Source organism: Camelus dromedarius, chromosome 5 (assembly GCF_036321535.1).
Source record: "Camelus dromedarius isolate mCamDro1 chromosome 5, mCamDro1.pat, whole genome shotgun sequence".
NCBI classification, from domain to species: domain Eukaryota; kingdom Metazoa; phylum Chordata; class Mammalia; order Artiodactyla; family Camelidae; genus Camelus; species Camelus dromedarius.
The window spans coordinates 83843852-84120993 of NC_087440.1; the positions used below are offsets into that span (position 1 = coordinate 83843852).

The 277142-nt window shown below is 49.7% G+C and overlaps 3 protein-coding genes and 1 non-coding gene across 6 annotated transcripts in view; 3 read left to right on the forward strand and 1 right to left on the reverse strand.

Moving 5' to 3' along the window:
• GOLGA5 (golgin A5) overlaps positions 1-25547 on the forward strand; it is a 29351-nt gene extending 3804 nt beyond the window's left edge. The window contains exons 3-13 of the mRNA XM_010988043.3: positions 3827-4051; positions 5123-5342; positions 5788-5911; positions 6619-6822; positions 10513-10683; positions 13082-13210; positions 15544-15642; positions 19491-19716; positions 22123-22228; positions 23675-23738; positions 25091-25547. Of these exons, the coding sequence (XP_010986345.3) occupies positions 3827-4051; positions 5123-5342; positions 5788-5911; positions 6619-6822; positions 10513-10683; positions 13082-13210; positions 15544-15642; positions 19491-19716; positions 22123-22228; positions 23675-23738; positions 25091-25171 (1649 nt within the window). The 3' untranslated portion in view covers positions 25172-25547. The remainder of the gene's footprint in view (positions 1-3826; positions 4052-5122; positions 5343-5787; positions 5912-6618; positions 6823-10512; positions 10684-13081; positions 13211-15543; positions 15643-19490; positions 19717-22122; positions 22229-23674; positions 23739-25090) is intronic.
• A 1981-nt stretch (positions 25548-27528) lies between these two features.
• Positions 27529-27600, forward strand: TRNAT-GGU (transfer RNA threonine (anticodon GGU)). The gene has a single exon. It is a non-coding gene; the product is annotated as a tRNA-Thr (tRNA).
• Positions 27601-79041: 51441 nt separating this feature from the next.
• CHGA (chromogranin A) lies at positions 79042-91568 on the forward strand. Of its 2 annotated transcripts, none has more exons than XM_064486212.1 (8): positions 79042-79299; positions 80129-80175; positions 82462-82555; positions 83408-83476; positions 85593-85691; positions 87240-87683; positions 88369-88850; positions 91069-91568. In XM_064486212.1, exons 1-8 carry the CDS (start codon positions 79254-79256, stop codon positions 91150-91152), a joined length of 1365 nt encoding a protein of 454 aa, XP_064342282.1. In that variant the 5' UTR covers positions 79042-79253; the 3' UTR covers positions 91153-91568. The 2 variants fall into 2 exon arrangements, with proteins under 2 accessions (XP_064342282.1, XP_031310086.2); XM_031454226.2 differs by having other exon boundaries at positions 87240-87677.
• Positions 91569-95302: 3734 nt separating this feature from the next.
• ITPK1 (inositol-tetrakisphosphate 1-kinase) lies at positions 95303-242143 on the reverse strand. 2 transcript variants are annotated; one of them, XM_064486213.1, is made up of 11 exons: positions 242009-242134; positions 241302-241533; positions 209272-209296; positions 161279-161404; positions 139706-139823; positions 114774-114872; positions 114453-114493; positions 111755-111920; positions 106442-106509; positions 101605-101767; positions 95303-97463 (listed from the first exon to the last, which is right to left on the reverse strand). In XM_064486213.1, the coding sequence occupies exons 2-11, from the start codon at positions 241394-241396 to the stop codon at positions 97114-97116; spliced, it is 1251 nt and encodes a 416-aa protein (XP_064342283.1). In that variant the 5' UTR covers positions 241397-241533; positions 242009-242134; the 3' UTR covers positions 95303-97113. The 2 variants fall into 2 exon arrangements, with proteins under 2 accessions (XP_064342283.1, XP_064342284.1); XM_064486214.1 differs by lacking the exon at positions 209272-209296 and having other exon boundaries at positions 242009-242143.
• Between the last annotated feature and the right edge of the window lie 34999 nt (positions 242144-277142).

The following is a 277142-nucleotide window of genomic DNA, read 5'->3' on the forward strand; positions in this document are numbered from 1 at the left end:
GATATAGAAGTGAATGGGTTATAGTTTCGTGGACAAGATACACATGTACACAGATAATTCATATAATGTAGTAAATCCAGCAGTTGAGGTATGATCAGAGTGTTGTGGAAGCATTATTTTTTTCCTTATTGATTCATAGATATTTTTATATATTCTATATGGTAATTCTTTCACATCCTCCTATAGTTTTACCTTCTTTTTTTCCCTCCTATTATACCTCAGTGAATAAAAATTCTTAATGTAATGAATTTATTAATTTTTTTCTTTTATGGTTGTTTTTTGTGTCTTAGAAAATGATCCCCTATCCTGAGATCATAAAGGTATTTTCCTCTATTATAGGAAAGGTTTTATACTTTTGCCTTTCATATTTAAATGATGTTTTCTACGTATGGTGTGAGGTAGGCATCTAATTCCCTTTTTTTCTATGTGGAAATCAGTTATCCTGGCATCATTGAAAATATTTCCTTTCACTATCGATCTGCAATACTTCCTCTGTCATATATCAAATATCCATCCATATATTGGTATGTTTCTGACAATTATTTCATTGGTTATTTGTCTGTCTTTGTGCCAGTGCCACATTGTCTTAATTAATGTGGTTTTATAATATGTTTTTATATCTCAGAGAGCAAATTCTACCACCTTGTCCTTCTTTAAGAATGCCTTTGGCTATTGGGAATTTTATACTTCCATATACACCTTAGAATTTTCTTGCCAAGTTCCACAAAAATTCTCTTGGTCTTTTTATTGGGTTCCTTCTATATAGATAGTAGATGAGAATCAGCATCTTTACAACATAGAATCTTCTAACTTATTAACATAGTATAATTATTTTTTAAATCTTTCATTAAGATTTTATTGTTTCTTTTTGTTAACTTATTCCTGGGTAGTTTATATTTTTTAAAGCTCTTATAAATGGTATCCTTTAAAATATTTTATCTTCTGTTTGTTGCTGTGTATTTGGTTTTTGTAAATACACACACACACAGCAAGCTGGATAGCTGTTAAGCTTCATATTTTTCCGTACATTTATTTAAATTTTTGACACAATAATATCTGTGGATAATGACTGTTTTCTTCTTAACCCTTTTACTTAAAAATTTTTTTTCTTGCCTTACTGCATTGGCTAATACTTGAAACCAATTTGGTGTCTTGTTCTTTGTCTTAAAGAGAATGCTTTGACTGTCTCAGTTTGTGTTAGGTTTTTCACAGGTACTTTTTATCAAGCTAAGGAAGTTGCCATGTATTGCTAGTTTGAGTTTTTATGTTGAATTTTAGCAGTTTTTTTTTCCTGTGTGTATTGAAATATCATGATTTTCCTTTAATAGTGATATGGTATACAAATCAGTTGATTTATTTAAACTTGAAACCAAACTTAATTTCAGTAAATATTTGCTAGAACTCACTGGTAAAACCATCAGGGTCTAGGGTGTTCTTAGTGGCAGATTTAGCTATTGATTCAATTAGTTTTCCATTTCTGTTTAAATCTGTTTCTGGTAAGTTATATTTTTTTCTAAGAATTTATCTGTTTCGTATACTTTGGGGAGGATTATATTTATTTTACTTAATTTCAGGAAAATAATGTCACAGCTGAAATTTTCTGACAGTCAGACACTAATCATTTATACTAACTGCAGAAACCAAAGCTTGAACACAGATACTACCTGAAGAATACCAGTATCTGGCACTGTGCTAAATGCCTGTTCTTTAAAACAGCATTAATGAAGTATAACTGACATACAATAAACTATGCATATTTAAAGCATACAGTTTGATGGGTTCCAACATCATGTTCATTTAAAAATTTATTGACACAATGTAGTTTATAATACCTCCCTCAGAGGACCATTTCTGGTTATGTTGATCCTCTCTAGTGTGTTTCTTTTCTATTTTATTAATTTCTGGTCTTTATTATTAATTTATGCTTTCTTTGGGTTTATTTTGCTGTTTTTGTAATCCTTAAAATGGATGTATAACCCATTAATCCCGTCCTTTCATTTTTAAATGAAATGTCCTTCTAAATACTACTTTAGATATATCCTACAAGTCTGGATATATACTTTATTTCTTTTTAGAATCTTATAAAATTAAAAATAATTTTTAAAAATTCTCTCAATTTTTATTCATTAAAAAAAAGAACTTTATCTTGGAAAATTCAAGTATACCAAAGTAGAGATTGATGGCTCCCTTCCACCCCCATATTACCTTTTATCCAGTGATGATAATCAACAGTTCATAACCATTCTTGCAAATTTATATCCTCTCATTTCCAATCCCTTTCTTTACCTGTATGCTGTACAGAATTATTTTGGAACAAATCATATATATCATAGCATTTCTTCTATAAATATTAACTCTAAAAAATACAAGTTTTAGAAACATTCACACCATTATCACCATAAAAACTTAATAACTCCTTAGTATCATCTAATAGCTAGTTAGTATTCAAATTTACCTGTTTGTCTCATCATTTTTTACATATATTGAAACGCACAAATCTTAGCTGTACAGATAAATGGCTATACCTATGTAACCGACACCTTCATATGATAAAGAACATTTCCTTTGCCCCAGAGAGTACCCCTTGTCCTTTTCTAGTTAATCTATCCCCCAAGCACCCACTGTTCTGATTTTTTTCACCTTAGATTACTTTTTGTCTGTTCTGAAACTTCTTATGTTTGCCAGTAAATAGTGGGATCGTCTAGTATGAATATGTTTCTTACCTTTCTTACCTGTTGTCTTTTATTCAACATGTTAGTGAGAGTCACTCATGTTTGTTATTGGATAACTTAATAATTCTCTTTTATTATGTAGTATTTTATTATAGTGTGGATATACCACAATTTATCCACTCTTTTTTATGGACTTTGGGGTTGTTTCCAGTTTTTGGTCATTGTGAATAAAGGTGCAAGACCTACTTTCTTTTTGTGGGAAAATGTCTTCATTTCTCTGGGATAAATACCCAGGAGTGGAATTACTGGGTAAAATGATAGGCACGTGTTTAATTTCATAAGAAATTGTGAAAACTTTTCCCACAGTGTTTACCATTTTATACTGCCATCAGCAATCTATAAGAGTTCCAGTTGTTCCATATCTTTGGCAACATTTGATGTTGTCTTTTTAATTTTACCCATCTATCAAGGTATGTATTGGTTCTCATTGTGGTTTTAGTTTGCATTTCTTTGATCACTAAAAATGTTGAGAACTTTTGCATTTAGATATAGTTCATTTTTTAGCCCATACTTAATTTTTTTGGAGTAAGTAAAAAGTGTATTTGCATCATATTTAGTAATAAATTAAAAGCAAGATGAACCTGAATTAATGGGTATCTGAATTAATGAGTATCTCTTTGGGTAAGGGATTTTAGATTCCAGTTTGCTATATAACAAATTGCTCTGACCTGTAATTACTCTCCTTACCTTGAAGCCCACAGCTGTTCTTTTATGCCTTTCCAATATTTTCAGTGTCGAAACTTCTCCCTGATTTTCAAAAATGATTCATGGACAAAAGGGAAACCAAAATCCTTTTACCTAAACCCAACCATGTAAATTATCTCTGATTTTCCTCTTCCCATTCTTGCATCTATTCTTTGACACCATTCATTCAGTGTATCCAGACTTTGCTTAGAGGTCTATAGGCTCTATGTATGAGAATGAAATTTCATCAGAGGAAAGTCTATTAAGAATTTACATTTACTTTTTATGGTATTTTAGCTATAGCAGTCAATTTGAGCCAAAAGGCATTCTACCAAAGTAAGCTACTAATGTGTATGTTGTCTGTAATGAGCATTTTAATGTAACAAAAATGTATTTTTTTTTTTTTGTAGAAGCCTCTAATAATTCAGATTCTGGCCATGAAGGCCAAGAGGTTTCTTCAAAGGAAAATGTATCGTCAGATGCCTGTGCTGATCACAACCCAAAACCTAATGATGATGGCAAAACACATGAATTATCTAATCTTCGACTGGAGAATCAACTGCTGAGGAATGAAGTCCAGTCTTTAAATCAAGAAATGGCCTCATTACTTCAAAGATCCAAGGAAACTCAAGAAGGTAGAGCCTTACTTATATTATCCAGGGTTAGGAATTTATTTTAAAAATAAACTAAAAACTAGATTATATCTAAACTATTAGAAATATTTTAGATGAGAACTGTAAAATAGTGTTTTCAAAGAAATACGGGGCCCAGATTTGGAAATAGGACCAGTCTTCCTTCCACCCACCTGAAACAGAAAACTGGCCTCTTTGGTCATTCTTTAGGACCCATGAATAGAAAGATAATTTAAGATTTGTTAGACTGACTTTCTTCACTTTACCCAGATGAGTTTTTCCAGAGACCCTGGACAGTTTACTATATTTAAATTTACATTTAAATGTAAATATTTAAAATATACAATAAAAATATGTATTTTTTGCTGGCAAACTGCAATTACAGATGGTATTGGAATATAAGGATATGGAAATCTGCACTGCATTGCTTTTCTGCCCCAATTTTCTAGGTTAAAAGAACATCTTTTTCCCACAGTAATTGAAAGAAACAGATTCTTTCCAGTGTTTATCTTCAGGTTTTGTTTTTGTTTCTTTTGGTCTTCCTATACATTGTCTACCCTTGATTTGGATTTGCATTTTTTCCTGTTTCTAGCAGAACTCCAGAAATCCACTGACCATTTTAGTGTTGTGAACTCTCTGTTATCTACAGGTTTTGACTCCCAAATGCTTTTTATCTTCAGAAAAAATTTGTAGAAAAGCAGCTAGCTTCATGCCCCTTTCCAACCAATTAACTGTAATACAGATATGAATGTTGGCCTTGAAAAATGGAGGTCTTCAAAAAAATCTGAAGATAATTGTAAGCTCCTAATTTTGGCAACAAGTACTAAAGGGACTCAAAAGAGAATTTCTTGTATTGTTTGTTTGCTGAGGGGGAGGTACTTAGGTTTCTTCATTGATTACTGCTTGGAGGAGGTACCGGGGATTGAACCCGGGACCTCTTGCATGCTGAGCATGCGCTCTACCACTTGAACCATACCCTTCCCCTCAAAAGAGAATTTCTGTGTGCTCTGAGAAAGATGTGTTTACTTGTATAGAGAAATCAGTCTTTTTCTCTCTCTTTCTTTCTTTTTGAAGAATTAAACAAAGCAAGAGCACGAGTGGAAAAGTGGAATGTTGACCAGTCAAAGAGTGATCGAATAACTCGAGAACTCCGAGCCCAAGTAGATGACCTGACTGAAGCTGTGGCTGCAAAGGATTCCCAGCTGGCTGTACTGAAAGTGAGGCTACAGGAAGCTGACCAGCTGCTGCATACTCGCACAGAAGCATTGGAAACCTTACAGAGTGAAAAATCACGGTAGCTCATTGTGTTAATAATGAAAAAATGAGTTAGAGTGTTTGTCAAATAATGATAAACATGGTAGTGTACTATCTTATGAAAATTTAGCTTTTGGAAATTTACAAGAGGGAAAATTGAGCTCTTGGTAATGCTGGAAGTGTTTGCAATTAAAAATGAATTTATTATTTGAATCTTGAGATGTGTTTTTAGCAAATTCTGAAATTTAAAAATATTTGAAGAGCAGTGTCATTAGTCTTTTGACATATAATGACGTGGACTGTGCTTGTATTTGATACCTAAAAGTACCAATGACAGCCCATTAAAAGGGAAAAAGATTTCTGTAAGAATGTTTTACTCAGACCATCTTTTTCGTGCTAATATGCTAATGCTCTAAAAATGATTCTACCTTTTCACTTGATATACTGTAGAAATGAGTTATTTCAAGGGATGTGTTTTCTTTAAGAATACTGCAGGATCACAGCGAAGGCAGCAGCCTGCAGAATCAAGCTCTACAGACTCTTCAGGAGAGGCTGCACGAAGCAGATGCCACCCTGAAGAGAGAGCAGGAGAGCTATAAACAAATGCAGGTCAGAATGGGACACAGCAGCATACTTCTATTATTTGGATGAGGAGGAGTGACTTTATGCCGTGAATAACCCATTTACTCTAGTAAAATTCTGCAGTGCATTCCAGAAAATTCTGTTTCTGTGACAAAAACTAAGTATTTGAAAATTTAACTTGATAGTTGCTGAATTTATTTAATTTTATATGTTGAAATACAATTAAAATATTTAATACTCATTAGACATGTTTTCATTTAATTTGTGCAGTGGATAGTACTATTATTTGATTAAAAGCTGATTTGGGGCATCTTGTTTATTCTCTTTATTTAAACTCTTTCTCTTTTTTTGTATATATATTTTTTTATTGAAGTATAGTCAGTATGAGGTCAGACCTAGTATCCAAGTGACCAGGTTCACCTGGGAAACTTCTTAAAAAACAGATTTCCAAGCCCAGTCTTGGAAATTCCAATTTAGTAAGCCTGAGGGATGCCTTGGGTGGCTGTATTTCTAACAGACTTCGTAACTGATTTTGATGCATCACCATGTTTGGGAGACACAACCTCAGATTTCCTGCTCTTCAATTCCTAACAAATGAAGAATTTTTTTTTACCTCATGTTATGTTGTTGGGCTGAGCTAATAAATCCCATAAGATATCTAAATGGATGGTTGTAAAATGTATCTCAAAGCAAAATGATATAATAAGTATGATATAAAAATTTGTCTGTCACAGGGTGAGTTTGCTGCACGCCTTAATAAAATGGAAGTGGAGCGTCAGAATTTGGCAGAAGCAGTTACTCTGGCAGAAAGAAAATACTCAGATGAGAAGAAGAGAGTGGATGAGCTACAGCAGCAAGTCAAAATGCTGAAGTCCAGCGTGGAGTCCTCTAAGCAGGAGTTAATTGACTACAAGCAGAAAGCTACTAGAATACTCCAAGTAAGCATGAAATGCGCCTGTGTGAATGTTGACTGAGCCAGCTGACTGAGAGACACTTGGAGACTTCAGATCTGTGAGATGGTTTGTTTCTGTTTGTTTTTGGATTGACTTGCTTCAGGTGCCTTGCTCTACTTAGAAATACTATAAAAAAAAAAAAAAAAGATGAATTGTCTCCTGTTCCTACTACCTTTTTTCTTTTCTTTTCTTTTTTTAAAATTTATTCTGCTACTACCTAGTTCAGGTCTTCAACCTGTCACCTTAGTCACCGTGATAACATCAGTGTTTGTTTTTAACAGTTTTTATATTCTTCCGTGTTGATCCTGCTTTGAATTTTTCAGAGCAACTAGCCTAGGCCTTATCCAGTTCTCAGAATCTCCTCCCCCAGCTTTTTCCCCCTTTTCTTAGACCTAAGATGACCTTACCCTCTATTTTACTAAAACAGGCTGCAGTCATCCAATGTAGTTTTCAACTTTTCTTTCCTTTGCCTCTCATATCAAAGGGAAAACGTGTCCTTTCACTTTTTTTCTAGGGTAATTTTTCTGCCTGTACATTGATTCCATCTCCTCCCACCTCATTTAAGCCCTTCCTGCATAAGTCTGTCCTTTTTCTTTCTCTGCATCTCTCAGCTGCCTTCTTCTGGCTCCGCTTGCTCAAGAGCACATCGTTACTTAGTGGAATAACAAAGACTAGATCTTGAAACACCTGCCTGAGAAAAAACTTTGTTATTGGCTCTTTTGACCACTTTGATCCATTTCCCTGTCCTTCTCCTTTCTTTTAACATCACACTTAGCAGAATTATTGTGATATCTGCTGTCTTCATTTTCGAACTGTTAACATTAACTCTTTCATATAATTTCTGTCTGCACTTCATTTCTGTAATTGTCTACTCAAAAGTCTTTAATGACCTAAACAGTTACTTTCTGTCCTCTTATTAGTTTCCATCCACTTTGATTTTGGTAGAGCTTTTTGACCTGTGAACCCTCCTACCTTCTTGAAACTTGCCTTCTCATGCCACTTGTACTTCCTTAGGTCTCTGTCTTCTTTACTGCTTTTTCTGTCTCCATTGGGTCCTCTTCTTAATCTCTAATGAGCAGCAGTTCTCTCAAATTCTGTCCTAAACCCTCTTTTGTTATTCTTTCTTACTTTGCTTTATCATGTACTCTGATTCTGTCACTAGTTGCAACTTCACATGCCTCCAACTTGAACTTCCCACCAGATTTCTAAATGCCTGCCATGCTTCTCTGCATGGGATATCCCAACCCCCAAAGCAGCCTCTCCTTCATTTTTCTGTTTTGGTAAATAACATTGCCATCTTCCTAGGCAATGAAGCTTAAAACAGCAGTATCATTTTGACTCCACATTTTTCCTTTAGCCCCTACCTCCTATTAGTTATGAACACCCTTTTCATTCTACCTCCATGAAGTATCATATCCATCTCCTCCAAACTCTTGCTTCTAATTATTTTTTATATCACTGTATTTTGTTAATTTGTCTAAGAGGTACTTAATTGAGTACCTAACTATTCCCTAGGCACAGTGACAGGTGCTGAAGATACAGTGCTCAAAAGATGTGTCCTCTAGAAAGGAAACATTCTGTTCAGTGAAAAGATACTGAGCAGTTGACACAGTGAAGCTATTGATGCAGTACAATGGCAGCTTGAAAGAAGTCTTAAAACCTGCCTGGAGATGTGAGGAATCACTGGAGATGCCATATAGAGAGGGACTTGAAGGATGAGTGGGACGACTCATGGTAGGGAGGAGATTTCAGATAGAACAGCCTGTGCCAGAGCAAAGGGGCCCAAGGGAACATGGTGTGTTTAGGAGACTGCAGCTAGTTCTCTGTTGTTAGAGCATCAAGTATTAGAGATTAAGAGATTGAAGATAAAACTTAATAACAGCAGAAGCCAGATCATGGAAGGCCTTGCATACCATGCAAAGAAAGGAGTTTTGATTTTATCCTATAGGTGATGGTAGGGGAGTGGGGAGGTGTTGGGAGCGTTTGAGCAGCATGATGATCAGATTTAAGTGTAAGAACTGTGGCAGCTGTGAGTTAGGGGAGAGTTGGATCTCTGTCCTGTTTATTGTCGAATCCCCCAGCACAGTGCCTGGCCCTCAGTGGGGACTCAGTAAATTGTTGAATACATTGAAGGAATGAGGAGTGGGATGGTGAGATGTAGATGATAAAGAGCCAGTTATCAAAAATAATGGTAATAAGTAAGGTGGACCTGTTCCAAGTTTGTGGCAGTGGGGATGGAAAACAAGGGATAGCTAGGAGAAATGTAGGAAGTGGACATATGGGTATATAGATACAGATCTGATCATGTTTACTGTAGAAAACGTGAAAAATACAGAAAAGTTTGAAGACATCACTCATAATTCTGCCACATAAAAAGGAGAAACTGTTTTTGATGGAGAAGAGTGACTTTCAAATATTTATATTTTAGGTGAAAGAACTAATGGTCCTTGTTATTGCTGGCCTAGGATTACAGCAGCTTTTTAAACTAGTCTTGCTACTCAAATCTCTTCTTCCAACTAATCCTTTACACTAGGGGCCGGCAAAGTTTTTCTGTAATATCATAGGCTTTGTGGGTTATATGTGGTCTCCATCATATAGTGTGCTTTTACTTTCTATGATCCTTTAAAAATGTGAAAAAACATTCTTAGCTTGCAGGCTGTACGAAAAAAGGCCACTGGCCAGACCTGGCCCATAGTTTGTGAACCTCTGCTTTATACCACTGCCAGTTTTACCCTCCTAAAGTGCATCTCTGGTCACATAACTTCTTTTCTTTTTTTTTTTTTTTTTTTTTTTTTTTTTGGCAGGGCAGTAATTAGGTTAATTAATTAATTAATTTATTTGTGTGTTTGTTTGTTTGTTTGTATATGGCGGTACTGGGGATTGAACCCAGGACCTTGTGCATGCTAACTGCGTGATCTACCACTGAGCTGTACCCTCCCCCCGGATCATAGCACTTCTTGTCCACTTTCTGGTCATTTGTTTTAGACTGCCAAAAAAAATTCAAACAGTTTAGCCTGGTATCTGAAGCCCCATACATTGGTCCTAACATGCTATCTGAACACATCTCAGAATACTTTTGGGCCCTTGTCCTTTTGCGTTTTCATGCTTTGTCCTCTGTTTCTCTACATCTTTAAAATCTTAGCCGTTTTCTAGGACTAGCATAAATGCTGTCTTTTAAGTAAAGCCTTCTCTTCCTCAGAAGTGGTTTCTTCCCCTCAGAACTGTGCAAGTACTCTTACTGTATCCTTCTCTCAGCTTGTGTTTATTGCCTTCTACTGGAATTTGTCACTTCCCTTTTCGTTTATAAGACAGAGAGTACTATCTGGAGTGAGAGACATTATCTTTATTACATAGGACTCTTTGCATAGTGCCAAAACCATGGTAAGTGCTCCATAAATATTTGTTGAGTGGAATGTGATGGGTAAGAAAACATAAGAAGAGTGAGAAAAATCTTAACAAGTTTTTAACAATAACATGGTCCTGAGGACTAAAATCTAAGAACACTGTACAGCGAGGCTCTGTTGCATTTTTACCCCTGTGGATTCAACAGTCTGTGGACTTTCTTTGATGGAAAATATAATTGGAATATTTCCATAGTGGTTTAGTTGGTGAGTAGTAGGTGGTAGTCAGTGTACAAGCTAATCTCTGCTTTGTTTATTCTTTTTTTTATAATAGTCCAAAGAAAAACTGATCAACAGCTTAAAGGAAGGATCTGGTTTTGAAGGCCTAGACAGCAGTACTGCTAACAGCATGGAACTAGAAGAGCTTCGACATGAGAAGGAGATGCAAAGGGAGGAAATACAGAAACTGATGGGTCAGGTACATCAGCTGAGGTCCGAATTACAGGTGAGAGTCATTACAGTTCAGCTTCACAGACAACCGTTTAGCCCCAGCTATTAGTAGGTTGAGAGATGTTGGACTCTATATTTTGGGGGAAGGGTATTAATGAAACAATGTGTGAAACTTAAGGAATGTTGGTTACCATATGGAAGTGAACCTAAAGCAGTAGGTTTCTCGTCCATTGATTGACTTAAGGTTATAGGAATAAGAAACATAGGTAACCAGATTCATTCATTCAGCAGAAACTTACTAAGTATTTGTCGTGTGCCAGGGATCTTCAAGGCTGAGTTGTAACAGGGAATCAGACAGAATCTTCATATTTATGGATCTTACATTCTAGAGGCTAAAAACAAATTAGACTTGTCTAATTGTCTGTAAAACTGGGATGTTTTCTAATATTAGAAAGGGCTTACAGATGATCTTTTATGTTTCATGCATAATCTTATAACTTATAGTTTATGTGTAGCTAATATATTTAAAGGTAAAATTGGGCTGCTTATTTGCCTTAAATATGGGGTCTTTGACATAGGAGGAGGCTCTGAGGATGAGAGGAGATAAAGTGTGGGGTAATGAGCCTTCTCTTCTTTAAAAAAAAAAAAAGCAGCATTTTGCAAAGAGTATCTATCCATGCATTAACTAGGAAATAATTGATTTATAAGGTGTATGTGAAATACTGGGAGAAGTGTAAGTTGTGAGAACGTACCAGCTTGTCTGGGACATAGACACAACTATTTTATCAAGAGGCAAATCCTGTATCCCAACTTTGGCACTTCATAAGTGTGTTATCTTGCACCAGATACTTCATCTCACTGAGCCTTAGTTTTGTCATCTGTAAACTGCAGATAAGAACAAAGGTTCTCTTGAGAACAAGGGATAATATGTGTAAAGTGCCTGGCACTGTCCCTGACACATAATAGGCCCCCGTAAGTAGTAACTGCTATTATTTCTGGGTTTTTCCCCTTACTATCCTTTAAAGTAGGGTCTTTTTTCTATGAATAATTTTGAATTCCAAATAATTCAGTCCCATGAGTTTAGACGTTGAAAGAATGCTGAACTGATTCATACCTATTCCATGCCTTTTGGGTGAGATTATGAAAAATATGATTTGTTTTATTTACTGTCTCATCCCTACCCCAGCATCATTAATGGCATTGACACATTTTCTTACCCTTTCTCAAGTTTATGAAAGTATAATAAAGGTTATAGTGTTAGGTCTGGTAAGATGAAAGAATTGTTAATAATTATAGTAGCTGTCATTTACTGAGCACTTCATGTGCCAGGCCCTGCACTAAGCACTCGACATACATCCTTTCATTTATTCCTTACCATAACCCTGTGAGAGAGATGATGTATGTTTTGTTCAAAGAAATTTAGGTGTGGGAAAGAAGGTAACTTGCCATGACTAATAAAGTGGCAGAGCCTGGATTAGAACCCTAGTTGGTCTGATTCCAGAACATGTATCCTTGACGACTGTGCGCACTGCCCACCGCTCAAGAATTCATCTGATGTAGTTAATTTGATGGCAAAGAGCGAATCTACCTTCTACTAACCCTGAAAATAGTAGGGGAGAATAATTGAACTTATTGCTGTTTTCCTCTAAGTCCACAAAGTTGTGTGAATTTAGAGTATTACACTGTGGTTATCTGGGAGTATCATTAATCTGTCAGTTCTTTTGAACAATATGTGAAATGCCAGAGTTTGTGAAGATGAGTATATAACAGATGGTACCAAAAGGTAAAAAGCACAATTAAGATGCCAGTTTTTGTCTCATGAAGAACCATGTGAATGGACTTATGCTTACCCATAGGGGAGAGTGTAGAAACCTAGAGCTATGTTCTTTGCCACTCGTGGATTTCACAGGACATCTAGACCATGGTTTTTGACTTTGAAAAAGAAGAGTAGTGACACCAAGTGAAGAAGTTATTGAAAGATGTGAAAACAGGTAATAGTAATAGAGGTAAAAAAGAAATAATATGCTAACCTCAGGTGATGTCAGAAAAGTGTATTTTTACGTATATTGATTACTGATTCACACATGTGTGCAAAAACTAATTATAACTTGCTATTTCAGAGGACCAAGACAGTGAAGTCCTTTTTGAAGCTATATTTCTATTCCTGAAATTGTTAGCTTCTGAATAGAGATGTAAATCTCCCAGTGAGCCACTGTCTACTACTCTTTAAACCAAATGGTTTTTACCACAGCATCCTGTTCATTTCTCTCACCATTTGCCATATTATATAATGAAGTGTCAGTTAATGAGCTCCTCTTAGCTGTGACTGTGTCTCATTCATCTTTATCCCTCCAGGGCCTGCTGAGCCCCATTCACAGCACATAATGATTGCTCAGTAAATACTGACCTGAACAGTTCACTATTGCTCTCACATGTAAGGTTCATCTTTTTAGGATATGGAGGCTCAGCAGGTTAGTGAAGCAGAATCAGCAAGAGAACAGTTACAGGATCTGCAAGACCAAATAGCTGGGCAGAAAGCATCTAAACAAGAGCTAGAGGCAGAATTGGACCGACAGAAGCAGGTAAGGATTTCAGATTGATAATTACCAAGGAAGACTGTCCACTGGGGTCATATGAGAAGACTTCTAGTAAAGCAGCTTACTGAGCTTTCTTAGAGGTTGAGTTCAGAGGTCCCGCCTACCTTTCCTACCCCAGCCTCCTCATTGTTTGTTTTAACAGATGAAAAATAGAGGCACAGAATGGCTTTGAGACTTGCCTGATATCACACAACTAGAGAATTGAATAGAGCCCAGGATTCCCGTCCCAGAGCCCAGAATTCTTTATGCTGCTCTGTATATATGTTATTGTATCTCCTTGTCAGAGTATATATTTACAGAACACTCAAAAAATATGAAAATATGATTTTCACATTTTATCACATTTGTACTCTTTAGACACAATAGTAAATATTATTTAATAGAAATACAAATACATCAGTGCCATAATAGACTGCTCTTTCTGTTTGAGAAAAAAAAATGCTTCTAACAGACTGTTCTTACAAGTCCTGTGTAAAATTATATTTCATTCAATTAGCAGTTGTCTGCTCTCTAAGCCAAATTATTTTGCTTTAATATACATATATAATAGTTTCAAAATTAGCACAGTTAAACATATTTAAGCCAAATTTTCAGAATAAGAATCTATATTTAATATTAGTAACATCTATAATTTACTAAGTAACAACATTATTTTAGATGCTTAGTATATATTATTTTAATCTTCATACTATCTCTGTTCTCTTCATTTTACAGAAGAGAAGTTTGTATATTTCACAGTGCATCACTTAAACATTTCCAGCTTTGCATATTTATATTCTTTAAAGGTTTTTTTCCATCCGGATTTATCATTTCCAAAACTGGTTCTATTCTCAGAGATGTTTGTTTTTATTATGAAAGTGGTACTTGATTCTGTTTCCTGAGTAGTAAGAGAAAAATTCACCATGAAGCAGCCTGTGGTGTTCATCATAGGCTGTCTGAGATAATTTAGTTATAAGATTAGCTGTCCTTTCAGAAATTGCATTTTAATTTATTCAAGTAGCTATTATATATTAAAGGACAAAAATTTGATGTTCTTGCTAGTTAGATAACTTTCATTTTATTATGGCTGATGGTTTTACCACATCCATTTCCAGTGCCCTTTTCTAAAATGAAGGAGTTAAGTAGAGGAAAGTGTTGCTGAATGTAGCTTTAGGCTGTTTACTTAGTAATCAAATGTTCCGGATGGGAAGTACTTAATCTTGGGATTAAATAGTCCCTTAGGTAATTGAAGTAATTTCAGCCTTAAATTTTGTGCTAGTCTAGAGCTTAAAAGAAACCAGGCAAACCTTCCTGTAAATTGTGATTCCCCTACCTAATTCTTTCCTCATTTTCCCTTTTCTCACTTGTCTCAGTTTTTTCAGTCTGTGAAATGAGCAGGTTGAACTAAATGTCTCAGGTAGTCTCTAGCAGTTTGATTCCATACACGTTTACTTCTTCATGCAGCTCCCTTTACTTACTCTGTCTGCACAGTTAAGTGTAATGCTTTTGCGGGTGCTTAGTTAATGATTTACTCTTTCTTCCCTGGCATGTGCTTTACTGTTTAATTCTGACCTGACTCTGACTGATTATGTCCATTGTACAAACTAATTTGGTACAGTTGTTAAGAGATTTTGTACGTATTTCTTTTTTTCCTTTCTTTCTTTCTTTTATCAGTAATGGAACAAAACAGGTGCAAGATATTGCCTGATAAAAATAAGCCCATGCATGAAAACAAATATGTGTGTGTATGTGCATGACTGGAACACTGTGCTACACACCAGAAATTGACACATTGTAACTGATGGTACTTCAGTTAAAAAAAAAAAAAAAAAAGCCCACGGAAAGCTACTCAGAATCATCAGGGAAATGCAAAGGGAAAAAAAACCATAGTGAGATACCACTATATACCCACTCTAATAGCTACACTTACATAGACTGACAGTACCAGATGTTGGAAAGGACATGGACGAACTGGAACTCTCTCACATTGCTGTGAGAATGCAAAATGGTACAGGTATTTTGAAAACCGTCCAGAAAACAGTTTGGCAGGTTTTCTTCCTTGAAGTTAGGCATACACTTATCATTTGATCCAGCAATTCTTTTCCTACGTATCTACCCAAGAAAAATGAAAACATATGACCAATAGACTTGTGCTTGGTACGTTATGCTGACATACTGACTTTTCATCAGATCCATCAAAGTCTGTTCATTTATCTATTCAGTATCCATGTAGCACATATTGATTGAGTGCCCACTTTGTGTCAGGCACAGTTTCAGGTACTGGAGGTGAAATAGGGAGCATTGATTTAGTTTTTGTTTATCCATGCCTCACTTTGTAGGACTTCCACTACATGGAAGAAGATCTGTATCGAACAAAGAACACATTGCAAAGCAGAATTAAAGATCGAGAAGATGAAATTCAAAAACTCAGGAATCAGGTATGAAGCTGCATTCACAACTTGGGAAAAGACATCATTGTAAAATTACATTTTTTTGAAAAGTTACAGTAAGACTCCCCCCCGCCCCCATATTTTCACCTGAATTCTGTTATTGGAGTAGTGAGATAAGTTATTTTCAACCTGATACAGAATTCTCATCTAATGCCATTTGAGTCTGCATTTGCTATGTCTGCATAGCTTGCTTCTTATACAAGTATTTTGTAGCCAGTCACCCGAGGAGATGAGATGTGAATTACTCCAGATTTTCATACCTTCTAACGTCAGTGGTGGTTGTACTGATTGCCAGTTTTATAATCATGGTTTCCTAAGAAAAATCCAATGATGAATCTTATTAATAGATCTTTCACTAGAGTCACTAAGACCTTTTTTTAACTGAAAATGTAAAACATAGAAAATAACATGTGCCTACCACTCAGATTTACCAGTCTTTATCATTAACTGACAAACTCATGCATTCACTTACCCTGTCATTGTGCATTGTCCTTTCTTCCCTTATAGTCACATGAGTGACTTAAATGTGATCATTTAAATAATTTACATAAAGATTGACTAATTCATTTCTCAGTTAGCTAATGACTTGGTTTGAACATGAAAAGTCCAATAATTTTAAAATTCTTAGACTTCTTAGTGGTCCATGATTTAAAATGTTTAAAAACTTTGATTTTTTTAATGAGGTGGGGACAGCTAATTGATTTGACTGTTCCTTTCTCCTTCCCTTTCCTCATTTGTGAAATGATTACAAATGGTAAGATGACTTGCTATCAGGAAGTCAAAGAAAAGAAAGAAGCATAAACCACCACTTTAATCCTTAGATAAACATTCCAATATTTGTTAAATATTTATTGAGCATGTACTATGTCTAAGAAATTGTACTATTTTTGTTAATCAAGAATTAACCATAGCAGGCTATCTCTTAAAGATTTTTCACCTAAATGAGAACAGAGAAGAACCTTTGTCTCAGAAGGAAGTTGACTTATACAATTTAAAAAGAGATCAGCATCTTAATACTTTGCAAAAAAAAAAAAAACCCACTTAATCAGTGATTTAAAATTTATACTGAATGAACAATTTAAAATGTTGTGTCTGCTTGTCTTACTACCTTTGAGCCTCCTAGGAGAAAAATATCTTGGTTAAAAAATTATGTTGCAGTTTGACTATTTTTTCATTCTTTAAAAGCTATTCTATGGGACTAGATAAAAACCTATGGAAAAAATGAACTTTGATCTTTATTCCCTAATTAGACTCATAAAGTTAACAAAAGTTGATTTGGAGTGCAGCTAGGCCTAAACTACAAAGCCTCTAGAAGAAAGTATAGACATTTCATTTGTTTCCCGTTTTGGCTATTTATGAACAAAGCTTTTGCAATTTCAGTGAAGACAGATTTCTTAGGACATAAAAAGCACTAACCATAGAAGAAAAAAGTGACAAAATTGGATTTCAACAACCTTAAAAATTTCTGCTCATCAAAAGACTATTACAAAAATGAAAAGAAGTTAGCCACAGACTGGGAGAAGATATTTACAGTACATATATCTGACAAAGGATTTGTAACCAAAATAAGAACTCTTACTAAAAATAAAGAGATGGACAACTAATATTTTTTTAACGTGGACAAAAGACTTGGACAGACAGTTCACAAAAGAGATGCGTGAATAGCCAAATAAGCACATGAATAGGTGCTTAAAATCATCAGTCATCAGGGAAATGCAAATTAAAACCTCAGGGAGATGTAGCACTACACACCCACTAGCCTGGCTGAAATGGGAAAGATTGGAACTCTCATACACTGCTGGTATAGCAGCGCAGGCACGTGGGAAAACTGGCTGTTTCTGAGAAGGTTAACAACACACATCTAACCTGTAACCCCAGATATTTACTCTGTGAATGAAGATATAAATGAAGCCATATGTCTACAAGAAGACTTGTACAAGAACATTTGTAATAGCTTTGTTGATAAATAGCCAAAACGGGAAACAAACGAAATGTCCATCAACAAGTAAACGGACAAACACATTGCGTACTACTCAACAGGGGAAGGACACAGACTACTGATACAGCAACTCAGGCAAATCTGTTTAAAAAGCCACACACAAAAGTGTTCATACTGTGTGATTCCATTTATAGGATATTCAAGAAAAGGCAGCACTAATTCTGGTAATAAAAATCAGAACAGTGTTGTCCGTGAGTGATGGAAATATTGTATATTTTGATTTGGGTGTTGGTTGCACAGTTACATTTGTCAAAATTCATTGCATACTTAATATCTGGTTATTTCACTGAATGTAAATTTTCCCTCACCTAAAACATGTTGAAGTCTGGAGTGAGTAGATTAGGGGGTCACGGTACAATCTCAAAGTCGAGCATTCCTTTTTAATAGTAAGTAAACCTTCGTTTATATTCAGTGTAATTCCATTTCACAGTTACTTGTTATAGACCTAGCCCTACACTTAACTTGTGGGAGCACTGGAAGGGTTTCAGAAGGAAGGAAGCTTGATGGATGATAACTAGACTTATTGTGGTGATCATTTCCCAGTGTATACAAATTTCAAATCATCCTTGTACCCTTGAAACTAATATGATGTTAAATGTCAGTTTTACTTGAATAAAATAAATAAATAAAATGTAAAATAAAATAAAAATACTTAAAGATGTTTCTAACAAGCAAAAAGCAAGGAAGGAAGCTAATTTTTATTAAGTGCTTACCGTATTGCCAATTCTGCATTAGATGTTTATCGCTTCATTTAGGCATCACATCCTGTGGGCAGGGAAACTGAGGCTCAGATTTGTAGTTTGCCCCAGGTTGTAGATAAGAAAAGGCTGAGCTGGGGTTTTAAACTTAAATAAGTCTATCAGCTTCTTTTCCAGACTGTGTTGCTGTAGACGGTGATTCTTGCCCTCGCAGAGCTGACTGGCAGTTTTATTAAGGAGACAAAATTGACTCCAATTAAACAGTGTTACCAGAGCGACTGGTAAATGCCAAGTCAGTCAGCAGGAGTCTAAAAGAAGGCTGAGATCAGCTTAGGCTGGTGTAGTTGGAAAGGGCTTCAAGGAAGAGGCTCTGAAGGCAGGTAGAGCCTAGGGAAGAGAAGGGGCCTGAGTTTGCCAAACAGGGAAAATGTGAACAGCAGAGCAAAGGCTGAATGGGGATAGAGGAAAGTGACAACAGATGAGGACAAATAGAAGATGGAATGAAGGAAGTTATTAAGAAGCGACAGACCCTACTAGGAAAATAATCCTCCTTTCATACCCCAGTGCAAAAGGCACTGTTACCCTCACTTACAGATGAGCAAACAGTTGTGGAGAGGTGTAGCAACTTATCCAAAGTCAGGTAGCTAGGAAATTGCAGAGCAGAGATGAAAACCTCAGGCTGTGGTCCTTGCACTGCACCACCACTGTTGAGTTACGGGGGGTTTTGAATCCAGGTTGAGAAGTTTGAGTTGTGTCCCGTGGACCAGTGCTTTCAGATGTATTTGACCATGACAGCAGTGAAAAGTCAAGTCTACATCGTCTCAGTGCTCACATGCACTTACACATATAAAACCAAAATGAAAGTTTCACTATGTAATACCGTCACATGCTATGTGCTGTGCCCTCTGATAGGTCCTGTTCTGTTCTATTTTTTAAATGCCAACTGTGACCCACCAAATTGATTTCATGACCCACTAACACAGTTTAAAAGTTGCTTCTTTAGAAGTAGGTAGTAAAAGAATCATAGAGTTTTGAGAAATCACTTAATTCCATAGTTTCCCTGCAGAATGTAGTGACGTGGTTTCTTGTTGTATGACTTTCGTTTTATGTAACAATCTTATGAACACTTTGCCTTTCAGCTTACCAATAAAACTTTAAGCAATAGCAGTCAGTCCGAGTTAGAAAATCGACTCCATCAGCTAACAGAGACTCTCATCCAGAAGCAGACCATGCTGGAGAGTCTCAGCACAGAGAAGAACTCCCTGGTCTTCCAGCTGGAGCGCCTCGAGCAGCAGATGAACTCCACCACTGGAAGCAGTAGTAATGGCTCTTCTATTAACATGTCTGGAGTTGACAGTGGCGAAGGTAAAACAAAACAAAAAAAAAGCGGGGGAGGGGAATCTGAAAAGAGTATTTCATTGCCTTAGTTTCCAATCTTGCTAATTCAAACATGAGTTTGAAAAGTTACAGAAAGACAATTTTTGTTTAAAAAGAAGCTTTATCCAACAAAGCACCCACTTTTCTCTTGATGTGAGGCCTGGGCTATGCGTTGTTTGATATGATCATTATTGAACTGAACAGTGGGCTGGTTAACACCCCTCACTGGTATGGGGCCTGGAGAAGGGAGGCCAAAGGACTAAGAATCAGACTGAAATATGTAGGACACTTAACAAGGTGCTGAGGACAAGGCAGATAATTCAGCTGAGAGGGGCTTTCAGGAATCTTAAAGCAAGATTTGCTTTCATAACCTTCCAATCCATAATTTTATTTAATATTAAAATTAATATGTAGTTACATGAGTATATCCATGCTTTGTAATTTTAATAGAGAAAGGTAGATTCTCCAAATAATCAAAAAGAATGTTGAAGATTTTAGTATAAGCTTCAACAGACCAGGTTTTTAATCTTAGAACTTTGTAAGTCTACAAAAGTAGTCATTCAGCAAATCTTTCAGTTCTTTGGCTTTAAATTTTTAGAACTTTTTTCAAATAATATTTTACATGTATAATATATATAACTATATATTATATGTATAAATATATAATATATATATATTTTAAGACACAGGCTCACTGTAAAAAGAAATGCCAAAAAAAGGAAATTAAAGTCACCTGATAATCTATTGCCCTCAGATAACATTTTGGAACATCTCCTTTGAACTTTGTTCCTATATATATTTGTAGTGCCTGTTTTGTTGATTTTTAATTTTTCTCATATAATTATATCTTCATAATATATTTTATACAATAAGTTATATATTGCTTCATAGAAATCTGTCACATGGAGTGGAGATACCATAATTTGTTTAATCAGTTCCTTATGGTTGGAGATTTCGATTGCCAATTTTGTCACTAATATAAGACATGTATCCTTGGTACATGTCTTTTATTTTTGTAGAATAGATTATTAGAAATGGAATTTCTGGGTCAATAGGTACACACATTTAAAGGCTTTTGATTTTTGTTGCCAGAATCAGCAAATAATTAAGTACCTACTCAGAATCAGATGACATTCTGAAGATACAGTGGTCAACAAAAGAGACGAAAATCTCTGACCTGTAGATCTTACATTCTGGTATTGTGGGGAATACAGGTAGAGGAGACAGGCAATAAACAAATTATGTGAGATGGTAATGCGTGCTATGGAGAAAAGTAAGCTGAGAAGGATATACAGGGTGCCTGGTGTGGGGATGTGATTGCAATTTAAAGAGAGTGGTCAATGGAGACCTCATTGAAAAGGTGGTGCTTTTAAAGTCCCAAAGGAGATAAGGTAGTAGACTATGAGGAGGTCTACAGAAAAAATGTTCTAGACAGCAAGAAGAGCATGTGCAAAGGCCCTGAGGTAGGACTGTAGCTGGCATGTTGCAGGAGGCCAGTGAAGCTGCAGTACCTGAGTGAAGGGGGAGAAAACTTGGAGGAGGCCGTTTAGGTCTGTGTTAAGACTTTAACTCTGAATGAAGTAGGAAGCCATAGAAGAGTCTTGAGAGGGGTGACTGAGCTGACTTGTATTTTAACAAGTTGCCCCTGGCTGCTGCGTCAAGAATGGACTGCGGAAAGTTACGCATATTGAGGCAGGGAGACCAGGGAGGGGCTGTTGTATTAACCCATGTGGGAAACATTGCTGATTCCAACCAGAGTGGGAATTGTGGGGTGAGTTCAGGATTTATTTTAAAGGTAAGCAGACAGAATTTGCTGGCAGATGTGGAGTTTGAAAGAAAGAAAGGAGTCAAAGGTTTTGGAAAGATGAAGTTGTGTACTGAGATGGGAAAACTGCAGGAAGAGAAGGTTGGCAGCAGGGCGGGAGATCAGGGTACCAGTTTGCAGCTTGCTGAGTTTGAAATGTCTTTTAGACATCCAGATGGAGATGAAATAGGTGATCAGATGAGTCTGGAGTTGGGGGTGGTCTGGAATAGAGATACAGATTTGGGAGTTACCAACTTCGATGAAAAGGTGCACGGCCTCACTCTTGCTGGCACAGGAAGAAAGTGCACATTAATGCTGCCTCTCACCAACACGTAGTATTTGTAAACTCTAATTTTTGCTGTTTTCGTGGGAAAGTAATTTTCTTAGTTTTTAAATTTTGATTTTTGTGGATATGTAAATTTAAGTATTAAAACTGTCTTTTCTTTATGGTTTCATCTTTGGTTGTATTGCTTTAAAGTTGGCCTTGAAAACTTCTCCCAAATGTAATGTGATGTGTATTCAACTGTAATTTTGTTAGAAATTTGATTTCGGTGTTGGTACATTAATGAATTATTTTCTTGTTTAAACAGGCACACGTCTGCGAAATGTTCCTGTTCTTTTTAATGACACAGAAACTAATCTGGCAGGAATGTATGGAAAAGTCCGCAAAGCTGCTAGTTCAATTGACCAGTTTAGGTAAGCAGTGTCAGGACTGATGAGTGTTGGACCACATTTTTACAGTGTTTTCTAGTGTTTTCAGTCATAGTCCTGTCTGGCAGAGTTGATATTTAAAGTGACATTTACCTTATTCCTTTCCATGTCATGAAATTGCTTTAAGAGGTCTGCCAGCGCCTGTATTTTATCGAAGGTGATTAGTCCTGACCATTTCTCTTCTTTCTATAATTAACTCTATTTAAAAACGCATAAAATTTCATTGAGAAAACCTTCATTATGTAAATGAATCCATTTGAATGTTTTATCACCTTTATCATATGTTTAGGATAAAAGATGCTACTATATATAAATGAATAGTGCACATTTTAATATATATCTTATATATGTATTATATAAGTAACATAGTTTATATATGCTATGTATGTTTATAAGTGAACTTTTTATACTAGCAGTCATCCATCTTACAAAGAAAATGTTTTACCAGTATGTATATGTAGCCTTGATAAAGTTCATATCTAAATAACCTACTGAATTCTTTTGCCTTTTAGTTTTTATAATTAAACATAGTTTAAATTAATTGTTGTATAATAGAGCAATCTTCGCTTACCCTTTTGTGTCATAATAGAACTATGGCATTGAAAATAAGGAGGGTGATTTACTAAGATTCCTGAAGCCATGGGCCTTGGATGCCATAGTCACTGTCTCCAAAGTATCGAGCACATCTATTTCAACTATTTTATTTAACATACATGTTAATTTTTAGAGAACATATATGCAAGGCGTTGTGCTAGAGGTAATGAAAGAAGCCCTAGGGCATAGAAGAAAGGTGTATTTGTACATGTATCCACGTTGGGGGGAAAAGTGTTGCAAAAAGTCAGGAACAATAAGGTCTGGACATCATAATGCTTCCCACTCTTGAAGAAGTGTTTACTTGAGTTTCTGTGGTTTTGTGCCTTTTAGAAGTATGTGTCCATGCTGAAGCTTCCAAGTTAGCTATTTGCAGGTTTATACCAACTAGACTCTTCTTTTTTTCTATTCGTATGTTCACACTTGCCTTTGGTTCTTAAAAATGATTTTAGAGAGATCAAATTTGCCTTCTACAGTTATAGCTGAAGAATTAAGAGGACTAGCTTGTGTTAGTTTAGCAGCCGACCCCCAGATAATGATGAAAGTATTTATTCACTACCATGATGTGCTATATGATTATTTCAGGGAGTCATTTAACAATCTACCATAAAACAGAAACAGTCTTTTATGGTGGCCACATAAATAGTTTAAATGAGTAAAGTTTTAAAAAGCATCATTAGATATATTACCATGGGAACATCTGTTTTTGTTTTTGTTTTTGTTTTTTAGTGGGGGGAGGTAATTAGGTTTATTTATTTTTAGAGGAGGAGGAACATCTGTTTTGAGTGTAACTCTCTTCTCTTCTCTCCACCCCCACCACCCCCACCACCACTTGCACAGCATCCGTCTGGGAATTTTTCTCCGAAGATACCCCATAGCGCGAGTTTTTGTAATTATATATATGGTAAGTAAGCTTGTTTGAAAAAAGTGCTGCATTTGATTTTTAAACTAGTTTTTTTTTTTTTCAGCTGCTGATCTTTTTTGACTAAATGCTTAGCAATCAATTTTGAAAGAGAATAGAATTCATTTTTGGTAATTGAGATTTTTTTCTTAAAGTATGCAAGTGGACAACTCATTAGATCTAAAAAATAAATCACTCGGAGGCTTTTTCTACAATAAAACTGTCGTGCGGTTTAATGGTTACTTTTATTTCTAAGCCCCTCTGATGATAAAAATACAATATGAAACAGCTGATTTCATTTTTATCTGGATTTAAAGTTTCTTTAATTATTTCTGTGTGTTTTGCTTTATTTCCTAAAGGGATCTCAAGATTAATGTACTTTCTTTTAGATGTCTTAGCTCTAATAAAATGGATGCCATAGCTTGGGATGTCATTTCATGTCTCCTGTGAGTCTAAAAAGTCCACTAATTCTTCTGAATGGGAATGTCTTAAAGTAGTTAAACTGAATTAAGACAGGCAGTTTTGAGAAGAAATAAAAACATACTTAGAAATTTCCTTGTGATCCACTAGAGGGAAGAGTTAGTCCTTTAAATAAAAAGTTTTTAAGAAGAGAGGAAGAGAGAGGTGGGGAGGGCAAACGAAAACACTGAATGGCATCAGAAAGGATTCAGCATATGCTCACATCTGGGTTGATTTCCGAGGTGCTGGGAAATTATGAGGAACACAGTCACCTTCTGTCAGCATGAGGCACAATGTTGCACAGCTTATGTGCAAGGCACTTAGCAATGGAACCTCGTCATGTCAGCACCACCATGAGGAAGGGAGTGGAAATTCATCACTGCTGGTCCTGTGCTGGACCCTAGATCAGCCTCTGAAACCTAACACCTTAGTCCTGTCAGAAGTTTCTTCCCATCTCTTCTTCACCAAATCGTGGCTAACCCTTTTTCAAAACACCAACTATAACTCTTCTGAAAAGCCTTTCCAACCAACTTGATGTATATCTAGCAGTCTTAATCAGGCATTGACTCTGCGTTATAATCACCTGATTGGTTATTCACATGTACATGTGCACAGTCTGAGTGAGTTCAGGACTTTGCTTCTCTCAACTGAGACGCTGTAGGTATCACAGCTCTTTATTGCCCTCACTGCACTTAGCTCAGTTGACTGTACATTTGTTTCTTCGTTGTTTATCCAGTAAACATGTTTGGAGCCCCTGCAGTGTTGCAGGCACGGTGCTAGCCCCAGGAATACAAAAACAAACAAGACGTGGCCCTTGCCCTCAGTGCACTGCACAGTGGGCCTTTGGGGAAGATTGATTTCTTGGCTAACCCATAATTTTTTTTTTCTTTCTTTAGGCTTTGCTTCATCTCTGGGTCATGATTGTTCTGTTGACCTACACGCCAGAAATGCACCATGACCAACCACGTGGCAAATGACCTGAGCCTGGTTGTTTTTCTCCAGCCTTGGGGTCTGCAAAAGGGCCACTGCTTACAATTCTGAGAAGGGTGCACATGGTTAGTTTATCACTACAGGCTTTTAACTTTTTAAGTTATTATACAAGTACTCTGCTACCTAAATCTTCCTCTGATTTCCTTCAAATGATAAGAGTTTCTAAAACAAACCATAATTTAATGAGCTCGGCTTTGCTTTTTCTGAGGTCAGTGGTTCAGTGTATATATGTACACACATGGATTCTGGGGTTGTTCGCCTCTGTACAGACCGTCCTGTATTTTAGGTGGCACTCATTATGGGTTATAATCAGGGAAACTAATTGTATTTAGTGATATAAATAAAATGTTTTCTTTTTGATAATTCAGTCTGCTTTGTATTTTCATATATTTAACTTGCAAATATAGATATACTTTTTACATGTTAAAGGCCTGATTGATATAAATCTTTTTATAAATACTGAAAATTTACTGTGCATTTTTCTTTTTAAAAAATAGTAGTTTTCATCTGCATTAAACAAGACCTTTGCAGATGGGCGTTCGTTAAGTAGAGCCAGAAATCAGAGCCAGCGTCACTTGCAATTGCTTTAGTGGTTTGTGCACTTCTTTCCTTTCCCTGCTCTTGTCCACATCATGTGCTGTCTTCCTTTGATTCTTGGTCATCATCCTTTGTCTTCCTCCACCTCTCTTCCTTTTCTCCAGCCTTTGCCTTCGGTTAGCTCAGGACATCCATAGCCCCTGCTGGTAGCATTTAGGAATCAAATTTGGTTTTAACACCCTTTGTCCCTTTGCATTCTTAAAACACTCCAAGACAGAGATGATACAGAATTATTCTTTGAAAAGAGACATTTTCTTTGCTTTAACTCCAGTATAATGTATGCTTTGGCTTTCCTTTTCATCTACCTGTCTGAATTTTTATTTTGTCCACCCTGGGTACTGGTGATCTCTCTTTGCATATAATTAACATGTAGATCCTGGGCTGGGCAGGGGTGTAGACCTTCCTATCAGGAATGCCTTTGCAGTAGCCTGCTGGTGCCTGACCAAAAACCTGAGCAGTTTCTTTTCTTAGTGATATTTCTCCTGTGACTTTAAATTGTTCCAAAGTTTTGGTACACTAGATGTATATGTTTCTTATTTTTCATCAGAAAATGAAGATTTAAAGGTCATCTTAGGTATGTTTGGGCTTTTTTTTTTTTTTTTTTCAACTTAACATGAATAAAAAAGGCAGAAAGTTCCACACCATCTAACAGTGGGTGTGAGATTTTGGAAGATGGGGTAGAGACACATTACAGGATATATGTCACAGTTCCTATTCAGGTGATAGCCAGTCAAAGTCTGAGCTGTGAAGTCAGATCTCATCTCAAACAGAACAAAGAGTTTAATCTTGTTAATATTTTTTAAAAGAATTTTTTTTCCTCTTCTGATTTGGAAGCATTTCTGGAAAATGATTAAAACCAGGTTACATATTTAAAATGGAAAACAGCACATGCTGCATCATCGTGTGTTGCCAGACTTCCCGTCTCTGCATGTCCTCCTGGCCTTTGTTGGGACAGCTCTAAATCTTTTATTCAGTTTTTATACACATTCTTGGCTTTTGAAATAGTTTGACAAAGTGTTTCCGAGATTATTTTTCTGCAGTTACTTAAATCTTTAATTGAGTTTCATTTTCAGTGTTCTTGCCCACTAATACACTGGGGGATTTTAAAAGTCTCCCATTCACTTATCCTCAGATAACATGAAATCTTGACCTAATTAAAAGGATTGTGTGAGAGCTGAATTTTTTTCATTCTCAGTGTACGGCTTTGTATTTATAGCTGTCAGTTGGAAAATAAGATTACTTTATTATTGTAAGAAAAGTTATTATTATAAGAAAAGTCTAGAGACTTTATGCTTAACAAAAACTACCGTTTTTATTGCTACGGAACAAAACTTCAAAGGAAAAGCATAGGTTTTGTTAAAATGTGGGACTAGGTTTACCCTGGTAGTTTTCTAGACAATGTCTGGGGCTGGCAGTCTAGCCTAAATTTAGGGAGACTTACATACAAGTCACCCTGCAGAGGGAAAACCCAGCCTACTCGGATATGCCTCACTGGACTCCGGCTCCCTACTGCAAGAGGCCCGCTGTATTGGAAAAGGCCACTGTGGCATCTCGGTCTGGACGGAAGTAGGACAACTGATAAAGCCAAAGGGACCGACGGCTAAAGCACTTCAGGCTGTGATTGATCAGAAGAAAGAAATGACGGAAAAATGTCTTAGTGGTTATTGTGAACACAGTGAGACTAGCTTTCCTAGTAACTCTTTCCTGAGTGAGAGGACTGTGGATTAAATGATTCTGAACGAGGGGAGGGGGTATAGCTCAGTGGTAGAGTATGTGCTTGGTGTGCACGAGGGCCTGGGTTCAATCCCCAGTGCCTCCACTAAGCGGGGGAAAAGAATAGATTCTGAACATTAGCAGTTCTGACTTGCGGTCTGCTCTTCAGACACAGACTCCAACACAAACACCTCACAGTAAGTGACACTTCTGTGCAAACACTTAAGGTGTCAAGTATGTTACATTCAGAAACCTCATTTGTAGAAGATGTCTCAAAGAAACAAAAGTGGTGGTCAAATATTTTTAAGCCATAACAAGACTCTTAAGATACTTCAAATCAAGGCCCCTGTGTGCTGGCCCCTTCTAGGTACTGGGGAGAGTGGTGAACAGAAGTCCCCGCCCTTGTGCGGCTTACGTTTAAGCGGGGAAGGCAGACTACAAACATGGATGTAACATGTCACTAAGTGTTAAATGCTATGAATAAAAGTAAAATGAGGTAAAGGAACAGAGAGAGATGGGCGAGGAGGGAGGGAAGTCGTCCCTGCAGAGGTGACACTGATACAGAGCCTGAATCAGGTGACGGGCCATGCAAACGTGGATGGGCAGCGCATTAAACAAGAGCAAAGCCCCTGGAGTGGGAGTGTTCTTGGTGTGTTCAAGGAACAGCACAGCACGGAGGCCAGCGTGGCTGGAACAGAGCGAGGAGGAGGGGCGGGGGGGGGTGGGCGCGGGGCAGGGACCTGGGGCCAAGGTAAGTAAGGACTTTGAATTTGAAATCCCACTTAGTTTCTCCTTAGTAACCCCTCTGTCCCTTAACCACCACCACCACCTTTAAGCAGGGAAAACCTTTAAAAATCTGTTTTAGAAATCTATAGAATACATTTGCTCCACATGCAAACTGTAGTTACAAAGACATTAGAAGCATAGTTACAAAGAGACCAAATCACTGAATTTGTATTTTCCCCCATAACTTCTCTGTATCCACATTCATAGTTAACTCCTCATCTTTGTTCACAAGGATAAAGAGAAAAATGAAACCCAAGAGTAGAGCCCTTCATGTCTGAAGGCAAATGTCTCCCACCCTTTGACCAACCAGACTTTGCATGGCTCGCTGTCTGAGCTCATACATTCAAAATGACATTTCTGATCCCCTGAGGGCAAAGCATTACCTTTTTTATCCGCTCGTCTATCCTCAGTGCCTAGAACAGTGCATGACACGCAATTCGCCTTCAACTGTTGTGCATTGACCCTCACTGACTGAATCAGGCACAACACTATAAACCCGTGGCTGACTCCCAGCACTCCTCAGACCTTCACTCAGCATTCATGTAGCACATCCGGTTTCCAAGCCCAGAGCTAAGAACAGAAAACTAACTGGCCAGGCCCATTGCTGATAGTGAGGACTTAGCCTGGGTAGCTTGTCAGAGTTTTCCCCAAGAGGGAAAAGCCGTGGGAGTTTAAAATACAAAAGTGAAATGGGGCTTGAGGATATTCATGGTGAAGACCTTTAACCACCAGGGAAAGTCCAGTTGCACTTAATGACTCTCCCAAAAGACAGGCAAGGCTGCCTTACAGCGGCCACTTCTGGAAACAGTAAGATATTTAGATTCAATTTTTGGAAGTTCTGCAAAGCAACACCTAGACACTATCAGTTTCTTTCTTAACATCAGATTCAGTGTCCTCTCTACTCCACTGGACCGCTCCTCTTTAGCCAGTTAGCTTCTTGCCCTGCGGTGCTGGCTGAACGGAGTTCACACAAAGTAATAACGGCTTTATGCACATAAACTTGCCAACTACTAGCTTTAACTCACAAATGTGGTTTAAGTCAGTTGAACTCAGCTAATTAAAGCCTTAAATGTAATTGGGGTGAGAACATGCATTCTCAACACGGGCTGATATCACCTCCAAGGGCGTGAAAATTGAGTTTCAGAAGGGGAAAAAAATATCTTAACAGTTTTTATATATAAAGCCCAGATATGCATGCTGTACATAGCAGTATATCTGTGATGTTAAGATTTTATGGGGGTGGGCGGTAGTAATAACGAAAAAAGGATGAGAAACACAGGAGGAAAGAGAAGAGAAGACCTAATTCCTTCCCTCATGAAGCCTACATTCTAACTAAGGAAATGTTTTGGCTTAAAAAAATTTTTTTGAAGTACAGTTACAATGTGTCATTTTCTGGTGTACAGCACAATGTCCCAGTCATGCGTATACATACATGTATTCATTTTCATATTCATTTTCATTAGAAGTTATTACAAGATATTGAACATAGTTCCCATGCTATACAGAAGAAACTTTTTAAAAATCTGTTTTTATAGATAGTGGCTAACATTTGCAAATCTCAAACTCCCAAATTTATCCCTTCCCACCCCCTTTCTCAGGTAACCATAAGATTGTTTACTATGTCTATGAGTCTGATTCTGTTTTGTAGATGAGTTCACAGAGTTCTTTTTTTTCTTTTTCTTTTTAGATAGGAAACTGGTTTTTAAAGTCATGCCTGATCTGGCCCTCCCTACCTCGTGAGCTTCAAGCTCATCTTATTCCACACTCCAGTCTCTTGTACTGTCCCAGTCTATCACTGTTCCAATTATTCACTGCCTCTTCAGCTTTAGACTGATGAGGAACAGTGACGAGTGACAAAGAAATATAAACCCAAGGCAGGCTGCTACTGCTTTCTGGCTTGCTTAACTGGCTGTCGTGATGGGCAAGTCACCGAACATCTCTGACCCTCAATTTCCTCATCTTTAAGAATGGAGAAGCTGGGAAGAATCACAGAGAACTTCTCTTAGGTAAAAAGAGCATTTTGTAAGTTGAAAGTGTATCCAAATGTTTTATTTGTGGTACGTTTATTTTAAAGATGGATGGGACGGAGAAAGTGGCGAATGGCCCTGCTAACAACCAGTCAGTCATATTCCCAGCAGAGCATGAATGATACTCAGAACAAGAGATGGACAAAGCCAGTCTTGTGAGCCCAGAAATTACTAACACTCCCCTCCCGACTATGAGGAGCACTCCTCCTTTCTGAGCAATCACCACCACCAACTCAAGCCCCATTTTAACTCTTCTCCTAGATGACAATCACTGAAGTATTCTGTCAACCAGTTGCCCCTGCTTCTTGACAATATTCAACCCAGAACAGGCCCTCAATTCTTTAATGCCCCCCACAATCATCCAACACAAACACAAACCCTAGAAGAAGCCCCTCCCATCTCCCCTGCGGGGATTCCCCGACAACATCTTCTCCTTGGCTGCAGCGAGCTGGGTAAACCTAACTTTGGGAGTATGTGTTTATTTGTTTTGACTATAGATGTGGTCTTTGGTCCAACAGAAGCGCCTCATATTTCACTCTAAATTCACAGTCAAGCAAACAGGTTCAGAGACCCGTCAAGGTCCTCCAGTTAGCTATAAAAATGAGATCAAACATGTTCCTGTTTGTTTTCACATAGCCATGGGTTTAGACTATTTGGTTACTAAACATGTCAGCTTACCAGATCTGTCTGGCACCGAGTCTCCCATCTTGGCTGGAAGCTTCTAGTAGCTTTTAGTTGCTGGAGAAAACCTGCCGTATTTTTTTCGAATACCGCTTAGTCCTGGGGCAAAGCCAGATACGTTCTGATGAGAGTTAATTGTTCTTTATCAGTGTGAGAGGAAGCAGGTGTGTGTTCCCCGCTGCCATCTGATTTATTTCTTTGAGCTCTAGAAGCAGACACTCCATCAGCCACCCAAGCAGGAAATTGCCTTTCTGCAGAAGGTAAACAAGAGAGTTTGCTCTATTTTTAGCTGTAATATTAGACCTAAAAAACATTTCAAATCACTTGTCTTTTAATCTGATTATTAGAGTAATATTCCTATTGTGAAAAATACAGAAAAGTATAAAGCAGAAAGTATCATTCCTCCATGGACCCACCACTCCAAACTAATAAGTCTTCACATTTTGATCTGTTTCCTTCTAGTCTTTTTTCCCGTTGTGTATATGTACATAGGTAGGAAGGTCCAGAATTGGAGAAAAAGCAGCTTCTAGTGGAAATTTTTTCAATTTTAATTGTATTTTTTAAATTACATAATGCATGTTCCTTGTAAACATTCCAAGCAATACCATATACAGAGCAAAAAGTCCTAGTGCCCTTTTGGTACCACCCCATCCAGCCATTTCCCAGTGATAACGCCTCTTAAATTCAGAAGAAATGAGCTCTAGTGCCCAATCGTAAACACTCGGTAAGTAAGAGTTTAGTGGTGGGGAGGGGTAGATGTTGAGTGGGTTCTTCCCAGCCATTTTGTGGTAGATAGACCCTAAGTTGACTCCTAGTGATTTCCCACCTCCTGGCACCCATGCCTTTGTGTAATTCCCTCCTCGTGCGTGCAGGTGGGACCCAGGACTTGCTTCTAACCAACAGAATATGGCAATGTCTAATAGGATGTCAATCTCTTGATTTGGTTACATTATAAGACAAAGGTGATAGGATGTCAGCCTCATGATTACATCCCATTATGTAAGATTCCATCCTAACAGACTGGACTCTCCTTGTTGGCTTGATGAAGGAGTGGCTGTGTTGAGGAAGCCCAGGTATCAAGGGATTGTTGGTAACATCTAGGACCCGATGGCAGCCTCAGGCTGACAGCCAGCCCAAAAAGCCAGACCCTGTACTTTGTAGTAATACAATTACAAAGAAATGAAGTCTGAGGACCACTTGCGTGAACTTGGAAGAAGATTCTTCCCTAGTTGAGCCTCCAGGTGAGATCTGGCCAACATCTTGATGGTAGCCTTATAAGGCTCAGAACAGAGGACCTAGCTGCACTGTGCCCAGAATCCTGACCCATAGAAGTTTTGAGATAATAAATGGGTGTTGTTTGAAGGTGCTAGAACGTAGTAATTTGTTATACAGTGATAGGAAACAAATACACCTTTACTATGCATTTCCATACTGTAGGGCTGGGACTAGGGTGCAAGAAACAAGTACCAGCTCAAGCTGATATCAGCAAAAAGGAAATCTATAGGTTCACCTAACTTTAGGCATGTTTAAGTCCAGGTGCTCATACATTTTAAAGTGGTATCTTTCTCTTTCTTAGCTCTCCTTCTGTGTCAGCTTAATTCACAGACAGCTACTCCCAAAACAAAGATGACCACACTGCTTCAGTTCACATCCTAGCAGTCTGACAACCTCAGTGGAAAAGAGTAGCACCTCCTCCCCACAGGTCCAGCAAGAGCCCTGGGGTTGATGTCCACTGGCTCCGGTTGGACTAACTGAAGACATAGGCCCACCAGTCCCTGGAGACAGATGGATGTGGTTCAGATCTCCACATCCAAACCCCATGAACCAAAAGAGGGAGAGTAAATGCCAAAAGGAAAGGCGGGTTCTGCTAGTTGCAGAAGGTGGAATGGAAGTGGAATGATCAGACACAACAGCTGTCTACTATGGCTTTGTGCATAATCGTATATCCAAATGTATACACTGCTTCATAGCCTACTTTGATGACATAGCTGTATCTAACAATGTTGCAGTAAATACCTCCCATAACATTTTTGCCAATGTTTTTAAAAAGAAACATGAAAAACTTTGTACTCACAGAAAAGTTGAAAAGATAACAAAGTGAATATCCACATGCCCTTCACCTAGAGGCCCCCGTTGTTAACATTTTGCCCCATCTGTTTTCTTTTTTTCTCTCTGAGTGACTTAAATTGCAGACCTCATGGCTCTTCACCCCAGGATAGATCCCAGCTTGGATCTAAGAAGAGAGGCAGTCTCCTATATAACAACAGTGCCATTAACACAGCCAATAAATTTAACACTGTGCAAGGATATTACCTAATATCCAGTCCATATACACATTTTTCTAATAGTCAAAAAAATGTTCTTTGTAAGCTGTTTTAATTTTTTTTTTTTTCTGATCCAGGATCCAATCCAGGATCCAAACCAAGATTGCACTGGATTGTTCTATCTCCCCAGTCCCTTTAATCTAGAACAGCCCTCCTTACCCTTTTTTCTGGTTCTTCGTGCATTGATATTTTGAAAAGGGTAGTCCAATTATCTTTAGAAGGACCCACAACATGGGTGTCTGTTTCCTCAGATTTAGATTCAGGTTTAACCTCTGGGGAAGAATTCTTACACAGGTGATGTCAGGTCAAAACATCAATGCAGGAGGCACATAGTGTCAGTGATGCTGAGTTTGATCACTTGGTTAAAATGGTTCTTGCCAGATCTCTCCATCATGAAGGCATATTTTCCCTTTGCTTTGTAATAAGTGTTTTTTGGGGCAGTAACCCATGCAAGTATTCTATTTCCCAACAAACTTCAGTGGTTTTAGAATGTACTGGTGAATTTTGCCTGAATTATTATATTGGTGGTTACGAGTATGGTACCAAAATGGTAATTTTTCTAAATCTATCATCATTTTTGCTACCATTGTTAGCTGGCCTTTTTCTTTCTCACCACTCTTTTTTTTTTTTTTTTCAAAAATACTATCACTGTGTACTTAAGAATTCTTTTTTTTTTTTTTTAATTAAATCTGTTAAAATCCAGTATTGCCATTATCCTTGTTGGTATTTAAATTGTCCTAGATTTGGCCAGTGGGAGTCCCTTCAAGCCAGCTCCTGCATCCTTTCCACTTGTTCCCCTTCATTTTGGAGCAAGTCTTCGCTTTCTGGCACACCAAGATGTTCCGCTCTAATCTGGAAACTTCCCTGCCCTGGACCTGGAATTAGCCATTTCTGCAAAAAAGTTTCCTTTCAGTGGACAATGATAGAAACCAAAATCTCAACATTAGAACCTTCCATACAATTTTTAAAGTTGCTAACCATGTCATATTTCTAATACGTGTTTGGACTACCACTTAACTATTCCATTAAAACAGAGTACTTTGGAGAAAGTATCCTTTACCATTCAAAATAACACCGTGATGAAATGCTGCATGTGTAAATGTATTTTTTGAATTGAGTGTCTCAGGGTACAGTTGGGAGTGGAATCACTGGGTTTAAGGTAGAGGCACTTTTCGTCTGCTCTTTGCAAGTCACCCAACTGTCTCCAGAAAGACAGTGCCAGTCTGTCACCCACCAGAAGTGGATCGAATTCTTAGCGCACCTCACCTGCAGTATGTTATCAGAATTAAAAAGAGAGCGTGGTTCTTTAACTCCAATAGAGCATGCTATCTCATTGGTTTAATAGTCATTTGATTACTGGTCAGATTGAATACAAGCAGGCAGAACATTTTTCATGTTTATTATTTGAATATGTTTTATAAAATCAGGTCATTTTAACAGGAAGTCTCAGTAAAAGAAGAACTAAGTGAATACCGTCTGGGCTCTTGTAATTTATAGGTTCAGCGTGATCAATGAGTGGGAGGGGGACAGACTGTGCTGGAGCAGCGGCGAACGAGGCTCAAAGGCCCGAGGCCCACAGCTCAGGTCAGTACCTGCTGCAGCAACCAGGGGGCCCCTGGGTGAACAGTGCAGCCCCTCCCACAGCGAGCACAGCCAAGTGGGGGAAACGGCCACAGAGGAGCCCTTGGTTTGTGTTGAATAGTCCAGTGAGCGACAGGTGATGGCCCCCATCCCACCTGCCTCACGCCCGAGTACCCCACTCCGAGAGGCCAGGGCGGATGTCAGGGGGAAGCAGCCTGCCACCGAGGGCTTGACTCACTTCCTTCAGGGTGCTGATCAACCGTCAACAATAGGGAATTCTGGAAAGCAAGGTAGACGGCTAGGTGATCTATCAGCGTGAGAGCAAGCAATGCCACCATTTTGTGGCTGAACAATTATTAAGTATGTAGTCATCCAGGAATAGGCCAGCTGCTTCAAACCAAGCATCTATGGACAGGCAGGTTTTGGTCACGTGCGATCTAGTGGGAGGCTTAAATCCACCATAGTTTCAAAGCAATGAATGAGTGTAAACAATAACTCAAGTTATGTGCAACAACTGTTATGTGATATCTAAATATCTGCGGCTTCCATTGGAAACAAATTCACAGGTATACAATTGTGGTTTATTGTCTATATTCATAGTTAAAGGAAAATGCTGAATTTAAGTTCAAGAATAAAGAAAATAATGATGTTGTTTTCCTCCTTAAAGTTCACGGGCCCCCTGAATTCTATCCACAGACCTCTCAAGGGTCCAGCAGTGGTTAACAACCTCTGCGTGGATGGAAGGACCCTGGATCCCTGGGCCCCTGCTCAGTACAGCATTTCATTGTAGACACCTGCTGACCACCCACTTGCTCTGAGGGAATGATAAATGAACTCTTTTTCTACCAGGCCACTGAGATTTGGAAGTTGTCTGTTACAGCAGCTAGCATTACTTGTTCTAACTAACACAGAAATCAAGCCTTCAATTCAAGAAGTCCAACAAACCTCAGAAGGAGATGCCAGGACTCTGGAACCAGGCAGTCTGTTCCCAGAGCCAGTCTCTTACCCCCATCCCCACTCCACTGCCCTCCTGGCCATGACCCTGGGAGTACGAGGCCTGGGTGTATGGCTGGGTGAACGTCACAATCTCTCTGGGCTTCAGATACTTTGGCCTTATGTTTTCTTAATAAACAAATATGAGACTAAGACAAAATAATACTTGGAAATGCTTTGGAGTAAGAAAAAACATAAGTTTAAGGTTAGAGTGAAAATAATAACATTAAGACCATTCCTCCAGCAACAAATAGCGGGAATTATAGGCCTGCAACTCACACAGACCTGGCTCTGCCCGTTGCTTGGCAAGTCATTGGACCCCTCTGAGCCTCTGTTTCCTCATCTGTACAATGGAGACCCAGCCCTGTGGTGACTGCAAAAAATTAGATGAGATGATGTATGCAACGGTGTCTGACTCTGCCTGGCATACTGCAGGTGCTGGGTAGATGCCACCTCCCTTCCCCCGTGTCCCCTGTTCACTGGGGAAACCCCGGGGGCTTGGAGTGACGACGTGGAGCAGTTTTGCCAGACCACCTGATGAAAAGATGACATCTTTTCAAGCTCTGTTTCCTTGCTCAGCCTTTGTGGACTGCTATTTCCTGCCAAGGCTTAATTAAATCCTGGAGCAGTGAGCACAGATAATTAACGGTGAGGCTCATTAGGCGTGACTTTTGTTAATGTCTATGACTGTGGAAGATCCTAGTCACGGGCAATTAGTATTTATCATGTAATTAGGATGCTCAGTTGGCAGGAAGTGGGTGAGCAGCTTGCCTGTCTGGGGTGGCAGATGGAGGGCTGTGCCTGGCCCGGGCACAGCAGGCCGGATGCGGGCAGGACAGGGGCAGAAGTCCTGGGAGGGGCTGTGGCCGAGCTGCCCTCTGTGAACCAGACACGTTCAGCTCAGGGAGTCAGCATCAGAAGCCTGGATGGGGCATATACAAACTCTGAGTTACAATAAAATGGAAAAAGAAATCATTTAAAATTTCATATGGTATTTATTTACATTCTGAATAGGTAATATATTCACATAACATCAAAATGTACAATAAAACAAACCAGACATCTTCCCGCCCTGACCCACATCTGCTCAGTTCCCATCCACACCCAAGGCTGAAACTGGTAACAACAATGTCAAGAACGATCCCCAGTGTAAACTGTAGACCTTGGGTGACAGCGATGTGTCCATGTGGGTTCATCACGGTTACAAAGGTTCCACTCTGGGGGGTGTCGTTAGTTGGGGAGGCTGTGCTTGTCAGGACATGTGGTCCACGAGAACTGTCTGCCCCTTTGGCTCAACTTTGCTGTGAACCTAAAACTGCTCTAAAAAAATAGTCTATTAAATTTTTCACTTCATTTTTTAAAAACTAGTCGCACGGAATTTCACTGGACAAATGTGTCTCCGTTTTTTTTAACTGTTGCCTGCTAGTGGACATTAGGCCGTTCCAGTCTTCTGCTCCGGCCAACATGCTGAATCACGCTGGAGGAACAATGACTACTGTAGTCTTTTCTGTGGGGGTCTGTCCCTGCTACAAGGTCCCTGTGACAAAGGGACTTGGCCGGGAGGACAGGATGTTCCACCATCCCTTGGGCCACTGTCCTGTGCTCTGTTTGCAGGAAGGAGAGAGAGAAACCCTGGGCAAACGAGTCCTTGAAACACCCGAGGGCAGAAGTCGTGTAGCTTACTTCCGCCCCCGTTCCGCTGGTGAGGACGCGGTGACATGGCCCCAACTGGCTGCTGGGAATTGGGTCCAGCTGGAAGCATGCCCGGGGAAGAAGGGGACACGGAACTGGGCAGATAGTTAGCAATCGGCCCCAAGGGAAATAGGGCTCCAGGCCCAGACCTGGACACGTTGGACCAAGGGGTAGAGACAGGAAAATAATGAATTCTTGGTAAAATGTGTTTGATAGACAAACATCTCTTGAAGCGTGAACTCAAAACAAGTCGTGCAATTTGGGAACCACTGACCAGATGACCCCTTCCAGCTCTTAAAAAAGAAATCTCAAAAAAAAAAAAGTGCACCCAAACCCAGAAAATAGCAACTGTTGGCAAGGATGTAGAGAAATTAGAACCCTTTGTGCAGTGTTGGTAGGATTGTAAAATGGTCTTACCGCTATGGATAAACATAGGGAGGTTCCTAAAAAAATTAAAAATAGATGATCATATGACCTAGCAATCCCCCTGCTAGGTATATATCTGAAAGAATTGAAAGCAGGAACTCAAACAGATACTGTTCATATGTTTATTGCCATGTGTTCATAGCAGCATTACTCACAATGGCTAAGAGGTAGAAGCGACCCAAACGTCCATCAATGCATGAATGGATAAATGCAATGAGGTATAAAAATACAAAGGAATATTATCCAGCCTTAAAAAGAAAGGAAATTCTGACACATGCCACAATATGGATGAATCTTGAGGACATTATGCTAAGTGAAATAAGCCAATCACAAAAAGATAAATACTGTATGATTCCTCTTACATGAGGTATCTTAAATAATCAAATTCTTAGAAAGTAGAATGGTAGTTACCAGGGGCAGGGAAGAGGGGAGAGAGAGAGGAACAGGGAGTTATTGTTTGATGGATATAGAGTTAACACTTGCAAGATGAAAAAGCTCTGGAGATACATTTCATAACAGAGTAAATATATTTAACACTACTGAAGTGTACATTTAAAAACAGTTAAGATGGTAAAATTTACATGTTTTTTTTTTACCACAATAAAAAAAAATGCATTAAAGTATACCTGAAACTAACACAACATTTTAAATCAACTATGCTTCAATAAAAAGTTGTTTGTTTTGAAAAAAACTTTAACATTAAAAAAGAAAGAAATCTCTGAGATATCTTTAAAATGTTCATGCTCTCTGAGCCAGCTGCTCCACTTTTTAGCGAGTGGGGAAACCTATACAATTATTTAAGTGTCAACAGTTCAAGGTAGACTTATTTTTATATTAGCATAAAAGTGAAAACAACCCACTGCCTAGAAATAGAGGCATGGTTAACGGAATTGTGACATCCGCAGTCAAAGAAAAATACTACAGACATTTAAAATAATGCACAAGAAAAAAATGCTTATAGATAATGAAGGGAGCTAATTTGTAATTAATGAAAAAAGAGCAATCAAAATGTTATGCTATGTCATGCCAAAAAAGATGTCCATACATACATACACACACACACACAGGAAATGACAGCAGAGTGCTAACAGCATAAATCTTCAAGCACATTACAGGAGATTGTTTTTCTTCCTTTTCGCTTCAGTTTTTCTCAGTTTCTAAAAGTTAGCATACAATTTTTTTTTAATCATGAAAATGTCTCCATTTAGGGATAAGCAAACTGTGGTACATCCACACAATGGAATATTACTCAGTGTTAGGAAGAAATGACCTACAATGCCCCCAAATGACATGGAGGATTCTTAAATGCATATGCCGAGCAAAAGAGGCCAGGCTGAAAAGGCCACAGCTTTTTCAGTTGTATGATTCCAACTACATGACTTTCTGGAAAAGGCAAAACTATGGAGACATTAAAAAGATGAGTGGTTGCCAGGGATTAGGAGGGAAGGGGGACTGAATAGGTGGGGTCCCGGGGATGTGTGGGGCAGTGGAACTACTCTGTATGGTCCTGTAACAGTGGCTACATGTCTTTTTATATTTGTCCAAACCCATAGAATTTGCAGCACGAGTGAGCCCCATGGGGAGTTGCTGTTTAACATGTACAGAGTTTCTGTTTGGGAGACAGATAGTGGTGATGGTTGCACGAGAGTGTGACCCTGAGCTGAATGCTTAAAAATGGTTAGAATGTAAATTCTAGGTTATATGCATTTTACTATAACTACAAAAAAAAAAATGAACTCCCTAAACTCTGGACTTTAGGTAATAATAACATAACAACACTGACCCACTGGATTGTAACAAAGGTGTCACACAAATGCCAGGGGTTTATAGGAGATACTGAGGGGCTGGGGTGGGGGCAGGGGATATGGGAACTCTGCTTTCTGCTCAATTTTTCTGTAAACTTAAAATTGCTTTAAAAAAAGAATAAAGCCTACTAATTAAAAAAAAAATCCTCTCTTTGCTTTTCATTAAAAGCAAAGACTGGATTTTATCGACAACCATCTCACAGGCTATGTGTCTTCCCAATGGATCTGGACAGGCTCTTGTGCTGGGAGAGAGGTCGGCTGTGAATCATTCCTGGGGTCGGAGAGGTGACTAGCCCCAGCCTGGACTGGAAAGCAGCCATTAGTCATCCTGGTGGGACACTGCACAGGGACATTTATGGGACATGGGACTCTTGTGAGTGTCACCTCCCCTGGGGAGGTCAATTCTCAGACAGTGTCAGAGCAGGGCTGGGGGGAGGGGGTGTTCCTGGACATCAGGTGCAGGGTGGAGGGACAGAGACAATGAACCTTCCCTCTAACTGGGGTTCCAATTTCAACCTATGCATCAGTTTCCTCATATGCAAATGGGACAATAAACTTTCTTTGCTCACCAGCCCTGCCAAGTCTCCCTGGGTCTGTGGAGCGCTTGGAGGGGCGCTGACTGCACAGCCCTGTGTTGGATGCTGCATACATCCTCGCCCTGATCCACAGGGGAAAAGGCAGAGACCACTGAGAGGTCCAATGATTTGCTGCAGGTCACAGCTCCCATCCGCTTGGGTAGGACTGGGCTTGGGGAGTACTGATGCACTCTGAGGATTGGCTGGAGTGATTTCCAGGGGTTTAAGGTAACCTTGAACCTTTTTCCAGAGAGATCCTGTACCCAAAGGCCCTGAGCTTAAGGCTGATTTTTTCCTGCTTTGTATTTATTGTTTTTAAATAATTTACCATTGTTTTAAATAATTGCATTTATTGTCGTAAATAATTTACTGGAAAACCGATCAATATTCTGTGTGGAACATTTAGACCAGAAGAAAATTAAGATCACCTATATTCGCACCACCCAGAAATACTGCTGTAGACATTGTGAAGGACACCCTTCTGGTCTTTATTTCTATGGCTCCTTACTCATCAAACAAGCTTTTATTACCAAGTACTGGTTGTCAGGCACACACACATTCACACACACACACTCACACACTCTGGTATGGTTTTGACTGATACTCAACATAATGATTATTCAGAATGTAATGTCTTGGGACCTTTTTTCCCCACTTAATGTATTATGAACACTTTCCCATGTGATTGTATGTAGCCTCACAGAACCATCTAAATGGCTACATAGTGTTCCATTCTGTCAATGTACCATCATCTATTTAACCAATCTATTGTTGAACATTTAGCGCTTGGGTGAAAATCTTTGTAGCTCCATCTTTGTGTACTGCGATGGTTATTTCTTAAGGAAACTACCTAGAAGTGGGATTGCTGGGGCAAAAGTCATGTCATTATGTATTGCCTAACTCTCCCCCAGAACACACAACCGGTTTCCTCTCCCTTTGGCAGGACCAGAGTTCGCATGTCCTCCCTGCCAGAACTGAGCATTGGAAAGCATTGCAAGCTTTTTTTTTCTTCAACTTTTTGAAATAATTTCAAATTTACAGAAAGATTGCTAGAAGAGTACAAAGAACTTTCCCATAAATTTACCAAGTACTAGTATTTCCCCCATTTTCTCCTCCTCATTTTTTTCTGAACAATCTGAGAGTAAGTTGCAGGTATCATGACCCTTTACCCACAAATAGTTCTCTGTTTCCTAACAGCCTCTTATGTAACCACTGTACAATGATAAGAATCAGTAATTTAGCCTTGACACAATACTACTATTTTCTAACCCATAATCTATATTCAATATTTACCAATTATTTTAGTAATGTCCCTGCCAATTCTAGTAATGTCCAGGTTCCGAATGCAGGATTGATTATACACTGGGTTTAGTTGTCACGTCTCTTTGGCCACCTTTAATCTGAAGCATTATACATTTTTAAAACCTCTGCCAACTTGACAGCCCTAAATGGTATCCTGTTATCTTCATTTCTTAGATTTCGGGTGGAGTTGCACACTTCTTCTGGTGTGTGTTCACTTGTCCATCTCCTTTCTTGCCCTGCCTGTTGGTGTACCCTGTGTCTCGTGCCCACCGGGTGTCCCCTTTCTCTCACAGATTTACACCGGCACTTTAGGAATCAGACATGATCTTTCACAAGCAGCCCCTGGCCTGGAAAAAGGACCAACCTGCCGCCCCTGGATTCTCCTGGGGCCCTGTCCCCGGAGCAGCCTTTGGCCAAAATTTTGAAATAGCGCAGTTGTCTGAGCCGACCGAGGACGCCCTATTTGTCCTTCCAAACTCCGGAGAGGACGAACGTGATTCCTGTTTGGGTTTGACATTTCCTGTGGGATCTGACCTTCCGCCAAGCCGGGCTCTGTTTCCGAGAGAGGCCACCTGCTGCGTGTCAGCGGCCCCCGAGTTTGCTACTGATCAATGGTTCTTGGCACCTGAGGCTGCTCTGAGTCCCGGGAGAAGGGACTGCGCAGTGAAAGCCCCCCAGGGCGCATGGCAGGGGCGGATCCGGACCAGCCCTGGCTGCACCTGCCTAACAGGACAAGCCCTTAACCCAGGGTAGCCCGTTTCGTCTTCAGGGAAGACGGCAAACGGCGAGCTCACGGGCTCTGAGACACTAGCAGAGAGTCAACTGCAGATGCCAGCATGACACCGTGTTATCTCATCATGCATAAGGGTTACTGTGTATGTAGATTTTATTAAATCAGTTATCACTCTTTTGTGCAGTCATAAAAAGCAAACTATAAGAAGAAACCTCAATATTTACAATCTGACTCTTCTGAATCACATATTTTTTCTTTCTTTCATGTCTTAATTTTTTCTAATAATGGATATTTTAAGTACATAAAAGTTAGAGGAAATAGTATAATGAATCTTCAGGTAATGGTCATCATATCTGGTCTCCTCCACACACTCCCTCCCAGATTAGTATAGAATAGACTTCAGGAAATCATATAATGTCCTCTGTGAACACTTCAGGTTTTGTCTGCCAAATGTAAGATCCTTCTGTTTTTAACATCATCCTAATACCCTATCACACCTAAAAAATAACAGTATTTCTTAATACCATAACAATTGGGAGTCAATGTTAAATATCTTTATTTTTCTATAGTTGGTTTATTCAAATCAGGATCCAAACAAAGCTGACACCTTCACATCAGTCTCTATTTTGTTGATACATCTCAAGTCTCTGTTATCCCTTCCTCATTTTTCCCCCTTACAATTTGTTTGTGGAAGACACTGGGTCATTTGTTCTGCAGAGATCTTGCATTTTGGATTTTACAGTGTCAGTTAGCATTCCTCGCTCCCCTGTATTTCCTGCAAACTGGTAGTTAGAGTTGTTTTGACAATTGAGAGACTGTATCCCAGTTGCCTCTCAGTCACCGTGAATGTCCCTTAAAGGGAGTTTGGAAAAGCATTAGAAATGACTGAAGATATTGGGACAGTGGGGTTGGGACCCACTGGATAAGCAATTTGAGGTGGGACACATCCCCCTCTGGGTCTCATCTCAGCCAAGGACCTGGGCGTGTGGCCTCAGTGCTCCTACCTGGTGCTGACTTTCAGGTAAGAAGGCCCCTTGGGTGCATCTCTGACTGGCAGTGATGAGCTTGGCCCCACCACCTCCAGCTGAGAACTGAAGGCAGCTGGCTCATCTGGTACAAGGAGACCCCAGCTCCCTGAGCACCCACTGTCAGACCCTTGAACACGGTGTCCAGGAGTAGCCTGCCCGTTTGCAGATTTCCCAGGGGTGTTTAGAGCCACCTGCCTCACATTACAGGAACATTTATTCCCCCGGTGAATGCTACTCCTTTCTTAAATAATTCCAGAGAGATCACCAGCAGTTTCCCTTGTGCATAAGTCACAGCTCCTAGAAACTGATGCAAACGTTTCTTCCCTTCCGTTTTCTTTTCTCTTTCCTTTTCTGCCTTTCTTCTCTACCCCAACCTCCTTCCTACTTTCTCTGGGGTTTTTTCCCCTCCTGTTTAACAGTCAATTCGGTCATTTTTCAGTGCACTAGGGGGAGCTGCTATGTAACAAACCCTGCGACAAAGAGGGATTGTGTTACAGCCAAGTTATGGGAAGCAGGCCCCGCCTCCGTGGAGTTGGCCTTTGTACCCACAAAACACAGATGACGGGTCAGAAGGTCCAGTTTCAAGTCCTGTCTGTCCGCACCTCCTTTCCCTCTTCCTCCAACAGTCCTACATCCTGACCCTGCCACTTTGCCGCTGTGTGAGCTAGGGCAAGTTGCCTGACCTCTCTGAGCTTTCCTCATGACTAATATAAAGCAGATAGTCCCTAGGATTAAGTCACAGGATTAAATAAGGTAACACCCTTAGCACAGAGCCCAGTGCATAGTAATCGCTCCATAGCATTATTATTTATAAAAATAAGACCAACCTCAGGAACCGCTGTCCCTCTCAGGTCCCAGAGTCTGGGAAACGCTAGTGTATTAATGTTCACAACCTGCCAGCATCCATGGTTTGGGATGTAGTTTTATTGTGGATTGAAATTGTATTTTCCCTGATAATGTGACCTCCCCCTCCCCCAGGAGACGCAGACCTAACAGCCCTGCGATGTGGCTCTGACCTTCTGCTGGAGGCAGGGTGACCTCAGGGCCTGCTCCCCGCTGGGCTGCCCAGGCCACACTGGGTCCCCTGCCGGTCCTCTCAGCAGGAGTGGAGGAAGTGCAGACTAAGTGATGGTCCCCAAGTCAAGGCCCAACTCCAAACGCCTGAGGGAAACAGGGGGAGGGTTCCAGGCAGGCCTGGAGCACTTGGATGTGGGGCCTTTGTGGGCTCCTGTGGGTGGGGGGTGAGGGCACATACTAAAGGAACAGCAGCAGTGACAGCAAACAGGCCTGAGTGCCCAGCCTTGACCTGAGGAAACTGGGAGGAGCCAGTGTATGTGGCAGGGCCTGTGCTTCATTTGGGGCACAGCTAATGGGTTCTGATGTTTTCATTAGTGTGAGAGGAATGGGGCTCAGGTGGCCTTTGTCACACCTCCAGAGGAACATTTCCCTCCAGTCTCTGTTGTGACTGGGACCTTATCAGCCCACTGCCTAGGAGAGGTTTGAGGCAGCTTGGAAGAAGAGAGTCTCACCTGCTGCTTCTGGAGTCTTCCCGTGAACCCAGAGCAGCCTGACAGCAGGATCCGGGCATCTGAGGAGCTGCTGGTGCATCGGGGCCTGGGCTTGGAGACCTCACCCTGCGGGAGGGCCGACGGGGAGGATGCTCATCTTCATACAACGGGAATAACTCCATCAGGAAAAGATGACAATGTGGAAAAGTGCAAGAGGTGAAGAATATGAAGGAAGGTTCAGAGGCTTGGGGAACAGAATGAGGAGAGAACACAGGATGGGCGAGAGGTAATATTGGAAGAAGCAATTGCTGAGAATTTTACACCATAGAGGAAAGCTCTCAATCCTTAAGTTGAAGTTGCACAGGTAGTCTTGAGTAGGGTCAAAATAAATGATTCCACAACTGGACACACTGTAGAGAAATGTCAGGACCTTAAAGGAGAAGAAAAGATCTTAGAAGCTCAGAGAGAAAAGACAAACTGCCTACAAAGGAACAGCAGGCTGTCGGCCACAGGAATGGAATCCAGAAGGTAATGGAATGATATTTCTATAATATTTTGAAGGGCTGGGGACATATAAGCATCAACTTAAGGACCAGGGAGATATAGAGACAGAGAGTTATCACCATCCCCTGTTGAAGGCTCCTAAAGGAAGAGGAAAATCCAGTCCCAGAGGAAGGAATGGGTTATAAGAAGGAATCTTGATCAGATCAGTTGGTAAACATGGATACATTTAAATAAATATTCACTGTAGGAAACAACAATAATAAAAATGACTACTTTGTGGAAGCTGAAAAATAAAACTACTGATCAATAATAACATTTAAGACAAAATGTAAGGCAGAATTGGAGGAAAAACACTTGAAGGTCTTTTTATTTTTGGGGGTGAAAAAGAAATTCTGAGATTAGACTTTATTAAATCAAGTGGGTTAACAATTTAAGAGTAACCACTAAAGAAGAAAAGTAGAATGTAGGAATTCATACCAGTAGAGGAGCAAAGGGAAAAAAGAAAACCTGATCAATCCAATAAAAGACGCTAAAGAAGCGAAAAGATGACATGGGCAGGTAAATAGAAAACTGGAAATAAAGGGCTGTATATAAATCCAAACCATCACTAGTCACAATAAAGGTGAATGGACTAAATTTGCCATTTAAAAGGTAAGGATTGTCAGATTGGATTTTGGGAAAATCCACTGCCTGATGGTAATAAGAATTCAGATTCTTTTTAACCTCACAGACTCAGACCCCAATTCCAAAATATTTATTATTTACCATGAGCATTTTTTCCTTTTCTAACATTTAAACTGCTTTTGTCACCTTCTAACAATCAGCTATGATTATCCCATTTATACAGATGAGGAAATCAAGGCTATGATAAATTGCCTAACATCCCATTTTCTTCAGCTGGTGTGTGGTAGGATTTTAATCCACGTCAAGAACACCCCAAGCTTAATGCTCTTTAAAGCCCTAAATCATCACTTTCTTCTTGTGTTCAAGTGTCTCCCTTGGATCCCTCATAGCTACAGATCATCTTCAGTAATGTCTGTTCAGGCCATTGATCTATTTACCCCCATGCACTGGTAAAGCATTGTCTTAATTATTGCCCTTTTATGTTTTCATATTAGGTAAGGCTCCTTTCTCTTTTCAACTTTTTTAAACTGTATTTTTACATTTTCTTCCCCATGTTAAGTTTGAAATAATTATGCCAAAATTTAAAGACACAGAACTTTACTGGTATTTTATTCAATTTGTTCAATATTCACATTTTCTTCTATTTCCCTCAGCCAGCATTCTTTAATGACATTTATTCCCCAGAGATTCTGCAATAACTTTGTAAAGATGTTCCCACCCCCACAGAGATTCACTGAACTTGGGTTTTCTAGGTAATTAAATTATATCTTCTTTAGATAATATTACTGTGTCTATTCTTATCTGGGAGTTATAACTCTTATTACTGTTTTAAGTCTTTTTATATTGGCCAGAACTTCCAAAACACTATCAAATAATAATGCTGGTTATAGCAGACCCCATGAGTTGCCAACCCCAACCTCCATTCTCCCTTTCCTATTTAATTACAGAACCCTAATTTTTAGCTGAGTACATGGCTACTCAGCATTCCTTAAAGCTACATGGGACTGTATGTCTAAATTCTGACCAGTGAGGTATAAGTGGAAGTGTAATGTGGGACTTCTGCAAAGTCTCTGTCTTCTGCTCCCTTCTACCTGCTGCTGGCTGGAATTGCTGATGTGATGGCTGGGACTCTAGCTGCCATATTGAACCACTTGGTAAACAGAATAACGACACCCAATGATGTCCATGCCCTAGTCCTTAAAACTTGTGAATTTGTTAGTTACATGGCAAGAAGAACTTTGCTGGTGTGATTAAGTCAAAGATCTTGAGATGGGGAGATTATCTTGGTTTATCAAGATGGGCACAATTGTAATCATAAGGGTCTTTATAAGGAAAAGAGAAAGGCAAGAGAGTTGGGATGAGAAAAAGCAATGTGAAAAAGGCAAGTTGCAAAGATGTAGCCATGGTCCAAGAAATTTGGCAGCCTCTGGAAGCTGGAAAAGCTGGAAAATGGATTCTTCCCCGGAGCCTCCAGAAGGCACGCAGCCCTGCTGACATCTTGATTCGTGCCCAGTGAAACTCCTTAGGACCTCTGACCTCCAGAGCTATGAGACAATAAATTTGTGTTGATTTAGCCTCTATGTTTGTGGTGATTTGTTAAAGCAGCAATAGGAGACTCATGCAAACCTAAGGATGGAAGACAAACACTAGGATGATGAAAAATACAGAAGAGATTTTTTTCCCTAAAGACAAAGGATTTGCCCTGGATTTCCTGCCTCCAGATTTATTTTGCCTGAGACAAAAAGTTTTGCTTTTGTGAGACACTATTTTTCAGGTCTTTTTAATTCATAAGCTTAATACTTGATACAGGGATAGAGGCCACTTCATTTTAATCTTGATTTTAATGAGAATTACTCTATAATGTTCCATCGTAAAATGTGATCCAAGCATATAAGTTGAGGTATTTATTCTTTATTGTATTAAGGCAATCTCCTTATACTTTTCATTTTTAGAGTTCCTAAAATAAAGATGAATTTTACTGAATGCTTTTGGAGTATTTACTGAGATAACTATACATGTTTTCTTGTATGAATTTAATACTGATACACTTTATTTGTAGATTTCCATTCTTGAGATAAATCCCACTTGGTTACGTCATGTTATTCTTTTCATATACAATTGAATCCTAACTACTGAGAAATGTAGACACTTATTCCAGACATCAGTGAGCCCAGCTAGAAATCAGGATTCTGTTATTAAAGAGGGAGGGGGCAGTGAATATAGTTTTCTCTGTATTCATGACCAGTCTGTAGGTTTTGCTCTGTGGACTTCAGGTTTCACCTCGGGTTATGCTGGCTTTGTAAAATAAATTGGGTAGCTCTGTCTATTTTTCTATGTTTCCAGCAAGTGTACATATTCCTTGGGATTATTTGTTCCTTGATGGTTTGAATGACTTCATCCATGAAAACATCTGAGATGGAAGCATTTTTTGTTTTTGATAATAACTTTGCCAGTTTCTTTCTTGGCCATTTGTCTACTCAGGTGTTCTATTTCTTGACTGGAAAGGGTTGGGCTTGGAGCCCTGAATTTGGGTATGGGCTTTACCACTTACTTGCTGTGTCTGTCCATTCATTCATTCATTCATTTCATTACTGTCTGTTAACACTAAGGCCAAGTGCTGTGCTGAGTGCTGGAGATACAGCGGTGGACAGAACAGCCAGGGTCCCTGCCCTCAAGGCCCTCACAGTCTTCAGGAGGAGAGATCACAAACAGGCCAAGAAATAAGACAATAAGTGCAAGTGGTAGAAAGACAGAAAGACAGAAAGTAAAGGAGGGAAGGAAGGAAGGAAGGAGAAGAAAGAAACAAGAGGCTGAGATGATGAATAAGGGGGAAGCCTCTGTCTGGAGGGTGAGGTCGAGGATGAGCTCTCGGGCAGATGCTGAAGCCAGATGCCCTCAGATCCCATCAGCTGGTTCTGCAGCCCACCCTCCTGCTTCGGCTCTGCTTCTCAGGGCTCACACTTGCTTTCTTTAGAGAACTGCCCTTGGGTTACTGGAGTGGGAAATGCCTGGGTTTGAGGTCCCTCCCCCAGGGGACATATGGCCTGGATTGACAGCGCAGGGGTACAAAGCCCAGATCCCTTGCCTGGAGTCAAGGGAAACTCCAAGCTACAGTTTACTGTCCAGGGCTCCCCATGGGGTCAAGCCTGAGATCACACACTGGCTCAGTGTCTCCCTTTTGCCTCTGCTGCATACCTGGTTCCCTTCAGTCTCCCTTCCTCACTCCAGCATTGCTCAGTCAGTCACTCACCCATGCCTCCCATCTCAGGGTTTGCTTTTTGTGAACCTAACCTATGACAGCCTCTGTGAGGAGATGATCCTGAAGCCAAGGCATAAAGTGTGAGAAGTAGCCAGTTTGAGGAAGAGCCAGAGAGTCTCAGGATGTGAAGTTGGATTTGGGGGGAAGAGAAAATAGCATGTGCAAAGGCCCTGGGGCACGAAGAGGCCTGCTAAATTTGAGGCTAGAAAGTGCATGTTTTGTTTGGGAAATGGTGAGTGTGTTTGTTGAATGTGAGGGAAGAAAGGGCAGTGTCCTACACTAATGTCCTTAGATTTTATCCTGCAGGTAGTGGGGGCCAAGGAAAGATTCTGAGCCAGGGAGAGGCAAGATGAGGGCTGCGTGCTACCTTGTGAATCTGGGAGCTGAGTAATGCAGCAGAAATGCAGAGGGCATCAAGATTGGGGACAGAGAAATCATAGGGGTGGGTGGGGGTGTCAATGAGTTTGGCACAGAGTTATGTGGGCCTGAACTTGATGGCTGTGGGGTGGGGAGGGGAGCAAACTGTGGAGAGAGATTAAGAGATAAAATGGAAGAGACTCAGCAGGCTGAGTAGTATAAGGAAAAAATTTCAATTACGGAAGTAATATGTGAAGTTATTAAAAAATGACTCCAATGAATAGGAAGCAAAGGCTTGGGAATAAAACATTCTTGGATTCGAACTCAGGAGAGGAAGTTCACCTCTCTGGGCAGCAACTTCAGCATCTGTGAGATGAAGGCCCCTAGGATCGTTGGGGGGTAGATTAGAAACACAGACTTCATCACGTTCCTGCTCTCTCGTCCCTTCAGGATGAAAGGGCTGAAGCAGAAAGCTATTCCCAGAGCTGCCTTTCAGCTCTGACATTCCGTAGTTTTTATCATCCTGCAAACCAGGAGCTGAGAATACAAAAGCCCTGTATTTGAAGAAATGTGCTTGCTTTCCAGGTAAGCAGAGCACAATCACTGTCATAGGAGTTAAGTGGTTTCTGGATGGCTGCAGTGTGATTAAATTCACCACTTAACCAAATTGCTTTCTATTGCCTTGATTGGATGCAATTGCAAGGAGATGAAGGGGCTTAATGTGCAAAGCTCGGCTTGCCTGCATGACTAATGAATTAACTGTTCCTTCCCCTTGCAGCCTCCTGCCTGCTTGCCTGCCCCTAGCCTGTTCCGGGGGCAGAGGGCTCTGGTGTCACAGATCACCAAGAGGATGGCCAACATGGTGTCCTTATTTTGTGAAGTCCTAGCCCTTGCATTCCCCCTCCCCCATCATTAGCATTTTCTCCCCACAGCTGACAATGGTCAGGATAGTTTTTCAGGAAATATTCAGCATGGTAGGGTAAGAATACTTACTCAAAGTTGAGATCCTGGGCCAGCTCCCTGACCTACTAGTGTGGGACCTTCAACAAGTTACTTAACCCTAGGTAGAGCTCTAGGTCCTGAGTACTTACATGCACCAAGAGTCTTGCCAGGTGCTCTCCCACACTATCCCTTTACAATTCTCCTGCCTCAAGGCTATCAGTGGCTCCAAGGGTGGATGTTTTGTTGATCTCTGTGTCCCCAGCTGCAAGTCCAGGGTCTGGTGCACAGCAGAGCCTAAGAAAATGATCTGTGTAAAATGATGAATGTAAGAAAAATGAATAATTGGGGAAATGATTGGATGAATAGATGGATGAATGAAGGAATGGAGGATAAGTAGATGAGTGGAAAGATGGATGGATTGACAGATGGAAAGAAGAAAGGATGAATGGATGGAGAGTGAAAGGATGGGTGGATAATGGATAGAAGGATGAGTGATGGTTGGTTGGAAAGATAGACAAATGAGAGAAAGAATAAAAGAATGGATGGGTGGTGGATGGATGGATGGAAAAATGGAAGAATGAAAGGAAGAGTGGAAAGATGAAAAGATTGAAAGATGAATGAATGCCTTTCATATTCTTCCTCACAGGGAGGTACCAATATGAGAGGCCAGCCCCCAATTTTTTGTTGAAAGCCATTCAACACGGGCCTAGAAGTGATCCAGGAGTCTTAAAACTAAGTGTCTCTCATCCCTATCTGTAAAACAATGGTTTAGACTAGCTGATCTCTAAGGTCCTCATTTTCATTACTGCCCTTGGGCCATTAATTCTTAAGAGAAGAGGGGAAATGATACTAGTCAACATTTATAGCTCTAAGGAACATCACAAACATCATCCCATGTGAGCCTCAAACAACCCGTGAGAATTGCAGGGCAGCTGTATTGTCACCTTCCCTACTTTACAGATGGAGACACTGAGGCTCAGAATGGTAGCACCTGGTATTTAGAATGCATACTCGAGTCAGGCAGCTTAGATTCAAATCTAGAAGTGACCATTGATGACTTAATTAACCTCTGTGCTTCTGCTTCGTCATCCAAAAAAAGGGGGCATGGCAAGGATTAATAAAGTCATTCATACAGACTTGTGGTTGCCAGGGGGGCGGAGGGTGGGAAGGGATAGACTGGGATTTCAAAATTGTAGAATAGATAAACAAGATTATACTGTATAGCACAGGGAATCACAGAGGGAAAAATGTGATAATGAGTGTGATTATGTCCATGTATGACTGAAAAATTGTGCTGAACACTAGAATTTGACACAACATTGTAAAATGATTATAAATCAATAAAAAATGTTTTAAAAAAAATAAAGTCATCCATTCATTCAACACCTTTGTAAGGAGACTACCATGTGCCGTGCTCTGCTCTAGGCACCAAAGGTGCAGCAGGGAACAAAAAATCCAGACCCACACCCTAATCAAGCTAATATTCTGATACAGGGAGACTACAACATAGAAACAGGTGAGTGAGTTATGAAGTGTGGCAGCTATGGGAAATGATATGGCGAACAGTGGCTCAGGGAAGGAGTGGGGGAGTGCTGTCAGTGGGGCTGGGGCTGTAATTTAACTGGGTGACCAGGGAAGGCGTCACTAAGAAGATGGCATTTGGATCCAGACCTAAGGAGGTGAACACATGAACCAGGTGGGTATCTGGAAGCACTGTGTTCCAGGCAGAAGGAGCCATACGTGCAAATCCTGTGCTCAGGAGCGGATCTGGCATGCTGGGGGAGCAGCATGGAGGCAGCAAGGGAAGACTAGTTGGGATGAGGTCAGAGAAGTAAGGGGGCGGGGAACAGATCACACAGGGAAGTGACATGATCTAATCAAGTTTTCAGTGGCTCGCTCTGGCTGTTGGGTTGAGAAGAGACATGAGGGGATTAAGGACAATAGTGGGAGGAACTGTTGGAGGACAAGGGCTGGATTGGGGGCTTGAGTCAAAGCAGAAGCTGTGGAGGAGGTGACAAGTGGCTGGATCCTGAATGCAAGTTGAAGGCAGAGCCAACGGGATACTGACAAGTTGGAGGTGGGTGACAAAGGAGTCAACATGGACGGACCTGGAGAATATCACATGTAGTGAAATAAGTCAGACAGAGAAAGACAAATACTGTATGACATCACTTATATGTGGAATCTAAAAAATAATACAAATGAATATATATGCAAAACAGAACCAGAATCACAGGTATAGAAAACAAACTTGTGGTTACCAAAGAGGAGGGGGACAAATTCAGGGTATAAGATTAACAAATACAAACTACCATGTATAAAATAGATAAGCAATGAGAATATACACACATCACAGAGAATTATAGTCATTATCTTGTAATAATCTATAATGGAGTGTAATTTGCAAAAATACTGAATCACTGTGCTGTACACCTAAGACTAACACACTATTGTAAATCAACTATACTTCAATTAAAAAAAGAGATCTGTGGCCTGAACACCTGGAAGGTTGTCTTTGTTGTTTCTTCAGGTGGGGAGGGTTGCAAGAGGATCACATTTGGTCGGGAAGTTTGCCACAAAACTAATGAGATCATCAAAGGAATTATACTAGGTGGAGAGAGGTCCAAGGTCTAAGGTGGAGAAGAGAAAGAGGAGCCAGGAATGGAGACTGAGAAGGAGCAGTCAGTGGAATAAGAGGAAATCCAGAAGAGTAAGGTTCCTGGAAGCCAAGAGAAGAAAGCATTTCAAAGAAAGGAGGTGTGTCAAATGTTGTGAAAGGTCAGTAAGCTGATGACTGAGAACTGACCAGCTAGATTGAGCAAATTGGAGGTCACTGACAACCGTGTCCAACAGATTCAGTAGAGCAATGAAAGCCTGATTGGAGTCGGTGCAGTAGAGCACCGGAGGAGAAGAGACGGGGGCTGGTGTAGTGGACGACTCTTAAGGAACTTCGATACGAAAAGAAGGAGGGGTTTGGGATTGAGGGGGCTTTTCGTTTTAAGATGGGAGAAATTACATGTTCACATGTTGAAAGGAACAATCCCTCCACCCATCGTCCATCCACCCACATAGCCAACCATCCACCCATCCATCCATTCTTTCACCCACCCATCCATCCACCCTTCCACCCACGCATCCATCCATCCATCCACCCTTCCACCCACACAGCCATCCCACCAGCACTTCCTGGGAGCCTTCAAGTGCCAGCCCTGAGCTGGGAGCTGGGCTAGATAAGCTGTCTGACCCCAAGAGCTCACAAGCTGAGAATAAGGCAGAGTCAAAATCAGTAACCATGGGGTATAACAAATGCTGTGACCAGGAATGTACAAAGGATTATGGGAGCAAAAAATATGGAGTGCCTGGAGTATTTAGCAGGCTTCACAGTGGAGGTTGATATTTGGGCTATATCTTAAGGGAGTGGGTCGTGTAGACAAAGGGAGGGTAGCTTTGTAGACACACACACACAGAGGAACCCTATGCATGGAAGTGGCGAGGGCTTGGGTTGGAGCCAGGTTGAAAGGCTTTGTGTCCTTTCTTTGCAGACAAAGGAAAGCCCCTGAAAGATCTCAGGTGAGGGAGTGGCATGATGAAGCAAAGCTTTTAGGAAGAGGGGGCAGGCTGCAGGGTGGGCTCAGGTGTGGAGAGGAGGGCATGGTCCTCGTGCAAGAGGGGCTTGATGGGATGGGTGTGAATGAGACCACCTGGAAGGGTGCAGAGTGTGAAGCTAAGATGGACCCAAGGGGACGCCAGCATGGAGAGAGGGTGAGGAGGAGGATGGGTCAAAGGAGGTGGGACCCTCTGCTGCCCTGACCTTAGTCTAGCTGGTCTTAGCCTGATGTTCTCGCCCTACTTCTCCCTTCCTCTCAGCGAGTTGGTTCAGTCTTCCCCACTTCCTGGAACCCAGGAAGCATCTGGCTCAGCCTCCATCACAGCAGGGACCCCCCCCCCCCCACTCCGTATCCAGCTTCAGCCTGGACAACCCCAGAGACCAGAAAGGAGAACTCACTACCTGGGACGGTCTCGTCGCCCTGAGGGGAGTGTCAGTTTCCTTTCTCCTCCTGCTCCCCATCCCGCCCCAGCCTGACCAAGGAGTCTCAGTCCTCTTGGGCCCTCGAGGGCCTCCCAGCCCCAGAGTTGGAATTCTCCGTTTGCAAAAAGAAATGAAATTCATTATTGTTTTTGCAGATTGAAAAAGTAGCAAATGCTTGCTTTATTTCTCTAAATCAGATAATCCAGAAAGATAGAAAGAAAATTTAAATTATCTGCAGTCCTATTCCCTGGAGGACATCGTTGTTACCATTGTGCTGTGTACCCTTCTGGGATGCGTTCATTGGTAGGCCCACGTGGGCACCCACACACACCTTTCTGTGAGATCATGACAACAGCGCACTGTACACACTGTTCTGTGCACTGCTTGTAATTTTTCACTTACATCATGAGACTGTTTCCCGGTCGGCACACCTAGATCTCCATCATGGTGTTTTCTTAGCTGAAGACTATTCTGTGGTGAGAAAGGAGCTTGTTTGAATCCCATGCCTCTGAAAGACTTTTAGGGTCACCCCCTCCAAAACAATCTTCCTGTATAAATAATGCTCTGTGTACATCCTCCATCTAAAGCTTTGAGCAATAAAATTGGACTGTTCAAACTTGGGGGTTAATATGGACCTCTGACTCACGTCATGAAGGAAATTGATTTTTATTTTCAAAGTCGGTGGTGATTGAATGAACAATGGTTGCCAGGCAACCTGTGAGCAGGGCCTCCGAGTGGAGGCCAGAGCAAACAGCAGCCAGGACCCAGAGCCTCTCAGGCTCTGCTTCCAGGTAATGACCATCCGCCCACCCCGAGCCCCACTCAGCCCCAAGCCCCTAGCCCCAGCCACGGCCCTCATTGCACCTGTCCCCCGCACAGAGCCACCCTGGCCTCCTCCAGCCCAGCCTTCTGCCCCCATGGCCCAGAGAAATCTTCGACGTCCCAAGATTCCCTCCCAAAGCGACTCCAGTGGGTCAGCAAATGTTTGCTACTTGCGTGGCTGCGTCGAGTGGGGCTGCTGGGATGTGCATGAGACCCCGTGTCCTGGTCGAAGGCGAACCTCACAGCCTCTTGAGAGGCTTAGGAATTGGGGCTGTTATCCTGGAGAGTCCACAGTGTCCACCAGCCATTTTCAAGGTGTTTTTTCTTTTTCCGCCTCAGGTTATCTGGTGGGTAGGACCCACTCCCTCCAGTAGTAGGGTATCCAAAAGGCAGGTGTGTGTTGGGGGGATGGGGGGGATAAGTGGAGTTTGGAAAGGCCCCTCCGCCACCCTCACAGCCTGGGGAGCTGGTGTAGCTTCCCCAGGGGAGGGGGCATGCTTTTGACCAGGAGGAAACTCTGAAGGATTCTGAGCAAGGGAGGAACAGGAAAAAAAAATCTATCATGTCATTCCTCTCCCTCCTTGAAGTAGGATTGTTGGTGGGCCTGGAGCCCCAGCTTCCTTCAGGAAGAGGAATCCTAGGGCCTGCCTGGGCTCTGGCAGTGGTGTGGGAAAAAGCAGAGAGAGCCAGGAGGCTGCAGGCTGGAGTGGACAGCACCCAGGGAAGGGGGTGGGGCACGGAGGGCGAAGAGGAGGAACCCCCTGCAGCAGGGGTGGGGCGGGGGCCAAGGGACAGTGTGAGAGAGGGAAGGAAGCTGGTCAGCAGAACCGAATTCTGATCCTGTCTCCCTTCCTCCAACCCCCCCCCAACCCCCCCCCCCCCCCCCCCCCGCTATGTAGGACTCAAACTCCCTGCGCTTCCTCTCATGGACGTAAGCTTAACCATCATCAGTACAGGGACGTCACCTTCAGTGTCAGGTGTGTGCTGAGACTCTACCCGTGTTTTCTGATTCAGCACTCACATCAGGCATTATTATTTCCTCCATTTTACAGATGCAAAAATTGAGGATCAGAACATTCGGTTGCCTTGGCCAAGGGAAAAGAGCCAGTATCAGAACCTGCCTGGTCCACAGCCCCAGCTCCCTCCTACACCACTTTCTTTAAATAAGATATTTTTTTAAACAGCCCTTGTCCCTGTTATCCCATATCTTGTCCCATATCTGCACTTAGAAGGAGCTCTGTGTTAGAAAGAGTAGCTTTGGCCCACGTCCCATCCATATGACTCCAACCTCACCCCTCTGGTCTAACACCTGTCATGGCTCATGACACACTAGACAGAGAAGAAAGCCAGAGTAATACCCCTAAGATGGCATCACTGCGCCTGCTGCACTCAAGGGGGAAGAGGGAAGCAGATGAGCCCACTCGCGTGGTGTTAAGCTTGGGCCTGAGGCTGCTCTCAGGGTCCTGCTGGCTGTGGTTCTGGTGGCGGGTGGGCAGCCCCCTACAGGGCTGGGAGAGACATGGCTACTTCCCTTCCGGATGAGACTGACTCATGCAGGGTTGGGGGAGGGTGCGGCAAGCCTATCTTTCTCTCATCCCGGAGAATGGCAGGGGCGCTAGGAAGGTGCCCTAGTCACAGCCACCACGTGGTCCGGTTCTGCGCCCCTCAAAACGTCCCCCCCAAATCCTAGCCTACTGGTGTTCACATCCACGTATACTGAATAGAGCCAGCCTATGTGAACCATAGGACATTGCAGAAGGGACAGTGAATGGCTTCTGAAGCCAGGTCCTAACTGGATCATTCTCTCTGGGGGAAGCCAGCTGCGTGTCATAAGGACACCCATGCAGTCCTATGAGAAGCCCATAGAGTAAGGAACTGAGGCTTCTGCCTACAGCCAGCACCAACTTTCCATTCATGCAATTGAGCCACTTTAGAAGCAGATCCTCCAGTCCTAGTCAGGCCTTCAGATAAGGCTGCTGCCCTGCTCAACACCTTGTCTGCAACCTCACGAGAGACCCTGAGTCAGAACCACCTTGCTGAGCCGTTCCAGGCTTCTTAACCCTCAGACACCGTGAGACAATCAATGTTTATTGTTGTTTTAAGCCACTACATTTCAAGGTAATCAGTTACATAGTAATAGAAAATACTAATAGAATACCTTAGGGAAACTGGTGTGGCCTGAGGACTGTGTCTTGGTGATTCTGGAAAAATCTTTAAAATGAAGTTTTCACATTGGGACTCAAGAATGGCACCCAAGGGCATTAGCTTTGGTAGATGTATCATGAGAATTCTTTCTGTTACAAAAGACAGAAACTTAACACATGATCTTAAGCAAATAAAAAATGTAAAGGAGGACTTATCCTATAATTAGATCATGTGATTTGGAAGGATGGGTGGAATTAGGCATGGTGGGATTTGGGTTTACATAATTCCAGGCGCCCAGAAGTGCAAGAGTATGAGTTGGGGGTGGGCTGGGGAGAGGGGCTGAGGGTCAGAAGGACCAGAGTCTCCAGCATCGTCTGGGTGCTGACTAGGAAGGAACACTGGGGTCAGAGGAGCATCTCCAAGGTCAGGAGAGCAGAGGGTTCCTACATACCCACCTGTCCCTATATCTCAGTGTCCTCAGACTTCCGTTCTCCACCCTCCCCCTTCAGCATCAATACCTCTTGAGTCTAGTATCTCTGGACACCTCCATCCGGCCCAGGGCCAATGGCCCTTACCCTCGCCAAAGCCAACACTGTCCCAGTCATTAAATAAACACTTATTTACCCCCAGGCCTTCTGGATTACAGTAATGGGTCACACCATCCACCAGACCACCTGAGGCTGCATCCTTACTTCATCCTCCCCTCCTCCCTCTCCCTCCGTCCCTTTCCAACCACCTTCTAACAAGCCCCCAGATCCATCCACAGCTCTGTTCCACTGTCTCATCCTGCTCCAAGTCATCACCTGTTCTCCCCTGGATGACAGTGACCGTTTCCCAACTGGTCTCCCTGCCACCAGTCTTACCTCCCTGCCCCTCCCCTCTCCCTGCCCCCCCGCCCCCCCACATTCTGCCACCTCCTACTTCTACCTATCACTTGACTGGGGCTATGCATCCCACCTAAAATTTCATTTCCCACTCTCATCTGCCAACTGAACTCCCCTTTATTCTTTAGATCTTGGCTCTGGTGTCCCCTCCTCCCAGAAGGATGCTCCAGAGCTAATCACCGCTTCCTTGGTGCTGTGGCTGAACTTTCTACACGCTGGTTTGTAAAATGCTTATGAAGACAGTGTCCTGACTCAGAAATGGGATGTTAGCCCCACCGCTTACCAGCTGTAGGACAGCCTGGGCAGGGACAGAGTGGGCTCGGCAGCCAGGGAAAGCCTTGGCAATAAAAAAAAAGATGGAGTTTCCCAGTTCAGGCAGTAGAGAGAGAGAGAAGTGCAGGCAGGCTGTGGGTGGAGGGGGTGGGAGGTGGGAACGGACACTGGTGGGGCACCTTCCTGTGCCAGGCACTGGCCTATACTCCTTATGTTACCTCATTTAATCTTTGCAACAAGAGGTGAGTATTATTGCTCACATTTTTACACATTTAGAAAGTGACGCTCAGGAAGTTTGTGACTTGCTTGGCAACAGTTAGCTATGAGGGATGGAGACAGAATCTGAATTCCAGGTCTGTCGGCCTCAAAGCCTTTCAGCTCTGACATGCTGAGTCTGTGTAGATCTAGCTGGAGGGTCCCGGGCTTCTCAAGAAGGAAGCAGAGTGAGCACTTAGTCTGCCTGGCCCACAGTGGACTATCCCCTCCCTTGTGTTGGGCGATAGACTTCTAGTAATACAACTCAAGACAGACCTGGCTTTAAAGTTTCCTCTTCCCAGTTGTGGAATCAGTCCAATCTCACTTACCTCTTGGTCAAAGCAAGACACCTTCCCCCACCCAGAGCCCACTCTCTGTGTTTTACCTTGAAATTATCTTGTAGTTGCAATAAGTCCTGATTCACCTCCCCTACACCACCTCCGGCTGGTGCCAACATAAGGATTGCCACAGCCAACAGCTCACAGCTCCTGGTGTTGGATGAAGGATGTGGAATGGGGTGGGGGTGCTCTTCCCTTTCTGGAGATAATTTCCTTTTGTTTCTCTACTGAGCTCAGCTCAGCAACCACCCACCTTCAGCCTCGCCAGCTAATTAATCCCACATTTTCCATCAGCCCTGATTAGATTTATCTGAGCCACCACCCTGAGGAACAGGAAGTCTGACTCGGACTCCACCTGAGAGGAAGTGGCTGACCCAAGGAGGCAGAGAGGGTACAGGGCAGAGGACGGGGCATAAACAGATATTGGCAGCAAGGGAGGCAGAGAGAAATCAGTGGACTCCCTGGAACTTTCATCACCTGAAAGCTGCATGGGACAAGTTTAATCATTTGATAAATATTTAGTGAGCCCCTACTGTGGACCATCTGTATTCACGACATGGCAGTGAGCAAGACAGATGAGGTCCCCACCTGTCCTCATGGGGCTGACATTCCAGATAAACAAAGAGAAAACACTGTCTGGTAATGATAATTGTGATGATGAAAAATAATGTCTGATTCAGCTCTCTATTAGAGTCTCACAGAGGTTTGAGGTCAGCTCTCATCCTCCTGTGATCTGCCCCTGCAGGCAAAAACCCCCAACTCCTTCCCTCTTCCACTCCTCACCTGGCTCATTATTATGGCCTGTTGCCTACTGAGCACAGCACTAGCCCATCTCTCTCGGCTGTTTGGTGTTATTCTTTTACAGAAAAAGAAACTGAGCCAGATGGTGACAGAGCAATGGAGCAGGGATTAGAGACCAATGTCCTCTTCAACTGTTCTCACTGGAGAGCGGAGGAAGGCTTGGAGTCAGGGATGAGGGCCCTGGAATTTCACATTTGGACAGAGTTGGGTGGGAATAGATGAATTCAGGTGTCTGCAGATACAATGCCCTCATCTTGAAGTCACTGGATGCCACTGGCACGGGCAGCTGAGGCTCCGTCCCACCAGGGATCCTCTGAGGAAATGCCCTGTCAGATGCACCTCAGAACCGTCCCGAGTGAAGACAGGCTGGGGTTTGCACCCCTGACCGCCATCCACTGACGGAGGGAGGCTGGTCTCTGGGGACAGTGCTACAGCTGATGTCCAAGGCTGGCTGCCGGGACCAGGAGCAGAACACCCACAGCATCCACTGTAGACACTGAAGGAAGAGCCAGGCCTGTCACAAAGCCATAAGGAAACTCAACACACACAGCCTTGCATTGGCCAAACAATGGGGGCAAGCACCTCTCTGGCCAGCTGCTGAGATATTTTCTCCTAACCTCCTTTCCAGGTTTGGAAGGAGGTAACTCCTCCACGTGGAAACAACAAGGGGAAATGGCAGCACTGGAGTGCCAGCTGGCACAGGCTCGGGACGGGATGGCGGTGCCCGGAGTGGGTAGGTTTCTTACTGGCCCAGACACAGCCTGTCCAGAAGTCAGGAAACTGTGAATGGGACACACCAGGACACAGAAACAGGTCTATCAGGGCACCTCTGGTGGTCAGCATGTCTGGGAGACAGAAGACAACACCCCAGTGTTTGGAGCCTCCAGCCTCTCAGAGAACCTTCCATGGCAAGAGGCAGCCTGGTGTCGGTGGAAAGGTGCCAGCCTTGGAAGCTGATGCCCTGGGTTCAAGTCGTGACACCCACCACTAACTGCACACTGACCGAGGCTGATGGACAGATCAGAAGGTTGTAGTGAAGCACACAGTGGGAGCGGTCAGGGCACTTGTCACTGATCCCCACGACCAGAGTGAAGCTCACTTCCCACTGTACAAGAGGAGCACCTGAAATCAAAGGCAAGTCCCAGGTCTTGCCCCTCAAAGCATCAGACCCCAACGTGCAGCAGGCGTCTCTGAGTCCAAAGCTCCTCTGATCCCACTTTTGAGGAACAAACCCAGAGGCAGCTCCCCAGGTGGGGATACCCCAGGAAGACCTCTGCACTGGCGATAAGGCATAACCAGACCATGCTCCCGGAAAAATGCAGAAGGCTCGTAGGGTATCAGAAGGAGTCAGGGAGTGAAGGTCAGGGCCAGAAGTCACAAGGTGTGGCATGCTAAGGCCTCTGTCCTTGGGCTGGTCTTGGTTTTCTTATCCAGCTGGACTTTAGAGCCCTTTTTGGAGTCAATGATCTTGTTGCCAACAAGGTCTGGGAGGTTGGTGAGGGCTGGGGAGACAGGGGAGGTGGGGAGGGGAGCTGACCTTTGGGGTGGGACCACTGCGAGGCGGGAAAGCATCCCTGTCCCCAGAGCTCTGTGGGGACGAGCCCAGCCCCATTTCAGCAGTGGAGATCCACCCACTCCTCCCTTTCATTCTCACCGCATCTGAACTGGAAGTGGGCTTTCATGGTACCCTGTCCTGCTCAAATCCCACAACCCCCTCATCCAGCTCAGCACCTACCTCCTGCGTGACTGTATAGGAGGGAAGGGGTAGGGTGGGTGGTGGGACAAGTCTGGAAGGAAAAAGGAGTCACTGGTCCACCTGAATGTCTCTCAGAGACCTCCACCTGTCCTGGAGCTGCTGGGTGGGTCCCATGTACCTTGATTCTGAGCAGTTAGTCCAGCCAGGCCTGTGTAGTGGAGCCAGGCTCTGGGCCCACGCTTGTTTTCAAAGAGCCTCATATAAAATGCACAACGATGTGAAAGACTGACTCTGGACTCGGGGACCAGGGAGAGGAAGAGGTGACCTAGCCTGGGGAAGGGCCTTCACTCTCAGATTGAGTCCTGTACAGAGCAGCAGAGGCCTGGTGATGATGGAGAGCTGCCTGATACCACCTTTAGGGCACAAAATCCTCAGCCTGTCTCCGTCTGCGGTTCCTCATTCCTTACAGGGAGAAGTAACAGTACCTTCCTCAAAGCGCAGCTGTTGGGTGAATGAATTAACACATGTGATTCTAAGCACATGTGCTCAGAACAGTGCCTGGCACATAATAAATTCTCAATGAATGTTAGTTATTTTTTGGTGCTGGTTGTTATGATGACGATTATTAATGCATTTTTTCAAGTCCAGAGCCTTATAGGCATTCTGTTTGCGCTGAATGATTGAAATAAATGTAGGTGATAAAATGTTGGAAGCAGATGACATCAAAGATTGAAATAGACACTCAATTTGCACTTGATTTGGTCTAATTAGTTATTATGGTCTGGTATCCATGGAAACTGCTGGGTAGCAAGGCTCAGAATAGACGGTTTTCCTCTGTACTGAGTACATATGGGGCTTCTGCACTTTGCAACCCACAAAGGGGGCAGATTCCTCACCCACCTTGTTCATCTCTCTCCTTACCAGATGATAAACTCTTCCCGGGCAGGGCCTATGACTTACAGACACTCTGAAACCAAGGGTCAACATGGTTGCCGAGAGACAGCAAGTGTTCAGGCATTTTTGTTGAATGAATGAATGAATGTTGTCTGATTGTCTCAGAAAATGGCAGGACTAAAACCTTTAATAAAGGACCTCAGAGCCTTGCCCTGGGAGGGGCTGGGGAAGGCAAGGGTTAATTATCACTCCTGAATGGATTAGATTAGATGTTAGAATGATTAACACCATTCACTGAAATAGGGTTAGGCCGTGTTCAAGTTCAATTCCAAAGTAGTGAAGAGCTTGGGCTTTGGGGTCCATCAAACCTGAGAGGAAATGTCTCAGCATGCCCCAGCCTTGCAGACTTGGGCATGTTATTTAATTTCTCTGGGCCTCCGTTTCAGCATCTAGAATCTAGGCTTGACGGTGTTCACTTCTCAGGGAAGCTGTGCAGATAAAATGGTCCCATGTGTGGAAAGCCATTCACCCCCCCAGAAGGGAACCATGTATATTTTTCCCCTTTAAAATTGTTTTATTCAATGCAAATTATATCAGTAGTATAAATGGTTAAAAGAAACAAGTTTTGAGTGAATCGGTCAATTTGCCAAATTAGCTATTTGGCAAAACGTTTCTCAGCTAGTTGATTTTTGGCATCAGCCCTGATATTCCGCCATCACCAGCTCTGCAGGGGGCGTGGGGGGGGTGACAATAAAACTTCATTATAGATTCTACGAAGTGAGGAGAATAGCAGCCCTCTTCTCCTTCAAGGGATTCGGAACCACTAATGGCAGAAGTGATAGAAGAGTTCCTTGTAAACTGTAGAGTGCTGTGCACACGTAAGGACCATGAGGATGGCTTGAGTAGCAGAAAGAACCTGACCCTGGAGCCTGGCCAGAGCCAGCCTCCCAGCCGGGGGGACAGGACTCAGAAAGGGACAGACCCAGAAACCCAGTGGGGATCTTCATTCACAAGGCCTGAACTTCTGAGTCAGACAGCCTGGGATCAAGGCCTGCCTCTGCCTCTGCATCTCTCTGCTGTCTGTGACCTTGGCCGGTGACTTAGTCTCGCAAGGCCTCAATGCCCTTGTTGGCGAAGTGGTGCGACAGTAAGTACTTTGCTGGGTTGGGACAAGTCTGTGAGGTGCGCAGGCCAGCTCCTGGGACACAGTAGCACTCAGGAAATGTGGCTGCCCCCTACTTCTCCACAACCTCACTCTCCCACCCACCCTCAGGGGGCAGTGATTCCTCCTTCCTCAGCTGGTCCAGTGTTTGGTTTGGAGGAGAAAATCAGCCAGCAGGACAGCAAGGGGAGGGGAAGCAGGATGACCCACCTTCCAGGGGAGGCCATTAGGCAGGAGGCAGGGATCATTGTTACCTCCATTTCACAGGTGTGGTCACTGAGGCCCTGCTCCACCCAGCTTCACATCCAGGTCTGTTCATGCTCAAAGCCTGTGCTCATTCAGCTGAACCAGGACCCCTCCTCATCTCTGGCTCCAAACACTGTGTGGGTCCCCAGGGCTGGAGGAGAAGACGCAGACAGAAACCAAGTGGGTGCTTGGTCCAGCCTAGCACCCCCATCCCCACCCTGGACTCCTACTCACCCCCTAACTATGACCTGTTGCTACCCGGGTGCTCTCCTGGGCTGGTGGACCTGTCAGCCCTTCCAGGACGCTGGGACAGGGACAGAAATCACCAGCTTGGCCTGTGTCCTTCTCTGCACAGATAACAGCATCATCAGGTAATTGCATTGGCCCTTATCTCACTCTCACTCTTTATTACTTCCCTGGGGAGCTGCCGTAACCATGGCCTCTCTGCAAATTAAGCCAGTGTCCTGGCTGCAAGTGCAAGCCGAGGGACCACTATCAGGGAGGAACGTGATGTGGAGGGGAGATTACATCTTCAGGTGGCAGGGACACCCTGTCCCTCGGCTCAGGATGTGCCGACAGGCCCTGGATGTCTCCTGGGAGCATGGCCAGTGCTCTGTAGAAAACATGCTGGATCCAGAGGAGGAAGTATGGATCTTGCTGTGGGCTCTGCCCTAGGTTTGCTGTGTGACCTCAGGCCCAGCACTTAACCTCTCCGGGTTCCAGGTTCTTCATGGGTCAAATGGGGACAATAACTTCTTCTACGATAATCAAGCCAGCTCGGGACTGGAAAACATAGTCAGTTCCAAGTATTCTCAGTGTGTTCTGGATTCTTGTGGCAGCTTCTTTTTTTAAAACAGCTTTATTGACATACATTTACACATTAAAATGCACAATTTAGTAAGTTTTGACAGACATACACCCCCGTGAAGCTATCAACACAATCAAGATAGTGAACACATCCATTCCCTCCCCAAATTTCCTCTTGGCCCTTGGTGATCCCTCCTTCCCCTCCCCACCTCCACCTCCCAGGCAGTCAACCACTAATCTGCTTCCTGTCACTATAGATTCATTTGCATGCCCTAGAATTTTATATAAATGGAATTATACACTATGTACTCTTTTTGTCTGGCTTCTATTTTGAGATTCATCCATATTGTGTATTTCAACAGTTCATTTCTCTCTGTTGCTAAGTCATAGCCCATTAATGGATAGGCTACAATGTTTTTTTATTAATTTATCTGTTGATAGATACTTGAGTTCTTTCCAGGTTTGGGCAATTACAAATAAAGCTGCTATGAATATTCATGTAAAGTGTTGAATGCTTTCATTTCTCTTGGGTAAATACCTAGGGAGAGGAATGGCTAGGTCATATGGTAGATGTATGTTTAATTTTTAAAGAAATAACAAATTGTTTCCCAAAGCAATTGTGCCATTTTACATTCCCACCAGCAGTGTGAGTTCAAGTGTCTCCACATCTTCACAAACACTTGGCACAACCAGTCTTTTTAATTCTAGACGTTCCAATAGGTGTGTGGTGGTATCTCATCGCAGTGAGCTCTGCTCAGACAAGCCCCTGGGTTCCCAGGCTCCTTGTCCAAGGCCAAGTTGTCTTTCTCAGTTAGGAGGTGAGGCAGGGCGTGGTGACCCCTGGAGTTCTCCGTGTGTGTCTTTCATTCTTCCCTTCTGCTATCGGAAAGGCTGTGGGGGACACAAGATGACCTCCCAAGTACCTTTCCGGCCTTGTGATTCTGGCACAAATGCACTTGGGTCTCACCTTTGGTAAAAATTATTTAGCCTGTCAGTATCATTGCCCTGTGTCCACTTGGGCATTTACTATTTATTGGCATACAATGCCTCAGGAATAAGCTCTCTCGCTGGGATCCCAGGAGGAGGTGGCTGAGTAGCCCAAACCACCAGGCCTGGAGCTGGGAGCCAGGAGGACTGGGCTGGGGGGGGGGGCTGTGACTTCTTCAAAGCAAACCTCATCAGGGGTATGACCGCCAACTGAAGACCTCTGAGACCCTCCAAGCTGGGAGGTTCCCCGGTTCTGAGGCCAAGTCAGCAGGCTTTTGTCCCCCCAGACCTCCTGTCCAGGCACAGATCTTCTCCAGAAAAGCTGGCATGCATGGAGCAAAATTCATCATTTACATTTAGAACCAAATGCTCCTCCACCAGAGAAAGCTGAGATATTGTTAAAGGCACCCGGAAATAAGAGCAGAAGAATGAGTGTTTTGAATGTGCTTCTAAGACGGCAGTGGGAGTCACAGGCAGAGCCCTCCCATTATTCTTAGCAGTCGGAAGTGAGGCCACCCACAAGAAACTGACTTGAGTTTCATGTGGGAAATGTCCTAGATTTTCTTGTTGATTTTAAAGAGCTTGGGGAGGAAGGACTCATGGAGATGTGGGAGACACGGCGAGTGACTCAGGGGCCATCACTTCAGCAAAGAAAGGGATCACTCAGAAAATCAAGTCCAAATTCCTCCCTCCTTCATTTCAACCATTTTTAAAGGAAAATACCGAGGCCCAGATAGGTGAACGGACCTGCTAAGGTCATCCTGTCATTATGAGGTACAGCTGGGACAATGTCTCTAAAATAAGGCAAGACGTGGAGGTGCACTAGTTCCTGTGAAGTAGGCAGAGTCCTTAGTCACAAAAATATTATTGTGAGGGATTTGATGGCGTATACACATGACTCCCCTACCATCCAACTTCTCAGAGGTGGAAAATGTCTAACTATCTGGAAATAAGTTAAGATTCCATGAAATAAACCAACAGTGTCAACTGAGAAACAAAACCATGATTCTAATCATTCTGTAATGATCTAAAAACTTCAAATTTTGGGGGGGAGGGTATAGTTCAGTGGTAGGGTGTATGCTTAATGTGTATGCAGTCCTGGGTTCAATCCCCAGTACTTTCATTAAAAATAAACAAACAAAAAGATCTAATTACCTCTTCCCCCCAAAATAAATAAAAATAAAACTTATCTCAAAAAAGAATACTAAGAAAAAAAATTTAAACATAAATAAAAATTTCAAAAGTTTGAATAGGCTTGGGGAAAAAATCCTTAAGAACTATGACCTCCGGTCCAACCCCTTTTGTTGGACAAAAGTCACTAACCAGTGTCCTGGGTTCCCTGGAGGGAGGTGATGGTTCAGGACCATAGACAGCGGCTCATGAAGCTGCCCTTGATCTCGTTACAGCTGTGCCTTTAAGGGGGCACTGCCTTCCATCCACAGCAGCAGAGATTTGGGTGGGCTGAGCTGATCAAAACCACCTCCCGGAGTGGAAGATGTTGAGAGAAGTTGATCTGAGCCTTAAAGTTTGGAGAAGACAAGCAAAAGAGGGAGGCATTCTTGGCAGGGGGACACACAAAAAAGGTAGGAGGCAGGAGTGTGTGTGACAATGCATATGACATGGGGGTGGGTAGGCGTCAGGACAGTAATTAGAGCCATGTGGCTGAAGCAGCCACTGATGGGGGAGGAGAGTGGAATAACAAGAGAGAAATCCAAAGAAATGTGGGGAGGCCATTCTGGGGGTGTGAATTCCTCACTTTTTTGGAAAGTTAAAGTGTGGCAGACCCACATGCTCTTAGTTCCTTTTCCCCCTAAGTAATGCTTCCTCACCTCCCTGTGCTTAGTGCCCTGTCACCCCACCCCCATGGGGTCCCCCAGACTGTAGAGTAAATGATCGTGAAAGTTTAGCCTGTGGCACCCCCTCTCGGGGGTGCAGGTGAGGGGAGCAGAGCTTTGACTGCAGGGAAGAAGCACTGACAGCAGGTTTCAGTCAGAGAAGGAAGAGAAGACTTCTTGGGCAGGTGGACAAAACCGAGGACGCCAGGTTGGCACCTGGACGTGGCCTCGGTCAGAAGGAAGGTCCATGATTAAACTCCACATGGTCCGGATTCTCTGCTGGCTTCTTTGGGGAGAGGGACACATGAGGAGAAGTGGTACCCCGAACTGCTCACAGTCCCTGAGCCCAGGCGCTGGGGGAGGCCTGCCTGAGAGAACAGCCTGTTCTTCAGGGGAGAAGGCCACTCAGCTAATTGGCTCTGAAATATCACTTGGCAGGAGATGAGAGGCTCGGGCTGCCTTGCAGACCCAGCCATCTAGGAGCTCCCTGTGCCTCCCTCCAGGCCAGCGCTCCCTGAAGCCCCTCTGCCTGCGCCCGGTCCCCAGCCACCAGAGGGGGGCAGGGCCTCACACTGGGGGATCCGCTCATCCCCTGCCCCTCTGTGGAGGGCAGAAACAGTGCCTCTCAGGTCTCCAGAGCACCGGCCCCCAACATCCCTTTTCCAGGCCTCGACTTCGCAGGAAACTAGATGCAGCTTGAACATCAGAGATACTCAGTCACCCGAAGGAAAACCACATCCTAAAGTCACTGTAATAACGGGCGGAGTGACCTGGCCCTTCTGGAAGCCAAGCCCTGTGTCAAAACATCTGACACACAGGAAATCTGTGAGCTTCACAAGAGCCCTAGGAGGTAGGTACTGTCATCAATACCCCCATTTTACAGATGGAAAAACTGAGGCACTCCCAGACATTCAGCTGAAGCTCACTTAGTCAGTCAGTTACAAGGTAGAACTAAATTAACCAAATGCTCCATCAGAGGACAGAGCCTGAGGGACGGAGGGAAGGGAGAGAGCTACGATAGCTGCCTGGGACACAGGAGGGACAGTCACTCATGCTGAGCTCCCAGGAACTGTGCTGGGGCTTTCCCTCTTGTTATCAGCACCCCTGAACCACCCCAGACATAGTCAGCCCTGACAAATGTTGGCGACTGAATTCTCTCTGTTAAATCCATAGAAATCACACAAGAAATTATCTTGGCCATTTTGTAGAATAGGAAACCGAGGCTCAGAAAGCTCAAGTGATTTTGCAAGGCACAGTAATAGTACGTAGAGCCAGGATTCGAACCCAGGCCAGACTCCAAAACGCAACCCTTTCACCATCATAAGCAGCTTCTGCCAGCTGGCCAGGGGCTCTGGGGACCAGGATCTCCCTGAAATCACCTGAAGAGTCTTCCCTGGGAGGCCCAAGACGTCAGGTTTTTGGGGGCCTGTAGAACTGAGAGTTTGGGGCCTGGTTGGGGGGTTCTCTTTCCCTCAGGATCCTGGACACCTGGCTCCATCCTAGAAGCCCCCCGTGCTCCTTTGCAGGGGTGCCTCCCACCTCCCTGCCTTGGCGAGCAGTCAGACCAGCTCTGCTGCTCCTCTGCCCTGAACCTCCCCTCCGCCGTCCTCTCTCCCTGAGACCCGATTTCCCGTGTCTGGTCTACTTGACCAGACTTGGGGGTTTGTGCAATTCTTCTGCAGCACCTTCTCTGTGCAGCTTCTGTAAACCCACCTCCCAGGTGATCTCCTCCTTGGATCCAGAAGTTTCTGACCCAGAGCTGTCTCCCTAGAAAACACATCCTGCTTCCGAGTGAGGTGTCACTGTGGACCCCTCTGGGAATATGACTGCAGGAAGGAGGAAAGTTGGGGGGTCACAAGGAAGAACTGTCTTGTCTCACTTGAGCCCAGGCCAGGTCCTTCTTTCCAACCTGCTGAGCCTCGTGCCCCCAGCGAGCTAGCCTCCGCGTCCAGGGCTTGGCACCCACGGCACCCTCCCTCCGCCTCTCTCACCATCCTTCTGGGCTGGGGCCCACCGAAGCCCTTGTCCACCCACCGAAGCCTGTAAACCGTTTTATTAGATTAAAACAAACATCTGCCAAAGAATAAAAGCAAAACCTTAATTGGAGGCCCCTGGGGATGTTTGTGGAGACAGATGGGAGAGGATCTAATGAAATCACCTCATACAGCCTCTGTGCAGACCTTGCAGATAAAACACCATTGCCCGGCAACGGAGCTTTGCTACCTGGAGGCCCGATAAGGGGCTTGGAGGAGCTGTGTGTTTGGAAAATATGATTTTGTAAGCGAAGCCCAGGGTGTGTTGACTCTGCCCAACACCCTGGGGACCCCCATCAGATGAGCAGCTGCCACTTTCCCTGGGATACAGGCTGAAAGCTGCTCCTAAGGACCCCGTGGCAGGAACTCCCCACGTGGAGGTGTCCTGACCCCCAGCCAGAGGAGCAGCTAGTCTCTCCCTGGGCTCTGGTGCTCACCAACTAGGACATTTCTGGCTACCTGGGGCAGATGGTAGCAACGGATTTCTCTTCTCTTCTTGACTCCTGGTTCAGAAGCCTCTCTGCAGGCCCCCTGGAATGGAGTTGGGTATTAGTGCTGCTGGGAGCCAGCCAGGTCCAATAGGCACATCTCTACACGCCTTGTACCCTCTGGGTGCCTCCCACCTTCTGCTGCCCATCTTCTCCCAATGACTCTCATTTTCCTCAAAGTAAAAGCCAAAGTCCTCACCAAGGCCCACGAGGCCCTTCATGATCTGGCCCAATATTGTCTCATCCTCGACTACTCTGCCTCCCTCTCTTCCAGCCACCTTGGCCTTCTTGACCTGCCTTAAATTTATCAGGTGTGCTCCTGCCCCAGGGCCTTTGCACTGGCTGTTCATCCTGGAATGTTCTCCCAGATATCCATGTGGCTCTCTCCCTCGACTCCTTCAAGTCCTTATTCAAGTTACCGTCTCAATGGGAACTACCCTGACCACCTGTTGGCTGAGGCCACACCCTCCCTCCTGCTATTCCCACCTCCTTACCCTGCTCTGCTCCTTCTGCTTCTCCCCAGCATTACCACCTTCTAACCTACTGTACAATGTGCTTATTTATTATGTTTTATTGTTTATTGCCTGTCTCAGCCTCCAGAAAGGCAGGGTCCTCCTTCTTTTCTTCACTAGCATATTCCAAGCATTGAGAACAGAGCCTGGAACACAGTAAGTGCTCAATAAATGTTTGTTGAATGAAGGAATGTCTTCCCTTTCCAGCCCCCTAACAGCTTTGGTAGAACTGATGAGAAAGAAGCTGAGTCCAGAGAGGCCAGAGTGTGACCATCACCAGAATGCACCTCTCAAGGTCACTGCGCCCCTGGGAAAGGCCTGGGGCAGCCCTCTCCTCACAGCCTCACCACTGGCAACCTCCAGGCAAAGGCAGACTTGTCCAGGAAGGAAAACCCAAGGCTGGGTAGCAGGAGCGCTTGGCTCCCTATGTGACTTGGGACAAGGCACTGCCCATCTCTGAGTCAACGATTTTATGTCAGATGATATTAACCTTTACCCTCTTTATATAAAAAGCAGTAAACCTGCACATTATGGCTCTCCACACAACAGCCTGAGGTCAAATCCAGCCTCTGCCACTCACCAGGCTGTGTGGTATTAGTCAGGTTAGGCAAACTCTCTGAACCTCCACCTTCTGATATTAATGAAGATAATGACAGCACTTCGTCACAGGTGTGTGATGCAGTCACTACGAGCTAAAGGGTCAGCTGCCACGGTTCAGATCTCATTTACACTCTGAGCACAGCTGTGTGCCCCGTGTCCTCAGGTTTCAGGTGGGGACACTGAGGCAGAGTAGAAAGCCAGCCAGGGTCACTTGGTGACCTTCTGGCAGCTCCAGGGTAGACTCTACGTCCAGCTCCAGGGATCTCTCTCCATTCTGGCGCTGCAGCTTGGCCGACACAAGGCTCCCCAACCCAGTGGATTCTGTCCTTGGTCAGAGGCCCTGAAGTGGCCTAGTGCTGACAAAGCACTTTCTAGTTAGGACAGGGGTCTAAAGACCCACCCTCAGAATTAATACAAAGAACAATCAAGGCCCAGAGCCAGGGATGGAGGAAAATCTGTTAAGGCCCAGAAGGGGTGGCGCTTTGGAGGCACTGAGCTGCACGTGGCTCAGGACAGACGGAGGGCCATCAAGGGATCAGACTCTTGTCAGACCACCCACACCCCAGGCAGAGCACGGGGAGTGGGGGAGGGTGCAGTCAGCATCTTGACTTGGGTTCCTCAAGTCAAGGGTCAAGGATTCAAGGAACCCTGGTGGAGGAATGGGAAGGAAGTTGGGGTGGAGGGTGGGGGGCGAGGAGAGGAAAGGAAATCAGTAGAGTGCACAAGCCATCGTGTGCAGCGGCACACCCGACCCCACTGTGAGGAACCAGCTGAAGTCCTCAGGGAGCCAGTGAGAAACGGTACCAAAAACCCCTCCTCGGAATAGTGTGCCCAGGGGCGAGGAAGTTGGGGTACTTCCTAAATGAACGTCTGAGATTAACTGGCCGAGGGCAAGTCCCTGAGCTTTCAGCTTCCGGCCAAGGCAAGTAGAGCAACTTCTGGGCTTCTGTGAAAAGGCTTTGGGCACCCAGGGGTAGATCCTGGCAGTGGGAGGTGGCCCAGGACCCCGAGAGGTCCAAGAGACACAGGCAGGGCTTGGACTGTGTCTGACAGAGTTAGGCTCACTGCTCGTGGGGAGCAGCTGGGGCTCTGGCCAGCTGTCCCTGCCACTCCCCATGGGCACAGATGGGCCACCTCTGGGGTTTCTCTCGGTGTCAGTTTTCTGGGGGGACTGCGTGTCTGAGAGAACCATCTCTGAAGTCCTAGGAGACCAGCTCTGGCTGGAGCTCTGGTGCCCCTCCCCAGTGGGCACCCTCAGCAGGACTCCTATTCCCCTGGCTTAGAGCCTGGAGGGCTCCCAGGTCTGCCAGCTGGGTGGCAGCTCTTGCCCCGCAGAGAGACCAGGATGCTGATTCTGCACCCCCAACCCCTACTCTTTACCCTTCAGACTAGCAGGCAGCCCCCTTCCTGCAGCCAACATCCCCACACGTAGTGGACATAGAGAGTGCTCTTTAATTTTTTTTATTAATGGTAATAACAAATTTACCGTTTTAACCATTTTTAGATGCACACCCAGTGGCAATAAGTACACTCACATTGTTGCACAACTAACACCATCTATTCCCATAACCTTTTCATCTTCCCCAGTAGAAATGCGTTCCCATTAAGCAGAAACTCCCTATTCCTCCCTCTGCACCCCTCACCCCTTCTCCTGGCAATCTCCATTCTATTTTCTGTCTCTGAATTTGACTAAAGAATGAGTTTTTAAAAAGCATTTCAGTGTAGTTCTCACTGCCCAAATCTGCTTTCTCTTCTCTCCCCCTCACCACCCCAGGCTGGCTCTTGGATTCTGGAGTCAAGGGGCAGCATTTTGGCTGCCAGTTTCATACCTCTTTCATCCATTACTTCACCATTTTTTCATTCACTGGAGCAGCGGAACAATTAGGATGAGGTTCAGGCAAACCAGTTCTGGCTCTTACAACTTGCTGTGTGTGACCTCAGGTAAGTGCCTTTCCATGTCTGAATTTCAGGAATGGGACTGGAATCTTGGAAATAACAGTGTCATACACTAAGTTTCTTATAGACCAGAAAACTGATCATTTTAAGGCATTAATTCAGACAATTGTCCATTAACCAGGAGATTTCTATCCCCATGATGAAACTCTGAATTGTCAGCATCCTTTATAAAGCCTATATGGTTTGAACAAATTTGAACAGTGTTGTCAAGGATATGGAAATAACTAGTGCCTGGCATTGAGTAGTCCTTTTCTTTTGGCATAGTGACAAGGGGTCTATAAATACACCCACCATCAGCGCCCTATTCACCTGGACATCCTCTACCCCAGTGTGGCTGTTTGTTGTCAGAACTGCTCACTGTCCTTACTGGCTATTTCCTTGTTACAGTTGGGGTTAAGCTGCAGAAAACAGGATATTAAATGGCTTATGGAATCACTGGTAGGACTGAAGAAGTTGACTATAGAATGTGTTTCCAAAAAGAGCTCACAAAGCCACACCCCAGAACTGAGCTGCCACAGGAATTGCTCCCATTCCAGGATCAGGAAACTGCCTGTCAAGTCAGAACACTGCCATCACAGCCGCTGACTCCAGAGCCACCCACCTCTGCCATGTCCACACTAGCAACATGGTGGCTCTGCATCCTGTCTCTCTCTACACAGGACTCCAAACCCAGTTCCTGAGCAAGTACTTCTGACTGGTGGAATCTAAATCACATAGAGGTCCTTAGCTGCAAGGGGTTCTGGGAAATGTAGTTTTTAGTTTTCTTGCTTCTGCCCACCTGGAGAGGGTTGGCATGGATGTTAAACAATCTAATCCACAGTGCCCTCATGTACTCACAAGGTAAAGAGCCCCTGATTTTGCTTTGCCCCCTCACCTCCTCCTCTCAGTGAGCTATGCTACAGCTCCCACCACTCAATGCTTCATCTAACACCCAAAACCAAGGCAGTATATATACTTAGCTATAATCATAACACATTTTGTGCATGGATCAAGATTTGGCAGCAGATCTGGGAAACTGTCAGATGGGGAACAAGTGAACAGAGGGTAGGTTGAGAAATGCTGGTTCCCCCATGCTCTAACATGATTCTAAGATGGGCTACTAAGCCCACTTTCGGAGCATCCCTCCCTCCTCTCCGATTCCCTCTTACTGCATAATTGATGGAGAATTAATCATGCCTTGGTTTTCTGTCCCAGGTCTTTGCATTTTGACAGGAGTGATTCACAGAAAGAATGTTTGTCTGGGGGAAAAAATGAGGACCTGACGATGAGCACCAGATGAGAGGTACTCATTTTAAGCAGAAGCAGCTCCAGAATGTCAGGATAAGAGGAGCTTAGGGGCAGCGACTTGATTAGAAATGGGGCTCAAGAACTTGCTCACAGCTGCGTCTATAAAGCCAGGACATGGCTTTTTATGGAGATTGCATGCATAGACTTAAAGCAATAAAGAGCCTTTCTCCATGTTTCATCCATCTAACGCTAGAAAAACATCAACTGTCTTTCTCAAAGACGAGAAACCCCAGAAAGCCTGAAGGTAGTAGTTCTTGGTGGGGGCTGCAGTTAAACATTAGGCTGGTAGAGGGCTTAGGACCTGGGAAAGGGAGGGTAGAGTTCCATCACTTCCTAGCTGTGTGACCTTGGAACAGTTACTCCATCTCTCTGAGCTTTGGCTTCTGCATATGAGCAGCAGAGATGTTGATAACTCAGCCACAGGTTTATTGTAAAGATGAAATCAAATAACTTGTATAAAGCCCTGTAGCAGATGTCAGTGTCCCACCCATGTCCCCTTGCACCACCTTGGAGGTTACCTGTAGAAAGTTCCCATACACGCCAACGGCTTCCTGTGTTTCTCTGCCTGACGGTATTCTCCGGCAGCAGGAGTCTGCTTGGCTCTTTCACAGAGCAGACAGGAAGTGCTGGGAAATCAGTGCCTCCAGGAGAGACCCTCAGTGAGGGAAAGGAATCAACAAGTAAGTACCCCAGCTTCCTATCCCCAGTGGAAAAATTCTGAGGTATGTTCTGCACAATCTCTCCACGAGTCCCAGGTAGACTGCGTCTCCACTGCCCTCAGTGGTAACTCACTCATCAACACTCTCTTCACTGTTTTTTTTCTTTCCCTTGTCTCACTTTCCTACTTCCTTATTGATGGAATCACTTCCAAATGACTTTTTGCACTCCCAAATCCTTGCTTAGGGTCTGCTTCCAGGGAAACCCAAAGACAAGCATCAAACCCAGTGCCTGGCTCCTTAAAAGGGACCCATCAACAGCACAGCACAGGGCTCCTCATCAGAACCACAGCACAGAAATTATCTGAGTGACTACTTTTCCAATTCTCCCAAAGATGGTGCATAATTAGTACCATTCTAGATGCGAGCAAGAGACATTAATTCACGATGACTGCGTCAGGGTATTTGGGCTTAATTCCCATGTAGAACTCCATCCGTAAACAAGTATAATAATGGTGCCTACCTCATAGGGCTGTAACATAACTTTCAGAAGACCGCCTGGTTCTTAGTAAGTTTTCCACAAGGGCTAGTTGTTGTCATCAACCCCAGGGGTCGTGTGGTAGAGGATGAGCATTGTCCTCCAGTAGCCCCTCTTCCTTTAGTAACCAGCACATCCCCCAGCGGCTGCCCAGCCTCCCTTACCACTAGGTATGTCCGTGTGCCTAAGTCCTAGACATGGGTTGTGAGAAAGGAAGCAGGCAAGTTCTGCATCATAACCTTAAGAAGAAGCTGCTTGGCCTCCATCTACCCTTCACCCTCTTTGAGATGATGGAGAAATGGTGGCAGCTGGAATTGCTGCCTCAGTATCAATAATGGAGAACCTATGTTGAGGATGACAGAGCCACCCCACGAATCTGGACTGTTCACTTTGGGGCTGTTGTGTGAGACATAAATAATACCCCGTCTCATTTCACTGTGTCTGAGGGTCTTCTGTTCCAGTGGCTTACCTTTACCTACCAATCTAGCCCAAAGCCAACAAAGGGATCAACGGATGTGAGTTCTTTCCTTCTTTCAGTTCTCCACTGTGCTGACCACGTGTCCAGAACTATGCTGGAAACTGAAGTCGGAACATGAGCAAGATGCAGACCAAATCCCGAGGAACTCAAGGGTAATGAGATAGAAGGATCTAGAGGCAAAAAAAAAAAAAAAAGTCAACCTTCCATGATAAGTGCTCACACAAGTGGTGTGGAGGCAGAGAGGAGGGAGCAATGACCTCAGGTCCTAAAAATGATGGACAAGTTTGCCAAGCTGTTGGGGGAGGGGAGTGGGATGATAATGAAAGATATTCCAGGGGCAAGAACAGCCTGGGTGAAATCAGGAGGGGGAGGGGAACATGGACATCTGACAAAACAAGCTCTAGGTCCAACTTTACCACTGCCTGGCCACGTGGCACCTTGGAAGCTCATGTTAACATCCTGGGTCTCAGTTTCCAAATCCGCAAAGTAGAATAAAAAATCCTGCTCTCACTTGGGCCATGGTAGCATAAGGGCTCAATGATGGAACATTTATAAGAGTTATAGAGCGTGGTGAAAATGCTAATTACTGGCATCATAACTTGGAAAACATAGTTCAGGACATTTTTTTGCTGGTTGGTTAGGCTTATCTTCGTGGGGCAAATAGGATTAGGCTCCTGGAGGACTGGTGCTCCTGGGAGGTGGGCAGGGGCTCTGAAACTTCCCAGGAGAAAAGTCCAGTCAGCTTGGAAAGGGGTTCAACTTTCTTCACAGCAGTTGAGCAACGCAAAGCAAGCACCTTTAGGTTGCCCGTTTTCTTTGACTGAGGAGTTCAGCTACTATAACATGAAATTACGTGAAATAATTGCAGACGCTACAGAGCTTTGTGGACAAGGTTGCATGTTGCAAACCTCTGCACCAGGTTCAGGATGACCCCACAGCAGAAGGGCCCGAGGCCCTTACTCTTTCAGCGCTCAGCTGAAGTTTTTCACTGGGAACTGCCCTTTACAAGGGAGCCACCTCCACAAAGACTATGGAACATATACTTTAAAATTCTCAGTGCTTCTCTCTGGGTAGTGTGAGTACAGGTGATGTTCTGTATTTCTGTGCATTTCCAGATGGACTCCGTGTTACTGTTCATCTGTCCTCTCCAGGCCATTTTCCCTCCGTCTCCTTGCAATTCCTTTAACACACCAGGCACATTCCTCTCTCTGGGCATTTGCACTTGGCGTCCCTCTACCTGGAACCCTCTACCCCTGGACTTCTCCCCTACCAACTTCAGATCTTTGCTGAAATGTCACTTCCTTGGTAAGGCCTCCTTAGATCCACTCTGTTTAAAATATAACCCTCCCCCTCCCCCAGAACACCAGCCCACTTCTCAGCTTCATTTTTGTCCATAGCACTTGTCCCCACCTGACATACTGGGCATACCTAGAACAGCTGAGTGCTGTTCTCGGGTGTTCTAAGCGCATAGTAAGCAATTAACAAATAGTTGTTGAATGGATGAATAAATGCATGAACAGGACCATTTTAGTTTCTTCTGAGGTTCTGCCAGGTTCTTTTTGTGGGGTGGGGAGCGGGCACAAGTGTGGGGTAGAAGGTAGGAAGTAGCAGCGGCAGATGGAGGGGAGGATTACAGGAAGGAGGGGCTCTTGGCTGATGCCAAACTGTAGATACCAGGTTCACTATGACACTGGGGTCAGAGGGCAAAGGGTTTCCAATGTGTCCCCCAGGTTAAGAGCAGCAATGTGGCCAGAACATGAGGGCCCCAGAAAGAAACAAACCAGGAAACCAGCCTTACATGCTAACCACCTAGGATTTGAGAACACCCAAGAGGAAGTGAGAGCTGTTCTCAAATACACAAATGGGTTACCAGCTGTAGGAGGGTGATCCTAAGGGACTGAACTAGGTCTAATGAGTAGATGTTACAAGGACTTCTATTTTGGTTTGATGTCAAGAACTGTCCCCTTCTCCTCCCTACCCTCCATAGCAACTGTCCAACCATGGCCAGAGCCCAGGATTCACCCTTCTGTGGCTTGAACTTTCAACCAGTACATTCAACAGTTATCCATTAAGAGCATTTACTCCGTGTCAGGTGCCCTGCTCAGCACTGTGAAAGCAAGAAGGCTAAATGTTATTCAAATAAACAACCACATATACAACTACAAATTGTAAAAGCACGAAACAAGGTTGCCAGAGAGAGAGGCCTTACTTAGACAAGTAGTCTGGAGGCCTCCCTCCGGTCTCCTAGATATTTGAGGAAGCCCTGAATGGTGAGTATGCCTCCAGCCAGTGAGATGGGGATGCGCGCCCCCACAGAGGGATCCTCAGGAGCCAGGAGTGGCGCGCTAAGATTAGCAGAGACCTCAGCGCAGATCGGAGGAACATGAGGCCCAAAGACCGGGAGTGACTTGCTCGCAGACACACAGTAAGCCGGTGGAGCCGTCAAGGGGTGGAGGATCAGCTGAGTCCCCTGTGTCACCTCCTGGAAGCCAGCTGCCTGCTTTGCTGCCTCACTCAAGAGCTGTGAGCGTCGGGGACCCTCGGCAACTGGGGTGAGGCTGTGGGTAGAGCGAGCTGCGGCCAGACCCCCGGAGGGATGGAAAAGGAGGTAGGGGCGGGTCTGATGACGTCATTTCCGGGGTCCGGGGTATATAAAGGGGGCGCGAGGATGCTGTTGCCGCTGCTGCTGCTGCTGCTGCAGTGTCTGATCCTGGTGCGGAGAGGCTGTGGGCGTATCAACAGGCGGACGCACATAGAAACACTGGGCGCCCCCATCCCCAGGCTGGTGTCGAGGCAGCCTGACCCGAGCGGCCAGTCCAGCCACCCCTCGCCCGCGTGCACGCCGTGCCCGGCTCCGGACCGCTAGCTGCTCGGCGCCCCAGGTTCGCCATGCGCTCCGCCGCCGTCCTGGCGCTTCTGCTCTGCGCCGGGCAAGGTGAGCCAGCGCGGGGCCTCGGGGGAGAGGGTCCTCGGCGCCCCTGCCTGCCCTTGCCCTGCCCTGCCCCGAGGTCCAGGCACCGCGCATAGCCGCGCGCCCCTCCAGACCTTCCCTCCGGCGCGGCGAGTTTTCAGCGCCGCCGCGGACAGCGCCTCCGCCTCCCACCTGACCCCGCAAAGTGGCCTCGGCTCAGAACCCGCAGACCTGACTCTTTGACCCTGTCTCCTGACCTCGCGGGGCAGGGTCCCCTGACGCCCCCACCCCAGGTCTGGGCTCCGTGTCTCGGCTGCTTGAGGGCCAGCGCCGGCTCTGCGCTGTGCCTGGCCAAGGTCATTGGGGGAGATGGGAGAACTGCTGCTGGCTCCCCGCTCGCCTCTCTCCTCCTCCATTCCCCCGCTCCCCACGACCCCGTCTGTCTGTTCTTGACTTCTACCTCTCCTATCACCTCTCACAAGCCTCCTCCATCTCTTTCCCCCTCCTCACCCTCTTTTCCATCACCCCTGGTGTCTCTCTGCCTCTCATTTTCCCCTTACCCCAATCCCACTCAGCCGATGGCTTGTTTTCATAGGTCTTGCCTTCAGCTCCCCCTCTTCCCCGCCAACCCCAAAGGGAAGGGTTAAGACTCTCAGAGCAGCCTCTGGGAGCCACCCCCAAGGGGGCAGCAGCCAGGGAAGGGAAACGAAATCAGCCTAACATCCCATTTGGGTGGGACAGTTTTGAGAGGGAGAACTGGGGTGAACAGGCCCCTGATGGAACCCGGTTTAGAAGCACTGGGTTCTCCCCTCCAAGCAGAGGTGTAACACCAGCTCTCTCTTTTTCTTCCCAGTCATTGCCCTCCCTGTGAACAGCCCTATGAATAAAGGGGACACCGAGGTAAGAAAGGGTGTGGGGATGCCCCGGGATGGAGGACAAGAGGCCCCAGTGTACACCTCACAGCCAGTTCTTGGGCAGCTGCAGGAGTGAGTTTGGCATAAAGCCAAGAGCCAGCACTGCGGCTGCTGAGCCTGGGGACAGCTTGCAAAAGAAGATATCAAAGTCTGCTAGATTTCCCTGCTCTCCTGCTGTGAGGACTTCCCTAGCTTCTTCTGACTTAGGTGTGCAGCCTGATGTGTCTTACCTGCTGGGCCAAGGAGCTAGGCCCACTGTCTTGAATGCTCTTAAATCTCGTAGGCCCACCATGGGCTGGTGGGCGTGACTTCTCTGAGATTGTGGTTGTCCGCAGACCTGCGAGAATGATCTTCACCTGCCTGGCTCTGGGTTCCCTCTTTGCTCTTCCCCAAGCTCTGCTGGCAACACTCCCACTGCTCCCAGGCACTAAGGCCCTGGCTCTCCCAAAGTGTCACAATGAAAACACTCTCAATCATGGCTCCTGCACCCAGGGTCCCGGCCAGTCGAGGCTGAAGGTGGAGGTCACCCAGGAAAGGGCCTTAGGAGACACTGGTAGGGATTTCTGTGGCCAGCAAGAGACACTCTGTTTGGTGTATACTCAGAATTGATTCATGCCTGAGTTGGGGCTGTTTTTCTAGTCTCTGATGTTCACAGATACCTCCCCGTGGGAGTCAGAGAAATTTCTACTCCCCGCATTTTCAGGAGCTGTTTTCTTCTGTTCCAGAGAGGCTGTAGTTGAAACCAAAAGCATCAAAGAGATTTCAACCTGAACTTACTCATTTATATTTCCTATTCTTGAGTTGCAGACAGGACTCAGTTTAAACTTCTACCACTCATTGTAGCTGTGTGATCATGGGAAAATTCCTTAATGTCTCTGAGTTTCCCCTTTTCACATCCATTATAATTTTTCTTTTGAGGGGAGTTGTAAGGAATAGGAATCATGTGAAGTGCCTGGTCCTCAGTAAATAAGCATTTTTGTTCCTAGAGCTTCCTTTCATGATCTCCCCCATCACTCTTGGGACCCATCCCCAGTTCCTCTCTTCCAGAATCTTTCTGCATGGACCAGTGGTTATCTGATATCCCCAGTGCAAGGTCTGTGGTTGCAGCGAGATACAGGGTATGGGCTATAGACTCCTTCTTGCCAGATCCCATATGGGAGACACTTTGGCCATCATATCCATATTGTGTTCAGCAGCCTGGGGTCAGGAGCACCAGAGCAGCTGGTTAAGACCTGAATGTTGTATTCTATGATGCCATGACTACTGTAGAGCCTGTTTGCCAGTTTGCCATCCTGGATCCTAGGACGGGTTGCCTTGGCATCCCGTAGACACAGCCTCCCACCCCCTCATTCCCCACCAGTGTTGCCTGATGTGTGTCTGACACCTCCTGCTCCTCCGCCAGGCTCTAGACAGCTGAAGCAGTTTGGAAGTTATGAATCTCTCCCTGGTGTATGTGGCACTTCATGCATTATAGAGTATTTTCCTATCTGTGCTTTATCACCCTGGGAGGGGAATTGGGAAGGTCATCTCACTCTTATTTCACAAATGAGGAAATAGAAGCTTAGAGAGGGCAAGTCACTTGCCCAAGATCACACAGCTAGAATACCACACTACAGTTGGCACCATCTTCAAATATCCATTTGTCGGCTGCCTGATTATCCACAGCACCTTGCTGGACACTAGATTAGGCTTTTAGAGATATGGCTGCTGTTGGCCTGGGTTGGATAGCCAGATGTAGCAGATGTGTGCCCACATCCAGCCAGGGGATTCACCCAGTGGGTGAATATGGACCCAGACTGTGAGACCGTCACTCCCTGCATGTGACAACATCATGGATATTTAGAGACAGTGATCCAAGTCTTGTTTCCCGACAAGGGAGAGCCAGGACGGTCTTTGTTCTCCTCTGGGTGGCCCAGAAAGGCTTCCTGCAGATAGCTGACCGTTTGGGCATCTGCAAGACTAAAGTACTTTTGCAAGACATACCTCTAAGCAGCTTCCTCATCTTTAGAGAAACACTTGGGGTGAGAAGGTACAGGGTCCCCACCCCACCTTAGAGAGGCTCCTGCTGGCCAGGTGATTGGAGTGCTTGGCACACGGTAAGCACTGTATAAAGGTTTTCTATTATCATGGCTCTGACCCTGAGCCAGGCATCCCTGGGCTCCTGGACACAAAAACAAATGTCCTTATGTCCTCCTTAGAAATTTGCCCTGGAGCTGCTGGGGGATGAGCCCCATGCCCAAACCAGCTCCAACCTGTCCCACTCTCTTCCCAGGTAATGAAGTGCATCGTTGAGGTCATCTCTGACACACTTTCCAAGCCCAGCCCCACGCCTGTCAGTCAGGAGTGTTTCGAGACGCTCCGAGGAGGTATGGGCCAGGCTAGGGGTGAGGGGCTGCCACCTGCTGGGCTGGGAGGCAAGGACATGGGTGTGTGGCTTTTGATAGAATTCAACAATTTAATAGAATAGTCAACGCCCAAGAGCCTGCCTTACCCAGGCCTGTGCGGGGGTCTGAGTCATATAGACAGATGAAGGGCTCCTAGCCCCTGTGCGCCTGGGGCTTACAGACCAGCAGAGGGGACTACTATGAACACAATTAACTAGAATGCTGGGCAGAATGAAACCAGGGCTGGAAGAGCAAGCCACCAGAATGTGAGCTCCTTGTGGACAAAGATTTTGTGTGCTATAGCCCAGTGCCTAGAGCACCCTTGGTACCTGGTAGATACCCCACAGATGTGGGTTGAATAAAGGAACGCTGTGGGTGGGTGGGCCTGAGAAGGACAAAGCTTTTCTGAGCAGGCAGTCAGTGGTAGATAGATCCAACATTTGCACTGGGGTTGGGCTTTAAGAGAAAAGTTGGAAATCAATATGTAGAAAAATGAAAAAGGGTGCTCCAGGTGGAGTGGACAGCTCACGCAAGGCATGGAGTTGGGAAAACATGTGTTTGGAGACACCCTGCGTCACCTTGGGGGCTGCCATCTCTTTGGCTGAGGTCTGGGTACAGGGATAGTGGCTGAACTTGCTGTTATAGTAGCAAACTGAGTGACACCTTGGAAAGGAGGTCATTTCAGAAATGTTATCTCAAGACCCAATCTTGCTGCTGCCACCCAGACTTTGAGTTTCCAGAATAAATTCCTTGTGCTCAGCTGAAAATATTGATGGCCATCTCCTCCTCAGCTGTTCGCTGGAAACCACCCGTAACGACTCTCCTTCATTGCAGATGAACGGGTCCTCGCAATCCTGCGGCATCAGAGTTTGCTGAAAGAGCTCCAAGATCTCGCTCTCCAAGGTATTTTCCAGCCACTGCACACAGATCTGGGGAAATTCCAGTAACTGAGAGTCAAAAAATTATGGTGGAAGTTTGAGCAAGGTCTTATTTCTGATACTCAGCTACTGCGTTTTAGTTACAGGGTGGTCAAGTGCGGTCCTCTGCACCACCTTGTCCAGTCTGTCATTGATATAGTTAAAGAGATCAATGCCAGAGAGGTTGAGTGACTTGTCCAAGGTCACACAGTAAGTTAAGGACATCCTAAGAACAGATGCAGCTTTCCTAATACCCCGTGGTCTCTGGAGCTTAGCCATTTTCGAGGGGGCACTTTTAAGACTGGGTTGCAGAGAGGATCCCTTTCCACTATTAACTGAAAAGAAAATTGGTCTCCAGGAGAGAGGAGGGGGCGCCTTTGCCCTTGTGAGCTTCTGCTTACAGGGCAGATGGGAGAAGCAGGGTCTTGCTTGCCCCATTGTGCTTCAGAGTGAGGCGTGGCCTTCCCCAAGAGGAGCTCCTTGTCACTGAGAATATCAAGCAAAGCCTGGATGGGATGCTGGGATGGTGGGTTAGGCTGATGTCATCCCACAGAATTAGCTGCTCTGCCCAGCCCCAAGCACCTTCCTGTGTTCATGTGAGGCACAGAGACCTCCCTGGCAAATTGGAAAAAAGTGAGTTCTGGCCCTACAACTGCCCCAGACTGACTCCCTGGGTGAACTGACTGTTTATTCGGGGGCAGGATCACAGGCACCCTTGTGCCTCTCCCTGAGGACGGGCCCTCAAGCAAGCATCTCGCATCTGCTTCCACAGGAAGTGAGGGCCATCTCCTGGGCTGGGCTTGTGCCATGGGTGGGGCGGGGTAGAGGGCATGAAGGCTGTTCTTGCTCAGGGAAGGTCCCCACTCGGAGGCCTTTGCGGGCCATGTTTGAGAATGGAGAGAGCTCTGGGGAAATAACCACCGCAGGGCGGATCCCTGAGGCCCTCCCCAGGTTAACATGCCATTCTTAGTCTCACTCGCCCATCCTCCTGGAAGGCAGCATCCACCATGTATGGTTGCTAGGAGTACAATTTAACGCTAATTTAAAAATTAAATATTGAATGACTAACTTAATACACTACATAATTAAATATAATGTCAATGGAGAAACTATGATGGGGGATGTGTCCTGAAACATCTGTTTACCTGCACATCTGTGTGTGTTTGTGTAGCCAGTATAAACAGTATCCAATGTACAGATACATTATTGTTTTCTATTAGAAGAGTATGGGACGTATCTATATGTCTGTCCATCCATCCATCCACTCCCTCTTCTGTACTCTCATAATGTCTTCTTCATACCTCTATCCTAGCATTTACCATGTAGCAACCCTGTTTTATAGATGAGCAACCAAATCTGGGATAGCTCAAGTCACCCAGGGTCACAGAGCAAGGAATTAAGCAGGAGATGTGAAACCCGGTCTGCCTGGGGCCAGATCTGGGCATACTCCCTGGCCCACAGCCACCATGTCAGGCTCCTCTGGCCACCGCAGAAATTTTCATCATGGGAAACAATCACCACCAGCTGCAGAGGTGGCCTCACTGGGCCATCATGAACAGTCAGGAGAAAGCACAGCCTGGGCTGATGCAGGGAGAAGGGTCTCTGGATCACAGCAGCAGGTGCTGACTCTGGGCTTGGATGCAGACAAGTGCTTGGCTGGCCTTACGGGGTCCAGGGGGAACAGGGATTACCTGAATCGAGAGCCCCCATGAGGGGACAAGTGGCCACTATTACCTCCCGCTGCAGGGTCCCCTAGCCACCTGCCAGGTCTGGGGGGCCCCACGCTCTCTGTTCCTGAGACCTTCTGTTCCACCTGAACCTTTATTGCCCTGTGAGGCAGCAGGCAGGGCTTGTTCTTATTTCCTGGGTGAGAAACGGAGTCTGGAGAGATGCTGTGGCTGCCTGTGCGCCCCAGCTGCTGGGGTGCGGGGTGCAGCCAGCCCTCCCCATGCCCCAGCTGGCTCTTGCCCCATCAGTCTCTCATCGGGCAGGCCCAGAACGTGACGTGCACAGTTTACAGATGAGGAAATGGAGGCCTTCACTCCTGGAGACAAATATGTGGGGCTCAGACCAAATGGGATTTTCTCCTTTTCTCATACCAGGAGCCAAGGAGAGGGCGCATCAGCAGAAGAAACACCACGATTATGAGGAGGAACTCTCAGAGGTTCTTGAGAAGCAGAACGACCAGGCCAAGCTGAAGGGTCAGTGCCCGCCAGTCTGGGCAGAGACTGGGGAGGGAGGATGACAGTAACAGTAGTTACGACAGCCAGAGGGTTCCCAGGAGTTGGAAGCCCCTCCTGTAAGCCCTGTAAGGTAGCTGTTATTTCCTTCTCTTTACAAATGGGGAAACGGAGGCCCACCGAGGTTAAAGTACCTTTCCACGGCGTAACTGGAGATGTGACTCTGGGTCTGTCTCACTCCGAGGACCTTGATGGGTCCCATCCTCCCACCTTAGGCGCTGACACTCTCGGGCAGAAAGTCTCTGGCCTGGCAGGTGGGCAGCTTCGACACCTCCCAGCAGCCAATGCGGCTGGGCCCCCACCCCCAGCGCCTGCCCTCCTGGGAATTAGTGGTGCCTCAGCACAGCCTCGTGGCAGCAGATCCCAGAGGAGTGGTTTTGAAACACTAAAAACCTGGATCACCCTTCCTGAGAACAGAGAGCTTTTAAGGGTCGCAGAGGTCATGGCTTAAGTCAAGGTGATGCTGTCTTACCTTCCCTTCTGGAAGCAGCCACACACTTGCCCCCACAGCCTTACTCTTTGCATGTGGAACGTGAGTGAATAATGCTGATTCCTAGGAGTGGAATCTCAGTGATCTGCCATCCAGGACTGAGAGGGGAAGCCTGCTGGTGTGGCTGAGGTGCCCTCACATTGGCCAGGGCTGTCGCCCTAGTGGCTGCTTGGGCACGGTGTGTACTCCCACATTCTGGCTCCTTGGAAACCAGTGTCTGGGTGACTACAGATGTCTGCCATGGGCTGTAGGAGGAGGAATAGCGGAGCATTAATGAAGGAGGCAGTTACATGTCAGTGCAAAGAGCGCCTTTAACTTGGAATTTGGAGGCTGAGGTTCGAGGCTTGGCTCTGCTGACTGTGAGCACAGACAGGTCACCTTCCCATTATGAGGATCCGTTTGAGTTTCTGTAAAATGGGCATGAGAGCACTTTCTCCTGGAGTCAAATGGTGGAATGTACTTGGTAGTGTTTTGTTCAACAATAATCTTTCTAGCAATGGAAGGGATTTTTACTAGTTAAAAAGCTGTCTTCAAAGCAGCTACAAGAAAATACCTTTTAACGAAACCTGACAAATGTTGAGGAATTGAGCACTTTCACAGGATGCTCAAGACAGAGAACCCCTGCACAGAGGGGAAAATGAAATTGTAGTAATGGTGCTTCTTACACAGAGAGGTTAAGGGACTTGCCCAAGATTACACAGCAATTCAGCTGAATTTTAACTTTTAATTTTAAATTTAGGGCTCTATGTTCTGAGGTGATTTTCAAGGTTTTGTTTGTTTGTTTGTTTGTTTAAAATCACATTCTGCTTTGAGAGGTGGAATTACAAAGAAATACAACCCAGTTGTGCTCAGGTTAAACTTAGACATGGAGAAGGCAGGCCTGATTCTCTCATGGGTATTTTGGACTGGGCTTGCTGAAAGCCATGAGAGTCAGTGACTAAGATCTGAAACTGGGCTCTGGGGAGATCCCATGTGCAGCCTGGTCCTCAGGGCCTGACTCTGCTCTGTTGTTTCTGTAGCAGAGACAGAAGAGGCATCCTTCAAGGAAGCTGCGGAAAAAAGAGGAGATTCTGAAGAGATGAAGAAGAATGGTGAAGACACAGACGGAGCCAGACCTCACGCCTCGTCGGAGCTTAGGCAGGGGTCCGAGGTTGAGGAGGACAACCAGGCCCCAGAGAAGGAGGAGGCCACTGACACCCACCCTCTAGCCAGCCTCCCCAACCAGAAACACCCAGGCCCACAGGCTGAGGAGGACAACGAGGGCCCCTCCCAGGGTCCAGTGGACAGAGAGAAGGACCTGAGTGCAGAGCAAGGGCAGCAGGCAAAGAGAGAGGAGGAGGAGGAGGAGGAGGAGGAGGCGGCGGCAGAGGCTGGAGAGAAAGCCGTCCCAGAGGAAGAAGGCCCCACCGCAGCATTTAACCCCCACCCGAGCCTCGGCTACAAGGAGATCCAGAGGGGTGAGAGTGTGTATGACGCCTGAGACTTCAACAGATGTGTCGAGAAGGGGGGCAGGTGTGGGGGGCTCACCCATAATCTCATTCCACCTTCACAACAACCCTAAGAGGTTGGTATTATCTGCATTTGCCTGATGGGAAACTGAGGCTCAGAGAGGTTAAGTAATTTGCCCATGGTTACATAGCTAATTTGTAGTAAAAACTGATTCCAACCCAGGTTTGTCTGACTCCAAAACCCTGCATCTCCCACTATGCCACATAGCGCCCACTACCTCCAGGAGGGGAGAGGCCCTTTGCAGAGTAGGTGGGTGGGCTTTGGGAACAGAGAGACAGCATGATAGGTGAGAACAGGCTGGTCTAGGGACACTGTGAGCTTCAACCAGCATTTAGGAAAGCCCCTGGCTCCTCCCTCCCCAGCTTGGTGACCCCTGGGTCAGGGCTTCTGGGGTAAGAGGGCTAAAGGAAGAGGCAGACTCTGGCCAACCCGCCCCTCAGAGCTTTAGATGGTCTTACAAAGCATGGTGTCAAGATGGCTTTTCCCTCCAAGTGGAATCTGTTGTGAGGGGTTGAACTGGACCCCCAATACGTGGTCTGTGGTCCTAACGGTGGCCACAGAGAGGCCCCAGGAAGTGGCAGGGACCAGGGAAAGTGGCGGTCTCTCCCTCATTCTTCTCTTGTTCACCACCTGCTCCAGGCTGGCCCGAGGCTCTGGCCGCAGATGGAGCCGCGAAGACTGGGGCTGAGGAGGCTCAGCCCCGCGAGGGAAAGGGGGAGCAGGAGCACTCCCAGCAGGAGGAGGAGGAGGAGATGGCAGGGGCCCCTCAAGGCCTCTTTCGGGGCGGGAAGAGCAGGGAGCCCGAACAAGAGGAGGAGGAGGAGCGGCTCTCCAAGGAGTGGGAGGATGCCAAGCGATGGAGCACGATGGACCAGCTGGCCAAGGAGCTTACGGCCGAGAAGCGGCTGGAGGGAGAAGAGGAGGAGGAAGACCCTGACCACTCCATGAAGCTCTCCTTCCGGGCCCGGGCCTATGGCTTCAGGGGTCCTGGGCTGCAGCTGCGACGAGGCTGGAGGCCATCCTCCCGGGAGGACAGCATCGAGGCCGGCCTGCCCCTCCAGGTGCGCGGCTACCCAGAGGAGAAGAAAGAGGAAGAGGGCAGCGCCAACCGCAGACCAGAGGTTGGTATGGGATGGGAGCTGGTTCTGGGTCAGGCCCCTGCACCACCGAGGGGACATTGTCCCCTTGGAATCTAAGACTGGAGAGGCTGTCAGGTTGGGGGCTTCTGGGGAGACTAGGAAGGGACAGGAGAAAGGGTGTATTAGGCTGGGAGGCAAGTGAACCCCAGCCCACAGGAAGCACCCAGTAGAGCTGGCAGACAGGCAGATGGGAGACGGAAGGGTTCAGATCAGTATGTAGAAGATGGAGAGTTGGTGAGTTAAGCCAGTCCCTGGAGGTGCTGGGAGGAAACTTTGTCCTGAAAGCAATTAGGAGCCTTTGCAGGTTTGGGAGCAGGACAAGGGAATGATGGGCAGAGCTTGGCACTTTGGATGGAGAGAGCTTGGAAAGTGAAGGACCTTGCAGGGACTGGCCTCGGGAGGTGTGCTGGTTGGGGATCCAGCCTCAGGGCACCATTGGCCCTGAGAGCTAGGAGGCCATGGCGGGAACAGAACTAAGAGACAGGTGACATCCGGGGAAGACTCTACCGCTGGTCCAGCCATGTCCTCTCCTGGCCCCTGTGAAGCCTGACCACGCCCTCCTCCCAAGTTCAGGCCCTGCCTCCCGCCTCGATGGCAAAGGGGGCAGGGGCAGGGCCAACTGGACCTCGGGGCCTGGTGGTGATGGGTGGGGAAGGCTTGGACGTGAGCCAGAAGACCTGGTGACCTTGAGTAAGTCACTCTCCTTCTCTGAGCCTCATTGTTTCCCCCATTTGTGAAATAAGGGTGAGAGGTCCTTTCTGCTCACCTTAATTATCATGATCAAAACACACGCGAGCTCTGAAAACCTGGCCAAGCTCAAGGCTGTTTGGAAAGCTCAGTGGGTGCAGGGACGCAGCCCCATAGGAGGGGTGTGGTGAGAGTTTGGGCAGGCTGGTGACACTGCCTTGGAGCTGGACGAGGCCTTGGGGGGCTTCGTGGCTCAGGCCTCAGCGCCCAGGTGGGACTCAGGGCCCAGTGTGGAGCAGGGACATGTCCAAGGTCCTGTCCCCAGTGCTCTTCTCTGCCCACAGAGGAGGATTTGGCCCCTTCCTCAGGTCCCCAGCCCTCTCTCTGGGCCTGGGACCAGAGTCTTGGCAGCTGAGAGGAAGAAGACTCCTCGGCAGCTGGAGCTGCCTGTATCCCCAGGGACTGAGGGGACAGGCCTACAGGAAGTGGCAGCTCGACCCCCACCCCTCCCCTTTGGACCTAAGGCTGGGCACCTCTGATCAGCGCCTTCCCCACCCACACAAACTGGAGAGAGCGAGGTGCCTGGAGGTACCAGCCAGCTTCCCTCCTGCACGGGCAGAGGGAGCCCTGGGCTGCAGGGTGGAGAAATGGGAACTCTCGAGTCCTGTGGATGGGACGAGGCAGGCCCCTCCACCCACCAAGGGTCTTCTTAGAAACAGCCCCAGAATCACAGAACCCATGCCTGGGGGCTACTCCAAGACGGGGGTCTCTAGGTTCACTATTTCCATGGCAACCATTGTCCATCCATCCTGACTGGGCCCCAGGGAGATGCCCTCTGCTTGAAATCAGGCTGGGGCCCCGGGAAGACCACCCCTCTCATGTCACAGCTGGGGTGTGCCCTTCCCTGACTCCTGCTCCGAGTCCTGGGCATGCTCTTGTGGGCGGCAGTCCCAGAGGCTGGGGTGCAGAGCAGGCCTCACAGAAGGGTCTCTGCTGCCCTGGACCACCCTGGCAGCCAGAGCTTGGGGACCCCGCGACTGGGACTGAGGATCAAGGCCCACCCCTAGGCAGCTCTCACGTCCACCCGTGCCTCAGGCCCCAGGCCCCTCAGGCAGGGAGGCCTGCAGCAGACAGGAAACCCAGGCACAGCGTCACCCTGGGAGCCATCAGCACAGTCTAGGCCTTGGGATGAGGGGACCGGAAGGAGTTCTGAAGGGCACCAGAGTCTCTGTTTCCTACGAGCCTGCCCAGAGCTGCTCAGGAGGAGGCAGGCCTGGATAAGAGAAAGGGCGTAGGGTCCAGGCACATTCTTATGCATAATACCAGAGCAGCCCAGTGGGGCAGCATCACTGTCCCCATAGAACAGATGAGGCCCTTGAGGCTCAGAGAGGCAAAGCCACCTGTCTGAGGTCACACAGCAAACCTGGGGCACAACCAGTCTGGCTACAGAGCCATGCTGCTGGCACAGGCTCCCCGGGCCAGTCCCCGCATAACCCTGGATGCTCTCTCCTAGGACCAGGAGCTGGAGAGCCTGTCAGCCATCGAGGCAGAGCTGGAGAAGGTGGCCCACCAGCTGCAGGAGCTGCGGCGGGGCTGAGGCGCCAGCCGGCCCCACCAGCCAGGGCTCCAAGGCAGCTGATGGTCCTGGCTCTCTTGTCCCCTTTGCAGATCCTGGCCAGACGGCCTGAGCGCTGCTTCCGGTAGGGAGGCGGCCCCCAGCCTGCTCAAGCCCAGGCCACCCTGTTGCCCCCATGCTCCCTTCCCCCTGCTCCTGCCCCCTGCCCCAGTGTGCCCCTCTGCAGGGCGGACCCTTGACTTTAAACGAATATCCTCTTTCTGAATATGGGCAGCTTTCTTGAAGTTTCCTTTCCACCATTAGAGCCAGTGGGCACAACTGCAATAACTTCTGACCTTTTGGTGAAAGCTGAGAACTCATGACTATAACATACTCTGTTCAAAATTTATCCAAGGAAAAATAAATCTGCTCTGGGCTCTTTCCTGTTTCTTTGAAAATTTGCCCCTCTTGACTCCAGATGAGGTGGGATGAACTGGATCCAGGCAAAAGGACAAGGGGAAGTTCAGTCCCCCTGCGGTGACTCTCTTCTGGGCCACTTTTGAGCCATGGGATCATGGGTGACTGACATTGCAGCTCTGAGCATCAGTTTCCTCATCTGTAAAATGGGGATGCTGACACCTGCCTCAAAGTGCATGTGGGATTAAATAACACTCTTCCCCTATCTCCCAGCCACATGTGAGTGGGGCCATGCAGGGGCGGGGCCGGTTTGGGAAACGGCCTCTGCTCTCTGCGGTGCTGGCTGAAGCCTTGACAGCCCCAGAATAGCCCACCACCAAGGCCACAGGTCCCAGACCAGCTTTGGACTTCCTAACCTGGGGCTTTAATCATAGCATAAATCTGTCATCACCTCTGACCTGGGACATGCATAGGATTCTGGGGCATCTGAAGTTCTTGTGCACTTAACAATTCACTATAGCAAGGTGGTCTGGGTCTCAGTTTTGAGAATGAGGAAACAGGTTCAGATGGTGACATGACTCCTCAGAGTCATAGGCAGGACCGGTGCCCAAAACATTTAACCAAGGGGGCTGCAGGAGTATGCAATCAGGACAGATAGGCTGATGCGCTGGATCGATGTGGACCAGCTGAGTATCAGGGCCAATCATCCAGTCATTCATCAAAAACTTGTGAACAGCTACTATGGCCTGGCAGGCCTGGGCACACAGAAACGGCCGGGACAAGCCCTGACTTCAAGGAGCACACTGCCCAGAAAATATGCGTTTTGACATCAGGCTGGAATTAGAACCCCAGCCTAGCTAGACAGCTCGGCAAGCATTCCTGGCTCTCTGAGCCTCGGTTTCCCCTTCTATGAAATGGGGATAATACCTACTATCTCCTCACCAGATCACAGTAAGGATCTGAGGGGGTCTAGACAGCCTGGACCAGAAGACCATTACAGTGATGGCTGGAGGGGTCTTGGCAAGTCTGCGCCTCTCCTGGGGCTGGCGAGAGGGCTGCCCACTGCTGCTGACACTCCTCCTCCCAAGCAAAGAGGGACACCCTCTGGAGAGCTGGTGCCATAAGGTGTTTATTCACATGTTTCAAAGAGACAGGTTTGCACCCCACCCCCGACAGGTATAGAAATAACAAACACAGCGCTGACTGTATTCCACAAATCAGTCAGACATCAGAACACCCACTACCAAGACTAGTCAGCAGATAAAGAGAACACAGGACACCTTGTCCCTGAAAAACCCCATCCCTGAGATGGGCCACCTGCGTTGTCATAAGCACACGGAGCAAATGTGCAACCACATCAAAAGAGCCAGTGGTTCTTAGTTTTTACAGAAGCTGTGGTTTTATATATAGTGTATATAAATTCATATAAACATTTTATATATGTATGTACACAAATTAAGTATAAGCCAGCTTGGGGTTCTGGCAAACGCGGCTCGTGAACAGGATCGAAGGAAACAGCATTTGTCACAGAGCACAGGTGTCAGCACTAAAACTGGAACGGCCAACATCTTGGTGAAATCACCAGGGGAGAAGTTGAGAGAGAGCGAGCGAGAGAGAGCGAGCGAGAGAGAGCAAGAAGCTTCAGAGAAGTGGGATCCACACCCGCCCTGGAAGACGCGGTCGCTCAGGCTGTGGGGAAGGGACCGTCCCTCCAAGCCACCACATCATGGGTAACTCTGGAAGCAGAAGGGAAATGCAACCATTTCTGGGAAAGGCCCCCCCAGGTGGCCTGGGTGGGGCCTGGTGGTTTCATGCCAACAGGCAGCTCTCCTGGGAACGGTGTGGGGACAGGCTCACTCCAAGATCAGACTGGTAATGCCGTGCAAAGAAGGGGCAGAGGCGCAGACCCTTTGTCACGGAGGGTGGGACTAATGGGAGGACCGCCTGTCCAGAGGCCTCATCATCTCAGACCCAGGCATGGGCAGGTTGTCACGTGCAGCATCAGGGCATGCCCAGGCTCACCGAGGCGGTACCTGCCCAGAACCTTCGTCAAGGATCAATGCACTCCTCTGCCTCACAGTAAGCCATGTGTGTGTGTGTAGAGGGGGAAGCTGGGCTCCTTCAGGTCAGCCAGCACCCCACTCAAGGCCTCTGGAGCTCAGGGACCCTTGAGCTGTGGCCCAGGGAGGGAGAGGGGCCATCAGGGATCCTGCTGGGTGAAGGGTCAGTTTCTAGCGGGGAGAAGAGAGGGCAGATGCAACCCCCAGGGATGTCAATGAAGCCAGACAGCGGCTTTCTGTGGCCAGTGGTCAGTGCCAGTTCCCAAGCCTAGGACCAGTCTTCCCACAAGGACAAGGACACGCAGTCTCCCTTGGTCTCAGAGGGGCCGCCTGGCAGACAAGAGCTGCTTTTCCCAGTTGGCTTGAAAACTACAGCTTCCTGCCAGGGTCCTTCAAGCTTCCATAAAGTCCCCTTGGCAGTCCTCTGGTAGAGAGGAATTATTTCTCAAGGTTGTTTTCTCCCTCATTGATGGCATTAAAGACACGGGCAAGCCCACTTAACGCCCCATGTAACTCCTCGGGGTAGATGCTTCTGCCTCCTGCAGGTGATGCTGGGTGACCTCAGGCCCAGGCCAACCCACCCTGCACTGCAAACCCAGACACCTCCATGCTGCCAACGGTCAGGACTCCCCTGGGCTCTCTTGGGGAGGACAGACATCCAGCGCCTGCACTCAGGTGGGGCTCGGTGTTTGTGGAACCACATCATGAGGTAACTTGCCAGCTGAACTTGGCCCGAGACCTCTGCTCCAGGTGGCCCAGGGCAGAGACCTGGCAAATGACCCTCTGGCCCTGCCATTTGCTCCTGAAGCCCTTCAAGTCAGAGCACCATTCAGCAGCCCCGGCCACTGACCACCACCCAGGCAGATGCTGCAAGGCCACAGACCCCAACATGCCCACCAAGTGGCAAACAAGCCTGGGAGGGAGAGCCCCAGCTCCCTCTGGGACGCTAGCAGGGCCAACTCCAAGCGCCACACCTGCACACCATAGTAGGTCCTTTCCATGGGCCCTCGAAGGTTCTGAGATTGATCAGGGAAGCAGCACCAAGCCCTGGGGAAGAGGAGGCTGCAAAGGCTGAGTGCAACTTATGGGGTCTGTCTTTCCCTGACGCAGAAGCCCCAAGGCTGGGGACAGTGAGGCCTGAGGGGAGACCAAAACCATGGCTGGTGTCCTGAGACCCAATAAGTGTGCACCAGTCGACACCAAGGGCACGGGGATTGTCTCATCACTGACCACAACCCCTCTCCTCATCTGTGCCCCCCGACAGAGCTCACTCCACACCTGCAGAGATGGCCGCTGTCTGCTGGACGGTGTTCCCCAGCGGGGAGGCCTGCACGTGCTCTTGAACGCGGCCGCTCTCTTTCCCAGCGCCGAGCAGCTTCTGGGCCTTTATGAAGCCAAACCCCACCCCTCGGTTTCCACTTCTGGGAAAAGCAGTCACCCTGCTGGCCACGTGCATCAACACCGGTGGAAAGCGCGTCACAGGAACATGGTTACTTGATTATCTGGGCCCTGGACGCTGACATGTGAGACCCCAAGGGGAGGCATCAATTAAATAGGACATGACACGGCCAGGGCCCTGCCTGGCACTGGGGTTATAATGCACTCTTGACTTGTCCTGAGGCAGATGGGGACTGAAATCTTATTGTAAAGCTGTTTTATTAAGAGACTGGAGGAGGACATAAACTTTGAGCAACATTTTGTAAACACCTGTGAAATGCAGTTTGATTTCAGTAGTTTATTTTGGAGACAAAGCAGTGCAAGAGGCCGGCCACGCTTTCCTGCTTCCCCGGGGCTCGGGGTTAGACTAGGAAAGGCGACATACAGACGTTATAATCAGGGTTCAACACTCAAGTCATGTAAACATGGTGGTCGGCAGGCCCTTGGTTTCTAGGACAGCTCTGACGGTGTCTGCCCCCACCCTAGCCCTTCCTTTCCCAAAGGTGGGCGACCCCATGTCCCTGCTGACCAGGTCTGAAGGTGCCTCCGAGCACCCAGTCAGCAGCCCCTCGGTCCATCCTCCCTGGGCCACATAGGACAGCCCAGAGGCCTATTCCTCTTTCTCAAAGTTAACGGATAGCTCAAGATACAAGATCACACTCAGGGGGTCCTATGCATCTCGCCTGGTGTTCACTGTCCAGGATTGACAAAACCCCTCACCCGCCCCCTCCTCTGCAAAGGGGGCTGTTGGCCCACCTGGACCATGGGATCTGACCGATCAACAGTGTCCCATCTGCTGCCATCAGGGGCTGGGGTGACCCTAATGGGGGAGGGGTAACGTGGCTCCTCACTTCTGGGGCTGCAGCCCCCTGGCACCTGGCTGGCTTCGTGCTTGGGGCTGGCAGTGAACACGAGAGGGGAGGACTGGGCCGCTGCAGCAGGGGACTGGGCAGGTAAGCTGGAGTGGAGAGATGGGCAGCCTCCTCCTGCCTGGGAAGAGGGCCCCGAGTCACCTCGATGCCAAGGGAGGCTCGTCTGGGTTGACTTCACAGAGAAATAGGCTGCATTGCAGGGGGAAGGGAGTCAAGCCTGCCCTTGAGTTCTCTGGTCTCGACTGCCCAGCGACTCCTGAAATGATTCGCCCAAAGTCACAGCACAAATCCTTGGCACAGGTAGGATCAGCCCAGAGGCGCCCAACCAGGCAGCCTCCTCCCAGGGCCGGGAGCAGCAGTGCTTGGTCAGGGAGGGAGGCTGCTCTACAGGGCTGCATGGGACAGGTGTTGACGGGCCTCGTGGACACAGCGAGCTGGACGTGGAGCGAGGCAGCCAATCCAGGGTCATGGCCTTCCCAAGGAAGCTTCCTCCTCCTTCACCTTTGTGAGCAGGAGGCAGGTGGACCACAGCCCAGACCCCCTGCATGGAACCCCCCAAGGAAACGGTAGCTGCGGCCTCTTGCCTCCTCTGGCTCACCCTTTCGGGAGAGGCAGCTGCACATCCGGTGGGGCTGCAGGCCCTGCTCCTCACAAATCTTCCCAACAGGAAGGGAAATGGCAAAGGGGCCGTGCCTGGGCATGGGGGCTTGAAGAGAAGAGAGAGACGGGGAGCCGTTCACTCGCTCTGTTCAGCCACCAACAGCCTGACCAGGGATGGCCTCCTCCAGGGTCCCCAAGGCCTGGTCCACAGCAGCCATTGAGAAGAATAGACGTGGACGCACACACGCACTCACACACACACACACACACACACACACACACACACACACAGAGGCACACACACCCCACCTCACATTCAGACCTAGTGTTGAAAACACAAGCATGTGTAAACTCAGTGAAGAGGTCTGCACAGCAGGAATCAGGCGGGATTGTCCCTTTTCCGTGAGGCTGGACCACTTGGGTTTTTTTTCCATCTTCCCCCCACCCCTCATTTAGATCATGACATCAGAAAATCAGGTTAAAAATTAAAAAAAAAAAAAGAAGAAAAAGAATCAGATTGTTGGGAATTCTTAGTAGTAGCGTCACTGTTGGGAACTGCTCACCCAGCAGGTGTGCTGTGCAGCCCGCTCCACCCCTCTGGGTCCCGGGCTCCGTGGCTACTGGGAGGAGGCCTTGGTGGCCAGCGAGGCCACACAATGCTGCTGGAAGCTGGGCGACACGGTGGCCGTGCAACCGAGTCTCTGGTGCGGCAGCTTGGCGGTGCTGCCCGCGCCCACATCAGCCTCGGCCGTCCAGGGCGGCTCCTGGCCCATCATGCTGCTGCAGCAGCCGGGGCTGGCGCTGCACGTCCGCTCGCCCGCCAGGCCGTCCGCCTGCTCTGCCAGGAGCCTGCTGTGCCTCAGCGGGGCCATGTCCCCCGAGGCTGCCATGGCGGCGCTCTGGCCCTGCAGCACGGAGGCGATGTGGTTCAGGAGGTCTGTGAAGAACTCGCTCACGCCCTCGTAGCCTGGGGTAGGGGAGAGATAGACAGCAGGCTGAGCCAGGTGGGCACAGGGGAGAGAAGGATGCGAGGGAGACTTAGGGGCTCACAGGACCCAAGGAGGCTGGTCGAACATGCAGACTCAAAGCCGGGTATGTGGTCCCAAAGGGCTGGGCCTTGAATTCAGCCACCCAGAGTGGGAGGAGCTACAGGACTTGCGCAGAGAAGAAAACACCCTGCCACCCTGCCACTCCTGCGCACAGCTTCAGCATCTCATTTAATCACCTTCCCAAGGTGGTTTGACACCATCACTTGGGGGATGCGGTGTGGCCAAAGGCCCCCTCTTCCCGTTCTAAACCAAATACCCCTTGCCCCCACATGGCCTGGCCCCAGCCTCCCTGTGTGTAAACTGAGGACTCCCGGGCGGAGCTCCTGTGGGCGTGACTGGGAGGGGCTGGGATGTGGGTGATGCCTGAGTCCGTTTCCTCCTTCCCCCGGTACCTGCAGGGAGTTCCCTCCATGCTGCATGCTCTTTGAGCATCAAAGCCAAGGGACAGAGACTGGGAACCCCAGCAAGGCCACCACACTGACGCCTGCTCCCCTAACAAGTGGGCCTGCATATCCTGAACAGAAACCGTCGGTGACTGCCTGGGGCCTGTTTCCCAACACAGATGCAATTGCGAATATCTGTAAACAGTCTTCGAGAGCCACCCACTGAGCACATTTCAGATCTAGGGTAAGGATTTCGCTGACTTCCAAAAACTGCTTTGAGAGAAATTTGACATGGAGTGAGTGCCCCCCATCCGCCCAAACCAATTTGCAGGGATGAGAACTGGGCACACAACCACAAGAACAACGACCAAGACAGGAAGCCTGTCCCCAAAAAAGGGACAGTGTGCCCACATCAGAAGGCGTTCCAGGCACTCTCCCACCCTGCAGCGGCAGCTGTGACTCCACCGAGGACACTGGGCCTGGTGCTAAGAGATACTGAGACCCTCGCACGGCCTCCAGGATGTTCCTCACAGCCGTTGTAAAAGCTGGGAGGAAATGAAGGTTCGGGCAGGAGCATTATGTCTTATAGAAAAGGCTGTCCCGGGCCAGGCAGGTGGCGCTGCCTCACCGTCCACACTCTTATCTGTTCAGCAAACAACACTGCGGTTTTGAGGAAGCCCAAGGCCGAGAGCGGCAAGTAGTGGTGCCCGGAGTGAAAACAAAAATGGGTGAGAGTTGGCATGTGCAGTATTTCCTCACTTGGTCATCACAACACTGTCCCCATTTTACAGACAAGGAAGCAGAGGCACAGAATTAAGTAACCGGCCCCAAACACGAAAAGAACCTTCAACAGGTGGACACATGTTTGCTGTGAGGTAAAGGTGCTGATGATGTCCACGGCAGGGGTCCGTCCAGGCTCGCCGAGTGCTGGCCCCTGGCCGTGAGCTTTACCTTCCTCGCTTTGGGCGTCCTCGCGGCCCTGGGGACTGGGACCCAAGGGTTATCCCCATTTTATAGATAAGGACACGAAGCTCTAAATGGCAGCACCAGGAATATGAACCAGGCCCTTCGGTGCTGCCTGTGCCTTGAATACCTGTGGTGCTGGGCGTCCCCTTCCAGGACCTGGGGCTGAAGGACATGGCAGACCTGGGCCCCTTGGGACCATCAGCAGACATGCCGCTAGGTTTCCAGGGCAGACATACAAGCAGGGGAGGAGAGCTGAGATCCGCTGACAGGCCACCAGGGAACCTAAGCCGTTCCCTCAGCAACTGCTTTGCTATCCCCAGAAAAGGCCCAGCTCACGGCTCCAGGCAGCCTAGGGGGGTGGACTGGGGCGTGAACGAGCCCCGTGGGGCCAGCCCAGGGCCAGGCACTGCGCACACACCATCTCCTTGGTTCAGGCAGCGTCAGGTCAGGGGTGCAGGGCCCCAGTCCCAGCCGCACTGCTTGGTAGCTGCGTGACCTTGGACATACCACCCAGGCCCCCTGGCTCCACATGGCCATCAGTAAATGGAGAGCCGGGTGGTCCCTGGCACACTGGGTGGTTGTGAGGATGAAATGAGGCACTGGGGGTGAAGGTCTCAGGGCAGGTTGGGTGTCAGGGTGTCCCCATCACCAGCGGCCACCGCTGTCATTACTGCCCAGCCTGCACCCTCTCTGCAGGGTGCTACCAGACACCCACGGCCCAAGGTACAGGGTGAGGGGGTCCAGGACCCACGCCTCAGGTTGGGCCCCAGGAGTGCCCCAGATCCAGGCTCAGAAATCAGGTGAGGAGAGACCAGGGAGCAGCTGCCATCTCCTGGACACAGCCCCCCCCCCCCGGGGCCCTGGCTGCACGAGCCCCCCGGGGCCTTCCTCAGCACCAGGCTCCTTCACACGGTCTCCGCTGGGTGTGGCCTCGTCACTCCAGGCCTCGCCTGCCTGGGGAGCCTTTTCTTGGCTTCCCTGGAAGAAGTCTCCCGTCCACACTGGTTCCCAGTGACGTCCCTCCTCTGAACAGCCGGGACGCCCTCAGGATGCCTGGCCCAAATCGCACAGGTGCTGGCTGAGAGGGGCGACTCATGTCCCCACATAAGCCCACAGCCCAGACGCCAAGTTCCTGCTCTCCCCCTCCCCTCCTCCTTCTAGAGCTTCTACCCCAGCAGCCCAGCATCACCCCGACCTGTCCCCTCAAATCCCCTGACGCGGCCACCTTTTCGCCGTTGTCACCTCCATGTCCTCTCTGATTTAGCTCCCCCGACTCATCATCGTCCCCCTGACACAGCCTCAACTCCCTTGCTCTCTCTCATTCCCTCATACTTGCTCATCAAACGCCCACCTCTCCATCCAGGCTGCGCCCAGGGTGACAACAGAAAAAGGGGCCACTGTCCCAAAGATCTCAATTTCTAGTCATGAACACAGACCTCAGAGGGCCAGCTCATCTTGCTCAGAGTGAAGGACCGCATGGCGGGCGCCCCTCTGACTCCCCCAGCCCCTCCTGTGCTCACATGAGGCCATCGGGCACAGGCTTGGGATCCTGATGGGGGGAGGGGGGCTCCTCTTCTTGTGAGGCCCTGCTGCAGGCCCTGCTCCCACACTTGGCTCACAGAGGAGCCCTGGGGACCCGGTCCTCTGAGGGCAGGGCCCTGGTGGCCGTGCTCACACCACCCCCAGCGTCTGTAGCAGTTGGGACGCACAGTGGGCCCTCCGTAAACCACGTGACTGAGGGAGCTAGGGCTTCCTCCGAGCCTGGGTTCCTGTGGCTGTGAACTGTGATGCTGACTGGGCTTGGCCTGTGTGTGCTGAGGAGTGGAGGGGCCGAGCATCAAGTTCCCCAGGCACAGCGGTGTCCCAGCTCCCTGTAAACAGCAGCAGAGTGGTCCCCACGCCCCTGTGAGATGCCAGCCTCCCTGAGGAGGAATCATCTCCTGAGAGTCTGCACATTCACCGAGCAGTGACACTGGCTCTACCTCCAGGGCAATTACTTAATAAAGGCGAGAGCCAAGGCCTGGAGACAGAGACACCGGGAGAGGGCAAGTGCCCGGGCTGCTCAGGACCAGGGGGAGTGAAGCATCTCTCTGCCCCTCACCTGCTGTGGTGGGGAGTTGCTTGGCCACATGTGAAGCTCAGCACAGGGCCGCCACGACCACCATCATCACTGTGGCTAACCATCCCCTTGAGGGTTCTCTGGGTGATGTCTCCTGCTGCGCCCCTCGCTGAGTTGGGATCTGAGGGCTGCAGGAGGCAGCACGCACCACAGCCACGGGGGGCTGGCCAGATCTGAGGGTGTCCCCAGCACCATGGCTCAGGGCAGGAGAAGGAGCAAGGCCCTGCCACCATCCTGCGGTGTGACTTGGGACAATCTCTCCCTCCCTCCACGTAAACTGGGGGGTTGTAGTCCCTCCAGTGTCCTTTCAGCTCTTTAAATCTACAAGGGCCCAAAAGATCAGCTGAGATTCAGCCAAGAAAGGCAACTGCTGATGGCACAGGATCAGGAGAGGGAGGGGAAAGAATGTGTGTGCAGATGCGGGCCTACTATGCACCCTGTAACCCATATGCAGTGGGGCTGAGCCTCAGTGGGCTCTTACCCCGGCCCCACAGAGCCCACAGTGAGGGGCGGAGCTGGTCAGCCCTGCGCGCCCGCTTGAAGCCACCCGTCTACAGGCCGGTGAGGGTGGTGTGCGGCCCCGGCGCTCACCTGGGAAGGCGTTGATGTCGATGACGGCGTGCTGCCCGGTCTGGTTGTTGATGATGATGTCGATCCCAAAAAGTGACACACCCAGAGCCTGCCGCAGGGCCCGGGACAGCTCCCGGATGACCTCGTCACTCGGCCGCTCAAACACACCCTCGATCTTGTCCAGCTGCCAACACACACACGCGGGGGTCAGATCACGGGTGGGGAGGCGTAGTGCCACGTCACACACACAGAACCCCCGCCCCCAAGTGAGGTGCCACGAGGCCGGGCCTTACACCCAGGCACGAGGCAGGACAGAACAACCAGTGTCAGAACGAGGATGGCCATTTCCAAGTCCTGCCGAGAGCCGGGCAGGTGATAGGTGTGCAGCAGATGTCACCTCTCTAGTCCTCATAACAACCAGGGAGGTGGGCATCATTTTTCAGCATTTTACACACAAGGAAGCTGAAGCTCAGAGAGGGTCAGGGGCCAGTCCAGGGTCACACAGCTCAGGGCTGGATTTGGACCCAGGTATTTTAGCCTGTAAATCCCAAGTCTCTTAGCAGGGAGGAAGGAGGTGGAAAGTCTGTCATGAACCCAGGAAGACTTTGTGGTGCAGGGAGCATATGAGCTGGACCTTGAAGATGGGGAGGTATAGAGGGGACTGGTGGGGCAGCCCCGGTGAGAGCACAGTGGAAGCAAAGATGCAGAGGCAAGACCTTCAGGAGAGAGCTGGGAGCAGCTGGAACAGCCGGGACAGAGGTGGGCAGCAGAGGTTAAGTTTGGTCCGCATCACCGCACTGGCCCACCATTGCCTGAGCCTCAGCCTTCACTCATTGGCCAGTCCTGGTGGGCAGGGCGGGTCGCAGGGATCCTGAGTAGGGCTCACCAATCTCCCCTCTGGACCAGTCATTATGGTATTTCCACACTAACTCAGTGGGCTTCCCCAGAGTCTACTCTGGAGCTCCTGCCCAGCTCCTGGGTCCAAGTTCAGCTTTTAGCAAAGTTTCCACAGGGCTTGGGGGCTGTCCCCTGGACACCGTCCTGATACTGCTCATATTCTGCTCTATCGCAGCTGGCCTGGGACAGGCACACAAGTCTTCATGGGCTGCACAGGCCCTGGCCAGGGCCTCCAAGTTAGTAGAACATTGCCCTGAGAAGGACTGAAGTCAGAAGGATTTGGATTTGAATCTTGACAGTGACTGCCTAGTTCTGTTGTCTTAGGGGAAAGTACTTGGCCTCTCTGTCCCTCAGTCTGCTCATCTGCAAAACAGCACCAGTGAGGCCTCCATCCCAGCTGCTGGGAGGGATCACAAGGTCATTGATGGGGTGGGGACAGCACACACCTGCCCGGGAGGAGGGGCTCTACTTGCATTTAGGGCATAGATGGCACCATGTCACCCCTAAGACAGCTGGAATAGGGCTCACATGTAATGCTCAGTAGATACTGAGTCCTAAGGGGTGTGGGCTCAGGGTCAAAGGGGAAGCGTGGGGGTTGATCCATCAGAAATAAAATAAAAGCTGGGCCACAAAGTTAAATGTGGAATTACCATGTGACCCAGCAATCCCACTCCTAGGTGTGTGACTGATACGCCAACGTTCACAGCTGCATTATTCACAATAGGCTAAAGGCAGAAACAACCCAAAGGTCCATAAGCAGATGAGCGGATAAGCAAAATGTGTTACCCACACAATGGAATGTTACTCCACCATACAAGGCTACTACACGGATGAACCTTGAAAATACTAGGCTAGGTGAGAAAAGCCAGACGCAACAGGTCACATATTGTATGACTTAACAAGAAAGGTCTAGAGTCGGACAATTAAGGAAACAAAAAGCAGATTAGTGGTTGCCAGGGGCTGGGAGGAGGGGGAATGGGGAGTGATGCTTAATGGGTAGGGGTTTTCTTTGGGGTGATGAAAATGCTTTGGAACTAGATAGAGGTGGTGGTTGTACAACATCGTGACTATACTTAACACCACTGAATTGTTCACATTAAAATGACTACTTGTGTGTTATGTGAATTTCAGCTGGATTTAAATAAAAAAAAAAGTGAGACTGGGCCAGGTGGGCTGGGGACAGAGCCCCAGGCACCCAGGACAAGTGGCCCTCACCCCTAGCACAGGAAGTTAAAGTGGCTGATGGGGAACTTCCAGGCATGTGCAGAGCAGGGACCACACAGCGGGGCACTGTCCTGCTCACTGTGAAAGTCACCCCCAGCGGCTTCATACAGCAGCCAGGGCGCCTCCTGCCCACAACCCCGCAGCCTCAGTGTCTCATCCAGGGGAGACACTTTCTGAGGGGCAGTGGCAGCCTGGCTGTATGACAGGCACTCGTCACTTAGCACCTGTCTGAGCCTGGGAAGGCGCCCGCCTCCTGGTCACTCTCACCAGGGGGTAGTCAGAGGGTTGGCCCAAGGCAGCAGCTTGACCACTGGTCCTGCAGTTCAGGGCTCTCACCGCGCCAGAGACCCGGGTGGACACCTGGTGCCGCTCACTCCCCGCTGTGTGCCCTGGGCTGCAACGGATCCTTCTGGGTCTTTCTCACTCCGCAAATGGGGTAATAAAAATGCCCACACCGTGGGGCTGTGGTGGGACCCAAGGAGCTAAGGGGGAAGGCCCGTGGTGCAGGCCTGGCCGGGACGGCCGCTGCTTTATTATGTCTCGTGACTCGCTATTTACAAAAGCTCTTTCTCAGCTCAGCTGAGGAATCTCAGAAATCCTTCTGAAGCCCTCTGATTATCTGAAGTATGAGGCGATGGAGGCGGTGAGAGCCCCCCCACCCCGGTCCCCTTCTCCTATCATAGCTGACACAGACTGAGCACCTACTGCACACCCGGAGCTGCCCCAGGCACTTCTCACCCAGTAACACCCCGAATCCCGCGACCACCATCTCATACAGCAGGATGGGGAAACCGAGGCTCAGAGAGGTATCGCAATTCGCCTGAGGCCACACAGCTGGAACATTGTGGAGCTTGGGTCTGACCCCAGACAGTCTCATCAGCCAAAGTCACACTCTTACCCAATACCCTACACTGGTGTCTGGGGGTCGGCAAGTTGGGTGTGGGAGCTGGGTGCACCCTCGGGGGCATCCGGCCAGGGAGGGAGGTGGGGCTTCGAGGCTGGGGCAGGGCTCCCTGCACCTGCATGAAGCCAAGGCGGGGATCAGAGGGATCCCAGTGGTGGGGGGGTGGGGGGATGCTAAGGGCCTTGTCTGGACACTTGTACCTGGGAATGGAGCTGTCTGTGCCTGGCCGGCCTGCAGTGGGCCCGGAGGGCCTCACATCCCAAATGGAAAGGGGCCGGCTGACTTCTTTTCCCTTTTCTCTTCTACACGTTGTCAGCCCTGGGGGACTCCTGCGTAGCAGTCATGAGCTAAGGGGAAGGCGGAGGTGGCGGTGGGGCCTGGAGGTGGAGAGAAGGCTCCACAGTGTCTCTAGGCCGACCTTTCCCACTTAGCAGATGGAGACACAGGCTGAATGGTAGGTGGGTGATTAGCCAGCGAGGTCACTTTGCTTCTGGCCCTCATGCTGACCCTCTGGCATCAATTACAGACCAGACTAGAGCTGCACTGTGCCATGGGAGTGGCAGGGACAGCCTCTCGGCAGGTCCGCGGAATGCTGACTCCCTCCAAGAGTCCCTGGCTGAATAAGGTCCAAGAGCCTCGCAGGGAAGACGTCCTGGGGAACTGGGCCAGCCTGAAGTTTCTGCAGCTTTTATGACACCAGAACCTTTTCTTGCACAGTTAACATCTATTTACACCTTATAATGTGCACAGTCAGGCGCCGAGGGGTTCTGTTTAGAGTCGAGCTCTTGACCATAGAACTTGTTCCTGGGGAACGTCTATCAGCATCTTGAGTGACGCTGGTGTTCCCCCATGTCCCTGTCCATGCCTGGGCTCTGTAGAACCCTCAGCACACAGCTGGCTCCTCAAAGGAAACAAACAAGAAATGGACAGGCAGCCTGGGCTCGGGGACAGGAGGCCATGGGCAAGCATAGGCCCTAACCTGGGATGGAAGGGAGTGAGGTCCAGGGACGGGGGTGTGCTGTGGAGGGGCCACAGGCAAACCCTCTAAGAATGGCCAGGATGGCTGTGACTTAGGGGAGCGGGAGACCTGGCAGATGGCTCATTTCAGGGGGCAGTGGTGGCAGAGACCACTGGCTCTCTGGACATGGAGGAACAGCAGGGGGTGGCCCAGTGCCAGGCTCTAACTGCTCTGAAATTGCCAGGGAGATAAGAAACTCTAAATTCCTGGAAGCCTCAACTTTGGAATCAGACTAATCTGGAGTCATATCCCATCTCTGTCCCCAAGTGAAGAACTCTGTAAATTTGGAGAAGTTATTTAACCTCCCTGAGCATAGCCCTCCCCTTGGGGAAGTGGGGGGATCCACCCACTCCTGCAAGGCTATTTCAGGCCGTGGGGCATCTAGGACAGAGCTTCCCACCCAGCGACACTCACTGACAGCAACCCTGAGCCCACTGCCCATCGTGAACCACCCCAGCACCCACAGAAGGACACAGCAGGCTCTTAACAAACGCTTACTGGACTCACGCGAACAAGGAAAGAAAAAGGGAAATTGACATAGTGCTGTCTCCTGCCCCTTTTTTAAAAATCAGGGAAAAGGCAGATTAGAAAGTAGGTCTTCAAATTCCTCGTGACTGGGGAGATTTCTTCAGGCTGGGAGGAAAGTTAGATAATCTATCTGGAGCGATCTAATGGTGAGATGGCCATCGGCACAAAACCCTGAGTAAGGAAGAGGGGTCTGGAACCTCCCCGGGCCTCTGGCATAGGGGCACAGGTCCTCCCACCCTGCCCCGCTGGACAGCCAACAGCACCCAGGCTCGGCAGGAGGGACGTACCGCGGTCAGGACTGATGACGACTCTGGCTTCGACACGTTGTGGCTGTTGAAGAAGATGGATTCACGGTCTGAAAAAGCAAAGACAGGAAGGAGCCAGAGTTAAAAGCTTAAGGCAGGGACAGTGATTCCACCACCCGACACCAGGGGACAGCACCATCCCAGGCCACGGCGGCCTTTGGGCTCAGCGTCCAGCAGCTGCCGCCTGGGGCCCCAGCAAGCCGGGGACCCCCACCCCGAGGAGACACGACACCATGGATGGACACATGCCCAGTCAGAACCCCTGTTTCAATTATTCCTCCCATATAAAAATGAATGGCTCAACGAGCCCGCTTCTGCCAACATGTTACAGTATCATACATGGTTCTCCCCAATACCTAATGCCTCCTTCCCAAGTGTGTCTAGAGTGTCCTACAAACATGGACCAGAAAGGGGGCTGAGTGAGTGGGAAACGCCGTGTATGTGAGTATCAAGGACCCAAAGTGAAGAGGTCGACTGATGCCATTTATTCCAGCATTCTCGATCCCTCCTGGCTCTGCCCAGGGAACACCTTCCCAGAGAAGCACTTCAGAAATGGCCTGGCTGCCACTTGGCACGTGAGCGTTTAAAATACAAAGGGTTCTCCTCTTTCGCAATCTACCAAGGGGACAAAATAGGAAATCAGAACATGGGCATCTGTAGGACCCACCCAGGGAAGCACACAGAACAGCTTCTGTTTGGCTGTGGAAGCCGGCACAGACCCTTGAAATACCTTCCACCTCTTCCCACCCCATCCCTCCCTGATCCCACTGCACCCTGGGCCCCCTCACTCCCATGGGGGCCCCTGGAGAGACAGATCAATCTCAAGATTGATGAGAACAAGGAGCTGCTGGTTTGTTTATTCATCCCCTGGAGAGTAAAGGAAGGTCAGTTGGTCAGAAACATGTTCCCGAGCATTTGGAAGTGTGGGTACTTCCATGAAGAATGCAAGAATCACAAAATCATGAGCCTCCGGGCTGAGATCTGGTAAAGGCTATCATCACATGGCGACCACAGGTCATGAGAATGGCATGGGCCATGAGCCCCAATGTGGCTCTGGCAGCCTCTGCTTTAGTCCTTCCGGGTAGGGCATGGTGGCTCCCGTCCCTCAAGACATACGGGGACCCAGGCCCCTAAGCACAGGGCAGGAAGGGCCCTGGCTGAGCACTGCTGCATGCCAGAGGCCACGCCGAGGGGCCACCTGCTCTGGATGGCGACGCCCCACCCCCAGCTCCAGGATAATGGCCACAACAGTCATGCATGAGGAAGTGATTGGGGCGGAGGCCAAGCAGGCAGGAGCTGAGATGTACCTGGCGTCCTTCCTGCTAGTGGGGCACGCAGGCCCCCTGCCGCCCTGGCGTGCCCGACAGTCCTCCTGCCGCTCCGACCAGAGCCAGTCCAGACGGGGGGCACGAGAGACGGTCCTGGGGAGGAGCCTGGGGAAAATAAACACCCTGCAGGACTTGCATCAAGCGGCCCCACTGATTTCTACTCCTGGGCACTGACAGCCAAGAAGAGTGAGCCTTCGGGGGTGGCAAGCCCCGTGGGCTGGAGGCTGGAGCAGGGCTCGAGCAGCCGAGATGGGCATTCGGGCCTTCTACAGACACTGCCCACCTTCTCACTCCATAGCCCAGTCTGGCCCAGTCTCACTGAGCTCAGGGTGCCTCCACCCACCCTGTGGGTCCCCAAGGGCAATGGCCAGGGTGGCAGAGCAGGCCTAGGTAGAGAGAAAGGCCACTCAGAGTAGATGGACACAGCCAAGTTCAGGGGTGCTGGGAAGCCTGCAAGAGCCACAGGGAACACCATGGGTGTGTAGCTCTGCCAGGAAGGGAAGGAACTGGGCGCTCAAACTGGACAGACCATGTCACCCAACAGCTTCTTGTGGCCAGAAGATCGAAAATGTGGACCTTCTCAAAGGGGACTCGTTTCTCCTCCGGGCTATCTCTGACCCGGGGGCTCTGGCCAGAGGACTGTTCAGCAGGGTAGGGAGGCTACCCTCTTCTCAGGCCCTCCCCCTGTGTGGCCTGAGCGGGAGTTGGAGGGAGTGGCAGCAGCTTCCAGCCACTTGGTGACCTAGGAGATGATGCGAAGGGAAGCCAAGACAGGTCAGAAAGGGTCGGATCGTCGCTTGGTGTCAGCTCCCTGGGCAGCTTCACGATACCCAGTTCCCTCAAGATAAACCTGGCCAGGCCCCTGCACCTTGATCAGAGCAGCACCCTGGATCTGGGGGCCCATCCACTCTGCTCCCAGTCTAGTCTCGAGACACAGAGTGCCCAGGTGAAGAACCACAGATAATGCCTTCCAGGAGAGGGAGGGCAACAGGAGCAGTATGGGTGCTTTTGTCCCCAGTTTACAGATGAAACAAATAGGTTCAAAAGAAGAGTAAGGGACAAGTTTAGCCCCCAAATTTCCCAGTGACTCTCTGAGGCAGCTGTGAGCAGTGGCCACACTTTCTTCAGCTTCATTTGCTTAATCTTTACATCTCTCGCTGGGGAGTAGGGAGCATGCCACAGGCGCAGATGGTGGCCCAGGTCTGCTCCCAGATTCCCTCCCAGATCCCATACGAACATCAGCTCCGCAGAGGGGCCAGCCCTGGCTGCCTTGCCCAGCAGTGTCCCAGTGCCCACTGTTCCCTCTGGGGCCCTTTATCTGTGCCACAATTTACCCTTTTATTACTTCTTCCCTGAGGTGCAGTTCCTCCCACTAGAATATAAGCACAGGAGGGCAGGACACTTAGCTGACTAGCTAGGTCCCTGCTGGATCCCAGCCCCTGGCACGGGGCTCAGCGCATGGCAGGTTCAAGGAAACACCTGAGGGCCTCTAGATGTGAGATCACCAAGTGTGGCCCGCCAAATGCATTTGAAAATAAAGGTTTATTGGAATGCAGTCACGCTCATTTGTTTACACGTTGTGTACAGCTGCTCTTACACTCCAACTGCGGCATGACAGAGCTGGAAATATTTACTCTCTGGCCTTTTGCAGAAAAAGCCTACTGACCGACCCCTGCTCTATGTGGTAGGCAGTGCCATTCCTTTCTATACCCCTAAAGGAAAAAAGGCCCACGAGGTAGAGTGTAATAAAGGCACTGCATCGGCAGAGGAAAAGAAACAGAAATAAACCCACTGCACGGAAAGGGGAGCAGAGAGATGTGCCCATCACGACTCTGGAACTAGTGGAGAGAGGGGAGCAATCTCCCCAGGGCTGTGAACCGTGGGCAGGAACACGTGTTCCTGGCTCTGGCACAGGCCAACTTCAACCTTCTCCATAAGAATGTGACTTCGGTTCCAGCCGGAGCGACAGCAAGATGCCCATGCTTGTAAGACATACCTGACTTCAGAGCTGGTAACAGGTGAAACCCAAAGAGCACCAGAAAATCAAAAGGACACAGCAGCTGCGGAGGGAAAGCCGGCGTCCTCATCACCACCCCAGGTCCAAAGAATCCCACTCAAGGAGTCCCCACCTCCCTGCATGGACAGGGGAAGCCGCAGACCTGCCACACTGGGCAACGGGAACCAGAAAGCCAGGAGGAGGCTTCAAAGAGGCCAGAGCCCCAAAGCCTCCGGCTCAATTGTGCAGCTTAAAAGGCTGCTGTCATGCTGTGCTTCTCATCCGGAAAGAGAATACATGTGTAAAAAGAACAGAGCCCATGGCAGCTCGTTGGCATGATGCCCTGAAGACAATGGACACGGAATCAGCCGTGGGCACAGAGGGACGGACACACTGAAAGTTACTCAGCTTGCCTGAGCATCACACACACACTTCTCTGTGAGTCCTGGGCTCACCCACTCATTTACTCAGCCACTGACTGCATTTTATGTTAAGCTGGTGACCTGGAAACAGCCACAAGAAGACACAGAGGCGGCACCCTTGTCCTCAGACACAGGACAGAGTCCACACCGTGCCACCGGAGGCTCCCAGATGGAAACTGGCCCCGCACTTTCCAAGCAGGAGAAAAGGGTTGGGGAAGACTTTTTATGTGTAAAGGAAGGAAATCAGGTGGTAATTTCTTTCGGAGATGGAGTGAGGACAAGGATGTCCTGAGCCCGGAAAGCCCCCCGCCTGGCTGGGAAGGCTGCCTGCACTCAGAGGGAAGTGGAGACGTGCAGTCCCGAAGAGTCTGCTTTCTGGGTTGTGTTAACCGAACGGCTGAGAGAGGACGCAAGAGCTGGACTTCATCCAAGAGGAGGGGCTCAAAGCCACGAGGAGCGGATGGTGACAGGAAGTCCTAGCAGAGGGATTTCAGGAAGACACATCTGTTTGCTCAGGGGGAGATAATGTAGCCCGGGTATTTCGTCTAGTGACGGCGGGTTTTTCTTGCAAAGATAAACGCACAGTGAGAACAAACCACGCCATGGTAATCAGGCGTCCTCAGAAGTCTGTTCTCGGAAAACCGTGCTTATTTCAGGAATGCTGCCACTGTTCCAAAGGTTTCTGGAACCTGCCTTAGGGATGCCTTCAGAACCACTAGAACATTCTTTTGAGCAGCCCCCGTACCACCTAATCCTTATCTTAGACTCAGTTTTTGAAACAGCCAAGGATCACCTAGTGCTGGTGAGCAGATGAAGAAAAGCTGAGGCTGTGGAGACCCTCAGCATCCTTAGGGGACCCCCTCGGATGTCCCAAATGATGGCATGATGGCAGCACCCTGCAAACACCACCACTGTGTGACATCTGAGGGACACTCAGGACCATCACCCACTGATCCAAAATACACTCACCGATGTGGTACTCACTCCTGTGGGGGCCCAGCGATGTGACCGTGCCACTCCTGACCTGCCTGAGGTCCCACAGCCAGGAAGTCCTGTGCCCCATGTGCTAACGCCTGACAGAGCACGCACCCACCTTGGCTACTGCAGAAGCAGCAGGTAACTCATTGTTTCCCAATTGGAAAAAGAAGGCATGATAAAGTAGCCAGGGCTCTGGCACTCAACATACGAGGGGCCCCTGCCTCCCTGGCTTCCCCGAAGGGTCAGTCATCAATTCCAGCATGTTCCCTGTGAGCTTCATGTCATGTGGAGCCCCAGGAAGAGGCCTGGGTGCAGAAAGCTTCTGGGTGCTTCCTGGAATTTACGGTGGTTGAGATGGATGGAGCCCCTACAACGACCTGGTGGGACAGGGGTTCTCACTTGTTCTCTAAGACCTCTTACCTACTGAGCTCTTCCAGCCTGCAGATCCCCTCTCCCTGCTCTGAATAACACAGGGTGACCAAGGTCAGAGCTGAAGGACAGGCGGCTGGTGCCGTGTCCCAGGCACGCTCCTGAGCTCCAGGCATCCAGAGACAGCGTGAGGCTCAATTACCTGATGTGCCCGCAGAGAAGTTCTTCAGCGAGGGCCTCTGGACCACAGTGTAGGACTCGCCAACCACAAACACCTTGTACAGGACGGCGTTGTGGTTGATGAAATTCTGGATCACGCAGGGTGGCTGGATGGCGTTCAGGCCCTCCTGGTTGAACACAATGGCCATCTGGGGAGACAGGGGGCCAAGGGCTTTGTCAGGGTCCACTACCTCCTCAGCCTCGACACAGGGCCACGTCACCTGCCCAGAACACTGCCACCAAGGCCCATCCCTGGCCCAGCGGCATGAGGGCTCCCCGAGAAGTCTCCAGCCAGGGTGAGTGGAGTGGAACCTGAGAAGAACACCTAGGGATCAAGGCACTCTGTCATGGTGGTTTGGAAATCCTATACCATCAGGTCTGCCATGTAGGGTCAAGCAGGCTGTGCACTGCACAACTCCACTATTCACACTGCATTCAGGAAAGGAACACCCCTGGGTTGTGTACTACTCAACCCTTCGGACCTCCGAGAGTTTCCTCCACGAAGACTGGAGGGGCGAGGAGAGGGCAGCAGCAGGAAGCAGAAGACAATGGGTCAGGCGCTGGGAGGACTTGGGTCAAAGCCTGCTTAATGCCCACAGCTGCCTCCCGAGCGCCCATGACGTGTCTGGCCTTGTTCTAACACGACGTGAGGCACCTGCTGTCATCCTCACAAAGTGACCAATGGGTGGGTCCTATCATCACATCCCTTTCTCAGATGAGGAAACTGAGGCCCTGAGATGCTTCGTGGCTGCTGGAGAGTGGCAGGGCGCAGAACGGGATGGAGCCCAGCAGCACCCAGCCTGGCTGTCTTACACACTGAGTGAGCTACATGAGCACCTGAGAAATGGGAACGTGCTGCTCCCAGTCCCGACTCCTCTGGGGACCAAGCCTCCATCCTACAGGAGGGTCTGGCAGGGGACTGAGGTAGAGACGGGAAGAGGGCCACTGGAGAAAACCTCTCCACTTTGGCTGAGGCTCAGTCTGCCCAGTAGAGCCAGCTGCCAGTGTCGGGGGTATGGCTAATCCCTCAGTCCACAGGGCCCCAAGAAGAAGCCACCGGATGCCCAGGGCTGCTGGGAGGGGATAACAGGGCTGCACAGCTGGCCGCCTACACTGGCTGATGCCCCTCACATCAACTGTCACTCCAGCGTGCCTGGCACTCAGCTGGGTAGGGCAGAAGCAGAGACCCAGGCCGCATGAGGAAATAAAAAGCACGTGCGTGCGTGAGTGTGCGCGCATACGTGTGCACCACAGGGAATGTCTCCTTAGCCCTCTGACGAAAGTAAGAGAACCAGACGTGAGTTCAAGTCCCAGCGCCGGCACTCACTGTGTAAGTCATGTTTAAGCTCCAATTCCCTCACCTGTAAAACAGCATCAATAACCAACATGGGATATTGCTGGGGGTCCTTATAGCTTATGGCTCAGTGGGGTTTTTTTGTTTGTTATTCTTAGGGGGGAGTATTCCACTGTGGAGCAAACTAGCATGCTTACACAGGCTTAAAGCCGAAATAAGAAACCAATCCATCCTGCGAACATAAAATAAAAACAAACTAGTCCTGATTCTGGTTGAGCTAGGGACCGGGTGAATCAGAGGTAGGACTTGGGTGGGCTGGGTCCCCAACCAGAAAGCCCCGCTTTCCTGTGTAAAGCTAATCACACGCACAGGGGAGTCCTGCATCCTTGCTGCACTCAACACCCCTGGGCACCTCTGAGGTAGGTGAGTACCCCCCCCCCCGACAGAGGGGGCGTCCCTCTGATGCTAGCAGCCTCCCGGGAGGCAGGTGGCCTGTAGCGCACACAAGCCCCCGCCGTCCCCCTCAGGAATCTGCAACTCTCCAGATCCCAGTCTCGGAGCTCTGTTCCTGACCCCCATGCAGAAGAGGAACCCCTCCCTGAAACAGCACGCAGTGGGTTGGGAGGGCCCGGGGGTCAGGTGGGGAGGAAAGAGGAGACATCGCACACGTGTGTATCTTGGAGCCAGACTTGGACAGCTGGACCGAGGGGAGAAACAGCTTCCCCTGCAGGCGCTGACTCCATGGAATCAAGACTCCTGAGGAGGGAGCTCACCTCGATCCACGACCCCCACCCCTTCTGCAATGACCCGGCAGGTTCCAGGGCAACAGGTTCCACCGCAGTGGATCAAACACCTCCTGGGCCCCACGGCAGCACGTGGGGCCTTATCCTTCACAGCCACCACCAGCATATCCCCAGTTACTAGTGTGGGACAGAATCTCAGAGAGGCTGGGTCATCTGCCCAAAGTCACACAGCTGGCACTGCCCAGAGCCAGACCTGGTCACAGGCCAGTATGATTCCAGAGTTCTCATGTGAACAACAGAAGTGGCTCCTTCCCAGCAGGCTGACCTGTTCTGCATCAGGCCAGTCTAATCACGTGAATGATTGCAATCATCTTTCTGTCCTGAAGACCCCAAGGCACTGACCAGCAGGGGAAGTTTTTGTGGTGAAAAGGGCTAGGTGGAAGGCTGGCAGGCAGGTGCTGCTGCCAGCGAGGGAAGTGTGGGTTCCAGGGACATGGTTTTGGCTGCCCTGAAGCCTTCCTGCTCCCTCCCAGAGCACCAGACCAGGCAGGTTCCCAGAGAGACACCGTGTGCTGCAAGCATGGGGGGCAGGTAGATGGCAGGGGTGGAGACCGGGCAGTCAAGTTGCCAAATCTTCTACTCACCTCGTGAGAGTTGGTGCCATGAGCCACTCTGGTTTTACAAACTAGGGGTGGGGAGAGAAAAACAGAGGAGTTAGCAAGGCTTTTCACCCACCAAGCCCGACCTGACAGACACAGGGAGATGCTCTCAAAACTCCTGCAGCCCCTCCTGTCGGGGAAGGGGCCAGCACCCATGCTCAGGTGAGATGGATGAATGCTGCCAGACCAGGCAGGAGAGCATCTGCCTTCACCACCTAGGGACCCAGGACCAGGCCCTCCCTGGCAGCCAAGGCCCTCTTCCACCCGGCCCACACCTGCCCAGCGAGCTCAGGGTACGGGACTCACTGAACGGGAAAGCCAGGCCATTCTTCTCCAGGAGCTGCATGGTGTCGTCCCCGCACAGGCTCGTGAGCTCCATGAAGGGCGGTGAGCAGATCCTGTCATCTGGGGACAGAGGAGAAGCCACATCAGCACCGCCTACTCCCTGGGGGCCACCCTCAGTGTCCCTGTCCCGCCACCCGATGCCCCACACTCTGCAGTCCCCTGGGAACACACATGTGCCCCGAGGACGAGAGCATATTCTTTAATTACATTTTCTGATAGCATTTCTGGAGTGACAAAACCAATATACATTATAACAACAAACCCTGAAGATCAAAGAAAAGTAAAAACCAGACACAGTCACAGACACGACCCGGATTACCTCCACCTCCTTAGCCTGCGCTTGCGCACGTGACATTTACACACACACAGTTTCCCAACAGGATGCTGCTCTGTAACCCGAATTTTCACTCTATCAACTCTGAACACTTTTCTGGGTCAATGAAGACTTTCCCCTCCATACACTGTGTCGGCTTAATGATAATCCCAGGAATGACACCAGACATTCACCTCTCACCCAGGGTCTATCATTGCGCTGAGGGCTTTGCGTACATCACCTCTGAAGTCTGCAAATAACCCCATGGGGAGGGCACTGAGGGCGAGTGCGCAGTCACAAAGGGACTCCTCGTGGGGAGACGCAGGGCCCCGCCCTCTCACTACCTAACAGAGGCGGAAAACAAAATGCAGCTCTGGACACAATTATCACATCTATCGGCCACACTCAAGCACACCCATCACCCTCCAGTCCTGGCCCAGCACCCCCCACCTCCCCACTGAGCCAGCAAGTCCGCTCTCCCGAATCCCTGGTCTCACAGGGGTGCCAGCCTCCTCTGTGCGCCCACCCAAGGGGTTCTAGGAGTGTTTAGTTTTCTGAAAAGCTGAGAGCTGGGTCTGTCTGCTCTGTCCTTCAGGACGCTCCTGGTGCCAGGCACCTAGTGTGAGCAAAGCAGGTTATTTGTGGGAAAACAAAATGCATTCTGAATTTCTCTGCTGATTGTTAAACTGCATTACTGGTTTGTTATTACTCCTTCTGGTCTACCCTCTTCCCCAGTAGGGCACCAGCTCCTCAGGAGGTAGGACCACCCTGTATTTCTGGGCACAGGGGCCAGGAAAGGTTGAGCATTTAGTGGGGTGGGGGCAACCCCTCCAAACTTGGAAACCAAACCAAAAGTAAACAATAAAGCAGCTTGTCTCCAGCAGCTTCTAGCTACTTGGCTGGTGAGGTCAGTATATTAAACCAAGGTAAGATCCAGCTTCACATATCTCATAAAAGCCAGTGCCAAGAATTACACAGGGTATATTAAAAAGTGTTTTCATCTCCCTCCCTGCTTCCCACCAGCAAAGTCCAAACTCTAATGTTGGTGGATTCTGAGGGTTGCAGAGTTTCCTGGGGACCCTAGGAGGGAGTCAGTGTTTGTCGAGCCCTGGTGGACGGAGCTGCTGGCCCTCTGCACAGAGCATTCGGATTTCATCCTCCGAGGGCTTTGACAGAGTCCCAGTGGACAGATGCCGAAACAGAGGGCCCAAGATGCAGTCTTTGCCCAAGGTCACCTGACAGTCAAATACAGAGCCAGGACAAGGAGCCAGGCTCACGTGGCAGGCCAGGAAAAGAGAAGCCAGGAAAATTAGAACAGGGAGGTACGGTGGGGTGAGGGGTCCTGGCTCTTAGCTGTTAAGCCGTTACCTAAACAGGGGCCTGTTTCTGCATCCTCTGCCCAGAGTCAGAGCTGGGGTGGAAACACTGGGGAGGGGCTGGCAGGCCCTCGCACGACTGTGGAGTGGGGAGGGGCTCTGTGTAAAGGCTCCAAGCTGTTAACATGCAGCCCCTACAGCCCAGCTTTAACGGGGCGGGCGCTCCAGGCCTAACAAACTGGAGGATGTGGTGGCAGGCGCCCACCTGGCCTAGCAGGGGCCCTGCCCTGGACCCAGTCCTCCCAGGGGAAGACTCAGAGACCCCTAGAGTCTGACAGACCACCTCCTGTCAGAGCTTCCAGATTTTTCAGAGCAGGTGAATCTGCCAGGCTTTTAGATCCCCCTTCAATGCCCCGCTGCACATGCCCTCCCAGCCCAGCCCATCAAAGCTTTCACGTGACGTCACTGCCAGCAGCTGACAGTCAATAAACCCCACTTGTTAGGTGCCAGACACTGCTCCACACAGTCTGCTAAGCAATCATTTACTCTCAAAGAACCCCACAAGGCGAGGCTGTCACCTCCATCTTACAGACAAGGAAAACGGGGCACAGAGAAGGCTCCCTGCCCAGAGGCACACAGTAAGTAAGGGGTGCAGCTGGGGGTCATCCCTGGGCAACTGGCTCCCAAGTCCACATCGCTGACCACGGCCTCCCTAGTAGAAAAAGTGTCCACTTCATATCTACAGAAAAAAGGACAAGACCACATGATCTCATCAATAGATGCAGAAAAGGCACCTGACAAAATCCAGTGCCCTTTTATGATAAAAACACTTAACAAACTAGGCACAGGAGGGAATTTCCTCAATCTGATAGAGGGCACCTATGAAAACCCACAGCTAACATCATACTTAACAGTGAAAGGCTCGAACGTTTCCCCTAAGGTCGGGAACAAGACAAGACCATCTGTTCTTGCTGCTTCTGAGCAACACTGCCCTGGACCCTAAGGTCGGGAACAAGACAAGACCATCTGTTCTTGCTGCTTCTGAGCAACACTGCCCTGGAGGTCCCAGCCAGGGCCGTTAGGGGAGGAAGTGAAATAAAAAGCATGCAGATTGGAAAGAAGTAAAACAACTTCTATGTGCAAGATAACATGATCTCATATAGAAAATTCCAAGGAATACACACACACACACACACACAAACACAACCCCCCCCCAAAATCTACTAGAGCTAATAAACCAGCTCAGCAAGATTGTAAGTTACAAGTTCAATATACAAAAAGCAATTGTATTTCCACACCCTTGCAATGAACAACCCAAACATGAAACTAAGAAAATAGTTCCATTTATAGTATCATCAAAAAAAAAGAAAGAACGAAAGAACGAAAGAAAGAGAAAGAAAGAAAGAAAGAAAGAAAGAAAGAAAGAAAGAAAGAAAGAAAGAAAGAAAGAAAAAGAAAGAAAGAAAAATTTAGCAAAGATTTAAAAGCTGAAAACTACAACATTGTGTTAAAAAACATTAAAGAAGACCTCAATAAATGCAAAGACATGCTATGCTATGTTCATGGATAGGACACTTAATGTTATTAAGCTGGAAACGCCCCCACACAGGTCTACAGATTCAATACAATCCCCTTCAAAATGCCAGCTTTCTTTTTGCAGGAACTGACAAGCTGATCACAAAATTCATATGAAAACACAATGGATCCAGAGAGCCAAAACAATTTTGAAAAAGAAGAACAAAGTTAGAGGACTTACACTTCCCAATTTCAAAAGAAAGCTACCATAATCAAGACAGTGTGAAACTTGCAAAAGGACAGATATACGGATAAATGGAATAGAACTGAGAGTCCAGAGATAAACCAGACCTCTATAATCAACTGAATTTTTTCACAAGGGTACTGAGACCAAGGGAAAAATATTCTTTTCAACAAACAGTACTCAGACAGCTAGATATCCACAGGCAAAAGAATGAGGCTGGAGCCCCACCTCGCACCATATACAAAAACAGATTCCAAGTAATCATGATCTAAACATAAAAGCTAAAACTATAAAACTCTTAAAAGAAAACACAGGTGTAAAACTTCATGACCTTGGATTAGACGTGGTTTCAGACACTAAAAGCACAAGCAACCAAAGTAAAAATAGACACATTGGGCATCATCAAAATTTAAAACTTTTTTGCTTCAAAGGACACTACCAGAAAGTAAAAAGACATCCCACAGAATGGGCGGAAACATTGTAAATCATGTATCTGTTAAGGGTCTAGTATCCAAATACATATGAAGAACTATTAACAACTAAACCATAAAAAGACCCCAAAAATGACCCAATTAAAAAATGGGCTAACGGTCTGAATGGACAGTTCCCAAAATAAGACATACAAATGGCCAACAAGCACCGGAAAGGATGCCCAATATCACTGGCCATCAAGAATGAAGATTAAAACCACACCTCTTAGGCTGGCTACAACCAAAAAGACAAAGACAGTAACAAGTGTAGTGACACCGCTGGTGGAAATGTAAAATGGCACAGCTGCTTTGAGAAACAGTCTGGCCGTTCTTCAAATAGTTAAAACATGGTTCCAGTATGACCCGGCAGTCCCCTTCCAGATATATAACCAAGAGAATGGAAACATATGTCCACTCAGAAACCCGTCCAGGAATGCTCACAGCAGCAGCGTTATTCGTAACAGCCAGAAAGTGGCAACAACCCAACTGTCCATCAACTGACGAGTGGATAAACAAAATGTGATACATCCATGCAACGGAGTGATACTCAGTCATGAAAAGGAATGAAGCACTGATTCCTGATACAACATAGATGAACCTCGAAAACATTATGCTAAATGAAGGAAGCTGGTCACAAAAGCCATAACAGATGACTTCATTTATCTGAAATGTCCAGAACAGGCAAATCCATGGAGATAAAGGAGATCGGTGGTTGCCAGGAACTAGGGTGGAGGTGGCTGGAATGGGGAGTGACTGCATCCAGGTAACATTTCTTTCCAGGATGATGAAAATGTTCTGCAATTAGGCAGTCATGATGGTTGTACAACTTGGTGAATGTATTCAAAATCACTGAACTGTATCTATAGTTTAAAAAGGTGGGTTTTATGATATATGAATTATACAAATAATAAAACAAAATAAGACAAAACCCTGGCGGCGGCAGCTGACATCACCGAGCACCTGTTCCCTGCGGGACACTGGGCTAAATCAATGCTTCACATACAGTGTCTCCTTCAATTCTCCAGCAAACTTGCAGAGCCCTGTCCACCACCCCCTGCCCCCACTGGGTCCAGGCTGAATCTGAGAAGGACAAGGACAGCGCTCCCCGAGACATGTTTGGGGTCTCGATGAAATGCAGAGACAAGACATTTCCAGTGAACGAGCCACATCCAGCATTAGGACAGACACCGCACCTTTCTGAAATCTCAGGCTCTGGTGTCTGAGGTGGTGGCCTGTGAGGTGGCAGGACCCAGCCTAGGTGGCAAAGGACCAAATGCAACAAGAAAGAGGGACCCACGTACACAGTGTCACACTCTTCTTCCTTTATGCTAACTTGGAGCTTGCCACCCACACCCTGAGCATCGGGTACCGCTGGCTGCCGTCCCTGCTCCCTCCCCACGGTAGGCCTGGGACTGAGACCAGCTGGATCACACTGCTGGAAAAGTCCATAGTCAAGCTCACTCACCATCCGAGGGGTCGGCCTTGAGGGGAGGCAGTCCTGTGCCTGCAGGGCAGAGACTGGGAGGGACCATGTCTCTCACTGGGCTGTGGGCTGCTCCACAGCCAGGGCCTGTCCCAACTCTGAGCTTGGGGAGAGCAGACCACGATGACTCTATTGTTTTACCCAATTTTTGGCTGCTTATAGCCAAAATCATCCTGCCATGCCTGTGAAGTCACAGTAAGTTAGAAATTACAAGTACTGCTCCTATTTCGGTTTCAACAACCAGTCACCAAAGGAAAACTGTGTTGAGGCTCAGGCAGATCCCAGGAGCTGGAGATCTAGCAACAAAGGAGCACAGACAACACTGTCTCGTGGAGCTGACATTCCAGCTAAAGGGACCATACAGTAAATCAGATGGGTAAGTAAACGGTACAGCTAGACGGTGCCGACAGGAGACACGGGAAGTGCGAGGTGGTGCCAGTGGAGATGGAGGGCGTGACTGGGATGTGCCCCACTGAGCAAGGACACAGGAAGGTGAGCGATCAGGTCAGGCACCTGAGGGAGATGTGCTCCTGGCAGGCGGAACAGCCAGTGCAAAGGCCCTACTTGAGGATACGCTGCCATCTGGACACACAAAGGGACCCAGCCTCTGAGATGAGGACAGTGACATCAGCTCATGGACACAGACGTCATCCGCCTTAGTGGGAGGATCGAGGGAGGAACCAGGCCCCGAGGCAGTGGAGCCAGTGCCTTGGTGGCAGGAGACACGCCAGCCCCGCCCCCTATGAGGGACGGCCACAGGAGAGGCTCCTCCAGCTCCACCATGGGAAAATCACAGCTGCGCCAGCAGCTCTTCTCCCCCAAATAGAATAAAGACTCCATCAGTCAGCACTGGAGCCCGGGAGGCTATTTCTGGTTCCCCGAAAAAAGGCTACTATTGCTTATTTATGTATCATCTTTATTTCTGGATGGGAGCTGGAAAGAGGCTTTTTTTTAGTTAGAAGGTGGGTTGTTCTCTGTCAAGAGCCCTGAAACATCAGCCCCTGGGAACCTGGAACACCCCCTCTTCTCTCTATGCCACCCTCATGGGAGAACGTGAAGCCAGAGGTCCTCGGAGATGGCAAGTCCCACTAGGTCCAGTGAGGGGACGAGAACAGTCCAAGTCCACACACTAGTCACAAGCAGGGTCAGAGCGAGAACCCAGGCATCCAAGTCACACCACTGCCCCGTCCATTCTGCCAGGTAGCCACACTCTCACGCAACTGGTGGCAGCTGCTACAGAACTAACAAGAGGACAGAAGACCAGTGACAAATAGGTGACACAAGAGGATGACCAAGGGTAGGAAGAGGCAGGGAAAGCACTTTGAAGGTACAGTTTTGAAGCCTAACTTTGAACCTGGGGTAACCTATTCATCAGCTGTAACCTTTGGCTAATGGCTGAACAATGCTGGGCCTTGCTCTTCTCATCTGTAAAATGGGAACGAGCACTGCCTCCCTAGAGGGTTGTTGGGAGGCCAGACACATAACAGGCACATAGTAGCAGCTGCTAATTCTATTACTACACTGGATGAGGCCGCTGGGCCACCCACAGGAGAGCGGGGGGATCTGAATCGTGGCCACTGGTCCATACCCAGCTTCGGGGGATGTCGGGTGCTGGGCATCACCCTCCCTGGCTTTCTTGCTGTGCCAGCGGAGCTGGACCTGGGGACAGCTGTGAGACTCTGCCTCAGCTCCCTTCTCCAGGACAGATTTAACTTCTTCACCCAGATGATATCTGATGAAAACAAGACCCAAGGGCAGGGACAGTCCCTGAGGACACACAGGGCTGGAATCCTTTGCAGCTTCCAGGCAGGGCAGGGCCCCGGAGAATGACAGCCATGAGCCAGAGCTGTGCTGAACTAAGAGGAGCTGAAGACAGACCAGGGAAGGGGCCCCGGGGCCCGGAGCCACTGTGTGATCCTGGGCAGAGAGGGGGACTCACCTGGAACATGCCAGGTGAGGACCTTACTGTGTGTGGGGGCTCTGTCTCCCTCTGTAGAACGTTGGTTCCCCGAGGGCAGGGCTGGTGGGCTTTGTTCACTGCTGCAGGCCCAGGACCTGGAACACTGCAGGCATACAGCAGGTGCTCAGCAAGTGCTTGTGAGTGAAGGGACTGACCTTCAGCAGTGCCGTACGCACAAGGCCAGCTCCTTGGGCACTGCGGCCACATCTGGACAGATGCAAGGCCTGTGGGCAGTGTGCCTGGTGCCACCTGACCCACATTCCAGGCTGGCCCTCGTGCCACAGTCACGTTCTCACCCCCCACTCCCCTGAGGCCTGCCCTTCCCCGGTTTGTTCCATCTGAAAACACTGCCAGTTTGTTTCATCTGAAAACACGATGGCAGTCACATCCGTCCCCTCTCAGCCAGGCCATTCACTTCACTGAAGGATTTCCCCTGCAGAAGCATCTTGTTTATCTACTTTGCTCTGGTTGTGGCTGGACTTTCCTTTTTAACTGTTTTCACTGGATGCTGTTGGCACCAGTATTTTCCCATGATTTGGCATTTCCTGGTCACCCGACTGGTGACGTTCCCCTAAAGCCAGACATTTATATTTGTGCCAATTTTCCTCCACACAGCAAGGGCTGACCACCTCTCGTGCATAAGACTTCATGTTTGTGCTAAATCATCTCCACGGGCCAAGCTCCCAGAGGTGGGGCTCCAGGGTGCCCTGGAATCATCATTTCAATGGTTCTTGCCATGCAGAGTCATGTTGTTTCCCAAAGGAACCATGCTTGGGCACCAGGAATGAAGGGTCTTGACCACACACACCTTCCCAGCCCAGGGAATCCCATTTTTAGAAATCTGGGCAGTACCTTTATGAGGAAGGATGGTGGGTGACAAGGTGAATGGCCCCACCCCTGCAGACAGGGCCACTCTGGGGCCAGCAGGCCCCCCAGCAGAGGGAGGCAGGCACGGAGACACTGATGCTGGTGAGGGGAGCTGCGGGCATGATACAGTGAGCAAAAGCCCTGGACCAGGGCCGGGAGACCAGCAAGCGGGTTCCAGCAGCCCTCCTGGGCCCTGGCATGCCCGTGGCTTTCAGGTCTTGGGCTCCTGATCAGTAGAGTGGGGGGTCACAATTTACCATGTCTGTCTACCTGCTGGAGTTGCAGTGAGAATCAAGGACGAGGGAAAAGCGCTGTGGAATATGAGAGATGCCGATAAAGAGGCTGGCTTTTGGTAGCAGCAAGGGGGTGCTGCTGGGCAAGGGCCTGGAGCTGCCATCTGTTCACACCCTCCTCACACACATGATGGGGGAGCCTCTGGGCTCCCAGGTGCCACCGTGAGTTAGGCAATGGCAGGGACCCTTCACCACCCAGCTCCCAACAGGTAGAGAAGTAGAGCCTGTAGGAGCTCCCCAACCCCGTGTGCAGGAGGCAGGGGTGAGGGAGTGTGTGACTCAGATTACTGGCTGGCAGACTGGGGAGCCCCGAAGGGCAGCAGTCCCAGGCCTGCACTCGGAAGCACATGGTTCATGAGGGGGATTCTAACTGCATCCTGGAAAGACCAGGGAGGGCTCCGAGGGAGGAGGCGACATCCCAGTGGGCCTCAGTGAAGGCGGGAGGTTTGGATCCATACAAACCCTCTGTCCTTAGTCGGTAAGCTGCTGCCCTGGCTTGGGGCTCTACCTTTCAGGCAGAGTAGGGGCTCTATGAAGGCGGGGCCTTGTCGACCATGTTCATGGGTGCATCCCCAGCAGACAAGTGAATGAACTAAGCACCGGCCTGGGCTCCCAGCTCTTCCGGCCCGGGGGAGGTAGCCTTATCAAAAGGCAAGTTCACCCATACTCGGCCCAGGGCCCCAGATGCTGCTCTCAAAGCAGGGTTCAGTCCTGCTTTCCTTGGCCACTGCCCATTCCCAGGGGCCCAGGCCGTATGGCAAGAAAAGAGCCTCACTCGGGCGGTGCAGTGGGGAGACTCCTGCATCACTGGGAGCATGCACAGGCAGGGTCAGCAGGGCAGGGTCCGGGCCCTCACTCCATCTGCTGAGAGTTGAGGAGAAACTAGCGCCCTGACTTCACAGGCCCTGGGCCCTTGCACATGCCGGCCCCTCAGCCCTGCAAGCCCTTTCTTCCAGCCCCTTCATGGCCTGGGAAGCTCCTGCTTGTGCTCCAAGCCCTGGGTCAGGCCTCCTCCCTCCTCACAGCCTCCCCTTCTGCACACCTAGGAGGAGGCGCCTTCTCAGAGCTCACCACAGCCTTGCACAGCCCCAGAGGGTCTGCGGGGACTCAGGCTGCCTGGGCATGAACCCCAGCCCCACCTCCTATGGGCTGCGTGACCCCAGACAAGTGACCTGACTTCTGCCTCAGCTTCCTTGCTGGAGAATGAGGACAACAGTACCAGCTTCGCAGGGTCCCCCACTCTTCCATAATGAGAAAATCTACTTTAAAATTATGAAATAGTTCCTAAATACAGTTCCCTCTGGGAGGGGCAGCTCCGCCCTGGGGTGTGGGGAGCTGCAGCGCCCCGGCCTGCCCAGCACCACCCACCCGAGGAGTGGCCCCCAGATGACCTTCCTGCGAGGTGACAGAACAGGTGCCGGGGCTTCTTCCCAGTTGCCTGACTAAATGCTCTTGGACTTTACTAACCAAGGAGCCCCCTTCTTGATAGCCTTATCCCATAAGCATCTTCTCCCCACCGAGGCTGCTCTACCCACAAGCCACCGGATTCCTGGCATCCTGCCCACCTTGTCCACCCTCTAACCCAACACAGCTGCTGGACCCCGGGCCAACTTTCTAAAGCTCCCACCTGTCTACTGGGGCCGCTCTCAACCCAGTAATTGTCCAAGACCGACAGGACTGAAAGTTCAAAGCCTTTCTAGGCCCCTTTAACCTGACCCTGTCTGCCTTCCTGCAATGGGCTGCTGTGTAACCCCCCAAATTCATGTGCTGAAGTCCCCACCTCAGGACCCCAGAATGTGGTACTGTGTTGGAGACAGGGCCTTTAAAGAGGTAATTAAGTTAAAATGAGGTCCTATGGGTGGGCCATAATCCAATCTGACTGATGTTCTCAGGAAGAAGAGACAGACACAGACACAAACAAAGGGAAGACCGTGAGAAGACGCAAGGAGGAGATGGCCGCCTACAAGCCAAGGAGAGAGGCTTCAGAAAAAGCCAGCCCTGCCAGCTCCTTGATCTTGGGCTTCTAGCCTCCAGAACTGTGAGAAAATGCACTTCTGTGATCTACGCCACGCAGTCTGTCGTGGCAGCCCCAGCAGACTAACAGTTTCCGGCTCCTGTCAGAGCAGAGAACCAAGATCCTCCCCAGCCAAACTCTGGCTCCAAGCAGAGCTGTCTCCTCACACCCACCCACCACACCTGGGGGACTCCCCTCCTCCCACCAGTGGCAACAACCCGCTGAGCCAGCATCACTCAAGCTCCTGGGAGAACAAGCTGTCTCGTAAGGATGACGCCTCCCCGTGGCACCTCCCCAGCATCTTCTGCTGGCAGCCTCACGTGCTCCGCCAGCACCTCTCTCCTGCATCACTACCTTGTTTGCGTGCTCACCTCTGGCACCCTACTAAATGTCCACGTTTGGGTTCTGACTTAGCAACCAGGTGGTATGTTCCCTGGGGTCAGGACCTGGCCCTACCCCTAGCCCAGCGCTGCTCTGAGGTGGCAGCCGTCTGTAAGAACTCTCTGACAGGTGCACACGTGTGAGATGAATCGGAGATAGAATAAAAGTGAGCTGTGAGCACTGGAAACAAAAGGAGAAGGGAGAGCTCGGGGGAGCACAATTGACCAGCTCAGGGAGAGAATAGAGGCGGCCTGCACTCCCTGACTGGCCACCGTGTGGCACTGTTGGTCCGGCACAGCCCTGATGACTGTGGGCACGTGGCTTGCATGCGTAAAGCCCTGAGGGCCTGGCCTACCAACCTGCAGACTCCGGTGCTCATGACTCAGCTGGTGCCTGGTTGTTCAAAGTCACCTTCCTCTTGTTGTTATGCTGTCAGGGGGCAGGTTAGGGGGCAGGAGGCACGTGCTCTCAAATTCCAGACAAGGAAAGGCGTTCTGTGTGTTCTGGGCGAAATTTCAGCCTGACAGCAGCTCTGAAAAGAATCTGAATGGCTTTCTGGCTCCTGACGATGGCAGCCACCCAGCGACTTGGGAGAGTCTAGAGGGGGTGGGAGAGCACTGCAGGCCTGGGCCAGGAGGCGGCGTCCAGGAAGGGAGCGGATGACAGGCTCATGGACGAGATGAGATGGAAGTTGGAACTGGTCTCTGATGGGGAGCCAGGCCTGGGCCTGTGGAGGGCATTCCCCGTCCTCACTACAGCTCTGCTGCTCCCACTGTCCCGTCCACCCTGCCTGGCCAGGAAGGGCTCCAGCATCCAGTCACAGCACACCACGCGCCCTCCCCAGGGTGGTGGTCTGCTGTCCTCAGGAGGCGTCCTCTCCTGGGGGGCCCTCACTGCCCAGGTCTCCACGCCCCTCCCCCTCCTTCAGGTCAGTCGGAACCTCTGCTGGGTCCCTCCAGTTACACTGAGGAACCGGACCTGAGCCAGTGAGCCCCAACACCCACCTTCAGTTCACTCTGCGTTCCCTCTACAGAAGGTGACTCCTCTCTCCCTGTAGCCTGAGGGCCTCTCGAGGCTCAGAGGCTGGATTTGTCAGGGAAATCTGTCAGGCTTCAAAAGGGTGGAAACAATCAGACGACAGTGACATCATCATGTGTCTCTTTAGACCCATTCATAGCCCCAGATGAGATGAAATTGGAATCATACGTTTTGTCTTAAGACTTTGATGTTCCAGCCCTTGAAGCAGCATGCCCTAGGGATGTAGGGACTGGGGAGCCTGACTCATGGGAACTGCTTGGAACTCTGCAGGGCTTTGGCCTGATCCCAGGAGAGGCAGATCCTCATCCTCGTAGCCCCTCGCAGGCTTCGGGTGTACGCAGTGGTGGCCTAGGTGCTTCGGCTCCAAGCCTAGGTCCACCGTCTGGCCCTGGGCTGGCTGCCTCTCTGTGCCTCAGTTTCCACATCCACAAGATGAGGGTGACACCAGCACCTACCAATGAGGACCCCAGTGAGGACTAAATAAGTCATGTGGGTGACCGTGCAGTGGGAAGCACCAGGTGAGGCCTGGCTGCTGCTGGTCAGAGTAGGGTCTGCTCCTTCTTGCTCTGAGGCCCAGCCAAGACCTGGGCGTCCATTTGGAACCTACAATGGGGTTGAGGGCTCCCCCGGAGCTAGGACTGTCCAGGAGTATCAGGTATAGGACACAGGTGCCCCGTGAGGTCCCCTCTCTGGGAAAAGGGAGGAGAGAAGGCCCTGCCCGCTGTTCAGGCACTGAGGAGCTCAAACGGAGCCGGAGGGTAAGAGAGGCTAATAGTGGACAATGCCACCCGGGTTCCTGGGCTGCTCGGGACCCAGGTTCCTGGGCAGCCTGGGGCGAGCCTTCCCTGGGCACTCTGGGCACTGCTCACCATCCAGTTCACCCAGTGTCTGAGGGGAAGAAGGGCTTGACACCTTGGAAGGTCACGTGAGGACAGTGGACATGCAGGAAGCCCAGGGCCCCGTCCACCAGGCCCCTGGCCGCACAGAGCAGGCAGTGACCTGGAGGCCTCAGGGCTCAGGAGCCAGCCCTGGATGTGCTCCCGGCAGGACCCTCTGAGGGGGTCCCCGCAGGACCCTCAAGGGGAGAAGTGACCCTTCCTGAGTGTGGATGGGCTCACCCTGTCCCTGCCACTCACATGGGGGAGAGGGGCAGGCGTGCTGTGTGAAGGCCCAGCCTGGCGGCACCACCCACTCCACACCCCTCCCGGCCCTGCTGCCCTCAGGATCAAGTCCAGGCTCCTTAACCAGTCCTCAAGGTCCTCCAAGACCAAGGCCCTGCCTATACCTCCAGCCCCCCTCACCTCCTCCATCAAGCCCTGGACAAAACAGGCTTCACTCAATTTCTCAAGCAAGACCCTGCCTCTGGGTGCTGGCTCAGGGCCCCAGGGTGTGCCCCCCACCAACTGGAATGCGGTCACCCTGCCATGAAGCTTTGCTGGGTGTCCATCTCCCTGGCAGGACCAGGACTGTCTTGCTCACCTCCGTATGTGTGGGGCCCCCAGAGCTGAGAACACAGAGGTCTCAGGTGTACGCAGTGAGAACACAGAGGCTGTGCTTTGTGCAAAGCTGTGAGGCCTAAAACATGCCTCTTCCCATTGTATGTCCCCAACTGCATGCTCTCGAGCGTGGGGTCCGGCAGTGTGCAGGCTCTCAAGCCCAGGCCACAAGGCTCTCCTTCTTGGGGCACACACCTACCTCAGGGGCCCAGAGCTGCCAAGAAGTCGGGCAACTCTGCGGGTATCACGCTGAACAACCACATGGGATCTGATGGGAGAACCCACTCTCTGAGCCCAGTCCAGCCCCAGATTCGTGGGCAGAACAAACCTGTGATTGTTCTGAGTCACTGTTTCGGCTTACGCAGTAACGGGTGACTGGAGGCTGACAGCTGACCCGTGAGAGGCACACAGGCAGGCCGACTTCAAATGACAGCCAGATACGCGGATCTGTGCCAGCCCCGCCCCACTCACCAGCCAGCCTCAGCTCCCATGGCTGATTCCTCTAGTGATGCCAAGGGGGAGATTATGGTTGTCACCTGCACTGTGTGCAGGAGGAAACAGGCTGAGAGGTTAAGTTCTGTCTTCAAGGTCAGAAGAAAGGAAGGTAGCCAGTGAGGTTCGGCAGAGCTGCAGTGTGGAGTGGGAGGGCTGAGACGTCACCAGGCGAGGGATGGGCAGGGTCCACGTGCCCTAAGATGCCCAGCACAGACCACAGGGCACAGAGATATCTAATATCAATCAAATTCCACTTAAGTGTACTGTTTGCTCAGTGTGACAGGCAGAATCCGAAAACGGCCCCAAAGATTCTGTCCCCAGCATACCTTGCATAATCCCAGGGACAGTAAATACGACGATTTTAAATATGGTGATTAGGTTATGTTACATTATTGATCGTAAAATGGGGAGATTATCTGGGTGGCCTGACTAAATCACGTGAGCCCTTGAAAAGCAGTTCTGTTGGAAGAAGAAGTCAAGAAATCTGAGGCTCAGGGAGGGCTGGACAGCTGCGGCTGGCCTGCAGGTAGAGAAGCCCGTGGGAAGGAACGCGGGGGCTGCAGGCGCAGAGGGCGGCCCCCTGCTGACAGCCAGCCAGGAAACTGGGACCTCAGTCCTACAGCCACAAGGAATTCATTTCTGCCCACAAGCGTGAGCTTGGGAACGGGTTCTTCCTCGGGGCCTCCCAACGAGAACTCGGCCCAGCTGACACCTTGATTCCAGAGACCAGAAACCAGCCACGTCAGGTAGACTTCTGACCTACTGATAACAGACGGGGTCTACTGAAAGCCACGCAGCTTGGAGTTCTCTGTTAAGCAGCAATATGCTCAGTTACTAAGACTTTTCAAAGGGGGGCCTTGACTATGTCATTTGGAGACACTGGCATGGTATTTCAACAGTGGCGGCCGCCTCCACCCTGCTCCCTGGAGGCTTTTGAGGGGCCCGAGGGCTCTGCTGCAGCTGCCACCTCCTCGCTAGCAGCCTGATCCCCAGCTCCCCGGCTACAGGCAGGCTGTCGGGGGAGACGCTGGAGGGCGGGGAGCCAGTCTGAAATTGGGGGAAGTGGCTGCTTCTGGGCAGGGACAGAGGGGAACAAAGGCCACAGGCCTGACGTGGCCCTGCCAGCTGGACAAGGAGTTTCCCTCCCGGCTGACTCAGCTAATGACCTGTTTCATCTCGACAAGGGGACAACGTGCTGTTTGCACCCGGCGAGCTTGAGGCCAGGAGCAGGGGAGCCAGACACGGGCCTAGGCGGAGACAGGGACATTCCTGAGTCCCATGCCAGCTTATGGAAACGGCTGCTGGAAACGCGGATTAACTCCACGGCAGCTGCTTCCACTGATTTATGGCCCCTTTCGGACCCAAAGGCTTGCTGCCCCGCTCGGCTCCAACTCCCAAAACGCAGCAGCTTTTTTTTTGTTTTCAAGGCTTCTTAAAAATAATATTTAAGTGCTCTCTCTGGCAGGACATATTCTAAAAGTAGGACAGAAAATGTCAGCTTGGCCCCAGTGCAAACACGAAGCTTCCAGCAATGAAACAGTCCGTATTTTTAAAGAATGAGACAACTTAACCCAAAAAAGGGTCCTAGCCAATCAGTAAGACAAAGACCAACAACCCAACAGGAAAATGGGCAAATGACATGAAAGGAGTCAGACACAGAAGAAACGCAAAGGGACAATACACACATGAAGAAATAAATGCTCACTCTTGCCAATAATGGAAGAAATGCAAATTATGGTAAGACAGTTATTTCCCTGGCAGCTTTGCACAATTAGGAGTAATATTTGTTCAAACTTTTGGAAGAACAATCCAACAATATCAGCAAAGTGAGAAATGTTTATAATAGTCTTTGGGAAATTCCACTTCTGGGGATTAGTTTTACAAAACTATGAGAAGACCTGTGTTATTGCAGCTCAGCTTGTTCAAAGAAAAAATCCAGACCAAACTGGAATGGCTTTATGAGGCCAATGTAACTGAGCAAATTAATGATTTTTTTCATTCACATGCTGAAATATTATGTTGCCATCAATAAGGGCAGATCAGACCTAACCTTCCTCATGTTCATGGACATGGAAAGAAGCCAAGACATACATTCAAGGGAGAAAAAGCAAGTTATATGAGAACACAAATAATATGATGCTGTTTCAATTTTTTTTTTAAAGCACATGTGTATTTACACATGCATGAGAAGGGCCTTAGAAGGATGAATTCCACACTTAAGAGCAGCTGCTTCTGGGAAGTGAGGTGGGGGTTAAACAGGTTTGAGTCACTGGCAATCAGGACCCTGACTGTTGATAGAGGGAATTCAAGCCCAGAGAGATCTGTGCAGGCTTAGGGGTCAGCAGACCTCTTTCATTGATTCTAAGATGTGGTTTGTTTGTTTTTTTTTTCATTTTCCATCTCTAAAGTTGAGATGTGTCTCATCATTGAGAGTGTGTCATAATTTAATTAGCATTTTTTCTTTATTAGTGAATTTAAACTATCAGTTTCTAAAATTCAGTATACCTCCCTCTGGGAGACTAAAGATTCACATTAGCACATTAAAGGCTCTGAGAAGTCCTGCAGCAAAGAAATGTGTACAGTCCCAATTTCTCCAACATATCTGACACAACCCCTGATTTTTCCTTTTTCTTCTTACTTCTCATCTTTGCTTCTCCCTTTGTTTACACACGAGATCATGCTGGGGCTCCATGAGGTGCCCCCACTCGCAGATGTCTGAGAAGTCCCTGTCACTTTCCAGTGTAACTGGGCGAAGGGAAGCACACCTGCTTTTTAAAATTCTGTATAAAGATGATTTGTAAATATCACAATAGCAAGTGCTGTCATCAAGAACCATCAATGGATGCTTTAAAAAAAAAAAAAAAAGGCCAGCAAAAGCATGACAAGAAACAGGATGGCTGCAAAGTATCTCCTTATGAGATAACTGCCGACTACAGAGAGGAAAAACAGAAATTTCCAGACAACAACCAGTCTGACAAAATAATCAGTTAACCAGAGGGAAGACATACCGACGCCACGCCCTCCTGACTAGAGGCGGGAACAGCATTGCTGGTGCGGCGCCCCTGCCCCAAATGCAGCACCTCTACGAACCTCCACTTAATCAGGGGAAAACATCAACCCAAACTGAGGGACACGCGGCAAAATAAACAGTCAAGGCTCTTCCAAAGTGTCATGGTTATGAAAGACAAACAAGCTGTAGCCCCCTTTCCAGGTAGGGGGAGACCACAGGAGGATGGCCAGACGGGATCTGGGACAGGGGATGGGGTAGCACAGGACAAGTGCAGAAATTGTTTAATTACAGTATTGCTCCTGACGGGAATGTCCTGGCTTAGAGACTTGTTTCATGATTACAGGAGACGTTAACACCAGACGCAGCTGTGCAAAGGGCATACAGGCACTTTGTAGCATTTTGGGCAACTTTTCTTGGGAAGTCTGAAATTTCTTAAAAATAAAAATTATACTTAAAAAAATTGTATTCTGTCAGCCCTCTGTATCACGGGGTTCAACCAACCATGAAGAGAAAATATTCAGGAAAAAAAATCCCCAAACTCCATTAAGTTCCAGAAAGCAAAACTTGAATTTGCCATGTGCCAGTAAGTATATAGCATTTATATCATATTTACAACCATTTACATAGCATTTACATGGTATTGGGTATTATAAACAATCTAGAGATGATTTAAGGTATATAGGGAGATGTGCAAATACTATGTCATTTCACATAAGGGACTTAAGCAGCCTCAGATTTTGGTATCCATGGGGGGTCCTGGAACCAATCCGAAGGACAACTGTAATGCGAACTTCACAATAAATCCACAAAACTGATGTAATTAAAAATAATCACACATGATGCTTTTACAAATGTGGGTGTGGGTGCTCGGGAAGGATGGAGGGAGGGGGAGCACTGCCCCGGAGCAGAGCTGGGGACCTAGTTACGGAGTCACAGAGGCCACAATCAAGGATGCCAGCATGCATTTACTGCTAAAAAGAAGTACGGGGTGTGGTCTGAAACCCACAACACAGCGTCACCTAGGATAATTACCATCAATTGAGTATTTATGCCTTAAATGCATAACCAAGTTTAATCCTTACAATAACCCTGTGAGGATGGGACCGCTATCATTATCCCCGTTTTACATACAGGAAAGCTGAGGCTCTGTGCAGTTATATAACTTGTCTACATGCACACGGCCAGGCCGTCTGATTCCAGGTTCACCACAGCACTGCTTCTGAAAGGACCACTGCAGAGGCATGCGTCCCACTGAAATAGAGCACTGGACTGAGTCGGAGGCATGGAGTGGCCCACAGTTAGTCCTTCAACCTCTCCAAGCTTCTCTCCTCATCTTTAAAAATACAGAGAACAGTTTTGTGGGCGTCAAGAGCTCAAGATCTCTCTGAGCTGGGAAGACACTAGGTGGTCTCAGGTTCACACTGAAGCATAAATGACTGCTGTCTGATACTTTCTGATCAACCTGACCAACAAGAGTGTTTTGAGTATCTGTCTGTCCAACTGTGTCCCAGGGAAGAGATGCTGAGATTTCTTACCTGAGCACTGGGGGACTGAGCATGAAGGGGGAAAAACGCTCCTGGGAGTCTCAAGTCTACAGAGGTCAGTCATCTCAACAAGGGGAAAGGGAGCGGCAGGTCTCAAAGATGGTGTCTGGTTCACCTGCTGGCCCAGGTCAGCCCTGCACACACAGGGCTGTGGGGACAGGCCTGGAGGAGCAATCAGGGCTGGGTGGGGTGGGAGATCTGTGGGTCAGAAGGAAACAGGGGTTCCCAGCAGGGTAAGGAGGCATGGGGCAGGCCTGAGCACCTCCGTGTGCCAGCAGATGAGCAGGAAGTCGGGCATCTCGTCCACAGCCTCCATTTTCTCAACTGAAAAAGGGGAACATTACAGTTGCCCTGGGAGGATTAGCAACAAGGAGAGGAGAAGCTGCCCACCCAGGGCCAGGCCAGGTCCAGTGTGTTCTCCTCATACCTTCTGGGCAAGAGGAGAAATGGGAGAATCACCAGGACTCGGGATTCACTTAAGTCCCCAGAGCTGGGCCAGGTTTAGGACCAGCTGCCTCCCAATGCCAAGGTGGGGCCACCTTGGCCCTACAGGGCGTGCCCAACCCACCCTCCTGCTCTGCAGACCCCCACCTCCAGCTGAACATGGGGTCTCTGCCTGGGTGGCTAGAAGGCTGACATGAAAAAGAGGACAATGTTTCTCCCAGATGCCCCAAAGTCCTGAAAGGGCACATCCGACAGCCCCCGCCTCCCCGTCAGCTCACGGGGTCCAAGCCTCTTCTATGGCCACCTGCTCCAGGCCTGGTCTGGTGCAGTGTCCTCCCTGACACCAGACCCTCGGCCCTGTGGGTGGGGCAGGCCTGGAGTTGGGGAGGACACCCAGCTCCTCACAAGTCCAGCCGGTAGGTGTATGAAGCATTTTCTGGTGGGTTGATCTAGAACTCCAGCCTCTTGTACAAAATCAGGGCTGGAGGCTGGCCCTGACTCAGAAGCAAGAGTCCTCAGGGGGCCACACCCCAGTCCTCTTTGTCCTTCATGACTTCAGGCCCCATTACTAAGTACCAGCTTCTGCCACATGCCTCCCGTCCAAGCCGCAGGCGCCCTGTGGGACCAAGGAGAGGAGCTGAGAGCACCCGGTGCCCCACTCTGGGCCTCGACTGCTGCAGTGAATAGGGCCAGACCTCCCGCACGCCTGCTCCCCAGAGGTGATGGCAACCCTGCCCCGCAGGTGAGCAAACGACTGAGAGGGGTCAGTGCCTGCCCAGGCCACACGGGCAGGGCTGAGACTTAAGCACAGGCTTGTCAGTGCCAAAGCCCTGTTCTGTTCCACTACAATGTGTTGCTGTGCTCAAAGAGGACAGGGCTTTTGTCTCCTCAATAACCATATGGGGCAGAGACTCCATGACTGAAAGAGAGCTGCTGGTCTCTCTCCCAAGTGGGCATCAGGGACCTTCTCTGGACACTGTCATCGCCTGGACACCAGAGGGCGCCCGGGAGCAGTGCCAGAGCCCCCCACTGCCTCCATCGTGGCCTCGGCCCCTTGTCGTCAGGCTCAGGGACAGTGTGGGTGGAGAAGGCAGGACACAGTGGGGTGGGGAGCCGGATTCAGGAGCCACTGGCTAAGAGGATACCCAAATGGGGTGAGTTCAAATCCCAGCGCTGCCCCTAGTAGCTCTGCGGTCTTAACCAACTAGTCTCAGTGCATGTCAGCGTCCTCCCCGCTGCGGGCTGGGATCTGTGCCTTTCTCGCACGGTCATCATTAGGATGAAATTAGCTAATACAGTGGCTGGCGTGCAGCTAGTGCTGCCAGAGCGCCACCTGAGCACTGACAAAGCAGCTCCAGAGGAACGGTGCCTTGCAGGCCACACAATGCAAGGGACACAGGTGGACCTGAGGCCTGGGCCTCGACCCCAGGACCCCTCCAGCTCTCTCCTCTCCCGCCCACAGCCCTTTAGCAACTCACCAGGGGCGGACAGTCGGCCCCCACCTCTGAGTGAGAGCCCCCAGCTCGAGACGGCTGCTCTGTGGGAATAATTTCTCCCAGGCCCTACGGAGTGGTATTTTCCCTTTGCTTGCTGTTTAGATTACTCCATTTCAATCTGGCCTCCAAACAGCCTCCAAGATGAGCCCTGATTAAATTCCCATAAAACCACAGGCAGAGACGCTCGATCTGTGGTGTGTGCCTCCCTCCGCAGGGAGGCCCAGCGTCCGGATTGCCATCTGTCACCACCAGAGCGCATGCGTGAGAGATGCCGGGGGAGCCACACCTCATCAGCAGCCATCATCAGCTCAGGAAGGCCTCTGAGTCCTTTGCCCTGTGGCCTGAGACCCTCCACCAGCTGCCACTCGAAGGAGACAACCCCGTCATCCAATCACAGCTTTCTCACCCAAGGCTTCAGGCAGTTCAGGGGCTGGCTAGAGTCTTGCTCAGAACCGCTCAGCCTGGAGTGGCAGAACCAGGCCTTGGTCAGACTTCAACCTGAAAATCCTGGCCCTATGCAGCAGAGCAGGTGCCCATGAGAGAAGAGGCCTGGAGACCTGTGTCCAGCAATCTTGGCTTGTGACACAGCCTCCTCCACCCCCATCAATTTCCAGGAAGCTCCTATACTTGGTTTGAATTGGATCCAGGTTCAGTACCATCTGTGCCTCTGGCCAAAGGGTGTGGGTACAGCCCCACCCAGAAGCGATCATCTATTAGAGAAACCTGTGGCCCAGGCACTCTGGGGTGGGTCACTCTGTAAGCCTACTGACTTCACTCTGTCTGAGCTGCTGTATGGAAGGGACTTGCTGCTGAGGCCACCCACCCTGGCCAGCTGGACAGGGAAAGGTCATTCTAAGAGTCATTCACATTCACTCATGGATTCTGCAGACAGGAACCCACTTGCAGAAGGTGGGGAGGCAGACAACTAGTTGTCCCCAAAAAACTCATTCTTCCCCTTCTTCCATGGTGACAGAGCTCCCAAATTTTAGCTGGGCACATGGTTGCTCAAAATGAAGACCACATTTCCCAGCTCCCTTGGAGCTCAGTGACTCAGTTGGCCAATGAGGTACGGACAGAGAGCATCACTGTAGCTTCCAGAACTTTTCCTTAAATGATAACTTGGGATATTTCTCTTTGCTTTCTTTTCCTTAGCCCCCTCTCCATCCTAATGTCTAGATTTTGGATGTGATAGTTGGAGTTTCAGCACTGCCTTGGACCAGAAAGGCCACACCACAGAACAATGAGCCCGAGGAAGCCTGGGCTCCCGCTGTCGCTTGCCAGCACTGGGTGGCCTTGCCCTGGGCTTTCACATGAGAGAGCAACGAAGTCCATCTCCGTTAATCCAGCCTCCTCTCGGGTCTCTGCTGTGGCAGCAACCTTAGCAGCAGGCTTGAGACCAATAGGTCTGAGGCAGGAAGGACCCTGTCTCCCCTCCAGGCTCTGAATTAGAAAAAGATGAGCTCTGGGAACTAGAACTGAGATGGCACCAACCACTCCAAGTGGCATTAAGTACTCAGAGAGTGAGGCTGGGAGCTCCAGGCAGGAGGCCTCCCCTGCTGATGCTCTGCATGGAGACGGAAGGCCCGCCTGGGCGTGGACCCTTGATCCGAGAGCCCTCCCCATGTGTCACAGCCCACAAGCCCACCCCCACTACAGAGCAGGGAGCCTCGGTCACCTCCCTGCAAGAGCCTCCCCCCTTTCTTCTTTGCAGCCACCCAGGCTCTCTGAGGACAGGGAGAGCCGCCTTGGCCTCGGGGATGGTGACAACTCCAGGAGTCTCTGCCAAGCCCCTTCTCCCAACATAAAAGCAGCATCACTTGGACTGCTGAAATCGAGGAACTTCAAGGGTAATTATGGCCCTTTATGGTAGGCCTAACGGGGCTGTGTGCCTCCAGGAAGAGCAGGTGTGGCGCAGGGAGTGCCAGGGATGCACTTTCCGGAGAAGGTTCTCTGCATCTGCGTGGGGGAGCAGCCTCGGCCTCTGGGAGGATGGGAGGTGGGAGCCAGCAGTGCTTCAACAGCCCCTGGGTGGGCAGGAAAAGGCTCCAGGAAGTCCCAGCCTTTGCCTGCCCTCCTGGAAGAATACCGGCCCGGCTCGGCGTGCACGATAAGGAAAACCCAGGGAGCAGCGGTCACGGCCCACCCACGCAACAATGCCTGCTGGCCCAGGACCAAGCCTGTCTCTTGAGTTTGGTCAACAAGTTCTCGCAGGCAGCTCCTCAGATGACAGCACCTGAGTTTGAGGGGCTGGTCACCAGCCCGTAGCGTGGGTGGGGGTGGGTCATGAGCATCAAGGTCTCAGGCCCCCCTGCACTGCCTACCTAAAAAAATGTATTCTCATCTCCTCACTCACCAGCTCATACACCTTCAAAGGCTGCTCACGAATGGAGTCCCCAGTTGCACGAGGTGTTCTCAGTCCCCCTCTGACCGATGGTCTGCAGGTCTGTGCAAGTACCCCACACTTCGGCTCTCTGCCCGCTTTGCTCACACCCTGCCCTGTGTGGGAGGCCCAGGCTGTCACCCTCTCAGTACTCACCCACCAGGGACAGGCCTCCTTCCTATGTACCCTGCGGTCTAGCCCGTCGCCGCTGCCTGAACACGCATGATCACACTCCAGGCCTGAGCTCACCCTTGACCCCAGCCCTGATTATCTGCCCACAAAAATGGAAAGAGATCCCAAGGTCCAATCCAGATGCCTCAGCCCTTTCCCCTATAACAGGAGCAGTGACAGTGCCTCCCGTTTCTGGGTGACCCCATGGGCTGAGGCCTGTGCTAAGTGCTCTTCAGACATCATCCCGTTATCCCAACCCCAGGCCCCATGGATAAACCACTTATTTTTTACTCATCTTACAGAAAACAGACAGGGCCAGGTCAACAGACTTGGCCAAGACCACACAGCAGCAAGATTCAGACACAATCTCAGTCCACATCTACAAAAGCTTGTACATTTCACTCCAAAAAGCCCTCTCAGCAGAGCCCTCCCCAAATCCCCAAATCCCCAAATCAGAAGGCATCACTCTTCTAAAGGACTTGGCTCAACTGCTGACCTGCAACTCTGCCCACTAACCAGGCCCTCCCGTCTTTTACCATCCCCTCCTGTTCCTTCACACATAGCTGGGAACACACACACTTCCTGGGAAGAGACGGATTTCCTTTCCAGCACCAACGTTCAGCCAAAGCATCACTTTAGATCTTCCTTTTCATCTGGGGGTTCTGGTTGGACTCAGGAAAGGAATGCAAAGGGAATATAAATTGACATGGTCACTGACTTCAGATCCAAGGAAAGAGGCCAGCACCCATGTCTTCCACAGAGCACACTTTAGAGAACCAAGGGTCCATGACTGCTTCCATGCCAGGGGCTTGCTTGATCCAGGGCCCTCTGACTATGGACATGAAAGTCAAGCTTAGGAGTCAGGAGCTGGGGAGCCTGAGTTGGAGAGACCTGGCTAGATTCTGGCTCTGCATTGACAGGCTGTGTGATGCTGGCCCAACTGCTAACCTCTCAGAGCCTCTTCTGCAAAACAGGGAGGATGATCCTGTCCATTTTCATACGCACCAGAGGAGAAAATGTAAGAAGGCTCAGCTCAGCCCAGGGCTGGGCACTCACATGTACCCAATAAATCCTGCTCGTGTTATTCCCAGGCTAGTCCTGTGAACCAAAATACCACTGGGCCAACCATCACATGAACGACACCTGGGGCCAGGTCAGAGATCCAGGCAGTCCCTTCTGGCCACACACACAGCATCTGAATGGCAGGAACAGGGACTGCCACTCTCACCTCTAAGATGAACCCTCCCCCAGCCCCAGGGCCCAGGCAAAAACTTTTTCTTAAAGTTAAACAAGAACTCAGCAGGGGACGCGTGGACCAGGCGGAGGACTAGGAGGTTACCGTTAAGGTGAATCTTTCCAAAAAGCCCTTCTCACATAAACAAACACCTCGGAAAGACAGTCTGACTTCTCCAGAGCTGCCCTGCCCTGGGAGGTGGGGAGGATGAGTCCTCAGGGGCAAGAGCCTGGAGCTGGCAGGAGGCGCTCAGGCAGCTAAGAGGGAGGCTCCTGCCTGCGAGAACAGAGCGTACCCCGCGAGGTCCAGCCGCCACATTACATATCTCCATGTGTTTGATGAAAGGCCCTGTAATTTCTCTGTTTTCCTCTTTTGCCCCGTTACATAACTCCACCCGCCCGGCTGCCACTGAGCTATTCTGCACACATTTCTGCTCTCTAACCACTGTGTTATCTGGACACTTCATCACCACTCATGGGTTTAAGACAACAAAACAAAACCGTCTTGAAGTGGTTGGAGCCACTCTCCCAAAGAGCACCCTAGGGCTTTTATTTCCTAACTCTGCTGGTCACAGTTGGAGAAGGAAAGGTCCTCCCCAGAATGTTCAATTGCCTCCCATGTGAAAGTGCTTAAAAAGACCAGACTCCCCTCGTCCCACCCCATACAAAGGCCACCTTGTGTCCATGGGGTGAGCCAACTGCCACGGAGGCCGAGCGACATGTGCCGTACCTTTCATGTAGGCCTCGATCTTCCGGATGAGCTCATAGGACTTGGAACGGTCGAGCAGGGTCCTGATGGCAGGAAGGGGGTCCAGGACAATGGTCTCGGGGTGGGCATCGATGTACTCCTGAAAGGAAACCACACTCCTTCCGGTTAGAGAGGAAAGACTGATGCTGAAACGAGGGTGACTAGCAAGATTTCATCCCTGTGTGCCCTCCCCGCATCCATCCCTCTCCTCCATTCCCCCCACCAGCCCTAACTTCTGGTTGAGGTTTCACCTGGTCTCAGGAAATGGTCTCCACCCACTCAGCCCCACGGGGATCACATGACTTTGGTCAGACCAATCAACACGTTCCCCCTCCTGGGGCTGCAGGCTCAGGAGAGCACGTGACCTGAGTCTGTCCAATCAGAGGCAGGCCCAGTGCTCTTGCTGGGAATGCTGGGAGAAGAGCACTCTCCCTCCCTGAAGACAAGAGGAAGCAGGGAGACTGGGCAGTTGGGCACAGTCACCCCAGGATCTGAAGGAGACGTCTGACGGAGCCAAAACTCAAAATGGAGCCCAAACTGAGAAAACAGCCGAGAAAAGGAGAACAACTGGGTTCTAGTCGGCTTGACTCCTGGATAAAGCCTCACCTGAAACAAGATCTGCTCCATGTGTTGATTATGTTCAGTGGGAGTGGCCAGCACCTTGCACTGATATGGCTCTGAGGCAGGGCTGGGGACAGTGGGCTGCCGGGACTTAGAAGGTCTGTGGGAAGGCATGGTGATGACACTCGCTGGGGAGCAGCCACCCCAGCCTTTAAGTGCTCACTCCAAGTGCTTATTAATACCTACTAGCTTCATGGCAGATTGTGGAAATGCAAGCGGAACTGTGATAAGATGAGCCTTTAAGGAAGTTACAATGTTCTTGGGGAAATAACACCGAGGCACGTGGGAAACAAGAAACCATTATCTGTAACGGAATTTAACAAAAGACAGCAAAATGTTTCCAGGAAAAGAACACAGGGATCTTGGCCCTGCCATGTGTCATCTCTGTGACTCCAGGAGCTCCCGGTCACATCAGTGGGCTAGAGCAGCTTGTCAAGGAAATGAGACCACCCCTCTGGTTCTAAGACTCTAAGGACAAAAATGGAGACTGCTGGAGTAACAGGAGAGGGGCTCGGAGAGAAGGCTGGGCGTAAGGAAGGCCATTTACCAGCTGTTGTTACTGTGAGTTGAACTGTGTCCCGCCCACAGATCTGTTCAAGTCCTAAGCCCCAGTCCCTGAGAATGTGCCCTTATTTGGAAATAATGTCTTTAAGATGTAATCGAGTTAAGATGAGGTCATATCGCATTAGGTTGAACCCTCATTCATTGATTGGTATCTTCAAGACCAGGACTGTTTGGACACAGGGACACACAGGGAGAGGGCTGTGTGATGACGGAGACAGTGACTGAAGTCAGCTACAAGGCAAGGATCGCCACCAGCCACCAGAAGCCAGGAGAGGCGTGGAACAGATTCTCCCGCAGAGCCTCCGGAAGGAACCACCCCCCGCAGACAGCTTGATTCTAGACTTCTAGCCTCCTTAACTGAGAGAGAACGGGTTTCTATTGTTTTAGGCCACTCAGCCTGTGGTACTTTGCCCCAGCAGCCTCAGGGAATGAATACACCAGCTTAATTCACAGCTCCCATCCACGAGACGAGATCAGTCTGGGAGGTCAGCAGAGGCCGAGGAAAAGCCACAATGCTTCTTTTCTAGTAAACCTTATCAGCAAAAAGAAAGCTCCATTTGGGATGATTTTTTTTTTCCAGTGAACCAATTTTGGTTCCCAGCAATCATTTTAAAGAGCTCTCAACACAAAAGCCAGATTCACATCTATTTCTCTGAAATCTGCTCCTGCCTTGTGTTTCATACCAGAGTATCTGGTCATGGGCTCATGGGCGTCTTTTTCTCTGAATGTTAAAATTTTAAAAAAGTCTGCGTCCCTAAGGGGTGGTCAGGGCACGCATCTGAGGAGGCCTTCCTCCTGTCCTCACACCCGTGAACTCTGTGGGTCCTCCATGTTCTCACCCCACCAAGGTCCTCTCCCAGCAGCCGCACCTGCAGACCCAAATGCAGAACAGAAGCTGCCTTCACGGCCTCCTCCTCTCCCTGAGAGACTGGCCCCTGGCCCTGCTCGTATGGAATGAGCCCAGCAGCTGATGTGGGGGGGCCTGCATCTGGCACACACAGGTGTCCTTAAGGAAGGGTTATCCCGGGCTGCCCTCAGGCCAAGGGGCCATGTCCAGTTCTCTCTCCTGCGGCCTCAGCCTTACCCAGGTGCCTGAAGCTCTCTGCCGCGGGCTCCCCAGCGGCAGCTCTTCCTGTGGGCACTGCTCCTCTCCCAGGGCTTGTTCCCCTGAACCAGGCCTACGCTGTCACAAGAGCACATCATTCATGAGAAACCGAGATTGACATATACGACTGAAAGTACATCAATGTCCTCATGTTAAAAGGTCATCCGCTCAACAACCTTCACGTCATCCACAGCTCTCAGGGCATCGTGCAGGGTGCAGCCGATGCTGGATGAACAACAGCCTTCCACGTCTTCCTTTACTGGATCTGGCCAGTGAGAATCCTGGCAGATAAATTCACCTTCTGGGTTATGAACTGAAAGCAGTTCAGTGCTCTCACCGCCCACCCGGCCCGTCGTGCCGGGAAGCAGCCGGGCACAAAGGAGATTGGGACTGGGAGTCAAGAAACCCAGGCTCCCGCTGTAATCACCGCCTGCTGTCGCCTTGGGCAAGCCACTTGCTGCTCTTGTCTCAGTTTGTGTGACTTGTAAGTCTAAATTGGAGAAACCTAGGAATAGGGTTTGAGGCACATTCAAGGCCACACATGGGGGCTGTTCCAAGAACAACATAGGCAACTGCTTGCTAGATGCATTACAGGTAACAGCAGGGACACACACATGCTCACTGCTCTCCTTCAAAAGGGAGGCATCATCAGAGATGCTGCTTCAACAGGCTGGCCCAGTGCTCCCCCAACAACCAAGGTCCTGTAAAACATGGACACACCCCCCCCACCCCCACTGCAGTACTGAGAAGAGTGCACAGTTGCTGAAAAACACAAAGTTAGTTCACGGCAAAGGAAACCATAAACAAAACAAAAAGCCTACTGAATGGGAGAAAATATTTGCAAACAATGCACCTGACAAAGGATTAATTTCCAAATATACAAACAGCTCATATAGCTCAGTATCAAAAATAAAAAAACCCAATCCAAAAACGGGCAGAATACCTAAACAGACATTTCTCTAAAGAAGACATACAGATGGCAACAGGCACATGAAAAGATGCTCGACATCACTATTAGAGAAATACAAATCAAAATGACAATGAGGTATCACTTCACACTAGTCAGAATAGCCAGCATCAAAAAGTCTACAAATAATGAATGCTAGAGAGGTTCTGGAAAAAAGGGAACCCTCTTACACTGTTGGTGGGAAGGTAAATTGGTGCAGCCACTACGGAAAACAGTATGGAAGTTCCTTAAAAAATTAAAAATAGAGTTACCATTGATCCAGCAATCCCACTCCTAGGCATATATCCAGAAAAGGTAAAAACTCTAAATCAAAAAGATGTATGTACCCGCAATGTTTATAGCAGCGCTATTTACAATAGCCAAGCCATGGAAGCAACCTAAATGTCCATCGACAGATGACTAGGTAAAGAAGATGTGGTGTGTATGTATACACACACACAATGAAATACTACTCAGCCATAAAAAAGAATAAAATAATGCCATTTGCAGTAACATGGAAGGACTTAGAGATTGTCTTACTAAGTAAAGTAAGTCAAAGACAAATATATGACATCACTTACATGTGGAATCTAAAAATATATATACAAATGAACTTATTTACAAAACAGAAACAGACTCAGACACAGAAAACAAACTTAGGATTACTAAAGGGGAAAGGGTAGGGGAAGAATACACTGGGAATTTGGGATTAACAGATACACATTACTATATATAAAACAGATAAGCAACAGGGACCAACTATACAGCACAGGGAACTATATTCAATATCTTGTAATAACCTAAGATGGAAAAGAATCTGAAAAAGAATATACATCTATGTCTGTATATATAACCGAATCACTTTGCTGTACACCAGAAACACTGTAAATCAAGTATACTTCAATAAAAATTTAATTAAAATTTTTAAAAAACCACAAAGCTGGTTCTGGTTCCACTTTTATGCATTAAGACAGTGACCTTTAAAGAGAGAACTCAGACTCATTAAGACATGAATTTAAGCCAAAGGGGCTAGAAGAAACCAAAGAGGAAAAGATCTGACAAGCAGGCGCCAACGAGCTTTTGACCCAGGATGAAAGCATCAGAATTAACAGAAGAATTATTCCCAAACACAATCTCTTTTGGGACAAGGACAGAGAGGACAAAGAAGGAGTTTCTCCAATGGCCCCACTATCCACAAGCAGATTTTCTTCCAAGCTTTTCAGCTTATCTATTGTATCGCAGGCCTCATGCATTTTTCACAAGTCTTTTAGAATTAACCAAACAAATTGCTGGAAGGGTGAGCGCCCTGTACTGTTTCATCACCACTCAGAAGAAGAAAGACCCAAACCGTCTCCATGGCAAATGGTAAACACATGTTCCGTTAGAGGGTCTGCCTCGTAACACCTAGAAAGGGATCCTGGGTGTACAAGGGAGAGCCTGGCTTTAAGCGGCTAAAGAGGGGGAAATGCAGAAAGAGACAGCCGGGGTCAGCAGGGCCTCAAGGAGGTGCAGAGACCACCGACAAAGGGGCACAGACCAGCTAGATGCCCTCTGAGGCTCACAGGATGATGATGCCAAGAGGGGTCCTGGGCCCTCTGCTGGGCTGGGGGGAAGTCAAGGTTTCCCCGCTGAGAATCTGAGCCAAATGAGAGGACCGAGATGACCATCAGAGATACTATTTCCTCTGTAGTCCATTTATGGCCAGGAAACAGGGAAACGGGAAGCAGGGAGCGAATCGCAAGGATCTGCTCTCATCTAATAGAAAATGCAGGTGGAATTTCCAAGTTCAAATCCTGCCTCTGCCACTTTTATGCCTGTGAAGAAGAAACTAAGATTAATCTCTGGGATTTCATTTTCTTGTGTGCAAATGTGCATTTTGAATAAAACCTATCTCAGGGAGCTGCTGTGGACAAGAAGGTGATGACAGATAAGAGCTGGAAGATATCCAAACAAAAAGGATTCTCATGATTCTGCAACACATGGACTTGCAGGGCCCAACCTGACCCGGGGTCTCTGAATTCATTACACCCTGCCCCATCCAGCAGGTAGCGGGGTAGGCTAGCTCTGCACTCGGGACAAGCAACCCGGCGGCTCTGCCCCCGGTTGGCCCTGCTGACACCTGGAGCATGACACGATCCCCCGCCACGGCAGCCCAGGCTGTAGGGAGGGACCCTCTGTGGATGGCTCAGGTCCAGACAGAGCCCACGGTGCCAGCTGCAGCCAGCCAGCCTGTTCCTTACAGGGAAGCAGGAGAGGCACCTGCCCCTGGGATGCTCAGGAGGTAATGGGGCTCTGGCCCACTCCCCCAAAACAGTGCAGGTCTCTTTTTCAGAAGGTAGTGATTCATTTTTTAGAGATGTGTACTAAAACGATTTATAGATTAAATATGATGTCTGAAATTTGCTTCCAAATGACCAGGCGCGGTGGGTGGGGAGGGAACCAGGTGAGGCACAGCTGAAAGGAGAGAGGCTACCAGCTACTAACTGGTGAAGCTGGGTGATGGCACAGGGTGCACTGCAGCATCTTCCCAAGCATTTAAAAATTTTCCAAAGCAAAAAGTCTGCGGGAAAATGGGGGGAGTGGGGGAAGTAACGAGGTCCTCTCTTTTTTCAAATCCCTGCATCCCCAGCTTTCCAGAAACTAGTTCAAACATCAACACTGTCTTTCAGGAAGGAGCCAGAGGCAGCCACCCAGATAGGAAACACGATGAGAGATTAATCATGGTAAGGATGATAATAAATAATAGCTAGCAAGCAATCATAACTGATAATAATTTAAAATAATAACAGCTACCATATACCCAGGACTGGCTACATGCACACCACTGGATAAAGCAGTCTGCAAGCCCCATTTCTTTCAATATAAAAATCCTATGAAGTAAGAGCTGAAACTATAAATCTCTCAGAAGAACATACTAGTGTAAATCTTCATGAACTTGGATTAGACTATGGCTTCTTAGATGTAATACCACAGGGTGTGGGAAGCCCCGTCTCCTCTCTGGGCCTCAGCATCCTCCTCTGCCAAGTGAAGGTCAAGACGGGGAAGACATTACACGTAGAGGCGCCAAGGCTGCCAGACCTAGGGTAAAACCTCGCCTTCCCCACTTACAGCAGTGGGCCTCTGTAAGCCTCAGTCCTCATCTGTCCACAACTCGGTCAGGCAGGTCTAGAATAGGAAACAGAGGACTGAAGCCTGGGACCAGCAGTTGGAGGAGAATGAAGAGGCTGGGAGCTGCCCAGACCTCCCACGAACGAGCAGAGTGTCCTCCTGGGTCTCTGGGTGGCCAGTTATTTGACAGATGGCTTCCTGGGTAGTCATATCCCAGCAGACACTTATGCAAGCACCACAGCGGGAGTGAGCCTGACCCTGCTGTCCTCAGGGAGCTCTCAGTCTCCACTGGAAGCAGGGCAGGGAACAGCACGGTGAATGCGGAAAAATGAGTGCAGGCAGGGCTGGGCCAGCTAAGGGCCAGTTCCCCCTGCAAGCATTCGTTAACCTGCAGGCTGGAGGGAGGGGCAGAGAAACTTTTTAAGAAAATTTCAGAAAAATCCCGCTGGCCAGGATTAGTCAGGGGATGGAGATGGGGCAGGCTGGATGATGCCACTCATGGAACAGGGATTTGAGAGCACCCAGTTCGTTGGAGAAAGTCCATCTCCTGGTTTGGTAACCAATCTTCTTCCCTCTAGTGGCCCTACCTCGGGAAGAGATGTGATGTGGGAGGACAGGAGAGGGAGCTCCCTGCCCAAGGACGAGGAAGAAGAGGGGAAGGGCAGGGTGGAGTCAGGTGGGGCTGGGTCAGGTGAGGCTGGGTCAGGCGGGGCCAGGCTGGCCAGAGCTGGGCAGGGCTGGGCCGGGCTGGTCTCGGGGAGCAGCCCCGCTCTACTGCTTGATCTGGTGCTAGGTACATGGTGTCTCGGGTTTGCAAAATTCATCAAGCTACTCTGTGTGTATTATACTTCAATTAAAAAAAAAAAAAACAGTAATACAAGCAAGCATGGACTCAACAGCAAGGCCCTGGACTGCAGGCCCTGCTCTGCAGTGTGGCCTGCCCTGCACTTATCCTGTCTGGGACTCCAGCCTTCCACGGAGAATGGATCAAAAACGGAAAAGGGGGCCCGATTCCACCACGCCTCCCACAGCAGCCATCACCACTGACCACAGCGGCGATCACCTGGGAATTACAACAACCTTTGTGCTAACCCCAGTGGGACTTCAGGCTCCTGATTATCACGTGGTTCTAGAAGTAGATAAGAGTTGGCACTCAAGATGAATCCCACAGCCCACGCACAGAAGAAAGTCTCCAGACAGATCCTAGGATCCCACAAGTCAGGGTCTATGTGTTCCAGTTAACACTCAGCCACCAAAACGCACTCTCGGGAAGAACTGAAATGACTCTCTTGTGGCTGTTAAAAATTACTCATGGGGGCTTTTACGGTTAAGGAAGTTACCTTGGATTTACTCAGCATAATCTCATTCCTTCCGGCTTTTCCTGAGAGCATGGCCCAAGCCCAGACCATCTAGCTGATGGCCACAAAGCCTGGCTTTTTAACTAGGTCCTTCCACACCAAGTGGTGAAAGGGTGAAAGGAAGCAGGAAGCTGCTAGCCCCTGAAGTCTTGATGCCACGATAGAGGTCCTGGCAAGATTCTAGGATGTGTTATTATTATTGATAATTACAGTAATAAATGGTGAATGACAGCAGCTAACTTCTCCTAAACATCCACCAAGTGGAGGACAATGTCTTGCAGGAACTGACATGTTTATTCCTCACAACCCTGGAGTAGGTCGTATGTGCGACCCCATTTGACAGACAGAGAAACTGAGGTTCAGAGAACCTCAATACCTTGACCAGGCTCTCTCAGCTAGGAAGTAGCCAGGATGGGACCTGAATCCATGCCATCTGGTTCCAGAGCCTGCTGATCAGTGAAATGAGGCGTGGCAAACCTGGGTAAATGAAAAGCACCTCAATTCTAGCTACAGCCTGTATCACTCAGGTTCATTCTTTAAAAAATTTTTTTTTAATTTTCCATTATTTATTTATTTACATAAAACAAAAAAGAATGGGCACTTTTATATGACCACACAGTTACTGCGTGGAGATGTGGAACCTCTCCTTCAACATCAAGTCACGATGGTTTAGTGGAATGAAAACTATACCAGGAATCAAGAGGCCCAGGATCTTAGACTCCTGGCGTCACTAAATAATTTTGTGACTTGAAGAAAATTTACCACAATTTCTCAGATCTAAAAATCTAAAAATATTCTTTTAAAATTTATGTTGAACGAAAAAATTAGTCTTTCTCATGTTCTGCCAACCCAAGCCTAGGCCTTTAGCCTGGTGGTTCAGCCTGGGAGACCAGGCACACTGCATCTGGGGTCAGCACAAGGAAAAGCCAAAAAGAGGGCACACAGAGCTTGCCACAGCCTTTCCAAAGGCAGAGTCATCGACGGTCAGGCCTGGCAAGACCTAAGGGTCCCAGTCCATCTCTTCAGAAAGGAGAAAGGAAGCAGAACTGAGCCCAGGGTCACACAGTGGAGTGGTGGAGCTGCCACTGTGGCCCCCTCTGCTCCTCCTACCACCCAGGGTCTGCCCTTGTTTGCTCTTCTCCCCAAAGACCCCCGAGGGGCCACCACACTGGGCCAGAGTCTGCATCATCGCCAACCCCGGATTAACACAAACTCATACAACTAAAGACAGATGCTTCTCAGGAGAGCATACAATGGCACAGCTGGATGCTGCAGTGCACAGTGGCCTCTGCGAGGAGGATTCGCCAGCACCGAGGGATGATCGGGGCAGGGCTGCAGTGGACACTGCTGAGTGAAGAAATGTGTCCTGAGAAGGGAGGACTAATACTACAGCAGTGTCACCAGCAATCACACAGGATGCTTCTGTAGAAAGTGAGATCTGTCACTGGAAGGGCAGTTCCAGGTGAGGACGAGGTCAAGAGGCAGGCTGAGCAATGCTTTCTGGGAGGACAACTAATGAATCCTCTGGGCAGACCACTGAAGCTGTGAAATCAGCTGAGGCCAGGACCAAATGTCCCCCAGGCAAAGCCTTCCTGGCACCACCCAGAATACCTGCTTGTTTTTCAGAGCTTACAGAAGAGCACATACCATACACAGTCCTGAAAAATCAACACCAGACCAGGGTGCCTTGATGTAACACAACTTGCTAGGTGGCCAGTCGTGGCCCTAACTAAACCACAGCACCCATGGCTGTTTAAGAACCACAGGCCAAGGGTCTGAAGAGGCAGCCAGGTCTGGTATAGGGCTGGTCTCGAGATCCGTGCAGCTAAACTTTAGGAGTAGGCTCCCAAGAGTCAAGAGAGAAGGCTGTAGCAGCGCCCGGCACATACCTGTGGCAAGTCCAGTCATATAGGGTGCCATGTGCAATCTACTAAGTTGTATAGTGTGCAACCTGTGCAGCAGTCCCTAGGAGTCAGCCAAATCTTTTGCCTTCTAGTCACTGGCAGACCACCTCTTTCAGCCCAGCTGCACCTGAGCAGTCCCAATCCTAGCGCAAGGACCTTGAGGCACTGTGAAAGTCAAGGCAAAGGCAGGGCCTAGAAATCTGGGTTCAAGTCCTAGAATCACTGTTAACTTTATGTGTGCTTCTTCAGGAAGCCATTTAAATTATTTGTATCTCAGTTTTCTCTTTTATAAAATGAGAGAATAAAATGTTTATCACATCTTTTCTGACTCAAGTTCTAGGATTCCTTGATTCTGTGATGTGATCAACAAAAAAGACCTTCAAGCCCTGAATGGAGCCAGACTATGACACGGGAGCCCAGGGACTGCGGCCCTCAAGCATACATACAGCACAGTGACTGCACAGGCCCCAACCCTGGAGGAGGGGTGAGACTCAGCAGAGGGAAGAAGGCGAGCAGGACGGGCACACGAGTGACACCCAGATGATGGCTCCATGTCGGGGACAGACGCCCACTCACTAGTTCAACCACGCCTGTTCGTACCCCGAGACTGTCCCTCTGTGCAGTCACCAAGATGACTCTCTCCCGCACAGACTCAGCCTGGCCTGCCGACAGCATCTCCTCACCTACCACTACTCCTAGCTTCCTGAGTCAGCTCCTTGGGAGAGCTGTGCTCCCCACCAGCACACGCCCTGGTCTTCATTAACCTCGTCTGTATTCCAAAAAGACCTCCAGAGTCTGAGCACTCAGCCTGAGGCCTCACAGACAGCCTGAGACCAGGGAGAGTGAGAGCTCCTAGGAGGGAGGGAGGGAGTGAGAGTGTGCGTGTGTCTGTGTATGTGTGTGTCTGTGTGTGTATGGGGAGAGGGAGTCACCGCTTCAGCCACATCCCATCCACCCTCACTGGGGGCTCCTAAGTGGGCAGAGAAGTGGGGGTGAGCGGTGATAACAGAGTAGGGGAGTGTTGCCACATGGGGGAACTAACCTAGCCCGGGGCAGTGGGTAGGGGGGTTTCCAGAAGCCAGTGATGCTGAGCTACAAAGGGCCACAGGCCTGGGCCACAAGGAGAAAAGATATTCCAAGCAGAGGGGACAGTAAAAGAAGAGACATGGGGTGAGGGAGCCCGGCGTGGCTGGGTGGATGTAGGTCTCAAAGGGGAGGTTATGTGAAGACGGGGGAGAGACAGCTGGAGATAGACCGGCCAAGGAGTTTGGACTTGATCCTAAAGCAACAGTGTCCTGAGCTGGGGAGTGAGAAGCCAGCTTTGAGTTATGTGGTGACCAGCCCAGCAGGGTGCAAGGCCAAGGGGCTGAGCCTGGAACAGATGAGGCCTGGGCAGCGTGTCAGACACAGTGCTGGCCTCAGGGGCACGTGCGCCGGACTTCGCCGTACAGGATGGAGATGCTGCCTGACCTTTGGCACAATATTGTGTCTATGATTTGGCAGAGCTGGTGAAAGGAAAATTACAATGCAATTTGCTCCTCTGCCTACTTTGCTCTTCAGACCCTTTATTTAAACCCACGAGCTCAGGCTGGGGTGGTCAGGCCCTCACAGTACAGGAAGTATGGGGGAGAAAGGTAGGGTGGGCACACTTGCACCAGACAGGAGCGAGGTGGCCAGGTTCAAGGTCCAAGCAGACAGGCTGTGTGAGCCTGACACAGACCCGGAGTGCCCTGAGTGCCCAGCAGAAAAAACAACTAGATGAAGGGGTGACTGCTAGGGCCTCGGCATTCTCTGACACTCTGAGACTCCGTGCCATTTTAAACTGATTACAAACACCTCTCAAAGTGGTGGGATGTAGGCCAGCACTTGCTGGGTGGGCGTGTTATTGGCACAACTTCTATGGAGAGAAATTAGGCAACAGCCAAAATTAAGGACACATAAACTCAGCAATTCCTACTGCTAGGCACTCACCCCACACAACTCCCCACATGTGTACACAGATATGCATGAACAAGGATATTTAATCACTGCTGCATGTTTCTAAAACATATCAGAAATGTCCTAAGTGTCTATCAGTATAGAACTGGTTAAGAAACGGATTTAAGCCTATTTAATGGAAAACAATGCAGCCATTAAAAAGAAAATGGCAGCCTGATGGAAGGACTAATTCAAAGTCAATTCCAAGGTCTATCATACAGAACAACGGCTTTGTGTGGCAACAGGAAGAGCACCTTTATTCGTGGACACGGAGCTCCCCTGGAAAGGTTCCAGGCTGCTGGAACCACCAGGACCCAAGATGGGAACTAGCCCGCTGGGCAGCAGAGGCGGGAAAAGACTCCTTGAATTCGTCGCATGTGCACGTATTACCTACTGTCGAAATAAGCAGGACTGCGGAGAGCCAGGCAGAGACGGCAGAGGAAAAGCCACACCTACAGAATCCACCGGGATCAGTCCACGAACAGAGGGGTAAGATTCACTGTCCTGGGGGCAGCAGGTGGGAGAGACACTGGAGCTTTCGAGAAGAGCAGGGGAAGCTCCTTGGAGCAGAATGCCAGCAACAACTCCCCCCTCTCCCTGTCCCTGCTGGTGACAAAAGTCACAGAACAAGGGGTTCAGAAAGGACAACAGGAAGTTGGAGCACCCAGGCCCCGGGCTCCAGGATGAACTGTATGTGACTTGCACCAGGTCGGGGGAGGGGAGAGGTGAGCAGAGAGAGTGACTGTGGGGGCAGGGCTGAGCATCCTCCAGGTCACAGGCACCCCCATCCCGAGGGCGGATGCCACCCCCAACCGGACCACCATCTTCCCAGTGTCACGCCCCTCGCTCAGCCATCTGGGAGAGAAAACCACGGTCCTTACGGGGAAGACAGTTGTTCAGATGTGACAGAAAGTCCGTGAAGAAATGTCATCCCATTGAAGTACAACCTGGAATGCTGAGGAGGACAGGGCTGGAAGGAAACGGAGCACTTTACCAAGAGAGACAACAAACACCTTTTCCTTCTTCCCAGGCCCCTCACTGGAACAATAGCTCCCTTTCTGTCCCCAGATTTTAGCACCAAACTTATAAGCATTCTCCATCTCCTGTCAGCAGGAGGTTGGCACAGTGCCCGGCCAGGCAGTTCACCTGACAAATGTCACATGCCCTGTCCCGGTGCCAGGGCACTAATCAGGTCCTGGAGCAAACGGAGAGAGACCGCAGCCTGCAGCCACACACCCCGCCAGGACTGGGGAGGGACCCGCAGGGCTGGGTGCCGGCCAGGAGACGGCATCGCCTCACAGGCTGACACTGGAGCAGGACAGGCTGGCATTTCCACTCAGGGGTCACTGGTGTGGCCGGAGTGGGTCTCCGGCCCACGCATCACAGCTGACAGCTGAGCAGAGAGCACCAGAAAAGGGGTCACTGGTCCCAGGAGCTCGGTTCCCCCCCAAGCTCAGCAGCTTCACCTTCACTCCTTAAGCACCTGTCTTAACCCTGCACGCCTTCTCCACACACCTGTTCAGGTGAGCCTGCAGAGCAGCCCCTGCCCTTGGGCCACATCTCAGGATCCAGGCCACAGGCCTGCTCTGCCTCACCCTACCTGGGCCCACAGCCCTCCAGCCGGAGTCTGACCCTCAGTCTCCCAAGGCCCCCAGGGTTCCTCCACCTGCCTTGCTGGGTGTGCAAGCCGAAAGCCAGAACTCGGGGTGCCCGCCCTGCTATCGGCAGGGAGTGAGGCAGAGCAGTGTGCCACTGACCTCTGGGGCCAGGAGTCACTCAGGCCCAGGGAAGCCTGGGCCCCTCACCTCTGCACTCGGCCACCCAGCCTTCCCAGCTTCTGGTTGCAGAACAGAGACAGCTACTGCTGCCAGCTGTGACCCTGGCAATGACCCCTGGTGCTGCAGAAGACAGTCTGACCTCCTGCCACACACCTCAGCCAGCTCTCTTCTAAGCGGGGGCCATCACATGCTCGGTTTGCACCCTCCCAGCCGCTGTGCTGGGCTGCACCAGCTCATTCCAGGTCCTCGGGCCTCTGCGCCCATCCCCCCGAGGGGCCTGGGAGGACAAAACACCCTCGGTCTGCTCCACTGTCTCCCCCAGCTTACCAGGCCTTTTAGGCTCAGAGCAAATGTTACCTCCTCAAAGAGGCTACAGGATGAGGTGATAAGAACCTCCCGCTATCACGGCCTTGATTTTTCTTCTTCCCAGAACTTACCATAATCAGAGACTATGTTACTTTTCAACCCTGCCTCTCCTGTACTGACACACTCACTCTCTCTCTCTCTTCCTCTCTCACACACACACACACACACACACACACACATGAATACAACTCCGTGGGGACAGGGGCTGCATCCACTTGATCAGTCTTATTTTTTGTACTTGCAGTGTTTCTTAGGATTCCGTGAACACAGTAAGTGCTCAATTAAGATTTGATAAATGAATAATAGTTACTTGATGAGATCTCATGGATCAATGGAGAAACTGAGAGACATGGGCCAAGTCAGGGGCTAGAAGCCCGAGGGTGTGTGAGGCCTGAGGCAGGAAGCACGGACCCCTGCCAGCATGGGAGGGACTCAGAGAAGGTCCTCGTGCCTCACTCCATCCGTCCCCAGAGGACAAGGTCAGCAGAGGCCCAGCAGTGGCTCCCCTGAGCAGCTTTCCTCTGGCTGGTGAGAGGCTTTGTGACTTAATACACAAAGTTGGAAGAAGCCACACAGGCCTGTATCGTGGGCACACAGATCACACAGGGGGCGCAGAAGTCACGGCCCCCAGTGGGCCAGGAGGAGAATGGAAGAGGGTGACCTTCCTCTTGCGGGTGCTCCTGAAATGAAGAACCAAGGAACCTACGAACCTCTTGGCTGGGGTCCTGATCTCCAAAACCCAGGTCCTGGTACCCAATGAGGCTCAGTGACCACACTATGAAAATGGGAATGGCTTTACTGACCCACGGAAGCTCTCAGAGCCGCTGTGCTCTGAGAAATGCAGCGGGTCTCACCCCCAGAGGACGCTCAGCGATGTCTGGGACGTTCCTGGTTGTCACAACTGAGGGTTGTGTGGCTGGCATCTGGTGGGTCAAGGCCAGGGATGCTGCTAAACGTCCTCAGTGCACAGGATGGTCCCCAGAGTGGGAACTGCCCAGCCCACATGTCCTCCATGCTGAGGCTAAGGACCCGAAGTAACCTGTGCACAAAAGCTCTTTCTACAACATTTGCAAAATGTATTATGAGCAAACGTTAGTACTTCTAAAAGCCAGCATCCCTCAGCCTTGTGCTATGAAAACACTGACTGTCCACACACATACGGGGGACCCTGGCCAGCGTGCTGGGTGAGCTCAGGCTTCTGGTCCCTCCCAGCACACCACCTGGCGCTGTACAAAGTCCAGCTCTGCTCCGGGCAGGTAACAGGGTCATAAAGTTACGGATCTTCCTGGAGGGCGGGCCTCCCCTTCCACAGGGAAAGACCCTGCAGACGGTTAATGGCCCTAAATAGCACCAACCTCCCTGAGGCAAAAAGAGCAATTCACAGCCACTGCCTGCCTGGTCCAGCCTGGGCGCACAATGGGCAGATTGTGTGGCTCCCTCCGCCAGGGAGGAGTGGCCTCATGACCCAGGGCAGCAGTCATGGGGAGGCTGACCTCATGGCTACCCCAGGACGGGATCTGTCCTCGGGCCAGGGCCACCAGATATGCCCAGCTCTGCCTCCCCTGGCCTCTGCTGGCCAACATTTCACCAAGTGGCATCAGCTATGTCGGAGGCAATGCTGGACAGTGCCCTCTTCCTTGAGTGACCCCTTCCTTGAGTGGGCCCTCAACCCCCTAGGGGTATGGCAGCTCCCGGCCAAAGCCCCTCTGGGGCGTATGTGAAAAGAGCACAAGCCACCTAGTTACTGACTGACCACAGGCAAGTGATTTAACCTCCTTGGACCTCAGCTTCCTCACCTAAAAAATGAGGAAATAATTCCTTTTTTCCATGGATTGATATAAGTGCCAAATAAGGTCTGGGATGTGGTGTGCTCAAAGCAGAGAGGGCCCCCTGGGATGTATTTACACAGGTAGAGAGGCCTGTGCTGGGTCCCAGGAGCTGCTTGCTACTGCAGCATGGCTGAGCCCATCCTGACAGACTGGAGCAGAAGGGGCCTTGAAAGTCACCCCCTCCAACATCCTTGAACATCTCTGGAGGTAAGTGGAGCCGGCAGCTATACTGCTTCCAGCCCGTGGCCAGGCCCCAGCAGATGCCCACCTCACTCCTCGGGGATCAGCAAGCCTGGGTGCCTAGTGCTCTGAGTGCCAGACATGTGCATCCTCAGTCTTCCCACAGCCCTGGGAGGTGGAGATGACGGCTGTTCACATATTATAGATGAGGCCAAGGCCAGCCAACAAGAAGTGGTGGGGAGAGCTCTGAACCCAGGCAAGGGGCTCCTGTATCACAGCTCCTAACCACCCTGCTGTGGGAGCCCAATAGTCTGCAGTAGGAAAGAGGCAAATCTGCGGGCTCTAGACATCTGCACACAACGAACGTACAAGGAGGGCTCCAAGGAAGACCCATGATACGAGTGGTCAATAAACACACAAAAAGATGCTTGCTTATCATTAGCTGCCAGGGAAATTTTAAACCAATTCAAAACCACAAGATACCACTTCACACTCACTAAATGTGTGATGGCTAAAAGCAAAGTCACATAACAAGTACTGGCAAGGATGTGGGGAAAGGGGAACGCTGTGGGAATCTAAAATGGTACAGCTCCCAGGGAAAACAGTCCGGCTGTTCCTCAACTGACCACATGCCCCAGCAATTCCACTCGGGGGTGTGTGCCCCAGAGAAATGAAAACGTGTACGCGAATGTTTCCATCAGTGTTATTCATCATAGTCAAAAGATGGAAACCACCAAACATCCATGAGCTGACGACTGGACGAACACAATGTGGTTTCGCCATTCGCTGGAATACTATTCAGCCATAAAAAGGAATGAAGCGCTGATTCACACTTCAACGTGGATGAACCTTAAAAACGTGCTGGGTGAAAGAAACCAGTCACAAAAGGCCATGCAATGTATGATTCCATGCATATTAAAGTCCAGAACAGGGAAATTTATAGAGACAGAACGTGGTGGTTGCTTATGGTTGGAAGAGGGGTGACTTTTTGAGGTGATGAAAATGTTCTAAAACTGACCATAAGAATGGTTGCACGCACCTGTGGATACATTAAAAACTACTGGATTGTACACTTTGAAAGAGTGAATTGTTGGGGGGTAGGGTATAGCTCAAGCGGTAGAGCACATGCTTAGCATGCACGAGGTCCTGGGTTCAATTCCCAGTATGTCCATTGGAAAAAAACAAACAAATAAATAAATCTAATTATCTCCCCACCCGCAAAAAAAAAGAAAAGAAAAAAAATTTTTTAAGTAAACTTTTTTTTACAAAAGAGTAAATTGTATGATACGTGAGTTATAGCTCAATAAACCTGTTTATTTTAAACGATACGGGATAGGAGGTGAGGAGCTGGTGACTGAAGGTTGATTCAATGCTGCTTCCTTTCAGGTAAAAGGACAGCAAAGAACCAACATGTGCAAACTGTGCACCCACTGCCGACACCCGCAGCGGCGAGGAAAGCGCTTCCCTCCCCTTCATACGGCCAATCAGTTGACAGGCCCTGAGAAGCAGGGGGCATCGCCCTGCAGGCAGCTAGGCAGGCCGGGCCGGGCCGCTCAGAGGCCTGCCTGTCACACTGAGGAAGGGGCTCTCAGGACTGCAGGGGCACTGGGATGAAGAGGGGACACTGTGGAGTCTCCAACAGCAGGAGTCCCTCTTCATCTCAGGAAGTGCCAGGTTCCAATGACTACAGTGTCCTCCCTGCTCGGAGTCACCATGCCCCGGCGGTCTCCCCTCCTAAGCAGGGCCGGTCTCGTTCCAATTAAATCTGATCTTATCACCCCCACCCCCAGCCTACAGGATCAAGTCCAAGCCCCACAGCCTGGTGTGAAAAGCCCTCTCTCCACCCTTACCATCCTGAAGTTCCCAACCCCCAGAGGCATGTCCACCTGCACCCAACGGGCAGCACCATCTGCCTCATGAGCCCTCCCAGCCGCCTCCTCCTCCTCAGCCTGCTCCCAGCTGCCCCCTGGAGCCATGTCTCCCTCCACTGACCCGCCGGGGTGCCCTGTCCCAGCCCAGCCCCCATAACGCTCTTCCACGCCACAGACACGCAGGCATGATGCCTACACACCAGGCACGGTGTGCAGCAAGGGGGACAGTAGCTGGGCTTGAAGCAGATGCAGTCCCTGCCCCTGTGGAGCTAACCCCCAGAGGGAGAGACCGGTGGTAGCAGCCAATAAAGAATTACAAACTTCCAAGCGGAAGGAAGGAAAAGCACAAGGTTATGAGGGCCTAGGATGAGGAATGTGCCCTTAGTCAGATAATCAGGGAGAGATCCCTGAGGAAGGGGCAGCAGAGCTGAGAGCAGGGGGTGGGGATGAATTTCAAATAAGGGAACGGAATGGGCAAAGGCACTGAGGTGGAAAAGAGCTCAAAGCTTGAGCAGCTGCTGCGGGAGAGCCAATGTGGGAAGGAAGGGGCAGGTGGGACCAGATGAGGCTGGGGAGGAAGGCCATGGCCAGACTGTGCAGGCCCCACAGGCCATGTCAGAGACTACAGTCTTTATTGCCACTGCAGTGACAAGGTGTGGAACAGTTTTTAGTGAGGACAAGTAGAGACCAGGTCTGTGTTTCTCCTAGCTCTTCACTCCGGGGGCTGCGGGCAGTTCCTGGTTTCTCGAGGCTCCCCCTCTGGGCTGGGAACTCACACGCCCAGCAAGCAGCATGCCACTGCAGAGGAAGTTGTCCTTGTGCTCAGACCAGGGGTCCAGCAACCACTTGGGGGACACCTAACATCCTTCCCGCTAAGGAAGACAGCGAAAAGAGGTGACCGTTTAGATGCAAACCTCCTCCTTGCAGGCTCATTCAGGGAAAACCCCACGAAGACAAGCTAGACAGTACACCTACCCTGTGGAACTCGATCACCATAACAATTTTAGCAATTCTGGGGCAGCAGCGGGAGGACCACCTCCCAGGCCACACCTGACAGGTGGCCCTGAATGCCACAGTGAGAAGGTTCTCATCACTCCCCTGAAGAAGCAATTCGAGAGGCCAGGAGATCCCTGAGCACTGGGACAGGGACCCTCCCACCACCCCAACCTCACTCATCCACATGGGTTTGGCCCCAAGGGACCTTTGCCCAGGTCTGTTCACTGATAACTGAATCTTGGGCAGAGCTCTGGCGGCACTAGGTTGCTGGCTCCACGAGAACCTTGGCACAGAATAGCAACCGAACCATCCTGATGACTCTCCAAGCCAGGCCCTCTTGAGGGCCAATATTTAAACTGGGGCGAGGGGACAGTTTGGGGGATGGTTTGTAAGGCAACTAGTTTTAGTGATCTGCATAAGCCCCAGGCCCACAGCCCCTAACCTGTCCACAACAACAGCCAGGAAAAAGAGAACCTCTCAGCTCTGAGAATTCCTTTCCACCCCCAGGCCCTGGAGGCTTAATGGAAGCATCTCATGGGGCAGGGCATTCAAGGGCTGTCAGAAACATCTCAGAAACTCATCTATCTCAACCCATGCAGCCCCAAAACCACTTCCCCAGGGACGTGAACGTTGTCTTTGGAGAAGGTCCTTTGAGCTGTACCCGTCCTGGAGCAAACCACTTTTCTCTGTTTTCTTACAAAATGCAGAAAGGCCAGCTTTGCACACCCAAGCCCTAGACCCTACTTCTCAGCCTCTGAAATCAACATCTTTCTGCTTCTACTCACTCTGCGCCCCTCCCTCCACCTAAGCCCATGCCTCCTTGTTAATGTCCTGAGAATAAATACTAAACCAAGAATCTGAAAGCGACGGCATGGTCAAGGTCAAGTGTCAGTCCATCTGGCCTGGCTCTGAACTTGAATCTCACGTCTTGTGCAGGGTGGGATGATTGTGGCAGGAGGAAGGGCTGCGTGCTGCTGAGCGAGCCTCACCTGGCACCTCTCAGTCCCTCTCCACGCCAGCCCCACCCGTCTCTTCTCTTCTTGGGGCCTGGGGAAAGTGCAGCCTGTCACCCTCCTCCCCAAAGGATTGTTCTCTTCACAAAGGAGGAAACGTCCTGGCCTTATCAGATATCCGCTTCATGCTCGAGCACAGACTGCAGTGAAAATTTATCCCAGAGATACTGAGGCTGGAAGGTTATCCTGAGGTCACCTAAGTCATCTGAGGGCCAGTGGGTTGTGTGTGCCCTGGGTGGGACAGACTCCAGGGACCCAGCTGAGACCTCCCCGGGAAACGCACCCAGTGGCTGAAACCCACAAAGCTGCACGTTTCCACATCCCCACCCCCGATTCGATATGCTCTCTCTCTAACCTTTGCCCAAGAACAGGAACATAGGGGGCCCAGTTCCTCTTTACTGTTCAGCCATCACCCGCCCTGCCCTGTGGGCTGTGTGCCTGGGGGGAGCAGGGATGAGCGGTCCCCCAGGGCTGCTTGTTCTGTAACTCCCAGGGTACCAGGGCTGGCTAGGGGCTGCAGTCCTTTCTCTAGGAAAGTAACAGCACAAGCACTAGCAGTGGAGCAGCTGGGGGCACTCAGCAAACACGAGGCATCTCCAGGTACACGGACACTTACTTCTCACAGCAACCTGCCAGTCCTAAGAAGTAGGAACTAGCAGCAACTCCGTTTTACACAGAGGAAACTAAGCCTCAAAGAGGTCATGTGATCACACTGGCACGGACCTCCAATTCAGCACTCGCTGGGGCCCCAGCACTTCATACGCATGGCATTGTTTACTCCTCCCAACATGGTATGAGGTTTTCCTGATACAACCGCCATTACCAGTGAGAAAACTGAGGCTTGGCAAGGTCACAAAGGAGCCCAAACACTCCTTTCCCCAGGGGCCCAGCCCTATGAGAGTGGAGGGGCTTCAGGCTGCTGGCAAGGCAAAAGGCCCTGGGGGGCACCACATGGGGACACCACCTCCCCTGGTGCATCAGGGAGTCGGGGACACCAGCAGGGACACAAACAGGCCACTGCTGCACGTGGGAAGCGGGAAGAATCTGGCAGAGTCGGTCAAGGAGGGGGTGAGACCCACCGGGAAGCGAGGGAGGCTGAGGTCACTGACCCTGGACACATGGGAGAAAGAAAATGCTGTCAGCAGGAGGGCTGCTGTTGCGATGAGAGTCCCCTTTGTCCTGATAAAGAAAGACAGGACGTCAACCCTCTGAGGCTCACACACTGAGAAGTGCTGGCCCAAGCACCCCCTCCTCTCCGCCCAAGGGAGGCCCTCTCTCTCAGCCACGTTTTCACTGATAATATGACCTTGTTTTTCATGACCCCTGAGCTGCTTCCTGAGGAATGAATCACATTCTTGTCCACAACAGAGAAGACACAGGGCAGGCCAGTGGTAGCAATGGCAGCCCCCCTCCCCAAGGTGATGGGCAGGTCACTGTGGGGTCAGGACCCAGGCCAGTGGAGAAATGGGGATGGGAGGAGGGAAGAGCTCAGAGACGGGTACACAGGGTCAAAGCTATGAGTACAGGGAGGGGGTTCTCCACCAAGGCGGACCCCGGGGCCAAGTGAGGCCGTTCCAGTCCACAGGCCCTGGGGAATCCCTTCTCCAAAGGGGCCAGTGTGTTTCACCCCTGTGCCAACTCAGAACCACTGGCTGTGGCTGTGTGTGCGCGGGGGATGTGGAAGCCTCGTCAGTGCTCTGATCAGTAAATCACATCTGTACAGGCAGAGGGAAAGAGGGTGCCAACCGCGCCCTGGTTCAATCCCATTTCACTTCCGATGAGACAGAGGTCCTGGCAGGGAAGTGTCTGACCACAAGCCCATGTCTTGGCGGCGGCAAACCCAAGCCTACGAGTACACAGCAAGACAGCTCCGCGGCTTCACAGATGCACAGAGCAGTTCCCCGGCCGCCTCCCCCCAACCCCGCACACCCCCGCTCACCTGGAACCTATGCACCAGCTCCAGGGACTGGCTGTCGTTCTGGTCGGCTTCAAGGATGACATCGGTCAGCTTGTGGATGATGACGTCCAGGGGGCCTTGCTCCTCAATCGGCCGGTTAAGGTTCAACTGCGAGGGGGAAACAACAGAGAAAAGGAACAACTTCAACACCTGAGCCTACTGCCCCATCTGTACGTCCTGGCGGCACAGAGAGGGGGCAGGAGGAGGGCTGGTGCTTGTGGGACAGGACAGGACACACGGATGAACTCGGTGAGGTCCCAGGACTCCTCCAGGGCAGGCCCCGCGTCTGTACCTCTGTCCCCAAGCCCCCTGCTACCCAGGATACAGAAGACACACATGGGGAATCAGGGTGACAAAGTATCTACAGGTCAAGCAAGAGTCACTGTAAAAGCATTCACTGGACATGTCACGTGTGCCCAGGTTTTTCAGGAGAGCACCAGGGTTCAGCAGGGTGAAGTCATACGACTGAAGTCACACGGCCAGACTGAACTGAGATCCAAGCAGACACTCTCTCATGAAGCTACACGCAGCCTCAGCGAAGCTGTGATCTGCACAAATCTGAGAGCTGCTGCTTTGAGAGACCAGCTGAATACACTTCACACTGAGATCCCGGCCTCTCACGACAAAGTGAGGGGGTGCAGGGCTGCCTGGACTCCCTGAGGCACTGCTCGCCCTGAGGGATGTGTTTATTTTTTCAAGAGCATGGGGTTAGGAAGATCGGGACCCAAGGGAGCCAGAGCTGAAAGGCTGACAGACAGTAGGCATCACCTGACCCGCAAGACAGGAGCCCTGCCAGCAGCCGGGGCCGCCTGACACCGCTCTTCCTGAGCCACCAGATGTCTGCCGCCCGGCACGCAGCCGCCGCCACCTGCATGGCCCGCTCCCTTGGAACCTGGCTGACCCCCTGGATGGCCTCAGCAGAGGCCAGAGATGGCAACCAGCCCTACCTCTGCCCTCAGCCCCACCCCTCCAGGTGGGGCCCCCTCCTGGCTTCAAGGCTGTTTGTTTCAAAGTCATCAGTAAAGAAATCAGGATGACAGCTCTAGGGAGGGACTGTGCTAAAATCTCACGTGCATTTGTTTCATTTTATTTTCCAGCCACACAGTGAGAAGCAATTTCACAAACGAGAGTGGAGAACACAGACTTCTAAAACCTGCCCAGGATTCCATGGTGAGAAAGCAAACCCAGATCTGAAGCTGTGCTTGTCATCCAGCCCCTGTCCCCTGCCCCCGTGCCTTTGCTGTGCCCGGGGGGCTATCCACAGCCACCTGGCTGCCTTGTCCTCTGGCTGCTGGCCGAGTCTGGCCATTTGGAAACACCAGCAGAAGAGGGGAGAGTTGAGGACTGTGGGTGTTTGTTCCCACTGTCCTCACACCCCCACCATCTCTCTGGCAGCAGCCACCATCCCCCTCGATCAAGGCAGCCCCTCTCCCAAGACCACCCCTGTCTCTAGGCTCTTCCCTCCCCTTGTCCCCTCGGGCCTGGGGTAGTGACCGCGCTCCACTCTCAGGGAGCCTCACCACATCCTGCTGGTTCCTTTGACTCTGCCGACACCTTGTCATCTTCCCTTATTTAAACCCTGTCCATTAAAGCTTTGCAACGTGCCAGCTCTGTTCTGATATCCTTAACTCCTCTTTTTAATTGTCTGCCAGGAAAGACGTTAAGAGATTTTTCCATATTAAAAAAAATATCCCATGGATCTCATAAAAAGAAAATCCTGAAGAACACTCTTCCCTCCCCGTGGCGACTAGTCTGTGTACAAAACAGAACAAAACACAAACGAGATCCACTGAGAGCCCGCCCATCCCTTCTGGGGCTCCTGGACAGGGGAAGGAAGTGTCCTCACAGCTTACCTAGGAGCTGGGGATGATGGTCCCACCCTCACAGACCAGGACACCAAGAGCCCAGGAGGAGAAGTGAGCAGGTAAGGCCTCACGGTTGGGAAGTGGCCTGGTCAGGACCTGGATGGAGGCCAATCAGCAGCTCCCATGCGCTCAGCCCACAGCCAAGCTGCCAGGTGCCCCGGGCCCGTGCAAAAGCCCAGCATCAACCCCGGGCCTCAGTTTCCCCCTCAATAAAAACAGGAAACTCCAAGGGCCTTATCCGGTCTGTCCTCAGATTCAGTATTACATTCCCATCCAATTCCACTTCCCAGAAAAAAACAGAATTGAAAGGAAAGCAGAGCAGCCAGTGGGCAAATGGCAACGCAGGCAAAGAACAGCTTGTTCTCAGAGGTGCCACAGACACAAATCCACTTTCGCTGTCCCCCACGGCTCCGCTGTGACAGGTACCAAAACAAGAGGCCAATATTTTCAGACCAAGACAGCTTCAGATGGAAGAGAACTGGGTCACATGGTGACGTTGGGCATAGTGCCCTGGGCCTGTCAGAAACCCCATCCCAAAGAAAACGCTTCCTGTCCGGCAGGAGGGACAGAAATCAGTCCCTGGGAGGAACCTGGGGTCCCCTGGGTTTGGGGAAGGAGGCAGGCAGAGGAGATGCCCTGGCTCACACCTGCCTGGCATCAGCCCTCGGCCTGTAGACCTGACAACCATGGGCTGTTTGGAAAATAAGCTCTCAACGTTCCCAGCCGCTCCACTGAAGGTAAACAGTTGAGTTCTGGAAGCCAGCCACCTTCCTTTGTGTATTTTCCAAGCATTTTTATGCCAGTGAAACCCTTTCACGAGAGTAACAGTGAGGGACACACATCAGGCCTGGTCCTGGCTCAGCATCGCTGCAGCGTCCTTGCTGAGGCCTGGTGGGGCCTTTCCTTAAGGGACCGGATGAGCCACGGTTGCCCTGAGGGGGTCTGCCCCAAGGAGACGGCAGTCTCTGCCCACTGTCTGGGAAGGGAGAGAAGGCCCTCTGGCTCTGTGCCCTCAGGAGTGGTGCTCAGGCAGGCTCTGGGCGCAGGTGGGAGAGAACTCAGCTCACTGCAGAGCAGGGGATGACACAGGAGGGACAGTCCCTCAGTAGGAGATACCACAGGGGAGGGGGCGGGGAATGCCACAGAGGAGGGGATTCTCAGGAGGGGACACTGCAGGAGGGACCCTGGGTGGGCACAGAGGAGGGGACACTGCAGAGGACCTTAGGAGGGGGCTACTTCAGAGGAGGGGACTCTCAGAGCAGGGAGAGTGTCACAGAGGAAGGGCCCTCAGGGCAGAAGGGGACACCACAGAGGGGGAACCCTTGTGAGAGACATCGCTGAGGAGGGGACCCTCAGGAGGGGGATACTGCAGAGAAGGGACCTTCAGGTGCTCAGGTGGGTGATACTGCAGTGGAGGAAACACTGGGACCAGGGCAGGTACCTCAGAGGCTCCACTTTCCGGATGGGGTGGGGATGTGGACTCGGGTGGGCATGAACTCACTTCAATTGTGTCATTTTGTTTTCCTGACCATACTCTGCCCCCCAGAAAAGGGAACTTTCCCAGGGAAAGTTCTCTTCCTCAGAAAGGGTCTGACTGGTCCCTTTCAGCCAGTCACAAGGTGTCCTGATGAAAGGGCCGCCCGCTGCAGCCAGAGGTCTGTGAGTGCCACATTTCCAAGTCACACCATCCTGTGAGGTCAACGCTGGATGCTGTTCTGTGCAGCGCCCAAGTCTAGAATTCAGAGAAAACAAAGGCCCACTGTTTCCTCAGAGACGAAAGCAGCAAGGCGGACAAGGGTGAAGGGAGGGCTGAGAGGAGATGGGACAAAGGCCTGCAAACCCCAGTGGCCTAAAAGTCACCTCTGACTTTCGAAAAGCAACCCCATCACACCCAGCCCGTATCCAAAGTGAGTGGGGCTCTGCCTAGCCCCTCACCCAGCACCTGGTCGGAGAAGAGGACGGTGGCCTTGGCACAGCTGGAAACCCCTCCCAGCTCAGCTGCTTCTGGGCTACAGCAAGTCATTTCACTGCTCAGCATCCCCATTCATAAAATAAAGATGTTATAACTTCACCTCCCAGGGTTGTTCTGTGGATCCAGAACACCCTGTTTCTAGATGTGGCACACAAGCCCTCCAGACAACTTCCTGCTTCTGCGTGACCGCTCGTTAATTCAAGTATTTTCTGGGCCCCTCCTGTGCGCCAGGCACAGACGGCCCCTGCCCTCTCCCAGCAGGGCCTCAGGTAACCATAGGAGAGTCTCTGTTCACTCCAGATGTGGCCACAGCTGCCCCAGACCCTGCACGGGGCTGTGCTCCTGGGCCAGAGCGAGCCTTCTGCCTAGAAATATCCCCCGCCATCCCGCGCCCCCAGCCTCTTGTCCACATGGTGGACAAGTCCCAGCTCAGAAGATCAATCCTTTTCCAGACTTCTGAACTCACCCCTCCCCAAACAGGAAAAATTAATAGCTCCCTCATCTCATCTATATCCCCAGGACCCTTTACACATCCTTCCAGAATGCACCGTAACTTCCAAATATAAAGTCATTTCTTTAATCCTCTGTCTCCTCCTGAGATCCACAATAACCAGAGGGTGGCATCCGCAGGACCTAGAACTAATGCTCAAGGCAAAAGCTTGGTAAATGTTTGCTAAATGTGCCTGCAGCTTTAAAGAACAGGACCTCCAGAGATGGGCGGGGGAAGGAAGGTGTAATCCAGGGACAGGTGGCAGCTGCAAAGATGCAGGACTTATCTGCATGAAATCCTCTCCTGTATTTGTCAATTACAAAAGCCTCAGGCGCCTGAAGCTACCACCTCTGCAGAAAGAGCTCTTCCTACAGCACTGATCCCTGACTGGCACTTTTTTGAGGGGAGGGGTTTGGCCCAGGAACCCTGCCCACACACACATGTCTCATCTGCAGGCTGGAAGCAGAGGATCCAGGAGAAGCCCCCAATGTTGGGGGACCAAGGATCTCCATAACCAGTGGTGTGAACGACTAATAAATCTTTAGTGCATTAGATCACTAAGAATTTGGGGCTATCCGCTATAGCATTAGCCTACAGTGTCTAATACTGTCCCCACAAGGAAGAATGTGTATCGGGGAAGGGCGAGGGTGGGGGATTGCCAAGATGAGATCAAAGGCAGAGGGCTCCAGCTCTCTGGAGGGTTCTCTAGGCTGTACTTCCAGCTCTACCTTCACTCCCAAACTCCCACACGTGCTTCCCAGATGTGATCAATAACCAGCTGGATATGAAAGAAGCCGACTCACCAGAGAGGCTGGGGACTCAGGAAAACTGGCTCCCCTCCCACCCATGCTAGGGGCCATGCATCCTCTCTGGATGCAAAATACAAGTGTTCTAGCAGAGGCCTGAGCTGCTGAAGATACTCCACACCTCTCTTAAACGCCAGACAGTCTGCATCTGACCTCTCATCTCCAAAGGCTGCAAGTGAAGTCCGTGAGGATGGCAGGCAGGTGTGGTTACTGCCACACAGCTGTGGGCACTGGCTGCGTCCTGTTAAGCGCGGATGAGCAGCTGGGAGACTGGCAGGTTACTGGACCTTTGTGCTTCTCTCGTGGGTCCCCATCTAGGGCTGCTGTGAGAACTGAACGAGCTAATGTGTGTAAATTACTTGGAACAGAGCCCAACACAGAATGTGTGTACAAGACCTGTGCACTAGTGCCAGGGTAATGAGGCTTCGGGCCTGAAAACTGAGGTTCCAAGAGGGTTGTGACCACACAGGCCTGTCCTCAAATGGGATTTTCCTGCATGACAAGAGTGTCTTTTATTTTAATGAGGCAACACTTGGTGGGCTGGATGGGGGTGGGTCACCAGAAAAATCCAGGCATGATTAGAAGCTTGGAACTTTGAGCCCTACTCCCTGTCCTTCAGGAAGGAGGGCCAGGCTGAAAAAGGAGTTGAGAGGTCATGCCTCCGTGATCAAGTCTTCATAAAAATCCCAAAGGTACAGGGCTCAGGGAGCTTCCCAGCTGGTGAACACACGGAGGTGGTGAGAGAACTGATCGCTCGGAGGGCATGGGTGCTCTGGGCCCCTCCCCACATCCCTTACCCTCCACATCTCTTCCATCTGGATGCTCAACTATATCCTGGACCATAGCCCTTTATAATAAGCTGGTAAATAGTAAGTAAATTGTTCTCCTAAGTTTTGGAAGCCACTCCAGCAAATTAATCAAATTAGAGGAGGGGGCCATGGGAACCTCTGATTAGGCAGCAGCACAGGTAACAACCTAAACTTGCAACTGGCATCTGAGGAGAGGGGCAGCCTTGTGGGACTGAGACCTTAACCTGTGGGATCTGACACTCACCTCCAGGTGCTTAGTGTCCAAACTGAGTTCAATTAAATCACAGGACACCCAGCTGGTGTCACAGAACTGCCTGGGATGGAAGAAAGTCCCATACACCTGCTGTCCGAAGTGGCAAGTGTGTCGGAGTGTGAGGGTAAAGGAGAATCACAGGAGGTGTGTTTTTTCCACTTAACGCACTCAAAAAGCTCAGTTATTCTATTTCCTGATTCTCACTATTCACATTATTACTGACCAGTGCAAATTTCCCTGGCATTCTGTCAATAAGAGCTCAAGCACAGACCAGAATTTGAATTCTGCAAAGCCAGGGCACTTGTACTGGCTCATATTAAGACTCCTCAGTGTGTCTGCTGCTGCAGTAAAACGGACTGTCATTGTTAAGGGTGCTAACCAACACAGAGTTCTGACTTTGGGCCAGATGTGGTTTGATACCCAGAAAAGCCTGTTCCTCCTCCTTATTCTCCTTTTTCAGAACTTTTCTAACAATCATGATCTTTTTTTTTATTTTTTTGACATGCCTTTTCGAACAGGACTGGGAATGAGTTACACTGATAAACAATTCAGGGAAAACTCATGGTTTGATGTTGAATCTCCCTAAGCAAGAAGAACAGGGTGTGCAATATTTGCAGCTTGCATCACAAATGGCTAACTTTTTTCATATTTAATAAGCTCCTGCAAATTGGTAATAAAAAGGCAATCAACATAACAGAAACAGAAATGAATGAAAGATTCGTACAGACTTTGGTACAGACAGGTAAAAAGGGCTCCAAACACACAAATACTAGAAAATGCTTGATGTCACACATAAGAAAAAAGCAAATTACAACTACATTAACATACCATTTTTTGTACACCAGATTGGCTGAAGTCTGAGAGACTGAAACACCACCATGTTGGCCATGATATGGGGAAACAGGCACTCAAATACACAGCTGGGGGATGCAAATCTCAATCACCTCGAGGGGAAGCAAGTTGGTGACACTGGTCTTGATTATAAATCACACTCTAGTCCAGCAATTCCAGGTGAACTCATGCACAGTACAGGGTTAGGCACCGCTGCGCACTGCTGCACGGCAGGAGGAGATGGAGAGGCAGAAAAGAAAGAAGGGAAGGAGGGAAGGAGGAAAGAAAAGTCCATCAGAAGGGACCAACTGAATCACCTATGGTAATCCCTAAAACAGAACGCCACGCAGCCTGGGGCGTTGTGTTCTGCACTGACACAGAGGGGTCTCCAGGCAGGTGCTGATGACCAAGTATGAAGGCTATGATGTGAAGGGAGTTTTTAAAAGGATTTATGTGCATATTTGTTTGTACGTGACAGCCTATCTCAGGACGGCCACAAGAAACTGGTCAAAATGGCAGCCTCCAGGGAGAGGAACCAGGGCCCTGGGGGCCAGGGTGAGAGGGAGCAATGTGCACTATTTGAATTTCCAACCAGGGAAATGCATTAGTTATTTAAAGTTTTTAAATTACCAGGTATCAGAAAGTGACGCAAGCAAGAAATAAAACCTTCACTGTGTTAAGCCTCTGAGATGTAGGAGTTGTTTGTTACTGTGGCTTAGCTTAGCCTATGCTTACCAGCACAAGGGAGAATGTGTGAACAGCCAGGAAACTCTCTGCCCAGGGCATCTGTCATTGTGTGCCCCATGCCAGGCCTCCAGCGCTAGAAACAAATGCAGGAGGCAGGCAGTTTTGGACAGAGCCTGGACCTTCCGTCAGTGAATTCTAATACCTGTTCCTTTATCTGTAGAATGGAAAGCCAGTGACATCTGCCTCCAGCATTTGACAAGGTCAGTGTTGGTAAAGCCTTAGCACCATGCCAGGCCCACAGCAGGCCCTCCACAGACATGGTCCCTGGGAGCAAGGAGTCAGCTCTCCCTCCCCAGAGCCTCCCCTGCTCTCTCCCTCTCCAGACTCTCATCAGTGACAGTTCTTGCTGGATCCACCTCTACCTTCAATGCCAACCAGTAACTGCCCTTCAAGTGCAGACTGGACTTATCTGAACATTCTGGGTCCCAGGCGTGATACTTACATCACTGGTGAGTTGCAGAAAAAGAGTTCTCCTTGGCCTGTGCACCCTCACTGACGTCTGGGACTCTGCCCTGTTCCTCCCTGTGACCCCTGCATAGCCTGGCACAGTGCCCGGCTGTGCCAAGACTGGCTAACATGTGCTGAAATGCTTCCCTGAGGCTGGAGACCCATACCATCCACCCATCCACCTACCCATCCATTCACACAATATTTATTGAACACTTATACAACCACTCTCCAAGTAAACGTTATCCCCATCCTGCACTGAGAACATGAAAACAGAGAGACCAGGTAACTTGCCCAAGGTCACTGCCAGAAGAGGGCAGGCCCAAGGGATTTTGGACCCCAAACTCTTATCTGCTGCTTTCCCCACAGCCTCCGCCCTCGTTCCATTTTTCAGCACACTGTCCCCCCTCTCAGGGCCTGCACCCCCAAGCCCCCCAGGCTTAATATGCCTGTGTTGGGCTCAGGGAGGGGTGCTACACAGGACCCTTTGGAACCCACAATCAAAATCTTCTGCAGACATCCCAGGTGGCCCCAAGAACAAGCTGCAGACGCCCCGGGCCTGGCAGGGCAAGACAGTCAAGGGAGCCTCGGGGCCAAAGAGCAAGCAAGGATACAAGCCCAGGGGGCGGCAGGGCAACGTGGATGCCCCAGATCCAGGGCCAGGACATGCACCCTGCAGAGAGGAGGCCTGGCCTCCACAGGGAGTCCGAGAGGCCCTGGAGCTCTTACAGCAGCTGTGTTCTCAGCCAAGCTACGAGCTTACGCGGGCTGTAGAGGCTGGGTTCCAACCACAGCTAAAGGAGCAAAGGAGGAGCCGCCCCTTGGTCACCCGCACGGCTTCCTGGCCTGAGTCTTGTTCTCCCAAGCAGACCATGAGTGTCTCGAGAACCCCTCCCTTTGGGTGTCTGTCTGCAGCAGGGCATCATGCAGGATCAGAGAGTCACCAGACACTGCCTCTCAGGGACCCAAGAGGGTGGGCAAGGAAAAGATGCACAGAGACAACAGTCCCCATACTGAGGCTTCTGTTCACCTCATCTGACTGTCCCAAAGCTAAAGGCCCGAGCTGAGACAAGGCCTCGATCTTCATCTGAGCTCTCCACCAGCCGAATTCAAATGCCATGACCCCCCTCTTCCAGATGCCCCTCTCCCTGCGCTGGCTCCCGCCTTCCTCCCTGTGCTCCCTAGGCAGGATTTCAGCTTGAGCTCTGACCGACCTGGATCCCAACTTCCCTCCTAGATGGTAAACTGGAAGTTGGTACCCAAGGCAAGCTGCATCCTCCATCCAAACAACGTGCTTGGCCAACGTGATGACTGAGGTATGTAAGCACAGCATCCGGTGGGCCACAGGGCGGGACGTCTGCATTCTGCAGAACCTGACTGCAGAATGTGCCAAAAGAAAAGGAGGTGAGATACGTCCCATTTGACAAACTCAAAACACCAAGAAGGCAATAATAGCAACCCTTGCTTCTGCTCTTTAAGATTTAAATAAAAGAGAAACCACTGCTTCACGAATTATACACAAAAGGCTGTTCTTTATTCTGGTCTCATTTTCTCTAAAGCTCAGTTTGTGTGGGCAGTAAGCGGGGGTGACAAGAGTACCTGCTTCAAAGGGCTGCATTTTCAGCTGTTCATTCATTCTTTCACCCATCCATCTACTCATCCAGCCATGCATTCACTCAGTAGTTACTGTGAGTGAACACTTTGTGCCTGGCACTGCTCCAGCACCGAAGGCCAAGGTCCTGTCTCAGGACCTCAGACTCAGGCTGGGGGAGATGGACACTAAACAAATAATTTCAGGTAGCCATCATGCATTACAACCTCAATAAAATCAGTGTAGAGTGCATGATGGGGAAGAGGGAGCACTCATCAGAGCAGGCCAGTTATGAGCTGAATTCTATCCCCCTCAAAGTCCTCACCCTCAGTACCACAGAATGGGACCTTCTCTGGGAATGGGGTCACTGCAGATGTAATTAGTCAAGACGAGGTCATACTGGAATGGGGTGGGCCCCTAATCCAATGACTGGCATCCTTATGCAAAGGAGAAACTTGGGCGCTGACACATGTCAGGGAGAACGTCACGTGAAGATGAAGGCAGATGAAGGCACCCTCGCATCTACAAGCTGAGGACCCCAAAGACCGCCAGGCACACCAGAAGCTGGGAGGGAGGCCTGATTCTCCCTCACGGCCTCAGAAGGACCAACCCACTTGACACCCTGAGCTCGACGTCCAGCCTCCAGAGCTATGAGACAATACATTTGTTGTTTAAGCCGCCCAGCCTACGGGAATTCGTTACAGCAGCCCAGAAGTAAGGCGAGGCCTCCCTAAGGAGCACCATCTGGATCCAAACAAGGAGAAGGACCCAGGAATGACTGGAGAGGAGGGAGGAGTTCCAAGAAGGAAAGGGAAAGTCAGGTGGGGCCCGAAGCACAGGCTGCGTTCCACGGGCTCAGGGGGAGGGGGACAAGGACATGTTGTGCAGAGCCTCCAAGGGCAAGATCGGGACTTGGGGGGTGTCCCCAGTGGGAGGGAAAGCCCCTGGAGGGTGTCGGACAGGGAGTTATATGTCTCGGTTCTCTGTGACGAGACCACTCTGGAAGTTAACACGTGTGACGCGTCGGCACCCCGCCCAGCACACACCGTAAGCACATAATACACAGCAGTGGTCATCGTTACAGCCTCACAGAACAGGGGGCTTAAGAAAGAACTTCAAAAACCATGATGCTCTGAAGAGAGCAGGTCAGGGGTCTGGCACCAACTTGCTGAGTGACGCAGGGCCATCACTTTCCTTGTCTATAAAGTGGGGGCCCCCAGGTCTGGCACCCAGAGCTTGTGGGATCAGAACAGCTGCACACCCCTAGCTGGAATCCCCAAACCACGCTCCCTTCCTCCCTGCCCAGCCTGGCTCCCAGCCCAGGATGGCTGTTTTTTTCTCTCCTGCTGACAACGGAAAACACATCTCAATGTCGCCTTTATCCCACGTTCCTCCCAGAAAGGCAACTGGCAGCCCGGGCCACAAGCGGCTGAGAATTCTCCGAGCCAAAAATACACACTCTTTGTGCATCCTCTTCAACAATAAGGAAGGAAAACGTTGAGTCAAACTTCTACAAAGCCTGCAAAGATTATTTTTCAAGCCCCAAAGCAGTACCCTTTCTGTATTCATTTATTTCCAGTCTAAAGAGAGCATTCCTTGAGACAGTTCCCAAATTGGTATTTGATATAATGTTAATGAAGCAGTTTTTTAAAAACTGAACACACCCCATGAAAAAGAGCAAGTCAGTTCTCTAAATGGCTTAAAAAGGCTCTGGGTTATATCAAGTCAAACTGGCATCCTCAGCGCAGGATTTCTCAGATACTTTAACATGATCATGCGTGCTGGAGATTGACAAAGGGAGAAGCTGACAAGGGAACACTTCCCAAACTCACTTGGGAGAACTCTAGAGAAAGATGCCCAGTCACAGAAATTTAGAAACTTGACCAAACCACAGGAAATCCTAGAAAATGCATCCGTCCTATCCCAGTTCTGCAAAGGGAGGAAGTCCCCACGACTCACCCCACACTACCTGGGTAACGGCAGCTTGCCTCACTTGACTATCTTCAGATCGGCGATATCCTGGAGAAGCACGTGGTGACTGTGCTGAGTTGCTAAGACTCACAACGGGAGAACCTTATCCTGCAGGCTGTCATGCACTTGAGAGCTCTGAACAGCTACTTTCAAGCTCAGGGTGACAGTGGCTGGGACAGCTCACGCACCCTGCAGAGGCAGCCCTTCTGCCTGGGAGGTGGGCCTGGGCGTTCCGCGGAGGGCCTGGCCGGTTCCATCTCACTGTGGCAGCAGCTGCTCAGGGGCACTTAGGAGGCCTGGACACGGAGACACCCAGGAGAGGCTCAGGGCAAAAGCAGATATGGGAGAATGCCCACAAGCACGTGAAAGGTGCCTCTTTCTAACACAGGGCAGAGAAATGAAGTCAGCCCTGGGGTTTTCCCAGGGTCTACAAATTAAATCAGCAAATTCAAATGTGTTGTGTCACAGACTCTGCTCAGAGGCCTGTGACTAAGTGTAATTTGATGTTCCTGCAGTCCTATAGGTGAGAGGGGATCCGAGAGTCACCTGAACTAAGCCTGGTGGGTGGGGGGACCGGGTCTAGGAAGGCCCTGGAGCGTACAAGTTCAAGTTTCAACTAGCTGTGTTAGCACAGCTGTACCGCAGAGAGACTCAAAGCTGATACAGCCACTGTATCAACTCCCAGAGTTGCCAAGCTCAGCACATAGTTAATTTATTCTCATCCTAGCAGAACGCTTTATCAATGCCCCACGCGTGGCCGACCCCCTCTGCCCATCAAGCACCCCAGCACCTGCTCTGGACTGGGCCCCTTGCTGGGTGCAGGCATAAGGACCAGGGCCAAGGGCAGAAAGAAAACCGACCAGGAATCAGTGAACAATGAACACAGGAGTGGCCAGGACAGGCAGGACCGGGCAAGGGGTTAGGACAGCCGGTGGCGGTAGGCGGAGTGGGGTGTGAGGTACCCAAAAGACAGCAAGCTTCGTTAGGTAAGAGGCTACATCAGAACCAGTCCTGAGCACAGGGCGGTGGGGCCAGCTCGTGTGAAGGGACACAGGTCAGACAAGAGGTGGGAGCCAGGGGACAGAGGAGCTTGAAAGAGCTTCACACAGATCCCCAGGGGCCTCCTAACCTCTGACCCGACACCCTGCTCCTGGTGCCCCCCTCCCCCAGCATCCTGCCCCACAGCACAGTCCCCCAGAGGCCGCAGCAACCAGCGGTTCCCATGGCAACCACCCCTCCCTGGCTCTGCAGGAGAGGAGGCTGGAAAACCCAAAAGTAAAGCAGCAGGGATTTACCGGAATCAAGGAGACTCCTGAGTTCCTTGATTCTGACCCAGAAAACTCTCCTTCCCTCTAGGGAGCCCACAGGCAACCTCAGAAGGTGACTCCAGTCCCTGTGCCCAGTTATGCCTTTACTCATTTATCTGTGTAGGCTTCCAGAACCTTCCTCCAGGAATGGAACTGGGAGGTGGGCTCTGCCACAGCTCTGACTGCCCTGGATTGGGATGACCAATCTGCTCTGCTTCGCTGCTCAGAGGGCAGGGCACGTCCTGGTCACCAACAAGTAATAAGACTGACTTCCTCCGAGATGCTGGCGGGGGCACACGGCCCATCTGACCCTCAAGACTTGTTCTGTTTGCTGGTAACACCCTCCCCACGGCTCCCCAACAGGCCTCTGAGGCCCCACCGCCTGGAGAAAGAGAGGTGTGACTCATGAGGTTCAGCCCTGGCCCAGGGCAGAGGGTTCCCCTGTCTGGCTCCATACTCCCCCCACCCCCACCCCACCACCCAGACTCAGATCCATCGCCTGGGAACACTGACACTATTCTCTCTGCTCTGGGATCAGGACCAAAAACTTGAGCTGTCTTCTCTCCCACTCTTCTCAATACTGGGGGCAGGGGGAGGACAGCTCTCAGCACTTAGTGGGAAACACTAAGAAAAATCTCCCTAGAGCAGAGCCAGGAGGGGCTGGGAGAGACCAGCAAGGCTACCACGAAGGAAGAAAAAGGCCCCACATGCCAGGGGTGCAACCCAGACCACAGTGGGGATTGTTGGGGAGCTGGGAAAACCCCAGAACAGAGCCTCCCGGCCAGTGATAACCCTGCTATTCTCCCCACCCCCGCCCACTCAACAATGCTCCTTTTTTCTCAGTGACCCCACTTGTCAGGGCTCTTCTCGGACAAGGCCGGCCCTGAGGGCTGTTCCCTGCTCCCCGGGTGGCTCCCTGCTCTGGGGCAGAGCCAGGCTGAGTCAGTCCCAACCCCTGAGGGCCACAATGGAACCCCCTGACCAGAGTACACCTCCCTGCCAAACCCCTGGCCCCAGGGCAAAGCCACCTCCCTGGCATGGTCATCAGGGCAAGAATGTCAAGAAAAGACATGAAGAGGACTTTTTCACCCAGGAGATCAGACTCCAGTGCTTGCAAGGGCAGGGAGGGGATGTCCGCCTTTATTTCAAACATGGCCAAGTATCAAACTCACACTGACTCCTAACGAAAATTCAAAATTTAGCAAGGGTTCTTTAAGATACTTCAAGAAGTGTGAAGCTTGGGTCTCGCTGTTGGAATGAAATGGCAACCACAGACGAAAGCCCAGCCAGGCTGCGATCCAACCCAACCCCAGGAGGGAGCAGCCTGAACTTCCGCGGCCCCCTGCAGGCTCAAGTCCCTGCACAACGGGGAGCCGGGCTGGGACTCAAGGACACACAACTAGAGATGGCAAGGCTGGAACACAAACACAGATTCCCGAAGGGTGCGGTCGGAAAGCCCAAGACAGTAATGCCACTTGGCGCCCCCTAAAGCCCAAATGGGACACAGGTTGCCTCTGCTTGCCAGGAGTTCAGATTCTAGAGTGTCCCACACTTGAGACGGTGAAAAAGTCAGGTCGACTGGAAAGATACCAGATGTGGTTATAAAGTAATGCAACTTCCTGATCAAATTAACATCTGCTCATGTAAAAGATGTTTAAATTCCAAGTTACTTGTTCACATCAGACAATTCTTCCTTGATCTCACAGGTAACCAGTAATATTTTGTAATGCATGCCTCTGATTTTTAGATATACTCTCCCTAAACTGGAATCATACTACATAAAAAGATTTGGATCCCACTTTTTAATTAAGCATGCTATAATGAGCATTTTCTGTGGCATTACATATTCTTCTAAATCACTGTCATTTAAAGACCAACAAAACATAATTTATTTCACCAACTCCCTACCATTTGACATTTGGTTGTTTCACACTAACAGTAATAACATAAGAAAAGGATTAAATTGCATCCCACATACTCTTCTTTCAAAAGAGAAAGAGGAGTGGGATAGACGTTTAAATCTGCAAAACCACTTTTCAGAAGACAAAGAGGTAAACTCCAAGCAATGACCTAAAAAATGCATTCAGTGGAAAAAATCTCATTTCCTGGTCCTTCCAGAAAGTAAGATGTGTGGCAATTATTTCTGACACTTTTGATCTATTTCTTGCTCAACTTTTCTCTGAACTGAACCTCAAAAGAGGCTCCCCAAGTTCTGCAATAAGTTCCCTGTGCCACGGGTCCATGCCCACCCACCTCGGCAGCTGCATCTACCCGCACCCAGGTCCCATGGGGAAAGTGCCATGACAAAAGGCCACCAACGACTCCCTCTGTCCTACCTAATGAAGCCACCTCCCAGCTGGGATCCAGAGCCCAACTCGCCTTCACCACACCCCGACTCCATATACCTGTTGGCCAAGCAAGACTCCTGCTCGCTGCTCCCAGAAAAACCACGCACCCCGCCACCTCCTCATTTCAAATAAGCTTTTCTCAATCGATCCACCAACTTCCATAAGAATCCTCCTCCTTCCCCCTGTGCCTACTTCCTTACTCACCTAAGACCCACAGACCCCTCCAGGGCGGCCACTTAACCCCACTGTGCTTCAGCTACCACTGAACAGGGAGAGAAGAGGCACTGACCCTTGAAAGGCTGAAGTTGCTCCTGACATTTGGCAACTTCTTGGGGACCAACCCTGCCCTCCCCAACCTGGCACCTCCAGCGGCTGGCAGTGCCCGGGCTGGTGTGTGACCTCAGTACCGCTGGATGAGGTAACCCCAGCCCTTGGCCGGCACCGTCACCACCCACAAAGCCGGGGCCAGGAGGGAAAGAGGCTTTCACTTCTCCTCCAGGACCTCCCCTGCCCTCAGACCCACCACCTCTCCACCCAGCTCCATAGACCCCAAACTGAACACCCTCTGGATGGGGCCAGAGTACACGCTGGTGTCCCCCTGCCCCAACCACGCTAGGAGGCACCCCACCTCTGATGCAGGCTAACTAAGGAACGCCGGATGCACCTTTCATTGTTTCAGGAAACGTTTCGCTCCTTTGGGGTAAAACTGCCTTACGGTCAGGCGATTCCATTTTACAGATCGGAGAACTGAAGACTCTGGGGGTCTGTGTGAGGGCAGAAGGGTGAGCCTGGGGTTATTCTCTGGGCTTCACAAAACAAGGTCTGCCTCCAGCTACGAGCAGGGCCTGTGCCCAGGGTCCCTGCCATGGCCCCGAGGTACAAGGACAGAGCAGGGGAAAGGGAGGAGGCAGGTCCCGGCCCACCACGCCACTCCCCACCTGCACCTGCTCCCGCCAAGGCAGAGCTTATAAGGCCCAAGCTCCTGGTCAGAGAATACAGGGTCCCCGTCACACTGTTCGTGGCCCCCTGTCAAAAAAAACAAAACAAAACAAACCACAAAAAACAAAAAAAATGCACAGCCCAAAAGCCAGAGCTGAGTCAGGCCTCAGGGACTCATCCCTCCCCGTTGTCTACCTGGTGAGTCCCAAGCCTTCCAACTGTTCCAACGCTCCATCCTCAGGAGGCCACCCTGCGGCCCTAGCAGGCCGTGGCTCTATGCCCACCCTGGCCTGATGCCCCTCCCCTCTGCCACGCTTGCCCCCCCTGGTGGGGCCGTCTGGGGTCATGGAAACAGCCAAGCTTGCAAGGCAGACGGATGAGATGCCAAGGCCTGGTCCACGGACTGGATGGCCTTGGGACCAGGGTGAGTCACTTAACCTCACCACAGCCGGCTCCTCACCTGCTACAGAAAAAGGATCGTACGTACTTCCCCAGGCGTCATGTGGGTGAAACAAGACAGGAAATGTGCTGCCCTGAGCTCGGGGCAGACGCTCCACAATGCACCTCTCCTCCCCCGTCAACACGGAGTTGGGGCAGGAGGAGACGGCAGATCTCACACCGCTGCCAAGAACGAGCCCTGGGCAGGAACCTGAGGGGCACTGTTTCTTACCACCTCGACTGCAGGTCTGAGGCAGGGTTATCTGCTTACCAATAGTTCCGCATCCAGCACGTGGTGAGCATGACTCACGTTACTTACTTCCGGCCAGGCACTGTCTTCTAGTCTTCACTCCCCAAAGCCCTATCAGGCAAGCGCTACTGTTACTTACATTTTATCCATGAGGAAAGAGAGTCAAAGAGGCTATGAGGCCAGGGCCAGGCTGTATAGGCCAGTGGCAGCACTGGGATTTGAATGAGGCAGGCTGATCCACTCCATAATCTCCATGAAAAGAAGAGAGGGAAGGAGGGTGGGAAAGAGGGAAGGAAGGAGGGTGGGAAAGAGGGAAGGAAGGAAGGAAGGAAGGAAGGGGCCCCTGCATAACTGGATTCCATGTTCTCTCATCACAGTCACACTTTGCCCAAACCTTTCCTACCCTTCAGGCCACAAAGTTCCTTCTGAATGCCCCTTCCTCCAGGAAGTCTTCCTTGACTTTTCCTTGTAGGAGAGATGGCAATCCTCTCCCTCCCTGTTCTCAGCACATGTTACTGAGTCCCAGAGACTAGAGGGTTCCCAGGTGTGAGTGTGGAACTGACCCAGGGCTGCCACGAACAGGGCAGCACTGAAAAGGCCAGCATGCAGCTCAGTGTCCATGGGAAGCCAGGAGAGCCATGCCTGAAACCAGACCCCAGCAAGGGAGTCTGCACCCAGAAGCCCACCAGGGCCAGGAGGGGGTCTGGCTGGTGGGTCCCCAGGCAGGTACCCACACTTAGCAAGTGTCCACGTCCATGTGCAGGATGGCCTGGCCTCCATGACCCACAGGAAGAGAATCTTCAGATATAACACGGGAGGTTCAGATGCTAGAGCCTCCCCCAAAACACAACAAGCCTCTACTGTGGCGCTTTCTGACCATAAGCTCTGGTAGCAAGAACCCCATGTCACCCAGCCTGTGTCCCCCACGGTGTCTATTACTGCATGCCACCTGAGTGGCTGCCTGCGTGCACCTGCCATCACCTCATCTCAATCATCAGGACACCCAATGCAGTGGGGCAGCTAACGTCATTTTTTTAAGGCCGCTAACCTACAGTACAAATAACATCAATGCCCCAGACCAACAGTAACAGATCCAAGACTCAAACACAGATCTAACAGACTCAAAACATGTTTTTCCCATACTGCTGCCCCGATATTCTAATAAATATCCACTGAATGAATGACAGCCATACATGAACAGAAAGTGCGGCTAAGAACGAAAACAGTCCTCCTCTTGGCCAGGCAGCTTCGGTCCTAGCCCCTAGGTGGGCCTTGATGCTGGAGGTTTTGGAAAACACCTGATACTTTTTCAGGTCACCAACGCCCCTGACCTGTAGACACTTGGCAAAAGGATTTGTTTGAGGCCACGATCTCACTGTTTTGAAGGTGTTGATCAAACACCCTGACCACAGACAGGGCTGGAACTAGGCCAGGTAGAGCTGGGCCCTAACAGGGCTTTGGAGAAAAGTTCTGAAACTCGGCCTGCACCCTGTCTGTGTTTCCGGTGGGGAACTGGGGCTAATGGGGTGACCCAGGTCCTGGCCTAAGGATGTTGGGGATTTCAGGAACAGAGGAAGGTGTTGGTGGGCAGAGAAAAGCAAAGGTCCTCAGACAAGGAGAAAATTAAAGTTTCAACCCTTTCCCTAAAACCTTTCCCACCCAGCTACTGCCAGGATAAGAAAATCAGGCTGCCCACTGAGGTCCACACTTTTGAGTAAAGTCTTGAAAATGTCTCGGTATTGGCACAAAATCCTGACCCAGGCTGGCCCCTTGGAACACGGGTGAGTTCATGGCACACAAAGGTGTGAAGCTGGGGCCCAGAGAGATAAAATGACTTGCCCGAGATCACACAGCTAAGAGAGGATGGGACTGAAATCCCCACCAGTGTGTGCAGAGAGGCAAGAGGAGAGGTAAGGAGGGATTCTGGGGGGGGGGGGGGGGGGGGCAGGTAAAAAGCAGGCCAGTGGCTTCCTCAAGGCAGGAATACCAGCAGGAAAGCAGAGGATGGAGGTTACAAAAGCCCACATGCTCTCAGGGGTCACTGCAGGAAACGCAGCACACGCATGGCCAACCTACGGGCCATTCTTCCCTTTGGGGCTATTACCAGCAGGAAATTCCCCGAGACCCTGTCAAGAAGGAGAAATGCCTTCCTGGGTGCACACCAGCAGGGTGGCCCCACCCGCCCGGCCCCACCCGCCTGCAAGGACAAAGTACAAGCATACTGCCGTCTGGAATGTGCGCCCAGGCCTGGGCCAGCCCCAGCCGGGATGGGAGAAGGCCAGTTCTTATCTGTAGGCTGATTAAAGCCAGACTGGATTACCAAGATCTTTGAGCCCTAAGGGGTGCTGTAATCATGCACCTCTTCCTGGAGCATATCAGGGTTCTGGGGTCACGCTCAAACCACAGTCTCTTCTCGACCTGTCAGGGGCAGGCCTGGCATCTGCCCAGGATCCTACAGGAAGCTGCCCACGCCCTGCAGCCCCATCCACGCCTTCTCACAGCTCTGCCTTCAACTTTGTCCATGAGACATTCACTGCCTGGAAGTCTCGTATTCAGATACCATCCCCACCCATAGCTCTGAGACCATGGAGAATCTTCTCCCCTTCCCCAGGGTTAGTCTACCTCCATCATTCTGGAATCTGGCTTGTGAACGACAAGCCTCTTGCCTCACTCCTCTTTGGCCCCGTCACCCAGGGAGGCCAGAGCCAGCAGCTGCAGGGGAATTCCAGCAGGGACAGGTCTCGGAACAAACAAAGGAGCACGGACGAAAAGCCCAATAGAAGAACAAGGTGGTTGGTGTGGGACAATGGGGAGTGGTGGCGACTGGGGGTAATTGGTATAAATAATGGCAACAAATTCAAAAAAAGAATGTGAAAGTGCTGGGCCAGCCAGCCAGTCACCTGCAGGCCAGATACTGTCCAAGTCACCATGTCCACCACCCCACCCTGCACAGATGGGGAGGCTAAGGCCCAGCCACATGTAAGGGGAACAGGATGAAGGTCGTGCTATTAACTACCTTCCCCCACCAGCTGAGCTGTGGCCCCAGTGAGTGATGTTACCTGAGGCCGACTGCACATGGAAACACTGGGACGTGAATGGTCCACAGGGGCTCCAGGCAAAGGACTGAAAGCTGCCCACACAGGGCCCAGTGTTCCTCAAATGCAATAATCTCAGGTTCTGGAGGAGGGAAAGGCAGTTGGTAGGGGCGGGGGGAGGCACAGCACTGAGGGGTGGGAAAAGGGGTATGGTCTCACACCAGTTGGAAGGGCCACCTCAGGCACCCAGTTGGTTAAGGAGGAAGAAGGAAGAAAATCCACACTGTGACGACTGGGTCCAGCCCGAGGGGCCCCAGCCGCGGCAGGCTCCAGGGCCCGAGGTCCAGAAGTAGTCCAGCTACGGAGCCAGGGAGGTGGGAGGAAGGAGCATTTGAGGCCCCCATCCCTGTTAAGTTGTACCTAAAGAACTCTGACTTCACAGCCCATGCCATATGGCCTTTCAGCCTGAGATGAAAGTCTGTGTCTGAAGTTCCAGGTCTGATGGTGATGACTCACCAGGCGCCCGGTCCTCGCCCGCACACATGGCTCAAGATCAGATCAGATCGTCAAGGCTTGCCTCTCAGAAATAAGCAGAGGGGCCAGTTACCTCCCTGGGAAAACCCTCGGGCTCCTCTGTCCTTGCCGGCTGGTATCCGCCTTCGCAGCTCTGTACGGGGCTGGACCACTTGGCCAACCAAGCAAAAGAAACAGTGTCTGTATGTGTGTTTGGGGGAGGGGAGGCAGGGAGGAATGCAGTCTTTTAAGTCAACAATGCTTCTAATGACCCCAAAGACCACTGCTGCAGACCATGAGGCCTAAAGTATGCTGTGCCTTCCTCATAACAAAAGCTCTCCCACAATCACCAGAACAGAGGGAAGGTTAGCAAAGAAGAGATGCTGTGTTTACTTCAAAGGTATTACAGCATTTAAGAGTCAATTAGACACCCTGGTTACAAGCAAATCAGGGCACTGATTAACAAGGATCAGTAATTAAAATTAAATTATATTTTCACTATGTTAAACTCTCTAACTTAGACTTTTACTGCTTCAGAACTAATTTCTGAGTTCTGAAGCTCAAGCCTGGGAGAAACCCAATCCACCCTCGGCCAGAACTGTCCGAGTACCCTTCCGGAAACTGCTCTCCTCGCCCATTCAAAAACCTTCCATGGCTCCCCAGCACCCCTAAACAAAGACCCCCACTGCCTCCAAATTCCCTTCCACACTCCCAGCTCACAGCCCAAAGCAGTCATTACTCTGGCTGGACTGGCCCACTCCTGGTCCTTGAACCTGGCCCCAAGCCCTGGCCTGCACACACAGCCTCTGACCCCACCGCCCACCAGGTTCTTTTCTGCCTCTGTGTGGTCTAAACACAACTCTATCTTAACTCTCAGAGCATCTAGATCTCACCTCCTAGGCCAATTATAAGATCAACTTAAGACTTTGTTGTGGGCTGTTCTCAGGGTCCCAGACACGCACAAACTCGCTTACAGGAAGTCGCTTCCAGGAAAGCCACGACCACTGAGCAGGCCAAGGGCTGGTCCCTCTCCTAGTCTGTAGAGGAGGAAACTGAGGCCTGGCGGAATAGTGCTATCCCAGGGCCCTGAGTTGGCACCAGGATCTGTGCTGGGTTGGCCTGGCTCCTCCCCAACGTGTCCCCCACCGGGTGCTCTAGATAAAAAGAAAACCATGAACCGTGTCCCTGTCATAAAAGCGATAAGGCCAGCATACAGGAAGTGGTGAAACGGCAGGTCACGATTTAGTGCCCAGAGGCTCCCAGGTGCCCTGCAGCTTCAGGACCTTCGGGGAAGGGCCAGGTAGGTAGGGATGGCCCAACAAACTAGGGGGTGGGGGGGTGGGACGGGAACAGTGCAAAACACAAATATCTCCAAGTGAGTGGTCACCTGGAAAGCAAGGGGCAGAATCAAGGAATCAGTACTTTTCCATTTCTCCATGGATGGAACACTCCAACCACCTTCTCCTACCCCGTGACACTGCCCTCCCAAGCAGCTGAGAACTCTCCAACAAACAAAACAGCGAATGGATCATTTGTTACCATCAAGGCTTGACTGCTTAGTAACCTACGCACACAGGTCCTCTTGTCAGTAACTCCTGTCAGCAGAGCCACCCGACCCAAAGGGTGGCCGGGCAAGTAGTATACACAGCCCAGCATCGAGTCACCCAATGCCTTTGTATGTCACTGTCAGCCTCGGTCCAGGGTGAACAGCGAGCAGCGAAATCACTAAGGCCTCTGTGCTGTCGCTCTGCTTTCTCTCCCCATTCACCTCCCAAGCAAACTAACTGTCCCCTCCTCAAAGTCAGAAAATGGAACAAGGGGTGGAGGGCAGTACTGAAGTGGGCAAGAAGACACTTACAAACCCAAAAGACTGGGCCTCGGGACAGGAAGGTCGTTGATGAATCACCATCACCACCACTGCTTTTGCCAGACTTGCATCTGTGGCCCCCTTCATATAGTCCCAGTGGAGAACCTCTCCTTCACATATTTAAGCCACATAACTGCAAGCAGTTGACCTCTACTCAGGATGCACACGTGACTCAGGCCTGGCCAATCAGAACATCACATCATCCAGACCTACATGTCTGATTCAAGAACAGGTGTTACGGGTTGAACTGTGTCTCCCAACAAGACAGGTTATCTGTGAATGTGGCCTTATTTGGAAATAGGGTCTTTGTAGATGGAATCAAGTTGAGACGAGGTCACTGGGGTGGGCCTCGATTCAACAGGATAATGTTTTTATGAGAAAGGGAAAAATGCCACATGAAGACGCAAACACATAGGGAGAAGGCGGCCATGTGAAGATGGACGTAGAGACTGGAGGGGAACTCCGGGAGCCACCAGAACCTGGGAAAGGCAAGGAGGAGTCACAGGGAGCGTGGCTCTGTCCACAGGTTAATTCTAGCTCCCAGCCCCCAGAACAGAGAATAAAATTCTGCTGCTTTAATTTGCTACGGCAGCCCCGGTAACTGACATACTAGGTATGTAACCCAAGTCAGACCAATCAGAACCAGCAAACATCAGCCAGCCCTGGGACTTTCACTGGAACTCGGAGAAAAGGAAAGTCATACTTGCTTCCTATGAGCCTGTGAAGCTGATGAAATGGAGCTGCTGGCAACCTTTTTCACACGACTTGGCAAAGCCTGCCCCAACAGAACCTACACGAGGAGCCTGAAAAGTGAAGAAATACTTCTGGCGACATAAAACTGAGCCCTTGATGGCCTAAAACCTGTCACACCTGCCTCTGGGCTTTTTGAGACATAAATGCTAATAAATTCTATTTGTTCACATTTCCTTTCATGTTGAAAATCTGTTGCTTAACAACCTAAAGGAATTTTAAGTTTTATCACATACAAGGTATAATTTGGTTTTTTAACATAATATATGTCCAGAAGAACATGATCCCCAAGTCAACCCCCTGGGCATGTAAGCTTTCAACAGTTAACGGCACTGGTGTCCTTATCCTTGGCTCAAGCCTTTAGTCTTCAAAGTTTTGTTTCTGTGATGGCCAGCAGTTATCCCAAAGGTGCACTTGATCTTTGATAACAAAAAACAGTTCAGCCAAGTTAAGAATAATCAGTGAAGATGTGCTTGATTTTAAGAAATGCTGATTGGAAATGGCTTGAATTCTAAGGACAGAAAGTTTTTGGAGGGAGGTGAATCTCTAGGGGGTTTCAACAACTTGATATTAACAAGAGTCCAGGCTCCCTTTAAGTTTTTATTCTGCCATGCTTCCTATGATAGATTTTAGTCCCCGTGGCTATCGCCTCATGGTCACAAAACAGCTGCCAGAGCTCCAGGTTACCCTGTCCCCTGATGATACCTGGAAGGCAGGAAAAAGGGGGACAAGGGTCAAACGGCTACTCTTTTGTAAGACAGGAAATACTCTTCCCCCTTACATCTCACTGGTCAGAACTGAAGACGTGAGTGCCTCTAGCTGGAAGGGAGGCTTGGATGCAAGTCTTGGACCAAGGGACCTATGTTATCATGATAGGCCTAGGCCAACCACCAACGCCACCTGGAGCAAAACAGAAAGTGTGTGGAAGGTGGAGCGTGAAGATGTGCTGGGAAGGCAACTTCCCAGATGATAAAGAGCAATGAAATCCACATGGCCCTTACAAGTCCTAAAACACTTCTGTGGCTTCTAAGTGACCTCTAGGGTAAAGTTAACAAACAGGCAAGAATCATTTATCAAAGGGCCTGCCCATGTGCCAGGTTCTTTACTCAGTACTGAAGTGAGTGCCCTCAAGGACCTTACGTGTAACGGGAGGTGGGCATGGGGCCTGGAAAACTTTAGATGGCTGGGAATCCAGAGGGAGATTGGCTTCTTTGGGGGGAGGGGCATGTGGGAAGTCAGGGAAGGCTGCCAGTAGGAAGCGACATCTGACCTGCTTCTGAAGGATGAAAACAGGTGTGCCAAGGTGGGTCATCATGGGCGTGTGCAGGCACAGAGATGGGACAGTTAAGGGTTGGCTGTGTTTGACTTGGGGAGTGGCACAGGCTGGCAAGGCAAAACTGGGAAGAGTGTGGTAAGCGGTTCTCAAGAGCCAGACTTTCACTTGAAGACAAAGGGAACAGCGGGAGTGACTCAGACAGTTTTGATGAGAGACAACTCCACAAGGTGTGGGCTGGGCCAGGAGGCAGGGGTGCCAGTCAGAGGTATGGCAATACTGGGTGAGGGGCGATGGGGACTTATGACCAAAGGATGGAACTGGGAATGGGCCAGGAAACATCCAAAGGGAGAATCAACAGGCCTGAAACTGATGAGCTGTGGGTGTGGAGGGCAGAGGGACCTGGGCTGGCTGCCTGGGTGGGAGATGGGAGGCAGTACCTTCTTTATGATCCAAGAAAACAGGAGAGGAAGCAGGTTTGGAGGGGATGGTGGCAAGTCAAGATACAGAACACGGTGCCTCCAGGTGGAGGTGTTTCCCAAACATTCTAGGCCTGCTGGGGGTGGAAGCAGACACATGTACCCCCATTCAGCTTCATCCGGGTGCAAAAGGCTATGTGGTGATCGGCCTTCCTGGGGCAAAGCAAAAGCCAGGGGAGCAGCTGGAGGAGAGCTTCTCACTGCCTTAAATAGAAGCAAACTGCTCTGGCTGATCTGCAAGTTTATACAAGGAGGGGAGGGTTGCACTGAGGGCCCCCACAAAGCACATTTTAAAGAAAGCCCAGTGGTTATGCTGGTTCTCCCATCTGTGCTGCCAGCCTGTAAAATCAAAACTGAACTTGCACTTGAAAAGTCTTGTCTCCCAAGAGCCTAGAGCAGGCAGGATACGGCCCCTCCTATCTTGACCACATCTGGGGCGGGGGGGCAGGTCTTCCACTCGGGCTTGCCCTGTAATCCACCAGGTCCCTGTCCTGCACAGAAGAGCCCTGCGCTCTAGGAGCACCATGCGTTGCAGATCATTCTCCAACATTCCAGAGTAGCAACTTCGGCCTGGTCCACCGCAAAAGGAAGGAACAAAGGCTGGCACCACAGGTCAGGGGTCGCAAGTGGGCATCCCCTACGGCTGGTCTCTGGAAGCATCCCATCCATCCAAGCTGCGTGGTCCTACTAGAGTCCCGTGCCCCTCTGCGCTTGAGTAACACTTCTTCCTTTTATTCTTTCACCCACTCAAAAAGGCAGCAAATCAAAGTTCTGGGGATGTTTGGCAAGCGTAATCCTTGAAAAATGGGGTCAGGTAGGGACAGGTTAGAGACCCACAACCGACCCACTACAAAGCCCGCCATGACCAGCAGTGTCCGGCAGGCGGCACTACCACGAGGTCTCGGGAGGAAGTGAGTGATGCTGACCAGTCAGCAGACAAGACCTGCCAAGTACCTGCGCAGGAGACTGGAGTGTTCAGAGGGTGCTGTAAGATATTCATAGTCCACCAAAGCCAGACTCTGTCTTCCTATGGACAGGAAGCTCCTCAGGGACTGGGACTATTCACTCTCAACAATGTCCCAACATCCAGCTGATCAGAACACAGATGAATGAATGTGTAATGAATCAATCAAGCCAAAGATGGCCAGACTCCAATCCCAGGGTCTCATCACCCTGGCCATCCCTCTTACCTGGCCATCAACAGCAGTGCACACAGCACTTGAATATCCGAGGCCTAGGGAAGTGGGCCGCCATCTCCTGGCTCTGCTCCCCAACACCAGTGATTTCCAAACCTCTGATCTGTGATGTCTTACTTGAAAGGAAATCTAATGTAGAGACCATCCCCCTCCCCAAATCAAAAACACGTAGCAACAGTTGAAGGGAGTCAGTTGTTTGTGGGGGTCAGCCACACCACCCTCAAAAAGCAGGTGCTCCCCGCTCAAGGAACCCCTAGGTTCTACATGGAACCCAGTTTGGAAACTGTTGTGCTATCCCGCCTTGCCAGCCCTAATCCAATGAGTTTGGGAAACCCTTTGTCTCACAATTGCTTAGGGTGGGAAATGGAAAACAGCAGATGAGAAGTCTTTCAGTCTGAACGTTGAGTTAACTCACTAATCCCTGCCACTGGAACAGACACAGGGTGGTCATTTTCTACACCTTTTGACTGAAGAGTGTCAAGAACAATCAACCAGTTCAAGAACAACTCTGTTCTGAAAAATTGTAGCACATGCTACTCCTGAGAGCACCAGCGCCTTCAGTTCACCCTGTTGGTCACCAGAGCTTACTTGGGAGAAGCCTTAATCTCTGCCTGGGGGTTCACATGGGGGCAGGGGAGGGTGGAGAGAGCAGAAAGCACCGTGGGTTCAAATCCCAGCTCTGCCAGTTAGTAGCTCTGTGACCCTTAAGTTTCCGCATCTGAAAGACAGGACAATTAATCATTTCTACAGCTCGTAGGTCTGTCCTGGAGTTTATGTTAGGGATTTTTTTCAAGGACTTTATAAGCCACTCCCAAATGTTAGCTATATTTATACTGATTTTATTGCTGGGCTTCTAGGAGGCCAAGCAGAGCAGACTGAGTTTCTCCTGAAGGCCTTTTATTACAGATGCCAGCAGATTAATGGCAGCCTGCTTCTCCCACCAGGATCCCAGGATCCTGGACTCTGTACAAAATCTATGACTTGATGTCAGGCTCTGGCTGACACCCCCACCCAGGGGGGCTTGGTCTGGGTTGTCCTCACCCTGGAGATCCCCTTTGTCCTGGTGGGAGTGCAAAAATAAACCCCCAGAGACTGCCTGAGAGTGATCCAGGAGGAAGTCACTAGCCTCCCAGCTCGTGACCAACCCACCCCTTTCCCTGGTCCACCCTGCATTCTGTGTAACACCTGCCTGTACCACCACTCTCCTTCCAAACCCAGGATCCCCAAGGGGTGATGCCTGGAGCATGTGAGCTCAGGCACAGAGGAAATGTACTGGATCTCCCCTCCCAGATTCAGTCCCCACTGAGAGCAGGCAGTGCAGTCTAGGAAAGGGGCCTGGGCACAAGACCCCAGGTGCCCCAAAGCGACTCGGAAAGTGCCTCTATGCCCGACCACATCCTTCGCCACCATTGTTTAAAACCAGTGGTTCTCAGACGGGGGTCCTCAGACCAACAGCATCACCACCACCAGGAAACTTGTCAGAGATGCAAATTCTCAGCCTCCCTCACACCTGCTGGTTCAAAGACTCTGGAGTGAAGCCGGCCACCTGGTAGAAGACGTTCTCCTGGGGATTCTGGTGACACTCAAGTTTGAGAACCATGGCTTTAATCCAACGAGCTTCAACCTGGCAGTATGTAAGAACTGCCCGGGGGAACTTGAACAGAAACCAATGCTCAGGACCCAACCCCAGAGATCTTGATTTAATTAATACTGCCCCGTGTGCGTGCGTGCGTGCATGTATGTGTTTTCCTTATGGTTTAAAAAGAATACGAGGAGCACAGAGAGTTCTTAGGGCAGTGAAACTACATGACACCATACATGTGCGACACTGTGAAGTAATACTATAATGGTGGATACGTGTCATTATACTTTTGTCAAAACCCACAGAACCGCAGCATCAAGAGTGAACCCCAATGTCAACTGTGGGCTTTGGGTGACGATGACGTGTCTGGGTAGGTTCATCAGTTGTAACAAATGCACTCCTCTGGTGGGGGATGATAACGGGGTAGGGTGTGTGCGTGTGTGTGAGGACAGGGAGTAGACAGCAACTCTGTGCCCTCCACTTAATTTTGCTGTGAACCTAAAACCACTCTAAATAATAAAATCTTCAGGTGACCTGCAGAGCCTAGGGTGATGCTCAAGAGGCAGGCAAGACAGTGGGTTTCAGAGTCAGCAGGTAAGACCACACAGCTCTGCAGCTCAGGGAAGAGCCGGGAGGAGGGCCGTCACGGTCGTGACTGAAAGATGGAAAGATGGGTGGGAGGGAAAGGATTTCCTGAAAGCACTTTCTTGTAGCTCCTCCAACGGCTCATTCATTCCAACCATGCTTTCACCATCTTCCTTCCCCGTGTCCGCCTTAACCCCTCCCTCTGGTGTAGTCAGCACATCAAGTGCTGGCCCGAGAGTCACCCCACCTGGAGTCAGCCACAGTCCCCACTTTCTAGGGGTAACCTTGAGCGAGTCACTGCATGTACCTGCTCTGACCTCCGTTTCCTCCTCTGAAACGGAAGGTATGGGAGGCTGCAGAGGGACGCAGCACGGGGCACAGAGTAGACACACAGCACCATGAATGCGAGTTGTTAGAGCAGCCAATGTAGCCCGGACCCCACGTCTGTTATGCAGAAAACAGCCTCTAGACGATGGATGTTCTCGTCTCCTGCCAGCACCGCCTCTCTGGCCTGGAGGCCAGCATTACAGAACAGAGCACGAGGGAATCTGGTGCCTTGATGCCCACGTCCCCAAAGACGGACTGAAACCACTGGGACAGAAACACCCTTCAGTCCACAAGTGCTCACTGGCGCCTGCTCTGGGCTGGAGGCTGCGGGTACAGAATTTGCACACCTTTGACCACAGGGAGGCTTGAGTCGCATGAAGGCTGAAAGGACATCCCTAGGCTGCTGGCTTCCCACCAGGTGGCCTCTCCTTGGAGCCTGTCACCCATGGCGAGGGGAGCCTCTTCCCCAGGGAGAGCCTCAGGAGAGACGCCCATGTCCCGGCAAGCACTGCCGTTTAAGAACTAATGTTCTAAAGAGAACTCAATGGTACACATTACAGAAAACAGCACACCCTCTGCCTCCCGTCGGCATTGCCTTTTATGTCTTCTAAGCCTCTTACTGAAGTATGACATACGATAAGAGAAAAATGTGCGTGTATCGTAAGTGGGCAGCCTGATGAACAGCCACAAAATGACGCCCAAGATCGAGACTGAGAAGAGAACATCTGCAGGACCCCAGCAGGCTCTGTCAGGTCCCACCCAGTCCCTGTCCCCAAAGGCAACCACTCGCCTGCCTTCTATCCTCACAGAGTAGTTTCACCTGCCCAAGATCTTCACTGGAACGGGAACTGCACGCTAAGTGCTCTCCCGGGTCTGAACATCCCATCTGGGGGACTGATCCGTGTTCTGCGTGTGGTGGCCGCTGCTTCACCATCACCACTGCATAGATTCCGTTATGTGACTATGACACATCTTATGTCCCTTCTCCAGCTGATGCACATCCAGGTTGTTGCCACTTTGGGGCTGTCATGCCCTCCGCTGCTCTGAATGCTCTATACCTGTCTTTCGGTGGATATGGCAATCCTTTCACGTGGGTATACCCCCGGGTGGAATTGCATACGCTCAGCTGTAATCAAGCCACGTTCCAAAACCCCACACCAACCTCCAGCCCCTCATTAAAATCCTGCTTTATTTCACTCTCCACCATCTCCCTCACTTCACACATTTACCTGCTTTTAGTCTCTTGTCCTTCTAGACATGGACACCCCACGAGGGCAGGAATTTTTGTTCCTTGCTGAGTCCGCAGAGCCTCGAAACTGCCGGGCCCAGAGCAGATACTCAAGGAGCGTCTGCAGGCCAACCTTTGAGCTTCTGCTTTCTCACCTGCATGCAGGAGTTGGGACGCTGCTTAGCTGTCCCTTCCATCCTTCCTCCCATAGGTGCCTTTCTATTCTCATCTAGTCCCCAGCCCCAGATGTCAATCTGAGAGCCCCTGGCAATTCCTGCCATGTCATATCCCTTCCCCAGGACAGAGCGTCCAGGCTCCCATGAAAAGTCCAGCCTCAAGTCTTGGCCCTGTGAAGGCCGGCTGACTGCAGAGCACTCCTGAGTGCCCGCTGCAGGCCAAGCCCCCAGGAGGCAGGAGGGGCAGTCGGAGCACCCAGCAGTGAGGGGAGAGAGCCAGGAAAGCCGGTCAAGCAGCCCCACAGCACTGCAGCAGGTGAGGCCTTTGGATCACAGCTCCAGAGAAGTTGGATCTGACTCATTCCAGAGAAAGCCAAGGGGGCTTCAAGGAGGAGGTGTCTCAGGAGCTGCCTCTTCCGAGATGCCTATAATTCCCCAGAGAGAGAAGGCTGGGGCAGGCACAGCAAGCGGAGACTGGCTTGTGCAGAGCTGGGACGATGAGGGTAGACGCAGCAGGGCTGAGGGGCAATGCTCACTCCTGGAAGGGTAGAGGGGGATGGGGGAGATGGAGTTAAAAAGATCACAGGGTAGCACAGTGGTGGAGACAAAGAGCTGCCAGGCCAAGGCCTCTGGGCTCTGTCCTGAGGATGACTGGGAGCCCCAGGAGTGTCCCAAAGAGGTCACCTGATGGCAGTGTGGCAGGTGCAGGTGAGAGGGAACATGCCATTTTGCTGAACTGCAGGCTGCGACCCAGCCAGTATGGGGAGTGTGTGTACTTCCCACAGGTGCCCCGCGGTGCAGGGCTCCTTGTTCCCAGACCACACTCGGAGCAGCGAGGGCTCGGAGGGGCAGAAATAGGAGGCTGGGGCGGTGCACCACCCCTGGGAAGAGGGACCAGCAGGGGTGAGGTAAGGCTGGCATGGAATCTGCAGTCTTGAACAACTTGCCGGACCCAAGGCCAGACTTTGGTGCAGCAGCCATAACTCTACTTCACATGGCAGCCCTTCCAGAACCTTCCTCCCGCCTCAGGACAGGGCCTCCCCTCCAGAGCCTCAGACCCTGGCGTCGCCATGACAACAGGCCACAAACACGGGAGCCCAGGCCTCAACGCCATAAACAACCCTGACAGATTCAATAAATATAGATGACTACAGCAATTTGTGGGGAATTTATGAGAAATTAAAAATTCAACTTGGACAATAAACAACCCATTTCAGAATTTGCCCCCACTTAAAGATGAATAAACCATATGGGAGCATTTTTCAAGCATGATGCTGCAAAGCTGAAAACGGGGCTTTGCTAGGAATGCTTCCGCGCTCTGAAGCTGGGTGCTGCTGGGGAGAGCCATGCACACGTCTGCTCACCTCACAGAGTCCTTTACAGTCTGTACAGCACCTGGGCCTGTGGTCACCCACCTAGTCCTTCCGAACGCCGCCCTAGAGATGGTGCAGCGAGTTTGATTAACACCATGATGATCGTGAGCCTTGTAGTCAACACAGAGCCTGAAGCACAGTGACGAGCCCCAGGTCACACAGCTGGCCAAAGTCAGAGACGATGCAAACCCGGGTCAGCTGACTCCACACCACTGTGCACACAGAGGCAGCCACAGGCACATCTGCTACATGCACAGTAACTGCACCCGAGTGAGGTCTGATGTGGGCAGCTGGCTGAATTCTCTAGAAATCTGCCCTATTTAAAGAGCATCAAAGGGGCCTGCTTCAAACAGATCAACACATCCTATCCTCAGTCACCACCCGAGAGGGCCGGGGGGCTCAGATCTCCAACTCTGCAGTGCAAGTGTGGCAGCCTCACCAGCCTGTCTTCCAGATGAAAGGCTAAGAAATAAGGAGACGGGAACAGAGAGGCCGGGGAGGTTTTCCACCACTCTTTCTGAAGAGTCAGAAGTTCAAAGGAAGGGAAAGTGAGGTGGGACCCCAGAGAACCCAAGGACCAGCAGCCCATTTCATAGAGAAGGAGCCGAAGCCAGCCCAGCTGCACGAGGGCAGGGAGACTGGGGCCTCCAGCACCAGCCGCCTGGATTTAATGCATCACACAACTCAGGAACGCCCGCAGGTGCTCGCCTTGTGAGGCTCCCCGGGTCACCAAACATTACAGGATTAGAACAGCAGGAAAGGACCTGAGTGGGAGAGATGAGCGCAGAGCCAGCGAGCAGGGCGGGCAGGTGTGGGGCTCCTCACCGGGAAGGAGGGAGGGCAGGCGGAAGGTGTCAAAGGCCGGTACAGGCAAGCATCAGCATGGGGGACAGGGGACCAAGCTTGGGAATCGGGGTGACTCTGCTCTGCTACAAGGGCCCACGCAAGACATTGGGGGCTGTACCACAAGACATTCACCTCAGAAAATTCAGGAAGGGTAGTTTTTATGGGAAACCAGGGAGGTCCAGTTAGCACTGGGGCAGGGGTGGGGGTTGTGGTTAGAGTAGCAGGAGCCCAGGCTACAGGGGTCAGGCCCACCTGGGTTCAGAGACCGCAGTGGTTGATACTTGCTAGCTCTGTGACCTTAGATATGTCCTTAAGCAAGTGACATGTCAGTTTCCTCATCTGCAAAATGGGGAGAATGATAAATAGATCCCACCTCACAGAACTACCAAGACAAAGGTAAAAACTGTCCAAGAAAGAAGAGGACCCAGACTCAGCAGTGACAAGGAACTAGTTCAAAGTCATGAGGTCAGAATTCCCTAGGACAGTGACCCACATCCACACTGGAAATCCTCCTCCAAAGCCTGGGCTGGGCTCATTTCACCAGGAAAGCACCGCAGGGTTTGACTCAGGGCTGCACCCAAGTCTCCCACCCCGAAGGGAACCTGACAAGCAAGCTGGTATTTGATACCCTTTTTCAAAAACCAGTCCTCAGTTCCCTGAAAACAAACTGCTACAGGAAGGACAGGGATGAATCCTGACACACCACCACGAGCCGCAGACCTCTGAACATGGCTTGAGTGTCAGGCTTTGTAGGAGACGCTCTGATGCTCCATCTCAGTTAGTCGTCTTGACCTCAGAGGGAGGAGCCATGAAAAACCCCTTCTATGCAAGGAGGCTGGGGCCAGAGGGCAAACGGCCTGCCCATGGCCCGGCTGGGAAAGAGGCCACCAGCACTTGTGTGAATTAGGACTGGTCCCTTGACCACTACGTGATGCTCACCGCCCCCAAGTGGGGTGGGGTTGGGGACATGGGAGCTCTCTACTCTCTGAAGTGGTCTGCACTTCCCCTTGGCTGGCAAACCGCAGGTATGTGCAAAGCACCTGAGAGCAGGAGGGGCCGCAGAGGGGGCAGGAGGACCAAAATGCAGATGGACCAGCCCAGGGAAGCCCGGTGGTGCCGGAAACCACCCAGGGACCAACCACCTCCGTGTCAGTCCAAACTTTCCATCCCTTTCCCTAGGTCAGGAATATATGCACGGCAAAATGCCTGTGGCAGGGCTGCAGCGCAGTCCCGGCCTCCAGTCGCAACGGGCAGAGGGAGCCTCTGGGGCATGGGTGAGAATGGAAGGAGAAGAGAGAGGGCACATGAGAGAGAAACAGATGCAGAGTATCTGAGTGCATCCAAACCTCCAGGAGGACAGACTCCAAGAACTGCGGTCCTTTGCTAAAAATCCCTGTAATATGTTTTCCCAAGGAGTACACACTACTTTTCATAAACTGTAAAAACAATAAATGTGATTTATTATTTATACAGCCCACAGAAATAATCACCGACTTGCCCCAACAATATCAGAAACAGATGTTCATCACAGCACTATTTATAAGAGTGACAAACCAGAATCACAGCCAACAGCCACCAAGAGAATTCAGTACCTTCGCTTATAGAGAGAATATTGCACAGCCATTAAGAAAACAAGCCTAAGAAGAACATTTAACAAGAGGGAGAACGTCAACAATATGTTCAGTGTGTTTGTGGGGAGCAAATACAAACACAAGACAATTTTGTTTAAAATATATGGACACGTTCCATTTCTACACAGAGAGAAAAAACTCAAAGGACATTCAGGAAGGGTGATGCTGGTTCTCTCTGGGCCATGGGTAAATACATTTTGCTCCTTCCAGCCACAAAGGAGGCTGTTCTGGACCTTTTGGAAGGATATTTTCAAAGCACTTCTGGAGGGTCAGAGAATCACACAGGATAGAGATGTGGCTCTGGCAAGTGGCCCAGGTCCCACGGCAGCTCTGTGCTATGTGAGGCAGCAAACGGGTCCAGAACGGCCTGGCTGGAAGGTCCCTGGGATGTGTCAGGGACAGACTGGCCCCATCACACCACAGGGTGCTGTGTCTTCTCCCTATTGGGGGTCCTTGTCCCCATCTGACAAATGACAGCACAGAGGCTTCAGACAGCAAAGTAAGGAGGCTGCGGCCCAGAGCTGGCTAGGGACACCCTTGTCCTTAATGAAGTGGGAGCTGGGAATGAGCGGCCAGGAACACTCACTCAGCACACAATCTGATCAAACCCTGGGCTTAGGGGAGGGCTGGTTTTCACATCTACCCAGTTTAGTAAATATGTGCCCCTACCCCACAGTGTGAATCCTCCTCGGCCATCCAGGCTCCCCTTTCCCCACTCAGGCCACACTCTGAGGCCATTAGCTCAGTCCCAAAGGCATCCTTTCTCATCCAGGCTTTTGATGCTCCTGTCAAAACCCTGTAAATAACGTATTTCCACTTGGCAGGGCCTGTAGCAAAAATATTGCCCAGGCTGGGAGAAGGGAGTGAGCCAAGAGCTGCTTCCAAGCCAGGAAACCCACACCCTGCCTGCCCAGGGGCCCAGGGGCCCCACCCACTAGGACAGGAGAGACTGAAGCCAAATTTCTGCCCCATTAGACAAAAGGATGGGCTTTTCTCTCTGTGCCACTTTTCTCTCTGTGCCACTACATTCCCTGCTCTGACTTCTAGACTCAATGTCACCTCCTTGCTCAAGGCGGACGCTGAGACTTCAGCCACTGGGTTTCCGTTCCAGGTCATAGAAAAGTGGTCAGGGAGCAGGGCACCCCCACCTCACACCTGAGTCTGTTCTCATTAGGTGGCCTCCCTAGAAGTCCCGCATTCCACAGCTGCCTGCATCGCCCGGGACAGAATCAAGGGTTCTAACACTCGGCGGCCAGCAGGCTGGGAAGTGTGGTCTTCTTGCTGGGCATGCTGTCACCTCACATGAACCTGGAGAAGAGAACGGGGCATGGGTGTTGGGCTGCAGCTAGCTGTGCCCACACACTCGGGCTCTGGACTTAGAACTGGACAAGTGATCCCCCAGAGAGCCACTGACAAAAAGGCAGTAATACTGGAAGCAGCCCATAGGGTTGTTGTGAGATGGAGACAAGGCAGCTAAGGAACAGCTGGCATGTAGCCCATCCTCAGCTGTTTGCTGTTATTTACCAGTACCATCGCCATCATCCTTAGGGGTCCATGGAAATTAGTATGCGTCTGAATGAGGTGCTACGCAGGTGAAGGGCTGGCTGGATGGATAAGCCAAAATAAGGATTTTTCTTGTCTGATTTGTTATCACGAGTAAAGAAAAAGTAAAGTCAGAAATGTCTGCAGTGTAAGTTACGTCCTTCCGCTTTGCTCAGAGCAGGGCTGACAGGGATGGTTTCCCTGCTGTGGTCCCATGAGGTCCCAGCTCAGGGGCTCCCCTCCTGCACATGGCAGCCCGAGGCCTCTCCCAGGCGCTGGGATGTGGGCAGCCTGGCTTGCAGTGGCCTCTGGGATGGGAGCAGAGTCTGCCCTGCCTGGGTGCCTTTGGGGGCACAGGTTGATTTACTTCCTCTCTCTTTCTGGATCTCCCTGGGTCTAGCCATAAGGGGCTGAAGGCATCACCTCTGAGAGGTGCTGACCTCCAACCCTGGCCACCTAAGCCCCCCTCCCCAACCCGGTGTGCTAACTCACCATTGGCTGGGGAGGGGGTCCCAGAAGTCCATGCACAGCTGAGATTTCACAGCTTTTCCAAATGTTTGTGGGCCCAGAGCTGTAACTTGGTTCACCTACAGCCATCCTGACCTTGAGAACTCCCCCGGGAACCCCGGCGCGCCCCCCCCCCAACTTTCTCCCAAGTTCTCTGATGTCCTGTATGAGTGGCAGGCAGGGGCAGCCCTTTCGAGGAACCCATTGCCTTGTCCCCCTTCCCCGCAGGCCAGTTTTCCAGCACAACTCTTCATCTGAGTTTCTTTCTGAATTTTCTGTAATGGCCTCAGAGCATACCCTATAAGGAGATCCCAGCTCACGCTGTGTTCCAGGAACTTGGCGTGGAGCAGGGCTCACTCATCACTTCCACAGAAGCCACTTGGAAGATGCTCAGCGGTCTGATGGGAATGGCGGGGTGGGGGTCTCTTATCAGGTGTGCTGGGGGAACATTTAGGGCTCCTCAAGTTCTCAAAAGAAGGTGACCAGCCTGGGAGCCTGAGCAGTGATCACCTCGTAAGATTGTTTCGGAGACCTGAAATGCCCATGTAACAATTCCATAGTGCTGGGATTCTGTGAACCAGCCCCGGCAGCAGCACTGGTAGTCTGTGCCTTGTCCACATTCCCACTTGCCAGATGAGAGCACTGAGGTTCAGGCAGGTGGGTGTCTTTGCCCTATGCCGCCCAGAATGATTCCAGTGCTGTGCAGAGGCAAAGCCAGTGCCTTCTCTGCTCCTCCCTGCCTCCCCCTGGACTGAGAACCCAGTGACTGGCCCTGGTTCCAGCTCCTCCCCTTTGTAGCTGTGCAACCCTATGCAAGTGGCAAAATCTCTCGGAGGCTCGTGGACCAGGTAGTGACAAGACTGAAGAAGGAGAGGACGCAAGGGCAGGTGGGAAGGCCTTCCCGAAGGGGAGCTATGAGTAGCCTGAGGCCAGGTTGTGGGGTGGTCTCTCAGCAGCCCACTGGTTTTCCTGCTCCAGAGATCACTTGTAGGGTCACAGAGAGAAATAAACATAAGATTTTATTTAAGCCACTGTTATTTCTAAATTGCCACTGGCAGCTGCACGCAAATCCTGATGGCTCCAGAGTGAAGCCACAGGCGGACAGGGTGCTGGAGAATAGGAGCTGGCCAGGCAGAGGGGGCTGGCGGGTGGGGTCCAGGAGAGCTCCCCTCTGCCCCCACCAAAAGCACAATGCCCCTGAGCCAGAGACTCATGGAGGATGTGTACTCAGGCCACCATACGTCTGCTTCTCCTATAATTCTCCCTTTTGTCCAGGTCAAGACAGAAATTTCCCATTTGTGACACTGACAAGGTTCAACATTTTAGGAAGGAAGGTTCAAAACTCTCCATGGTTTTTACTCCCCCTCCTGGGGACTTAGGGTGCTTCTCTTCCGTGGTAGCTCATCTCATTTCCCTGCCCACTTTGGCTACCAGGAAGCTCAGAGCTATCCAGATGTGCCCTTACAGCAGCAGGCCTGACAGTTAACATTAATCCTCTGTTTCTCAGCCTTGATTTCCTTCTCTCTTATTAGCCTTTCCTTCAGAAATGTAAATGTAAAGAAGGCTCAAAGGCAGGAACATTCCTAGACTATGAAATTAATGAAACGTAACTCAGGTTTTTCTTCCTAGGAATGGTTAAAATGGCAAATTAATAAGGTAGCATTTCATAAGTATAAGGAAAATTCTCCAGTTTACATATACTTTCTTACCTTTCACACTGGTGCTACATGATACAGCAATCTGTTGCTGAAAAAGAAATGCCAAGACCTCTCACCTGCCCTCTGCCTTCACACACCGTCAAGCACAGGTTAGGAACCGTTCAGTGTACAAATATGTCATTACTCTATCTCTTCCATTCAAAGGCACACTAAATATTCCCATCCCAATTTCAAAAGTGTCAAAAGATTTTTAAATAGGTATTAGAAAACCAAAAGGGGTGGGAGAGTATGTTAGTATAGGCATAGAAAAAAGCTGGAAATGTTAGCAGTGGTTATTTCTGGAGAACACAATGACAGGGAATTTTTCTCTGGATTCTTATGGTGATTAAATTAGTTAACATACGTAAATGGTTACAGAAGTTCCCAGAACACAGTGAGGCTGTGTTCACATCTGCTTGGATCAACTCCTCCACACCGTTATAATGACCACCCCTAGCGGGGCACCAATATGAACAATTCCTCAGTGCCCAATCAACTCAAACATGTCCCGGGTCTCTAACAGCCACCCAAGGCCCAGAGGTTGGCAGGAAGACAGTGTCACCCGTCTCTCACCTCCCAGAGGCCAGGAACTGCCACAATGCAGACGGTGGACCCAGGAGATGGGGTCCATCACCTGGCAGCACCCTAACCCAAATTCTGGGTGGGTCATTCACAGGCAGGAATGAGGAACAGTCCTTACCTTGCAGAGACATGTAGTAACACATTTATGGATGAACAGACAGAACGGTGAGACTGGCCTCAGACCGTTCAGTGGGGAACAAGGTCTCCAGGAAGTGACACTGGCCACGTGTCCATGCACACCAAGCTGAGTGACGGGTACACAGGATGTATTATACTCTGCTCCCAGGAGGAGGGTATAGTTCAGTGGTAGAGTGCATGCTTAGAATGCACAAGATCTTGGGTTCAATCCCCAGTACCTCCATTATAAATAAATAAATGAGCAAACCTAATTACCTTCCCCCCAAAATAAAATGACAAGAACCACTTTCCACTCCGCTAATCTGTGCGTTTCCCATAATAGAAAGTTCTCAGCTCAGTACCTCACTCACTCACCCAGCAAACACAGAGCGCACACAGGGCTGGGTGCTGCACTCCCTAGAGATGGGAGAGTTCTGGCCCAGGAGGACGTGTCCACAGGCAGCGCCGGGGGAGGAGGGGTCTGCTGGGGAAGCAGGGAAGCTGTCACCAGAAGGTGACATCTGAACAGGTCTAACAGCACAAATAGAAACATGAGAGCGGGGAGGGGCTGGAGAGGGAGATGCCAGCTTCTTTGCCACCGAGAGATTCAAGGAAGCTTCATAGTCCGTGAAACTGGGCAGCAGACGATGCCCGCCCCACTCCTGCTTTCCCAGTGCCAGCTGTGCACCCTGGGCCTTCTCATCAATTTGCCATCTCATTCAGAGTCTCAGCCCCAGGAGGTACCCCCTCCCCAACTCAAGTGGGCACCAACCGTTCGCACTGGAGCTTCTGCAACTGTAAAGTGCACCCAGCTCACCTGGGGATGTGGACCCAGCAGCTCTGGGCTGGACTCCAACCAGTTTCCAGGCGATGGCGATGGCTGGCTGACCACACTGAGTAGCAATGTTCTAGACAACTTCACCCCAGAAGAATCTCAAAACAGGTGGCTACTTTTGGAATCTTTGCTTTTGGCTCTTTCCATTGCCCTTTTTATGCCTTTTTATTTCTCCACATTCCTCCTTTCCTCTCTTTCCTTTTGTGTGAAGTGCCTACTTGCTGTACCCCAGTGAGGCCACCAAAAGTTGGAGGGCCAACCAATGGTGGAGGGGGCCAGGAGATGGAGCCCCGACTCAGTGGAATGGAGTGGAGGGGCCTGGCTCCTGCAGAACACACCCAAGCACCCTGGTGCCCAGCTTCCCTGGCCGACTGCTTTCTGTATTAAGGACTTACTCACATTGACTCAGCAAGTCAAAGGCCAGGAACCCCAGAACAAACCCAGAGGTTTGCAGCCCTCTGAAGCAACGCAGGACTGCACTGACGCCGGAGATGGTTTCTATTTGTAACAGCAAGCCTAAAAAGCTCAAGAACAAAAATAAAACTGACAGAACTGAAACCATTCAGTAGATGTCGACAGCCATTACATCGTCTTGTGAGCATTTTCCCACGCTGTTCTCCAAAATGTGATCGTTTCTTAAAGGTAACTTAAAACATTTGAAACGATCAGACCCCAACATGTAACGCTTCCCCAGCCCCACGTATCATTATTATTGAAAAAAAAAACTTTGAGGATCACGCTTACACATGCGTCTAACTCCATTCATCAAATATATGTTAAGTAAATGAAAATAAAAATAATTTTCAATGTTTTGAAAAAATATAAAATAGCTGCACTTCAAATTTTAAAAAATAAAATCAATCTTTTGAAAAGGAACCAAGCTAAAATCCACAATAGTTAGACACCCAAAAGAGTTACTTCAGTGGGGGGACAAAAAGATGACATTCTTCACACTAGACAACGTATTTTTCTAAGCAGCAGTTTCACCTATACTGTATCCCCCGCCACACACACAAAAGGCACACCATTCATAACAAAGGATGAGAGAAAACAAACCCACAATCCCTGAGCTTCTATAAGGTGGCTCAGGTCCCGTGTGGTAAGAGCAATCCCATTTCAGAGATGAGGAAAGTGAGATCACACACAGTCTGAAAACAGACTAATGGGAACTTCAAACCCAGCCCTCTGGGTTCCACGGGGAGCTCAAGCATGGCCAAGAACAGTCTATATCCCAATAATGGGCCCAAACGACCACATGGAAACATTCTGTGCAGAGCCCACTTCCCAACCCCACGTCCACCCTCCCTGGAGGGCTGGGTCAGAGTCGCACTCAGGTGTCCTTCAGAAAGCCTCTGCCCACAAGGAAGTGGCCAGATGCCTGCCAGGGGTCCTTCTGGCTGCAAGGATGCCAGGGCCCCAAGAAACACCAAGGCAACCAATATTCCCCAAGCCCCTTATACTGGGCTCCAGAGCACCCAGCACAGGGAGCAGACGGAAGGAAGAATGCTCACAGGTGTCCGACCATACCTGGGCCCCAACTACCTGGAAATAAAATCCAGGAGGCACCAAGGTGGGCCAGCTGGGTCACCCTGGAGAGGGTGTGGGTGGCAGAGGGAACCCAGCTGGGCATTAATCATTTGACATCTTTAACTGTGTACTTTTTAAAAACAATCTCTGAATCATGTGAAAATATTACCTAAAGAACATACATTTTTTAAAACTGGAGAATTCAGCATCTATAATCCTTGGAGAGAAGGACACGACTCACTCAGCCACGTGACTCTCCTTTCGGCTCTAAATGAGGAAGTCAGTCCAGCTACGGAACGTTCGCTCCTGCATTCAGCACACCTGTCCGAGCCAGCACTCCCTCCCCAGCTGCTCCTCCTGCTGCACCTGCAGTCTGAGAATTGAACCCTCACTCTCCCTCCCAACACCACCCCCCCCCCGGGCATCACTGTCTCCCCTGCCATCCACTGCTGCCTTCATTCCAGCCAGACCCCAGTGCCCCCGTGAGGCCATGGCCCCAGCCTCCAACTGGAAGACCCAGCTCTTCACCCTCCGTCCAGCTTTGTCGAGTCACCCACCACGTACCCTCCTGGTGGGCTCTTCCCCATCTAACTGGGGCACACACTCTCCCACAGAGAAGCACTTTGATGCCCCATGCCCAGCGCCCCGTGAACAGCTCACTCGGCCCTCTTGTGGTCTGGCCCTGCTGCCCTCTCCAGACTGGCTACTTGCCGACTCCCTCACGGCCAAGGCCTCAGTGCTTCCAAACCACTCCACTGGCAGTCAGCAGACCCCTTTTCCCAGCCTCCGGGCCCTTGTACACACTGTGCTCCCTGCCTGAAATGACATTCAAATACCTCACCTCCCCACCCATCCCTATGCCTGGTTTATTCTGTATCAAGAGCCATCAACTTCCCTACAAGGCCTTCCCCACCCACTGCCCACCCTCCCTTCACTTGCCCACTGCCCCCAGGTCCTCACAAGCCCCCACTGCAGCACGGACAAGCCCTCCCACCTCCCAGGCTTGCCCATGGGCTTGGGACCGCTGTCACCACGCCCCTTCAACTCCAGCGCCCAGCGAGGGGCACGGGGCCTGCTCTCGGCGTCTGTCTCTCTTAGTCTTTCCTTTTCTGCTTGATCATCCACCACCCAGCCTCCTGCCCTGAATGGTTTGTGCAGAAAGGGGGCAAACGTATCCACAAAGAACTCCAACGTCTCAAGCAGGCCACAGCTCTGGAGAAACCCCCACGAGAGGCCTGCTGCCCGCCCGTCACTCTCTTGCAAGCTGGGGAAATGTATTTACTCGCTCACCCACTTGAGAAACAGCGGCTGCTCCAGAGACTGGTTTTCGTAATGTCTGAATTCTCAAGGAATTTGGAAGGAGGACAATGAATCTAGAATCAGCGACTGTACTTCTCACACTTACAGCTTGCTCATTTGCATTTTAAAATAAGCCTCCAACGCCTCTTGTGCTAACAGTCATCTCCGCCCCCTCCCCCCGCCCCGCGCTTTGAAAATAACTGGTGAAAGAGAACCCAGGGACCACGGCGGGGCGGGGGGTGGGCTGCAGAGCACGTCTCCCCGAGGATGCCGAGGCCGCAGACAGGCAAGGCGACAGGCACGTTGTCCTCTCTTCTTCCACTAGATTCACGGCTGCACTAGAAAGGGGCGATGGGGTCCAGGGACGGAGAACTCAAAGGCTTCTCTCCCAAGCCTTCCGCACAGATCAGGCCAGAGTGGAAAATGTTCCTAGGGGAAGGCGTCCTGCCCGGCCCTCAGCAGAGCCCCAGGCCACAGATGACCCAAGCGGCCAAGGAATGTTTTCTTCCCGCAAAGGTTCACTGGGTGGAGGAGCAGTGATGGCTGGGCTGGGCTCAGCACTCAGTTTAGCACCTAGTTGTTCTGGGAGCAGAAGGGCCCAGGGAGTGGGTCCAGCCCTGGCCGGGGATGTGGGCTTGAATCTACCTCTCAGCCAGGCTCTCTCAAGTGGACAAGGCTCATCACCGCTAGCCAGGCTCACCCTGCCCTCCTCCAGGAAGCCTTCCTGACTTACCAGACTGGGTAAGGACCCTCCTAATAGCCTGTGCCCATAAGCCCTACCCACGCTGGCCTCTGGCTGCTGACTGCAGACTTCTGATAGCTGAAGGGATCTGGCCTTGGCCTCTGTGAGTCCCCAGCACCTGCAGCCCAGTAGCTAGCAGGCACCCAGGAAACGTCTGCTGAACACTGCTGCAAGGACAGCCCAGTCTTCCCAATCTGCACCTGCTGGCTACGAGGGGTACTCACCTCATCGGCTCAGCAAGGCCAACTGTTAACACCTGAAATGGAGGAGTCAAGGGGGCCTGTGTGTCCAGCACCCTCATTACAACAGCACAGAGAAAACTGAGGCACACAGGTACCTGCGACCACTACCGTCATGCCAAGTAGGCCCTCAGGACACACAGTGGAGGGCATCTTGTCCCACTCTCCCCTTGTGCTCCCGCCTAAGCCCCTGCACTGATCACAGAGCAGGACTTCCACTCCTCCAGCCCTGCCGGATTTGGGCTCACCTGGGGCTTCTCATGGCTACCCACGCAGGTAACGGCAGGTGTTCCTTATTATCCAGCATCACTTGGCCTAACAGACCCAAGTTAGGGGAGGCCAGCTGGCCTACAGACAAGCCCACTGCCAAGGCCTTCTGGGTCTCAGCAGAGGCACAGGCCCAGCCCCAGCAGGGCCTCTGGATGGCCTGAGAGCCCAGCTGCTGCCCCTTCCCCAAGGTGGTACCCGCCCAGAGCCTCATTCTGAGGAGTAAATGGGGTAATGCTCTGAAGCAGTGGCCTTCAAACCAACCCCCCCAAAATGAATGTTTAAAACTAGGTATCTATTTGCACATTCTCAAGTTGACATCTAAAATTTCTCAACGTAAGTTTAAGTAAGTTTAAATGCTTGTAGAGGACGTAATTTCCAACATGTTGTAAATATTAACATTTCAAAATAAGACTGTTACTGTTTCTCTTTTAAATGGATCCAGTGGAATCTAAATACCACAGCAATTTGAGATGCAACGTCATTCATCTTAAAATTACGGAATCAGATTCTTCTTAAACATTTATTTAGAAAGCTAGCAACGCTCTTTCTGCCTCCTCAAACTCCCAATTTCCAATCCACGTCCCTCAGACATGTTTCTGCCACTAGGGTATTTTATGTTTGAAGGCCTTTCGTTGATTAGTCTATCCTACCACGAGACAAAAAAATAATATGTATATAAATGTTTTAATTTTTCAATTTCATTTGACCATATAGCTGTTAGTGTCAAAATCTTTCTTCTGGACTGAATTCCTATTATAATTACTATTAGTACATAATTGATCGATACAACAGAAATATATTACAAATGTATATAAGTAATAATCGTAAAAATTAAACCTTATTAGAAATACATCTCAGAAGAAATAAATGGTAATTTTTAGAAGTACTTCATGTATCCACAGATGACTATTACCTACTGCTATAATAAAGCAGAGTTTATTATCAATTCTATCTCCATTTTTCAATTTTTATAGGGCTGAAAGCACCTATTCTAATAAATAAAAAGACAGAATGCAAAGAGATTTGCCATAGCAAATTCTCTGAATTCCTTTAGAATTATATGGCAAGAATCACAGTAATTTATTACTAAAACTCATTTTTAATGTTTGAGCAGCGGACAACTCACTCAAGCCCTCTTTCAGTTTTATTGCAAGCAAAGATCTGAAACTACCTCACCTGCCCAGGATCACGCAGCCACACGGCGCCCAGGAAGGCTGCATGCCCTGGGAGCGCCCAGCAGGTTCACATCTGCCTGTGGGTGATGAGTGTGGGGTTCTTCTGTAGACGACCAGCATCCTGTGTGCCAACTACAGTACCCAAATTAACTCAGTCCTCACTAGATCCCAGGGGACAGGCACCACTATTATCCCCATTTTACAGACAGGAAGCCTGAGGCACCTAGCGGTTAAGCAGCTGGCCTAAGGTCACACGGCCAGAAACATGAACCCATGTGGTCTTGCCCCCCCAATACATGCACTACTGCCTCTGCAGAGACGGGAGGAGGGCCAGCGTGAGTTTCCAAGCTCCTTCCCAAGCAGGTCGGCACATGAGGAAGCTGAGGAGCTGCAAGATTTACTTTCTTAAACGTGCTTCCCCTCAGCCTTGGAGAGGTGACACACAAATACTTCCCTCAAGTAAACGGCATCACTGCCTGGTATACAGCAGTACCCGATAAATGCTAACACTCAAGAGTGTTACTACTGCCATTAAGTAGCAGGAAGAACAACTCCCATGACCAAGACAAACACTGCAGGTCTCACTACCATTTAACAGTCTTGGTTCCTGACCCTAGGCCCCAACATCCTTTTTTAAAACAGTAGCCAAAGTAAATGGAAGAGTTTAGTAAATGGAAGAGTCTATTAACATGCAGAGGAGACCCAGGTATCAGAAGAGCCATGGGCTTTAGAGACAAACCAACTGCACTCAAACCCAGCTGAACTCCCCAAGGGAAATCACAGCATTCTGAGCCTCAGTTTCCTAATCCCTAAAATGGACATGAAAACACCACTCACATCACCAGGTGGCTGCACAAAATGGGGCAATGCCCTTCAGCGCATTTGAGACAGGAAATCCTGGGTGGTGGCTGGCAGCAGGCTTATTCTCATCCTCTTTAATCACTGACACCTAGGGACTGGCAAGCGCCCAAGCTCCAGCATCCAATGGCCCACCAGCCTGGGATCATGGTGCACAGAGGCTCGGCTGACTTTGAAAAACCAGCCAAGTGGCTTGGTTTCCAATTTCTGCAAAGAGCCTTTTCTCTACATCTTGAAATTTCAAGTTCTCCAAACATTAGGGGATGCCAGGAGGAGGTGAACAGAGAGGCGTCGCGGTGGGTTTTATTTTTAGATGCTGATGTGGAAAGCATCCAGCTTGCCTTCACTCTGGCCCTAGCTGCCACTTCCTCCCCCAAGCCATCGCCAAAATGAACAGCAGACACACCAAGAAAGATTTTATAACTCTTCCTCTGCCTGGTACGTTCTAAAACAATGGCTCCAGTTTCCCGTTCCACCACAGACTAAGCAGATTAAAGGCTTGAGTCCTCCCGGGAACCCACGTAAAGTGAACACACTGACCCCTGGGTTGTCCCTCACATCCTGAAGCTCCCCTCCTCTCTCACGGTAGGGGTGGCATCCCACTGTGTTACAGTCTGGGATCTCGTGTGAACAGAAATCAGGTATTGGTGGAAGGGCATTATTTCTTCCTCCTTTAAAAGCAGTGTTTGTTGGTGAGCATGTGAGTTCATCTCCTCTAAAAATGCCTCCCAACAGAAATTTCCTCGTGGACCCTGATGAGAGGATTAGCTAACCTCAGGGAAGCACCCGGCCCTCACATGTAACCTGCAACTCTAGCTCCAACTATGGGTCTGGGCCTTGGTGGTGGGGACAGTGGCATCTACAAAGGATCTGGGGGCTTCCAAGGTAACCATCAGAAGGACTAAGGGACAAAACTAAGCCGAAGCAGCCTGGAGCAGGAAAGGTGTGAGACACCTAGCTCCAGAGTGACACATATACAACGGTACCTCCTCTGCCCACTCCTGGACCCCTAGCATGCATTATCAGTCAATTCCTGTCCTCAGCCACTCACAGATTTAGAATCTTCCAGGCACCCACTACTGAACAATCAGAATTGGCCCCGAAAGCACACTTCTTAGCCCTTCCTGAATTCTGACTTCCCCCTCTTGATGGCTGGAGGAACTGAGGTCCACAAAAAAGCTCAGTGCAGATCTTGCCACTCTGCAGAGCCTACGTGAGGCAGGATGAAAAAATCCACGGCCACTGAGAGGCTTCCAAAAACTACCTCCTCTCCCAAAACAAACCTCAGCCTCCGAGTAACAAGTTCAACCACGGGCTCTGATGAGGGAGGCCAGAAGGAAGACTTCAGCAGTCCTCCACCATGGCAGCCAAACAGATGCCCAGCCTCGCCCTACCAACCGCCCCCACCCTGGTCCCAGGAGCAGAGGGTTGAGACCACCGCCTGCTGAACCTGCCAGGTGTGGGGAGCCTCTCCTGCAGTGCTGAGGAGGGGCCTCCCGGCTAGGGGGGGGGAGACTGGGCCGGAGTTAACAAGGAGGGCTCTGAGAGCTTCTCAGAATATCTCCCACAGATATTCTCGCAGGGGGCCAGGCCTGATCTAGCCCCCACCTGAGTGAGCCTCTGTGGTTACAGCTGGAAGAGGCCTGCCAGGCCAGGAGAAGGGCCACCAGCCGAGCTGCATGGACATACAGATTCATCCTGGACAGGGACAGCAAGGAAGGCAGTGAACACAACCAGGCCACTCTCGGGTCTCACAAGTACCCGTCAGGTACCAGGCATAACCTCTGGTGCAGATGTCACAGCCTGCCCCTCACAAGGGGTCTGAGCGTATCTTCATGTCTACACGGAAATGCCCCACTTCCCATCCCTCATGAGCCGTAACAGCCAGGACACATGGAGCTGACCAGAGGGCTCCCATTTGAGACCTGTCCCCCACCCCTCCACTCTCAGAGCAAACCGTGTGGCATTACTGCTGCTGTCCGAGCCTGGACATCTATTTGGGGCCCACAGAGCCAGCCCCATGCCCCGGGAAAGCTTCTCTCTCCATCCTTCCTTCCCTCCTTCCTCCCACCAATGAGCATCTGACCCAAGTCTAACCCAGAGTGAGGCAACACAGGGGTCAGGAGCCCCACTGACTCAGTCCACCCTCCAGGAGCCAAGGGCCATAGGGAAGATCAGATATGGTCACTGAGAGCAGAAAAGGGGTGATGACGGAGAGGTGGAGGAGATGACACCATGTCGGCCTAACACAAGGACGGTCCAAGTGGGAGAAGATACATCCGCAGAAGGCTAACAGCCAGGGCAGAGCCCGGAGGGGCTTGAGCTCCCTCAGCAGAGCCAAGGACAGGCCCAGAGGGCCACGGTGGCAGCCAGAACCATGGGCCACGGGTGTCTGGCTCACCCTGCCCACCCCCACCCCCACCAAGGGCCCCACCGCTCCCCCAGTCAGCTCCTTCCACCGACAAAGCACAGCAACTCCACAAACCCGAGGGACCACCAGCCCCAACTGGCGTCCTGCGGGGTGGCAATCATGTCCACTCCACGGGGGGGGGGAGTAAGAGCAGGTGGGGAGGGCCGAGCGCCAGACTCCTCGGGGAGGGGGAAGGTGAGCCCTGCAGGCCGTCCACCCGAACAATGGCCAGGGCATGGTCTGTACTCACCTGCACGACTTCTATCCCTCGCTTCCTGTGGAGAAAAACAAAGAAAACACTGGTTACTCCAGAGGGCAGGAAGCATCCTTCCAGAACCTTCACTACAGCCAGCTAAAGGCAGGATGGTGAGGAGACCGGACGGCAGCACCTCTCTGGCCTCAGTTTCAAGGGAGAGGTTTAGGAACCCCCAGCCAGTCCTCAATGCCCGCTTCGGGCTGAAAGAACGGGCTGGCTGCCCAGAGGAACCTGGCTGGAGTCTGCTCATCTTCCTCGTGGCCAGCGGTCTCCCACTCCAATCCCGGGGCACGGCCCTCGTGGGCGCAGCTCCAGCTTGGACCACGCCAACAAAACAGCCAGGGCTCACAGTCTCAGGGAGGGGACGCACAAAGCCTGGGGGAAACATCTCAGCGATGGTGAGCAGGCACGTCACCCCACACAACACAGCGGAAGTGACACCTACCAGTTCTCACATCTGTCCTTTAGCTCCTTCAACTAGCATTCCCCAGCACCTCCTGACCACCAGGCAGTAAGCAGAATTCTCAAGGAGGCCACTATGTGAGACAGCAAGACACAGCAAAGAGGTGACCAGGTCACACTGTGGGACATGCCTGGCCGCCCTCCCCTCTACCCCTAACACCTCACAGGACCACAGGCCCCGAGGAGCGCAATCTGAAAGCCACAGTGGTCGATGCTTTCAGCGTCCTCGCCATCCATCAGCTTCTCTGCAGTTCTGGAAGGAATGGCAGCCAATATCCATCAGCTTCTCTGACTTCATGAGGGGACGGGCTGAACACCACAGCTGAGCCCTGAGCCACCAGAGCCCACAGCAGGGGGACAGAGTACATTACCAGGAACCAGCTCATAATCCACATCATTCATCTCTGAGCCCCGTGGACACCTCAGAGCCCCTGCCTCATTCCCAGACCATCCTGGCCCCAGGGGAGCACTGGTGGCAATAACCTGCCACAGTCACTTGGCAAGTGACTGCAACCAGCCAGGTTAGGTCCAACGTGTCTCCTCACCCTGCCCAACCTCTGCCCCAGCTCTGGGATGGAGATCTTCAACAGCTGAGAGGGAAATCTCACATAGACAGACAGACAGAAGGAGACAGCCTGAGGCGTGTGTATACGTGACCCACACCAGGTGGAGAGGGCTTCTGCCAGGCGCCAGGTCCCACCTGGTTTTTCTCTCCAAGTTAATTCTCTCGGCATCCAGATTATCCCTGTGTGTGGCTCTCACGTCCTTAGGAAGCCAGCTGCGGTCACTTCCAATCTGTCCACATCAGACACCAGCCCAGGAAGCTCCCACTCTCCTTCCCCCTGTCTCTCCTAAAACAAAAATAGGACTCTAACGCTGAAGACAGATGGAACCCATAAAATAAGAGAAACAAAAGAAAGTGATCTTGAGGACAGACTGAAAACCTCAAGTGGGGCTGAGCTCCCAGGACCCAGCGCAGTTTCTCTGCCGCCTGGAGCTCTAAGTACAGGATTGACTACGTCTCTGGCAGAAAAGAGGGCTCGGCGCCCCTTTCCATGCACATCAGCCCACACGTACACCAGATACTCGTGTGGTAAGAGGAGCTAAGGCCCCGTGAGTGCTCACAGCACCTTCTGCAGTGATCACCCACCGCTCTGACCAGCAAGCTTAGGTCAAGCAGCCTTAGGAGCACGGGCGCTGGCTCTGGAGCCGGGCTGGCCACACGGTCCCGGCACAGCTGGCTCAGGAGGCACCAAGAAGGGCAAGCCTGGTCTCCGTGCTCCAGGGCCTTGGTGCAGCGGGGAGCCTGGGGAGGCAGGTGGAAAACCACATTCCCTGTTGTGTTGGGATCCCACGCACGGCACTGCCACCCATCAGGAAAATAAGGTGTCAACCTGCCAGGGCTCCCTTCTGCATCTGGAACTTTGGCAGAACAAAGGTACCAACAGCCTTCATTTCCCAAGCAGCAGGCTCCTGAAATCTGGCCCTAGTCAGAAACTTCAGAAATTGAGTCATGATACCAAAGGGGAAGCGAGAGAAGGGGACGAACGAGGGAGGGAGACAGGAGTGGGAGAAGGGAAGAGAAACCAGAGAACTCGGCGAGTGATTAAACTGCTCCTCCTGAAAACCCCAACTCCAGGATCCTACCCCACAGACACACGACCAGGCAAAGCATCTCAGGCTGTGGACGATCACTGCCACACTCACTGCCTGTGAGAGCAGGAGCCCGGCAGCACCTGAACCCCTAAAGAGCGGCCACTAAAGAACCATGTGTGGTCAAAGGAATACTACGCAGCAGTTAGGAAGAACGAGGAAGGGCTCCAGGCGCCCACGAGGCATTCGTTATCTCCGTGTGTGCAAGGTGCAAACCCCGTGGGCTGTACACGGTTATTTGGGTCAAAAAAAAAAAAAAAAAAAAAACACCCAGGAAAAAGAGCGAGCTTGCAGAGAGAATCTGAAAGTACAACCAGAAAATAGCTGTGGCCTGGCCTCTGGTCAAGGGCAAGGAGAGTGCGGCCAGGAGGTGGGGTGAGGAGACTTCTTTCTCGCCCTCACGCACCTCTTGAATTTTGTGCCATGTGCCTCTAACATGCCCCAAAACTAAGAAAATACGTTTTTAAATTAATAGTTACCGGCATTCACAGAGTCTGGCCTAAGGTAGACGCCTCATCAAGGCATAGGCCAGTCGACCAACTGATGAAGTGAAACAGAGGAACTCGGGGTCTATCTAGAAAAGTTTCCCAGTTCCACTCAAAGAGGAGCTGAAATGACACCCATTCCGGCACCACTGGACTGTCACCCATCGGAGCGTCCAGTTTAGGATTCTTGGCCCATTTAAGTCCTCAGGTACCTGGGAAACAGATCAGGAGGGAACACACTGCGGTGTTAACTGTGGCTGCAGCAGTAAAGTGATGTGTGGTTCTTTCTATTTTCTTGAGGTTTCTAGCTTTTCTACAATAAGCACAGATATTACTTCCAAAATTACAGAAACAGTTAACAATAAAAGTTAAATAATTAAAGAATTTTACTTAAAACCTGCACCTCAAGAAAATACAGGCTCCGAAATTGTTGCTTTCTTAATAAATCTTGGATTAATGAGTTTTGGACAGATGTCTACCTCACAACTCATAGTATAAACTTGCTTTTCCAAAAGCTGGCTATCTGATGAAGAGGGGATCCACTTCGCCAAAGGGACTACCCCTCCCCACCCGCCACCTTCCCCAGACATCCAAGGGGAGCATATGGGGGAATTTAAATTTTTCAGGGGAAAAGAGAGAGCAATCAAAGAAGGCTTCAGGGAGGAGGCCGCATTTGCTATTTGAACAAAAACTGAAGGGAAACTACAGACAGACACTGGAGAGAAGTTCATGAGTGTCCTGCTTTCCAAAAGACGTCTGGGGGTGTGGGAGCATAAGCCCCACCGAGAGGGCAGGTGGGAGCGATGAGACATGGATAGAAGCTGGGCATGCCCCGGGGGCCCAGAGTGTTCCAGCCTGGCCTTTACCCCGTGGATCATGGGTCGCAAACGCCAGGAGGGATGACTGAGAATCATCCCTGGAGCTCGTCAAAAGTACTAATTCAAGGCTGGGCCCCGAAGACTCTGGTTCAGGAGGTGAAGGGCAGGGCCTGGGAGGGATTCGACGCTCCTCGAGCTCCCAGGAGGAGGTGTCCTCAGGTGTGGAACAGCTGCTCATCCACAAGGAGCAACCCCTGTTGATTGAGAAGCAGCGGGACCATATGTGTCCAGGGAGGGGCACGGCTTGTTCGTTCAGGGGAAGCCGCTCCAGGTCTCAGGGACAGGAGTAAAGGTCACAAAAGAAGCAGAACTGGCTGTGATGCTCCCTCTCTGGGCGCAGCGGGCCGAGGCCCCACCCCAGCACCAGGAGAGGACAGGAGGGTGCATCACAGGAAGACGGTTAACTGTTTTTTTTATGACGGTGGTGCCAGGAGGTTAGAAGCCCAGGACTGAGCTGAGCAGACCATTCAGGAACCGTCTGGAGGCAGGCACAAGTAGAGGAGGCGGGGGGCGTCCCCAAGAGGAGAACATGGAACCAGACTCAAAGGGACCCGGCAAGTGGGGAGAATCCTGGAACCCACTAAGCAGGGCCGCTGGGCCCACGCGGGGGCTGCGGGCCTGTTACTTCTGCTCGCCCTGCCCACCTGCCTCCCGGGACTGGCTCTCCTCCATGCCACGTGTTTCTGATGGGCAAACAAACAACTGGGGGGCTGCAGCCCCTCCAGAAGTGGGCACGTGGCCTGGCACCTCACTTAGCTGTGGGATGGGCGTGAGACCCGAGCCAGGCCAGCCCTGGTCCTTTCCAGGACAGGTCCTGGGGGACTGTCAGCAGCACAAAGTGGACATCATGGCCTCTGTGTAGCCAGACTCTCCAGAACGAGGCCACAGCAGGAGAAATGGCCATCATGCTCTTGCCAGAGGTCAAGGCTGCAGTCCAGCCGGCCTAGAGCATGCCCTCTCTGGACGTTCAGTTTCTGAGTTTCTGTCACTGGCCATTGTCCTGCCTAACTACAGCAGGTGCTGAGTGACAGGGGAACTCACTTCCTGCAGATGACAAAAGTTACCCTGAATGACCTGGTGTTAAGAAGGGACAAGAAAATAGTCCAGCAAAGAGGCCAAAAGAAAGAGGAGCAGGAAAGAGTGAGGTCTCAGAAGACTGGGAGGCAGGACCACCAGGAGGCACCAGCCCAAACCACTGGGAGGCCACATGAGGCCTGAGGCCCAGCTGCTGGATGCGGCATCAGGAAGGTTAACGCGGGACACCTTGGGACGACCGGCAGGCCTGCCTCACAGCAGAGCAGGGCCAGCAAAAACCAGCAGCCGGCACAGGACGTGTTGCACATCCATTAAATGGGTCTGAACTTTGCAGCCCAATGGGATCTCCCAGCGCAGGTATGAGACACAAGGGCTGCAGGCAAGTGAAGCACAGGACACAGTGAATCAGCAGGAGAGAGAGAATGACAGTACATCTGGCCAACAAGGAGAGAAAGTCCCGTGAGAGCTGGGCGAATTCCAGGCATCCAAGAGAGCAGCGCAGCAAAGAAGAGTGATGTTTGCCAAAACGGGGGCCCTGGGGTTCGTCAAGAACTGCTTTCCCACAAAATGCAAAGCCACAGCCACATGCCTCCCCTCCCAGGCACAGCAGAGGGATGGCCACAGCGGGGGGGTGGGGGCAAGCCGCTGCAGAAAGGGCCTGCCAGGCAAGCCAGTGGCACAGGGAGGCCGGCCAGGCCCCCTCGGAGCAATTCCAAGTAGAGGGGATGACCCGGAAACCCGGCGCCCCCCACCAACGGGCAGGGAGAGAGAGAAGCTGCACCTGCACCAGCGCTAAAAACCACTCAGGGCCGGGAAGTGTGTGATTATGTAAGCGGGAAGCCAGGCCCGTTCGTTCACATCCCAGTCATCTGTAGCACAGCGCGGTAATTACCAGACATCAGGAGCCCAGAATAACAGGCCCTTTAGCACCACGAGGCCTGCAGGCAAACCCCACCCCACTCGCCCTGGCCTGCAGAGGGAAGGGCCCCCGCCATGCCTCCTGAGGACTCAGGGCTCCCTAAACGGGCAGCTGGGCCTCCCCTCTCACCCGGGTGTGCAGAGGGACACGCTGTCCCTACCACCCCAAATGCCAGGCCAGCATCTCCACCTAACCCACGCTCGAGGTCAGCTCCTCAGGAGTCCTCCTCGGCTCCCACCCTCCTCAGCACCCTGCACCCCAGAACAGAGCACAGATATGGAAGTTGCCTGGCTCCACACTGCTGACCCCTATGAGGCTAAGAGCTAGTAAAGTGGACATTAATGGTGGCCATCAATGTGGCACTTCTCCTACTGGGCACCCCCCTGGACACACACACACTCCAGTTAGGCACGGCCATGTAGCTTTGGCCAAGGAAATGCGCACAGAAATGACCCATGTCTATTCTAAGCAGAAGCATTCAGCTGCCAGTGGCCCAGCCTCCAGCCAGTCCTCCTGGTCCTCAGCAGCTGTGGAAGCACAGACAGCCCCCAAAGCCAGCCCAGACCCACTCCTGGAAAGAAACCTGGCTGAGTGGCAATAAAGCCAGGCTGGGAACCAGAAAAAAAAACATTAAGAGGACCTTCAGCTTAGCAGTGGTTCTCCATCGGGGTACTTTTGCCCCCAGGGGACATTTCGAAGCACTTGAAGACATTTTTGATTGTCACAACTAGGGGGAGTGCTTCTGGCATCCAGAAGACAGAGACCCTACAATGCTCCTAAAACGAAGAATCATCTGTTCACAGTGCCAAGAATATGAGAAATGCCAGGATGCAGAGGACCAGTGCTGAGCTACCACAGGAGGACACCAGCCCTGGAGAGTCACCTAGGTCCAGAGTGGACCCTGAATGAGCTATAAATAAACCTGTTGTTGCGAACCTCTCAGAGATGCTTGTTATCGCAGCTTAACCAGGTCTATCCTGACTGATAAACAGTCCTTGAGAAAACAAGGCTGTGCCCTCTGCCTACACCCCAAATTCTTAGCACAACACCTAGCACACGGCATTTGGAGATGCAGCCTACAAGGCGTCAGGGGCCGGGGAAGTAGCACCAGTCCCTCATTTCATCAAACTCTCCCAAGAGAAACCCTGTGCTAGAAAAACATCCAGGCCTGACCTAACTCTGTGCCTTTGCAGAGCTGTTCCCTCTGCTGGAATGCCCTTCCTCCCTTGGCAAACTCCTGCTCATTCATCCAGAGCAGCTCAAACATCATACTCACCAAGAGGCTGCTCTCTACCCCTTTCCTGGGCGGAAATGATTAGCCACAGAGCCATTGGACACCTAAGACAGCTCTGTGCTCAGTTTTGGGCCATAAGCCCCTGAGGGCTGAGAGTGTGTTCTTTATTTCTGTGCCCCCTGCCCACCACAGACCCCCTCACCTGGTAGGAGCTCCCCAAGCACTTCCTGAATAAGTGTACCAGCCTCCTGGGGCCAGGGCTCCATCCCTGAGCATCCCTGCCTGTCTGCTTCCTCAGCAGCCTGGTCCACTTGCTGATGGTTTCGTAATTTGGATTTTCCTCCTCTTAACAATGCCATAAACCGAAATGGCCCAATACAAAGGCAACATACGAAGAGAATTTTAAAGCCAGTACAAACATCTGAATCATTTAGACAGCTCCAAGAAAGAACTAAATAAACTGGAAGCTGCCATATGTCCTTTTTTTAGTGGTAGGGGCAGCTAATAAAACCCTTCCCCTAATTGGACAGTCACCAACTCTGGTAACTAAAGAAGACCTTCCCCCATACTAGGTGGCCTGCCTGGAGGAGGCAGGCAAGCCAGAGGGTCCCTGCCATGCAGCAGACGCAGTGGCATGAGTCAGCGTGTTCCTTCAGACCTAGAACAAGCCCACAGGGTCCCTGGAAGTGGCTGTTCCTCATGAACCCAGGATGTGGGTGAGAAGCCGAGCTAGTGACTCACCTTCCCGGCCCCTCCAGGAAGAAAGCAGAACCACCAGGGCTGAAAGGCCTTCACTACCGAGGCACTTTAAAACCTCACACCTCAGCTTTCAGGTTGGGGAGGGGGGACTACCCAAAAATGTGTTCTGCTGTATCCAAAGTGTCACCATTTCACACTAGAAATCACCTCGACTTTTCATCTGAAAACAAATGTTGGAATTCCCTTAATGCCACTTGACAAGCCGCCACTTTTCAATATAAAAATTCTCCACTTGAAATTCTCTTTAGGTCTTTTACTACCCCCTTGCAGGTGCTATGATTTTTCCTTCTCATAATTAGGGATGCGCCCTAAATTGCAGGGGGGAGAGTGTTACTAGAAGCAGAAGACCCACAGGGGCATCAGGAAGGGCTGGTTCCAGCACCCCACACACACAAACACAACCCCGCAGAGCTGTCAGTCAGCCTGCCTCAGGGCTAATGACTCAGTCAGTTCTCTTCACAGCAGTTTCTTATTCCCAAGAATGCAAAGTCATTTTAACATCAGCCCAAGGAGCAAGGTAAATTACAGCAAGAAGGGAGACAGGAACCCCTGTGCCGACACTTCCCCACTGCGGGAGGGAGAAGCCCACCCAAGCAGGTCTGAGTTGTTTTTAGCACCTATTCTCAAGGTACCATAAGCACTTAAAATAACTGCACAAGTGTGTGTCCTGGGCCTGCTGCTGGGATGTTGACACTCTTTTAAAGGTTGCATTCCAGGTAAGATTAAACATCTCCATCCACCCAGATCCTGCTGCTAACACTCCCTTACAACTGAAAGCTCCCTCCTGGCCCGAGGGCTGGAATTCAAGACCAAGAGAAGGGTTCTCTGAGCACAGTGGTTGAGGGCGGGGTCTCTGCCCCACTGCTGTGCTGAGCTTCCGACCACAGGAGCGCAGAGTCCCCATCTGAATGCCATCAAATGTTGGCTGGGCTTCTCCATCCAGCTCTGGGCTGGCTGGGGAACAAAGGAATGGACCCCCCAAGCCACAAGCCCTGCCTAGGGATGCTGGCAGCCACAGGGCCCCTGAATACAGCAAACAACCAGAGGATAGCAGTGAACACAGGAAGGTTACTGAAGACTGCTGCTTGAGCTGAGCCCTGGGGGTGGCCAAGAAGAAGGCTGCCAGGGCGTGCAGCGGAGAAGGCCTGCCAAGCAGCAGCTGAAGCTGGGGCAACGCCAGGACCTCTGGGCACTGAGGTTCCCTGGGCCCCTCTGCCGCAAGCACCACGGCTGCTGTCACATCAAAGGAAAGGTGAGGTTAGACTCACCCCCAGTCTCTGAAAACTTAAACCACAAAGCACCTTATTCGAGTATTTCCCCAACCCCCAACCACTTGCTGGATGGGGAGTGGGAACGTAGGTCCAGGGAGTCAAGTAACAGCCTTATCCACGGCTCTGTGATTAAGGGAAGGGAGGCAGAGCCTGGCTCTGATCTTGACCCAGTCCCTCACCTGTCAGGTCCCAGAAAGGCCCTGTGGATGAACACTGTATTCCTTTCCTACTACTGTTGTAACACATCACCACAAAGTGGGCTGAAATGACACAAATGTATCTTCCTTCCAGCTCCAGAGCTCAGGCGTCCAAAATGGGTCAGCAGGGCTACAATCCCTCCTCTGGGAGGACGTCGTGCCTTTGCTGTTTCCAGTTTGAGAGCGGCTGCCTGCATTCCTTGGCTGGTGGCCACATCACTCTGACCTCTGCTTCCGCTGCCACATCCCCCTGTGACCCTCCTGTCTCCCTCTTATAAGGACCCTTGTGATTACACTGGCCCCTCCCAGAAAATCCAGGATAGGCTCCCATCTCAAGATCCTTAACCTCAGTCACTCTGCAAAGTCCCTTCACTGTGTAAGGTACCATATGCACAGGTTCTGAGGACACCCGGGGGGAGGGGGGACATCATTCTGTTCATTCCCACACCAAGGCTCTTGCAGCTCTGCCATTCCAGGGCTCTCAGACACTCCCTTGAAGTGTCCACATGTGGGCTGGTGACAGAACAGAATTTGTCCACAGGTTCATCGGGGACCTCAACAATCACCGAGGAAGGAAGAGGCTGGAGCTCAGCCCCCAAGGTGCCCCCAGGATTCCCAAGGGGTGCTAGGTATAACCAAAGCCAACACAGGGGTCCCTGATGGGAAGAGACACATGGGGCCTGCGTGGTAGAGACCTAAGACCCCAGGACCAGAAGTCTTGGCTGTAAATTATGGGGAGGGATGATATTCCTGACCCCTGGGTCCATCTCACCGCCTATGAGATGCCCAGACTACCCAGGCCTTCCCACTCCACTCCAAGGCCCCTTGGCCCTACTGAAGCCCATGGCCCTCAGACCCTACCAAGTTGCCCGGAGCAGCAACAGACATTCCCCAAACAGAGGCATTTGGAGCCTGAGACAGCACCTAAGCACACCAAGCTGCCATGTACATGCCCAGGGGTGCCCCCTTCAGATGCACTGAGCACCCAACTCTAGAAACAGGCAGTGGCTTCTTCTGGTGCCCCTGAGACCCTCACATTTCAGGGAAGATTCCAAAGGCCAGGACACAACCCAAACGAATGGCTGGCAACACCAATAATTCCTGGGCCCCTCACTCCTCACTCAGGGAGAGACGGGATGGGGAAGAGGTGGGACTTGGAGGTGGGGGCAGGAGGGCCTATGAGATGTGCTACAGCAGACACTCAGCATGAATTTCAAAGGCTGCATTAGGGGATGTGACTGTCTTATATTTTCAAGTGAGGACATTTAGAGAGGTTAAGAAACTCAACCAAACAGTATGCTAAGTGAAGAAAGCCAGAGAGAGAAAGACAAATTCTGCTTGGTATCACTTCTAAGTGGAGTCTTTAAAAAAGTTAAGTTAAATTCATAAGAAACAGAGAGAATGGTGGTTGCCAGGGGCTGGGGGGCAGAAGGAAATGGGGAGAGACTGGTAAAAGGACAAACTTTCAGTTAGAAGAAGAAGGAGGGGGTGGAGGAGGAGGAAGAGGGGGAGGAGGAAGAGGAGGGGGAGGGGGAAGAACATGGTCTGAGGATCTAACGTGTAACACGGTGACTACACCTGACAGGACTGTGCTGTATCACTGAAATTTGCTGAGAGTCGAACTCAACTGTTCTCACCAAGAAAAGGACAGGGGCTGAGGGGAGAGTAAATCTGGGGGTAAGAGGTGTTAATTAGCTTGATTGTCGGACTCCTTTCACAATGTGCACATGTATCAAATCATCACATTGTAAATAATTACAATTTTATTTGTCAGCTATACCTCAATAAAGATGGAAAAAATACATATGTATTAAGAAAGGAAGACAGGAAGAAAGGAAGAAAGAAATGAAATGAAACTTACCCAGACTCACAGCAAACAAGCCATAGCAGAACCACAATCGGAAGTCCAGACTATCTGTCAGCAAAGCCCATCCTCGTCCCATGACCTGTGAGGGTCGGGGTCCAGCCAGGTCTGGTGGGGGTGAGGCTTCTGGGATTTCTGGAGGAAGAATTGTTCTGAACAGACTTGCCTCTCCTCCCCCCCACCTAGCCACTGCCCCACGTTGGGGCTGAAATCCCTCCTCAGATCCTTGGCCCCCAGGAGGCTGGAGGAGGGTGCTGCTGCCCCTGGAAGACCTGCGGGGGAACAGACCAGAAGGCACTTCCTGAGAAGCGGTGACTGGCCTCAGCTGTCCCGAGACCACTGTGGAGTGGGGACAGGACACGCCTGGGTCACCCAGGCCCAGAAGCAAGGGGAGCTGACATGCCTATTTCTCCCCTCTCCCCAGGGTTGACAGCTCCTTCTGTCACAATGTCACCTCAAATCCACACATTCCAAGCTGGAGGAACCCTTCCTACAAATCAAAGGGACAAGGAAGCAGATTTCTGCTCAACTGTAGAAGTGGTTGCCAGCTCCCAAAGGCAGGCAGTGACTGTCCCGTGGTGGGAGGGATTCAAGCAGAGGCTGGATGCCCGAGTCATAGAGGGGAGACTGGTACATGGAGGAGGGGATAGCGCTACCGTTTTAAGAGGCCCTCCCCATCTCTAAAGATTCCCGACTCCCCTGTGAGAAGCAGCAATAGGCCATCTGGGCCTCCCAAGGTGGAGAGAAGGAGCCTGCGGCCTCAGAGGGCCCCTCCTCCAGAAAGCTAAAGCCCCAGGGCCTGCTCCCAGCAAGCGGGCACATGCCCCCACCTCCTTCCTGCCAGCCTCCCACCCTGCCAGGCTCTGCAGCTGGGAGCCATGGCAACCGGCCCAAAACAGCTAGAGAAATCCCTCAGAGAGCCCCACGCAGGGTGTCACAGCAGCCGCCAACTCAAAGCCAAGAGCCGGGGCCCTGGGCAGAAGTGAGAAACACCAAAAAGAGGAACCTCGATTCCAGCCAGAGGGGAAGAACGCTCCAGTGCCGTCAAAGGGCAGTGTCCCCACCCCCAGAGAGACACAGGCCTCCAACCCAAAGGCCACCAGGATCACAGGCCACCATCCTGCTGTCCCTGCCCACCCCCAGGGGTCTGGCCTGTGACCCTCTACATCTAAGACACGCTTCATCCTCTCAACTATGGCACCCCCAGCCCTCCCAGGGCTTCCCATGCTCCCCCTGGCATTCAAGACCTGGGCGGCAGGTGCCCACCTCCCCTCCAGCCATCAGCACCCCATGTGCTCCCAGCACACCTGGCTCCGTGACCCCACCTGCCCACACTGTCAGCCCCCCACCTGGGACACCCCCACCCCATGCTCACCCCCCACAGCACTGGAGGCCTCTTCCTGGCACAGCCCTCTCAGAAGGCAGCCCAAGGGGAAGGCACCCGAGGAGACTGATGTTAAACCATCTTTACAGAGGGCCAGAAATTTCAAGAAAAAAGATGACATCCTTCCATTTCCTTCAGCTGGGGATCAGCATGAGTGAGGGGCTGGCTGGTAGGGGGCCCTTCCCGGAAGCTCAGGGTCTGGGAAAGGAGGACTCTGCTGGAAGCCACAGGAGGCAGCGGAAGAAATCCAGACTGCCCACCAGGAGGGCCAACACAAGGTACCTTCTCCTGAACTGGGTGCCTCCTGACCCGAGGACAATGCACACAGCCCATTCTGTCCCAACCCTTGTTGTGTGTTGTGTGGTGTGGTGTGGTGTGTGTGTGTGTGTGTGTGTGTGTGTGTCTAAATGTCTGTGGCCACATCCCTGATTCAGGATGCTAATCTGCTGGACGACTCTGTAGGAATGACCTTAATTGCCAGGATAAGAACTAAAGACAGAGAGAAATGAGCCCAATCTGCAGGAGGTGGGGAGAGGGGGTGTTTGTTGTTTTTTTTCCCCAAGGTTTTCTTAAAACTAAATTCCCCCTGATGACTTGCTTTCTCAAGAACAGCCTTTCCATCCAAGGCATTCTTTTACTCATTCATTTTTTCATGCCTATTTCCTGAGCACCTACTCTGTGCCCAGCATGATGGGCACACAACAGTGAAGGCAACAGAAAGGGCTCCTGTCCTCATGGAGCTTACTGTGCGGGCAGGGAGGGGAGGTGAACAAGCGAACAGCTGAAATAAGTACAAGATGTGACAAGTTCTGAAAGGAACACTAGAGGGACTGACAGAAGGGGGAACTGTGCTGAGAGCGAAAGGCTGAAAAGGAGCCAGTGAGTGGTGTGAGGTGTAGAAGACCCTGCAAAACAGCAGGAACACCATATGCAAAGGTCCTGAGGTAGGAGGGAGTTTAGAGCAGCTGAAGAACTCAGAAAAGATCGTGGGGTCTGAGCCACGGTGAGAAGCAAGAAGGGCAGGAAGCATGTCTGGGGCCATGAGGGGCTGTTCTTTGGCTGTTTGGTTACACCTGGGCCAAGAAATTTTCTTCTGCTGAAGATCACCTGAATTGGGTTTTCTGTCACTTACATCCACAAGAATTCTGGCTCCTACAACATCCATGCCAAAGCATCATACACTATCACCTTCTCCACCAACCTGTGCCTCAATCTTGAAAGCAAACATCACATCCTTCCAGATGCCCACACCACCTCCACTTCTTTCTGTCGCCTCCTGCCCCATCAGTCCCCAAAGAAAGGTTTCATTTGGGCCTCTAGGCTGGTGGTCCCTCTCCCAGGGAGGTGGCCTACTGCATGCTAGAAGGAGGGGCAGGAAGAGAAAAGCAGATGGTCTCTCAGCTGAGGGAAAGAGAACTTCCAATAACACTACTGGCGGGCTGATTGCATATAATTATGAAGGGAAAATGTTCTTCAAAATTAGCTTCCCAAATGCAAATATAATTTCAAGTGTCCCTTGAAGTGTGATTACAGCGTCAGCGCCATGAACGTTTTATCACCAGCACGGATCAGTCACGCCCCTGCAGGCAAAAAAACAAGGAAACCAACAAAGACATCACAGCCAGACAGCTCCCCAAGAAGCACTTCCAGCTGCCCAGGGGAAGCACCAGTCCAAGAAACCCGGCGCGGCTCCCCTCCACTTCTGGCTCAGGGCCTTTCCCAAGGAGGCAAGAGGCACATCTTTCTTCTTTCTTTCTCTGTCTTTAGGGCCTTTGATGTCAGACTCAAATCCCAAGAGCAACCAGTTAATAAGGACAGCTTCCCTTTCTGTCTGCCTTCTATGGCCAGGCACTATAATACTCTGTGCCTCAGTTTTCCCATCTGTAAATCGGGCACGACAGTGGAGTGTAATTCACAGCATGTTGGAGGACTGAATGATGCCTGGGCAGGCAGGCAGTCATTGTCACCACAAGCGTCCCCCTCCCATCTGAGCCTTGGGACAGCACTGGCAGGGCTCTAACAGACGTGAAACCTGAGGCTCAGAAAGGCTACATGAGTCAAACGGCTAGTGGGTGAGTAGCAGGGATGCAAACCCAGCTCAGCCTGAGTCCAAACTCCATACACTCAACACCCTGGATGGCAGCTGGGCTTGGGGGATGGAGAAGGGGCCGCTCTGAGCTTCTCAGCAGGTCCCTCCTGGCAGAGCTGACAGGCCAGTGTGCACTCTGACCTCAGCCTGCAGCCTGCCCCTGCCCCTGCCCCTGCCCCGGCCTTGGCACATAACCTCCTCTTTTGGACTCTAGGTTTTAAAAGGCCACAGGCTCTGACTGCATGGCTGGCCTCCATTATCCCCCTCTCCCCCAACACCAGGTGCTTTGTTTATCCTACAGGTGTAGAAACTGAGGCTCAGAGAAGCTCAGCAACTTGCCCCGAACCACAGAGCTGGACAGTGGCAGAAGCAAGGCTGAAACCCAGGTCCCTCCTTCTGAAGTAGCTCTGGGCATTTTGTTATTCAACTGGAGGGAGGGGAGCCCAGGCTGCCCCGAGTCTACAGAGGTGTCCCTGTGACCACTCGGCCAGGAGGACAGCCCGCTCCAAGGCACAGTCACACAAGCAAGTCATCACCCACCTGAGGACTGAGCATGGCCCCAGGGATGCTGGGAGCGAGGCTTTTCAGCTGACATTTAGCATCCTCAAGGAACATATGCAAGACAGCCTGGACACCCTAGCCTGGAGCTCCAGAAAACTGCCCCATCGTTAGTGAGCACTGCCCAAAGCTTTTAAAGGGGTCATTGATGTCCAAGGACTATTTTGTGGGATAATTCGGTGGGAGCCTTCGCCCTCCCCTCTCACGTAAGCTCAAACTCAAACTGCACACAGTGGCCTGAGACGCCCTGAAGGCTCTGGCCTTAGAACACCCAGCTTGAGCTGGGCACACAGTGGGCACTGAGAAAAGCTTTCTGAAGGATGGATGGATTTTCACTCTTCCAGAAGTCCACTCCAGAAGGAGCACCCCAAGGGCCTCCAAGCTAGCACCTGAGCTCCCCACCCCTCACCATGCCCAGCCCAGCACAGCTGGCACCTGTGGGGTCCTAGAGAAGAAGGGTCCTGGGCTTGTCTGGCTGACGCCAGGGCCAGATCACACATTCATGTGCAGCAATGACCCCTCCTGGTATCTGCACCCGTGGCAATGACTTTGCTGCTCCAACCAAGCCAATGACGTGGCACTAGCATCGCAGTCTCAAATTTCACAGACGGGAAAAATCAAGGTTCACACACTTCAACTTTCTGCCAAAGGTCACAAGCTAGCAAGTCACAGAGTAGGTACTGGACCAAGTCGTGTCTGCCAACATCTCCCAAAATGTCTTGTATGAGATGCTTACATGTCAAATGCAAAACGCCAAGTTATACAAAAATAAAACGGTTTCTTTCCGGCAAGATCTTCTTAGGGTTTCCAGTATGCTATTGAGTGTTTTCAATCTCCAAGTATGCGCTGCTCCCCAAACTAGAAGTGACCATGGGATTCTTCTCGGGCGGGTTATCTTGCAGAAATCATGTTCTGAAGAATGCTTATCCACAGAATCTTTGCTTCAGAGAATCTGTGGCATCCTAGATATTTTGGTATATGTATATTATTATGTGTAATTTCTTCGGAATAGTATCTACAGCTTTCCTCAGAATCTCAAAGGTTTCTACAACCTCCAAGAAAGGGTAAGAAGCACTGTTCTGCAGAAACAAGTCACTCATGTGAAAGCCTTCACATTTCCTTCAGGAAATTCATTTATGTGCTAAAAAAAAAAAAAAAGAGGTGAAGTTTGTTTTCTTATCCTTTGAATCTGAGTGGGCCTTGGGCCTTGTTTTGGCTGACGGGCTGTGGTGGAGAGAAGAGGCCTCCAGAGGCCTTGGAAAGGCCCACTATCTAGGACCCCTACCTCCTGGATACTGCACTCCCAGGCAGCCTGCTGGGGGACCAGACACAGGGGCCCGCTCATCCTCATCGCCCTGGCCAAGCCCCAGAAGCAGAGACCCTGAGTGACCAGCTGCTGACCGCAGATACCCGAGGGAGCCTGACCACAGAGCTGTGAGCTGACAAGTGGTTACTGCTTAAAGACACTACATTGGGGAGGGTCTGTTACTCAACCATATTGATAAAACTCTTACTTACACATAATAGAATCAAAAAGGGAAGGAAGACAACTATGTTCACAGAGATATCCAGTGCAGCATTATCTCCACCAGCAAGAAAATTGGAAATAATCTAAATATTGAATCATAAGATTACAGCTCAATATATCTCAGCACAGATACCCAACAGAACTCTTCTGTAGCAATTAAAAAGGACCATCCTCTATTACACTTCATTTTCAGGTATCATTTTCAGGCATTGGGCTTACATCTTTAAGTCCTTAGCTTTTAAAGAACATGCTAAATTATTTGCATATATATAATATTTTTATTATTATTATTATTATTATTATTATTATTATTATTATTATTATTATTATTATTATTATTTACTGTATATTTTATATATATCTGGGATTTTCTTCAAAATAACATGGGGAAATAAATAAACCAGAACAAGCTGTAAGTTAATAATGGTTAATACTTGGTACCGTGGAGGGGGAAGGGATGTTCATTTTATTACTCTTTCTTTTGTACATGTTAGAAATGTTCATGTTGAAAGTTCATAAAAGATCACTCTGAAGACTGTAGAAACATGGAACCTGTTTACACTACAATGCTGTGTGCAGAAAGCAAAAATCAAAATGCTACCCATACAATGATTTTAACTCTGTGACTATTAGGTACAAAAAGTAACTAGGCGCTTAGGGGAGTAGAGGAATGGTTCGTCTCTTCAAATTTTGCTTTCATGAAGTTAAATTGTCTTTACAGAGGACCAGAAATTTCAAGAAAAAAGATGCCATCCTTTCATTTTCTTTAGCTGGGGCTCAGCAAGAGTGAGGGGCTAGCTGGTGGGGGTACCCCTCCCAGAAGCATGGGGGGCAAGGAAGGGGCGGACTCTGCTGGAAGCCACAGGAGGCAGCTGAGGAAATCCAGACAGACTCGACCCAGCCAGGGCTGTGGAGAGGACAATCACCCGCCCTCAACGGGCCCCAGCTCCCACCCTAGCCGGCCAGAAGGCAGGCACGAGTGCTGGGATGGGGGATATGAACCAAGATGGGTCCTTTCCAGTTTAAGAGGCCACACCAGATACCCCTTCTTTTGACCAGTTTTGAGATCAGAGATCATATTCAGCTCTCTAAATATTTATCTACATGCAGAAAAAACATTTGGGGATGAGGAAAAGTTATAATGAGGTCCCCTGTTATACACCAAGAGACCACCTCCACCAATTCAGCCATCATCTCCTCTGAGCCCCCTAACTGCCCATATGGGTGTTAACACCCCCATTTTACAGATGAGGAAAGGGAGGCCCCTCACCTGCCCCAGGTCAGTCATGGCCTGGGCGCTGGGGCTGGGTGCAGAAGCCAGCTGGTGGGCTTGGGCCAGCACACCTGCGGGCCTCCTCCCCAGGCAGCACCTACACTAAGGGCCACATGCACTCAGGACAGGAGGTAGAGACCTGTGCACCCTGAAGCCCCTCCCAGCCTTAGGGGGATGGGAGCTCCTGCTGTACCACCCCTGCCAGGAGGGATATTACTGACAGGAGGTTTTTGTCCCCCCAGAATTCATGTTGAAGTCCTAAACCCCAGTTTAGTGGTATTTGGAGGTGAGGTTTTTGGGAGGTAATTAGGGTTAGACGAGATCATAAGGGCAGAGACACCCCCACCTCAGTGGGATTAGTGCCCTTATAAGATAAAAAGACCAGCGCTCTCTCCCCACTATGTGAGGACACAGGGAGAAGGTGGCCATCTATGGACCAGTAAGTGGCCCGTCACCAGGAAATGAATTGCTGGCACCTTGATCTTGGACTTTCAGCCTCGAGAACCGTGAGAAATAAATGCCTGTTGTTCAAGCCACCCAGTCTGGGGTATTTATTTGTAATGAGAGCCCAGGCAGACTAAGGGAAAGGGTAAGCCATGAGCCCCAGGGAAAGCCTAGAAGCCCTAAGAGACTGACGAGAGGTCTTTTTTGAGCCTGAGGTTGTACTGGAACAGACGAGTAAAGCCACATTCATGAATTACTTCCTAGACAATGACAGTTCGTAGTACAGCTAAAGAATCACCCATAAGCTTTATTAAATGAAAAAAAAAAGTGTAGGGGAGCATGGATAACGGGCCATCACTGGTGCAGAAGCAAACAAGGGGGGCTGCACACGTGTGTGTGCATGTCCACGCGGGCTTGTACAGACACAACGCGTGTCTGAGAGAACAGGCAGGAACAGGCCAACGTGGCTGCCTCCGGGGTCTGGGGGACGTGTAAGGGAGACTCACTTTTCACGGAACGCTCTTTGGTATGGTTGGATTTCTGATCACGTACATTATTCCTTTTTGACAAAGGTTTTCCAGTGGCGTTCACAAGTCAGATGTGAACCTGCCCAAGAGAGACTATGGAACTTCATGCAGACAAGTCACCGACCTTCTAGAGCTCAGTTCCTGTTTTCAAGTGCTGTTTTCATCAGCTGATAAAATGAAATGACCTCACAGCATCAAGTAACAGACCTGATAAGCTGACAGCTCAGGTCCGGCAGCCCCACTAGCTAAACCGGAAGCTGCGGGTCACAAATTCGCTCCCAGGGCCTCTGAGTTGGGGGCCCTCAAACCGGGACTCTGATAAAGGCCACGAAACTCAACAGCAGAATGAGATCTGAGCTCCCTGATCCCCTCCCGCCACCTCATCAAACAGCCCCAAGAGGCCCCAAGAAGCTACGCTGGGGCTGACAAGTCAGGCTAGGCCAGCAGTCCATGATGGCCACAGCAAAGGGGAGAGGCTGGGCAGCGCTCCCTTCTGTGACTGTCCCACCAGCACTACCTCCAGCTAGCTGCCACCAAAGGCCATGCCATGAGTAAGAACCACCGGCCTATGAGAATTCTGGAACACCCAAGTAGAGGCACCCAGCAGGCAGGGCAAGAGGCTCTGAGCAGGGCGGCCACTGGCTTCTCAGGGGTCCTTGCTTCCCTACTGGTTCCAGAGGGGAACCATGAGGGACCTACACCCCTAATCAGGCCCAACCACCATGAGCCTTTTCCCAGCCTCCAGCCTAGTCCCTTCGCCAGGGGCCCTCAGGACTGGGGCCCTGAGGTGTGCAGGGCCTGAGTATGTGGCCACCAGCCATTCGCCAGTCATCTCTTCCCCTTCCACGTGGAACTACTCCCACCAGGGCTGCTCAGGTGTGGGAGAGCCAGCACAGGAGAGCCCAGCGTCCTGAACTAACGCTCCCCTCTGCAGGACTGAGCCCCCCAGCTCAATAATTCCCTGCGGCAAAATCCTGCAGGCTCTCAGAGGAAAGACACCTAACCCCCACCCTCCAGCCCCAGCACATGAGACAGGGCCAAACACCAATAGGGTGATAGCACATTTACATAACACAAGACTGTTTCACTCCAAACACTCTGTGTCAAAACCCCAGGTTTCCACACTGCAGGGCAGGGAAGACAGCAGCCTTCACTCTGGACTCCAGGCAGCCTTTGCCCAAGGCCCCAAACCCCATCCCTCAAGGCAGGGGTACATAAACCCTTCCTCCAGGATGCCCCTCTGCGTGACCGCTGGGCCCAGGGCCCTCAGAATCTGCCTGTGTCCAACAGGCATGGGAATAAAACAGGCTCTGGTTTATTTGGGGAAAAAGAGGAAGCCAGGGGTCCAGCCTCAGGCTCACTTGGAGGGATACTCTCCGCTCCCCACTTGGGAACAGCACCCTGGCCCCGGAGGCCCTGTGCAAACTCTCAGGCTGGCAGAAAGCAGCCCTAATCTCACCCCAGCCAGCCCTGGAGCCCAGAACCAGAGAGTACCCCCTCGTCCCACTGGTTGCCCAACAGCCACCCCCACTGTCTTCAGGGAAGTCCCCAACTTCCTTCGTGGGGTCCACCCTGCCCATACCCAGACCATGTGATAGGGAATGGGGCACTCCCCGGCCCTGGCCCCAGCAACTGGTTCAGGGACAGGCCTGTGGTTCAGGCTGACCTATGTTCGACGTGGACAGAGGCCCTGAAGCCACCTGCCCAGGTCAAAACCCCAGCTCCGCCACCCATTAGCTGTGTGACCCTGGGCTAGTTATTTAACCTCTCTGTGCCTCCATTCCTTCTGTTAGGAAGCAGGGGTACTAAAAGCCCAGACCCTCAAGGGTTGTAATGCAGATCAAATGAGACAACACACAAGGAACTCAGTGCTCAGAATAAAGGTCAGCTGTGAGACTCACTCGTATCACATGGGCCTGAGAATGAAGCCACATGAGACCAGGTTCCAAGGATACCATAAGAACCCCTGAATCCATCTATACCTGAAGCCAGCCCTCCCCATGAAATTAACTTACAAGAGCCCCTTTATGACTGAACCCAGTTGTCACCGAGGTTTCTATTGAAACCAAGACACTACTGCAACTTGTAGGAATCAGTTATACAATCAAATTTCTCCTCAGATCATTAACTTCATCCCAACAACTCTCCTCGTCTGTTGGTTGATGGAGAGAGAGAGGCCTGGAGGACATGGCTGTCCCGTGGTATCCTCCAGCAATGAAGACAGATTTGCAGGCACACTGCCCATAGGTCTCACTCCCAAGAGAGTCCCTGTCCCCCACCCCACCTCCAACCTTCCATGTCCCAGATGGCTACCATGGGGAAGGGGGCACCCACCCACTCCCCCACCCTTCCCAGGGGAGCATCCCAAATCCAAAGAGCTTGTTCCTTTGGCATTTCCAACAAGATTGGAGGAAAGAAAGGAAAGACCACCAGGATAGGCGCAGGAGGACACCAAACACCTGCACCCATGGACAAAAATAACTCACCTGGATGAGGCTGGGTTAGCCAACAATGGCCCAGAACAGAACAGACCCTGGCTTTGCCCTTGACCTGCGGTTCCCTGGAGGTCAAAGGAGGAGCACTTGTGGGCTCCGGGGCTGAGGCCCAGCACATCGGGCTGACTCACTGTGTGCATGAACCTGCAGGGCCAGGCACTCTGAGCTGCAAATCCCCACCTGCAAAGACCCCTTCTGGCTCAAAGGTTTTGGAAAATTACTCCTCTACAGTGGAGCTCTGCAGCTCACCAGGAGGGAGGTTTACTCTCCACCACCTGCCAACACAGATAGCATGACTACAAGCTAGGGGAGCGAAGGGTAGCCCTCCTCTGCTTCCATCAGAGGTGGTCTTTGGTCCAAACAAGAAAGGAGGAAGTCTGTGTGCAGAGCCCCTCCTGTGCACAGGCACGAGGCTGACTCTTATCAAGGAGGAAATTAAGGCCCAGAGAGGGGCCAAAACACAGCCAGGGTCACCCATCCAGTAAGAGGCTGAGTCAGCGTTCACATTCCACCGCTGGCCAAGACACACACTGTCCCCAAGACATCACATGGAATCCAACACAGGCCCAACCTAAGAGGCTTCTGCAACTCCATTCCTCGGCTCGCCCATGTTCTTCCCAGATATGACAGATGCTCAAACATGAGCTCTTGGTAAACAGCTCCATCAACCTTTAATGGCTGACCCCAAACATCAATAAAGTTATCATTTGCCTACCAAGGGCCAGGTTCTGTGCTACGGACTCAAGCTGCGAAACTGTCCTGCTGCAGGCTGGTATTAAAATTTCCATTTCAGGGATAGAAACTAAAAGCTCAGAGAGGTTAAGTGGCTTGGCCCAAAGTCACACAGCCAGAACTCAGCACCCCTGCCTCCAAGTTCCTGCTCCAGATCTTCAAGCTCTTTCACAAGCATCCCCTCTTCTGAAGCTGACAGTCAGCTCCAATGAGAATACTCCTAAGAGCCTCCCAGGCTCCTGGGGGCCTTCCAAGGTGCTTCTTAAACCCTCTAGCCTCCACAGAAAAAGCACCAAGGTGACCCCCAGAAAGGGACACACGTGGCAATTTAAATAGAAGAGTAGGCCATGGGGCCTCATCCATAATAGGCTCACAGCATTTCAGGGAAGGAGTGTGTGAGGCGGGAATGGCAGGACCCTGGGAATCTGAGTGTCGCTGCTGGGCAGAGCACTTCACAAACTGGGCGGCCCAAATTCAGCATCCAAACTCGGCACCCATAAGACGGACGGCAATGCTCTGAAAGATGACTCGGTGGTACCCAGCCTGAGTGGGCATCAACTGAGCCAGCACCTGAATTTCCTGACTCCAGGCAAGCAATGCATCCAACCGGAATTGAAAAGGAAAAGGAGGAAAATTAAACACTAAGGGGCACTGCAGATGGGTTGTTGAAGGCTCACATGAGAGGAAAGCCATCCTCTGGTCCTCGGCCTTCATTCTGACAAAGGAAAAAAACTGATGGTCAAGGGTCTGGGCTTTGGATTCACAGAAAGTGCTGTTCAAATCTCACCCCCAGGAGAGCCCAGCTGTGAAGCCCCAGGAAGGTCACTTATCCTCCCTGAGCCTGTTTCTGCATGTGCACTGGGAGCCTTAAAGCACAGGGTCAGGCCCGTAGCGGGAGCCCCACAAACAGGAGCTACTGTTCTTCCCGGGGCTTGGCTGTTCCTGTAACACTGGAAATTATGCCACCAAGTCTGTAGCCTCATGAAAAGGACCTCGCTGCCCACTCCATGCCAGAGCAGCCACATCAGCTCCCCAAGGAGCAAAGCGCATTCCTTACTAGTGGCACTGCCCGATTTACAGACAGAGGGCTCGGTGAGGCCCAGAGGCTCAGGCAGTGAGGGTCTGAGCACCCAAACCTCTAGCGTGGCTGCGCCCAGGTCAAGGGGCCAGGGGTTGGGGGGAGGGAAGATCAGCTTGCAGGCTGATCCCACAGGAAACAGAACTCCTTCCCGACAGGACCCTGGAGCCCCTGCCCAAACGTGCCCACGAGGAGGCCGGAAAAGATCTCTGACGGAATGGTCAGGATTTCTTTTCTCTTCAAGGCTCCCATAATGAATGCTAGGACTTTTAGAATAAAATCTTAAAGAAAATAAGTGTCTGCAAGACCAGGTTCAAATCAAGCGGCCCCACCTCCTGGCTCTACAACTTGGGGCTCACTCTGCATCTTCTTTCTGGGCTTTCGTAACACGGGCTAGGGTGCAAGGCGGAAACTCCATCCAGAGAGAAGCTAACAGTCCCACAGCACTGAACATTCCCCAGAAAGACGTGCACAAGCCCAGGATCCTGGGAGGACCTAGAGGTGGGTGCACGGCACCACTTTACAGAGGCTCAGGGAGGCAGAGCGGCTTGCCCAGTCATCTACAGCCAATCGAGCCAGCCTGATGGTGCCTGGACACTCACAAATGCCCCTACACATGCCAACATGTTCCCCTTCTTTCCTCTCCAAGGGTTCCCCCAACCTCCCTGGAAGAAGAGAAGAGAACCCCACACAACCTGCACCCCCTGCTACCGCCCTCCCCTCCAGGGGACCCAGCCCAGTGCACTGTAAGGTGGAACCTTCAGCAGCCTCAGGTTGCCCCTGGGGTGCTCACCACTGCATGGATCCCCAGAACCAAGAGTGCCTGGCATTCAGCAGGCACTCAGTAAATACAGACCATGTGATTGCACGAAGGAATGAATGGGGTGCTCTGTAAAAAAGAAAATGGCTGGGCCCACCCCAGACTCATTCCACCGGGAAGGGGAGGCCTAGGAACCCGCACTAAAACGAGCACCCCACGGAGGGGCCCCAAGGTTTCCACACCCCAGCCCTGTTGAATGGATATAGGTGTGAGGCAGAAATGAAAGCAAAACTCACACAGGGGCATCTACTCTGCACCCACTTACCACCCTCAGAACCTCCCAGGAAGCAGTGAGCTGAGAGGCTGGGGGCACGTCCAGGTCACTGATGCTGGAGACCCTCCACACCAGAAAAGGATAGGGGAGGGGGCTGGAGACTCCCACCAGAGACATGTCAAAGGCCTCAGACCCTGGCCTGGTCAGTTAAGAGGGCACTGGGAGGTGGCCTGCGGGGAGGCAGAGTCCTGTCACATGCTGAGCAGGCCTAGAGGCAGGTGTACTGTGCCCACTTTACAGGTGGAGGAGCAGAGGCTCAGAGATGCGGAATGGCTTGCCCAGTCGTCTACAGCCAATCAGGCAAGCCTTGTGCTCCGAGTTTACTGCCATCTCACCACCCACCACCTCTCTGGGCCCACCAACTGCACACAGAGGATGCTCTGAAAAGAATGCCTTGGAGGGGCAGGTATAGCTCAGTGGTAAAGCATATGCTTAACCTGCACAAGGTCCTGGGTTCAATCCCCAGTGCCTCCATTAACTAAAAAACAAAAACAGAAAAGAACACCTTGATTTTCTTCTATAACTGGGTATCAGGCCAATGGCCCCTGGAAGCTACACTCAAGATGGAGATGAAGACCACCTAGCAGGGTGGAAACATCATGGGTTCAGCAGTCAGTGAGCCCCAGGGGTGAATCCCAGCTCTGCCACTCACAGCTGTGTGAACAGGCAAGTCACCCCCCCTCTCCCTGAACCCTGGTGTTCTCATCCAGCAAGTGGAGACAAGCCACCCATCTCGGAGGGTTGATTTCCAATCTGCAATAGTGTCCAGGCCATGGGAGGTTCTCCCTATGCTCTGAAATCTGGCTCAAGCCATCTGGAGAGAGCTGAGGTAAACTGCAACACAGGCCTTCTGAAGAACGGAGGGTCATCTGGACAAGCCCCCAGTCCTGGTTTCACGGCTCAGGCTCCAAGACCTGAGCAGGCAGACGGCTGATGAGGAGCCGGTGGGTCTGCAGAGTAAATGGCAGGCAGGCACTGTGTGCTGTTGCTGCCACCGCTGCCCCCGGTCCAGGCCTGGTAATCAGCATGCTCCTGCCCAGGCTCAGGATCCACCGCTAAGTAACTCCAATGCAAACCAGCAGCCAGAGGCAAGACATTTTTAAAGGCTGCCCAAAAGGTAGCAACCAGCAGGCGGGCAACCTGGTGCCCCTGCCCACCCCCACCGTGATGAGGCCCAACTGAGGCAGTGACGGCGGGAACCACACTGGAGTTTCCCAGGCATGACCCCGGGAATGTGAGTCCCACACAGGGGCTCCGGGACCAACCAGCCTGGGAACCTTTACATCTCAGACACCAGAGAAGCCCCCCAGCAAAGAGACTGCTCTAGCCTGTTTTACCTCAGTGCCAAATGTGCCTGATGGTTTTGAGGAGAGGCTTAGTAACACTCTTTGGGAAATGACAGTGCCAGTTTCTCAGAAAAATCATCAGGGCACTTGTTAAGAAGAGGGTTCAGGCCCCTTTTCTGGAGAATTTTATGGGGGAGGGAGAGCGATCAAGGATGTACTTTTCACTGGTGCCCCAGGTGCTTCTTTGGTTGAACAAGTTCAGCCAACAATGACCTGGAGGAAGGTAAATGACCAAAGCATCCTCCAATGCCCCCCCCCGACTCTGGGAACCTGAGGCCTAACTTGAGCTTTGTGAATGGTCAGCTGGCCTAGGGCCTACCAGGACCATAGGGTCCCCCACCCATCCCCTACCCCAGTCCCCCAAGGCCCAGAACTGCTCATTCCTGAACACAAAGGGTAGGCTGAACCAGGCCAGAGGGGAGCACCTGTTCCCTTGTCAGGGCCCCAGAGCACAGTTGCAGCCTCAGGTAGAAGGTCCCAGGGCCACCCACCTGGTTCTTTTTCACACTGTCAGAGAGCAAGGCTACCAAAGGATACCCTGCTGTCTCCTCTGACAACCAGACCACCACCTATCTGAGGTGGAAACCAGCCTGCTCTTCCCTAGACGACTGCCCTCCAACCTCGGGGAACCCAGGGCCACGGCAGAGGCAGAGGCAGGTCAGGGCGTGTGGCCTCCAGGCAGCAGACCCCACTCACCTTGTAGCTCTTTAGCTTCTAGAGGAAGGGGCACTCACCTCTCATTAAATGTCACCTCTTCAGAGAGGCATTCTCTGACCACATGGTGCTGAAGTGGCTGCAGCCACCCCTGCCAAGACTCTCCCTGTCTGCAGGCTTCCTGGCTCTAGTTCCACCTTGCAGCATTTTAAACTCATCTGGGTGCTGAATTCCCTTCACATCCTTACTAGGTATCCACAAGCCACCCCACCCTGCCCTGGTGTCCCTTGGGAGCCGACACTCTCCCCAAAGCAAGGCCACACACCCAGGCCGAGGGCAGGCGGAGGGGGAAAGGCTGGGGCGGCCGGATTCATGCACAAAGACAGAAGGTGTCTAAGGCCGTGACTGCCAGGGAAGGAGTAGGTGCACAGCTCCTGGATGACAGTTTCCTTTCCAAATGAATCTTACTTTTTAAAAAGGAGGTACCAGAACATTCCCTCAAAAAGCTAGCTTACCAGTTGAAGTCCAAGCACGAATAGGAACAGAAACCCTATTTATGATCAACTGCTCAAGAGCCGCACTCACGTGGCACTTCGCTAAGCACTGACTGAATGTCCCAAGCCTGCGAAACCACGTGGCCGAAATCACCAGCGGAGGCAGGACAGCCCAGGGGTTAGGAATGAAGGAAGGCCTCAGCCCGACATGCAGGTGGGCCCAGCTCTGCCCCATCCCTGCCCAACGCCCAGTCAGCTCCCAACAACATGAACTCAATCTCACTGACATAAGAGAAATGCAAGCCCAACGTACGGATTCTCACCCCCTGTGTTGGCCAAGATCAAAAATGTCCGTCTATGCGCGGCACTGGGGTGGGTGTGGGTGGCCCTCCCATTCGCTGTCATCGGTAAGCAGTGCCCTGTCCTTGTGAGTCATTTCAGATCTGCCGTGAAAAAGTAAAATGCCTGTGCCTTTTGACCTAGGACGAACTCACCTAGCAACGAGCTCTCAGGCGATGGGACAGAGCACTCACTGCCCCACCGTCTACCCCAGCAGAAGCCAATCACAGGGCAAGAAACCCGGTCCATCGCTTTTAAGACCTGGGCCCCACAGCTGTTAAAGAAACCTAACAACTAATACAGAACTGTCTCCAAATGAAGCAGGGATGAGCAATTTCCCTACGATACGGTATTTGTGAAAGGAGCCGAGGGCAGAACGGTATCTATGGAAGACACCAGCACACGTGTGTGCCCTGTGTTTTGCACAAAACATCTCGAGAGAGAGACTGCCAACAGCACGTGTCCCTGAGTAACCGGAACTTAAGAATAAGGAGGAAATGGACTGATTTTTCATTGTGTACTTTGAGTCCTTTTCATTGTGTACTTTGAGTCCTCTGGGTTTTACTTTAACATATGCATGTATTTAATATTCTAAAAGACAGAGAAAACAATAAATGTTAGCTAATAATAGTATCATGATTGCTCATGGAGACTCTTGGCATTTTCCAGAAACCCAGCATAAACTCTTCTTGAATCTCCAAACTCAAAAAAAAAAAAAAGAAAGAAAGAAAAGAAAGTATCACCTTGCATTAACATATCTTCTCGGGCTCCCCATCCGTAAAGCAGGTGAAGATAGCAGCCCTGCCTCCCTGGGGGCTGTAAGATCCCCCATAGGCCGGGTGTTAAGGGAGATGCTGGGAGGGTGCCCGGCAGGGGAGACCCCTCCTTAGCCGTGCCTACCAGCTGCACACATCCCACACCCAGGCATCCGTGAGCAGAAGCCCACTCAACCACTCCCCAAGGACAGCAACCAAAATGTAACAGCAGTAACCACCATTTAGAGAGTTCCAGGCATGTGTTCTGTGCATTGACGTCTTTAATGTGCATAAACCCTGAGCTAATACTGTCATTATCCTTGCTTTACAGATGAGGACAAGGAGGCATGCGCCCAGGGTCACACGGATAGCCTGCTGTGGAGCCAGGCCTGGGACCCAGGCATGCTCATCAACGCACAGTAGTGCCCAGATGGACGTCTTCTCCAGAGGGAAGTCCAGTTTACTCCCTCGGAGGCTGGTGGAAAGTGTTTATTTGCAAGGCTGGCTATGGATAGCCTCCGTGCACAGCTGCAAAGGAAACCTAACTCAGTGTTTCCTCCCACCCCCACACCCCCAAAATGGTGCCAGACCCAGACATTAAAACAAACTGAAAAATACCCACCCACAGACCAGCATCACCTCACCCTGGGAAAGATCCTCCTTCCTCCCCATCTAGAATCTCCCAAAAGAATCCCAGCACAGAATTATGCTAAACCATCCCAGAAAAAATGGACTCTCCAGATTCCTTCTTTTAAAGAAAGGTATGTAGGCCCTAAGGGGCCCAGAGGGGAAGAGGCGGCCTGGTGGCACCCTACAGGCCAGGTTACTGTTAACACCAAATTCTCAGCTCTCTGAGGGCCCTGGCTCCTCCCTGCTGGACACCAACCCACCCCTGAACAGGCCCAGACTCCAGAAGGCATTCGGTCAACAGGAGCCTTAGTGGACTGGAGGCCTAGTTCCTTCTGGAGGAACCGTACAGAGGGTCCCTGGTGGGAAAGTCTGCAATGATAACATGGTCTGAGGTTGCCCTATAAGCCCGTCTTCTGCAGGCTTAGGTGGGCCCGCTGGCTGACTTCTATTCCTGGAGCCTCCAAGAGCCCCAGTCTAACCTAAGCAAAGGACTTATTAATAAACAAGACAGCCACATCCTCAGGTGTAGAGGCTTCAGGCTGGGCTCAGGGAAGCCCCCCACTCTGAGAGCAAGTCCCTCAAACTCCCTGAGCCTCAGTTTCCCCGTCCTGCCATCCCTGGGCTGCTGGGAGGATGATGTAAGATGAGGAACCCAGTAGGCCAGCATTAAAAAACCAGCTAACATGACAGTAAGGGCAGACAGGGTTCACCCATGTGTTACACCCAAATGCTCTCGGACGTCGTGCGCCTTCTCACCACCTCCTGCCACACAGGTTCAGCCGCAGGAAAGAGAGTTGGGAGGCGAGGACGTGGAGGATGGACACAGAAAACATGGACAAAGGGAACCAGGGTCAGCCAGCATTTCCACAGGGGGCACTGTGCAGAACTAAAAAAATAAAAAATTAAAAAATCACCCAACATTTCCAACTAACAGAGGAGAGTGACAGGAACAGACAGTACCAGGAAAACACAAGCTGAGTCAAGGCCTATCTGTTGTTGAGCCAGAGGGCCCGTCCCATCAAGGAGCTTTGGGGTTTGAAGGCCTGGCCCTCAAGCCTGCGAAGGTACCCCAGCAGGACCTGCTCCGACGGCTCACTGGTGCCCACAGCACGCGATGCTCCCTGGAGAACAGACGTTACACTTGTGGAGGGCACGATTCAGCCTCGCAAGTTAAGTGTCTCACAGGCAAAATGGCAGCAGCTGGACCCCAGTGAGGATGACAAGGGGGTCCACGTAACTATCGGAAGTGTCCTGGGAGAAAGGGTTTGCTTTCCAGGTGGGTCTCAAGATGCCCAGGTTGGACTCATTCCAGAAGCTGAACACAAGCAACACAAGTATGGAGGCTGCCCCCCCCCCCAATGCCTGTTTCTGCATCTGTAAAATGAAGAGGCTAGATCATCTCGATCTCCCACATCCCTTCCTGCTCTAAGATTTTTACAAGGCCTGACTGACATTCAACTAAACAGCTCATCCCGGTCCATTCAGGTCATCCTCTCTGCCGCTGACACTGCCCCAAACATTCAGAGCAGAGCCTCGAGCCATTTTCAAACATCTCTGGACTTTTTCATTATGGAAGTCACAGACAATTCATCATCCACCCAAATGGGAGCAGTGGCACCCCCAAATTGTGAAAATCAAAAACACGACAATGTCCATCTACATCCCCTCTCAGCCACTGGAATCGCATCAGCACTCACACCAAACACAAGAGCAGAAGGGTCTGGCCGCCCTCTCAAGGATGGGAGTTATTTTGCAGCCAGTACAAAAATGCCGCCACCAGGGGGCGCTGCCCTGGAAGCAATAAAGGAGAGAAGAAAAAAATTCTTGGTGTATTCCTTCTTAAGCTTAAGTGACAAAGTATCTAAAGCTCCCCTAATGAAAACAAAAAATGGGCTTCCTGAGGTTGTAGAGTGACCCAGATGTTTTTATTCTTTTCTTTGAAGCCAATATTTTGGCCAGAAGGCAACTAGACTTTGAATCAACAACCCCTTCAGAGTCATTGACACGGCGCTGTGCTGGATTTCCCCCGGAATGGCTGACATCATAACTTGCCCTGAACCCCTCTATTTAAAGGTAGGAGGGTCCACAGAGAGGGAAAGACAACCTGCAAGTCCAGCCTGAGGACTCAGCCACGAGTCTCGGCTAGAACTGCTTTGCAAGAGCCTCCTAATTATCAAGCAAAACATACCAACCAGATGACAAGCCTCATGCTTTAGCTGCAGACACAGGATGACACAAATACAGACGGACCTCAGGAAAAAGGGTGCAAGGTATCAGTGGGGATTTCCCAAGTCCTAGATGGCTGCAGGGGTACCTTGGGCACCTAACACCAGCACCAGATTTCAAGAACATGTCAAAGGGGCTTCTCCACATTTCTTCAGCGTCTAGGGCACATTCTCCCCAAGTGTGTGTATCTGTGGTACAACATTCACATGCCCTTTTCTAACGTTCTAAATGTCCTCAGACCCACTTTCAAAGCTCTGGCTGCAAGTTCCTCCTGGTTTCCTTGTGAATTCCCTGGCCACTTGGCATGCCCTACTGACCATGAAAAGCTTGCTTTCTTCCGGGGAAGCCAGCCTGAGAGAAGGCAGCCAACTCCATCCCCAAACCAAGGGATGCAGAACCAGGAGCTGTTTTACACAAGGTGCGCCCACCCCTCTGGCTGTAGGGAGAAGAATGCCTGTGGGGCTGAAATAAGCCAAAGGAGCAGCAAGCCCTGGGGACAGGCATGAGGGCCACAGAGGTGCTGCCAGGCCGGCTGGTGCACGCCAGCTCAGACTGGCCACTTGCTCCCTGCACGGAGATAAGGAAACCCAATTGTTCAATTCTTCATTATGTTTGGTGACCCAAAAGGGACAAACACGCAAGTGGGGCCCATTTTCGAAAATTAAATCTACGAAGTGGAGACACTGTGTAACAAAAGGTTTTCCATCTAGAGTTTGCAAAAGGCTTGGGGAGCCTGATTCTCTCAGGCTTTCATTGAGAACAGGATTTAACTAACAGCTTCTCAGAGGTAAAGCCACTATGGTGGAGCAAGGAGAGGCATACCTGACCCAAGACCAGAGGCATCTGTAATGGACTAAGAATGTGATCTTATTAAAACACTGAGGACCAGCATGGTGGGGGGGCGGGGAGCAGAGGGAGGAAGGCCATGCTACACCACAAGCAGTTACCCAGCACCTCCTCTGCACCAGCCACTCCCTAGCTGTGTGACCCCAGACAAGGTACCCCACCTCTCTGCGGATGGATCCCCTTCTCAGACACGTGGTCCGGAATCACCAACCCAGACAATTCTCAAGGCTGGTGCGAGGCTCTAATGAGACAGCAAATCACATACATGCCAAGTATTGCTACTCGCTTCAAAGAGGCTTAACCCCGTGGCATGCATGATAGCTTCTTGCAAAGAGAGCTGCACAGGCGGGGCCACACAGTAGGTGGTCCGCAAATGTACAAACATTGGTGCTCTTCCCCACGAAGGGAAGGGGACCAAGGAAGACAAACACTCCAAAAGTAACCACCAGCCACAGGCGGACAGCTTGGAGCCCTCGATTTCCCAGGTCCCTCTGTCACCTTTAGCAGCGTTCCCACTGCGCCCTGAGCAGCCAGGGGTCTCCCCACCTGGGGTTCCAGTGCACCTGAGAGCCCTGGTCCGTGCCACACCGCACATACTGGCAACTGCTTCCCTCTAACACAGCCGGGGGCCACCACAGCCACCTGGCTACTCGGACTCAGTGTCCCTGAACACCGCTCCTTCCCGTTTTGCTCCAACCTCCCCCAAACAGCCGCTAAGGCAAAATCGGGCTCAAGCCGGGGGGTCCCCGGGCGCCGGAACCACGTCCCTCCTTACCTGCACAGCTCGGCGAAGGCCTGGAAATTCAGCTTCTTGATTTTCTTCTCGCTCAGCCAGTAGCCAACTCTCTTCCCTTTCAGAAAGGTCTGCATCTTCCTCTTCGGGCGGGGAGCTCGGGTCCGGAGGAAATCGCCCACAGGCCGAGTCTGGCGGCACGGCGCGCGCCGTGAGCGTGCGGGCACCTCCTCCCGGCGGCGGGGACGCGGAACGGGGCTCCGGGCGCGCAGTCCTGGAGGGAGGGGCGGGCCGGGGCGGGGCGGGCGCCCAGGCGGAGGGAGCGGCGCTCAGCGCGGCATTCCACTGGCTGCAGCCGCGCCGGGGCCGCCCGCGCCGCGGCCGCCCACGCCCACGCCGCCCGCGGGGCTCCAGGCGCGCAAGTTCGCGAGCGCCGGGCCGGGCCCGGGAGAAGAGGGAGGCCCTCCCCCGCCGGCGCCGCCCGGCCCGCCGCCCTCCCGGAGCTCTGGGCCGAGCCACACGCCCTCCAGCGGCGACCACGGAGGATCAGCCCCCGCGCTCCGGCTGCGCGCCGCCCCCAAGTCCCTCCTCCCCGCCCTCACACCCGCTCTCGCTCGCGGTCCCCGCACTGAGCCCCGGGCAGTGCGTTCGGCCGACCTGAGCCGGGCGCGTGCCCTTCCCCGCGCTCTCGGACCCCAGCGGGGAGCACGCGGCCGCCCGCGCCCCCCGCCCCGCACCGCCGTCCTCACCCGCCGCCGCCGCCGCCGCCACTTCCTCCTAGTCCCTGTCTTCGCCCTCGCGCGCAGCCCGCGCTCTCGCCGAGCCCGGCCCCGCCACCGCCACCGCGCTGACCCCGGCCGGCCGGCCCGCTGGACCCCGCCGGGGCGGAGGAAGCGCGGCCGCGCCGGCCGCCAGGGGGCAGTGCTGCCCTCCGCGTCTTAAAGGCGCCGCGCCTTCCCCCGCCTCGTTCTTCGGTGCCTGTTTGTGTTGAGGCTCAGACTGTTTAGCTTGGGGACCGAGGGCGCAGGACTGGATTTAAGGCGGCCTTTGCCAATTGCTTTTACTTTTTAAAGGAGCTAGAGGAGTTGTGTAGGCATTTTCTGCCTGTCCGTTGGGAGTGATCGAGCCACTGAGTTTCATTCATCAAAAGCGTTTCTGCACCCCCAGCAGTATTCAGCCCCAACTGCAGCAGATGGGGGAGTGGGGGGTAGCGACAGATAAAGACACTTAATAAGATCATCTGTCTTCTCTGGAGGAGACAGACCCAGGACCGGGATGTGGCCCCCTGGTGGGGGGGGGGGTGACACTCAGGGGCCTCCTCAGGCTTAGGAAGTTGACCACCAATCACACTCTGGGACCCCAAAAATGGAGAGGGGAGGGGAGATTCTAGAAGCAGCAAGGATCAGGGTGGGACACTCCCAGAATACACTTTTCCTTCCAGGGTGCAGGGCGGCCGCAGTCCCACCACCCTTGATTCACTAACCCCGCCCTGTCTGGCAAAGCCCTGTGGGGTGGTAGGGAAGCATCCTGCCTTCAAAGAGCTCCGAGTTTGGGAGAAGAGGGCATCTCTCCCCAGGCGCAGGCAGGAAAAATGAATGGGGAGTGGGAGAGGGTCTCAGATTTTCAGGTAAGACATTTAAGCTGGCCTTGAAACAGAAGGAGGATTTTGACGGGCCTGAGAAGGGGGAATAGCTTGAATAGAAGCAGGGGAAAATCAAAGATCCAAGTCGTTAGGGATGACAGACTTTCCTGGACCAAACTTGAGCTCATCCTTTAAGGCCCAGCCCTAGGGGCCTGTGTCTTCCCCTAATTCCGATTTCCCCCATCCTTCTTCTGGGCCTTGGGTGCTCCATCTTACCTTAGGAAGTAAGCCCTCCCTCATGGGAGCACTTAAAACTGCAAAAGAGCAGTGGCTATGAGGTCTAAAATGTATGGTGTTATGGGGGTTTGTGGTGCCCAGTGGGGACAGAAGAAGAGATGAGATGTCTCTCATTGTTATGGAAGAACAGTCTTTGCTTCCGGAAAAACCTGGCCCTGGGGTCCTAGTTCAGTTCCTCCCAGCTTGGACAAGTCACTTAAGTTCTGCCTCTGAGCTCCAGGTGGAGAAAGTAATGCTTGCCTTAAAGGATTGTGGAGAGGACGAGGACAGGATATTAGACTGAGTCCTCAGCAGGCCATTAGAAATGGGGCTTGTTACTGTCTCATCCAAGGGTTCTTTATTTTAATTGAAGTATAATTGACTTACAATATTACATTAGCTTCAGGTGTATAACATAACGATTCAGTGCATTATGAAATGATCACCGCAATAAGTCTGGTTACCATCTGTCACCATACAAAGTTATTACAATATTATTGACTATAGTTCCCATGCTGTTCATTATAACCCTGTTACTTATTTATTTTATACCTAGAAGTTTGTCCCTCTTAATCTCCCTCACCTATTTTGCCCATTCCCCCTCCCCCCCCCACCTCTGGTAACCAGAAGTTTGTTCTCTGTATCTCTCTGTATCTCTAAATCTGTATTTTATTATGTTTGTTCATTTGTTTTCTTTTTTAGATTCAACATATAAGTAAAATCATATGGTGTTTGCCTTTCTTTGTCTGACTTACTTTATTTAGCATAATAACCTCTAGGTCCATCCGTGTGGTCACAAATGGTAAGATTCATTATGGCTGGAATGATAGTCCTGTGTGTGTGTTACCACATTTTTATCTGTTCATCTGTAGAAAGATTCTTAGGTTACTTCCATACAAGGATTCTTAATTTGAGGCAGCCCAGTTAAGTTCCCTCCCCACCAGGGCTTCAGGAACCCCTGCATCTGCCAGAAATTATATGCATAATGATCACAACTTTCAACAAACTCAGTCTCCTGATCTCCCAAACTGAGTCACTAGGGTGAGGGTAGAGCTCAATGGTAGAGCACATGCTTAGTGTGCACAATGTCCTGTGTTCAATCCCCAGTACCTTCCCTAAAAACAAAGAAATAAATGAACCTATTTACCTCCCCCCTCAAAATAAATAAATAAATAAAAATTTGGGGAAAAAAAAGTCACTGATTACTCCAACTTCCTGTCTTACCAATGGAGAAATGGACCCAGAGAGGGAAAGGGATTTGCCCAAGGTCACAGAGCAGGTAAGAGGGGAAGCTAGGACCAGCATCCCAGGGTCAAGAGGCCTCCCCATGGCCCACCCTCCTTCTGGAGGGGGGAGGGATGTGAGAGGAGAGGAGCAGGTCCTGAGGGCTGTGACCCCTGCCCAGGGCCAGTCAGGATCCTCTCAAACACTGGTAGGGCCAGGGACCCACCCACACTTCTCTGGATCCCTGGGCAGTCCTGGCTTCACGCCCCCTCTCCCTTGAGAATGAGAAATTGTACGTTTTTAACTTCTGTTTTAAGATCTTGGTCATCCCCAGGGCTAGAACCATTCTTCAGAGCTGCCCTACCTTGAGCGAGGGAGTGGGCCTTTCTGCCTGCCACACCCCCACCTTCAATCAATCAGACTTTGAATATGGGCTGGCCCAAGAGAGGGGCCCAAGGCTGACCTTGGGCCAAATGCCTCTCAGATTCCTCCCCCTTTCAGCACCACAATTCCATCAACCCTTCCCCACTTGTTTGTTCCCTCTAGCTCAGCTAGTCTGTCTCTACCCTTCAGCCAGAACAATCTTCAGAATGCAAATCAGATGTGACCAGGCCAATCAGGCTGCACCGTTACCCTCCCCTCACCCCACCTGGCTGAAACGGCTTCCTCCTGTGCTTGGGACAAGTCCAAACTCCCTGCCAAGGACAAGGACAAGGCCCCCCACCCGCACCCCTGTCATGTTCCCCTCACCCGGTCCCCGCCGTCCTGGCCTCTCATGGTCCCTGCTGTCCCTAGAGCCCTTAGACGTGCGGTCCTTTTTTCTGGAATATTCTTCCCTCTCTTTGCTCATAACTCATCCACCAGCTCTCAGCCTAGGTGTTCCCTCCTGGCCTCTCTGCACCACCAATGACAATGGCACTCCCACTTGCCCTTTTGGGTGGAATACTGGACAAATGGTTGTCCCACTAGACTGTAAGCCCCTTGAGGGCAGGGACTGCGCTTCTCTCTGCTCCCATGCAGATAATGCTGACCGATGTCATAGTCTGGGTGCTGTCTGGATCCTAGAGGAAGTCAGACTGCCTCTCACAGCGCCTTCCAGGCAGAAGTGCTCAATGGAAGTGACTGAATAGGGGGAGGGTATAGCTTAGTGATAGATGCATGCCTAGCATGCTCAAGGCCCTGGGTTCAGTCCCTAGTAAGTACCTCCATTGAAAAAACAATTAAACCTAACTACCTCCTCCCCTAAATAAAAAAAAATGTTTTAAGTGACTGAACAAATTAATGTCAGGTAAGTCCCCCAAGGTGGTCCCTCACCTCTCTGAGGTGGGAGGGACAAAGTTGGGAAACTCCAGAACAGGAGCTGGAGACATTTCCTCGGGGAGACAGATGGACCACTAAGGGATTAAATGGGCTAGTGTGTGTCCCTGGCCTGGGGCCATCTGGGAGAAGATTCCAGAGCTGGGAGAGGAACTGCTGTAGAGAGGGCCTTGGGGAGGAAGGGCACTGCCAAGAAGCAGAAGTTGGCCACCGGGGAAGCCCTCCTAATCCCAATCCTCCTGGAGGAAAAGGAGGCTTTGGGAGGTGAGACAATGTAGTGACTGAGAATTCAGACCTAGGGCTCAGCTGATGGACTTGAATTCTAGCTGTGTGACCTTGTACAAGCTTCTTAACCTCTCTGAGCCTTGCTTGCCTCATCTGACAACCATAAGGTGGTGTCCATTGGTAGGAGACTGGTTAAATAAACCCATTTGGCAATAGTCTGGCACAGAAGTTAGATGTGCTAGTTTCAGACAGCCAGACTGGCATGACCATTTATTATCTGTGTGACTGTGGGCAAGTAAATAAATCTGTCTAAACTTCAGTTTTATAATCGATTAAATGGGAGTAATTATCAAACCTAGCTCATAAGGTCGTTGAGAAGTTTAGGTGAGTCAAAATTCATAAAGAACCGTAGCAGACATGCCTTGTGAGTGTTAGCCGCCACTGTGCTGTTATTCCACCATCCATACAGTGGCCCCGACAGCCAGTCAAACAAGCAAAGAGGATAATATCTGTTCATTCATTCATTCAGTAAATATTTACTAAGCATTGACTATGTGTCAGGCACTATTGTAGGCACTGGCGATACTGCAATGATGAAAACAGTGCAAAATCAGGAGGTAGATGCCCCGCCCCCGCCTCTCTTGTGGATCTTATATTCCCATGGGGTGGACAAAGGATACACAAAATAAGTAAATAATTGGCCAAGTATATTAGTAATGATACATGCTACAAGAATAATAATAAAGCATACAAGAGAGGTGGGAAATGGTGAGTGGCCACCTTAATCAAGGAGTCAGGGTAAATCCCACTGGGAGGTGACACTTAGCAAAAATGTAACAAAGCTGAGCAAGGCAAGTCATGCAGACATCTGTGGTAAGAGCTCTCAGACAGAGGCACAGCAGATGCTCCTAGATAGCCTCGGTGTTGACAAGAGACAGGAGGTTAGATGGACTGGAACAGAATGAGCAAAGGAGGAGGAATAGGAGGTGAGTCCGCGATGAGAGCACGCCAGGCTCATGGGCCACTGCAAGGACATTGCCTTTGACTCCCAGCGAGACAGGATTTCTTGGAGGAATACAGGACCACGTCTTGTTTAACCAGGACCACTCTGCTACTCTGTGGAGGAGAGACTGGGTAGGGGAGCAAGGATGGAGGAGAGAGACCAGCTAGGATTCTGTTGCAATAATCTAGGTTAAAAATGATGGTAACCCAGACCCAGGTAGCAGTGAATGTGGTGAGAGTCAGTCAGATTCTGGATATCGTTTGAAGAAAGAGTCAATGGGATTTGCTGGTGAGTGGGATATGGGGTTTGAGAGCAAGAGAGACGTCATGGTATCTGAGGTTTGGGGCCTGAGCAACTGGGAAAATAGAGTTGTCAACAATTAAAATGGGAAGACAGCAGGAGGTGAAGGATTAGGTGCTTAAGTCAGGAGTTCTGTTTTGGACAGTTTCGGCTTGAGACACTTGCTGAACATCTGCTGGAGATGTCATGTAGGCAATTTGATAAAAGAATCTGGAGTTCAAGGGCATGGCTCAGGCTAGAGATATAAAATCGGGAGTTGTCAGTACAGAGGGGGTATAAAGCAGGGATGAGATCACCGAGGGTGTAAGTGTAGGCAGAGAAAAGTTCAAGGATGGGGCCAGGGGCATGACAATGTTCAGAGGTCAGGGAGGAGTGGATGAGCCAGCAGAAGAGCTGAAGAGATGGGAGAAACCCAGGAGAGGACTACCCTGGAAACCACGTGGGATGCGTGCCTCGGGGAAGGAGTGGTCAGCTGGTGGAGCGAGGGGAAGACTGACAGGTGGCCTTGGATCTGACAACGGGGAGACCATCAGTAGCCTTCATAAGAGCAAATATGGAAGAGTCTCTCGGATATGTTAAGTCAAAACGGCCAGGTGTAACGCAGTGTGGATGATAGGCTGCCACTGAGTAAAAGACGTAGGGGACCACATATCCATATATATGCTTGTGTAGACAGAGACTGTCTCGTTTCTGAAAACATACGCAAGAAACCATTAATAGTGACTGCCTTTCGGGAGAGGGACTGGGAAAAGGAGATCCCTGCAGTGAGAGGAGTCATATTTCATTGCATATTTGTCAGGTGATTAAAATATTTTTCATCAAATATGTTTTACTTTTTCAATTAAAAATAGTTCTAAAAAGGAAAAACACATGGCTATTATGGAATGAGAAAAATATATAAAGTGCTGGCATGTAACAGAAGTCCAGTAAGTATCCACTTCCTGTTGAAAGGATTATTTGCAGAAAGGGAAACTTCCAAGGCAGCCCTGTGGGTTGGCTTGTCCTCACTAAGCTGAAAATGAAACAGAATTTTTTTCCAGTATGCATCTTTTTTTAAAATAATATTTTCCAATAGAACCGGATTAGCATCATCTTCCCTTTTTTTCCCCTCATTTTCTTTGGGGGGTGAGGTTGTTTTTTGATGGAGGTACTGGGGATTGAACCCAGGACCTTGTGCATGCTAAGCACGTGCCCTACCACTTGAGCTATACCCTCCCCCAATGTACTTTAAAACATGAAAAACAACAAAACAAAACAAAACCATGAAAAACAATTCCTTACTGTCATCAAAATTCCACCTATATTTAAATATCCTGAAGTGCCTCTGAAAGTGTCCTTTAGAACTGGTTTGTCCAAACCAGGATCCAGTTCAAAGCCTTGTGTTGCCTTTGGTTGTGATGTCTCCTGAGCTCTTCCGACCTCGACCAGTTTCCCTCATGAAAGACACTGCTTTGATTGTCCTGCAGAAGGGCCGACCTTCTGGATTTGTCCAGTTGCTTTCTTGTAATGCCGTTTTAGCTTGTTCGTCTATCCCTACAGTTCCTGGAAACCAGATGTTAGAACTAAAGTCTTGATTAGATTCAAGTTAAAAGCTTTTGGCTGAGATACATTATAGGTGGCGGTATGTATACCGGAAAATGCATAAGGTCCTGCTGCGCTAAGATTTTGACATACGCATCCACCCACATAACCACAGCCCAAGTCAAGACAGAGAATGTTCCCAGCTCCCCAGCTGGCTCCCTCTCATGCCCCCTCCCAGATAATAGCCCCCACACAAAGGAAACCTCTAGTCTGACTTTCTTCACAGATGGGTTTTGCCTGCTTCTAAACCTCATATAAGTAGAATTTTGTAATATGAACTCTTTTGCTCAACGTTATTTGAGATGCACACTTACTGTGTTGTTGTTGTCTTATTTCATTGGATGAATATGCCACAAGTTTGCTGTCTGTTCCCTTGCTGATAGACCTCCCAGCAGTTTTAACACCAATAATCTTGCCTGAATTAATGATTCCCTTGAAGACTACAGAACTGATCAGACTCTAAAGTGAGCAGTTACTCCCAGAAAAAAAGTGGAATGGGAGAGATTTTAAACTGACATCACAGATCTAATGGGAGAGAGATGATTCAATTCAAGAGATGTTCATTTAGAGTACACACAGCTACTGAGACCATAAACCTAGTTTTCAAAGAACTCTGAATACATTGCTTTAGGGACTTCTACAGCCACCTGCAAAGAAGGGCATGTTCTCCCCCGTAAAACTGAATGGGGACCCTGATGGGCGAAGTGACCAGCTGAAGGTCACACGGTGATGGCAGAGTGGGACCTGCTGCCTCCTGCTGGTCTTTTCCCACCACTCCCCGTTACCGGGGGAGGAGGCAGAGAGGCCTAGGACAGGAATCCTGTTCTCAAGACCTCCCGGGGAAAGAAGGAAGGAAACTCTCAGAGAGGCAAGGTGGTGCAATCGAGTTTTGCAATGCAGCAAAATGTCCTTTGTACAGGCCAATAAACCGAGGCAGAGGGAGGAAGCCAGCAGCATTCAGCTCTGCCTGTGGCCTGAGCAAGGCCAAGTTCCAAGGATTACAAGGCAAGAGTCTCCTTGGGCAATGCCAGCTCTCTGCTCACACCATGATATTCATGCCCAAAGCCAAGGTGGTTAAGAAGCAGTGACCAGGCCTGTGCATGGGTGTTTGTCTCCATGATAGCCCCCTTCTATGACACCTGCTTGCCTTCTAAGGCCTGGGAAATGTCCCTCTCAAAGCCATCAGTTCCCTCCATGCCAAAGATTAAGCGACATTCCTTTAGTCCTCTGTGGCACTTAGAAAATATAGCTATTGACTAACTATATTAAGAAATGCCATCCACAGCCCACCCCTGGTGGCCCCATGAGCCCCAGTGACGTCCACCCTCTGGGGTCATGGGGAAAGAGGCCCCTGGTGGCCTCTCAGGTCCTAAATTGCTTTTCCTGGCACAGTCCCGCCCTCTGCGCTCAGCCAGACAGAAAACTGCAAAGAGACCTCGCTTTATGAGAACCCGAGATTTAAAAAGGAAAAAAATAAACAAGCTCACAACATATGTGCCTCAGCAGTCGGCGCTTTCCCAGCCACCCGCCTTGGGTCTAGGACATGATTCCAGCTACAGCGGTGTGTCTCAAACGCCACTTTTAAGCACACACTGATTGCACAAAGGGATGCATGCGCACGCATCACATACACACACACACACACACACACACACACATGACACGAGAGCTGTGTGCTTCTCCATCTTAAAAGAACAACCGTCACTTGGACTCTTGTTCACATGCATGTTCTGATTCTGCTGACCTGGGGCGGGGCCTGAGACCCGGCATTTCTAGCCAGTGTTGCTGCTGCTGCCGGTCCACGAGCCACTTGGGGCAGCAAGGCACTAGAAACTGTAAGAAAACACAAATCAGTGGTTCCCTGGCTGTGCACCAGAATCCCTGAAGAGCTTTTTAAAACAAATACCTCTGTCTGTGCCCCACCTCAGACCAATGGATCAGAATCCTTGATGGAGGGGAAAGGAACACAGAGAGTCAGATCCAGAAAATAAACAAGTGGCACCTTGCAGGGACCACGGTGATAATGTGCAGTAAAATGAAGAGCACAATTTAAAAACCCTCTGGGGGGAGGGTGTAGCTCAGTGGTAGAGCACATGCCTAGCATGCACAAGGTCTTGGGTTCAATCCCCGGCACCTCCATTAAAAATAAATAAACCTAATTATCCCCCCCAAACAAACATAAAACAACAACAACAACAAATCAATTGATAAAACTGTCTGCTGCTGAGACCAACATAAAGAAATGCCAGAAATAAAAGTCTTCCCCAAGATATTTGGATGCACATGGGGTTTAAGCATTATACCAAGATAGGGAGAGAAATGAATCATAAAATTGTCATTATTATAGTTTTTAATGGCAAATTCCAGCATACCAAAAAAGATTTGTTTTAATTATCATCATTATCATCACTTATCAACAGGTACCCAATATGCTTTACAGTTTAAAAGAATAGTAGCTACTATGCATATGTTTATTTATTTGTATTTTATTTTTTTCTTCTTCATGCATGCATTTATAAGGCTCCCACAGTGTGCACTCAGGGTCACAGTCAGTCCTCATAACGACCTATGCTGGGGCCACATTTATTTCCTACCATTTTACACCCAACGAAACTGAGGAGCTGAGAGGTTAAGGAATTCCCTCACGGTCAGTGTAAGTGACTGGTGAAGCTGGGCTGAACTCGGGGCCAGCCAACCCCAAACTCATGGTGTAAACCTACCGCTGGTTTTTGCATAGCCTGTCGGCTGAGAGTGGTTCTTCAATCTTTAAATGGTTGGGTGAGGGGGAATTCAAAGAAGAAGAAGAATTCATGACATCCGAAAATTAAACAAAATTCAGATTTCAGCATCCACAAATCAAGGTTTAGCACACAAAGCTACACAGTGTCTCGTCCACAGCTGCTCTCCTGCTGCCACACAGAGCTGAGTGACTGTGACCGGGACTTTACAGCCAGTGAAGCCTGAAATGGTTACATCTGGCCTTTTCCAGAAAAGGTTTGCTGACCCCTGCTCTAAATGGTTACACTCTTTGTAAATTCTCCAGTTTTCTTTTTTTATACTTAAATGAGCACTGTTTTTACCCCAACGCTGCTAACCATGAGCACGTCTAAAGTTGCTTTTATAGGGTCATATAACAATAAACCAGTCATTGCTTGTCCAAGATTTCTAGTGGATCAGTTCAAGCCCATGAATGCAAGTATACTGAGTGTTCAGATGTGTGAGGCTCTAAGAACATTTGCAACAGAAGGAAATCTTAACATTTCTCATAGATGTAGCAACTGTCAGCCCTCCTGGAGGCTAGATCAGGCCTGGACGAGGCAAGCAGCTGATGAAGAAAATCAAAATGACAGACTAAACCACAAATGACAAATGCTGGAGAGGCTGTGGAGAAAAGGGAACCCTCCTACACTGCTCGTGGGAATGCAGTTTGGTGCAGCCACTGTGTAAAACAGTATGGAGATTCCTCAAAAGACTAGGAATAGACTTACCATATGACCCAGGAATCCCACTCCTGGGCATATATCCAGAAGGAACCCTACTTCAAAAAGACACTTGCACCCCAATGTTCGTAGCAGCACTATTTACAATAGCCAAGACATGGAAATAACATAAATGTCCATCAACAGATGACTGGATAAAAAAGCTGTGGTATATTTATACAATGGAATACTATTCAGCCATAAAAATGACAAAATAACACCATTTGCAGCAACATGGATGTCCCTAGAGAATGTCATTCTAAGTGAAGTAAGCCAGAAAGAGAAAGAAAAATACCATATAATATTGCTCATATGTGGAATCTGAAAAAAAAAGAAGAAGAAGAAGAAAAATGAACTTAAATATAAAACCAAAACAGACTCATAGACATAGAATACAAACTTGTGGTTGCCAAGGGGGAGGAGGGTGGGAAGAGACAGACTGGGATTTCGAAATTTGTAGATACTGTTGGGTATATATAGAATAGATAAACAAGTTTATACTGTATAGCACAGGGAAATATATACAAGTTCTTGTGGTTGCTCACAGTGAAAAAGAATGTGACAATGAATATATGTATGTTCATGTATGACTGAAAAATTGTGCTGTACACTGGAAATTGACATAACATTGTAAACTGACTATAACTCAATAAAAGAAAATTTAAAAAAATTACAGACTAAAGAGGGTGAGGTACCCTCCAAGTTATTTCCAAGTGTTTGTAGAATTTATGAAGTATTCGTTTAGCAAACATCTCTTGAGGCCAATCACATCCTCTGGGGTGTCAAAGGAAAGAGACACAGTCTTTGGGGCTCAAGAAACTCATGAACTAGTGGGAAAATGAGGTAAGTACGTATGGAGCTGTATGAGAGCATGAGAAGGGGGAATCCTGGAGGGCATCCTGGAGGAGGTGAGTCTAGAATGGTTTACTAGCAGATGCTACATAAAAGTGGTGCAGCTATAAGACCCTTGAGGGCAGGCTTTGTGTGGTTCTCAGCTCCATATTCCAACTGCTCAGGCACCTGAGAGGCATTTCTTAAATATTCTCAATTCATTGGAAGGTAGGGAGGAAAGAGGAGAGAATCACAGTGTAGTCCTCTGTGAGATAACCTTGGGAAGATTCTGCCTGGCTTGCTGGGAAGAAAGGGAGGATTCTGGAAGAATTTTCAGTTTTATTTTGTTTTTGTTTTTTAATGATAAAATTAATATACACTCATTGAAGGATATCTGGGGAAAAGCGACTATGGAAGAAAAAATTACCTAATAATCAGAGTGAGCATTTCCTTCCAGTGTCTTTTCTATTAACAGGTGGCAAGTTTTTATTTTAATTTTGTGTCCTGCTTTTACCCGTCTCACCATCAGACCTTAAATACCCTCTATGTTGTAACAGCCTTAACAATCATTGGTTTTAATGCCTGCTTAATAGTCTGCCTAGAGATTATGCCCATCAGTTCACATAACTAGTCCCTGATACTGGACAGAGAGTGGTTGTGAGTCTTATCGTAAGGATTTAGCAATTCGTTTACGTACTACAGCAATTATTATAGATAATGCTGGCTGACTGTCTTCATCCCTCAAGTTCACTCAGGATTTTGTCCTTGGAAATGACTCCTCAGGGAAGAATGACGGGTTCCAACTCCTTCAGTAACAAAGTCAAAGGTATTTCCCAAAGGCTGAAACTGTCTGCAACTCCCTGGGTAGCTTTTAAAATGGTGATACCTACTCAGCAGCAGCCTTCTCAGGTTTTCAGCTGTTTTTAGTGCAAATGGGCTGAGTTTTCATATGTAAATGAAGTCGTGTTCTGTAGCTTTGAATTACCCGCACAAAGTCCTCCTCTGACAGGTGCTCACTCCCTTTAAAGACAAACATCAGATCCCACTTATTTATATGCATCACCCCCCCCCCCGCAAAGGTTGTCAGATTGAGCAAATAAAAATCCTGGGGCCAGTTAAATTTGAATATCTGATAAACAAAGAATAATTTTTTAGTATAAGCAAGTCCCAAAGGGGTTGTGAGATACACTTTAAAAAAGTATTTGTTCTTGAGATTCAGATTTAACTAGGCCTCCTGTATTTTTTCCTGTATTTTATCCAGGTACATTTAACCCCACCCTGAAGAGCCCATCCAACCTCTGAAGCCACCTCAATGTGAATGTGACCTTTATCTGCCACCTGCGATTAGCTCCTTCTTTTCTCCTGGGAGTGGGGCTGTCCATGTTGACTAGATGCCAAGGGTCCAGTCCCTGGTGCCATATTAGGAAGACAGGGCCTGGCCCAGAGGAGCTGGGCTTGTTTGTTTTGTTGGGTAAAGATTTTTGCCTGCTTATATTAATGGGTAAAGGTTTGTTTTCTTTTGGGAGAGCCAGAAATATCCAGGCAGCCTGGTCCCGGAAGGGATGATGGAATAGGTCACAGCAGCTTCTCCTCTGTGGTCCCTGAGGAAAGCCCCTCACAGATTTTCAAGGCCCAGTAGGAAGAGAAAGGAGCTTCTTAGCTTAAGAAACAAACTCTAGGCATTACTCTGGGGGCCGCGGGATAATGTTGGGGGAGTGTTCAGGCATAAAGAGGCGTCAGGGACCACCTCCTCAACACACTGGTGTGAAAGAACTCTGAACATCTGCTGGAAGCTTCTCTGGACCACTCTCCTGACTGGCCTCTTCTGCTCACCCAGAGCGCTCTCCTCCACCAGGCAGCCCGCTTTGCATCCACACCCCGAATTTCAGAAAGTCCTTCTGTCTCTCCCTCCCTTAGAACTTTTCATCTTCTAACCTAAGACTAGGGTCACCCTGAGGAGTCCTTCTCTCCCCAGTTCTGCAATGTGAACACTGGCCTCCCTCCTGGACCCTGACCATTGGCCAGGAGTACCAGGCATCAATGGGACACCCAGCAAAACTTTCTGCCCTATGATCTCCCTTCAAAGAGGAGCAGACAGTCATCCCACCCTCACCCACCTGCTGGTCTTCTATCTCCAGGCCAGAAGGGCCCCATTTCTTCCAGCTGGTTATTCTTTTTTTGTGTATTTGTTTGCTTTATTTCTTTTAATGGAGGTAGTAGGGATTGAACCCAGGCCTTCGTGAATGCTAAGCATGCGCTCTACCACTGAGCTCTACCCTGCCTCCAGATGTTCCTCTTCTGAGCCTGTTCCAGGCCCACCTGAGCCCCCCTGGGTCCAAATCTCTTCCCTTGAGGTAGACAACAACATGTATATTTATGCAGATTTGGGTCAATGAGCTTTTTTGACTGGTTTTACCACTTTAAAGATAAGGAGACTAAGACCAAATGGCCTGCCTACTGTCACACAGCAAGGGGGTGGCAGAAGAACACTCTGAACCCCCGTCTCTGGCTCCTAAGCCAGACTTCTTTCTGCGATCGCACACTGTCCTGGTTGGTGTGTATCAAAGGGGTATACAGCCTGGTGGATCTGTGTGTGGACAGTGAGTGTCTGGTGTTCAAAACCCAGGCCTTGCACTTGGTGGATGCATGATCTTGAGAAACTTTCCCAGCTGCTCCACTGAGATGATTCTGCATACACTTCAATGTCAAGTTCTAGGCATGGAAATTGGAGGGATCCTGGACATCACCCAGTATCCACTCCCTCAGGCGGCGTCCTCAATGTGCTAGGCGCTGTTCTGGGCGCTGGGGATGCAGCGTCAAAAAAAAAAAAAAAAACCACTCTCGCAGCTCACTTTCTAGTCTCAGAAACAAGCAACGCAGAAACAAAAAATGTAGACTGCTGCACAAAGGTAGGGAGTGGTAAGCGCGGAGAGTTAAAATGAAAACGATGCCCAGCTATGGTTCTTACCCTGGGCTGTAACACCGCCTAGTGGACACTTTGACAATTTCGGGGCTTTTTCTGGTTGTCACATTGGTTAGGGGGCACCCCGGATATTTAGTTGGGTACAGGAACACCAGATCCTGCAACGTACAAAACAGATGAAGGGATGAGAGCTTGCATACTGGCTTCCTTCGTGCAACTCTGGAATGTCCCATCGGACATTCCTGTAGGTGAAAAGTCTGCTTATAGTTATACGAGCCTAGAACCTAACTTTGTTTTATAATTAAGCACAAAGTATTTTGTACACAGATTTATCACTCACTGTATCTTCAGGAATTCAAGAATTATGTATACAGAGGGAAGGTTACACTTTGTTTTCTTTGGGACTCCACCAAGAGTTGTCCCTGTTTTAGGAAATCACATCTCTGTGGAATTTGAGTCAACACGTTGCATTTTTTGTCACATTTCTAAGAACTCTAAGCATAAGCACAGCCAGAACATCTATTTGTTAAAATATGTATTAAATTATTAAACATTAATTTCCTTTTATTTCTCGCTTAGATTCTAGTATATCCTATTTTTTTTTTAAGTCTGTGCTTAGGTAAGTTTTATTATCTGTGAATTTATTTTATGCTTGTGAAATGTGATAAAAAGGGACATTTGGGCAGATGTCCTAATGAGCAGGGGCCTTCACGGGGAAGGAGGGAGCCATGAGCCTATCTGGGGAAGAGTGTTCCAGGTAAAAGGAACAGGGAGTGTGAAGACCTGGGGGGAGGGGGAGGGGAGGGGCTGGGGAGGGGGGAGGATGGTGGAGAGGAGACCCATGGAAGGGAACCTTGTCAGTCATGGCAAAGACCGTGGTCTCCGGGCCTGCCCCTTGGTCAGCACTGAGGAGTCAGGATTGAGCTGTCAGGACAAGCATGTCCCAGGGGCCAGGCCCAAGCAGGGGAGGGACATAATCTGATTCTTTTTTTGTTTGTTTATTTAAAGCTCACTGTGGTTGCCTGATGGGAGTGTAGCTAGGAGGCCACTGCAGGGGTCCAGCCTTGCCAGTGGCTTGGCTTAGGGGAAGAGGCTACAGGTGGTCAGACTGGCGATGTATTTTGAAGGTAAAACCTACAAGGTTTGTTGATGGAAGTGTGATGGAAAAAAACACCCACACAGTAGTCAAGAACTCGCCCCTCAGAGAAAGGATGACAGACGGAGGGAGCTGGCTAATCCACAGGGGATATTCAGCTTTCCAGTTAGGAGATTAAATTGAGCAAGTTTTCGCATTTTGAAAACACAGAGGATAGCTATAAAAATATAAAAGATTAAGCCTGTTTTAAAAGCCCTCTAAATCAACTATAATTCAATTAAAAATCAAAAATAAAAAAATGGAATCATACAATAAAAAAATTAAAAAAATAAAAAGCACTTAGTGTGTGTTTCAGTTGGGAAGCAGGTTTAGGGGCATGGGGTTGTCTTGCTACTGTGCTTTATAACTTACATATGTGTGTTATAGATTTTCTTTTGTATGTGTTAAACATCACATGACAGTAATTTTAAAAAGCTTGGCACTTGGCACTTGGTGCGCCCAGGACTCTATTTCCTGGACAAAGCCAGAACTAGCCAGAGCGTGGGCAGCGTCAGATTGACAGGTGGAGGTCAAGAGAACAGTGAAGTGAGAGGTCAGGGGCATGGAGGAGGACGGTGGAGCTGGACTGTGAGGGCTCCAGTTCTGGCCTTGATGTTTGTCAAGTGACCATGGGCAGGTTCACTCACTTCTTTAAGACCCAGGAGCCTCATCTGTAAAATAAGGACCATCAAAGAGCCTCCTTCTAATACTACTGTGAGGACTAAAAGGAAATAATATATACAAAGCCTCCAGCACAGTCTGTAACACTGAACAAGTAGATTGAGTATAAGTTTGTCTGCTATAACAAAACCCAAAGATTGACAATGGCTGAACAAATAGAAGTTTAATTCTCTTGCACTTTGAAGTTTGAGCTGGTATGATGCCTAGGCTCCTACTGTCTTGTTTCTCTGCATCCTCAACACTCAGCTTCTACCTCATGGATCAATATGGCTGCTCCACCTCCTGCCAGCACATCACTGTTCCAGCCAGAGGACAGAAGAAAAGAGGGAAGAGGTTAGTATGGGTTCTCCCTTTACATGATCAGGAAGCTGGACATGTCACTTCTAGTCACATCATACCCTCCAGAACCTTGTTACCAGGTTATACCAATCTGTAAGGGAGGCTGGTAAAAAAAACATACTTAGCTGAGCAACTGTGTACCTACCTAAAAATTATTTTACTGTGTAAGAAAGGGACAACAGAAATTGGTGGAGAGCAGTTTCTGCCACTTTTACAAATAAATCCCTTGTTTTGATTTAGTTAAAGAGAGTTTGTTTCTCCTACATATGACCAATGTGACAGAAATACAGGAAAAGGGGACATTAACTTTTATTGACCATCTCCTGCGTCCCAGGCACATCATACAGATCATCTCTTTTAATCTTAGCAGTGACAATAAAAGGGTTTGACAGATAAGAAAACTGAGGCTAAGAGAAACAAAGTGATTTGCTCACAGTCACAAGCCATGGGTGACAGAGCTAGAATTTGAACTAGAGTCCTGGGGCCCAAAGTTCAGCCTCCTCCCCTGGCACCACACTTGGGGTGCTCCTCCTTATTTGCCCAAGGGCCTGGGGGTGCTGGGAGTGTACTGGCCGTAGCGATGGCTCCTCCTCACTTTCTGAGAGTGTTGCAGCCTGCCTGGGTGGCATCGTCTTGCTTCAGCAATGTTGACGCCACTTTCAATGACGCAGACTTGTGCTTAGACTGTGGGCTGTGTCTGCAGCCACGCCCTGATCTCCTGATCAGAACTTGGGTGTCAGGACACACCTCGGGCATCCCTCAGTCCCCCATGTACTCTAAATAAGACAACGACATGCTTCCCTGAGGAGCTCCCAGTGTAGCAAAAGACAAAACAAAACAAAAAAGTTTAAAAGCCCTGAATATGCCGAGATAGAGGTTTATTCGGGGTAAAGGGGACACATGGGATGGGGGAGTCAGGAAGGGCTTCATAGAAAAGAAGCTATTTGGCCCATGAATTCCCTGAAACTACATGCAAATCTTTGTGTGTCTCTATGAGTGTTGCCTCCAGGACAAAGGTCCACGATCTTTATCATAGTCTCCAAATGATCTACAACTCATGGGGTCGAGAGATTCCGGGCTAGAGTTTGAAAGGGCAGAGGAGGCCGGGGTGTGGCGACGGGGTGGGGATGGGGTGGGCAGGAAAGAGCCTGGAGATGCGAGTGCTCAGGGGGCCAGCCTGCCATGCTAAAGAGCCTGGACTTCACTCTAAGGGTAATAGGCGATTACTGCCTACGTGGGGTGGCTGCTTCATGCCTGGCCTATGTCACGTAGCCCTCAGAGTTCTGGACTGTCTCCCAGGCATTGTGGGTACACAGAGAACCAGCTTCCCACATACACCAGGGGAGGCTTCTTAAGAAGATGCACTGGGTCATGAAGCATGAGTAGGAGTTTGCCCAGCAGACATTTTCTTCAGAAAGACTGTTCGGGCTGTAAGTTACAGAAACCTCCTGGAATCGTCTTAAACCCAGGGATGTGACTGTAAATGTTCAATAACCAGCTCTTAGGGGGGATCCTGATTTGTCACATATGCCAGGTTCTGTGGTGTAAACACTGTGCTGTGGCCTATGCCACGCTCCCAGTGTGATGTCACTGAGGAAATACGTACAGTTAGCTCTCGGGAGCCAGCAGGAGCCAGCTCCAGCTCACCATTGCTTAAACCCATCTCTCAGAAGAATAAAGTGTGTCTCATGGGGACCAAGCTGGAGCTGCAGCCAGGTTCCAGATCGGACTGAGCCCTTTTGCAACCTAGGCTCGCCTTCCCCTCCCTCTCCGTTCCCATTCTTCTGTTTGCCCTGTTCTCTCTGGCTGGGCTGCAGCCTGGCTTTCCCTGCCCACCAGTCCAGGCATCAAGGAATTGTTCTTGCAGACAGTTTCCAGTTGTTCCTGTCCCTCTTGACAAGAAGACAGCCAGACAGAAGCTTGGCCTCTCTTAGTCCCAATTTCAAACTCCTTGGAGTCCATGGGCCCAGCTCAGGTCAGGTACTCGGTCCTGGTCCAGTCAGCTGTGATGAGGGGGCTGGATGCATTACCCCAAGATGGCGACCAAGCCCTCTGATGCTGCAACCAGGAGGGTTGGGGAAGGAGAAGTAGCCAGAGGAAAAGGAAGCAAGTTCAGAGCAGTCAACTCCTTCAGCATCTTGAGGCAGAAACGGGGGAAACTAATCATATAATAGTTCATGCTGACTTCTAATAGTCTTTTGAACTATCTACTCAGAGGGTCACTAATTCATTCATTTGTTTATTTCATTCATTCATACAGTCAACATTAATTTGACATTTTTTGAATATATACTTTATATGAGAGGATATGTGGGGCTAAGACTGGGGGGAAGAGGAATAAGATTTAGTAACTGCCATCCAAGAGTTTGCCATCTGGGAGTGAGACGAAGTAGCCATAACACAACAAGGAAAGAGCTTCCCAGGAGTGTGTTGCATGAGGACGGCATCAGGGGCCTCCTGGCACTCACACCCTTGTGTAGCTCCTTCCCGCACTGCACTAGGGAGGTCTGTGTGTCCAATAGAATAAAGTAGAAGTGATGGTAGGAAACGTCTGAGAATAGCTTATGAAAGACTATGGCTTCCATCTTGGGTGCCCTCTGCCTTGGTCTCTTGAGTCACTCTGGAGGAAGCCAGCTGCCACATCATGAGCAGCCTTACGGAAAAGGCCCATGTGGTCAAGAACTGAAGCCTTCTACCAGCAGCCATGTGAATGCGGCAGGAAGCGAAGCCTCCTGCCCTAGTCAAACATTCAGAGGAGACCACAGCCTTGACTGCAACCTCATGAAAGACCCTGAGTCAGAACCACCAAGTGAACCCACTCAGATTCCTGACCCTAACACATGATAGGAAGTAATAAATATTTGTTGTTTAAGCTACAAAGTTTTGGGGTGATTTGTTACACAGCAATGGATGACTAATACAGGAGGTGGATCTTAAAGGATAAACTCAACCAAGCAGGGACAAAGAAAGGCAAACAAAGCAAGTCATTCTAGCAATGCCACGTGCAAAGCTGCAGACAAGAAGGTGCAGGACGTGAATGGGAAACTTAGTTTGGTGTGAACAGAACTTGAGCTGGTGGGGAGGGGACAGCCTAGGCTGTAAAGGTGGGCCAGGCAGGGGAAGGGCTGTGGATGCTGTTATCAGTTTAGTTGGTGGCTTCCAACTTTTCTTGGCACTAGGAATCCCTTCTTCAAATAAAATCTTATACAAGAGGCCAAGCTGTAAAAAAAGACAAAATGGAGCTCCTCTGGTCAGAGGCAGGTAGGGTGGGGGAATGGAACGGAAGAGGGTCTTGCCCTTCGCCCCTCCCCATTTGCTTCTATCCACAGAGACCAGCTCTAGAAGGACACACAGGACACTGAGTGGTAGCCTCCAGGAGGTATCCACCAGAGTGGTGGCCTCCAGGAGGGGGACTTGGTGGCTGAATGGTAGGGAGAATCACTTTTATTACATTTTCTTCTGCATTTTTTTGAATTTTTAATTGTGTGTATTATTATATATTCAGAGTAGTAAAAAAGAGGTAAATAAAGTTAAAGATAAAGCAACAACAATAACAAAATCACCCCAGGTGGAAAACTCAGGAAGGTTTTTTGTTTGTTTTGGGGGTTTTTTTGGGGGAGTATTGTGTTTGTTTATTTATTTATCTATTTTAGAGGAGGTACCAGGGATTGAACCGAGGACCTCGTGCATGCTAAGTGTGCACTCTACCACTGAGCTGTACCCTCCTCCCCAGGAAGGTTTTTAAGCAGGGCAGTTCCAGCCCTGTGGAGAACTGTTGGGAGCCTAAGGGTGAGACAGGAGCCTAAGGGTGAGGCAGGAGCCACTTGGAAGGTTCTGGGTGTATGAACTGGGGCCCAGAGTAGAGCATGTATTCCAGGGACACATCTGAGGTGGAATGGACCAAACCCTAAAGACCACTGTTGATCAGTCAACAAATATTTACCAAGCACGAGCATGCACTGTGTGGAGAGAAACAGGAGTGCATGAGGCGGGGTCAATCCCAGCTCTGCTGCCCTCTACCTGACCTCTCCCTGCCTCAGCTTTCTCGTCTGTAAAATGGAATTATGAATTACCTCCTATTAAAATTTTTTATTTTGTTTTTTATTATATAAATGTTAAATGTACAGAAAAGTAGAGAGGATTATAGAGAACACACATATACCACTTTCCCAGATTTAACAGTTTTTAACATTTTGCCATATTAGCTTCATTTAGTTGTCATGTTAATTGAATACTTTAAAGCATAGACATTATCAAATTTTACCTCTGAAAGATTCATTGTTAAAAAAATGACATTTTTTCCCTGCAGTCATTATTATCATACCTAACAAAAGTAATAATAATAATTCTTTACATCATCTAATCCTCAGTCCATATTCAGATTTGTCTAAAGGTCACCAAAATGTCTGTTACTGGTTTCTTTTTTCCAAATCAGGTTCCAGTTAAGGTCAATACATTGCTCTCAGGGTCTTTGCCACAAGGGTGAAATGAATCTATATCGTGAAGTGCTCAGACCATTCCTGGTGTGGTCAGTGCTCTGCGAGTGTTGACTCTTCCTCGGCCCTGGGGGCTGAGCGCTAACTCCGCAGGTCCCGGGACGCACGAGCTGCAGACACACCATTATCACAGCGGGAATGATAAGATGTCAAGAGAAGCAGGACTGAGGCCCAGAAGGCCCACATGGTGAGGGGTGATGACCCCATGACTGAGCAGATGGCCCAGAGGGGAGCCTCTGGCCTGGGCCTCTGGGTGAGTCCTGGCTGACCTCTAGAAGGTGGCTTCCCCAGGACGGTGTCTCCCCAGGGGGAGAGTGAATGAGGAGCCTCCAGGCTGCTTGTACCAGGGTCCCTGGCTCTGCGTGAACCCAGCACTTGGCAGAGGTGTGTCTGGGCCCCTGGGCAGGCTCTGCATCTGAGATCTTCAGGATTCCCTGATGGCGCTGTGGACTAGAGATGGCCAGCGCCAGCTCGGACCTCAGGACCACAGGAGTCTGAGCTTTGCTCTAGCCCGCTCTGGGAACAGCCAGTTGTGGAGGTGAGCCTGGCCAGCCCCAGCTCTGGCTTCTCACCTTGACGGCTTGGAGAGCCGGCCACTAAGATCACTCCTCCTGCCCCCTGGGTCTGTACTGGATGTGGGTAGAGGAGGGTCACAGAATCCCTGGCTTCTCCATCTGTGTTGCTCCCCTCCCAATCTGGCGTTTCCTGGGCCTCATCTGGCCCCTCCTCCCAGGTTATCACTGTTCCAGAAACTTGGAAAGAGAGAATACCTGGAGACAGAGCTTGGTCCTCACCTGCCCACAGCGATGAAGTCAGAGGAAAACACGTGACCTTACCTGGGCCAATCAGAGACCATGAGGGTCACTTCCAGACTCAGGCTGAAACCACCAGGTAAGAAGCATTCTTTACACATGAGAAAAAGCTGGAGCTGCAGGTGGCAACGTTGCCTGAATAAGAAGAAAACCAAAGTGGAGAAAAGCAGAGCCTAGTGATGGAGAGAGTGGGGTTTCTGACACACTGTTGAAGCACCGTGCTAAGCAAAAGCCAGTGCATTTAATGTTTTATGTGTGCCAGCTAGAGTTAGTACCTTGGCCTGGGTTTCCCAGAAAGCAGAGCCTGGGGCAAAGGCTTTTGCTACTAGTTTATAAGGGAGAGCAATTCCAGAGAGCAAGGATGAGGGACAAGGGAGGTGGGGGTGAGAATGTTGTTGAAAGATCAGCCCCCGTCCCTGAGGAGCCAAACTGAAACTCAGAGACAGGGTCTTAGAGCATAGAAGCTTTATTACTTTGCCAGGCAAAGGGGACTCACAGCAGGCTGGTGCCTTCAAAACTGGGAACCCACCTTGGGGATGGGCAGGGTGGTTATACAGCCATAGCTCAAGCAATAAAGCATCGACAGCAATCAACAGAACCATTTTCTTCTCATAAGACTCAGAGTGGCATCACTGTGTCTCCAAGTAACCAATTTTATAGAGGCTAGTTGTTGTCACTTCTTCAATCTCTTTCTTTTCTTTTCTTTTCTTTTTTTTAAATTTGGTGGAGGGAGGTAATCAGGTTTATTTATTCATTCTTAGAGGGGGTACTGGGGATTGAACCCAGGACCTCATGCATGCTAAGCATTTGCTCTACCACTTGAGTTGTACCCTCCCCTACAATCTCTTTATCACATAAGTGCCCAAGGCGTGGTCTTTTTGGTAATTCAGGATATTTTGTAAGGTTACAGTTCCGTGAACTTCTCCCTGGAGAACGACTCAGAGACCAAGCATGATTATTACTTTCAATTACTGGAATAAAGTAGGAGCAGTAAAAATTAATAGCTTTATTTTAACAACAGGCCTGGAGCTGTGAGTAGCAACCGGTCAGTCAGGTTAGTTGACTGTTTTAAGAGCAAGCGTAAGAATAAGCACACTGTTAGCCTAAGTGCAGCCACTTCATTAATTCTCCTTCAAGAAGAAGGCACTGCCAATGTGAGGATGCTTCAGCTTGCAGGACTATCCTCTCAAAAGCTACATACATTTCATCTCAGGACAGTCCACTGAGGGGAAAAGGTTAGGCATTTATCCACTTCTCCCATCTCCCACTGGTCAAAGTTTTGCCTGACATCATTGACGCACCTGCTGTCCCTACCCCCAAGTTGCAGGACTGTCCTTTGAGCGGAGAGCTACTGGGGCCTCTGGGAACACTGGAACTTACACTCTTTGGAGGGAGGCAGTAACTAAACTAGAAACTGCAAGATGGTGAGTGATTTGGAGAAATAAAGCAGGATATTCTGGGGCAGAGTCAGGAAAGATCATCTGAAGAGGTGGTGAATCCAAATGTAGGTCCAAAGGAGGAGCTGGGGTTAGCCAGGCCATGGGGTGATGGTAAGGAAGAGCCATCTCGAAGCCCTAAGTCCAGAGCTCAGTGGGTTTGGGAAACTAAAAGAAAGCCAGCTTTCTGCAGCATTTAGAGCTGGGCAGATCAGTAAGCATTTAGAGCACCAAGAATATACGAAGACTTGGGCCCCTATTGTTTTCGGCTGCCCTGCCCCTTCCCCCCTTTTCACAGAACTGTGCCTTGTTCCTTCTTGCCCCCCAACCCCACTGCCACGTGGTTACCATAGGAACACCCACGGTCCTATGATCGGACCACACCCACCTGGCGCAGTTGATTGGGCTAGAGGTGAACACCTCACTGAGGCTGGACCAATCAGAATCTTGATCCCTGGAGACTGGGACAGAGAGAGTGATGAAGCTCTTGGTACAGGGCTGGGCAAGCTGCACCTCCACTCAGGAAATGCCGACAGCCAGGTTCTCAGCCGAGGGGACCAGAAAGGAGTGAAAGATATTTCTGCAGAGAGAAGATGTTAATGAGGCATGCAAGAGATGAGTTATCGCCAGAGAACCTGGTTCCCGTTCTGCCAAGCAGGGGCTGCACCCCTACCCTGACATGCCTTGAAACAAAGCCCCCTTTTTGCTGAAATTGCATCCAGTGGGTTTCTGTCTTTTGCAGTGAAACCAGCCCTAACTAACACTGTGCCTAATGCTCGGGCTTTGTAGACACCTGAACACGGCAGGGTCTCTGCCCTGACAGAAGGTCATAAACCAGCGATAGAGACCGACATATACACTAAACATTAATTACAGGGCAATAAGTGCTATAATAAAAGTTTGTTCAAGGCAGGGAGGTTGTGCAGAGGTAAATTAAGATAACAGATGTAGAAGCATTTGGAAAAGAAAAATGCTCTATGTACATGCCCTGTAATCATACTTAGGAGATTCAATTGCATTTCTACTTGCAGTTCAAGAACACAGCCACCCCATTTTCAAAATGATGCTGTTTTTACAAGGCAGGTGCCGACCTGTTATCTGGCAATGAGTGAATTATCCAGGGTCTCATGCTATTTCCTCATCTGGATTTGGTGAGTGGATGGATAAATAACATTACAATTTCCCAAAGAACTGGGAAGCATTTGCAGTTTCTGCGCTTGCTGCTATGTTAGAATTTTTTACTCTTTCTGCCCTGCCTATATCAACCTCTCCATGAGTCCATGTAATTAAAAGGCTGCTGACTCAACTAAAATAAAATCTCGCACGTGGATCACTGATTGAGAAGTTTGCTGGTAGACTTACCATCGTTATGTTAACCACAGATGGTGGCCTTATGTCTGGAGAAGAGATATGACTGCCTCCACCTAAGCAATCTTCAAAATCATCCTGTCCAAGGATGCTTCAAATGTTGAAACAGTTAGGAAAGAGCAATGATATTGAGAAATACCTTCCCTCTGCCTTTATCACAAACACCTGTTTATTCCTGCTGAATTTCTGAGCACAAACATAGCTTAGAGGCACTCTGTTTACAGGGACAAAGTGGGCTTTGGTATCAAGCTGACCTAGATTCAGATTCCAGCTCTACTGATTGCCAGCTGTGGGGTCTTGGGAAAGTTACTTAACCTCTCTGAGCCTGTTTCCTCATTACTGAAGGAAGGAAAAGACACTGACAGAAGATCAGTGGGGCTAGACGGGTGGAAAATAGAACTAGGTATTAAAGAAGAGAAGGGGGATAAGCACAAAATGGAAATGGAGCTAAACACTGTTTCTTCTCTTGTATCCTGGAGGGAATTGGGTTTTCTGGAACAGGCTGGGAGGGCAGAACTTCCTCTGCAGCTGAGCTGAACTACTCTGAAGGATCACAATCTGATCCATCACGTTTCGTGAGAATTTAAAACTCAAAAGTCTAAGACTAATTTCCCCATACGAATAACTCTAAAGTTGGGGGCATGATCCTCAGAGCACAGATTTTACAACCATTGTGCTCTTGTGCTTCCATTGAACCTTTGCTCCCTGCACCAGCTCTTTTATTTTGCAAAAAGCTCACACGGAAATTAATGGCAATGAGCTATGACTGGCCTTCTTCATAGCACTTTATCTCAGCTAACCTTTCTGCAGAAGTGATTACAACATTGATGCATTGTTCAGCCTCAGCACTTCCAAGACTGCTTGAACTCAGAAGCCCCAGGACACCCACAAATCTCTGTGGTTCCCATACTGCTGACTCAGGAAAATGTATTTCTGTTTATCTGTTGAAGTGGCGCCACCCTGTGGTATGAATGGTGCACAATCCCCAGTCCCACCAGTTTTTTTTTTTTAATTTTTTAATTGAAGTTTATAATGTTGTGTCAATTTCTGGTGTACAGTACAATACTTCAGTCATATAGGAACATACATATATTCATTTTCATATTCTTTTTAACCATAAGTTACTATAAGATATTGAATATAGTTCCCTGTGCTATATAGTATAAACTTGTTATTTATCTATTTTATATATAGTAAATACTGCAAATCTTGAACTCCTAATTTATCCCTTCCCACCCCTTCCTCCTGGTAACTGTAAGTTTGTTTTCTATGTCTGTGAGCCTGTTTCTGTTTTGTAAATAAGTTTGTTTGTCTTTTTTTAAGATTCCGCATGTAAGTGATATCATATGGTATTTTTCTTTCTCTTTCTGGCCCGCCAGTTTTGAAATGAAGGGATTCTTGATGAATGTTTATTTGAGTAGGGTTCTGTATTTCAACTAGGGGACATAATATAAGGCTTTATTTATATCTTTACATTATTTCAGTTGTCCACAATTCAAATTCACATCAAATGTAACTACACAATAACTGATTCACTTAAATTTTTTAACTCCAGATTCAGGAGTTTCTATTAAAGTTTTCCCACCCAGAACATTTTTAGAAGGACTACTAAACTGGGGAATTAAAATAACTGTGTGTGTGTGTGTGTGTGTGTGTGTGTGTGTGTGTGTAGTGCACTTGTCTTTCTGCAGGCACTGTGTCTATATCACAACAGCTCTAGGAGGAGCGCACTGTGGCTGTCACTCTCATTTTATGACCAGGACCCTGAAGCTGACAGAAATTTATAAGTTTCCCCAACATCTTACTATTAGTGGTAGAACCAAGCCTGGATCTCCTGGTTACTAAAACCAATCCTCAGAGCATATTTACGTTTGCAGTTACAATGTGTCAGCTGTCTTTTTAAAATTGTTGTCTCCTTCTGCTCCTTCCAACCCTCAAAATAAGTGAGAAATGTGTAGGCTTCAAGTCAGACAGTCCTAGTTTACACGCCGGCTTCACCAGCAGTGCAGCTTGGGAAGATGCTAAGCCAATCTGAGCCTTAGGTTTCTCTGCCTTTACAAATAAAATTGAGTTAAACACACACACACACACACACACACACACACAAGCGAATGAAAAACTGGTGAAATCTAAATAAGGTCTGTACATTCCGCCAATGTCAAGTTTCCTCGTTTTGATATTGCACCATAGTTATGTAAGATGTCACCATTATGGGAAGCTGGCTAAGAGTACATGGGACTCTCTGTACCATTTTCAACTCCCTGTGAGACTAGGATTTTTTTTTCTAAGTTAATTGCCAATTATTTATTTATTTATTTATTTATTTATTTATTTATTTATGTATAATTGATTTACAATGTTGTGTTAATTCCTGGTATACAGCATAGTGATTCAGTTATACATATATATTCTTTTCATGTTCTTTTTCATTATAGGCTATTACAAAATACTGAATGTACTTGGTTCCCTGTGCTCTATAGTAGGACCTTGTTGTTTATCTATGAGACTATGATTACTTTTAAATGAAAACGTTTTTTGAATTTAGGTAATGAATTGATAAAGACAGCATTTCCAAAATATCTTTTCAAATGTTGTTGTTCTCCTGGTCTTTACCTAACCACAGGGGAAATGCTTATGTCATAATGTTGCTTGAAAAAAAAAAGATTGAATTTCACTCCCTGTGTGATTACGACTACATTCAAGGAAAGGAAATTTATACCACAAAGAAGTGGAGGAAAAGACTTTCAAAACTTAGTGGTGATTGTCTCTGAGTTGTAGGAATTTGTCTGGTTCCTACTCACTTTACATTGTTTTCCAAGTTTCCTTGATTTTCATGATCAAAGAGAGGTCATTTTACCGAAAAAAGAACAGACTGGTGCTGGGCCAGAAAATCCAAGATATTTGGTTGCCTGTCACTCTGCACAGCATTGGTCTTAGAGAGTTGAGGCTCTCTTTATTTAATAAAATAAATTTTAAAATAAGTTGTACATGTTTATGTGAAAAATGCATAAAGTATAGTACGACGGAAAGGATGTTCCTTGACCATCTCCTTCCTACTTTCCAGAGATAAACATTGTTAACTGTCAATTTTCAAAAAATTTTTTCAGACAGTACTCATTTCAGCCTTTTTGGGGAAATTTGCAGCTCAAGTTTCAAGGAAGCACAGTGGAAAGATAATCATAATCCTATGTTGTTTACTTCCAGAAAGAGCCTCACTCTGGCCAGGGTTACATCAGGCTTCCTGCAGGAGGCCACCTCCTCCTTGAATGTATAGGAGGTGTCTGCACTTGCCTTTGGAAACTCACCCCCACTTCCTTCCATCTAGTGGAGGCTCCCCAAGCTGTTCCTGCTGGTCAGCAGTGGACATGCATGTGGTCACTGAGCAATCTCTCTTTTCATGCTAATCTCCCCACGAAACTCTGGGTGGTGCTTTTCAACTTGGGGACTGTCGGCATATTCCTGGGCGTCTATGGGTTCTACCAAAAGTTTTGAATATTGTGTTTTCCTTTTCAGATCATCTGGATGACCACCCCAGAATCAAGTGCTGCTTCATGATTTTAAGCCTGCTTTTCCATTTGGATTCGGTCATGTTCATGGCAGATGAATCAGTGTGCGGTATCACTGAAGGCAAATATTTCACCAGAGTTCAAAGAGAAGAAGAAGGCAGGAAAGTTGTGTGGTCCTGCGAGATGATGGATGATGTCCTCTCATCTCCTTTCCATCCAACTTCCGACAATATACATGAGCATTAAGTGTGGTATAAATAAACAATAAAAGAATTCATCAAATCCTTTAAAAATATTTGCTGTATTATACTTGGGGGTGTGCACAATGAAATTGATTAGCCCATTAAAATAATGGATAAGTGGTTAGAAGGAGTTTATAATTCAAAACCAAAAAAAAAAAAAATTGACAGCAATAATGTCAGTGACTCAGATAATGGCCCATTATGCAAAAAAAAAAAAAATTCAAGTTGAAAATACATCTTTCTCCCATGAAACAACATACCAGTGATTCACAGTGATTCAGTTTCAGTAAAACACTATTCATCACATTGATTTAATGTTAATTTGAAGTTCATGACTTTTTGTTTGTATTCTTAAGTTTATTTTTGTTTAAAAGCTGGGCAGCATGTAAATTTTCTAATGGGGAAAATGTAACAATTTTGTTTTTCTTCCTTTTTTTCCCTGCCTTGAAAGGATTCAACACAACCTAGGAAGGAAGTCCCCCCCCCCCCCAGCACATAACCCCAGGGCAAATATTTCTGAATATTTCCTTTCCCTTTCCAGTAGTAGATGAAGAATGAGTCCTTCCAATCCTCAGGGTGAGATAAACCAGTTTTTCAATGGGTAACAATTTAGTGTCCAGTTTCATTGGACACTAAGGGTCCACCAGGGAAAAGAGAGTAGGGCTTTTGTGAGAAGGGACTGAGCAGAAAGGACTGCGTGTGAAGCACTGCTGAGAGCCCGCGGGCCGTGCTGGAACCTCACCAGCTTCCACCAGGAGGCTCTGGACACAGACGCCTCTGTTGTCTACACACAGGAAGGATCAGGTTCTGGACAGGGACAACTCCCAGCGATGTCACAAGACTGTGCTCTGTTCCCATATGACTATGCACTGCAGATGCCTCCTTGAAATGCTCCAGGACCCCTGAGGCCCAAAGGGCACACCTGGCCACCCAGAGGCAGGGATGGGAGGAGGCCCCAGGGCCGTACTTAGTTGGGGAATGACATACTTGAGCTGGAAGCCCCCAACTTGGGACAGTGATTGACAGCAATCCAGTCACCAATAAACACATCAGGAAAACACTCCTGAGGAGGGGGCACTGCCCCACCACTGCTGGTACACAAGAAGGCACACATCAGCATGCCTGGGGGTGCTGAGGTATCTGGAGGCTGGGACCAACCGTGGTTCCAAGACAACACAGACAAGAGCTTCAAGGAGCAGAAAAGATGTCCCTTCTCCCTTCCTCCCTGCCAGTCTTTCTTTAGAGGGGCTGGACCTGACAGAAAGCCAGCTGGTCAAGGTCTGGAAAGTGGTTTTCAGAGTCCCAGCCCCAGAGCAGGTAGATGGGTGGGCTTGGGACTGAGAGACACTGGGCTAGATGCCACCGAGCCACGTTTAAGGCCAGAGAAGAGTTAATTAACATCCTGTTTTTCATTCCGGAGTCTGAGTTGCAAGCCACCGAAGTCACTCTGGCTTATTGAAACTGAAAAGGGACTGACCAAAGGCTCACGGAACTGGCTTGAGAACTGAGATTAGAAATGGGGCCAGAAACGCAGTCCAGAACCAGACCAGAAAGGACAGTGCTGCTGTCTATCACCTGATTATGCTGCCGAGATGTGAGAGATTCTGTTACTTTCCAGGAAAGATTCCCTCTCTGCTCTTCCGGCCCATGCCTCCCTGCCCTGCTGACTTTGAACCTGGCCATGTGACCTGCACTGACCCACGGAATATGGGCAAAGAGCCCGTGTGCCCTTTCTGAGCAGTGTTTCTGCCCAGCTCTTGTGCTCCTGCCATCTGGCCTGAGAAGAGCGTCCTCTAGGGAGCGGCTGTTCCTCCACCCCAGCTCTGGGAAGACCGGGAGCACTCCTGAACCCGGCCAGCAGCCTGGAGCCCATCCTGTGGGAGCACAGAGGAAACCAGCCGAAGCACAATCCACCAACAACCCAGCCACAGAACTGTCAGTGAGAAATGCACGTTTGCTGTTGGAAGCCATGGAGATTTGGGGGCACTTGTTACTACAGTAGAAGCTGACAAATACATATGACCAGCCAGAAGAATCTCTCCTCCCCTGCTTCTTTACAAAAGGGCTGCAGCTCCAGATACAAAATCCTATGTGGGGTGTCCACTGGCGAAGCCCAGCTCACACACCTGTGTGTACCTGACAGGGATACGGGGGAAGTGCCTTTCAGGTGTTTTCATTTTCTATAGAAGTAGGTGGGCTCCATATCCTTTGTACCCCAGTCAGACTCAGGGTGGGTGCTCTGGGTTGAGTAATATCCTCCAAGAAGTCATGTCCATCTGGAACCCCAGAACGTGATCTTATTTGACACAGGGCCTTTGCAGAGGTAATTGGTTAGGATAAGGTCACACTGGGTTAGGGTGAGCCTTAGTCCAGTGACTGGTGTCCTTATAAGAAGTGAAAACTGAGACTTAGAGCAATAACACAGGGCCAAGTCCATGTGACCACAGAGGCAGAGATTGGGTGATGTGTCTACAAGCCAAGGAAGGTGGAGGATGGCTGGCCACCACCGGAAGCGGGGAGGAGGCATGGAACTCACCCTTCCCTGGGGCCTTCAGAGAGAGCACGGCACTTGCGACACCACACTTTTGTACTTTGAGCCTCCAGAACTGTGAGAGGATACATTTCTGATATTTTAAGCTACCAAGCAGTGGTACATGGTGCAGCAGCCCTAGGGGACCGATGCAGCGGGCAGATACTCAGCTATAGGAAGGCAAGATGAAAACTAACTGTCCCCAACAGGGAAAGTAAATTCCCTTTTCTCATACTCATTTCAGCAATATTCTGAAACAATAATTCAAGGGGAGAATTCGCCAATGTTTCTTCTTTAAAAGCAGTTTGAACATCAGCTTAAGGGAGTGTAGTAAGGGCGTCCCCTGGGCCCTATGGCCCCTGCACAAGGAATTTGGTATTTTGGGTCCCTGCCTTTTCCTGGATCCCATGTGGTTCAAAGACAATTTTGCCTGGATAGGGTTACTCAAGACCTGTGGGTGAAAAAAAAGATGCCTCTTCAAAAGGTCTGAATTTCAGAGAACAAGGGCTGCTGTAGGGACAGAATGCCTAGGGCTGGAGTCTGGTTGACCTGAGCTGATTCTGTTAGACTCCAAGTCACATCCGCAGCCTTTCTATCAAAGGCTGGTACTACCTATTAGACTCTCTCAAAGCCATTGTGAAATAGTGTAGGGAATATAAAGGTGTTTCTTACATGCCTTTTTTAAACACTGGAGTTTCAACAAGGCTATGGTGTGGAGAAAAAGGAGGGGCCGCTTTAATTAAGAGACTTGAGAGGCATAACAACCGAGGGTCATGTGTGGTCTTTGTTTGGATCCTGATTCCCATAAGTCAACTATAAGAAGATCTTTTTGAGATAATCAGGGAAATTTGAATATGAACTGGGTATTAGATGATACCAAGTCATTAGGGAAACTTTTGTCAGGTGATACTGGCATTATAAGAAAAGTTTTGTTTTTTTTCAGAAGTACACATTGAAGTTTGTAGAGACAAAATACCATCATGTTTGGAATATGCTTTAAAAACATTATATAATAGACTGAAATTTTACCATTGCTTTTAGGTAATGATTTCTAGCAGCCTGTCTACCTGCTCTGAGTCTGAGACTGTTTTGAAAACAAGCATATAATATTGTAACAAAGGGAAGAAGCAATAAAGCTATTTGAAAAAATACTTAAAACCATTGGAGAGACATTTGGTTAAACACTGTATGTTAAACACACGTGTTTATCTCTATTTCTACCTGAAACTCATCTAAGGATAAGCCTACAGAACGAGGAGAAGGAGGTGCATTGGCTGCCAAAGGGTGTAACAATGTCGAATAATGGCCTCTAAAGAAAGCAGGTCCTCATCCCTGGAACCTGTGAATAATGCCTTGGAAAAAGGAGTCTTTGCAGATATGATCAAGTTAAGAACTTGGGGACAGAGAGATTATCCTGGATTATCCAGGTGGCCTTAAATGTAATCACAAGTGTAATTATGAGAGGGATTTGACAGACACAGAGGAGAAGGCCGTGTGAAGATGGGGCAGAGAGAGGTTTAAAGATGGTGTCCTTAAAGACTGGAGTGATGTGACCACAAGCCAAGGAATGCCAGCCGCCACCAAAGCTTAGGAGGCAAGGAATGGATTCTAATCTAGAGCCTTCAGAGGGAGGGTAGCCTGCTGACACTTCGGTTTTGAATCAGTGAAACTGAGTTTGGGCTTCTGGCCTCCAGACTTGTGAGAGGATAAATTTCTGTTGTTTTCCACCAGCAAGTTTGTTGCAGTAATTTGTTATAGCAGCCACAGGAAACATACAAAGAGTTTGGCTGAAAGTCATGTAAAGGAACAGGACACCGGGAGCCTGACCTTACACTGTGCTGCCCACCCCCCCCCCCCACCCGCCACCCTCCGAGGCAGGAGATAGAAGGTTATTCTCTGGACAATGTAAACTTAAGCCAGAGATGCTTCTGACTCAGGGATGTCAGACACAGTGTGGGTTAAGGGGAGGCTCCTGATGGGAAATCATAAGAGTAATGAGGGTCCACATTCCCTACAGGGAGACCCAGGGCCTTGGCTTCCCATCCGGCTCCTGCAATGTAAGTATTCAGGCTTATTCCCCTTGGGCAGAAGATGAAAGGGCTGTTCCCTGGAGAAACTGAAAAGCCTGACAGAAAAGACCTTCAGCTGCTGACATTTGGGGTCACCCAAAAAGCTGACCTGCTATCCTATCTCCCTGTGGTGAAGCCTCGAGCCCCATCCGTGAAAACAGCGCTTACAATCAGGTATTCAGTGCCTCACGTTGAGATGAGAATTGACAGCTAAGGAGTATCACATATTTGAGAACCTACCACACATTTTCCAGACTCATTTGAGAAAAGCTCCCAGTGTGAAAGAGAACAAAACAAACAGAGAAAAGAAACTTGGATGCAGGGGTACCCGTAAATGGAACATAAATATCATAAGATGCAGCCCCCATGGCTTCCAGCCCAGTGAGGGGCTCAGGACAGCCGTTCCTGGATCCTTATCCAAGGGATGGATCTGTTTGGGGGAAACAGGAGCAAGGGAGGAGACTAAAGAAACCCTCAGACTAAAACCAACAAACTGGGATCAATATCCTGAGTGATAATAAAGGGTAATGAGCTATTGGGACAGATGGCATTTTCCAATTTGTATTTATCCCATTCCACATGCTCCTCTCACAAAAGTGGGGTCTGTGCTCTTTCCTTAAATCCTTAAATCTGGGTGGGGGAGGAGCCTTGACTGCCCAACCAGTAACCAGCGAGTGCAGCAGAAGTGATGCTATAGGTCTCCAGAGGCTGGGTCATAGAGAGGGTACAGCTTCTGCCTGACACTTGGGATGTTGGCCCTGGGAACCCAACCACAGTGCTGTGAGGAAGCCCAGGCCACGTGGAAAGGCCTGGTAGACAAAACCCTGTGTTGTGGCAGACAGCACCACCCCAGCTAGGCCCTGAGCTGACCTGGGCATCAACGGCCAGACACGGGAGCGAAGAGACTTCAGATGACCCTAGGTCCCCTGCCTCAGAGTCTTCTCGCTGAGGCCCAGATAGCATGCAACAGAGACCGGTCATCCCCCTCAGCCCTGCCTGAATTCCTGATACAAAGGAACTGAGACATAATACGTGATCATTATTGGTTTAAGCTGTTAACTTTTGAGGTTAGTTAGGCAAAAATAAAACCATAGCATATCATTGGTAGTATTGGTAATACAGACAAAATAAAAATAGCAAAGGAATAAAAGTGGAATAAGCCCAGGATGGGTGAGGGAGAAGAACGGAACGCAGTAACTGAATTTAAATTCAACAGAAAGGCCAGTAGAGGGTGCTGAAGAGGTGGCCTGGCTCCGGTCACATGCTCACCTTGCACGAATGTGACTCAAAGATCAGTTTAAGTCTGGGTCACGTCCCCATCCCAGAATTACAGCTAAGCTATGGCAGAGGGAATCCCCAGACAAAACCGGGGCTATTTCTGGAAGAAGAGAGAGTAAACGCAGTGTTTAGTACAGAGGTCCTGGGGACTGTGTATATTTCTTCAGTCGCTCTGCTCTCAGCTGGATCCAAACTGGGATAAGCCACTTAGAGAAAAAGCCTGTCTTTTGAGCACCCCAGGCAAGGCCATTCTCGGAGCACAGGAGTCGCCTCCAGCTGGCTGGGACTGGCACATCTGCCCGCTGTGGAAAAGCAGCTGAGCCCTTGCTCTGCTTAATGCATTATAAATTACTCTAAAAAATGAGAGAATAGAGTTGGCCTCTTAGAGTTTATCTCTTATGCTTTTTTTTTTGTTTGTTTTATTTTACTTACTTAAGAATCTGTAAACATTGCACCAATAGGAATATATAGGAAAAAAGCAGAAACTTCATTTTTAAAAAAAGGATAAAATTGCACATAATTCTGCCACCCAAAGATAACTACTGTTAACATTTTGATGTGTACTTTGCCTGGTTTTTCTTCACAAATATATTTATGTGTGTTTATCAACACAAAAATGAGTTTGTTCCATTAACACTGTTATTCTGGGCTATTTTCACTTAATAGTAGGTTGTAAAGCTATTTGTATACAAAAAAAAAATCCTTCTATTAGGCTGAACCATATGAAATAACAAGATTCAACCAATTTTGAAGTATGAAAACAGCAACTGCATATGGTTCCACCCAGTACAATTCTGTTTCAACTACTGCAGTTTTAAAGCCCTTTGGGCATGGCATAATTTACTCAACCTATCACTTATTGAGCATTTATACAGTTGCCAGTTTTTTCACAGTGATAAAAAAAACTGCAATGGGAAACTCTTTCAGCCCGTTCTTTGTGACCATTCTTACTTGGTATCTCGGGGTACATTTTTATAAACGGAGTACATTAGATTAAAGGAATACACATGTTAAAAGCTTTTATTTCCTATTGAAGGTATAGTTTCTGAGAAGCCGGAGTTGGTTGGACAAGGTAAGTCTTCTCCCTTCTCCCAGGAAGGTGGAGTGTCAGGGGCCCTGGGGGTTATTGCTTCTCCTTAAAGGGCAGTCAAAAGGGAAGGAGGTGAGATCAGAAGGGAATTGGAAGCTGAGAAGCAGCTGGGCATTCACTGCTTGGAGCAGAGAGAGATTGAGGGGGTAACTGTGCCTCT

Excerpts from the sequence above, each read along its gene's own strand:
- CHGA (XM_064486212.1), top strand. The coding sequence starts at position 79,254 with ATGCGCTCCGCCGCCGTCCTGGCGCTTCTGCTCTGCGCCGGGCAAG. Across the intron at positions 82,556-83,407 it reads TTTCGAGACGCTCCGAGGAG|ATGAACGGGTCCTCGCAATC; the intron begins GTATGGGCCAGG and ends CCTTCATTGCAG. Across the intron at positions 88,851-91,068 it reads GCGCCAACCGCAGACCAGAG|GACCAGGAGCTGGAGAGCCT; the intron begins GTTGGTATGGGA and ends GCTCTCTCCTAG.
- ITPK1 (XM_064486213.1), bottom strand. The coding sequence starts at position 241,396 with ATGCAGACCTTTCTGAAAGGGAAGAGAGTTGGCTACTGGCTGAGCGAG. Across the intron at positions 114,494-114,773 it reads TGGCCTGGCTTTCCCGTTCA|TTTGTAAAACCAGAGTGGCT; the intron begins GTGAGTCCCGTA and ends CCCCACCCCTAG. Across the intron at positions 101,768-106,441 it reads CGTCATCAGTCCTGACCGCG|CTGGACAAGATCGAGGGTGT; the intron begins GTACGTCCCTCC and ends GTGTGTTGGCAG.